Below are 288,358 nucleotides of genomic sequence, written 5' to 3'. Positions count from 1 at the left end.
TTCTTAATACTGCAAATCCCAAATAAGCAATAATTGTAAAACTTTAGTATTTGAGATGATATTTAAACTAAAGCTGTAATTTATGTTAACATAGTACAAAGGGGAGATTATAAAGTCTGGGTATAACTGTATCAGGCCCAACTTTATGAATCAGTATTTTTCATTCCAAACAGCTATGGAAATATTGTTTTTTTTTAATTGTAATTGTTTTTATTTTTAGATAATCATAGATTCATATGCAGTTGCTTATAGTACAGGGACCTCCCGTGTATCCACTGCTCAGTTTTCCTCAGTGGTAATTTCTGGAAACACTATAGTGCAATATTGCAACAGAATGTTAACAACTATACAGGAAAGATACAAAATATTTTCATCAGTACCAGGATTATACAAGTTGCCCTTCTATAGCACACCTACTTCTCTTCTGTCCCTACCACATCCTTAACCTGTGTCAATCACTAGTCTGGTCTCTATTTCTATAATTTTGTCATTTTTAAAGAATGTTATCTAAATAATACCGTACAGTATGTTACCATTTTTGATTGACCTTATTCACTAAGAAGAATTCCCTAGAGACTCATCCAAGTTGTTTCATGTATAAATAGCTGGTTCCTTTTATTGTTGAGTAGTATTCCTTGAAAATACTGGGGCTTTGCTCTGCTTCATATTTGTAGAATTTCTTTCATCTTTCAGTTAAATATCTGATGAGTGTTTATACTCGAGCCCAGGGTGCTTAGAATTCTCTGGGTGCTCCCTGTCACCTCTCACTTTTCACCTTTGTGGGTGCCCCTCCTGCTGGGGATACACTCTCATCCCTCTTCTCTGGCTTCTGCCAGCCCTGACTGACTGTAGCTCATCTGAGGTTCCATGTGTCTGTGACTTGCCCTGACTCCACTGCTCTGGGGTATATTCCTCTGCTCTGTACTCCCGCGGGGGCTGTGCTGGCTGCCTGGCTAATGTCTTGGTGTCTCACAATTTTGGGTTGCTTATTCTCTCCCCCAACAAGTTCATGAGCTCCTGTGGGGACGGGCTTTATCTTAGACATTCTCAAGGTACCTGGCACACAACTTGTGATTACAAATGCTTGTTGAATGAATATTCAAATCCAATCTGATTGACCCAAAATGTTTAAAAGTGTGACATTAAGGACACTTTTAGTTGAAAGAGTGAAGTGGCGATGCAGTGTGTGGTCCTGGTGTCAGGGCAGACCCCCAGGTGTGCACTGTGTAGCATCTCCATGACGTGAGGGATGGTTTTTCTTAATCTGTGTCCACTGCCTAGAAAGGGGCCACTCACACAGGGCACTGAATTCATGGGTTGATGTTGGTATTCCTTTTAAAACCTATTTCCTACTCTTTTTCAGGAATGAAATTTCCAAGATTCTGAGAAGTTCCTACCTTAGAGGAACGAATTTGGCATTTTTTTTTGCTGCCAGCAAAATCATGATTTTTATCACCTTCATCATTGCTGTGGTCCTTGACAACCCGATCACAGCCAGCCAAGTGTTTCTGGTGGTGATGCTGTTCGAGACTGTGAGGTTTACAGGCACCCTTTACTTCCCCATGGCCATCGAGAAGGTGTCAGAGGCCATTGTCAGCATCAACAGAATCAAGGTTTGATGAAAAGCAATTTTTTTTAGTTGTAGGTGAACTTTATGAACAACGCCTTATTTGGTGTCACTGTGTGCCAGTTTGGTGACATTTATCTCTCATTGCCAAAGCTGGCAGTCTTTCCAAAATGTCATACATACTCCCCTCTCTTCTTATATAGAGTGCATTACAAATATCATAAGATCCCTGCTGGTTTATGGGCGGCAGTAGCAGGGGCACAGACTTTTGATGTGCACTGATGACTGCAGGGTGACTGAAATATCTAAAAGCAGGAGCAGCAAACAGAGCTTTGACTATATGGACCTTTGTCAGCAAAGTGATGCCTCTGCTTTTTAATAAGCTGTTTAGATTGGTCATAGCTTTTCTTCCAATGAGCAAGTGTCTTTTAATTTCATATCTGCAGTGATTTTGGAGCCCCAAAAGTAAAGCCTCTCACTGTTTGCATGTTTCCTCATCTATTTGCCATAAAGTGATGGGACTGGATGACATGATCTTAGTTTTCTAAATTGTTGGGGTCCTTTAATGGACCAGGACCTGCCGGTCCAGAGTCGACTATAAGAGAGTGAAAGAGAGAGCCGGAGGGAGGGAGACAGAGAGAGAGAGAAGAAAGAAAGACACAGGGACCCAAAGTCTGATGGAGCAAATGTGCTTTAATGATGTTTCTGTGAGCATATATAGGCTGTAGTACAAGAAAGTTCTTTTGACAATGATAAAGATCAGAAAACCAAATGTACAGTAACTTACCAAGGGAACAAGGGATAATAATGGTCACAAGGTCAAGAGACAATCCATATGTCAAGAAAAAGCGGTGGGGGGTGGAGGGGAGGCGAGACTAAGCAGTTTTATTGTAAAGAGAATGTTTACTAAAGGAGACCCAAGCCTGTCTCACACAATGACCTTAGTCCTGACAGCTGAGTGCAGTTTTACTCGCCTCTGGCAGAAGCTGATAAGGAACAGAGGATTTATGAGAAACAGCACATAGGAATCCTCCTGTTAAACACTCCCCGACAATGAATGTCGAGTTTTAAGCCAACTTTTTCACTTTCCGCTTTCACTTTCATCCAGAGGCTCTTTAGTTCCTCTTCACTTTCTACTGTTAGGGTGATGTCATCTGCCTATCTGAGGTTATTGATATTTCTCCTGGCAATCTTGATTCTAGCTTATTCTTCATCCAGCCCAGCATTTCACATAATGTGCTCTGCATATAATTTAAATAAGCAAGGTGACAATATATGGCCTTGACGTACTCCTTTCCAAATTTTGAACCAGTTCGTTGTTCCATGTCTGGTTTTAACTGTTGCTTCTTGACCTGCATATTGGTTTCTCAGGAGGCAGGTAAGGTGGTCTGGTCCCATCTCTTTAAGAATTTTTCAAAGCTTGTTGTAGTCCACACAGTCAAAGGCTTTAGAATAGTCAGTGAAGCAGAAGTCGATGTTTTTCTGGAATTCTCTTGCTCTTTCTATGATCCAACAGATATTGGCAATTTACCTCTGGTTCCTCTACCTTTTCTAAATCCAGTTTGTACATCTGGAATTTCTCAGTTCATATACTGCTGAAGCTTGAAGGATTTTGAACATTACTTTGCTAGCATGTGGAATGAGCACAATTGTGCAGTAGTTTGAACATTCTTTGACCTTGCCTTTCTTAGGGATTGGGCTTCCCTGGTGGCTTAGCTGGTAAAGAATCTGCCTGCAATGCAGGAGACTTGGGTTTGATCCCTTGGTTGGAAAGATCCCCTAGAGCAGGGAAAGGCTACCCACTCTAGTATTCTAGAGAATTCCATGGACTGTACAGTCCATGGAGTTGCAAAGAGTCAGACTTGACTGAGCAACTTTCACTTCTTTGGGATCAGAATGAAAACTGACCTTTTCCAGTCCTATGGCCACTGATGAGTTTTCCAAATTTGCTGGCATATTGAGTGCAGCCGTTTAACAGCATCATCTTTTAGGATTTGAAGTGACTCAGCTGGAATCCCATCACCTCCACTAGCTTTGTTCATAGTAATGCTTCCAAGGCTCACTTGACTTCACACTGTAGGATGTTCGGCCCTAGGTGAGTGATCACACCATTGCAGTTATCCAGATCATTAAGACCTATGGGACCTGCTTCTCTTTTGTCTCCTTCATTGGCAGACGGGTTCTTTACCACTAGAGCCACCTGGGAAGCCCAAAGAACTACCATGCTGCTGCTGCTAAGTCGCTTCAGTTGTGTCTGACTCTGTGTGACCCCATAGACGGCAGCCCACCAGGCTTCCCCCTCCCTGGGATTCTCCAGGCAAGAACACTGGAGTGGGTTGCCATTTCCTTCTCCAAGGCATGAAAGTGAAAAGTGAAAGTGAAGTCGCTCAGTTGTGTCTGACTTTGAGACCCCATGGACTGCAGCCCACCCGGCTCCTCCATCCATGGGATTTTCCAGGCAAGAGTACTGGAGTGGGGTGCCATTGCCTTCTCCAAAGAACTACCATATGATCCAACAATTCCAGTTCTAGGTATTTTCCCAAATAAAATGAAATAAGAGATACCTTTTCAAAAGATATCTGTACTCCCATGTTCATTGCAATGCTACTCATAATAGCCAAGATGTGGAAACTACCTGAATGTTCACTGATGGGTGAATGAGTAAAAAGTGAGTGTGTACATAAAGCGGAATATTATTCAGTGTTAGGAATAAAGGAAACTCTGCAATAGCAACAACATGGGTGAAACTTGAAGACATGATGAGTGACATAAGCTAGTCATGTAAGGACACATGCTGTATGATTCTGCTTGTAAGAGGTATCAAAAATAATCAAATTCATAGAATCAGAATCAAAGCTATAGGGGAAATACGGAGTTACTGATCAATAGGCATAAAGTTTCAGGTAAGAAATATGAATATATTTTGGATTATCTCTTGTATAGTGTTGTTTCTGTTGTTACCAATGATGTACCTTTAATTTACTGTAATGAAATGACAACAGAAATAGAATCCTGACAGCAATTGAATGGGCTAAGCATAAGCGTCCCCATTTTACAGGTAAGGAAACAGGTCCTATAACAGATGAAATAGTTCACCCATCTTTTCATCTCTCGTAAGTGACAGAACTAGGATTCTGCCCAAAGCCTGGTTTCTTGCATTGCTTTGTTAGTATATTCTGGCATGTGGAATCTCTCATTAAGTGTGGCTTTCATCCTCTGTGGCCCTACATCTCTTTCTTTGAGCTCCTGGATGTGACTTTGTCCTGATTAAGCCACATGTTTGTGGATTTCTCTCCTTCCATGAACTCCAGACTTATCTAAAAGGCAGCTACAGTGCCTTGTTCATCTTTGTACTCCTCACGAATAGCTGATGCTCAGAAAATGTGCAACTGAAGTGATCTTCCAGCTCCATGATGTCTAGGCTCCTGTAGATGCCTAAATATTAAGCATGGTTATAGTGGAGACAGTGGTAACTCTGATTCTCACATCAATTATGTAATGCACTTAAAGAGGATGCATGAAAGGGGAACTGCAGAGTTTTTCAGAGTATTGTGCTCAAAAGTATTTGAGTAGGATTTTTTATTTCTTTTCCACCAAAATGTACCTGAACAGTGTCTGAGACTTAAAATTCCTTTCCATCTAGATGTGTGTGATAACCTGCTGAGAACTTTGAATTTTCCTGGGGCTTTGTCAGGAGGCTTTGTGTCCTGATTAAACATCGTTGATATGAGGAAGAAACCTAGATTTTCTCTCATTTTCATACATTTTCTGGCGGGATGATGGTCTAGAAATTTAGAGATCTTTTAGGCAATAGTTGTTTTCAGTAAAGGCGGGGCCAACGGCAAAGAATAAGCATGGTGTGAAGCATGAGAAATTGTTCCAAGGTGAGTAGAAATAATTGTTGAACTATTTTTTCCTTTTATGTATTAGACTCTTATTCAGGCCATATAATTTCTGCAATGCTTAAAATTTTTTTATTTCTCTAGCTCATCAGAATCCCCTGAATGCCTTTAAAAATCACACCTTGGTGTTTCTGATTCACTAGGTTTTTGCTTGGGGCCCAAGGTATCTGTGTCTTTAGTCAATGTTCCATGCATCTGAAAATAAGCCAAACCTGGGAAACATTGCCCTAGTTGTAGAAAGAAACACACAGAGTCACCAGGTATTTTAGCAAATATAAAATACGACAGGATGTTGCTGAAATTAAAATAATTTGAGAGGAAAACCATGTCTTAATTTATGCTAGACTTTTGGTGGGGTGCGGGGGAGTAAATTTGAAATTTATCCACCTATTTCATCACTTCACAAAATCATTGACTACTACCTACTTGAAGTTTGGAGCAGGCTAGATGAGTATGTACAGTGGCAGGTAAGCACATGCAGAGAAGTCCTTCCTGCTTGGAATGTATATTTTATCAAGTGAGGGGTTAAAATAGAATCAAATAGTGAAACTCATGGTGGATGCACATTTGTGTGTCATTAGTCCTTGGGAGGAAAAATCTGAGGTGCCATGAAGTGCTTTGGCAGAGCCACTGGTGTAATTTTGGAGGTCGTGTTTCCTGGGAAGGCTGAGGAAATTACCTGGAGAATTCCGTGTGTATGGCTGGGGGAGGTGGGAGGCTGATGTGTCTCATTTTCCTGGGGAAGGTGATGTGATGAAGGCTTTTAGTGCATGAGAAGGGGATTCATGCATTTGAGGAACCAAAAATGTCTGAGCCTGCAGAGTATGGAGTGCTAGAGGCCTGATCAGGGGACTATGTATGTCCCTACAGGTAACATTAAGATTTTTATCATCTCAGAGTTCCCTTTGGCTGCAGGTTCTAAATGTGCTGGAGTTTGGAGCCAGACTTTCTCCTTGAGGAAAAACTAGTCCACTTATTGAGAAACTTACAACTTTCCTCATGGTCTGAAACTATTCATATTACACACACACACACACACATATATATATACACACACACATATATGTTTTGTGTGTATTATATACACACACAAACCTATATATATAAAATACTCTATGTATCCTGTATTCACTATATTGCTATATATATGATGTACTGTATATTTTATTCTGTATATTATTCAGTGTGTTCTGATGTGAACCAACACTTTAAGTGCAGTTGGAAAATGCTATGTTGGCTATATGAAGTTTGTTATAAATTCCAGGAAAGCAGTTATGTTTGTTTGTACTTTCATCCAGCAAACTAAACTGTCTGTTTTTCCTTTCTCTGTAGGACTTCCTGTTACTCGAAGAGATACCGACGCATGACCATCAGCTGCTGCCATCAGATGGTGAAACAATTGTGGACGTGCAAGATTTAACTGCTTTTTGGGATCAGGTAACAAGTCCTCCACCTCAGGATCATGACTGCTAATAAGACAACTGTGACATAGATTTATAAGAAAATTTTAAGGTTTTACACATGGTGTAAAATGTGACTTACTTGTATACTGAAAGTATGTTATAAAACTTCTCAAAATCAGGAATAAGGTTTGCAACTACTGGAGATTAAGTATAAAATCAGCCTAAGACATCTGACAGGTTGTTCTCTCTCTCATTTTCAACAGAGGTTGAAAGTATTAGCACATCTTGAACTTAAATTACATACATTGGTAATGTTAGAATTTACAGGATTGGACATACAAAATACTGCAGTATGATGTGGGTTAAGTAACAGATACACAACAAGTTGTTAGAGACAACAGCCTTTGGGGAATCAATGTACATTTTCTGTATACTGATCTTCACAGACCATCTTACTATACACGGAGTGAGGCTGTGATCTGGATCTTGGCTGTAGGGTAGGGTGGGGGCTCCCCCATCCTAATCTTCTGGAAGCTTCTAAGTACTTTGGTGGCAGCCAGGGACAGGAGGAGACAGCAGGTGGTCATCGTGAGCCCCAGTGATTCTGTTTAAAGCTTTCACTATATGGAAGCTGACATGGAGAACTGGTGATGTTCCAACACTTGGCTGATTTATAATGTTCAGGCAAACAGGGAAAGCAGAAGAATTTGCTCTCAAGTATTGCACCCCCAGTGCAGCCCCTTTATCGACAATTGAAATGCTCTCCTGCAACCTGGTTCCATGATCCTGTGTGCACACCCTCCCATGTCAGTGTGGATTAGTCAGGAAAACTGAACCCACACCACAGGAGGGTAGGTTAGGTCATGGGTGAGGGAGCCCTTGGGAGGGAGATGGGCACAGACATTGGGATTTTGGAGAGAAGCTGAGTCTGAATGAAGCCCCTGCTGGGTTGGGAGGCAGGAGACTCTGTAACCTGCTCCCCCAGACAGACAGGTGGGCAGATGGGGGAAAGTCTCAGGGACCCAGGTCTCATTCATGAAATGGTGGGATTTGGTCTGTATTTAAGCTCTAAAATAAATGGTCCTGTGTGAGCCTCCAGATCTCATGGAACAGGGGTTTCCAACTGTGTCTGCACAGAGTCAGGGCTCAGCTGATGATCCTTGTTGAGTCAGTGTCCCCTGATCCTGGGTAACCAGGAGGGGAGGGGACCCAGTGCCTCTGAGCTGTCGAGTGCTGGCATGGCGGAGTAGTGTCTGCCTGAAGCCTGAACAGGGAGGGAACTCAATGTCCTGTCCTGACAAACTATGAGGGGAGGGCACAGGGATGATGATTGTATGTGGCTCATTGTTTTGTAGTCACACCTGAGTCAAAAGTAGTAAAATAGGAACCCTAAGTGTCAACACGAAGAAAGGAGTGGAGAAGTTTAAACAAATGCTTCTCGTATATTAAAACCTAGCTTCTTACTGATTTTTCATTCCTAAAATCTGAAACTTTGTTTTGGTGATGAAAATTAATTATTATTTTTAGTATATGATTGCCTTATTATCAGTTCAGCTGTTTACAAATAAATCTTTCATTTTTAAGATTATCTAGACTTTTTTATACAGACTGTATGCTTTTAGTCTTTTGGGCGTTTTACTTAATTACATGTAACCACTGTGTATGTGTTTTTAAACATAACAGTTACTGACAAATTTCTTAACACTTAGGATATGTAAAGAAGTACACATATTCTCAAGTCTCCCAGGAATGTGACCTGTGATTGGCATGATGAGTACATTGTCCTTCTTCCTCATATTGGATAGTGTGCTGTCAAATGCATTTCCATGTTTTTGTTTTCCTTACAGTAGAGGGACTTTACCATCTCTGTTTAGCCAGGACAGGTAGTGCATGTAACATGTATAAAGTTGAGGCTTTATTCCTCTGACTCACAATGTCATAAATTTCCTTATTCCCCATTGTGTGTGTGTGTGTGTGTTATTGATGTTAAATTAGAGCTCTCGTGAAATTAGACTGTTATTTACAAGAGTTAATTTACCAAGTGATTTTATTATGTAAAGTGTCCCCTTCTTGCTGAGTGTTACTGAGATTTTTTTCTTTATCAAATAAAAATGGGGAGATTAATAGAGATTTCAAATTACAATGTTTATTAGTATAGGACCTGGCGTGCTACATTCTTCTGCTTCCACCTTATATTTAAAACCAAAGATCACTGTGTGTGTGTTCAGTCGCTGTGTCAGACTCTTTGTAAACCCATGGACTGTAGCCTGCCAGGCTCCTTTGTCCATGGAATTTCCAGGCAAGAATACTAGAGGGGCTATGAAAAAGGGTAAGTGGTAAAAACCTCCCACACTGAATACTCTAGTAAGTACATTATTTTAATAAGCTTATGTACATCATTCAGTTTGCATTTCAAGCAGGTTCCTTGTCATAGCGTCTCCTTAAATTCTGTGGGTGTCTACACCTGAGTCCATATGGAAATCTGGTGAAAGAAGCCTTCCTAAGGCAACTAAAGCTGTTTCAACTCCCCAAAAGATAGGAGTGGATGAAAAGACCTGTAAAACACGATGTCTTAAAATGAGAAAATGTGGGCTATGTTAGCATTTCAATAACTCTTATGGTATTTTCCCCAGTATTTGAAGTAATTTGTGTTACTTTATTGAAATGGGTAGATTTTTGTAACTTTCATTTGCAGGAATCAGGAACCCCAGCCCTACAAGGCCTTTCCTTTACTGTCAGACCTGGTGAACTGTTAGCTGTGGTTGGACCTGTGGGTGCAGGAAAGGTATGCTCTGATGCCTTTTGGCAGCTTGATAACAGCCCCTGTTATATTCTCAGAGTGGAGCCCAGAGCTGAGTGTGACTCAGTTTGAATTCAATGTGTCTAGAACAGTGTTTCTCTAGGTGTGTTCTATAGAGCATTCATTTTGCGAGAAGGTTTCGTGGAAAATAAATATGAACAAGTGCACACTGCGTTCTCCTTCTTGGTGCTTCACATTGCCCAGTTGGGAACCACGTGTCAAGCAGTGAACATCTCAGTGAAGGAAATTATTGATGTGACAGCTTTTCAGAATGGATGGAGACAATGGGGATTTCTTTTTGTCACAGTGGCCCCTCCAGGAAGTCTGGGGGTGGTGCAGCTTCTTCCATGAAGCTCTGAGCATTTCCTCACATGACTTGACTTGGTCCTATCAGTGCACGTGTAGTGAATGTGTGGCCATGTGCTGAAGCTAAAGGTACAGACATGAGCCAGGGCTTGACACCTCTGCTCCAGAGCAACCAGGTTCTGGGGTGAGACAGATACACAGGCAGGTTATTTCAGCCCAGGGCAATGAGCACTCTGATGTGTGGACACAGACACAACACATCTATGTGTTGTAAAACGTTTGAAATTTGCACGTTGACTTAGTCTCATGTGTTTTGTACAATAACATACAGAAACCTAAATGTGGGATACGTACACGAAAGGGTGATGATTTCCTTTATCATGGACTTTGCTCTGCAGACACAACTCACTTCATAGTTCTTTTAGTCCATCGTCTTTGGATATATTATTTACACATAACTTTAAAAAAATAAAATATTTATTTATTTGACTGCATGAGATCTTAGTTGCAGCATGTGAGGTCTCGTTCCCTGACCAGGGATTGAACCCCAGCCCCTGCACAGGGAGTGCAGAGTCCCAGCCTCTGGACCACCAGGGAATTCCCTACACATAGCTTTTTAAGAACAAGTATTTGTCAAATAAAGGATATCCCGGATGTAGGAACAACTGCATTAAACATCAGATATATGAACTACACATCCTGTGTGACTGCTCTACTAGAGAAAGATGTTGAATATTCTTAATTAGCCTTTGCTGAGTAGAGCACTTCATTTGGGGGAAATTCAGGCAGCATAGATTGTTATGCTATTCATATTCCTTATCAACCTTTAGTTTACCTTGACCAATGGTATTATTTTTATTTTTATCACAATCACCAGAGCAGTACTTTATCCCGTTTTGAAGGAAAGGTTTCTATCCTGTATCAAGCACCAGGGTGGGGTCAGCTGTGCTGCGGGAGTGTTCCATCCTGAGTGCTGCCTGTTCATTTGTGTGTTGCTGTCTGTTTCAGTCATCACTGTTAAGCGCTTTGCTGGGGGAGATGCCCTTGATCCAGGGGAATGTCAACATCCACGGGAGGATCGCGTATGTTTCTCAGCAGCCGTGGGTGTTTCCAGGAACTGTGAGGAGTAACATTTTATTTGGAAAGAAATATGAAGAAGACAGATATAAAGAAGTAATAAAGGCGTGTGCTTTGGAAAAGGTGAATAATGACTTTTGAGCTACATCTACTCAAATTTCAAACAGTGATAATGTTGGTTTAAACTCTAAAGTTAGTTGAAATTTCTTTTTAATTTGAAAGGTCTTTGTTTCTTAATATATTTGCTGGTGTTCTGGGTAAATATGAAGGCATATATGTTGCTGTTTTAATCCTGATGTGATAACAACACTCACAGAATAACTTTGGTGGGGGGCTGTGTGGTTGTTTCATTTTGTGAAATTTCATTCATTGTTTTTGGTATGGAGGGCTGTGCCACACGCCTTGCACAATCTTAGTTCCCTGACTACAGAGTGAACTCGGTCACTTGGCAGTGAGAGCACAGAGTCCCAAACAATGGACCACCAGGGAATTCCCTCGTTCACTTTTAATTTCTTTTTTTAATGGACAATTGCAAAACTTTGTGAAAATAGAGAGCATGGTGTAATGAACCCTCATGTATCCACCCCCACCTTCAGCCAGGAGCAGCTGGTGGCCAGTCTCGCTGCATCTCCACCTCTGCCAGCCCCACCCCCACCCCAGATTATTCTGGAGAAGATCCTAGACCTAGATTAGTTCATCTGCAATGTATTATTAGTTTTCTCTGAAAGATAGGAAAGACTTTGGGAAAAAAATCACATTATTTCACCTGAAAAATAACCCAGATTCCTGAGTGTCATCGACCTGCTAGTCTCTGTTGACATGTCCTTAGTCATCTCACTGAGGAATCTCCTTCAGCTTTGCTGGAGGCAGCCTGCACATGAGGTCTCCCCACCGACCCTTGGCTCGTGCCTCCTCAGGCCTTTTCAGTCCCTAGGTTTCCCTCTCCTCTTAGTTTTGACTTGCATTTCTATTTAAAGAAAATAGAATGCTTTAACATTTCTTCTTAATACTGCATCTTTTCTTTGGGGGAGAAATTGTTTTCAGACATGGCATTGAGTTTCACAGAAAATGACAAAATGAAGCATTTAACCCTAGCTTGGGATTTAGATGAAATTAGTGAGTGAATGATGAAAACTGAACTTACTGGAGAGGGGAATGTAATTTGGCTAAAAGGAAGAGCAATGTAAATACTGATTAAAGAGTATGTTACTCTCCTGGGTAATAGAAATCTGTGAACAGTAGTGTTAAAGGGCTCCCCCGAGTCGGTTGAGTCCACTCTGGACATCCGAGTATTCTTCTATACTGTGAGAAAAAGCCCAGGACAGACTTTCAGAGGTGAGGAGTTAAGACTCCAAAACCTTCTTTCTGAGGAAATAGAAAATAGTAATTTTGCTTGAACCACAGCTTGAACATCATAGACTGTATCACGTGAGTAGCATTTTACAATAATGTAGTTAAAGCAGAATTGCTCCTTTAATGGGCTTCTGTTTCTTTCTCTTGGGTTCTTGTTAATGCGGGATTGTGTTTGCAGAAATAATGTCAAGTTAGCAGGAATGAGTAGATTTGTATTAAATGGTGTAGAGACTGGATAAGAAAAGAGGGAAGCACGTGTACAACAGTGAGAAGAGTAGCTCCCATTTATTCAGAGTCCACGTGCGAGTCATTTTTCTGTCTTTCACCCCTGTGTGTGCACACGTGTAAGAGGCTATATGAGTTATTCTTTATCAGTGTCTTCAGCATTAACATCCTCATAGTTGGTAAAACTAAGGCTTGGGGGATCAAGCAGCTCATCTCAGCTCAAGTTCAGATCCCTTTCTGCATGACTCTAGACTCCATACTTGTCCTCCATGCTGTGCTGCCTCTAAGTTGAGGAAGTGTATAAGGAAGAATTTTTTGAAGAGCAGGTGATAGGTGGGGTGTGAAATAAACAAATCTCAGGCATTTCCTCTTTACTTTAATCACGTCCAGCCCCTGATGCCCAGATCAGACTCCAGAGACCCAGGCCAGGGTGGGATGTTTCTTTCATGACCTTGCCTTACTGGTGAAGCTCAGCCCTTCTTTCTCCCCACATTTGAGCATCTCTGCAGAAGAGCTGGGACAGCGGCTGATATTCAGCTTTTTCCCTGGGGGTCAATGCTTTGCCGTAGCCACATGGGCTGATTGGACCAGTAATGTGGGCAGTGTTGTGGGGCCTCCCCAACCCTCGGGTGTCCATGCAGCAGAGTCTGGTGGGAAGGGGCCCTGCAGGACCAGGCTGCACAGCGATTCTTCTGTAAATGATGTGACCATTATAAACATGGACTGATCTCCTATTCTGCATGGTCGGGACACGGACACCTTCCAAATGTGTCTGGAGTGTGACCCCGTCTCTCCATTCTCACTGCTCCCACTCTGATCATGACCACGGTCATCTCTCACCTAGATTTTTCCAGCAGCCTCCTTACTTATATTCATTCTTCCCCTTCCCCACTTACTGCCTGTTTTCTGCAAAGCACAGGAGTGATTCCTTAAAAACCCAAGACGTCCTCCCCTTCCTCCTTTATTGGAGTGATCCCAGGGCTCCTCCTGCTCCGGCTCTGCCCTCACTCCCCTCATTCTTACTCAGCTCTGCTCTCTTGCCTCCTTGTCCTGAACCCCTTGGGCATCTCCCCGTGGCCCCTGCACCCGCCCCTCCCTCTGTGAGGAGCAGCCTCTCCAGGTCTGCCTGAGCCCCCTCCCCAGATCTGCTCACACCCCCTCTGAGCAGAGCCCTCCCCCCCCAGTGTGGACTCACTTCCCTCCTTCACTCTCCATTCGACTTCCTTTGCCTTCTCATCCTTAGTTCTTGCACTCAACATGGAAAGAAACTATAGGGGCTTTGTTTCCTCGTGGCTGAATTCACTGTGCCCAGAACAATGCCTAGCATGTAGTCAGTCCTCAGTAAATATGTTAAAATGGTCAAATGCATAAATGCTATGGAAAACTACAGAATGAAAAGATAAAAAACCCTGAGAGGTTTGTTTTTTTAATGTTCAAGGTTATCGTTATTCACTATGAAATAAGCCCATTAACATTGATCAAACACTTGCGGGGAGAACAGCTGCTGAAAGGTTTAGGATGGCAGGAGAACACACTTTAAGTCTTTTTCTTTTTTCCCTTTTCTATCTCCTTATAGAATTTGCAGAATTTGAAGGAAGGAGATCAAACTGTGATAGGAGATGGAGGAACCCCACTGAGTGAAGGACAGAAAGCCCGGGTCAGCCTCGCCAGGTAAGTGGGGTTTCAGTTGCCATCCGCCCCTCCTCCTCAGCAGCTCCTAGTGGGCGTGAGCATGCAGACCCCGCTCACAGTGTGAGCCTTTGTGAAGCAGGGTCTTGGCCCTTTCCCTGGGCTCCTGGAAAGAACCTGGAGTTGTTGGACACCATCATGATTCAGAGATGAGACCCAGGGAGTGTGAAGCGTCCTCTCCTGACATCTCTCTACATTTTCTAGAGCCGTATATCAAGATGCAGACATCTACCTCCTGGACGATCCGCTCAGCGCAGTGGACGTAGAAGTCAGCAGGCACTTGTTTGAACAGTGAGTTTGCTCCTGTTTTCTATCATTTCTTCTTTCCAAGAGCCCTATAGGGATCAGGGAAGGGAGCTCAGGAAAGCCTTTGTGCTCCAGGAGACTCAGCTCTCACTGCCCTGGTGTTCCTCCCTTCCCTCCACAGAAGATCCATCATAAAGAAATCTTACATCATGATGAGGTCAGGACAGGAACATACAGCAGGTGCTTCTAGTGTGTGGAGCACAGTAGAGTCCGCGCTTTAGGGAGTCAGGGATAGACGGCAGATTCCACCCTGTGACTTGCAGCTGATGGATCCAGATGCTGTGGACGGATCCACACCCCAGGAATTAGAAAGATGATATCCGATTTCCACTCTGAAATCTGATACTTGGCTGCCAGTTCTTTTCCTCCATCATTCCCTTGTCATTTAAGGCACATTAGAAGGTACAAAGTTTTCAGTACTGACATAGAGCTTCCATGGAAAGGCCCTGTTGCTGTTGCTGCTGCTGCTAAGTCGCTTCAGTCGTAGCTTATGCTTATTATTCTGTAGGTCTGAAAATACTTAGCAAAATCTAGAATTCAGGAATAACTTGTCAGAGCCATACTCGATATCAGAGTATGGCTTCAATCATTTAATGGCGCTTCATGGATGCTTGTGGAATTAATACTTAGACCCACAATACAGGGTTAACTTAAGTGAATCTAGTTATCTAGAATCTTTCTTAAATCCTGACTCTCAATTTGTGATTCTGGAATTTGGTGTCAGTGGCTCTTGCTTGGCCATAGAACCCCTGAGGTAGAACAGTTACGATGCTTTTCTGTGTATAATATGTCTTAACATATACTGACTGAGGCCTTTGATGGAGTCTAAATTGGCCTCCTTGCAAGCCTCATGAACTTGCTTTTGCTGAAACAGCCTCCACATCTCCCTCCAGAGTTAGTTCCCTTGCTGTTCACCCTATTAAAGCCAGTGAGCCTTCCAGCTGCACTTATTAACACCCTGCTGTGTGCACTGAGTTAGATGCCCTTACAGATGTCCCTGCACAAAACCTCTTGGTTTACAAGGAGGACGGTGAGCTAGAAGAGGGGAAGGACCACACTTGGCAGAATAAGGGAGACTAGGATGCCCAGCTCTCATTTCTGCCTCTGAGGAACCTGTCTCTAGGTGGAGCTTGTTAAGACAGATGCCTGGGGAAAGGTCAGCAGAGTCAAGCTTTAGAGAGTTTCAACACAGGATAGTAAGTGCTGAATAGAAGCAGAAGTGACAGCTGGAGGCTTTTATTAAAAGTTAATGAATTGTACTTCTACTTGACATTAAGAGTTTCCTTCAGTCGTGAGGCTACATCCAAGGCTGTTAAAGTTTTACTGCTTTATGCTTGAACACTAAGTGGGTTCTGTCACCTAAAGAAGGTGAGAGGCCTTAGGTGAACTGATGCTGTCTCACCATGCTATGGATCCCAATGTGTTTCAGCCCCACATTACCAGACCCTCGCCTCCTGGTCATCAGCTCTTCAGGTCTATCTTGATCAGACTGCCACACTGCTGTCTATACAGCACACCCTCCTGTCTACACAGCACGCCCTCCTGTCTACACAGAATGCCCTCCTGGTCCAGCCCTTCACAGGCCACCACCTCCCCACCCCACATTCAGGAAGCAGCTCCAGGTCCTCAGAGAACAGGCTTATTTGCCGTCTGCCCCCATCAGTCTTTCCAGCTCGTCCTCTTACTCACTTGGTTTCCAGCTATCCTGCCTCTGTGGGGCTCCTTTCTCACCCTGTCTATCTGTACCTACTGGTCCCTCTGTCCCAGAGCCAGGGAGCAGTGCGCCAGGACACAGGAGGAAGCTGAAAGGTGGGTCCTGGCTGTGCCTCCTGCTCCTCCAAGGAGTGCCTGTGCCCTCTGTCTTCCCACACTCCTCAATAATAATGCTAAATAAATAATGCTTAATAAAAAGTATTATTTAGAAAAAATTCAAAGCCATTAATTGGTCTCTTTGGAATTATTTATATTACATTATATGTGATGGAATATTAGGAAGAAAACATTTTACAGCTTTTGGGTTGCTCTATCTTGGACATAGCAGCCCATCAGATTTGATTTACAACCACTTTCAGGGACAATTGGCAAGTAATTATAAATTAAGGAGAAACAGTTACATTAAAAGCTTTAGTACTAAGACTGAAGAGGGCTTACTCATCAAGAAACTTAGGTACAAACATTAAACTAAGACATCTCAAAAGGTAAAAATGAATCCTTTTGGACTTAATGAAGCGATGGTGTTTGTGTCTACATCCTGAGGTCTTGCTTCTGATCACAGACCCAGTGTCCAGAGTGTCCCCTTAGGACTTTTCTTTCCTGAGTCCAAAGCACATGACAGCCCGTGGTTAGGGAGGAGTGGGGAAGGGGGCTGACCTTTACTGGGCAGATTGGTGGTTTGATTTCTCAGAACATGGCGGTGAATTGTCATTGATGTTGTTTGAGATGGAGAAACTAAGGTTTAGTAGCTTGTCTGATGTCATCAGTCTCATGAGAGGGACTGAGCTGCAGCCTGCTGCCTCCAGACTCTCCATCTGACTCACTCACAGGCTGAGCTCTGGCCCTTGTTCCTGAGATTTGCTCTGCGAGGGGCTTGGGCTCCCAGGTTCTCTCTGGAGCCCTGCCCAGTCACCAGGGTCCTGGACCCAGGCAATAACTTCCTGGAGGGGTTGTGGACCCAGTGGGATGAAACTGGGGTTGAGTCCCTTGGGGTCTGCATTTAAAATGAGGAGCAGATTGAGGGGTTACTGTGAAAGGACACAGTAAATAAAGTGAGGGATAGTGAGGGGATTGTTGGGTAACACCTCGGCAGAACTTGGCGGCAGCTGTTGCTCTTAACAGGCAGGAGGTAATTACCAGTTTCAGGGGAATTGACATCCAGTTGGCTTGTTGGTTACCAAGAAAACCAGCAGAGGGTCATGCCCCTCCTGGCCCTTTGACAAGCATAGTGGAGGGTTCTGATCTAAAGCTAGAACAGCCATTCGCTGGGCTCTGGGACAAGCATATCGGAAGGTCAGTCACATGAGGAGGTGTAGTTGAACCAGGCACTGGTCAGGCAGAGGATGTAGAGAGGAGAAGAGCCATCTTGGGTGGTCTGACCACACAGGGGTCTTGGCTAAGAGAATTGGTTTGTCTTTTGATTTGTTGGTTGATTTCCACTCCGATTTGGGCCATTTGGATTCTGTTCTTTCATTTCCGTGTTTGGTAGGTGTTCAGTCCTAATGAAAGAAGAATTGCTTCCTGAATGGGACTGGGAATGTTGAAGAGACTGATGGAGGCCACGCCAGCGTTCATTTTCTGTCTAATATTATTTGGGGGGAAGGGTCTAAAATATGCACTCTGGCAAAGGTTATCAAGAAACTATTCATTTTTGTCATTAATCTGTACATCATAAATTATAAATAATCACACAAAAAACTGCCTAAAAATGTACACTTTTTTTTTCAAGGAGTTAAATAATTTTATTTTGTTTTTTTTTTAATATAAATTTATTTATTTTAATTGGAGGCTAATTACTTTACAATATTGTATTGGTTTTGCCATACATTAACATGAATCTGCCACAGGTGTACATATGTTCCCCATCCTGAACCCCCCTCCCACCTCCCTCTCCATACCATCCCTCTGGGTCATCCCAGTGCACCAGCCCCGAGCATCCTGTACCATTTTTATATGACATAGATTCCTGTTCTCCTATTCTCACATAGAAATAACAGTGTTTTAGTTCAGTTGAGTTTTGGAATCTCAGTGTTGCTCAATTGCTTTTCCTTATGAAATATAAAAATTCTAAGCTGAGTTTTAGGCAAAAGAATTTAGCTCTTGGTACCTCCTTCACTGGACTGCTTTTTAGAATTTTTTTTTAAATAAATTTATTTATTTTAATTGGAGGTTAATTACTTTACAATATTGTATTGGTTTTGCCATACATCAACATGTATCCACCACAGGTATACACGTGTTCTCCATCCTGAACCCCCCTCCCTCCTCCCACCCCGTACCATCCCTCTGTGTCGTCCCAGTGCACCAGCCCCAAGCATCCAGTATCATTCATTGAACCTAGGTTGGTGATTCGTTTCATAGAATTTTTTTTTTAGTGGAGCTGGAGTCAAGTTTGCTGCTGATAAATTTGAAGACCTTGCCAAATTCATTGATTTATGTTTGTATTAAATTTTGTCATTTATTTGGTATTTAAACTACAGATCTTTGACTAATGTGTTGTCTTTGTCTCACTATGTTTTAAAAGTATAAGTTTTAACTTTGGAGTATCCTCATTAATGTGCTTTTGCATGCTATACCTTTTATATTTGTAGGTGTATTTGCCAAGCATTGAAAGATAAGATCACAATTTTAGTGACTCATCAGTTGCAGTACCTAAAAGCTGCAAGTGAGATTGTGACATTGGAAAACGTAAGTATTTTCTAGAAATCTGTGGAGCTTGCTAGCACTGTGTTGAAGGTCAGATCCTCTCAATAGGTCACTCTCCTCAGATTCATGATAAATGCCCTCTTCTCCCTCAGTTTTTGCCCCCTTTTTCCCAGAGCTGGTGGTACTTGTGCCTCTGAGGATGAATTAAAAGACCATAGAAATGTCACTATTATGCTCTAAGCCACATAAACCCTAAAGTGTATAAAAGTGCTACCATAGAATTACTGAGTCATCACTGTTCTAATGACATTTGTTAAGGATAATAATGCTATTTTATGTACAAGATTTTGTTTTCCTCTTCCAGGATTTAAGTCAAAGTATACTAATTTGGAAATTACAGATACTAAGACCCGTTTGTAACGCAGTTTGCTAAACAGCATCTTCCATTAACTCCAGAAGTGAGGCTGGGTAGCTAAGCACCCGGGTCAGAGACGTCCTCGCTACTGTTGTCTCCAGTTTCTGGTCTCCCTGCCCAGGTCTCTAGGTGCCTGATACGTGTGCGGGCCTGTGAGGCAGGAGGACAAGGCCCTGCCTTCACAGGGCTCCTGTTGTTATGGGGAGGATGTGACAGAAAAGGTGACATCTTGGCCTCTCTGACGAGCTGCTGCCTCATGGGGTCTGAGTGACATGCAGGTGGAAGCCACACAGTCACCTGGGGAAGTGAGTCTGAGGCAGGGGGTCCTCAGGACGGAGCTGACCTGGCAGGCTGGAGGAACAGTAGGAAGCCCAGCGTGTCTGAGGAGAGTGAGCAGGGGGACGGGAGGGAGCTGGTCTCTGAGCAGTGGGCAGGGGACTGGAAGTGGGATGGAACCCTTGGATGGTCCAGAGCAGAGGAGGGATGTGGTCTGATGTGGGAATTAAGAGAGTCCTCCGATGCACTGGAAAGGGGACGGCAAAAGCAGTTACAAGTCTTTTAGTAAAGCTGAGGAGACAGCAGCATGGGCTTAAGCTAGGATGTCAGTTTCTAGAGCTGCTGTAACAAAGCACCGCAAACTGGGTGACTTAAAAGAAGTTTGTCATTTCCCCTATCTGGAGGCTATGGGTCCCAAATCCAGGCGCTGGCAGGGCCGTGCTCTCTCTGAAGACTCCAGCAGAGAGTCCTCCCCTCCAGCCTCTGGTGCTCATCTGCTTCCCTTGGTTTTCCTTGGCTTCCAGCTGCAGCACTGTGGTTTCTGCCTCTGATGTTCCATGGCCATTTTCCCCGTGTCTGTCTGGGTCTCTTCTCATAAGGACATCAATATTACTGGATGTAGGGTCACCCTCTTCCAGTATGACCTCATCTTAACTTGATTACATCTGTAAAGAGCCTATATCTAAATAATATCATATCCACAGATGCCATGCTTAGGGCTTGAACATACTTTTTGGGGGCCACCATTCAATCTGCAACTCCTAGCATGGTTGGTGGTGGACTGGAGATAAATGAGAATATTTCAGGCTTACTGGTTGGTTGATGCTTCAGTCTTGGCTTGTTTGCCTCTGGGCCTCAGCAACAGTGTCCTAAACCCTTGTCTACTCCACAGGCCCGTGGCCAGATCCCTCACTTATCAAGTGAACTTCTGCTCTGGGAAAGATTATTAAAATGCAGAACCTCTACCTCCCTAGAAGTAGTTCCATGTGTAGATTCTCCACTCCCCTAGGAATGTGGGGCTCAGATTTCTCAAACACGTTGTTTCTTAGTTGCTCAGTCATGCCTGACTCTTTGCAACCCCATGGACTATAGTCCACCCAGCTTCTCTGTCCATGGGATTTTCCAGGCAAGAATACTGGAGTGGCCTGCCATTTTTTATGTTAATGGTCTCCATCTTTAACACATGAGCACACATTTCTTTCATATCCCCCAGCACCTAACACAGGGTTTGGCAGAGAACACAATGCTCAGTACTGTGTCAAGCTGAACTGAACTAGATTTGTCCACCAGAATTTCAGACCTAATGATCACTTTCTTACAAAACTCATAACTTAAGTTCCGTTTACTTCTCTTGATTAGCATTTATATTAGATTGATATTACCAAATGCAAATACATGCCTTTCAATTTTTTTTTTTTTTAATCTTAGGGTGAAATGGTGCAAAAGGGGCCCTACACTGAGTTCCTCCTGAAATCCGGAATAGATTCTGGCTCCCTTTCAAAGAAGAAGACTGAGGAGTCTGAACCATCTTCCAAGTCTCCAGACCAGCCTCAAGAGTCCTCCACACTGTCAGTGGAAGATGTGGCCCCAGAGGACCATGATGTGAGTTTCTTATCATGCAACATGCACAGATGTGTCTGCTCTTGGTAGCTTCGTGGGCCTTCAGTCTGCTCTGGTTATACATACACAGGTCCTCCTCGACATCCAAACCCAGGAGCCTGGATGATTCTGATAAGTGTTCAGATTAGTCCCTCACATTCCACACTCAGGAATCACTCTCTGAAATTCAGGAACCACATAGATTTTGATCACGTGCTGCCCCCTGCCACCCAGATTCACCTTACTCCAACTTGCTATGCAAGCTCAATTTACTGCATTTGGCTAGTATTTTGAGGATCAGTTATGTTCTATGTTTCCATCATTGAGTGACAAAAGATTAAGAGCTAAACATTAGTTCCATATCATTTTGTGTGTTATTTTGAACAAGCTTCTGCATTTATACTTGAATTGGGTATGGTGTGCTTGTGTTGAGAGTCTGATTGACTTTAAGCAAAACTATGCAACTGTGAATAGCCTCATGCAGATGACGTGTGTGGTTTTTTTTTTTTTTTTTCTAATGGATTCCTAGGAGTGGGATGGCTGGGTTCAAGCATAAATGCATATATGGTTTGTCTAGATATTTCCACACCGTCTTTAGAAGACAGACTATCTTTCACTCCTGCCAGCATATGAGTTTTGTGTGTGTCCCCACCTTTTCGCAATGAAAGTTACTGTTGAACTTTTGATATTTGGGGATTAATTACTTAATGTTTTATCTCTCACTGCCATTTTTTCCCCTCACAGACTGAGGATATACTGGTTAAACTACCCCTGGAGGACTATTCAAAGGGACAAGTTGGTTGTAAGACCTACAAGAATTACTTCACAGCTGGTGCTCACTGGTTTATCATCATTTTCCTTATTCTAATGAACATTGCAGCTCAGGTAAATAAGGACATTTATTTTCGTGTGTGTCCTCAGTTTGGTATTTACATATTATTTGTACTTTATTTATCATTATTCTTAGTATGTATATGAAGATATTTATCTTAAAGAACTGGCCTGTGAGGCTGTGGGATCTAGATTGGTGAATGTGAAATCAGGAAGGCAGGCCTGCAGGCTGGAACCTCAGGCAGGAGCTGACCCTGCTGTCTTGAGGCAGAATTTCTTTCTCCTCCAGGAAACCTCAGGTTTTTCTCTTCAGGCCTTTGAGTGACTGGATGAGGCCACCACAGTGTTGAGGGTGATCCCCTCTACTTCCATTCTCATGATGGATGTGAGCCACATTCACAAAATACCTTCATGGCAATGTCTAGACCAGTGTCTGAATCACTGGAGACTGGCCTGGCCAAGCTGACATAGGAAACTGACCATCACAGTACCTGTTAAGTTTCTTTCATTTGAAAAACTCCAACATTTACACTATTATTACTGTATTTGCAGTTTGTCTGGATTTGCATTGAAAAGCATTTTTTTTTGTGGGGAGCTAAATAAGTGAGCTTTACTGGTGTTGTGTGTACATGACAGAGAGCTTCTAGAAAAAGAACAATGTCTTTTGGAGATATTAAAATGAAGCATGCCCTCCCCTGACTTGTGGTCATCTGTGGGACTTGGTGCAGACCAAGCCGGAAGGACCGTCTCTGTGTTCTGGAGCCTTTCTGTCCCCCATCCTAGTGAGTGGGGTGTGAGGGCTCAGTAATGTCAGTGTTTGAGTGAGTGACTGTTGTTTCCTGATCCAGGTTGCCTACGTCCTGCAGGATTGGTGGCTTTTAGACTGGTGAGTGATTCCTGGTCTGACCCAAAGTGCTGAAAGTCTACAGGAACCCCCCCTTCCCCCAGAGCCAGGGCGGGCGGTGGAGCTTGTTCAGCCTCCTCTTCTGACCCTCATGTAGTTTACCTGAAGAAAAAGTTCTTGCTGGTGGAATATGACCCTCCCATGGTCTGTCCCCATGTCTGATCACCAGCAGCTTCCTTGCAGACAGTTTGAGAACTGAAACTCATGATTCAAGTTGAATTTTTATAAGACAGAGGGACACTAGGCCCCATGAGCTGGGAATGGTTTTCCAGCGTAAACCATATCTCCTAAATTGAGGTTAACTTTTTTGTGTCTTTACCTAATTCTATCTATTGTGTTTTTTTTTTCTCTTCCCTATTCCATAGGGCGAATGAACATGACATCAATGTTAGTAGACAAGGAAATGAAACGAAGATGATCGATCTGAACTGGTACTTAGTAGTTTATTCAGGTAAAGTTGAATCTTCTACACTGTTATACAGGAGTGTGAACTGCTTTCAGCTAGCAACTAGGGCTTCCAGGAGTAATTCAGTAATGTCTTAACAGATTAAGTCTGAGTTGCATTTACTCTGTGAATTAATTGGAATGATTATTTTTAAAATTGACTAGAAGAAAGAGATTGAATGAAGACTTTTAACATTTATTTTATTGATGTATAGTTGATTTAGTATAGTTGTGTTGATTTCTGCTGTATAGTAAAGTGATTCAGTTTCATATATATAGATTTCTATATATGTATATATGCTATATATGAATATATGAATATATATGTGCATATATATTCTTTTTCATATTGTATGTCATTGCTATATATGACTCAGTTCAGTTTAGTCACTCAGTCTTGTCCGACTCTTTGCGACCCCATGAATTGCAGTATGCCAGGCCTCCCTGTCCATCACCATCTCCCGGGGTTCACTCAAACTCACGTCCATTGAGTCAGTGATGCCATCCAGCCATCTCATCCTCTGTCGTCCCCTTCTCCTCCTGCCCCCAATCCCTCTCAGCATCAGAGTCTTTTCCAATGAGTCAAATCTTCGCATCAGGTGGCCAAAGTACTGGAGTTTCAGCTTTAGCATCATTCCTTCCAAAGAATACCCAGGGCTGATATCCTTTATAATGGACTAGTTGGATCTCCTTGCAGTTCACGGGACTCTCAAGAGTCTTCTCCAACACCACAGTTCAAAAGCATCAATTCTTCGGTGCTCAGCTTTCTTCACAATCCAACTCTCACATCCATACATGACCACTGGATAAACCATAATCTTGACTAGATGGACCTTTGTTGGCAAAGTAATGTCTCTGCTTTTTAATATGCTATCTAGGTTGGTCTCAACTTTTCTTCCAAGGAGTAAGTGTCTTAATTTCATGGCTGCAGTCACCATCTGCAGTGATTTTTGAGCCCCCAAAAATAAAGTCTGACACTGTTTCCACTGTTTCCCCATCTATTTCCCTTGAAGTGATGGGATTAGATGCCATGATCTTCGTTTTCTGAATGTTGAGCTTTAAGCCAACTTTTTCACTCTCCACTTTCACCTTCATCAAGAGGCTTTTTAGTTCCTCTTCACTTTTTGCCATAAGGGTGGTGTCATCTGCATATCTGAGGTTATTGATATTTCTCCCAGCAATCTTGATTCCAGCTTGTGCTTCTTCCAGCCCAGTGTTTCTCATGATGTACTCTGCATATAAATTAAATAAGCAGGGTGACAATATACAGCCTTGACATACTCCTTTTCCTATTTGGAACCAGTCTGTTGTTTCATGTCCAGTTCTAACTGTTGCTTCCTGACCTGCATATAGGTTTCTCAACAGGCAAGTCAGGTGGTCTGGTATTCTCATCTCTTTCAGAATTTTCCACAGTTTATCGTGATCCACACAGTCAAAGGCTACATATATTCTTTTTCATATTATATGTCATTATGGTTTGTTACAGACAATGAAATACCATTCCCTGTGCTCTGCAGTAGGATCTTGTTATCCACTCTCTGTATAATAGTTTCCATCTGCTCACCCCAGACTCCCAGTCCACCCTCCCCGACCCTCCTTCCCCTTGGAAACCACAGGTATGCTCTCTCTGTGGGTCTGTTTCTGTTTTGTAGATAAGTTTATTTGTATCATATTTTAGATTCCACATGTAAGTGATATGATGTTTGTCTTTCTCTTCCTGATTTACTTCACTTAGCATGATAATCTCTAGGCCCATTCATGTTGCTGAAAATTTCATGCTGCATTATTTCATTCCTTTTATGGCTGATCGGTGTTCCATTATATGTGCGTGTGTGTGTGTGTATACTTTCAGTATCCTATTATATATGTTTATGTATATACTACATCTTTTCCATTTATCTGTTGATGGACATTTAGATTGTTTCTATGTCTTGACTACTGTAAATAGTAATGCAGTGAACACAGTGTGCATGTATCATTTCAAATTAGTTTTCTTTGGATATATGCCTAGAAGTGGGATTGCAAGATCATATGGCAACTTTACACATGGTCATCACCAGATGGTCAATACCAAAATCAGATTGATTATATTCTTTGCAGCCAAAGATGGAGAAGCTCTATATGGTCAGCAAAAATAAGACCAGGAGCTGACTATGGCTCAGATCATCAACTGATCTGAGCCAACTTCAGACTTAAAATGAAGAAAGTAGGGGAAAACCACTAGACCATTCAGGTATGACCTAAATCAAATCCCTTATGATTGTACAGTGGAAGTGAGAAATAAATTCATGGGATTAGATCTGATAGAGTATCTGAAGAACTATGGATGGAGGTTTGTAACATTATACAGGAGGCAGAGGTCAAGACAATCCAAGAAAAAGAAATGAAAAAGGCAAACTGGTTGTCTGAGGAGGCCTTACAAATAGCTCTGAAAAAAAGAGAAGTGAAAGGCAAAGGAGAAAAGGAAAGATATACCCATTAGAATGTGGAGTTTCAAAGAATAGCAAGGAGAGATAAGAAAGCCTTCCTCAGTGATCAGTGCAACGAAATAGAGGAAAACAATAGAATGGGAGATTAGAGGTCTCGTCAGGAAAATTAGATACCACGGGAACATTTGTGCAAATATGGACACAAGGAAGGACAGAAATGATATGGACCTAACAAAAACAGAAGATATTAAGAAGAGGTGGCAAGAATGCACAGAACTGTGCAAAAAAGATCTTCACAACCAAGATAATCATGATGGTGTGACCACTCACCTAGAGCCAGACATCCTGGAATGCAAAGATAAGTGGCCCTTAGGAAGCATCACTATGAACAAAGCTAGTGGAGGTGATGGAATTCCAGTTGAGCTATTTTAAATCCTGAAAGATGATGCTGTGAAAGTGCTTCACTCAATATGCCAGCAAATTTGGAAAACTCAGCAGTGGCCACAGGACTGGAAAAGGTCAGTTTTCATTCCAATCCCAAAGAAAGGCAATGCCAAAGAATGCTCAAACTACTGCACAATTGCACTCATCTCACATGCTAGTAAAGTAATGCTCAAAATTCTCCAAGCTAGGCTTCAATAGCACATTAACCATGAACGTCCAGATGTCCAAGTTGGATTTAGAAAAGGCAAAGGAACCAGAGATCAGATTGCCAACATCAATTGGATCATTGAAAAAACAAGAGAGTTCCAGAAAACATATACTTCTGCTTTAATGACTATGCCAAAGCTGTTGACTGTGTGGATCACAATAAACTGTAGAAAATTTAAAGAGATGAGAATATCAGACCACTTGACCTGCCTCCTAAGAAACCTGTATACAGATCAGGAAGTAACAGTTAGAACTGGACATGGAACAACAGACTGATTCCAATTCAGGAAAGGAGAATATCAAGGCTGTATGTTGTCACCCTGCTTATTTAAGTTATATGCAGAGTACATCATGAGAAATGCTGTGCTGGATGAAGCACAAGCTGGAATCAAAATTGCTGGGAGAAATATCAATAACCTCAGATATGTAGATGAAAACACCCTTATGGCAGAAAGCAAAGAAGAACTAAAGAGCCTCTTGATGAAAGTGAAAGTGGAGAGTGAAAAAGTTGGCTTAAAGCTCAACATTCAGAAAATGAAGATCATGGCATCTTGTCCCATTACCTCATGGGAAATAGTTGGGGAAACAGTGTCAGACTTTATTTTGGGGGGCTCCAAAATCACTGAAGATGTTGCCACTAGCCATGAAATTAAAAGACACTTACTCCTTGGAAGAAAAGTTAAGACCAACCTAGATAGCATATTGAAAAGCAGAGACATTACTTTGCCAACAAAGGTCCATCTAGTCAAGACTATGGTTTATCCAGTGGTCATGTATGGATGTGAGAGTTGGACTCTGAAGAAAGCTGAGCACCAAAGAATTGATGCTTTTGAACTGTGGTGTTGGAGAAGACTCTTGAGAGTCCCTTGGACTGCAAGGAGATCCAACCAGTCCATCCTAAAGGAGATCAGTCCTGGATGTTCATTGGAAGGACTGAAGTTGAAGCTGAAACTCCAATAATTTGGCCACCTGATGCAAAGAACTGACTTGTTTGAAAAAACCCTGATGCTGGGAAAGATTAAAGGCAGAGGAGACAGGGATGACAGAGGATGAGATGGTTGAATGGTATCACTGACTCAATGGACATGAGTTTGAGTAAACTCTGGATGTTGATGATGGACAGGGAGGCCTCACGTTCTGCAGTTCATGGTGTCTGAAAGAGTTGGATATGACTGAGCAACTGAACTGAACTGATGGCAACTTTATTTTTAGTTTTTCGAGGACCCTCCACTGTTTGCCACAGTGATGGCCTCAGTTTACATTCCTACCAACAGTGTATATATGTTCCCTTTTCACCACACCCTCTTTAACATCTGTTATTTGTATTTTTCAGTGATCATCATTATGAATGATGGTACCTTATTGTAGTTTTGCTTTTCATTTCATCACTAGCAATGTTAAGTATCTTTGTATAGACCTGTTGGCATATATCTGTGTATGTCTTCTTTGGAAAAATGTCTATTTAAGTCATCTGTCCATTTTTTTGAGCAGGTTTGCTTGTCATTGAATTATATAAGCCATTTTTAGATTTTGAAAATTAATCCTTTGTCAATCACATATTTTTCAAAGATTTTCTCTCAGTCTGTAGGTTGTCTTTCCATTTTGTTTATGGTGTCCTTTGCTGTGTGGAAGCTTATAAGTTTGATTAGGTCCCATTTGTTTATTTTTTGCTTTTATTTCTATCACCTTGTGAGACTGACCTAAGAAATCATTGGTACAATTATGTGAGAGGAAGTTTTACCTGTGTTCTCTTCTAGGAGTCTTATGGTGTCATGTCATATTTAAGTCTTCAAGTCATTTGGAGTTTATTTTTGTGTATGCTGTGAGAGTTGTTCTAACATCAATGATTTACATACAGCTGTCCCAACTTTCCCAAAACTACTTACTGAAGATACTGTCTTTTATAATATACATTATATATAATATACAAGTCTTGCCTATTCTGTTGACGATTAATTTTAACAGGTGCTGAAGGTGTATGCATTTATTTCTTGGCTCTCTGTTCCATTTATTCATAGTCTATTTTTGTGCCAAAACCACACCATTTTGATTACTATAGCTTTGTACTACCATCTGAAGTCTGGGAGGGCTATGACTCCTGCTTTGTTCTTTATTCTCAGGACTGCTTTGGCAGTTCTAGATTTCTTGTGGTTCCATATAAATTTTAGCTATATTTGTTATAGTTTCATGAAAAATTTCATGGGTAATTTGATAGAGATCTGTAGATTGCTTTGGGTAGTATGGCCATTTTAACAGTATTAACAGTATTAATTCTTTCAATCCAAGAGCATGGAATATCTTTCCATTTCTTTGGATCATGTTCAGTTTCCTCTTTTAATGTTTTATAAATCTTTCACCTCCTTGGTCAAGTTTATTCGTGGGTATTTTAAGTTTTTTTGATGTGATTTTGATTTGTTTTTACATTCTTTTATAATGTTTCATTATGAGTATAAAAAATAATGGTTCAGTGTATCAATCTTGTATCCTTCTGCCTTGCTGAATTAATTTACCAGTTATATTAGTTTTTGTGTGGAGTCTTTACAGTTTTGTATATATATTATCATCTGCATATAGTTACAGGTTTACCTCTTCCCTCCAAATGTGGATAAGTTTGATTTCTTTTTCTTGTCTTATGGCTGTAGCTAGGACTTCCAGTACTATGTTGCATAGAAGTAGTGAGAGTGGGCATCCTCGTCTTTCTCCAAATTTTAACAGGGAGACTCAGCTTTTCACCACTGAGTATTATATTGGCCATGTGCTTTGTCATAAATGGGCTTCCCTGGTGGCTCAGATGGTAAAGAATCTGCCTGCAATGCATGATCCCTGGGTTGGGAAGATTCCCTGGAGAAGGGAATAGCTACTCATTCCAGTATTCTTGCCTGGAAAAATCCATGGACAGAGGAGCCTAGTGGTCTGTATACAGTCCATGAAGTTGCAGAGTTGAACATGAATGAAAGACTTATACTTTCACTTTGTCATAAATAGTTTTCATCTGTTGAGATTTATTTCCTCTGTACTTAATTTCATGGTTTTTTTTTTTTTTTTTGGTCATGAATGGATGTTCAATTTAATCAAATGCTTTTTCTGTATTTATTAAGATGATCATGTGGCTTTTGTGTTTTCTTTCACTGATATGATGGATCATATCAATTGATTTGTGTATGTTAAACAATACTTGTAACCCTGGGATAAATCCAACTTGATCATAGTGCATGATGTTTTTATGTGTTGTTGGATTCAGTTTGCTAATATTTTGTTGAGAATTTTTGCATCTATATTCATCAAGGATATTGTCCTATGATTTTCATTTTTGGTAGTATCTTTAACTGGTTTTGGTATCAGGATGATGGTGGCTTTATGGAATGTCTTTGGGAATATTCCCTTTGCTTCAATCTTTTGGAAGAATTTGAGGATTGGTATAAGCTACTCCTTTTTTGTTGGGTAAAGTTCACCTGTGAAGCCATCTGGTCCTGGACTTTTGTGTGTAGGGATTTTGTTTTTTTCAATTGCAGATTCTATTTCATGTCTAGTGATCAGTCTGTTTGAATTTTCTATGTCTTCTTGGTTCAGTTTTGATGTGCTGTAGAATGGAGAAAGAAATGGCAACCTACTCCAAGATTCTTGCCTGGAGTATCCCTCAGACAGGGGAGCCTGGTGGGTTGCTGTCTGTGGGGTCACACAGAGTCGGACATGACTGAAGAGACTTAGCAGCAGTAGCAGCAGCAACATGTGTCTAGAAACTTGTCCGCTTCTCATAGATTGTCCAGTTTGTTGGTAAATACAGTTCATGGTTTATTTGTATATCTGTAGAATCAGTTGTTACTTATCCTCTTTCATTTATTATTTTGTTTATTTGGGTTCTCTCCTTTTAATCTTGGTAAGCCTAACCAGAGGCTTGTCAATTTTGTTTACCCTTTCAGAGAACCAGCTCTTGGTTTTATTGATTTTTTTTCTATTTTTAAAATATTTATTTCCTTTCTGATATTTATTATGTCCATCCTTTTGCTGATTTTAGATTTTGTTCTTCTTTTTCTAATTTTTTTCAGTGGTAGGTTAGGTTGTTTATTTGAGGTTTTTCTTGTTTCTTGAAGAAGACCTATGTCACTATGAACTTCCCTCTAAGAACTGCTTTTGCTGCACCTTATAGATTTTGTATGGCTGTTTTCATTGTCATTTGTATTTTTAAATTTCCTCCTTGATTTAATCGTTGATACTTTTTTTTTTTCCTTAGTAGCATGTTTTTTTATGTGTTTGCACTTAATTGCTCAGCTGTGTCAACTCTTTGTGACCCCATGGACTATAGCCCACCAAGCTACTCAGCCCATGAGATTTTCCAGACAAGAATACTGGAGTGGGTTGCTATTTCCTACTCCAGGAAATCTTCCTGACCCAAGGATTGAACCTGCATCTCTTGCATCAGTAGGCAGATTCTTTATCACTGCATCACCTGGAAAATCCAGCATGTTGTTTCAGTTCAGTTCAGTCGTGTCCGACTCTTTGCGACCCCATGAATTGCAGCACACCAGGCCTCCCTGTCCATCACCAACTCCCGGAGTTTACTCAAGACTCACGTCCATAGAGTCAGTGATGCCATCCAGCCATCTCATCCTCGGTCGTCCCCTTCTCCTCCTGCCCCCAATCTCTCGCAGCATCAGAGTCTTTTCCAACTCTTCACATGAGGTGGCCAAAGTACTGGAGTTTCAGCTTTAGCATCATTCCTTCCAAAGAAATCCCAGGGCTAATCTCAGAATGGACTGGTTGGATCTCCTTGCAGTCCAAAGGACTCTCAAGAGTCTTCTCCAACACCACAGTTCAAAAGTGTTAGGTAAAGATGACCAGGATCCCGAAAAGAGTGTCTAACAGGCTTTTTAATGGGGAAGCATTCCCGGGCTGGGTTCCCAGACCCGAAGGAGGCAGGTCCAGGAAGTCGGCGGGTGGGGATCGCGTTAGAAGTTTGTTCATATATGCACGTCCAAGGGATGGCCAATTAATGGATGGGGGTTTGGATAGGTTGCCGGCGGAGGTGTGGCGAGCTGATAGGTCCTTCTACGTGGCTGGGGTGGGGCGGCTTTAGCCAGCGAAGTGTGCTGTTATTGGTCCCTGGGATCTGGGAGGCTCCCTCTGTTATGGGGTAGGGACTTCCCCCACCAGCAGGGGAGAGGAGGGGCGGCTCATCATGGCACCCCGCGAAGTGTGCTGTCAATGGTCCCCGGGATCAGGGAGGATTCTTCCCTTAGGGACCTTCTTGCTGTTGGGAGGGAGAGGAGGGGCAGCCCATCATGGCCCCCGGGGTCCGACCTTACAAAAAGCATCAAAAGCATGTTGTTTAGTTTCCATGTAATCTTTCTTTCCTAATTTTCCTGTGGTTGATTTCTAGTTTCATGCAGTTGTGGTCAGAAAAGATGCTTGAAATAATTTCTGTCCTCATAAATTTGTTGAGTCTTGTTTTGTGCTATAGTATGGGTCCATCCTAGAGAATGGTCCAGCTGCACTTGAAAAGAATGAGTATTTTGGGGTTTATTTGGATATAATGTCCTGGAAATATCTAAGTAAGTCTGATTTTTCTGTTGTTTCATTTAAGATCTCTGTTGCTTGATTTTCTGTCTAGAAGATTTGTCAATTGATGTGAGTGGGGTGTTTAAAGTCTCCTACTATTATCCCATCCCCATCAATTTCTCCCTTTATGTCCATTAGCATGTGTTCCATGTATTTGGATGCTCCTATATTAGGTGCATATATGTTGACAAGTGCACTATCTTCCTATATTGATCTTTTCATCATTATCTAGTGTCTTTCTATATTTTTCTGTATAGTCTTTGTTTTAAAGTCTATTTTGTCTGATATGAGTATTGCTGCCTCCACTTTCTTGTTATTTCATGAAATATCTATTTATATCCCCTCACTTTCAATCTATGTGTGTCCTTTGCCCTGAAGCAGGTCTCTTATAAGCAGCATATTGTATGCTCTTATTATTATTCAGTATGCCACTTTGTGTCTTTTGTGTGTTTAGTTCTTTGACAATTAAGGTAATTTTTGATATGTATATATTTATCACCATCTTCAACTTTGTTTTCCTGTTGATTTTTATTTCTTCTTTGTTCCTTTTCTTTTGTTTTTTTTCTTTTCTAGTTTTGATGATTTTCGTTTGTGTTATGCTTCCGCTCTCTTCTTTTTGGCTTTGTGAATATATTGTATGTATTTGATTTATGGTTACCCTCTTTTTCAATTATGTCAACTTCTTCCTATATCTGCTTGCTTTAAACTGGTAGTCATATAAGCCTAGGGCTTCCCTGGTGACTCAGTGGTAAAGAATCCACCTGCCAATACAGGAGACAAGGCTTCTAGGGTTGGGAAAGATCCCCTGGAGAAGGAAATGGCAACTTATTCCAGTATTCTTGCCTGGAAAGTCCCATGGATAGAGGAGCCTGGTGGGCTGTAATCCATATGTTCACAAGAGTCGAACATGACTTAACAACATATAGGCTTAAACACATTCTGAAAAAAATCTGCATTTTCATACTCTCCTGTCCCATTTTATGATTTTGATGTGTCTCTTATACATCTGAATGTTTATCCTTTTGCTGTTCATTGTGGTTATCATCGATTTCACAGAAAAAAAATGTTTAATCTGTGTATTGGCTTATTTAAGTGATTTACTGTCCAACTATGATATTCTCTTTCCCATGGATTCTTGCTTCTTTTCTATTTAGAGAAGACCTTATAATATATGGTGTGGTGGGGAGCGGGGGGGGGGGTGTCTTCCCTGATAACTAAGTTGGTAAAGAATCTGCCTGCAATGCGGGAGACCCCAGTTTGATTCCTGAGTTGGGAAGATTCACTGGAGAAGGGATATGGTACTCACTCCTGTATTCTTGGACTTTGTGACTCAGCTGGTAAAGAATCTGCCTGCGATGTGGAAGACCTGGGTTCAATCCATAGGTTGGGAAGATCCCCTGGAGAAGGGAAAGGCTACCCACTCCAGTATTCTGGCCTGGAGAATTCCATGGACTGTAGTCCACAGAATCACAAAGAGTTGGACAAGACTGAGCGACTTTCATTTTCATTTTTAGTCTATCCTTTAGGACAGTTTGGTATTGTTTTGGTGTTTGCTGGTCTGAGAACTTTTATCTCTCCTTCTAAGTGCTTGTCTTGCTGGATAGAGTATGCTAGGTTGCAGATTTTTTTCCCTTTTAGGACTTTGAATATATCTTGCCATTCTCTCTTGCCTGCAACTTTTCTGTAGAAATAACAACTAATAGCCTTGGCCCAGGGTGGGCTGGGGGTGGGGGTGGGATTCCTTTGCAATTAACTTTTGTTTTTCTCTTGCTGCCTTTGAATCTTCTCTTTAACTTTTCCCATTTTAATTATATATGTCTTTGTTTATGTCTGTTCAAGCTCATCTCACTTGGGACCCTCTGCTTCTGTACTAAAATATCTGTTTCCTTCTTTATATTTGGAAAGTTTTCTGCCATAGTTTCTTCAAATACATTTTAATCCTTTTTCCCTCTTTCTTCTCCTTCAGGAATTTCTATTATGCCTAGATTGGCATGCTTTATATTATCAAATAGGTCTCTTATATTGCCTTTTTTTTTTTTTTTTACATTTGTGTTTCTGTCTGCTGTTCTGATTGGGTGATTTCGGGTGATCAATCTTTCACAGCACATATTCATTTTCTGAATTATTCAGTCTACTATTTATTGCCGTAAAGCCAACTTTTGTTTGGCACCAAAACATACCTCACTTTTAAATTGTGAGACATGCTGTAATTAGTAAGATTTGATATTCAGAGAAAAAAAGATGACTGCATTTTATCATTTTCTTTCTTCTCAGTTTTATTAGAACTTGTAATTGAGTTAAGAAAGCCTGAAATTATAGCTTACATCTGAGGTTTTCCCCATGTGGTTTCCATTTAATGAGAAACAGTGATATTTATATTCTTTATAAATGTATTTGTGATTGTATTAAACTCTTATAGAATGTGTTATATGTATAAATTTATTCTATATTATATATGAATTTATACATAACTTGTAGAATAAAATATATGCACTTATAAAGTGTTTGCTCTGCTTTAGGATCATTGAAGTAAAAGCAGAGATCTTGTGCTGAGTGATGTTTCTTTATTTCAGGTTTAAATGTATTTACCATCCTTTTCGGCATCACAAGATCTCTGTTGTTATTCTACATCCTTGTTCAGTCTTCACAAATTTTGCACAACAAAATGGTAGAGTCCATTTTGAGATCTCTGGTATTGTTCTTCGATAGAAACTCAATAGGTAAGTCAGACACCAAGTTTTCTCAGTAAAAATGGTTAACAAACCCATTTGGTGCCTTATTATAACTTATATTTGAAAATGGAGGAAATACTTGGAAGAAAATCACTGTCCTGTGTTGATCCATTTTCTATAAAAAGCTGATATTTTTCGTCCTACCAGAGAAAATCTGAATGTAGAAGCAAATAAGCTTTTATTCCAATTTGTGTTTGTGGAAAAATAAATGTTCACTTTGCAGAATAATTTAGGAACCCATTTGTGGCCTGGCATACAAAACACCATACATTTGATGGAAATGTGTTTCAGTGTTGTTGACTACTTGAGTTAGTGGTAGTGAGGTGAATGAACCTATAGCCTGTTATACAGAATGAAGTAAGAAAGATGGATAAAAACAAATATTGTATATTAATGCATATACATGGAATCTAGAAAAATGGTACTGATAAACCTATTTGCAGGAAAGGAGTGGAGACTCAGATGTAGAAAATGGATTTCTGGGCACAGCAGGGGAAGGAGAGTAGCACGGACCTACATACACTATCATGTGTAAAATAGACAGCTGGGGGGAAGTTGATATGAAACACAAGGAGCCCAGCCTGGCACTTTGTGATAACCTAGAGGGGTACAATGGGGAGAGGGAGGGAGGCTCCAGAGGAAGGGGGTATATGTATAATTATGGCTAACTCATATTGTTGTACAGCAGAAACCAATACAATATTGTAAAGCAATTTTCCTCTAATTAAAAAAGAAATTAAAAAAATAAAATGTTGGCTGTGTTACGTGGTGTCAAGCTTCCCTGGTGGCTCAGATGATAAAGAATCCACCTGCACTGTGGGAGACCTGGGTTCGATCCCTGAGTTGGGAAGATCCCCTGGAGGAGGGCACGGCAACACACTTCAGTATTCTTGCCTGGAAAATCCCCGTGGACAGAGGAACCTAGTGGGCTGCAGTCCATGGGGTCGCAAAAAGTCAGACAGCACTGAGTGACTAAGCACAGCCCACAAGCTAAGTTATTCTTTAGGAAGGACCTTCTTATGGAATCTCTCTCTATGAGACAAGCTGTGTGTTTCTTTCATTTCCCATCCATTTCAGGAATCACAGAGCTTCTGGCATAAGTTGACACTTTGAGGTTTATCTAAAATGGTAATGATAAATTAATTAGAAGATTGATGAAATGTAAATATACTCTTCCATGAAATTAACCCTATAGTTCTACAGTGCACTTTGGTTACATGTAGAAACCCATTCCAGTATCCTTGCCTGGAAAATCTCATGGACAGAAGACTCTGGTGGGCTGCAGTTCATGAGGTCGCAAAGAGTTGGGCACGACTGGGCGACTAACACTTCCTTACTTGGTGACATGTAAGAAGAGGCTTTGTGGTACATAGCAGGTGGATCCTCAGTAGTAAGTTTCTCAATATGAGTGTCCCTGGAGGTTTCCCAGTGGTTGATGTTTCCGCTCTGTGTCTTTCACCTATCCTATTTTGGAAGATAGCCTCCATACTAGGTTTCTTTGAGGAGTTAGTTCATCAGTGTACATGCCCACTTTGTCTAGTTGGTTAGATTTTTTGTGAGGCCCAGGGTGGCTTTGTATATGCAAGTAATAATTGACAGGACCTGTTACAGGAAGTGGGCTGGAGGTCGGACAGAAGTAGCCTTGGCCTAGTCATCAACTAGCCACAGGACTGTAGGCCAAAGCAGGTGGACACTATTGGGCAGGCAAATCTCAAGGTAGGATGTCGTCTACCTTGGTTTAAAAGTATGGACTCTGGAGCCAACTGCCTGGGTTCAGTACTGGTGCTAGTTATTAATAGTAATAACTATTTATAGTTATGTTAAGACGTATGTGTTTGTTACTTAAATTCTCTATTTTTTGGTTTTCTTATCTGTAAAATGAGGATTCTATTCACACCTAACTGATCTTAATGTTGTGGGCATTGTTGTGCTCAGTCACTTGGTCATGTGCAACTCTTGTGACCCCATGGACTATAGCCCACCAGGCTCCTCTGTCCATGGAATTTTCTAGGCAAGAATACTGGAGTGGGTGGCCATTTCTGACTCCAGGGCATCTTCCTGACCCAGGGATCAAACCCGCATCTTTTGCATCTCCTGCACTGGCAGTCAGATTCTTTATCACTGTGCCAAGTTAGTTAATACATTCACAGTGCTTAGCACATTGTCAGTGCCCAATGAGCCTTAATGACAATGATGACATGGTGTCTGGGAACTTCATCTCCTGTGAAATGGAGATGCTGCTCTTCCTGTTTCACAAGACTGTTGTGAGGATTAAATAACAATGTTGAGGGCAGCGTCTTGTGTAGATTTATTCAGTGCATGTTCTTTGGTCCAGGCACTATGAGGAGCACAGGATGGTAAAATGCAGTGGCCCACACAGATCTCATCATATTAGGAAGTTAGAACAAGGAAGTGACTGGAGGAGCCCTTGCTATTATGGCTGTGAAGTTGCTCCACTTTGCCTGTTAATGTGAAAACTACACTTGTAAAGTTGGGAGCATTAAAAAGAACTGAATTTCTATTGTCTCAGCCTCTGAGGTCTTATGACCACAGTTAGCCAGGTTCTTCATGTTCAAGACCTATAGGTTTCTCTAGACATGAATTAATTTATTATTCAAGAATTTGGGACCAAGTTTGAATCTTCAAGTTCACTGATCTTAGAGCAGCCAGCACGGTAATGTTTATCTTGCTTCCCCCTCCTATATCTATTAGCAGGACTTCATTCCTTCAAGAAAGTTCAAGCCCAAATAACCACCACAAAGATAAGCCTAGTTTGCCCAAAAAGTTTGGGTCAATCAATTACCTACTCATTTAGTGGTAGATTAAATTGAACTCTTTCCTATCTTGTATGCAAAAGTAGACTTTGTAATACATAATTTAGGGTGGACTTTGTTTCTGGTATGTGATGTCATGAAGAGAAAACCACATATATTAGTTCACTGGAAGCTGTTTCATGGAACCATAAAGTTCTGTTGTCTGTCAGTCAAGCTTCCAAGTTCTGCTTCCTGTCGGTCAAAGAAATAAAATTGCCAAAGTTCTGCTGTCTGTCAATAAAGGAGACAAAACTGCCAAACATCTAATATATTTCCCTGGGATTTAATGTGCATTGAAGATGAATCTTAGGAGGATCAAATATTTGATACCTAATTATTTTACTTTATAAACTACAGGCCCTTAAGAGGTAAAAGGGAGGAATGCTGATTTTTAAATTTAGTCTTGACATAGCCCTGTGAATGCAAGGAAAATAAATACATATCTCAAAATGATGAGTCATCAGTGTTACTAGAAAACTGTTTTTTCCTTGATTTAAGATTAACACTTGTGACACAAATAGCCAGATTAACAAAAGGTATAAAAGGCAGCACCTGTGTAACCTAGACAATTAATGGTTTATCTTACAAGATCAGCTAGTTTTATTAACAAATTGTCCAATGTTTTAGACCAGGTGAGTAGAATTCACTCATACAATGGGAAATTCTAAAAACTGAGGGAGGTTTAATTCCTTTTGGTGCCAAATTTTCTAACCACTCCCATCTCCCTTCACAAAGCAACTATAGGAGTTTCATGCTTAATTGGCCTAGTTTTCAGGTACGTCTTCTCTTGGTTCTTGCTGTATCCGATGACTGCTTTCTAGATGAGATTAAGGTTTGAAGTCTTAGGTACTAAAATGAGTACCTTATAGATTTTGGATAAACATTGAGTATTTTTAAAACATACCTCATCTTTTCTCTTCCCTTAATTGTTATGTCATTTTTTTTAAATTTGATGTCAAATAAGAGAGGAAACTTTGATTGTCATCAGTATACATTTAAAATATATTAATGGACATGGAGTTGGGATGAAAATGAAGATGTTCCAATGTCTCAGTTCTGCTAGGACAGAGCTTTGTAATAGCTGTGCCAGTCACTTCACTGGCACAGTCAAGATCCTTTTGAAAGAAGCACAGTTATCTTAAGTAGCACTGATTCAGAGTAGTATGTATGTGTGTGAGAGAGAGAGAAAGGCTCCTTTTGAATTAGACTGTCACACTGGAATGAGATCCATATTATTAGATTCTATTAAAGAGTTGTGAAATTTAAAGTTTGAAAATTAACCAGCAAATTAAAATGATTCTAGACTTTACCCAGACTAAATTGAAAGGTTTTTCTTTATTTTTCAATAGCGGTTTTGAACCACTATGTCATGTGGGATCCATGTGACCCTTGGTAAAGAAAACGGACTTTGGAGTCACCTCTTCTGAATGTGGGAAGTCAGGGTCAGCAGTTGAGAGGCGCTACCCCGTGTCCGGTTTTGCCAAGAGAACACACTGGTCATAGCAAACACCCTCTTCCAATAACACCAGAGAAAAGTCAACACATGGATATCATCAGATGGTCAACACCAAAATCAGATTGATTATATTCTTTGCAGCCAAAGCTGGAGAAACTCTATACAGTCAGCAAAAATAAGACTGGGAGATGACTGTGGCTCAGATCATGAACTCCTTATTGCCAAATTCAGACTTAAATTAAAGAAAGTAGGAAAAACCACTAGACCATTCAGGTATGACCTAAATCAACTCCCTTATAATTATACAGTGGAAGTGAGAAATAGATTTAAGGGCCTAGATCTGATAGAGTGCCTGATGAACTGTGGACAGAGGTTCGTGACATTGTACAGGAGACAGGGATCAAGACCATCCCCGTGGAAAAGAAATGCAAAAAAGCAAAATGGTTGTCTGGGGAGGCCTTACAAACAGCTGTGAAAGGAAGAGAAGTGAAAAGCAAAGGAGAAAAGGAAAAATATTCCCATTTGAATGCAGTGTTCCGAAGAAGAACAAGGAGAGATAAGAAAGCCTTCCTTAGCGATCAGTGCAAAGAAATAGAGGAAAACAACAGAATGGGAAAGACTAGAGATGTCTTCAAGAAAATTAGAGGTACCAAGGGAACATTTCATGCAAATATGGGCTTGATAAAGGACAGAAATGGTATGGACCTAACAGAAGCGGAAGATATTAAGAAGAGATGGCAAAAACACACAGAAGAACTGTACAAAAAAGATCTTTATGACCCAGATAATCACGATGGTGTGATCACTCACCTAGAGCCAGACATCCTAGAATGTGAAGTCAAGGGGCCCTCAGAAAGCATCACTACGAACAAAGATAGTGGAAGTGATGGAATTCCAGTGAAGGTATTTCAAATCCTGAAAAATGATGCTATGAAAATGCTGCACTCAATATGCCAGCAAATTTGGAAAACTCAGCAGTGGCCACAGGATTGGAAAAGGGCAGTTTTCATTCCAATCCCATAGAAAGGCAATGCCAAAGAATGCTCAACTACCACACAATTGCACTCATCTCACATGCTAGTAAAGTAATGCTCAAATTCTCCTAGCCAGGCTTCAGCAATACATGAACCGTGAACTTCCAGATGTTCAAGTTGGTTTTAGAAAAGGCAGAGGAACCAGAGATCAAATGGTCAACATCTGCTGGATCACTGAAAAAGCAAGAGAGTTCCAGAAAAACATCTATTTCTGCTTTATTGACTATGCCAAAGCCTTTGACTATGTGGATCAATATAAACTGGAAAATTCTGAAAGAGATGGGAATACCAGACCACATGACCTGTCTCTTGAGAAACCTGTATGTAGGTCAGGAAGCAACAGTTAGAACTGGACATGGAACAAGACTGGTTCCAAATAGGAAAAGGAGTATGTCAAGTATTGTCACCCTGCTTATTTAACTTCTATGCAGAGTACATCATGAGAAACGCTGGGCTGGAAGAAACACAAGCTGGAATCAAGATTGCTGGGAGAAATATCAATAACCTCAGATATGCAGATGACACCACCCTTATGGCAGAAAGTGAAGAAGAACTAAAGCCTCTTGATGAAAGTGAAAGAGGAGAGTGAAAAAGCTGGCTTAAAGTTCAACATTCAGAAAACGAAGATCATGGCATCTGGTCCCATCACTTCAAAGGAAATAGATGAAGAAACAATGGAAACAGTGTCAGACTTTATTTTGGGGGGCTCCAAAATCACTGCAGTTGGTGATTGCAGCCATGAAATTAAAAGATGCTTACTCCTTGGAAGGAAGCTTATGACCAACCTAGATAGCATATTGAAAATCAGAGACATTACTTTGCCAAACAAAGGTCCTTCTAGTCAAGGCTATGGTTTTCCAGTGGTCACGTATGGATGTGAGAGTTGGACTGTGAAGAAAGCTGAGCACCAAAGAATTGATGCTTTTGAACTGTGGTGTTGAAGAAGACTCTTGAGAGTCCCTTGGACTGCAAGGAGATCCAACCAGTCCATCCTAAAGGAGATCAGTCCTGGGTGTTCATTGGAAGGACTGATGTGGAAGCTGAAACTCCAATACTTTGTCCACCTCATGCAAAGAGTTGACTCGTTGGAAAATACCGTGATGCTGGGAAGGATTGAGGGCAGGAGGAGAAGGGGATGACAGAGGATGAGATGGCTGCATGGGATCACCGACTTGACATGAATTTGGGTAAATTCGTGGAGTTGGTGATGGACAGGGAGGCCTTGTGTGCTGCGATTCATGGGGTCTCAAAGAGTCAGACACGACTGAGCGACTGGACTGAACTGATCTTATGAATGTGAATCCCATCCCAGGCACCAAGAGACAGACCTTTGTCAAGTTTAACCTCTGTTGACCTCAACTCTTTCTGTAGAGTAGCGATAATAGTACAATAATAATCTCAATGTTTTTGTGTGCAAGAATGAGGAGAATTAATACATGTAAAGCATTTAAAGAAATGCATAGCAAATAGCTGGTATTAACTGATTTTTTGATTAAGTGACCTGATAAAATGTTATGGGTTTTTTGGTCTTTTTCTTCTATAAAATCCAAATTAATATTATAAATTTGATAAAACAATTGGGAATGGAAAATGATGTGTGTGATTTCCCAGATGCAAGGAAAAGTGGACAAATGACTAAGACAAATAAGCCACAAAAAATCCACAGCATGTTTTTTCTCTGTTTGCTTGTTTTGTCTTTGTTTCTGTTTTCATCAGGGCTTTGCTTCACTCATGAGTTCGTTTTAATTTGGTTTCATAGGGAGAGCTTGGTTTTGCCTATAAGCACCAAACATCTGGTTTACTTTTTGCTTGAAAATGATAAGGCAAAAGTTTCTTACAGGTCTATTGTGTTGTAGACAGCTGGAAATTTTATAAAGTTATAAGTTCTATTTAAAATGAACGTTGGAATTATTCCAGAGAAGTGGATGTACTTTTTAAGTGTAGCAGGAACTTACTGTATTTTTAAAAATGGTTATAACTGGTTAAACTGTAGAATGCCTATGTATTCAGCTTTTTCAAAAATTATGAAAAATGACAAATTTCACAAGTGACAATTAAAGTTGACCAAAGGCAGTTTTAGATTGCCAAGTCTTCAAATTTTATTACAGGATGTTTTTAGAGACATTCTGTGTTTTGTTCTGTCTGGTTAAATCCAGGTAGTCTTTCTGCATTTCTAACACATGGGCAATCTGATACTTAAAAATTTCCTTTTGTGCAAAACATGGTTAAACCAACCTGGTATAAAAAAGAGATTCCTGGTCAGTTTTTATAAGCTGTAGATTATATTTTTAAAGCTGTTAAAGGCATAACAAATGCACAGAATAAATACAACTCTCCTATAAATACTGCCCAGTTAGCATTAGTAAACTAACCATGTAAATGTCATAACTTACCATTTGGAATATATAATGGCATTGAGATAGGTGAATAAATGTGTAGCTTTGGGTAGAGAGACCTGAGTGAAGACAGAGAGCACTTACTTGATGAACACCTGGCTGTCAGGTAGCTGTGTGTGTTAGGCAGGGAGCATCTGCTCATCCTGAGTCTTGCATTCAGCCTCGATCATGTCTGAAAGGCCTGAAGCTCTGAAATGCAATGATTCTGTCATCCTGTAGAACTCGCTTATAAATATTTAATGAAAAAGAAAACCAAAAATAGCTTGTAAAGCTTCAGAGGATTTTTGTGATAGTAGTTTCCATATACTGTCTAATGTTTCAGAGATCTGCTGCATGACAGAGGTTTCAACTTTTGGAAGTTATAATTCTCCCAAAGATAGGATCTACAGACTGTATTTTTCCCTGAAGGGCATTCGAGGTGCACTGGGCCAGGAAAAATACCCTTCTTGGAGACAAAGTGCGTACTTTTTAGGGGTATATTCCTGTGACAGGAGGAGCCAAGTGACAGGTGGTGTCCTGTTCCCCCAGTATGAGCAGTTCTCACCTGGCCCACATCTCTCTTGGCCACTCCAGTTCTTGTGGTTCATGGTTTAAGAATCCCCCCAAGTCATAAAACACTGCATGTGGGCATTTTCCAGTGGACATGCTCTATAGCTTTTATCAGAGATCCTGCTCAATGACAGTCTTCCAAACCTGCAGTCTTTAGAATATATTGTTTTCATGGATTCTGAGAAGGGAAATAAAATCAATGATGATAAGTTATCTTTTAGTCATTAAGAAATATTTCTGTTTTCCTACCTATATCCCTCTGATCTTCTTGGATGCTTAAACGTGAGTCTGTGTTTGTCCCACCTGCTGTACCTCTGAAAATAACAATTTATTACCCCTGTAGTTAGCTCACAACTTGGAAATGGCAGGAATCCACAATTTTTCAAAATGTAAGGTACTATAAACTTTTTTAAGGAAAAAATATATCAGAGAGTTTGTAACCATATTTATTTAATAAGTATCAGCAAAATTCCATGGATGGAGGAACCTGGTGGGCTGCAGTCCATGGGGTCACTAAGAGTTGGACAAGACTGAGTGATGTCACTTTCACTTTTCACTTTCCTGCATTGGAGAAGGAAATGGCAACCCACTCCAGTGTTCTTGCCTGGAGAATCCCAGGGACGCGGGAGCCTGGTGGGCTGCTGTCTATGGGGTCGCACGGAGTCGGACACGACTGAAGCGACGCAGCAGCAGCAGCAAAATTAGTGTAACAATTGGGATTAATTTAAGTATTTTGTAGCTGTTTACCAATTTGACACTTGGTAGGTGTCTCAGGTTGGATTGATATTAAGGAGGAAAGTTTCTCAAATCCATTAACCTTTCTTGATACTGCCACGAGATTCCCCCAACCAATTCTTTTAAAAAATAATGCCTCAATTTCAGTTCCCCACTGATGGTCATTTGGTATTTTTATTTCTCTAGGTATCACCCTATTTTCTCTTTCTTTACCACTGACATTGGCATATTTCATATGACTCTGTAATATATTAAATATATATATATATATATATATGTACTTTAAAAATATTGTTTTCACTTGTTCACAAATTCTTTCTCTTAAAGGGCGTGACTGGGGAAATGAGTAATTTCTCATATCCTGTTCTTTCAGGAAGAATTTTAAATCGTTTCTGCAAAGACATTGGCCGTATGGATGACTTACTGCCCCTGACATTTCAAGATTTAATCCAGGTAACAAAGCAGTTCTGTCAGAGTTCTCACAGGAATAGTAAAGTGCCTGTTTTTCAAGGCTTTTTCACACTGGTAAAGGGTGGGCTTTCAGCCTGGCAATGTGCTTGTTACCTTCAGTAAAGGTCATGGTTGTGAGAGAAAGGGGCGGCTGTGGTTGGGAGGCTGAGTTAACATGAGTAACTCCTGGGGCAGAAGTGGCTCCACAGTCACGTCAAGGTTTGTCTGAAGCAGCGACATGCTGGGCAAGTGGTTCTCCCTCTGCCTTCCAGATGTCTGGTGTGGATTCCCTTTACTGTGAGCACATTTCATAACAGAAACAAGCACCTCTCATAGAGAGATAGCTTAGATGAGCGAAATTATGCACTGTATTACTACAAAGGACACATATTTACTGCAACGTTTTTGTTTTGTTTTGGATACAGCCAGGTGTGGTTACTTAGAAAGCTATGTAATAATAAGGTGAAATAATACCTTTACTAGGACAGTAGAGAGGAGTTGTTGAAGATACAAAGCCTTTAAAGGCAAGTGCATCTAAGCCAATAATTTGAGCATGAGATCAAAGTCATCTCAGAAATTGTTTTTATAGGTAGCTTTTCACATGTTGAGTGCTATGACTTAAGGTATTTAAGCAAGCAAACAACCCTACAGAAATATCTTCTATCCAGATGTTATGGAATCAGGTCCCACTGCTCACTGCTTATAGGATCAATACTCATACATGTTAGTAGGAAGAATAATTGCCTTTAGCCTAATGCCAGCAATTGGGAGATGGGGAGACGGTAGACTCAGCATCCCCAAAAAACTACCTCTGAAGAGTCTGCTCAACCATGAGTTTTTAAAGGGAAAAAGGGAAGTAATTACAGTTGATCAGGGAGATGGAGGTCAGAGTCATCACCGTCCCCCACTGTGTGCATCTGTGTCGACTTCTCACGCTCTTTCTTCAGGTGCCATCTTGTTCACAAGATTAGTGAAGGGGAAGCTAGGGAAGAGATCAAGTCATCCTTTAATTAATCATTCTTCATTTCCACTGTGATCTATGGGGAGAATCAACAGATTAAGCAAGGTATTATGTGTTCAGGGCTTCCCTGGTGGCTCAGATGGTAAAGAACCCACCTGCAATAAAGCAGATCTGGGTTTGATCCCTGAGTTGGGAAGATCCCCTGGAGGAGGGAATGGCAAACCCCTCTGGTAGTCTTGCCTTGAGAATCCCCATGGACAAAGGAGCCTGGTGGGCTACAGTTCATAGGGTCACAAAGAGTCAGACACAACTGAGTGCCTAAGCACAGCACAGTGTGTGACTGAAAGATCTGCAGGTTGTGCTAAACCCAGAGATGCATAGAATATAGGGGTATCTGGTTTAAGATTAAGAAAAAGAGTGTCTCCTACAGAGAACTCTTTCCTGTCAAAGGATGATTATACTGCCTTTGTTTTGCCTGTGAACTTGAGGTTCTAAAGAATGATTTGGGGTCACTTCAGCTCTCATCTCATTTAGTGCTGTTGCTCATGTGGGATGTTTCTCCTGTTGCTTAATTCTTTTTACTTTTTAATGACTAAGCTTGTGGGAACTTTTTGGTTTCCAAGTATTATGGAAATGAAATTCATTTATCAAAAGTTGCACATGGAAAAAATGCAGCAATGATTATCTGACTGCAGACCACATAGCCTGTGGGCAAGGTTTCTCCTGCTCACTAATGTGAACTAAGCTGAGCCTTGGAGGCAGACTGCTTTTACTGCACAGATATCTGATTGTTTTCTCCTCTGAAAGCTTGTTTTCTAAATGTGTCATGTGGGTTTAGGTATATAATTTATCCCCAGAAGCAATTTCTCACTAAATCAGTATCCTATTTTGACAGTGATTATTTATTACACTAAAGTTTTGTGAAGAGTTCTCTTTGTTTGCTGCTGCAAACTAAGCCAAGGTTGAGTTTCCATAGCTGGCTGGCCCACTGTGTGCTTAGCACATGGTTAATTAGCCCTCATAAATCCAAATCTGTCACATATTTTCAAATGTTTAAGAGGGACAGGGAGAAATGCTACCTGATTTCAAGTATAAAACGTTCTCAGTCATGTGAGGAGAGAAAATTTTAGTCTCGCTGATTTCCAATCCCAGCTCTGTCAGTTTTAATTCAATTATCTGGGAGCTTAGGACCTCAAGGCATACTGCAGATAATGAAATAAGAGTCTGGGATGAGCAGGGCACCTGTGCATTCTTCACTGAGCAAGGTGGTAGTTAAATCTGTGAAGGTAAGTAAGATTGCCCAGAGAGAGGAAAGCATCTTAGGAGAAAGATCAGAAGCTTAAGCAAGCCTTCATATTGACAGAGAAACCAGCCTGTGAGATTCATTCCTGAAGTGTCTTAGAATCCTCTAAGAAAAGTATTCACATATTCTTCCCTGTGTTTCCATAGCATTCTGGGCCTTGTACAAACCATCATGGATTTGTATCCAGCTAAGGTCTGTAACCTTCAGAGGCCTTGGTCCAAGCCATGTGAATCTACATATCTGCACTATTCACTCCACTTTCATGACAGATGCTAAGTGTTGCTTGCATTCTTGCCTAAAGCTTTCCACCATCATATTATACTTGGCTTTCCAGTCTACCTGATGCTTTTTGGGACCAAGATCATTTCCCAATATAAAATTACCTTGTGGGGTGAGGTGATGATTAAGTGAAATACTTGTGGAACTCTTCAGTTCAGTTCAGTCACTCAGTCGTGTCTGATTCTTTGCGACCCCATGAATCGCAGCACGCCAGGCCTCCCTGTCCATCACCAACTCCTGGAGTTCACTCAGACTCACGTCCATCGAGTCAGTGATGCCATCCAGCCATCTCATCCTTGGTCATCCCCTTCTCCTCCTGCCCCCAATCTCTCCCAGCATCAGAGTCTTTTCCAATGAGTTAACTCTTTGCATGAGGTGGCCAAAGTACTGGAGTTTCAGCTTTAGCATCATTTCTTCCAAAGAAATCCCAGGGCTGATATCCTTTAGAATGGACTGGTTGGATCTCCTTGCAGTCCAAGGCACTCTCAAGAGTCTTCTCCAACACCACAGTTCAAAAGCATCAATTCTTTGGCGCTCAGCCTTCACAGTCCAACTCTCCCAACCGTACATGACTACTGGAAAAACCATAGCCTTGACTAGATGGACCTTAGTCAGCAAAGTAATGTCTCTGCTTTTCAATATGCTATCTAGGTTGGGTCATAACTTTTCTTCCAAGGAGTAAGCGTCTTAATTTCATGGCTGCAGTCACCATCTGCGGTGATTTTGGAGCCCAAAAAAATAAAGTCTGACACTGTTTCCACTGTTTCCCCATCTATTTCCCATGAAGTGATGGGACCGGATGCCATGATCTTCGTTTTCTGAATGTTGAGCTTTAAGCCAACTTTTTCACTCTCCACTTTAACTTTCATCAAGAGGCTTTTTAGCTCCTCTTCACTTTCTGCCATTAGGGTGGTGTCATCTGCATATCTGAGGTTATTGATATTTCTCCCGGCAATCTAGATTCCAGCTTGTGTTTCTTCCAGCCCAGCCTTTCTCATGATGTAGTCTGCACAGAAGTTAAATAAGCAGGGTGGCAATATACAGCCTTGATGTACTCCTTTTCCTATTTGGAACCAGTCTCTTGTTCCATGTCCAGTTCTAACTGTTGCTTCCTGGCCTGCATACAGATTTCTCAAGAGGCAGGTTAGGTGGTCTGGTATTCCCATCTTTTTCAGAATTTTCCACAGTTGATTGTGATCCACATAGTCAAAGGCTTTCGCATAGTCAATAAAGCAGAAATAGGTGTTTTTCTAGAACTCTCTTGCTTTTTCCATGATCCAGCGGATGTTGGCAATTTGATCTCTGGTTCCTCTGCCTTTTCTAAAACCAGCTTGAACATCAGGAAGTTCACAGTTCACGTATTGCTGAAGCCTGGCTTGGAGAATTTTGAGCATTACTTTACTAGCGTGTGAGATGAGTGCAATTGTGTGGTAGTTTGAGCATTCTTTGGCATTGCCTTTCTTAGCACATGCAAACACCTGGTAAATAATATCTGCTGTTGTAATAATCACTCACCTTTGAAATGGACATTTTAGATACTTAGCATAATGTTACTTAGCTGTATGTTGGGACCAAGCCTAAATATGTCATAATGGCTCAAGACATGACCTCCCAGGCTCCATGACTTAGGCTTTTTAGTCTCCAGTCTCCATCAAGTTGTTTTTCCTCTTCTTGTGCCTCAGTGTCTTGATCTGTAAAATAACACTGTTACTTGATAGAGCTATGGTAAGGATTATCAAATTCATACATGTGAAGTTTTGAATGTGCAGCCCTGTACACAGTCAGCACTCAGTAAATATTAACTAGGGATGGAAAACCAAGAAAGATGAATTCTCACCTCCAAAGGTTGACATTTCCATTTTCCCCCCTTTTACAGGGCTTAGAATTTGTAATTAACCACTTCCTTATCCCTGCGTGTACAGCTGAGGTTTCTGGATTCCTCATCTGTGATATCTTCTTGCTCATCTGTTTAGTATCAGTAACACCTACTGACTCCTGATAGTTTGGGATGCAACAACTACCCTCTGAGTCTCAAATATTCTCTTCCGTTAAAGATAGTACTGCCTAGGAGAGTTCTCTGGTGTCTAGTGGTGAGGACTGCTAGGATTGATTTCTTTCACTGCTGTGGCCTAGATTCAATCCCTGGTCAGGGAGCTGAGATCCCACCAGATTCATGGCGTGGCCAAAATAAAAAGTAATGCCTGCCTCATAGGGTTACTGAGTGTATCAAAAGAACTAATGCCTAGAAAATTCTTATCATAGTGTTGGACAGCAATAAATATTGTAATGAGCACCTATAATTTTTTTTCCTTTGGATAGGAAAGCTTTCCTGTCATTCTAACACATCTTTTGAGAAAAGGAGTTTAATCCTAACAGGAAAATCTATTAAAGTTTATCTTTGAAAAGAATCCTTCATAAGGAGGCCTCCATGTCTTTCTTCACTATTTCAGACATTTCTACTTGTGATTGGCGTGGTGATCGTGATGGTGGCTATGATTCCTTGGACTGCGATACCCCTGGCTCTCCTTGGCATCATTTTCTTCCTGCTTCAGCTCTATTTCCTAAATACATCAGGAAATGTCAAAGGCCTGGAATGTGCAAGTGAGTACCGGGGCTCTCAGGCTGGGGTGGCAGTGCAGGCTGGCTTCCATTTATGCCATAATTACCCAGACCTCTGACATCCTCCAGACTCTATCTTCTGGAATTTCTCCCTAGATCAACATTAGGTAATTGCATATTATAGCCCTTGTGAGTCAGTGTGGCCCTTAAAGCAAATGGAGCTGGTGGCGGGTCACCTGCAGCTTTTGCATTTCAGCAAAAGGAGGGCGAATGTGAGCACCATGAGGACAGGAACTGCTTCTGTCTAGCTCATGGCACACTCCCTGACATAGCAGCCACTCATTTAACATTTTTCTAACATAAAATGTTATATCATGTTGCAATTAATGTAGAAGGAAAATAGGGAATTTTTCTTCTCCAAGAGTTACTAGAAGTGACAAGGAAAGAAAAAGATTAGGAAAAGGAAAAGAAGCATCAGGAAATATATTCACAATGTCAGAGGTGATACATTTGGAAAATACATTCTCTCACATACTCCAAAGATGGTACATAAGTTGCAGTTGTTAAGTGTTTTAAAAAGATAAGCCCTGTTATTTTCAGATTTGCTCTTTATCATCACCAGTACTTGGGGTGATGCCACATTGTGGCCCCCTTCCCCAAGGCTTTTCACATAAATGAATGCTGAAAATAACCACTTTTGGAGAACAAAAGAAGGGGATCTATTCAGTACCCATTTAGTCTATTACTACATTCAAATTCCTAGTTGTAGAATAATGGGGAACACGATTTACAGTTAATCATACCTGGGTTTGATCCCTGGGTTAGGAAGATCCCCACAAGACGGGAAAGGCTACCCACTCCAGTATTCTGGCCTAGAGAATTCTATGGATTGCATAGTTCATGGGATCACAAAGAGACACAACTGAGTGACTTTCACTCACTCATTCTATTCTATAGGTAATCACAGAGGACGAAATTACCTAGTGCTTATCTCATTGTTAATGCACAGATATAGTTAATCATTATTAACATAAAATCATAAGGAGAGAAGACTTAAAAAGAAAGGAATGTGGATGAGTGTAAAAAAAGTAAGGAAAGATGTATCAGAAACCTTGACTATGGATAGTGACTGCAAATTAATGCAAACTTAATTTTCTAGAAACCAAGCCAAGAAGAGAAGCATACTGTTTCCCATGGTTGTCTGTATCTACTAAGTAGAAAAATCTAAGTTCCAATTTTAAAAACTAGCTCCAATTTTAATTTAGTCAAAGATAGGTTCAAAGAGAATTTTTCATTTCCAGGTTGTTAAAGTGAAGATTGGTGTGAGCAGGAGCTTGAGGGTCACGTGGAGGATCCACTCCAGAAAGGGCATCATCCCTCCTCCCCCAGGCAGCCCTCCAGGAAGCACCAGATGTGCCCTTTGGCAGGACACGCAACCAAAGAAACTGGGAGGTAGTGGGTTTCCTCACATCCAGCCTCCCTGACTGTCTATGTTGTTTGTCTCTGCTTCCACAGAACAAAGCCCAGTGTTTTCCCACTTAGCATCTTCTCTCCAGGGACTCCGGACCATCCGGGCATACAAAGCTGAACAAAAGTTTGAGAAACTGTTTGAGAAGTGCCAGGACTTGCACTCAGGTCTGTAAGTTTCTGGAAATGCTTTCAAAGGATGGGATGTGCTCCTTTCAGGGTCCTGACCCCCTCTCAGGTGGTCTTGCTGGCCAGCACCTCTCTCTGTGTCAGCCTCAGGTTCCTTCCCTACACACCCACCTCCCCCACCCCTCCTCTCAGCATCCCCTCTGTGCTCCCCTCTTCCCCTGTCACACCCTACTTCTCTCCTAACTGGGTTGTATTGTCAAACTGTCACCATGTCCTATGGCTTTGTCCCTTTAGGGCAGGAGTCAACAAACATTTTTTTTCAGTGAGCCAAATAGTAAACATGGTAGGCTTTGTGTGCCATACTGTCTCTGTTGCAACTGCTCAACTTTGCTATTGTAGCACCAAAGTAGGCAAAAATGATACATCAGCAAATGGCCATGATGGTGCTTCAATAAAACTTTATTTATTAAAGCAAGTGGTGAGCTGTTCTTGCCACTCCCCACCCTCCCCTGCCCCCCACCCCTGCTGTAGTTTGCTGACTCTCTTTTCAGAACATCCAGGGCAGCAGATGTAATTGAGGAAAATAATTTCCTGGGGGCAGTCTTAAGATGGTGGAGGAATAGGATGGGGAGACCACTTTCTCCTCGACAAATTCATCAAAAGAACATTTAAACGCTGAGTAAATTCCACAAAACAACTTCTGAATGCCGGCAGAGGACATCAGGCACCCAGAAAATAACTTCCTGATTTCCCACCCAGTTGATATGCATTATACTTTGCATCAGTGAATTTTTTTCCCCCCTGGGTAGAAATTTCAGAATGTGCTCTAAGCCTGTAAAACTCAGACTCATCTTTCCAATCTTTATTGTATTTTGAAGATAAAATGGCACTTTGAAAGCCACATGCAGATTCTGTTAACTCACGGCCATTTAGATAACAGCTCCTCAGAGTAAACATGTCTAGTAAGTGCAGACAGTGCTGGAAGCAGTGTATGAGCTGCACATTCTATCAGGGAGCTGGGAACAGTTGACTTTGTGAGAGGATGAGCCTCATTCTGACACCCAGAGCAGCAAGAAAAGCACCAATGAGACCATTTCTCCATCTTCTTTATTAGGATCACATTTCTGTTTCTAACCTGTGGGTTGACATTTTCAGTGGATGTTTCTCATAAAGCACCTGGATTGATTCCTGTGTACGTGTCCTATATATTGTCTGATGTCAAGACCTAGCTTTCTGGAATCTTAAGTTATGTGGGTGTGTCACTTGGCTGATCTACTACGTTGTGTAAAAATCTTCTGTAGCTTTACTGTCTCATTCAAAGCAGCTAACATGTTTTTTTTTTTTTTCCACTTACTTATTATTCTTATTATGGTTCATAAATCCAGAGAGCTGGTTCATGCTTTTGACCATGTCCCAATGTTTTGCCATGTGTCTGGATGTTGTCTGTGCCATCTTGGTCATCGTTGTTGCCTTTGGGGCCCTGATTCTGCAGGAATGTAAGTACAGATGTGAATAACTATTTGTGGTATGATTATAATTTCTAGGTGTATTAATAGTTATTGAATTGAACTCTTGCCACTTTATCTAATATCATAAACCATTGGTTCTAATGAATTGTAGTAAAGCATTTGCAATGTGTGATTCCACAGTTTGGCCCATATAGAGGAGTCATTTGAGTCTTGATGAGGCCTTTATTCTTTATCTTTGGATGAGTTAAGTTCTACATAGCTGTAGCAAGCAGACTTATGTAGTTGGGAGGAGAGAGTCAAGTTTACAATTAAGCATTTTGTCCACCCTCAGGCTTTAGGTTTTAGTTTTAAGGCTTCTCTGATCCCTTGGTTGCAGGTGCCTGGTGCACTGGGGTGATAAAGATTCTTTATATGAAAGAACAATGTCTTCACCACTGTTCGGATACCAGATGTACAGATGTTGACATGTGGCACAAATTCACCATCTGTAATTATTCCATATTAACAACACTGATTCCACATGCTGCAACTTAGACCTGGAAGAGCCAAAATAAATAAAAACTTGGGGCTTGCCAGGTGGCTCAGTGGTAAAGAATCTGCCTGTCAGTGCAAGAGACATAAGTTTGATCTTTGGGTTGGTAAGATCCCCTGGAGAAGGAAATGGGAACCTACCTGGTATTCTTGCCTGGGAAATTTCATGAACAGAGGAGCCTGGCAGGCTACAGTCCATGGGGTCACAAAGAGTTGGAAATGACTTAGCAACTAAACAACAACACTTAATCACAGTCTTTAATAATAGAACAATGAGAGTAGTATTTTATATTTTCAAGCAGTGACTCTTTGAATCCATTGCTTTCTTTTCTGTAGTTTCTGCCTATAGCTGCATTGGATGTAGAACGTGAAATTAGATGATGGTTCTTGAAACCATAATGACCAAAGTTTGAATGATGACATTATTTCTCACTTGCATAACGCTGTCAAGTGTACCTCAATCCTGTTGGGATTAATAAACTCATTTAATAGTCTTTCTGGATTCATAGTGGGGTTTCTGGTTTGTTTCCATTGTATCATGGTCTCAATCAATAGATAGTAAAAGTATAAGTAATACTATCACTATATGCAGGTGATTTAAATATTATAAAGGGCTTTTTCTGTTATAGTGACAGAAGGGTATAGTGACAGAGGCTTGGAGTTAAGAACAAGACTGACTTCTCTCTTCTGCAAGCTGTGTTGGGAAAGTTGGCCAGCTGCATGTAAATCAATGAAGTTAGAACACACCCTCACACCATACACAAAAGTAAACTCAAAATGCCTTAAAGACTTAAAAATAAGATATGACACTATAAAACTCCTAGAAGAGAACATAGGTGAAACATTCCATGACATAAGTCATACCAATGTTTTCTTAAGTCAGTCTCCCAAGGCAATAGAAATAAAAATAAATGGATATTTTCTAAGAAACTGATTTTGGTTTAATTCTTCTTATTTAGTGTTTGTAAGTTTTCTATTGAGATTTCTACTTTTGTAATTGTTGTTTGCTTACTTCTCCTTGAGTTTAATTTGCTCTTCTATTTCTATTGTCTGTAGTTGAACAGTTAGATCATTGATTTATTTTTTCTAATGTAAGCATTTTTAAATGTTCTAATTTTACTCTGTAGACTGGTATTACAGCTAAAAATGTTTCTATTTTTTTCATTTTTGATCATTTTGAGTATTTTTCAATGTATTTATCATAAATTCCTTGTAAATATACATTTTAAAAACTGACCTATAAACCCAGAAAGTCTCTGTATCAATTGCAATGTATTAAATAATTAATTAAAAACTTTCCCAACCTGGTAAAAAGTTAAAAAAAAAAAAAGGAACCTCATCAAACTTACAAGCTTCTGCATCAAAAAGGAAGCCATAAACAAAACAAAACTACAACCTACAGACTGGGAGGAAATATATGCAAATGATGTAACTGACAAGGGCTTAACTTTCAAAATAGGCAAACACCTTATACAACTAAATAACAACAACAAAAGCCCAGTTGAAAAATGTGCAAAAGACCTAAATAGACATTTTTCTAAAGAACATACTGATGGCCAACAGGCACAAGCAAATGTGCTCAACATTGCTAATTATTAGAAAAATGCAAATTAAAACTATAATGAGACCCCATGCCATACCAGTCAGAATGGCCATCGTTAAGAAGTCTTACAGATAACAAATGATGGAAAGGGTGTGGGGAAAAGGAAGCCTTCCTACACTGTTTATGGGAATGTAAATTGGTGCAGCCACTATGGAAAACAGTATGGAGGTTCCTCACAAAACTATTTAATAGAGTTGCCATATGATCCAGCAGTCCCACTCCTGGTATATATCTGGACAAAACTATTATTCAAAAAGATGCATGCACCCTTCTGCATCATAGAAGCACTATTCACAATAACCGAGACATGGGAGCCATGCAAATGTCCATCAACAGATGAATGGATAAAGAAGATGTGATACATATATACAATGGATGTAAAAAGAATGAAGTAATGCAATTTGCAGTAACATGGGTGGACCTAGAGATTGTCATACAAAGTGAAGTAAAATAGAAATACCACATGATAGCACTTATATGTGGTTGTTGTTGTTTAGTCACTCAGTCACGTTCAACTCTTTTGTGACCCATGGACTGTGGCCCATCAGGCTCATCTGTCCATGAGATTTCCCAGGCAAGAATATTGGAGTGGGTTGCTATTTCCTTCTCCAGGGGATCTTCCCAATCCAGGGATAGAACTCAAGTCTCTTGCATTGGCAGGAGGATTCTTTACCACTGAGGCTCCAGGGAAGCTCATCACTTATATGAGGAATCTAAAATAAGACTCAAAAGAACCTACCTGTGTAACAGAAACAACCTCACAGACATAGAGGACAGACTTACGGTTGCTATGGGGGAGGGATGGATTGGGAGCTTGGGATTAGCAGATGTCAACTATTACATATAATATGGATATACAACAAGGTCTAATTGTATAGCACAAGGGACTATATTCAATATCCTGTGATAAACTGCAATGGAAAAAATATGAAAAATATGTATATAACTGAATCACTTTGCTGTTCAGCAAAGATAAATCAACTATACTTTGACAAGATAAAATTTTAAAAAGAATGGGATTGACTTTATTCCCCTTCTTCTTCATTTAGCTTGGACTCCTGGGCAGATTGGCCTGGTCCTGTCTCTCACCCTCACATTCATGAGGATGTTCCAGTGGTGTGTCAGGCAAAGCACCGAAGTGGAGAACATGGTGATGTTTATCATTATGTTCTTAGCCTCTTCTAGTCTCCTTGCCATTAAATGGCATAAAAGCAATTCTTGCGTAAAGTAGTAAAGCTGTTATTTTTACATTGTAGTAACAAGGGTTTTGAGATCCTTCCTCCATCTGTTCAAATTAATGCTAAATAAAATACATATCTTTTTTTCAGTCTTATGTGTATGTCAGCAGGCTTTATATTTTTCACAAGATGTCTTCAAAGATAATAAATGTCACTGTAGGAAGGAAGTTCTAAAATCCTGAAGAGGATTTAAGTTAATTTCTTAGGAGTTTGTTTATTTTTGTTCCTTAATGGGTAATTCCTCTTTTTTGGTAAAAGTAAAATTTAACATTTTAAGGTTGGTTGTTTAATTAACATATCTCCTAGCCATCTCCCATTTTATCATTTATACTTGTTGACCACCTGAATTAGTGGGTGACCCTTCTTGTAGGATAAGCTACATCTCGAAATGTGCTATCAAATTTGTCGAATTATGGTTTAGTAGGTCTTAATCAATATGTAAATTTGTCCTCTTTTGAATATTTACATCTTCTAAAGGGAGAAAAGCAATCAAAATGAAATCTTTCCACTTCTCTCTTCTTATAGAGTAGAAAGTGATTAATAATTAAAATGAGGCTTGATGACTGTCCATTTCTGCTCATCAATGACACAGGGCCCTTCTGTAGGTGCACATTACTGATTAGTGTTCATAATTATTCTTTTCTTTGACAAAACTCTTATTTGCCTATTTAGATGTGAAAGGTGGATCAATAAAATCTTACCATCTTTCTAAAGTTTTTAGTTTTAATACCATGTTAAAGGAAGTAGCTATAAGTGAAAATGTTACAAGAAAATGGCATATCATCAAAGTCCTCCTTAGACTCCTACTTCTGTGCTTTGGGGATGATAAGACCTGGGATATTCTTAACCATAAAAAAGCAGATATCAAGATGAAAAAGCAAAATATCTCATTTACAGTCTCCGAACTTGCATAAACCAGACCCTCTGTTCCTAACCCTGTGATGTCATGGATCTTTCAGATGACGTCAGCAGAAAGGGTGATTGAATATACAGAACTTGAGAAAGAAGGACCATGGGAACTTGACTTTCATCCACCAGTATACTGGCCCGACAACGGAATAATTGCCTTTAACAATGTGAATTTCAAGTACAGCCCAGACGGGCCTCTGGTATTGAAGGACCTGACCGTGAGCACTGAACCAAAAGAAAAGGTTTGTTTATGCCATTTACCTCTTTAAAATCTAGATTTAGCACCACACCTGCAGTTTACTTCCTTGTCCTTGTGTCAGGAAACTCTTTGTTCCTCTTGGATGCAGATTAGATCAATGACATCGTGGGTGAAACTTTCTTAGAAACTAACTGTGTAGTGAGGATCCCAGCACTTCTTTGTGTTGTGAGCTCCCTCATCGTGGTTGGTGGGCCATGGATCCTGGAGCTGGAACTTAACCTGACCCAGGATACTATATGTTTCACCCAATTATTCACATGGAGTCTCTGAAGTCAACCCTTTCACCCTGTCCATAACTCTCCAGTATCTCCTTCCTGTCCATCTTTTCTTCTTTATGCTTCTGGAATCTTCTCTTCCTCCCATGACACCTTTCAGTTGCAGCCTCCTCCTCTGTCCCTTGGCCCTTCCCATAGACTTGTCTTCCACTCACCCACACTGAGCTGTCATCCCCCTGCAGTCACCCACGGACTGCTTCTTTCTTTAGCATTTGATCCTTACTGGCCTGGGTAAGATGATGCTGGAACCATAGTTCACCCTTAGGTACACTCCAAATAGGGACTGTTTGGCCAGCTTGGGGCCATCAGAGAAGAGTCCAGAATCATGAGTCCTTCAAGGGTGAGGAACCAGAGCTCCCAGCTGGATGCAGGGTCCAGAGACCTGCTTAAAGTGGATGAAAACAAAATGAAAGGAGCAGAGGAAGATCCACCTGGGAGATGGCAGAAGGGTTTGTGGTCTTGCCAGTGTCCATGTCCACTGGTGATGCTCCTTTCACACTCAGCTTGGGACCCTCAGCTGGGACTAGGGTTGACTCTTTAAGAAGAGAGCAAACCATAACAGACAAGGCAGTAGGAGTCTCTTTCCCCACCTTCCTCTCCAGCCTCGAGTCCATACACACACCCCCTACACTTGGATCTTGCATTGTTGTTGTTCAGTCCCTAAGTTGTGTCTGACTCTCTGCGACAACAGGGACTGCAGCAGGCCAGGCTTCCCTGTCCTCCACTATCTCTCTGAGTTGCTCAAGCTCATGTCCATTGAGTCCTTTATGCCATCCAACCATCTCATCCTCTGTCTTGTGTACATTCTCCCAGAACACCTTGTCCTCCCAGCTTCCAGTGTGAATGTTGCCCTAGACCCTGGGGACACTTCTCCTCCATCTCTAGATGGTGGATGTATCATTTTCACAGTCAACTCTAATGCCCCTCTATGCTTCCACAGGATCTTATATATTCTTTAAGATAGTGTGTATGGTACACTTGTGTTCATAGCTGCCAAAGTGGGAAGCAACCCAAGTGCCCATGTTGAAAGTGAATGGAGAAACAAAATGTATTACATCCTTAAAATGCAATATTATTCAGTTTTAAAAGAGGAAGAAAATTCTGACCCATGGAGGAACCCTGAGGACATCATGATATGTGAAATAAACCAGACACAAAAAGAATAAATACTGTATGATTCCACTTATATGAGGTTCCTAGAGTAAAAAAAAAAAAAATTATAAAAACTGGAAGTAGAAAGATGGTTGCCAAAGAATGGGAAGATGTTTTTTAATGGGTACAGCTTTACAAGGCAAAAATAATCTGGAGGTTGGTTGTACAACAATGTGAATGTACTTAACATTAAACTGCCCACTTGAAAATGGTTGAATTGGTAAATGTTATCACAGTTAAAAGCACCTGTGGCATGCTTTGTAATTTTGGATCTGTGTCACACAGAACCCTGAGGCTTCTTAAGATCAGAGAGCATCTCCTGAAAGCGGCATTCTGCAGGGCACCAAGAGGGTGCCCTGGCTGGGAGAGTGTGAGTAACACAGGTGTGAGCAACCAGTAACCAAAACACACACAAGACAACTCCATAAACTGATTACCTTGTGTTTTACATACTTTAAGAACTGTTCTTTAAAACTCTTTCCACCATAGACGCATCTAGTAGAGTATAGCTATAACTTAATGAGTGACACCCTTGTGGCATGGGCTTCTGCGGTGGTTTGGTGGTCAAGAATCCACCTGCCAAGCGGGAGACATGGGTTCAGTCCCTGAGTTGGGAAGATCCCCTGGAGAAGGAAATGGCAACTCATTCCAGTATTCTTGCCTTGGAGAATCACATGAACAGAGGAGCCTGGCAGGCTACAGTGCATGGAGTTGCAAAAGAATCGGCCATGACTTAGTGACTAAACAACACTTGTGATAGAAAAAAAATATTCACCTTGATGCCTAAATGATACCTAGGGAGCAGTTTCAGCAAATCATATGGCAAAAGCTCTCCCCTTATTATTTCCAGTTTCACTGAAGGCCAGGGAGAAGGTGAGGACTCCTGTGTTGGGAAAACATTCACTGGAGCTCATGCCCAGTGATGTGTCTGTCAGATTTCCCGTTACAAATGTAATTCTGTTCACTCACACTCATCTTAAATTTCCCCAGATGCCAAAAATATTAGTTATTACTGTATGACTCTATAGTACACCTTAGAGACAAACATACTTTTTATTCTTCCATTTTAAACCCCCAAAGTCTTAGAGTTAACCTGAGATTCTGAAATGCTTGAGGGAAAATTAGATTTGGAGACTGAACTAATAACTGTGATAGCTTGACTTTTCATGGTGTCTTGGTCTACTCAGAGCATCACCAGTAGCTTCATTTCTGAGTTTGGAGATTATACCGAGACAGTGGAGAAGGCAATGGCACCCCACTCCAGTACTCTTGCTTGGAGAATCCCATGGACAGAGGAGCCTGGTGGGCTGCAGTCCATGGGGTTGCAAAGAGTTGGACAGGACTGAGCGACTTCACTTTCACTTTTCACTCCCATGCATTGGAGAAGGAAATGGCAACCCACTCCAGTATTCTTGCCTGGAGAATCCCAGGGACAGAGGCGCATGGTAGGCTGCTGTCTCTGGGGTTGCACAGAGTCGGACACGACTGAAGCGACTTAGCAGCAGCAGCAGTGTGTTCGTGAAACCATTGCACTCCACCTGTGTACACTCCATGTTCCCCCTCCTGCTCACCTGTCCCACCCCCATCACTCCAGGTCACCCCTTTGGTGTTAGATTTGATTGGGAGAGGCTTCTGGAAGGGACATGGGAGTGAGCCCACTCAGCAGAAGTGGGGCTCTGTTCTTTTTCCATTGTTTCCTCTGCTGTCCTGATTCCTGGATGATAGAGTCAATACGAAAGTGTAGAAGGTACTATGCTGGTTTCTAATTCGTGGAAGAAATAGCAAGTAAAAATAGAGCCCCCAGACAAGGTAAATATCACCCTAGGCTTCCTGGGTAGATTCTGAACATCGGCGGCAATTCTCACGTTGATGATTTTATAATTGATTTGATCATTTTAGAGAGTCCTGGGCCATTTTAGAGCATTTTCCATCACTGGAGGTAGATTGATTTTGGGTTGTTGTTTTTTTCTTCCTCAGAACTATTGCTTGGATAACCCATTTTTACAGAAGCTTACTAGACCTTGCTATAATGTGCAAAAATATGCTTCCTAACTTTTCTCCCTTTTTACATGATATTTTCTCAGAAACCCGTCTCCAAACTCCCAGACTGTCCACCTTACCCTGCCTGCTTCCTAATTCCCTGTGATTCAGACTGTGGTGCCAAGGCCAGCAGCACTTGCATCTCCTGGAGCCTCTTAGAAATGCAGAGTCTCAGGTTCACCCAGACCTCTTGACTCAGTATCACATTTGAACAAGACCTTCCAGTAAAGTCCGTTCTCTCCCATAGGCAGTTTTTGATGACTGATAACCTGTGATTTCCAAGATATTTCCTTTGACAGTTTGAAATTGAGCTCATGAATCACCCCAACCTCTCTGGTAACTAAGTATGAGGCTCTAGAAGGTTCTGTCACTTACCCTACAGATTTATTCAGTTTTATATTCTGCAAAGCATGCCTTTGCATCATAATTTAATACCCTGTGATTCCACTGCATTTCTTTGCATCTTTATGTGAAGTCTGTCTTCATCACAGGCAGTTTTCATCCTGCCCCTGTCTTCCCTACACCAGCCTCTTGCAGGGACTGGAGGGATTTCCCACAAGCTCAGCCCTGCCTGAACCTGGAGTAAGAGACAGTGTGAGATCCTTTCACCACCTGATGGGATCAGATCAAAAATGGCAGGGCATGAGGTCTGTCTGGCCTATTTCCTGGGGAACCATGTACCCCACTTAGCTGCAGGTTTCTCTTCCAGCCCAGCTGTGGGTGCCAGTTCTTCCTGCTGACAGCCAGCCCACCTGACTTTAAGCACCCTCTTTGCTTAGTGACGTCAGCCCTCTTGTCCCACCCACCATGTTATACTCACCAATATTAATGCCATGCTTTAATAGTCTAGCCATAGGACCTATATGGGAAGCCAGTTGTTTGAACTGCAGCTACACCTCTCTCCACTTTCTCTGTTCTACTTAGACAGAGGGACATACTAAGGGGTCTGGCCATCCAGGTGATAAGGAGGCCATCAGCAGATGGAAAAGAGCCTGACAGGCATGGATTTGAGTCCCATGCTGTGACTTATGGGTTCTATTATTTCAGGCAGACTAATTCCTCTTATAAGCCTCAATCTTTTCTGTTGCAAAATGCAAGTGATAGGACCTAACCTTTAGGGTTGTTGAACAACTTAAACAAGATAAAACACATAAGACCTGGCATGGAGACCAGCACACAAGTCAATGGTTGAGCAAAGATAGTTGTCATTTTCATAGGATATAAAATGACCTTAACCACTTACACTGTGTAAAATTTTGTTTATCAAATTGAAACTGAAGAGTTGGCCATTTGTAACTCTATTTATAGCTGTAAGATTAATCTCCCATGCCTGTCTCTTTGTTTATTTATGTACATAAGCAATATGACAATCAATTTTCCATAAATTTCTCTAGTCTGAGTTAAAAATCTCTCCCTCCCATGGAAGCCTCTTTTGCACAGGACACCACAGATACTATAAATAACACAAAGGCAAATCCAATGCAGATCCTGCTGTCAACACATCTAGTCTACTTGATGAAACAAGAAAAGTACTAGGTTAGCTTTGTAAGATAGAAGTGATCACAATTTTTATAGAAGTTTGGAAAAAGATGATATAGCATTTGTTAGGGTTGGGAGAAGTCCACAGGAGAGGATATGGAGAGAATTCCTGGGAAATTAGGCACGTGAGACAGACTTCGTGATGTGTGGTTAGGATTTCATCAGATGGAAATGCATGTGGAAGTCATTCTGGGTTGTGGGACCCGCATGAGCAAAGGTGTGATGCCCTGATCCAATGAACGAAGAACTAGGCATCTGGCAGTTCACTCCTCTGTGCAGTGAACCACGAGGTGTGTAATAGTTACATGTCCAACCCTCACAACTACCTAGTGACCCCAAGGAAGCCGACTTGTAGAGATGAAGGATGGAGAGGTCTGTGGGAGCAGTTTCGTAGAAGAGACATCCTAGGGTGGAGTGATGGGCATGGAGCTGGCTTTTGGGAGTTTAACCTGAGAAGTGAGTACGTGGACTAGAGTAGGCAGATGCGGGAGGCAGGGAGCCTGTAGCTGTCATGTCTCCAGTAAGACATCCTGGGACAGGGGCTCCACTTCTTGGAATCAGACTGATGTTGATTAAAACAAAGCTGTAACACCCGGGTTTGTGAATGTGCAGAGAAACAAGTGGGAGTAAAAAATGGCATGTGGAATTCCCTGGAATTCCCTTCCAGTGGTTAAGACCTGGCCCTTCCACTGCTGGGGGCCCAGAGTTTGACCTCCATATTGGGAACTAAGATCCCCCAAGGCACATGGCATAGCTAAAAAAAAAATTAAAAAATCTTATTTCTAGAAAATAGGTTGCCACTCCTTAACAGCTTCCTCTGAAGGTTCATACCTGTTTCTTGTCAATTACATATCTAAGAATTTCTCTGAAGGAAATTATGGAGGTTGTTTGCAAAGATTTAGCTTCAAGAATATTAAACAGTTACTTATAAGAGCAAAATATTGGAGACTATCTAACTACCTGGAAATCAGGGGTTTGTTAAATGATCATACACACTGTAATATTATGTAGCCATTAAAATACTTTTATGAAATACTAAATGAAAAGAGATTACAACAGTATGTTTGTGTTAATCCCATTCTGTTTAAATGTATGAATTTATATCTTTAAGAACACATCCACATACAAGTATAGAAAGTAAAAACATCAACATCTTAAGAATGGTTTTTATCAGAGTATAGTTAGAATTTATTTACTTTTCAAATTCATTTGCACTGATTATGATTAAGAAAAAGTTTGCTTTAATTTGTATTTTAATAGGTGATACAGACTGGCATTCAGGTGCTGAATGTAGGCATTAAAATGAGGGATTGAGTCATGAGAAGTAGAATCAAGGCTTGGCACCAAGCTTGGCACCCAGAAATACAGACATACCTGGTTTTATTGTGCTTTAAACATAGTGTTATTTTAAACAAATTGAACGTTTCTGCCAATTCTGTATCCTGCCAGTCCATCTGCACCATTTTTCATACAATCTTTGTTCCCTCCCTGTCTCTGTGTCACATGTTGGTGATTCTTGCAATATTTCAAACATTTTCATTATCATATTTTTCATGGTGATCAGTGGTCCGTATTCTTTAATTTTACAACCCAGTGAAGGTTCAGATGATGGTTAGCATTTAAGTATTTGAAAATTAAGGTATATATATTATTTTTCAGACATAATTCTATTATCCAATTAGTAGACTACAGTATAGAATAAACATAACTTCGGTATGTAAAGAGGAACAAAAAAAATTAATATGAATTACTGTATTTTGCAGTGTTCACATTATTGTGGTTGTCTGGAACTAAATGCACAGTATGGTCAAGGTCTGTGTGTACACAGAATATGAATCATATATATACACACTGCCAAGTCACTTCAGTCGTGTCTGACTCTGTGTGACCCCATAGACGGCAGCCCACCAGGCTCCCCCATCCCTGGGATTCTCCAGGCAAGAACACTGGAGTGGGTTGCCATTTCCTTCTCCAATGCATGAAAGTGAAAAGTGAAAGTGAAGTCACTCAGTCATGTCCGACTCCTAGCAACCCCATGGACTGCAGCCTACCAGGCTCCTCCACCCATGGGATTTTCCAGGCAAGAGTACTGGAGTGGGGTACCATTGCCTTCTCCAATAAGCAGAAAATGGCCTATCTGTATTATATAAGTTGGGGTATAGCATGAAGGACAAAATGGCTACAAAATAATAAAAATATCTAAACTCACTATTCTTACATTTAATCTCTATAGAGAAAAATTCTTTTTTGAAATGCTATGATTGAGTTTGCAGACAGTCATTTGAAACTTTGGAGGCATTTAAATGAGAAAATGTGAAAAGTTCTCAGTGTTCTGATTACAGTGTTCAGAAAGATTTAGTTCTTCTCTGTACAAAGCCATGGGTTTTAAAATTTTACTGAATGAATTTAAAAGTGATTGAAAGCATGTCTAACACCCCTCATCAATTTCAAATTCCTACTCATCAATTTCAAACTCCTAAAGAGAAATGAAATCATCTCTTGGAAACTTCCACAAAGGAGCTGGGCAAGCTCATTAGTTAAAAAAAAAAAAAAAAAAGGCCAGTTTCTATATAGTACATGTTTATATGTACACATCTGAAAGCCAGTTTTTACAGTATAATTTTATTCCTAACCAGCGTTTTACCTGCATTATATTGATTCCTTAATCTTATTCTTAATGCACTTAATTTCTCCCTACTTGGGTTTCAATAACTAGACTGAAGCTTGCATGTATTTTTCCAATAAACAGTTGTATTAAGTTGTTTATAAAATGCCTTTTGAACTGTTCCAATGAAAGTTCCCATATGAAGAGCAAATGTTGTTGATCACAGACCAATGTATTTTAAGACACTGAGACCTGCATTTTATAATTTTAAGATATTTCCTTTCAAGATAGAATATAATTAATATATTTGCCATCAGGAAATGATTTAGTTTCTCTGTCAAGGAGTAATTCTTCTCAAATAACAGATCCCTGAGAAAATAAGTCCTTGTTTGTGTATAACACTTCTGAATTGACTTGTTGACATCTCTAATATTATCCATGTAGTTCTCAAGGTCAAAAAACTTAGAGAGTAGGAATAAAGTTAATTTAAAAGTGAACTTCTTATGGACCGCTTAGGAGACTGCTGGCTTTTGCACTGACAGTAGATTGATTCTGTTTTTTTTTTTTTTTTTTTTTAACTCTTTTGAGGACCAGGGAGTCTCAACCAGGGACATTTGTGAATATCTGCAGTTTTTAGTTGTCACAATTTGGAGGTTGTGTCTGGTGTCAAGTGGATAGAGTCCACGGCTACTGCTAAACTACCTACAATATTCAGGACATGCCCCCTGACCCCCCAAGAATGAATCACCTGGCCCATAATGTCAACAGGGCCATGCTTAACAAACTTATAGACTACTCTATATAGAACTTTTAAAATTCATCATCAATATCCAGGATTTCTCCTAGGTTGGCTTCATATTGTTAATTCTTGATCCCTCTTGGATCTCTCTACAGGTTTGCATTGTGGGAAAAACAGGAGCTGGAAAAAGTTCCCTCATTGCTGCACTTTTCAGATTCTCTGACTTCCAAGGTACAATTTCGATTGATAAAAATTTGACAACCAGTATGGGACTTCATGATTTAAGGAAGAAAATGTCAGTTGTACCTCAGGTATGCACGTCAGAACATTCTCATGTATTCTTTTTATAAATCACCTAAGTTCAATTGCTTTTATGTTGATTTTTTTTTTCAAATTGCATTAAGGGGTTGATCCCTTTCCCCCAATAAATCATAGAAGCAGGTATTTTCAACAGATATTTTCATCAGATACCAGGGTTTGTTTTTTTGTTCTTTCATCTGTTTTGTGAGCCTGTGATTTAGTAACTTACCCAGGCAGACTTCTGCACTCACACTTCCTCAGATGCCATAGTTTTACCCACTGATAACCACAGAATACTAATAACAAAATGATAAATGTTTAACACTTGAGAGGTTTCTGTAGAGAAACATGAATTTTAAGTGACAGATGGAATTTTGCTATAGAAAATAAAGCTATCTTTTTTCAGAGGTGATTGTCTTTGAGTGGAGCTTTGAGAATTACAAGGTGTTGATGCTGTGGGGAAACTCAGATCTTAACCCTTAATAAATGATTTACCAGGGATGCAGTACAGCATAGTGAGAAAGAACACAGGGCACAGAATTCCATCTCTGTGCTCCTCAGTTTTCTCTCCCTTGCAAGACAGCTAACAGTACCAAATCCTCGAGCTGCTTTGAGGACTATATAAATAGGTCAGCACATGTAGGATGCTTCATGTAGACCCAGTATGTGGTTGCTGTGATGGTGGAGCGTTGAATAGACCTTCTCTTCCTGACCTCTGATTCTATTTTCTTTTGTTCTGTTTCTTAAACGAGTACAAATTTCACTGAGTATTTTGGAGACTGGATTATATGCACATGTAAATATGTCATATTTATATTCCACATAGAAGTGATATCATGTGGCATTTCTCTATCTGACTTATTTTACTTAGTATGACAATCTCTAGGTCCATCAACGTTGCTGCAAATGGCATTTCCTTCTTTTTTATGGCTGAGTAGTATTCCATTGTATACATGCACCACCTCTTCTATATCCATTCACCTGTCAACGGACTTTAGGTTGTTTCCATATCTTTTTGAGTAATAGTTTGTCCCTGGAGAAGGGCATGGCAACCCACTCCAATTTTCTTGCCTGGAGAGTTCCATGGATGGAGGAGCCTGGTGAGCTACAGTCCATGGGATTGCAAAGAGTAAGACACGACTGAGTGACTAATACACACACCAGATATATAGTCAGAAGTGGGATTGAAACTTCCATACTGTTTTTCATAATGGCTGCATCTACTTCTTAATACATTCCCACCAACAGTATAGGAAGGTTCCCTTTTCTCCACACCATCTTCCACATTTGTTATTTGTAGACTGTTCAGTGATGGTCATTCTGACCCTCGTGAGGTGGTGCCTCTTTGTAGTTTTGTTTTGCATTTCTCTAATAGTTAGCAAGATTGAGCATCTTTTCATGTGTCTGTTGGTCATCTGTATATCTTCTATGGAAAAATGTCTATTTGGGTCTTCTGCCCCGGTTATGATTGGGTTGTTTGGTTTTTTGTTGTTGAGTTTTATGAACTGTCTGTATATTTTGGAAATTAAGCCTAGTTGGTCTCATCATTTGCAAATGTTTTCTCCCATTCTACAGGTTGCCGTTTTATGGTTTTCTTTGGTGTGCAAAAGCTTGTCACATTAATTAGTCCTATTTGTCTATTACTGCTTTTATTTCTATTGCCTTGGGAGACTGGCCTAAGAAAACACTGGTACGATTTATGTCAGAGAACATTTTGCTTGTGTTCTCTTCTAAGAGTTTTATGGTGTCATATCTTGTTTCAGTCTTTAGGTCATTTTGAATTTATTTTTGCATAATGTCTAAGGGTTTTTGTTCTAACTTCACTGGTTTACGTGTGGCTGTCCAACTTTCCCAACACCAGTTGCTGAAGAGACTGTCTTTTCCCCATTGTATAGTCTTGCCTCCTTTGTTGAAGATTAATTGACTGTTGGTGGTAGGTGTGTGGGTTTATTTCTGGATCTCTCTTCTGTTCCATTTATACATCATCTGTTTTCATGCCAATATCATGCCATTTTGATAACTGTAGCTGTATCATCTGAAGTCTGGAAGGTTATGCCACCTGCTTTGTTCTTTTTCCTCAGGATTTCTTTGGCAATTGTGGGTCTTTATGGTTGCATATATATTTTAGGAGTATTTGTTCTAGTTCTGTGGAAAATATCATGGGTAATTTGATTAACAATTGTCTTAAATCTGTGGATTGCTTTGGGTAATAGTCCTTTTAGCAATATTCTTAAAATTAAAGAGCATTTAATATTGGATATATTTCCATTTCTTTGAATCATTTATTTGAGTCATTTCCATTTCTTTGAATAATTCCATATTCTTTGAATATTGGATATATTTCCATTTCTTTGAATCATCTTCAGTTTCCTTTTATAATATTTTCTAGTTGTCAGCATGTAAGTCTGTCACCTCCTTTGTCAGGTTTCTTCCTAAGTATTTTAATTTTTTTTGATGTTATTTTAAAAGGGATTTTTAAAAAAATTTATATTCCCTTTCTTTAAAAATTTAAAATTTACATTCCCTTATTTAACTGTTACTGTGAAGAAATGTAACAAGTATCTGTATGTTACTCTTGTGTCCTTCTTTGTAGAATTCATTTATAAGTTTTAGTAATTTTTGTAATGGTCTTCAGGGTTTTCTATATATAGTATCATGTCATCTGTATACTGTGACAGTTTTACTTCTTCTCTTTCAATTTAGATACCTTTACCTTCTTTTTTCCTGTATGATTGCTGCCTAAATAATCATTCTTTTCATTCAACTTTTTACTGAAATTTTACTGATTTTGAAATATATGTTTGGCATATCATAGCAAAGAGAAATATTCTTGCTTTACTAAACTATGTTATTCCATCTCATACTGCTGAATAAACACACATAATTGCCCAATATGTCTTTTCAGACTGACAGATTAGCTCAGGTAATGGCTCTATAGAGTGTACCTTGAAAAACCAGGTGGATAATTTAAAGCTTAGACCTCTTAGTAGATGTAAATTTGCTCTGAGAGGAACATGAAGGGTAAAACTGTTCAGGTCATTATGAGCCATGACTAGGAAAGAAATGTTCTTGTCATTGCTGAACGCAGAGCCCCATCTCACTTCTCCCAACTGGATTCAAAGCTGGTTCCTTAACCTGGCCTCATCTGGGCCCTTCATCTCCTCAAAAACCAGTCCTTGAAGAATCTCTCATCTTGGACCCCAAAGCAGAATCCTGCCCTTGGGGGAGGGGGACAGAATATTGGGGACCAGCCTTCTACCCCTTGCCTGGCCACATCTACATGATTTTGTAAACCTAATGGGAACAGCTAAAAGGAAGGGAAATCACCTGCATGTTAGGCTCTTAGAGGTAATAGTTATAAGAAGCAGTTTTTTTTTATAAACATCTAATGTAGAATGACGATTATTCCCTTGATGAGGAGCTCTTACCATTGCTTACATGTTGGTTCAGTCTTTGACTCTAAATTAGAGAGTTTTAAGGGAGACCTTAAATGTGTGCCTCATATTTTTCAGTGCTGTTCAATAATCATTTTGAAATGTCGTGTGACCAGTGACTTTCAGTGCTTTGGAAGTATATCGGCCACTTAATCAACTTTGGGCAAATGAAGCTCCCTCTATAATGTCTTTTTAATTTTCGATTTTGCTCAGGGATACATCTTTTTTGGTGGGATATAATTCTGCATCTATTTCTCTCTCACCAGACTTGAAACTAAAACAATAGGGAGAGAGAGGGAGGCTCACTGAGTGTCATTCTTCTTCATGACTAGGGAAAAGAAAGGTCTGTCTTCATCTTTCTTCTCAGGCTTTTGTGAAGTGAGGAGGAAAGTCCAGCCCCAAGGCCAGGCGGGATTTTGAGGCTGGTGATTCCAAACAGTTCTGGGCACTTGTGGAAGCGTCAGGTCTCCTCTTGTTCCCACACATGTGCCTCCCCTTGTTCTGCCCCCTTCACTGAAAGGAGCCTGTTGGGCTCTTCTCTGCTGCCCATATTCTTGTGACCTGGCTTACTGAGCCTTCCAGAGGAAAATGCAAATGGCCTACATGGGCTTATATACAAGATTTTCTCATGAATCCCAGAAAGGCATATATTTCCACAGTAATTACCTAGTGGTTCCTCCCAAAGCAGATGAATAGGAAGAGGTATTCATTAATTTAACATTTATAACATTATCTTAATAATGTTATTATGACACAGGTCACAGTGGTTTCAGGTCCTCCTTGCCTTGCAGTTAGCAACGAGGTTCTGTGAGGCAGGTCATCCTTATGCACAGGTGAAAGAACGTGGGGACCAGCTGGTGCAGAATCAGAGGAGATCTCTCTATGGACAGAGGAACCACGGACCCCAGGAGCTGACGTTCTCTTTGTTATGTGTGCAGATGTTCCATTCACACCTGTGGAGAGAGTCCTTATCCCAGAAAGCTGTTTTACTGATGGAGAAAATATCCTAGCTCATTCTTCAGTGCCAATGTGTGGAAATGTAATGGGTTTGCTTTGAGGCACAAACCACAACTAATTGTGCTATTGGTATTTCCCAGCATCACACCAGAATTGACAATGAATTTATCTAGTTTTCTTGATGTAAAGTTCCTCCAATAGGTATATCCTCATTTTGGGGGGAAGCAGATAATTGGTAGGAAGCAGTCTATGGGTCACAAAGAGTCAGACATGACTGAGCAACTGAATAGCAAGACATTACCAGGAAGGCATTTTTGAAAAATCAAATCTTCCTTTCTCTTCTTCTTAAGGTGACACTTTTGAACATTTTCTTTTGTTAGTGTCCAATGGTCCAGAGATATTTTGGAGCATACTTTCTACAGTGGGAGGTTAATTTAGAGATGCTATTTTATAAACAAGCATTTGCAGCCTTATTATTAATGATTATAGTGAATTGTGAGGGGATATTTTTTGGCACTTTAATTCTGTCCTGTAAGCATACAAACAACATGAAAGATGTTACAGTAATAACATTTCCTGTTTTGGGATATTTAGGAACCAGTTTTATTCATTGGAACAATGAAGGAGAATCTGGATCCCTTTAATGACCATAAGGAGGAGGATCTATGGAATGCCTTAGAAGAGGTAATTTTTGTAAGAAAATTAACTTGTTAGCATCAGTATATGATTATGTACATTTATAGTAGTGCAGAGTTGGGAAGATCCTCTGGAGAAGGGAAAGGCTACCCACTCCAGTATTCTGGCCTGGAGAATTCCATGGACTGTATAGTCCATAGGATTACAGAGAGTCGTACTCGACTGAGAAACTTTCACTTTCAGGTAATTAAAGAGAGTTTACTGGTTTAACTGACTTTGTTTACCTGCTAGGAGAATACAGATGAGATGGGTACATGAGTAAATTAAAATATGTATATAATAGTGATGGAAAGCAACAAGATAATGCCATATGATTTTATTTTAGCTTTCCCCCTAATACCCAAAGCAACTAGATATATTTTCTTGTCTTAAAATAGAACACTAAACTAGAATTTATAATTATGGGTTCAAATTCTACTAAGTGACCAAGTGAATTATTTACCTTAATTACCTTGCAATGTTCACTTTACTCCTCTGGTCTTAAGGAATATCAACTAAGTGGAGGCAACTAAGTAGTTTTTCATTATTAACTGAAAGATAAATGAGATCATACTAATAAAATGCTATGAAGTTTCAGAAGGAAGTATCTATAAAGGTAAGTTATATAATTGGAATGTGATAGTTACTTATTGACAATCAGGTTCTTTTAATGCTGCAACATGAAAGTAGGTAAGAGACCCTGGAGATTTGCTAAGTTTTTAATGGGTATGTTCATTTCTAGAGAATTTTCTGTTATTTGTATTATATGTCCTTTTGGCCCACTTCTGTGAATTTCTTCACCCTTGCATGCAAAGGATTTTGACTCGTTAATTTGCTATTGGTTTGTATACTTTGATACAAATTATTTTGTGTATTGGCCCTAGTTTTGCAAATTGATGGCAGGAACTGTATTTAGACTTCTAAAATACAGTCAGACTTTCCAGTTTTTCATAGGACCTAGCTTAATCTTTTGCTTTTAAAAGGTAACCCTTGATAAATAGGTATTAAATATTTGATTGACTTCTTCATTTTAGAGAAGTGTGGCTTATTTCTTTAAAAAACACATTGTTTTTTACACAAATCCAAATGACCAGTTCATGTTGTTTTGAATTGATGCGTTTGTCATTTAGTGCCATTCTTCCAAGGATAGCTCTGGAATCTGTAACATACAGATGAGCTTTGACTGTGAGCAAGCAGATTCGGAGACCTGATGATTTCCTGCCAGTAATTCTGATTTCTGAAAGAGTTCAGCGCCCAGTCTTTACACACCCACCCTGCTTTCCAACAACATGGGGATTTTATTTTCCTAAATCAGGTTGACTGCTTCTCCTTCTACTTGAGAAGTTGTGGACTCCTGATTTCATTTAAATTTGTGAGTCTTTCTACAGTGAAATTCTAGAAGAGAAGAAGTGAGGAGTATACTTAACGATCAAAGATAAAGATAGGATGATCCACTGATCTTGAAACCACAGGGTATATTTAATGGTGATAGCATGGTATCTTTAAAAAAAAAAAAAAAAAGAACTGGAAGTACTGGCAAATTATTTTTCTATTTGTTCCCCAGCTCAAGATCTGTCTTCACATGTTCTCAAGTACTAAAATTACTCCAGAATTTTAGAACACATTTTCCCATGAACAGAGAGGAAACGTTAATTGGGAGACAAATCCTGTCAAAAACTACCTTAGTACTTGGCCCAAACTTAATTTATCTGTACCAGGCAAAATTTAGTAGCCTCACAATTCTGAAAATGTTGAGGTGGTGGAAGTGGTAGATGACACTAAGATCTACCTTTATTTAAACTACATTTGGGGCTTTCTGTGAAAAGAAATGAACATGAGTTCATTTCACAAAGTGAAGCGATTAGTTTCCATGTATTGCTTCTGGAATTGACCCTGTTACTTGGTTGATATGTCCTAGAGTGAGAACTCATTCCATCACTTTGTTTCTCTAGGAATTGTTTATTACTTTTAAAAAGAAAAACTACCATATCTTTCATTGAAAAACATACAAATGTCATAAAGAAATAATTTCTAGAGGAACAGAATGATGAGATGATTCCTTCCTCTTAGAGTTGTCACTAAAGCAGTGAGGTCAATTTTCAAGTGAACTAAAAACCCAACTCATTGGTTTTTAAATGATTCTAAATGAAACCTGCAAACCCAAACTCATAGAGTTGACCTGCAAATGAGTGGGAGGGCACCAATGTGTTTTCTTCCTTAAGAACTTCCATTAAAAGAAAAAAAATTCTTAACCTATGTCCTCCTTCACTCTTGGCAGATATGGACATTCCAAAAGAAGACAGTCTTAAGAATGGAGCCCAATTCATCTTGGTTATTTCTCAGAATATGCCAAAAATACATTTTTCATATGCTGAATAATAGCCAGCTGATGGCCAAGTGAAGAAAGCTTATCAGAAATTAGTGCCAATTGGGGCACTTAAAAAGCAAGGACAGCTCTACAGACATAACATGAGTAGTGACTTTATCACATAAGTGAGCACTTTATCACTCAAAGGCTAAAAGAGTACAGTAGATAATGCTCTGGAAATGAATCATTGATATGTTGCTTCCATTAAAAGAGCAAAACAGCTTAGATACTAGGATATATGCAATTAAGAATATGGTCTGTTATGTCCAAACTGGGAGCATGCAGTTAAATGTTCAACATTGATAGTGTCTCTGTTAGGATGCAAGTATGTCTCATTACACAGGAAACCAAGACATAGAAATCTGGGCATCAGCAGTGTGTGCATTAGGAATCACATGGTTCAGCCCTTGCTGTGAGACAGCTCACATGTCCATTTCCTGGGCCTTGTATTAAAGTGAATGGGCTCTCCCTTGACTTCATTTACTGCCAGTCCTGCTCTAGTAAAACCTCTTCCCCATCTGTTGATTGGATTTCCCTGTCTCCTTCCAGCCCACACCAGCCTTTCTTTTTGAGAAATAGGAAGGTTCCACAACATGCAGAGAACACTGAAATCTTTCTGTACTGACTAGACTCTAGCATCTTTCTCAGTGAACGCTAATTGGTAATAGCTCTCTCCATTACCTGGCTGTACATGCCCATAAGAAGTCGTGAAGACCTCAAAGCCCTTATGTCTAAGTGAAAGTGGAAGTTGCTCAGTCATGTCTGACTCTTTGTGACCCCATGGACTATACAGTCCACAGAATTCTCCAGGTCAGAATACTGGAGTGGGTAGCCTTTCCCTTCTCCAGGAGATCTTCCCAACCAGGGACCATACCCAGGTCTCCCACATTGCAGGTGGGTTCTTTGCCAGCTGAGCCACAAGAGAAGCCTAGGAGGCTTGTCTCTTCAGTAGCAGTTTGTTTAGGAAAACGTTCTTTCTGTATCCACAGGTACAACTTAAAGAAACCATCCAAGGTCTTCCTGGTAAAATGGAAACTGAATTAGCAGAATCAGGATCAAACTTGAGTGTTGGACAGAGACAACTCTTGTGCCTTGCCAGGGCTCTTCTCAGAAAAAATAAGATACTGATTATGGATGAAGCCACATCAAACGTGGATCCAAGGTAATAAGCTGAGATCTATAAAACCTGGTATCCAAGATATAAGTGTGGTAAATGGAAATCATTTAGCGATGCTAAGAAAAATTTCTAAGAACTCTCATTGCCTTAAAGGTATCTCTTGTTAATATTAATGCAAGAAAACAAAAGAAGAAACCAAGACAAGTTATATGGGTGTTGTTATTTTGAGGCATCCTGAGAGAGCTAGATTTCTAAATCCAGCTCCTGATACTTTCAAGTGATTTTGAAGGAAGACTATTTCCCATTGTTTTATGAAAAATAGTCAGTCTCTAAGAGCTTTTATACTTATGTTTTTAGGAACAAGATTATGCCTTAAAGTGTCCATTTAAAAAACATTATAAAAATATCATATGATATTTTAAAGTCTTAAGTCAACTTTTCCAGTCAGTACTGAACGAAATTCACTTCTTTAATTCTAGAACTGATGAGTTAATACGAAAAATAATCCATGGGACATTTGTTCAGTGCACTGTGGTAACCATCACAAACAGATTGAGCAGCGTTGTTGACAGCGACAGGATAATGGTAAGACCCCTCACCTGCAGAGTCTCAGGTGTTTCCATTTATGCTCAGTCCTTCAACTTACCCTTCCTTGTAAAATTTGACAGGAACCTCTGGTAATTTAATTTTCTCGGTTTCTCCTCTCATTCCTGACAGTAACTCAAGTACTTAACTATACTTTCAGAATGTGCTATTAAATAATATATCCAGTAATTTCTTATTTTTATATTAACACATTATTGACCAGGGGATTTTTGCAAAAACTAACACCCTGGCTGGTGATTTGTTACATAAGGGAATATTGAAACATCTCTGGTCAGTAACATTCAGGTAACAAAAGATGTATCAATGCATCTCTGGTCAATAATGAGTTAAAAGTTTATTAAATTTTCATTTTTTTAAAAGATGTCCAATCCTGAAAATATGCCACATCCAAGTTATGGCTTCATATTTCAGAGAGGTAGAACACCATCATTTTGGCTAAGTCACAAATACTTCAGCATTTTTGTATTCCCTTAATCAAAAAATTAGCGTTTCATTTAGACTGCAGGAAAGTTGTTGGCTAAGGTTGCAGGATTTCACAGCTATTGCTGTCAAAGGTGAGTCCATGAGAAGAAAGGGCGTAATAAGAAAAACAAAGTATTTCAACAGGAACAATTTAATACAGGAAATTTTCTACATAGTAATCAAAGGGCTAGAAAAAGAAAACACTAGGGTAATAATTTTAGGAAGCAGCTATAATGTCCTAGGAGAGATCTCCAGACCTAAGAACTCAGAGGAGAAGCTCTAAAGAGTCAGTGCTCAGACCTCCAAGGAGAGGTCCCTGCCCAGGTGCTGGTCATATTTGTGAGGGAGCAGGATGGGGCTGGTTCTCCATGTGCTAACAGAAGTTGGGAGCTGGAGTCACATCTCACTGCTGAGGTGATGCTGCAGGAGGTACAGAAACCAGGTAGACCACTGGCTCCGACACGCTTTCAGTCTCCCTCGAGTGCCGGCTACTGGCAGAACCTAACAAAGGGCCAGCATGCCAAGGGTACTCTGAAACGTGATTTGCAGAAACCCAGCCACTGCATCACAGATAACAGCAGAAAAAGAAAAGTGCATGGGGGCTGAGATGCTGCAGATAAACAACCAGGAGGCCTCTTACACAGTAGATCTGGGCTGCACACACAGCAGGCTCCAAGTTTTGGTTTCTGGATGTCCGTCTAGTATCTTCCAGGTTTGATTGGTTCTTTCTTCCTTCGTAATTTAATAATCTAGTAATTTCCTTCCTTAGCTTTATTTCCTTCCTTCCTCCTTCTATTCCTCTTCTGTCTCATTTTCATCTTCTCTTTCTTTGTTCTTTCCCTGCTGGCTTATAAATGTTAGGATGTGGGTTTATAAAATAAGAAAATCATCCCTCAAAGGAAAATTGAGTTGTATGAATTGTCTGTAGATATTAACCCCTTGCCTTTTTGTTAACCCCTTGACGATAGCATCATTTGCAAATATTTTTTCCCAGTCTGTAGGTTGCCTTTTCATTTTGTTGACAATTTTTGTTGCTGTGCGAAAGTTTCTAAGTTTGATTAGGTCCAATTTGTTTATTTTTTGCTTTTATTTCTTTTGCCTTGAGAGACTGATCTAAGAAAACATTGCTACAATTTATGTCTGAGAATGTCTTGCATATTTCTCCTCTAGGAGTTTTATGGTGTCATGTCTTATATTAGGTCTTTAAACCATTTTGAGTTTATTTTTGTATAGGATGTGTGGGATTATTCTAATTTTATTGATTCTCATGCAGCTGTCCAGCTTTTCCAGCACCACTTGCTGAAGAGACTGTCTTCTCCGTTATATATAATATATATAGTTATATTATATATAACTATATATATTATATAAATATATATTTATTTTAATAGAAGGATAATTGCTGTACAATACTGGTTTCATTTCTGCCATACATCAACATGAATTGGCCATAGGTGTAGATATATCCCCTCTCTCTTGAATCTCCCTGCCACCCCTGCCCTTGTCTACCCTTTCTTAGATTAATTGACCACAGGTGATAGAGACCTGTGTTTTAAAACTGCATTTTTTCTTCTTCAACATCAAGAAGAGTCGTTATGTTTTATTGTGCTATGTTTAAGTAAAACTACACAATTTGGGTCATCTAAAGTGATGCAGCATATTATAGAACATTTGAATTACTATGTGGATGTGACAGATTCAGTTATTCTTGAACTCTTTTGAGAAAGCCATCCTTAGCAATGATTCACAGGAGTAAACAAAAAATTAACTGGAAAATGGCCTTTATGAGACAGTGTTTCCCATTAGATGCCCTGGGATGGAATTAACGGTGATACCTAGATATGGAAAAAACAACCTGCTTCCTGTTTAGAGTTTCAGTGTATTCTCTTAAGATACAGTCACTCTAAATATGACCTAAATGAAGAACTAAGTACCACCTAACATCAGAAGTATTTTTATAGCTATGTCATTTAAGCCAGTGGTTTCAGACTCTCTTTTCTACTTAAAATCATTATGCAAAGTCACTAATAAGTAGAAAGGCAGAGTTAAGAGCCCCTCCTATCCCTTTTAATTTTCAGCTAGGGGAATATCAGTGTGCACAAAAGGGCCAAACGACAGGCCCCTGAAGAAAGAAAAAAGAACCAAAGAAAGACAATTTGTGAAATCAGATTCAAATCCTCTGCAGTTCACATTGGGCTATCCACCCGGGTAATGTGTGAGCTGTGAGCATTAGAATTTGAAGCTCAATTTCTTACTTGCTTCTTTAGCCTTATTCAAAGAGAAAATTGGATTTCTAGAGATTTCTTCTGTACAGTGCAACTCTGCTAATGCTGCTATGTAGCAGCTCCTTTTGCCAGTCTTTCACTCTGAGAGTAATAAACTACAAAGTTAGGCTGAAGAAGCATCTTAACCTTTCAGACAAGGTATTCTGCCCCTCTCCAGTTCAGTTAAGTTGCTCAGTCGTGTCCAACTCTTTGCGGCACCATGAATTGCAGCATGCCAGGCCTCCCTGTCCATCACCAACTCCCAGAGTTGTGGTGGCTTGATGGTTGCAATATCCTCTGTTTAGTGATACTACAAGCACTTGTTTAGTTCACAACCCTTTGAAATTCTGGAGACATTTACTTTTTTCCCAAATCTTGCTCAGATTCTATCAAAACAACTTGACAATTAATTTACTGTCAGGTCACTGCCATCTGGTTTGTCTGACATTAACCTGCTTTTTAGATAAATTGAGATTGATTTTCTTGAACCAGGAAATTTCCCAACTCTGTGTATCTTTATAAATAGCCTTCAAAGCTCAGAATTTAAGCTAAAAGACTAATGATAACCACCCCAAATCCCCTTGGCAGAATTTAAAATATTTCACACTGCTGAAAACTCATTTTTCTTTCTTTCCTATAATGTTATAATAAAAAGTCAGGTTAGGCCTTTGTCTGCCTAGTAGAACAAGGCAATCAAACCATTAAAACACCAGCCAGGTCTACCACCCAAATAAATTTTCTCTATTCGTCTCCTGTCCCTTTACAAAATATTGTCTGAGTTATAATACTTTATTGCAAAACACTGTATACTATGGGTTTTTTTTATTTATTTTTTTCTGCTGATTAACAGGTCTTGGATTCAGGGAAACTGGAAGAATATGATAAGCCACATGTTTTGCTGCACAATAAAAACAGTCTGTTTTACAAGATGGTACAACATCTGGGTGAGACTGAGGCTAATGCTCTCATTGAAAAAGCAAAACAGGTGAGCCTGCTGCAGAGAGTTGTAATTAAAGTTCATCTCCAGGGTTCACTCTTAACACTAGGGGTCTGGTAACAAGCACTTTGTGCCCTTTTCAATTGGAAGCTTCCAGAAACTAAGCTTCATGACTGGGTCTTAATAACATGTGGCAAGTGGAAGGCAGATCTGCTGAGAATATGCAGCAGTGGTGAGGGGGGGTCACGATGTGTGCTCACTCATGTGCATAAGCGAGAGATGGCACATTGGTCTTCCCACTCGCTTGGACTCTGGATTCTGATTCTCATGGAGCACAGAATACTCTCATCTTGCAGAACCTTTATATTTCATTCTGATTGGTGCTCAGCACATTCGTCCCTTGATACAAGTGCTATCAAGGGACATCCAGTAAATTTTAGAGTTTAAGGAAAATTTTTTGGAATATTTTGGGTCTAAGAAGATCTACCAGGGAAAAGTGTAGGTCTCTTCTGTTTTCTAATCTGTAAAGAAAATACCTACCTGATACTGTCCCTTTCTCCCTAATTCTCTGTTGTTTAGACTTAGGTCCAGTTACCCCCCCATGCTTCCTCTACCTACTAGAAGATGAAATAGTCATCAGGACAAATCAAGAACTCACAATACCTAACTCCATAGTCAGAATGGTGCTTGAAGGTTTAACAAAGCACTTTCTCAGAGATGATGTGTGTGAAGTACTAAGCAGTGTACAGAGTGTGAAAAGGGTTCTCAGTGAATAACATTTAGATCACGTGGCATCTTCCTAACAATGGTCAGGTCCTACAAATGTGGTAACTGAGGTTTGGTTAAGGGACTTAGCCAATGTCATGTAGCTTCCTGTAATTCTTTCTGGAACAAGGTGGGAGTGGGGTTGATGGAGGGAGGGAAGGTCTGGTGTTCCTGCCCCTTGAGATGCATGGCTCAGGGTGGAATGAAGCTTCCCATTGAAACTTTATCTCTGAACAATAAATCATGGGTCATATTTCCTTTTTTATACTTTTCCACATTTCCCAGATTTTCACTTGTATGTAGAATAAAATTACTTGTGTAATATTTAAAATATCGCTTAAAGAAAATGTATCCCAGTATGTAAGTACTTCTTTGTGAAAAGTTTATCTAAAATATAGCCTAAGTTCCATCCGTCCCTGTTTCATCTCATTCTTCCTCCTCAGAAATGAAAAGCTGTACCTTCCACTGTTCAAAGGGTAGGAAATTGCACAGGGTCACAGAACGGGGTGAATAGTTGACAGAGTCATTCAAATTTAGGTTCAGGGATGACAGTCTGTATTCAGAACTTTTCAAAGTACTTATATTGTATGCAGATATAGAGTAGCTGCACTTGGAGCCCTATATTTATTTTTATGCCTGAAAATCAGAGTGCTTTCAACCACTCTAGTGTGTCTCCCAGTCAAACCTTACTTCTGAACATTTGATAGTCATTTGTGATTCCCTGTATAACCTAATCACAGAACAGCCAGGAATCTCTCAAACCCTTTTGGTCTTTTGAGCTTAGGTATTTCACATCAAAGAAAAATGTCCCCACCTATGTCTCAAAGTCTTCATTTAAAAACTGTTACTACTGTATATTATCAAGACATTGAGTAATGGAAATTGATCCCAGAATTTTAGATAGGTCCATATAAGATAATAGGATTCAACACCTTCATTTTACAGGTGAGGAAACTAAGATCCCTTAGAAGGAAGATGGCCCTATGTACTAATATATAACTGGTGTTAAGCTAAGTTTGCAACAGATACAAAATTAAAAATCTTTTCTTTCAATGAATGTTTTACATCAAGTGTAACACACATGCAGAAGTAAACATAGGTCATAGAACTAGAAATCTAATCTTCCTGGTCTAGTAATCCTGCACCTCCTCTAACAATATTAATGGTAAGTTACATTTGTCTAGTTCTTTATAATTTATTGTACATTGTTCTCACATGTATGATTTCACTTAATCTCATGATGGTTCATTTTTATCCATGTCATAGATGAGCAGATTGGGTCCAGGGCTCACCCAAGATTGCCTGGTCCTGGGATCACAGAGGGGCAATTACTGGGGGAGGCTGAGGGCTGCCCTAGATACTGCGTTCTGTGTCGAGTCTGAGAACACTGCTCCTCTGTCACATGGTAGCCAAGGCTGGACCATCACCCAGGTTCACAGCGTGGCAGAACATCAGGGTTGGATTTCAGGCCTGCCACTGGCTCAGGTCACCCCTATGGAAAGGCATAACGAAATACTTATCCTGATTCCCATCCCAGTTGATTACCTTGACATTATTTCTGCATGTGGTCAATCCTCTTAAGAGAACAAGCTGTCAGACCGTCAACTTTTAAAATTTTGTTTACTTATTTTTGGCTGCGCTGTGTCTTTGTTGCTGCGTGCACGCATTTTCTAGTTGTGGCAAGTGTGGACTATGGGCTTCTTCAGGGTGCTCGGGGCTCTCGTTGCGGTGGCTTCTTTTGGTGCAGAGCGCAGCTTCCAGGGTGCTCGGGGTTCTCGTTATGGTGGCTTCTCTTGGTGCAGAGCTCAGGTTCCAGGGTGCTTGGGCTTCAGTAGTTGTGGCACACAGCTTCAGTAGTTGTGGTGCATGAGCCCAGTTGTTTCACGGCATGCAGGATCTTCCTGGACCAGTGATCGAACCTGTGTCCTTTGCTTTGGCAGGTGAATTCTTACCACTAGACCACTGGGGAAGCCTAGAAATACACTGCCTTAGAGAGGAGGACTTTAAAACTTCTAAAGATGTTGTTTTTGTCTTTTTTCTCCTCAGGTGCACTTCAAAAGAAAATAGCCAGATAGCACTCACAGTGACCAGGTGACTATAAAGGCTTTCAGTGGACAGTCCTCAGACTTAATTTTGGAGTCAGCATTGCAATTCTACCATAAGTTCACGTCTATTCTGAAGGCATTTATCCAATAGTTTTTGCACTGCATGAGCTGTATTATATTTTCCTTATACCAGCAACAAATATTTACAGATACAAAATCTTAATTTGATTCCAAGCTCTTGCAAAAAGATTTTTATTTGTATATAATACTATTTTTTTTTTCTCATCCAAATCAGAGATTCAGGCCACCAGTAAAAGCTGTCTACCACGTTTTGTGCCTTGAGAGACTCCAGAGCCAAAGCTCATTCTCTAAGGTACAAATTGAAGTCATCACAGATGATTTTTGCTTCTCCCCAAATTATATACTGCTGTCCAATTATATTAGACAGGATTCCATTTACTTGAAGACTATGTGAAGTTGCCTTTTTGTCTCACCACTTCTTTTAACAGAACTGGGCTCCATTATCCTACCCAAAGATCTCTGGTTAAAACAGTACAGAGAAAATGGGAAAAACAAAAAATATAGACTAGTTTAAGTGACATTATATGAGAGCAGGGCATCCTTCCTCCGGAAAAAAAAAAAAAATACAGAAGGACAACATTATATATTTTAAAAGAGAAGGGAGAGAAAATATGCTAGGTGATTTGGTAAATAAGAAAATATGTATAATAACTTATCTTCTAGATTGAGGGATTTTTTTACATTTTTTTCATAAAATATATATAACAATTTGCCACATAACTGTTTTTAAAGATACAGTTGCAGTGGCAGTAATCATATACAGTATGCTGTGTAACCATCAATGTCTGGTTAATTTCTGGTAATTATTTTAGGATTATTCAGTTATTTCTACAGAGTCAATTTTGGTTAAGTTTCATTTCTCTAGGAGTGAATCTGTTTCTGTGAATTTTAAGTTTGATTAGCATAAGGTTATTCACAATATGTTATAGCTTTAATTTCTGCAGCATCTATATTTGTGGTTTAATGCTTTTTAATTTTCTTTGAGTCTTTTTATGAATAGTCTTACATGACTTTTTCCTATTTTCAAAGAATCAATTTTTTTGGCTTGATTGAATCTCTCTGGTTTGTTTTCTAGTTCATATTATTTCTTTCCCTCTACATTTGAGATTTTTTCCTCTAATTTCTTAAATTGGAAACATTAATTTTTAACTTACTTCTTTTTATAATTACATAGAGCCTTCCCCCCCCCCCCCGCCCCCACCTAAGTCCCACTTTAGCTGCAAACTACAAGTTTTGGTACTTGGCACTGATCAATAACCATAGTATTATGTAGTTTCTGATTTCTAATTTGATTAATTATATATTTTATCCATGAGTTATTAATAAGTATAAAGTTCTCTAAATTTAAATGCTAATGGAGTTTTTTCTGTTAGATTGAACTATGTGTATGTAACTGCTAACATTCAGCCTTTTTTTAACCTATAAAATGGTACTTTCATATGGTTCAACATGATAGTTTTATTATTAATATATAACTTTCATTTTGGTCAGACAACTTTAGATTGAGGTTTTTAAACCAAACGTAACCACATTCACAAATCCTTGTTTCCACCCTTTTATTTGGCAATTTTAAAATGTTATATATATAAACAGTAATGTTCAAATAAAAATCCTCCCCAAGTACTGGAATGTTTTTTGATACCTCATGCAGGTTGGTTCTCTGGGATGCAGATGTGGATGCTGCTAAGTGTTGGGGTGTGTATTAGGGGTGCCCCTGGCATTCCACACTTGTGGAATGAAATGGGAAGAAATGGGGTAAGGATACAAAGGGAAAAAGTCAAGCTGGAATACTGGCCAGGCAACCTTACCTGACCCTGTGGGGGCTCCAGAGTGAAGATGGCCCTTCAAGGTTATCCTGACATGTCCACTGGCCAGGGCTTTATACCTCTGCCTGCACAGGACATTGCATAGAGGCTGCCTTCAGAAAACTGGTGACTGAAGACTGCCCACTGGCAGCACTTTCAGCAGCTGAACAACAAGTCCTTGAAGGGAAGTGAGGACAGCGCGTCTCCATGTCCCCTCACAGCATGCGCCACAGCTCCAGAGGCAGGTGATAAGGGTGTGCTGTGGGCGAAACTCTTGGTAACTTACAGTTAAGTCAAAATGAGGAAGTAATTCTCCTTAATGCTCTCTGGTCTAAAAAAGACAAGGTCCATGTAGGGGAGATATCCACTGGGTCACCTCAGCTGTAGCCACCTTAAGGTCAATCCTCATCCTAGATAACTCGTATTTCTGTTATACTCTAGCCACCTCTCATTCATTAAACTGAACCACTTGTTTAGTGTCCTGTTTTCACCATCTTGAGATAATTTTTAAACAAGGGGCCCTCCTTTTTCCTTTTTGCACTGCGTCCCTTAATTTACATAGCCTGCCCCGACTGACTGGAGTCTGTAGGTTTTAAAACCATGGGCTTCTAGAGACTTGGAATTGCACCCTATTCACTTTTTAATTACATCTTCCATTTCCTTCTCTGGGGGACCTTCCTGACCCAGGGATCAAGCCCAGGTCTTCTACACTGCAGGGAGATTCTTTACCGTCTGAGCCACCAGGGAAGGAAAGGGGCTTGTCAAATACACATTCTACTCCAGGCTGTGTGTCCAAGGCAGAAGCAAAACATGTTCAAGAATAATTTCCCCATTCATTAAATAAAAAAATCATCCTTTTTATACACATGAAGTTTGTCACAACTGGGTATCAGGATATACAGTGAGAGAGTCACACAGAGAGTAGGAGGGAGACCTGGTCATAGACTCGGGTCAGAAGGAGCTCCATGCAGTTGCAACACAGCTGTCACTTAAGGAATATGGGAAAAGGTGGAGATGTTACTGGAAGACTGCAAAGGTGCAGGATGCTAATTAGATAAAGGAAGCTGTTCATAAGCTTCTTGCTTAGGAAAAAAAAGGAGGGGCACTTTGGTTCAGAACTGAGGAGTATAATTATTCAATAAACCATGACGGGAAAGGGGACAGTTTGAGGGGAAAATAATGGAGCCTATCTTATACTGAATACTAAATGAAATTCTAGCTGCCTTTGTTGTTAGAAAAGGAAGGGTAAAAGAACTAAAATAAAAAAAAAATTATAGAATTTTAGATGATGCCAGGATTGTAATAAAGACATTACATAAGCAACAGGAGAAAAAGAGGCTCAATATAATTAATGATATATAATGTAAAACTTCAACTAAATTACAATACAAATGAAAATCTGGCAAAGTATTATAAATACTGTTGCAAGTTATTTAAAAAGTATAAATGCTTCATAGGAAAAAATCCATTAACAACTGAAAAACAACAAATAGATAGAAAGTTCAGTTCAGTTGCTCAGTTGGGTCCGACTCTTTGTGAGCCCATGGACTGCAGCACGCCAGGCCTCCCTGTCCATCACCAACTCCTGGAGTTAACTCAAACTCATGTCCATTGAGTCGGTATTGCCATCCAACCCTCTCATCCTCTGTCATCCCCTTTTCCTTCTGCCTTCAGTCTTTGCCAGCATCAGGGTCTTTTCAAATGGGTCAGTTCTTCACATCAGGTGGCCAAAGTATTGAAGTTTCAGCTTCAGCACCAGTCTTTCCAATGAATATTCAGGACTGATTTCCTTTAAGATGGACTGGTTGGATCTCCTTGCAGTCCAAGGGACTCTGAAGAGTCTTCAACACCACAGTTCTAAAGCATCATTTCTTTGGCACTCAGCTTTCTTTATAGTCCAATTCTCACACCCATACATGACTACTAGAAAAACCATAGCTTTGACTAGATGGACAATTGTTGAATGCAGAGTTCCCAAGAATATCAAGGATAGATAAGAAAGCCTTCCTTAGTGATCAATGCAAAGAAGTAGAGGAAAACAACAGAATGGGAAAACTAGAGATCTCTTCAAGAAAATTAGAGATACCAAGGGAACATTTCATGCAAAGATGGGCACAATAAAGGACAGAAATGGTAGGGACCTAACAGAAGCAGAAGATATTAAGAAGAGGTGGCAAGAATACAAAGAAGAACTATACAAAAAAGATCTTCGCAATTGAGATAATCACAATGTTGTGATCACTCACCTAGAACCAGACATCCTTGAATGTGAAGTCAAGTGGGCCTTAGGAAGCATCACTAAGAGCAAAGCTAGTGGAGATGATGGAATTCCAGTTCAGCTATTTCAAATCCTAAAAGATGATGCTGTGAAAGTGCTGCACTCAATATGCCAGCAAATTTGGAAAACTCAGCAGTGGCCACCAGACTGGAAAAGGTCAGTTTTCTTTCATATCCCAAAGAAAGGCAATGCCAAAAATAGATGGAACAAAAAGTTCCATCTCTCTGAGTCAAATAAATTCAAACTGCTTGATACTATTTTTAACTTTAGACTGAGAAAAAAATGTAATTCAGGAACTCAAAGTTGACAGTGAAATAAACACACAAACAGTTATTAAGGGGGAAAATTCCAAACCCTATGGAAAACAATGTGGCCTTTCACCAGTTATCCTAGTTCTGGGAATATAGATAAAGAACAGTGTACCAGAAGCATGGCTGTGGATACACACCATATCATAATCAGAAATAAATTGTGTTAAACAAAAATGAAAGGGTGCAGAAATTACAGTACCATGTTTCAAAGACTATTTAATGCCCAATGTAAACCACAGAAAACTAAGAAAGATGCAGGATTCAAAACTGTCTGGTTTTATAGAAAAGAATGTGGTTGTACGCCGGTGTGCATAAAGATTTCTAGGGGAAAGACTAAGAAACTACCAAAATATCAGCAAGTATATTTGGCTAATAGAAAGAAATCCTTATTCTTTTCTTCTGCTACAGTTTTAAATTTCTTACAGAAATAGAAAAATATTTATTCTTTTCTAAAATTTATAATCACCACTAGCCATAATGTATGATTCCTCTTAGACCTTAAGTCCAAACTGAACTGTGAAAACACTGAAACCCCAATGATGTTGAAATGGAGTAGGACCCTACGTGCCTTCCCCCCAGGTCCTCCAATGGCCTTTTGCCTATAGTAAAACTTTAGCCAAAGGATCAGTTCAGTTCAGTCGCTCAGTCGTGTCCAACTCTGCGACCCCATGAATTGCAGCACGCCAGCCCTCCCTGTCCAATACCAACTCCCGGAGTTCACTCAGATTCACGTTCATCGAGCCAGTGATGCCATCCAGCCATCTCATCCTCTGTCGTCCCCTTCTCCTCCTGCCCCCAATCCCTCCCAGCATCAGAGTCTTTTCCAGTGAGTCAACTCTTCGCATGAGGTGGCCATAAGTTTAATCAAAGTGAGAAAACACATAAGCAAAGGAAAACAGTCAAACAGGATAAAACAACAGTAGTTTAGTTAATAAGCAAATTCAAGGACCCTTAGTTCTTCCTTCAGTTCCTCCTATTTGAAACCATATTCTGTGAGCTGTCTTGCAGATACTAAAACCCTGGCCAGGTAGAAGAAGTTAACTATACTATGACCAGACTGTAGCTATGATATGCTGCTAAGTCACTTCAGTCGTGTCCGGCTCTTTGTGACCCCACAGACGGCAACCCACCATGCTCCCCCATCCCTGGGATTCTCCAGGCAAGAACACTGGAGTGGGTTGCCATTTCCTTCTCCAATGCATGAAAGTGAAAAGTGAAAGTGAAGTTGCTCAGTAAATGTCCGACTCTTCGTGACCCCATGGACTACAGCCTACCAGGCTCCTCCATCCATGGGACTTTCCAGGCAAGAATACTGGAGTGAGTTGCCATTGCCTTCTCCGAGCTATGATATAAGCTGCTACAATTTTGAGAACTGCCTCAAGGAAATGGGAAGAAATCAACCCTGGACCCAAAGATTAGCTGTATCTAAAACAATCAAGATGATAATAATCAGACTGCCAGTGACCAATTTCAAGATGACTATCCGAGCTGACTGTGCTGTTTCTCCATGGAGCCCCTGCCATTGGTCTAAAAAAGTTCTTGCCCACTGATTGTTGGGGCGCAGGGGTAGGGAGTGAGACTTTGGGCTGGCATCTGCCCTCCCCCATACCCCTGTGACAGCATCCAAAATAAAGCAAACTTTCCTTTCCACCAATTTTGCTTCATTATTGGCTTTTGAGAGGTGAGCAGCCAGACCCCACTTTCCATTTCAAGATCATTTGTGTAAAAGTCAGTAAGCCAGTTACTGGCATCATTTACAAGTTTCAAAGGCAGATGAAATTTGGGAAGAAAGCAAATACCCAAAGAATAGGTGAAAAAACAGTTTTTCTCTATGAGTCTCTGGGCGCCACTTCCTAGCTGGACTCATTGTCACTTTCCCGGCTCAGCAAGTGAGGTACATAAAGAAATCACTCAGCTACCTCAGACTTCACATACAGATGGCAACAACTAACTTCATAGAGTCTGGACCCCTTTTGAAAGTTAACACTGAAGGAACAATGCCAATGGGAGAAGCGGCTTAAAGCAGAAGCCGGCCTCCACCTTCCATCAGAATCTCCTGGAGCTTGCTTAACCCCATCCCCAGGGTTTCTAACTTTACAGAACTGGTCTAGGAGGAGCACGGGGGGATCTGCATTTCTAACAAGCTCCCAGGTGATGAGGATGCTGCAGGTCTGAGAGCCAGACTCTGAGAAAGTGAAAGTGAAGTCGCTCAGTCGTGTCCGACTCTTTGCGACCCCACAGACTGTAGCCCATCAGGCTCCTCTGTCCATGGGATTCTCCAGGCAAGAATACTGGAGTGGGTTGCCATTTCCTTCTCCAGGGGGTCTTCTGGACCCAGGGATTGAACCCAGGTCTCCCGCATTGCAGGCAGAGGGTTTAACCTCTGAGCCACCAGGGCAGACTCTGAGAGCCACTACCCTAAAGCTTGATTACCTAGATGTTTCACATGCATCATTTCCAACAGCAAGAGCTTGAAGAACTTCCCTTGAAAGACTCCTGCCAACAAGACCAAAGGTGTGTTTAGAATCACCTTCTCCCTGCACTTAAGAACAAGTGTCTCAATAAAAGGAGCTCGGTACAGTATTTGCATACAGGATAGCACAGGCTGGGGAGACAGATGGCCTGGTTTGTGTTCCCACTCCAGCACTTACTAGCTGTGTGATGTGGGCAATTTACTCAGCCTCTCTGCTTCAGTGCCTTCAGGTGTGAGATGAGAGGTACTAGCTCCTTCCCTTCCTGCAGGAAAACTGGAAATGGGTATCTACCAAAATCAATGAGAAATCCTCTCCTTCCCATTTGTATATACATGCATTATTGAAAATCCACAAATAAAACAGAAATGATTTTCTTGCCCTCCCTTAAGGAGATGTCTGGCTACTTTATTATTATTTACATTAATCTCACCCATATTCCTTGCCTCTTTTTCCTTAAGGGCCAACAAACGTAGCTATACACATTGGAATCACCACGATCAAAAAGCAAAGGAGAGGTCCCTGGGACATCCTGCAAGCTGTCCTGTGATAAAAGGAAAGAGAATTTTGGAAAGATGAATGAGTTAGGGTCCAGTAACAAAAGATCTAATCATCGCCCAATGTGATTAAAGTCCACCTAGTTAGTAGTTCCAGCTACTGGATGAATGACTTTAGTTAAAAGTTTCACCTTTTCCAAGCCATTTTCCACCTGTAAGCTTCCTCCGAGTTTAGGGACCTGTCGGTTTCAGGACCATAGGACTCCTGGGCAGGACCACCTGCATTAACAGTCTGTGTGTGTGAAGTCATTTCAATCATGTCTGACCCTTTGTGACCCCATGGATTGTAGCCCGCCAGGCTCCTCGGTCCATGGGATACTCCAGCCAAGAATACTGGAGGGGGTTGCCACGTCCTACTCTAGGGGATCTGCCTGATCCAGGGATGGAACCCACATCTCTTCTGTCTCCTGCACTGGCAGGAGGGTTCTTTGCCACTAGTGCCACCAGGGAAGCCCCACCTGTATCAAGACCATGCACCACTTCTCTAAGGGCTGGGAATAGAGAGAAGACCCCACCGGCTTCAGGGACCCCATCCCCCGAAGATGGAAGTGAAATATTCACAATAGAGAAAGGGGCTGGTCAAATAGTAATACAATACAGGACTGTTAAAAGTTAACACTGAAGTAACAATGCCAGTGGAAGGGGTTGCTTAAAGCAGAAAGTCTCAACCTTCCACCAGAATCACCTGGACACAATCCCGGCTGTGTATCCCAGGCAAAAGCGTGTTCAACAACAGTGTTTTCATCCATTAAATACAAAATAGTGTGTGTGTGATCACGTGAAATGTGCCACAGCTAGGTTCCAGGACATACAGTGAGAGCCACAAAGGGAGGGCGGGAGACATGGTCATGGACAGGGGCAAGGGGACGCGGTGGAGTTGGACCGCAGCTGTCACCTAAGGAATTTGGGGGAAAGTGGGGACATTATTGGAAGATGGCAATGGCGCAGCGCACTACCTGGATACAGGAAGCTGTTCACAAGCTGCTTGTTTAGGGGAGAAAAAAGGTGCAGCTTTAGTTGAGAACTGAGAATTCCTGACCGATTTGGGGGAACCCGGCTAAGGGTGGGTTGGGGAGGGGGTCTAGACCATTCGAGACGCCACAGACCTCAAGAAGCCGATCTCACCCCGACATCTGTCCCACCAAAGGCGCCGGCGGCGGGGGTGTCACAGCCCGGGCGGGGGACGGGGGGGCACGCTCACCAGACAAACGCGCGCGAGCAGAGGGTTCGTGTCCTGCAGCGGGTTGGGCTTCTCCTCCGGGGAGGGGACAGCGGCTGCCTCTTGCCGGCCGGGGTGGGCGCGGAACCGGGACACGCTGCTCCTGGAGGCGCCGGCGGGAATGCTGGAGACCCAGCCACCTCACCGGTCCGCTCGGCGAGAGCCCGGGAACCACCTGCTTCTGGGAGAGGAGCGTCGGCTGCCCGCCCGGTGGTCAGCTAAACCGCCTCTCGGGCGTCGTCTCGGGGGCATCTGCTAAACGCCCGCGCTGCCACGGCTGCTGGAAGCCAAGCCGGGGCGTGGCTGCGGGAGGAAGGGACGGCCGGGAGGAATCTGCCCGGAACCACGGGGAGATGCGAGATCAGGAGCCAGAGCAGTTGATGGAGGCGGGTAAGCTAAATGCTCAGCAAGCGGGGCCAGCACCTGGCTGCAAACTCTACGGAAGAGCTTGCTCTGAGCCCAGGCACCCACCCAGATGCAGAGAGGGAGCCGCAGACTCTGTCCGTCTCTGCTGCTCTGAACCGCCCCCTAGTTTTTGGAAAGACCCAGAGAAAGCTGGGCAAAGGCATTAACAGCCGGCCCCCTGGGCACTCTGTCTTCATCAGGACCAAACAAGGGGGAGAGGAAGGTCCCCAGCTGTAACCAAGCAGACCCTGTGGGACTTTCCTGGAATGGACCCCCTCCCCACCAACCCCTGCACTTTCATTGCCAAAGGTACGGCTTCAACCCCTGGGTGAGAACTGAGATCCCACAAGACTCAGTATGGTCCCCCCCAAAAGAAATTCATTAACTTGAGATGGCTATGTATGCGTACTAAGTCGCTTTAGCTGTGTCCGACTCTTTTCAACCCCAGAGACTGTAGCCCACCAGGCTACTTTGTCCATGGGATTCTCCAGGCAAGTATACTGGAGTGGGTTGCTGTGCCCTCCTCCAGGCAGGATCCCAACCCAGGGATCGAACCCGAGTCTTATATGTATCCCGCACTGGCTAGCATGTTCTTTATTACTAGCACCAGATGTCTGGTTTTCTTTAACTAACAGGGCTTCCCTGGTAGCTCATCTGGTAAAGAATCTGCCTGCAATGCAGGAGACCCCAGTTTGATTCCTGGGTCAGGAAGTTCCCCTGGAAAGGGAAAAGTTACCCACTTCAGTATTCTTGGGCTTCCCTGGTGGCTCAGACGGTAAGAAACTGCCTGCAGTGTGGGAGACCTGGGTTCAATCTCTGGGTTGGGAAGACCCCCTGGAGGAAGGCATGGCAACCCACTCCAGCATTCTTGTCTGGAGAATCCCACGGACAGAGGAGCCTGGTGGGCTACAGTCCATGGGGTCACAAAGAGTCGGACATGACTGAGAGACTAAGCACAATTTTTGATGCTCTGACTACCTGGTTTTTATTGCAAAATCCCCTATATATCCTGGTTCCTCCCTTATATCTTGGGAGCAGTCCCTTAGAGCTATCTCTGAACTATGGGGTTTAAGTCCTCAGCAAGTTGGCTGAATAAAATATAATTCTCAGTTAGGATTCTGGACTCTCTTCCTTACCTTACCTTTAAAAAATTTCCCCTGAAATCCATCTGGGAATTCAGGTCTTTTAAGCATAGGGCCCTTGTACTCCCTGCTTGACTCTCACAATAAAGCTTTCTCTGCTCAGAACTTGAACATTTCGGTTTATACAGCATCACTGTGCCTTGGGTACAGGAACTTGGGTTTGACGACACAACCTGTGGCCAACACAAAACAGAATTTATCCTAGATGATAAAGACCTGCAAAGAGCTATGCTGGGGGCCAGCGTGAGGAACTCCGCCCATGGCAAAGGTCATGAGGAAGGAGGCTTGGCATACGCAAAGGCGTGATCAAGCCTCAGGAAACCCCCTGTTCCCGAGCATCTACCCCAAAACCAGAGTCTGGTTTATGCTCTCCCCCATAACCGATTTCTCTCGGAGAAGGAATAAACGTGCAGCTCTAAGGCAAAAACAAATTCCTGGGTGTGACAAGAGTGTTTCAGCTTACGGACTCCTGTGAAGGTTATCTAGCCCGCCTGTATAGGTTTGTCCGGCCACATGTGATTGTTTACAGCCTCCCAACCTGAGAGGCATGAGATGATTTAGACTTACTAAAGGCAAATTCTTTTGGGGAGTTAGAAATTATTAGTATAGTGGGTTGGTTAGGAATTATATTGGTGAAGGGTTTTTTCATTTGTTGTGTCAATAATTGCTGCTAATTCCCTCCCCTGTGTGGGACAAGGATATTTCAGGTCAAACCTCTCTGCTGACAGACTAGTTTGTGTGACAGGATTATCCATACTCCTGCCACTACGCACATGATTGTTTACTACCTCTCAACCATAAACAGCACAGAGTTTTGGAGTATTTTGAGAGTCTTAATTAGCATAGGGCTTTTTCTTCGTATTGAGTCAATGATTGCCGCCAGGCCTCCATATCCTTAGGCACCTGGGAATATATTAATCTATGTATTTGGAATATAGAAAAGGAAATATAGTAGTTTTTAAGGTTAGCAATACTAGACCTTTTGAGTTAATGAATTTTCTCTTTTGTAATAGATCACTGTACTTTGTTATAAATCACTGTGTCCTTGCTATGTAAAAATGTAACTTCATCACTATCTTAAGACTAAATAGATCTTAAGGGGAACATTGGTGAAAGGATTTTCATTTGTTGGGCTGATGTTTGCTGCTAAATCTCCATGTTACCTGCCCTTATAACGAATATAACTATCATATAGGAGAAATAAGTATTAACCTTTAAGCATATAGGAGAAATAAGTATTAACCTTTAAGATTAATCAGGTTAACCTTGGGTTAAATAAATTCCCTTTCTTGATTGCAACTCACTAAACCCTCACCCTATAGGAATGTAACTTTATTTGGAGGGTGATGCCTGGTTTAAGAAAAAACACCCTTGGAAAAAATAAGTTTTTGGTTATCAGAAAGAAAGGATCATAAAGTCCCTAAGACCTTTTTATGTGAAGCACCTGATTTTGATAAAGGTCAGGATTGCTGACCCCCGTGTGACTCTGTATTCATCCCCATATGTAACAAAATGTATATAAGCAAATCCAAAAATAAAGAAATTGGATCAGTTTCCAGAAAGACTGATTCCCCCATGTTGCTTCTTTCTTGCTCCCATTTTTCTGGCTGAATTCCCATCTGGAGCATTGATGCTATTCCACGTGAACCAAGTTATTCAGCCTCTTTTTTTCTGCTAATCTTCTAATCTCTCTCTATCTGTAATTAAGCAAGTTATTTCCAAAGACGCCGACACCATCTCCACCTTCAAATTCCCTGGATCCACCGGGGCTGGACCCCGGCAGAGCTACAAAGAACTAAGAAAGGCAACAGAAGTTTAAAGGAGCTCAAATGCTTTTAAAGGATGACTGAATGCTATCAATGGGGACAGGCCTTGGCATGTTGCACTGTTTAGGGCACTGTGCCTGTTAGCTGTTTGCTGCCCTCTTAGATTGGGAAAAGGGAACATGGGGAGAGAGAGAGAGACTGCCTTATGATTTCCTTCATCATGTGCGCTCAGAGCCTGGACGAATAACAGTGGCATAGGTTACAGATCAGCAGCCTACATAACTAGTCCTCACCTGATCTACAGTTCTCTTTGACTTTTCCTACACTTTCCAGCCCTGAAAATGCTCACCTATTAGTTCTACTTCAAAGATGAAGAAACTGCTTGCTGAAGCTGGAAGTCTAGTGACTTCATTTGTCAGACCCTGGACTGTTCTCTCCAGTCCCCACAACTATCTCAGGACCATGATTATTGTTTAGTTTTTAAGTCATGTCCAACTCTCTTTCGACCCCTAAGGACTGTAGTCCACCAGGCTCCTCTGTCCATAGGATTTCCCAGGCAAGAATACTGGAGTGGGTCACCATTTCCTTCTCTAGGGGATCTTCCTGACCCAAGAGTCAAACCTACATCTCTTGCTTTCACAGGCAGATTCTTTACCACTGAGCCACCAGGGAAGCCCAGGACTATAATTAGCTGTCTCCAAACTGCCAAATACACCCAGTCCCTTGAGGTTCTGCTGTATTTTTTAAAAAACTAAGATCTTTTGAAACTTCTTGGTATTATTTTCTGAACATTAATAAGGTATTTTAAAAACGTATTGAAAAATCAATGTTAAATAGTACAGAGAAGACTGGATATGAAGCCAATCTAAATGCTTCAATTATTACCCAAGTTTCCCAGGTCTAGAACAGGAAATCCCCAGTCTTCTTACATCCTACAGTGTTATGTTGAGCCTTAGAATTTGTGAATGCACTTTGTAAAAAGCCTAAAACCTAAGGCAATATACAAATAAAAGGTTTGGATTTTTTTTCATTCATTGGATAGATATTTAGTGAATGCCATCTAGGTGCATGACTGATAACCAGGGCACAGAGCTTACAAACCTGGAGGAGATGTCCTAAGACCATTATCTGCACTTATTTACTGATCTTAAAAGGTTCAACACTGTAACTAAAAAGACATAACAGAGCTGAGGATGTGGAGAAACTGGAACCCTCATACATTACTTCAGGTCCCTGCCCTGGCCCTTCCAGATTCAGCTAAACCCTTTGAGCTTTACATTCAAGAAAGAAGAGGCATCGCCTTGGGAAATTAGGTCAGACTGGGGCTCCTTACTCCAGTGGTTGCTGATTTCTCTAAACAGATCAAATTGCTAAAATATGGCCTCCATGCCCGTGGGCAACAGCAGCTACTACAGCCCTGCTAAAGGAGACTGAAAAAGCTACTGTTTGGTCAGACAATCTCTATGTGGTCCTCACACCAGGTTCAGTTTTAGTAACTTCTGAGGACTGCCATCTATGGGGTTGCACAGTCAGACACAACTGAAGTGACAACAGCAGCAGCAGCAAGGGAATAGATTGGCTATCCCCCAAAGGTCAATTCAAGTTCAGGTTATGCATTTAGATAAACCTAGTGGTCACCATAAAACCCATCATACACTAAGTCCCACTACCTACAGAAACAGGGTCCTTGGAGTCTGACTGTATAGAAACTGCAGACATGATCTATTCCAGTTGCCTGACCTAGGAAGTGAGTCTCTCCCAAATGCAGAAGAGGAATGGCTCACAGTTTTATAAGAGAGGAAAAAGGCTGGTAGGATGTGCAGTGACCTCCTAGACCCAGACAGACATGCATGAAGCCTCTCAAAAGGCTGAGCTGACAGCCCTCACCTGAGAATTAGAACTCAGGACAGGGAAGATCTTAAATGTTTACACAGATTCCAGGTGTGCATATGAATCCCACACACACGTGGAGCTATTTGGAAACAAAAGGGTATGTTTACTGTAGAAAAGAATCAGGTAAAATATGGATTAAACATATTAGGACTCTTAGAAGAAGCTCAGCTTCTGGAAAAAGTGGCCGTGATTCAATGTAGGGGTCATTAAAGAGTACAGAGATAATAAAGGGAAACAGCAAAGTGGAAACAATTGCCAAAAGAGTGGCCCTAGAACCAGTAACTTGGCAATTACCACTCATAACGAGGCTGCTGCTGCTGCTGGTGCTAAGCCACTTCAGTCGTGTCCGACTCTGTGCGACCCCATAGATGGCAGCCCACCAGGCTCCCCCGTCCCTAGGATTCTCCAGGGAAGAACACTGGAGTGGGTTGCCATTTCCTTCTCCAATGCATGAAAGTGAAAAGTGAGAGTGAAGTCGCTCAGTCGTGTCCGACTCCTAGCGACCCCATGGACTGCAGCCTTCCAGCCTCATCCATCCATGGGATTTCCAGGCAAGAGTACTGGAGTGGGGTGCCATTGCCTTCTCTGCATAACGAGGCTAGATCCATCCAATTATTCCCCAGGATATATGAGCAAAGAATCAGACAAAGCCAAGAATTGTGGCTTCAGTATATAACTGAGCAGGACCCTTCTGGGATAGACCTCCCTACTCCCCAGTCCATGTTCTCTGTGTGCTTCTTATTTGTAGGAAAACTTTAGTCTCCCAGGCCTCCCCTAAGTCATCAAAAGCTGACTTAAAAATTAATAATTGAAAGATCAACATGTAGCAACAACAACAACATTAAACAGTAGATCAGTCACACAACAGTCACAGACTCTTCAGTTCCTCCCTGAAGGACATAAAGAAAAGTGTATGATACACATCCCTGAGTTCTTTTGCAGATACTAAAGCCCCATCAGATGGAAGAAATTAATTGCATGATGGCCATGAGCAAGTGGTATCCAGACCAGCTGGGACTTGAGAATTGACGTTAGCCCCTGCAACACCCCCTGTTACTTCACCATCAACCAGAGAATTATGCACTAGCTAATCACATATCCTGAAACTCCCTCATCTTGCCTTTAAAAACCCTTTCCTAAAATCCATTTGTGTTTTCCAGGTTTTTAAGCATTCCTCCTTATTTGGCACCTGCAATAAAGGCTGCATTTTTCTTCACCACAACCTGATGTCAGTAGATTGGCTTTACCGTGAGAGGGCAAGCTGAACCAAGTTTGGCTCAGCAACAGATGGAGATCTAGGAGGCCACATGGGGCTAGTTACTGAACATGAGCAATAGTTCTTTCCCCAAACTTCAGCTTCTCAAACCATCAGGGGAGACTCATGGGAACTCATCACAGGAAGGAAGCTCTGTATAATCGGTTAGGTGAGTTCATGGTGACTCCAGGCATGAAAAGTATAGCTAGTCTGAAAGTTGAGACATGCCCCATTCTGCACAGTGAATACCCAGACCCCAGATAAAGCCCATTCAGACCAGAGGGACATATCCTGGAGAAGACTGGCAGACTGACCTCACTGTCATGCCAAAAGCACAGGGCAACTTCAGGGGTCTCTAGGCACTAGTGGACATTGTTCAGGCTGGGAACTGAAATGGCAAAGTGGCTTAAGTAAGAGAGAAAATTCCCAGGTTTGGGTTCCCAGGATCCTTATGATGAGGAAAATCATAAATAACAGAAAGAAAAAAAAAAGACAACTGACATGCCCCATTTATGGCAGGCCTTTCCCAAAGTGCAACGTGTACCTACATTGCACATTAACCAGACCTCCTCAAAGCAGGAGGATGAAATCAATATGTGAGACAAAACTGGCCCCTTTCTTCAGAAGCCAGCACTGTAATAATTCTATGATTAATGCTTCTTTTTCATCTCATAGAAGGGTACAAGGGGTCACATGGACCAAAGGCTTGTCTGTACATGAGTAATTTTTAAAAAAGACAAACCCACAACACTTTGTTGGTTGAACTATGGATATGATGCTAACCTGTGAACGTGGTAGATAATTTGTCTCAAAAATGTATGAAAATGCATCTTTAATTCCTAATCAATGAAGACATTCTCACAGCTTTGAGAACCTGTTTCCTGGGTTAGCACCTTCATTTGGCTTGAATAAAATTCTCTATTCTTTCTTAGTTTGATTACTATTTGCTTTTATATCAGCACAAAGTGATAATGGCCCAGCATTCCTGCCTCAAGTGACAAAAGGGATGACAAGTGCCTTGGGCATAAAATGGACCTCACACTCATCCTGGAGACCTTGCTTATCCAGGAAAGTAGAGAGATCCAACCAGACCGTAAAAGGAATTTAGTCAAGCTATGCCAGAAGACTCAAAAAAAAATTGGTTAACTTATTCCCAATTGCCTTGCTCTGCATGTAATTAGCTCCCAGGGATAAAGTCAAGTGTGTTTGAGCTCATGTGTGGTACACCCACTCCCCAAGCCCGAAAGAGGAGACATTTTAGACCCTTTGAAATGAAACAACTTAAGTGTGCCCTCCAGGTAGAAGAAACTATGGTAACCAGGCGAGGCTGCACCTGCTTGGCAGACCCATGTTTCACTTGTGACCTGAGAGTGAGAGTCAGTCAATAAAAGACAGAGGGGAATTTCCAGGCAGTGGAAAGATGGACCCAAAGATCCATAACAAAGGAGAGGTTGGTGAATTCAAGGAACTGAAAGGGATTAAGACACATTGGAGCTCAGGCTGGAGAGAAGAGAGAAAGTTTGGAGATGCAGACCTAGGGATCGAACCCAGGGCTTCTGCATTGCAGGCAGATTCTTTACTGTCTGAGCCACCAGGGAAGCTGTAAAAACCATACCTGGACAAAGAAACAGTAAAAGTAATCAGGTGATTCTGCAGGAGTATGTATTTTCTGTATGTGGAGAGTGGGGTAGATGGGGAGGGTGAGGCTAGGGTCCCCACCCTTCCTGTTGCCTGTGTGGCCTACCAGACCCACTTTCCATGGCCTTTCCCCTTTGCTCACCTGGATGCCTGAATTCTGCTGCTCCTTGGTGGTCATTTTCAGTATGGTACAGTTGTCCCTGGAGGTTTCATAAAAGCACAGCCTTAGTTCATCACAACCCTAAGAGCAGGATTCCCAAGGTGTGGCTTGCTGGGAGGGAAATCGTGGGAACTGTATGTGATGAGCAGCTCAGCAGTAACTTCAGGAGTCTCTCCTGAACAGGGAAGCTCAGGGAGCTATAGGTTACCGGCCAAGCACAGGTCTGGCACATGCCTGTTACTGGAGCCTTCCTGTGCCTGTGGTTTGAGGAAATTGGTCTTAACAGCCAGTGACAAGTGCCTATGATATCAAACATCAGGAAGTGCAGAACTGTAAGTTGACAAGCTTCACAGTAAATGGCAACAGTCCTGCTGTATATTTTGCCCTGTAAAGAAAGATGTGCTTTCTTTACATAATTACAATGTTTACCTGCAACACAAGCCTAGAAGGTGTTAGGATCCTCATCTCACAGACAAGGAAGCAAGCCTACAGAGCTTAAGGAAATTGCTCAAAGTCATACAACTCCTAACTGACAGATGCAGCCTCTGAACCCAAGCAGGTGGGACCACAGTCTGTCCCAGCTCCTCCCGTGTCCTGGCAGGACCCTGTCCAAAGATCTGCCTAGTGGCTTCAGCCCGACTCCCCGGGTGGGTCTGGGTGGTCCCTCCAGGCGTGCACAGCCCCTTTGCTCCTATTGCCCCTGATTTGGATCCCTCCTTCTGCAGGGCAACACCCCCCCCCCCAACTCCAGAGAGCCCCACAGTCAGCAGGAGGACACATTTGCTCCATTCTGGCAACTTCTCCCTGCAGCCAGCTCCCGGGGGTGGGTCAAGCCAGGTTGTGAGGACTCATGAGAGAAGCAGCAAGGGAATGAGCTCGTGGTCAGCACCTTCCTGTGATCTGGGACTTCCCTCTCTCCCTCTGACACTTCCCGCCCCTTGCGGCAGCTCCTATCTACGTTCCTCCCCACCTCCCGCCAAGTACAAGTACTCCTGTAGCTCTGCTGTGGATCACAGTCACCAGGGGAGGGAGTCAGAATGCAGAGCCCTAGGCTCCATTCCCAAAGATCTGATCCAGGAGGTCACACAGTGTGGCCTGGGAATTTGAATTTTTATCAAACATCCCAGTGGATTGGGGGATTGGGATGTAGCGGGTCCTGTGAGCACTCTGAGACACATTTAATAGACCTGCCACTCACATCTGTGGGCCCTGGGTCAAGAATACAAATGAAGGCCATAGTGTATTTTTAAATATTTAAAAATCATAAATCAATCAAAGAAAACTGTCAAGTACACCTTCCTAGCTATTAATACCTGGCAGACTGGGGTTTTGGACACTGAGCTCCAAGCCAGAAGGTAGCACAGCAGAGGGAGGGGCCGACTCAGCCCCTGGCCCTCCTCCTGCTCTTCCCACCTCTGGCTCTGACCCGCTCTGTGCCCTGAGGAATCTGTTGCTCAAGCAAGAGCACTCCCTTCAAGTCTAAGCTCAGGCTGCCCTCTTCCCACCCATAAACATCTGTATCTTGACCAGCTGTCAGGCTAGGACATGGACCCCCAAAAGGAGGCCTGCACTGGTGCTGGGAGCAGGGATTCTAGGGTCCAGGTGCTCAGAGCATGGCCTGGAGGGGGCGGGGCTCCAGGTGGTCACACCCCCTGGTGCTCTCTGGATGCCTGCACCTGGGGGAGGGCACAACTGCAGGATGACCAAGCAGGGCCTTTAAACCAGTGCTTCTCAAACTGTAATGTGAGCAGGACTCACCTGGGATCTGGAGATTCTGAGTCAATGGGTCTAGGGTAGAGACAAGATTCCATGTCCCAACTGCATCCCAGGCCAGCCGATGCTGCTGGTCCACAGGCCACACTTAGAACAGCAGAGCTCTGGGGCCGGGTGAGCAGAATTTTTCTGTAAAGGACCAGGAAGTACATTTCCAGACTTTGTAGGTCTTATGGTTTCTGCTCAGGAAAACATCTACTTCTGCTTCATTGACTACACTAAAGCCTTTGACTCTACAGATCACAACAAACCAAAAAACTTAAAAACCACCTTACCTGTCTCCTGAGAAACCTGTATGCAGGTCAAGAAGCAACAGTTAGAACCAGACATGGAACAACTGCCTGGGTCAAAATTGGGAAAGGAGTATGACCTGTATATTGTCACCTTGCTTATTTAACTTATATGGAAAGGAATGTATGTATATGTATAACTGAATCACTGATGTACAACATAAATTAAGATATTGTAAATCAATGATACTTAAGTAAATATTTAAAGAAACAAGAAAAAAAAGCCAAGGGTGTCAGTAGGTTCACTATTAATAATATTTACTCTGGTTACTTGCTTAACCAGGTGTTTGCCAGACTTTTCCACTTTGAAAATACAATTCTTCTCTAAAGAGTTAATCTGAGAAGATACTTTGAGTCCATGAAAATGCTGTGTCTCCCTCAACCCATGAACATTCACCATATATTCAGACAATGGTGAATTTTGTCTGAATTATTTATGACAAGGATGGCTGCTATACGGTACTTTTCTGTCAATCTGTCTACAGTTGTGAGTTGACCTTCTACTGCAAAAAAGGGCTTTCTCTTCCTACTATTTATTTTATGTCTTATAGGAATTAGTATAAACTCATGGATTTAAAAAAAATTTTTAGTGCTGTAAAAATGTAGGGTTTAAAAGCCCTGTTTTCTGCTTATCATTATTTACTTATGACATTTCTAATGTGATAAAAACGCCACCTGAGAGACTCATTTTTTGTCCAGATAATCTGAAAATTTTAATTAAAAAAATGTTTTTCCTGCAATATCCTCCAGAATTAAATATGATAAGCTTTTGAATCAAACACTGGTTTGGAATACCTAAAGCTTCCACCTATTGGGATGGATACTTGTGAGCATGTTTGCTGAGTGAAAGAATGAATTTAGTCAGGATCATCCAATGTAAACTTCTTGTAGAACATTCTTAGTGTATCTAAGTCTTAACCTTGGTTCTTATTTAAAAAAATCACACAATCCCAGTTTGACTCCTAAGGCAAGTCAGATGGGCCTGGAGTACAGATGGAAGTCTCACAGGACTAGGGCATGTGATTCCTTCTAATAATGTTATTTTTTAGGTCTAAATTAAAATAAATATATATTTCTCACAGTTTTCAACACACATTGCTGTTTTAGTTTTTGGAAAAAAGAAACACTTTCCTTAGAACATTAGGTTTAAAAAACAAAAGCTCAGTTAATCCACATTCTTTCTGTTTTTAAAGGAAAATAAAAAGCTTACACTTAAAACCTTGTGTTTAAAAATATTCTGAAGGTTTTAAAGGGGCCTGTTGTGCTTCCAAGGACCTTCTTCAACAGTAAGACCATGCTGTTGATTCAATAATAGAATTGGTAAAATATATGCACAGTATTGTTTTTAGACTTGATTTAAAAAAAAAAAAAACCTTTAAACTTGAACAGGAATTTAATTATTTCTAATTTTTTAATGCTATTAAAAGCATTGATAATGTATAGTAGGGCCTTTTGAAAGCCTGTGTGCTCTAATTTTAAGATAAATATGATGGTAACCACTAATAAAGAGGATAGGGCTGGAGAAGATAGTACCGACTGACAGATAATCACATATCCAGCATTGTTCAAAAGCAGTGTTTTTCACCTGTCTGGGATTAAATATGAGTTTTATTTAACTTTACATTTTCAGCCCATTGCAACCTAATCAATGATCCACTGTGCACGGCTAGTGTGCAGCTCAGCCACAGGCCCCTCCCCCACACCACAAGTGCAACCCTCACACTGGTCCCTGGGGAGTTCAGGATCCCACCCATCCTAAGGGCAGATGTCACAGCAATACAGGGTTGTGTGTTTCTAGCTTTCTTGAATTTCCTGTACTTATTTCTAACCGGGTTACAAACAGGTCAGGGACTGGCACTAGTGCACAGACCACCCTGTGTCACTATCATAATTAATCTTTGCAGCAGCCCTTTGAGAATCATACTATCCCCACCTCAACTTTCAGACAAAGACACTGAAGCACAGTGGGCTTCCCAACGTTAAGAGCCCATACTTACCAGCTAGCAGAACTTGAATCCAAACCCAGTCAGTACCCAGAGGAGCCAGGATTTGTCCCTGACTCCAGAGCTTGTGCTCCTCCCCATGTGCTTGTGTCATTTTAGCTACATGTGGAGGAGGAGCAGTCTGGTTTAGGCCATCAGATGAGGACCTCCTCAAGTACAGCTTCAAGAGCCTACAAACCTCCTTCATCCACACCCATCCTGTTCTCTCCTGGTGATAAGAATCACCAAGGTCAATGATTCCACCCTGTGTCTTTGTTTTATTTATTTACTTTATTTTACTTTACAATACTGTATTGGTTTTGCCATACATCAACATGAATCCGCCACGGGTGTACATGAGTTCCCATTCCTGAACCCCCCTCCCACCTCTCTCCCCATACTATCCCTCTGGGTCATCCCAGTGCATCAGCCCCAAGCATCCTATATCCTGCATCGAACCTAGACTGGTGATTCGTTTCTTACATGATATTATATATGTTTCAATGCCATTCTCCCAAATCATCCAACCCTCTCCCTCTCACAGAGTCCAAAAGACTGTTCTATACATCTGTGTCTCTTTTGCTGTCTCACATACAAGGTTATCATTACCATCTTTCTAAATTCTATATATATGTACTCAGTTGTGTCTGACTATTTGTGACCCCATGGACTGTAGCGTACCAGGCTCCTCCCTCCATGGGATTCTCCAGGCAAGAGTACTGGAGTGAGTTGCCATTTCCTTCTCCAGGGGATCTTCCCGACCCAGGGATCGAACCCAGGTCTCCTGCATTCCAGGCAGACACTTTAACCTCTGAGCCACCAGGGAAACCCCAATATATGTGTTAGTATACTGTATTGGTGTTTCTCTTTCTGGCTTACTTCACTCTGTATAATTGGCTCCAGTTATATCCACCTCATTAGAACTGATTCAAATGTATTCTTTTTAATGGCTGAGTAATACTCCATTGTGTATATGTACCACTGCTTTCTCATCCATTCATCTGCTGATGGACATCTAGGTTGCTTCCATGTCCTGCCTATTATAGACAGTGCTGCAATGAACATTGGGGTACACGTGTCTCTTTCAATTCTAGTTTCCTCGGTGTATATGCCCAGCAGTGGGATTGCTGGGTCATACGGCAGTTCTATTTCCAGTTTTTTAAGGAATCTCCACACCATCCTCCATAGGGGCTGTACCTTTTCTTCACACCCTCTCCAGCATTTATTGCTTGTAGACTTTTGGATCGCAGCCATTCTGACTGGTGTGAAATGGTACCTCATTGTGGTCTTGATTTGCATTTCTCTGATAATGAGTGATGTTGAGCATCTTTTCATGTGTTTGTTAGACATTTGTATGTCTTCTTTGGAGAAATGTCTATTTAGTTCTTTGGCCCATTTTTTGATTGGGTCGTTTATTTTTCTGGAGTTGAGCTGCATGAGTTGCTTGTATATTTTTGAGATTAGTTGTTTGTCAGTTGTTTCATTTGCTATTATTTTCTCCCATTCAGAAGGCTGTCTTTTCACCTTGCTTATAGTTTCCTTTGTTGTGAAGAAGCTTTAAATTTTAATTAGATCCCATTTGTTTATTTTTGCTTTTATATCCAGTATTCTGGGAGGTGGATCATAGAGGATCCTGCTATGATTTATGTCGGAGAGTATTTTGCCTATGTTCTCCTCTAGGAGTTTTATAGTTTCTGGTCTTACATTTAGATCTTTAATCCATTTTGAGTTTATTTTTGTGTATGTGTTAGAAAGTGTTCTAGTTTCATTCTTCTACAAGTAGTTGACCAGTTTTCCCAGCACCACTTGTTAAAGAGACTGTCTTTAATCCATTGTACATTCTTGCCTCCTTTGTCAAAGATAAGGTGTCCGTAGGTGTGTGGATTTATCTTTGGGCTTTCTATTTTGTTCCATTGGTCTATATTTCTGTCTTTGTGCCAGTACCATACTGTCTTGAAGACTGTGGCTTTGTAGTAGAGCCTGAAGTCAGGCAAGTTGATTCCTCCAGTTCCATTCTTCTTTCTCAAGATTGCTTTGGCTATTCGAAGTTTTTTGTATTTCCATACAAATTGTGAAATTATTTGTTCTAGCTCTGTGAAAAATACCGCTGGTAGCTTGATAGGGATTGCATTGAATCTGTAGATTGCTTTGGGTAGTATCCTCATTTTCACTATATTGATTCTTCCAATCCATGAGCATGGTATATTTCTCCATCTATTAGTGTCCTCTTTGATTTCTTTCACCAGTGTTTTATAGTTTTTTATATGTAGGTCTTTAGGCTTCCCTGGTGGCTCAGAGGTTCAAGCATCTGCCTCCATTGTGGGAGACCTGGGTTTGATCCCTGGGTCAGGAAGATCCCCTGAAGAAGGAAATGGCAATCCACTCCAGTATTCTTGCCTGGAGAATCCCATGGATGGAGAAGTCCATGGGGTCACAAAGAGTCGGACACGACTGAGCGACTTCACCTTACCTCACCTCATGTTCCTAAGTATTTTATTCTTTTCGTTGCAATGGTAAATGGGATTGTTTCCTTAATTTCTTTTTCTACTTTCTCATTATTAGTGCATAGGAATGCAAGGGATTTCTGTGTGTTGATTTTACATCCTGCAACTTGACTATATTCATTGATTAGCTCTAGTAATTTTCTGGTGGAGTCTTTAGGGTTTTCTATGTAGAGGATCATGTCATCTGCAAACAGTGAGAGTTTTATTTCTTCTTTTCCAATTTGGATTCCTTTTATTTCTTTTTTTTTTGCTCTCATTGCTATGGATAAAACTTCCAGAACTATGTTGAATAGTAGTGGTAAAAGTGGGCACCCTTGTCTTGTTTCTGAGTTTAGGGGAAATGCTTTCAGTTTTTCACCATTGAGGATAATGTTTGCTGTGGGTTTGTCATATATAGCTTTTATTATGTTGAGGTATGTTCCTTCTATTCCTGCTTTCTGGAGGGTTTTTTACCATAAATGGATGTTGAATTTTGTGAAAGGCTTTCTATGCATCTATTGAGGTAATCATATGGCTTTTATTTTTCAATTTGTTAATGTGGTGAATTACATTGATTGATTTGCCGATATTGAAGAATCCTGGCATCCTTGGGATAAAGCCCACTTGGTCATGGTGTATGATCTTTTTAATGTGTTGTTCTATTCTGATTGCTAGAATTTTGTTAAGGATTTTTGCATCTATGTTCATCAGTGATATTGACCTGTAGTTTTCTTTTTTTGTGGCATCTTTGTCAGGTTTTGGTATTAGGGTGATAGTGGCCTCATAGAATGAGTTTAGAAGTTTACCTTCCTCTGCAATTTTCTGGAAGAATTTGAGTAGGATTGGTGTTAGCTCTTCTCTAAATTTTTGGTAGAATTCAGCTGTGAAGCCGTCTGGACCTGGGCTTTTGTTTGCTGGAAGATTTCTGATTACAGTTTCAATTTCCGTGCTTGTGATGGGTCTGTTAGGATTTTCTATTTCTTCCTGGTTCAGTTTTGGAAAATTGTACTTTTCTAAGAATTTGTCCATTTCTTCCACGTTGTCCATTTTATTGGCATATAATTGCTGATAGTAGTCTCTTATGATCCTTTGTATTTCTGTGTTGTCTGTTGTGATCTCTCCATTTTCGTTTCTAATTTTATTGATTTGATTTTTCTCTCTGTGTTTCTTGATGAGTCTGGCTAATGGTTTGTCAATTTTATTTATCCTTTCAAAGAACCAGCTTTTGGCTTTGTTGATTTTTGCTATGGTCTCTCTCTCTCTCTCTCTCTCTTTTTGGCATTTATCTCTGCCCTAATTTTTAAGATTTCTTTCCTTCTACTAACCCCGGGGTTCACCATTTCTTCCTTTTCTAGTTGCTTTAGGGGTAGAGTTAGGTTATTTATTTGACTGTTTTCTTGTATCTTGAGGTATGCCTGTATTGCTATGAACTTTCCCCTTATTACTGCTTTCATATTGTCCCACAGGTTTTGGGTCGTTGTTTCCACTTTCATTCTTTTCTATGCATATTTTTATTTCTTTTTTGATTTTTTCTGTGATTTGTTGGTTATTCAGAAGTGTGTTGTTCAGCCTCCATATATTGGAATTTTTAATAGTTTTTCTCCTGTAATTGAGATCTAATCTTACTGCATTATGGTCAGAAAAGATGCTTGGAATGATTTCAATTTTTTTGAATTTATCAAGGCTAGATTTATGGCCCAGAATGTGATCTATCCTGGAGAAGGTTCCGTGATCACTTGAGAAAATGGTGAAATTCATTGTTTTGGGGTGAAATGTCCTATAGATATCAATTAGGTCTAACTGGTCTATTGTATCATTTAAAGTTTGTGTTTCTTTGTTAATTTTCTGTTTAGTTGATCTGTCCATAGGTGTGAGTGTGGTATTAAAGTCTCCCACTATTATTGTGTTATTATTAATTTCCCCTTTCATACTTGTTAGCATTTGTCTTACATATTTTGGTGTTCCTATATTGGGTGCATATATATTTATAATTGTTCTATCTTCTTCTTAGATTATTCCTTTGATCATTATGTAGTGGTCTTCTTTGTCTCTTTTCACAGCCTTTGTTTTAAAGTCTATTTTATCTGATATGAGAATTGCTACTCCTGCTTTCTTTTGGTCTCTCTTTTTCCAGCCCTTCACTTTCAGTCTGTATGTGTCCCTTGTTTTGAGGTGGGTCTCTTATAGACAACATATATAGGGATCTTGTTTTGTATCCATTCAGCCAGTCTTTGTCTTTTGGTGGGGGCATTCAACCCATTTATGTTTAAGGTAATTATTGATAAGTATGGTCCCATTATCATTTACTTTATTGTTTTGGTTTTGAGTTTATACACTTTTTTGTGTTTCCTGTCTAGAGAATATCCTTTAGCATTTGTTGGAGAGCTGGTTTGGTGGTGCTGAATTCTCTCAGCTTTTGCTTGTCTGTAAAGTTTTGATTTCTCCTTCACATTTGAATGAGATCCTTACTGGGTATAGTAATCTGGGCTGTAGGTTATTTTCTTTCATCACTTTAAGTATGTCTTGCCATTCCCTCCTGGCCTGGAGAGTTTCTATTGAAAGATCAGCTATTATCCTTATGAGAATCCCCTTCTGTGTTATTTGTTGTTTTTCCCTTGCTGCTTTTAATATTTGTTCTTTGTGTTTGATCTTTGTTAATTTGATTACTATGTGTCTTGGGGTGTTTTGCCTTGGGTTTATCCTGTTTGGGACTCTCTGGGTTTCTTGGACTTGGGTGCTTATTTCCTTGCCCATTTTAGGGAAGTTTTCAACTATTATCTCCTCAAGTATTTTCTCATGGTCTTTCTTTTTGTCTTTTTCTTCTGGAACTCCTATAATTCGCATGTTGGAGCGTTTCATATTGTCCTGGAGGTCTCTGAGATTGTCCTCACTTCTTTTATTTCTTTTTTCCTCTCTGATTCATTTATTTCTACCATTCTATCTTCTATTTCACTAATCCTATCTTCTGCCTCCGTTATTCTACTATTTGTTGCCTCCAGAGTGTTTCTGATCTCATTTATTGCATTATTCATTATATATTGACTCTTTTTTATTTCTTTTAGGTCCTTGTTAAACCTTTCTTTCATCTTCTCAATCCTTGTCTCCAGGCTATTTATCTGTGATTCCATTTTGATTTCAAGATTTTGGATCATTTTCACTATCATTATTTGGAATTCTTTATCAGGAAGATTCCCTATCTCTTCGTCTTTTGTTTGGTTTGGTGGGCATTTCTCCTGTTCCTTTACCTGCTGGGTATTCCTCTGTCTCTTCATCCTGTTTATATTGCTGCCTTTGGGGTGACATTTCTGTATTCTGGCAGTTTGTGGAGTTCTCTTTATTGTGGAGTTTCCTCACTGTGTGTGGGGTTGTATCAGTGGCTTGTCAAGGTTTCTTAGTTAGGGAAGCTTGTGTCATTGTTCTGGTGGGTGGAGCTGGATTTCTTCTCTCTGGAGTGCAATGACATGTCCAGTAGTGAGTTATGAGATGTCAATGGTTTTGGAGTAGTTTTGAGCTGCCTGTATATTGTAGCTCAGGGCTGTGTTCATGTGTTACTGGAGAATTTGTGTGGTATGTCTTGCTCTGGAACTTGTTGGCCCTTTGGTGATGCTTGGTTTCAGTGTAGGTATGGAGGCATTTGATGAGCTCCTATCAATTAATGTTCCCTGGAGTCAGGAGTTGTCTGATGTTCTCAGGATTTGGACTTAAGCCTCCTGCTTCTGGTTTTCAGTTTTATTTTTACAGTTGTCTCAAGACTTCTCCTGCTATACCACACCATTGATAAAACATCTAGGTTAAAGATGAAAAGTTTCTCCACATTAAGGGACACCCAGAGAGGTTCGCAGAGTTACATGGAGAAGAGATGAGGGAGGGGGGAGTTGGAGGTGACCTTAATGAGATGAGGTGAAATCAAAAGAGGAGAGAGCAAGCTAGCCAGTAATCACTTCCTTATGTGCTCCACAGTCTGGACCACTCAGAGATGTTCACGGAGTTATACAGAGAGGAGGAGAGGAAGGAAGGAGACAGAGGTGGTCAGGAGGATAAAAGAGGGGAATGAAAAGGAGAGAGACAGATCCAGCCAGTAGTCAGTTCCCTAAGAATTCTCCACCGTCTGGAACACACAGAAAATCACAGAGTTGGGTAGAGAAGAGAAGGGGGAGGGAGGAGACAGGGGCAATCTAGTGGAGAAAAAGGAGAGTCCAAAGGAGGAGAGAGCAGTCAGGTCAGTAATCTCGCTCTCAAGCAAAAATGCGTATTGAAGATTGGGTTTTTGAAGGTACAAAATTGATAACAAATAACAAAAAGCAAAGATTAAAAATCTAGAGTAGAGGATGGATTTTCAAAAATACAATTTTAAAGAATAGAAGAAGAAAAAGTCTCAAGAATTATTTAAAATATATATATATATATATATATATATATATATATGAAGTTTGCTTTAAAAATAGGGTCTTTTTTGGGGGGGAAGTAATAGTAGGTTATAAAAGTGAAAATTAAAGAAGAAATAGAGGACTTAAAAATTAAAAAAAAATGTTAAAAAAAAAGAAAAAACAAACTCAAAAAAAGAATGATTGCTAAAATGGTAAAGATATATCTAGGACTTTCTCTGGTGGTGTTGTGGGCAGTGTGAGGTCAGTTCATTTTCAGATAGTTCCTTGGTCCAGCTTATATTTCTCAAGATCTATAGGCCCCTTCCTATGTAGTGGGTACTAACGACAGGGTTTTAATCTATTGCACCTGTCACTTCCAAGGTGGTTCCCTCTGTTTTAGCTTCTTCTATTTGCTGGTCTCTTCAGGTCTTATTTCCGCCCTGACACAAGCGGGGTGGTGGTGGACACTTTTTTTTTAGGCTCACTTGTTCAGTTGTGCTGTGGGGAGGAGGGATGCTGTAAACAAATAACACTGGTTTGTGCTCGCAGTGTCCCAGCCATACTGGGCCTGCCCCCGTTCACGGCACACACAGCTCAGGCTCTAGGTTGCTCCACTGGGAACCGTTTGAGGCCTGCCCTGGGCCGCATGCACCTCCTAGGTCTAAGCCGCTCAGGCTCAGGCACTCATGTAGTCCTCAGAGGCGCAGACTGGTTGGGCCTGTGTTTTGTGCCCTTCCCAGGACCGAGTAGCTCAGGCGTTTGGCGAGTGCGGTTCCTGAGACTTATTACCTCTCCCGTCCCTGCTGCTCAGTTTTCTGGGTGTACAGCTGGCGCAACTTCTCAGGCAGATGATGACTGTCCACCACCCCAAGAAGTCTTAGCAAAGAAGCATGTTTGCAGTTTGGTAGTTAATGTCTCTCTGGGGCCGTTATTGCCCCCTTCCGGCCCTTTCGGCTATGGGCTGCCTGTCACCGGAGGGGGATGGTCTGCAGCCAGCTAATTCTGTTCCGTCCTTTGTTCTGTGCATGGTCCTGGAGGTGTCTTATGTTAGAGCTTTTCACGTGGTAGCTATTCCACAACCTGGTTTGCTAGCCCAAGTTAGCTTGCTCTGGTTACACTCTGGGCATTCGCAGCATTCGAGCCGAGCCGATTCTTGTAAAGCAATTCATCCCACGCCTCCCTGCCCAGTCCCCGCTTGATAGTGGTGGATGCAGGCATCTGCGCAGCTTCTCCACTGAGGGAGTTACCTTTGGGCTCGTAACCTGTGAGGTTTAATTATTTATTTATTTTTCCTCCCTGTTATGTTGCCCTCTATGTTTCCAAGGCTCGCCACAGACTCGGCAGTGTTTCCTGGTGTTTGGAAACTCCCTTCCCGGGACTAAGCTCCCTCCCTACCTCCTTTGTCTCTTTTTTTGGTCTTTTATATTTTTTCCTACCTGTTTCCAAAGACAATGAGTTGCTTTTCTGGGTGCCTGATGTCCTCCGCCGGCATTCAGAAGTTGTTTTGTGGAGTTTACTCAGCGTTGAAATGTTATTTTGATGAATCTGTGGGGGAGAAAGTGGTCTCCCCGTCCTATTCCTCTGCCCCATCTTAGGACCACCCCCACCCTGTGTCTTTGGATGCTCTTAGGTCATCCATCATCCCAACCAAACTAATGGGTTAAGAGCAAGAACTGTATTCATTTTCCAGACAAAGAAGCTGAGATTCAGAGGTTGAGATGCTTACCTGAGCATATAACTAAGACTACGTGGTTGTAGGGTGTCCAGAGCCTATTTTGTCAAGGATGGTGCCATCCTAATATCCTGGCACCTTGGCTGGTTACTGCTTGCCCACACCCACACTGCTAGTGAGTACTGGAGAAAGGACAGACCAGTGTGACTGGCTCAAAAACCAGGACTTTCTGTTATCCCAGGCTATCTCTTAATATCTCTAAGTTATACAGTTGAGAAGGAAGGTTTGCTCTCACTCATCATTTGTCATTCTACAAACATTTACTGAGCAGCCTCTGCACAGATACTCTGCTGGAAGACATAATTAAAAAGTGAACAAGGCACAGTTTCAAGTCTTTTTCTCATTTAGTTTAGTGAGAAAAAGACCACGTGTGAACACTGACAGCCAGGGCAGGCTACATGCACAACAGAAAGAACAGGCCCCTTGTTTAATAATAAAGTCTCTCAAGATGGTGACACAGGACACTAACCTAGTATGGCTCAGTTTAACACGAGAGGGGCTCAGAGTAACACACAAAGCCGAGTTACCTAGGATGATGACTGTTCTTAATGTGAATTCGTAGAAGAGGCGACAACTGGGCTGCCCTGGACAGTGAGATTATCTCCCCTACATGGACCTTCTCCTCTATTTTTTAGACCAGAGGGTATTCAGGAGAATCACTGAGTCATCATTTTGACTTAAACATCAGTCATCAAGAGTTTCCCCCACAGTACACTCTCATCACCTACCTCTGGAGCTGTGATACATGCCAAGGGGAGACATGGAGACATACTGTCCTGACCTTCCTTCAAGGACTCATTGTCCAGCAGCTGTAAGTGCTGCCAGTGGGCAACCTTAAACCACCAGGCCTTCTGGGGGCAGTCTACATTCAATGACCCATCCAGGTGGAGATATAAAGGCCTGGTCATTGGATGCATCAGGACAACCCTGAAAGGCCATAGTCATTCCAAACTCTCATGGGGTCAGCTCAGGTCGTCTGGCCAGTGATCCAGCTTGATCCTTCCCTCTGCCTTACCCTGTTTCTTCCCTCCTGATTCCACAGTGTTGACCCCAAGGGCAACCCTGATACACATCCCAGCACTAAACTCCATCTGAGTTTGCATCCCAGAGAACCAGCCTGCAACATGTATCAGAAAACATTCCAGCATTTGGGGAGAATTTTTATTGAAAATTACTGGTTACATATATTTTTATAACATTTTAACTGCCCCCCCCAATAAAACAAAATGGAAGAAACCAGGACCTTTTATGTGAATGTGGTTACCTATGGTTTAAAATTCACAATCTAATGTTGTCTGCCAAATGAAATTAAGTTATACATTAATAACAAAAGAAAACTGTATGTTGAACCTAATGAAACTGCCACTTTATCACTTATAAAAAAAAGACTGAATGTTAGTAGTTCCACATGGCTGATCTAATTTAAAAAAATCCATTTGAATTTGAAATTTAGAGAACATTATACTTATGAATAACTCATGGGTAAAAGATACAGTTAATGAATTAGATTAGGAATTAGAAAATACATAATACTATGGTTATCAACGGTGTTGAGTACCAAAACTTGCAGGTAGCAGCTAAAGTGGATCTTAGGGGAAATGTCAGCTTTATATATTTATATTAGAAAAATAATGATGTTAATAATCTCTTTTCAATTTAAGAATTTAGAGGAAAAACCTCAAAGTTAAGGAAAAGTTGCAGGAAAGAAGGATATGATAAACTAGGGAAAAAAGCAGAAAGTTGTTTATTTGAAAACAGGAAAAAGTTATGCAAGATTATTTATTAAAAAAGAAGGCTAAAAGAAACTTAGAAAACCAAAAGAACACAGTTAGAGGTGCTACAGATATTAAACATATAAGATATTGTGAACAAATCTATGCCAGTCAAGAAAAACTCACAGGAAATAACTTATCAAAATGACTCTGCAGAAATAATACACTGAATAGGAAAAAACATAATTACCAAAATTTACCCAGATAATGTGACTATACAATACTGTGAATGTGATTAATGCCACTGGATTATGTGACTAAAAATGGTTATATGGTAAATTTTATGTTATATATACTTTACCACCATTTGTAATGTAAAAAAACAAACAGAGAAAAAACCTTAAGTCCTCTATCTAGAAGACAGTCTAGCACACGTCTGTCCTTCATTAACAAATACCTTAGAAGGGCTCCTATTTTGAGAGAGCATATTTTCTCTTCCTTCTCTTTTAGAACATATAATATTGTCCTTCTGTATTTAACCATATATCTATTTTTTGTTACTTTTTTTTTTTAGTCGCTCAGTCATGTCTGACTGTTTGACATCCCATAAATCGCAGCATGCCAGGCCTCCCTGTCCATCACCAACTCCCGGAGTTCACTCAGACTCGCATCCGTCGAGTCAGTGATGCCATCCAGCCATCTCATCCTCTGTCGTCCCCTTCTCCTCCTGCCCCCAATCCCTCCCAGCATCAGAGTCTTTTCCAGTGAGTCAACTCTTCACATGAGGTGGCCAAAGTACTGGAGTTTCAGCTTGAGCATCATTCCTTCCAAAGAAATCCCAGGGTTGATCTCCTTCAGAATGGACTGGTTGGATATCCTTGCAGTCCAAGGGACTCTCAAGAGTCTTCTCCAACACCACAGTTCAAAAGCATCAATTCTTCAGTGCTCTGCCTTCTTCACAGTCCAACTCTCACATCCATACATAACTACTGGAAAAACCATGGCCTTGACTAGACGGACCTTAGTCGGCAAAGTAATGTCTCTGCTTTTGAATATGCTGTCTAGGTTGGTCATAACTTTTCTTCCAAGAAGTAAGCGTCTTTTAATTTCATGGCTGCAGTCACCAGCTGCAGTGATTTTGGAGCCCAGAAAAATAAAGTCTGATACTGTTTCCACTGTTTCCCCATCTATTTCCCATGAAGTGATGGGATTAGATGCCATGATCTTCATTTTCTGAATGTTGAGCTTTAAGCCAACTTTTTCACTCTCCTCTTTCACTTTCATCAAGAGGCTTTTTAGTTCCTCTTCACTTTCTGCCATAAGGGTGGTGTCATCTGCATATCTGAGTTTATTGATATTTCTCCCAGTATTCTTGATTCCAGCTTGTGTTTCTTCCAGTCCAGCGTTTCTCATGACGTACTCTGCATACAAGTTAAATAAGCAGGGTGACAATATACAGCCTTGACATACTCCTTTTCCTATTTAGAACGAGTCTGTTGTTCCATGTCCAGTTCTAACTGTTGCTTCCTGACCTGCATAAAGATTTCTCAAGAGGCAGGTCAGGTGGTCTGGTATTCCCCTCTCTCTCAGAATTTTCCACAGTTTATTGTGATCCACACCACAGTCAAAGTCTTTGGCATAGTCAATAATTGTTACTTAAACTATAGTATATTGTTATGTTTTCCTATCAGTTTTCTCTGTAGTATTTTAATCAGAGGTCTTTTGGTTGAAAAATGGATCCTAGTCACGTTAAAGGAAGTGGTGAGACAAAACAGCACCTTCACACAGTCTTCAAGTAAACAGAATCCCTGATATAACTGGAAAGTAATAGGGAATTCTGGAAACAGTGGGGGAAAAAAAAAAGAAAGAAAGAAAGAAAGAAAAACACCTGTGACAAATTTGTCTCAAAACTTAGAAAATGAGTTTGGCTCTGGAGTCTCTGAAGACACAAAACCTGGGCAATGGCTATTATTGGTGGCTTGCACCTCTGATTTGGATAAGAAAGAAAGCAATATAACATTTAAGTAAACGTAATAAATCCTTTTGAAGAGCTTGAAATCACGGAGTGAAGTTGGAGAACTCACATTTTTTAATGTGTAAATATTTTTTGCTGGTGTAAAACAAGTAGAATATAGTTTATGCAGTGCAAAACCTATTGGAAAAAAGCCTTTGGAATAGACACGAACTCATGGTAGAATCACAGTGTTGACTCAAAAATTGTTGAGGTTGAGGGCTGTCCACTGGAAACATTGATAACCACAAGGTCACTATAATATCTGGCTATCTCCTTTTGAAGTACACCTGAGGGAGAAAAAGACAAAAACAATATGTTTAAAAGTTTTAAAGTCCTCCTCCTAGGGCAACACATTTTTAGGTTTTCTTCTTCACGTGAAGCAACCATATCGCTATTGGAGACAGTTTTAAAAAACCAGGGCTGTATTTATTCTATGGAGGAAGTAGCCCCATTAAAACCCCCAGTGGGTCTGGACGTAATGCCAAATAACCTGTAGATCTCCTAGATTTCTGATCATTCTGATTCACAGATATGCTTTATCACTACAATAAATTGATAAGCAAAATCATTTTATTCCCTGAACTAAATTAAAAACAGGGTAACAAAGAGGATAGGAAATCTAGCATCTGAACAGGGTTTGTCATTTTCACACATAAAAAGAGCACAACAGATTTGGATGTTAGTATCAGGTTGTCATCTTTATATTTTATAAACTCTGATTGACAGGCACTGAAACACTGGCATATATGTATGAAATATCCTGGTGTTTAATTTGTGTGGCAGAGCAGTTATAGGGCCTATAGAGATGTGATCTGTGGATAGTGGGCCCCAAGAATGAAACAAGAATCCAACGCTTTAACAATGACTCAACCAAGAGACTTCTCTAAAACATAAGATGATACCCAATAATAGGACAGATCTGTGCCAGACCTTTGAGCTCTTGAATTCTATCAAATTCTCGCTGAACTGGAAGAGATACAGCTATATCAGTATTTTTAAGTACATCAGGTATATCAGTATATTTTCAGTGTATAATCAAAACACAGAGGAAGTAAAGTGCTGTCAAGTTCAACAGTCATCAGTTTTTAGTAGCTGTATTATATCTTGGTTCTTTACATATGCACATAACAAAATAAGGTTTCACAATCCCTGACATTATTTTATTTCTGAACAGGTTTGGGCAAAAAACGACTTCAAGTGTAACTCTTTTCCTCAAAGAATGTGAAAAGTTTCAATTGAGTCTTTAAAACAGAAAATGTATCCTCTATCAGAGGCTGACTCGTATCACAAACTGGGTTGCTTAGACATATGATTCCAGATCTCTTTTATAAAACCTGACCACAAGTGCATTGTGGGCCCTGTAAACAAAGTTATCATGAGAGAGAATGAACTTCATGCGTGAAACAGAAAAGCACTAGGACATCTACCTTCATAGTAACTGCACTTTGTTATTCTCTTGTTGCTAAAATAACCTGCTCTGCACATAAAATGCTATATATTTAAATGTCACTTAAGGGGAAAAATAGAGTTTTGCCAAGAAAATGCACTGGTCATAGCAAACAACCTCTTCCAACAACACAAGAGAAGACTCTACACATGGACATCACCAGATGGTCAACACCAAAATCAGATTGATTATATGCTTTGCAGCCAAAGATGGGGAAGCTCTATACAGTCAACAAAAACAAGACCAGGAGCTAACTGTGGCTCAGATCATGAACTCTTTATTACTAAATTCAGACTCAAATTGAAGAAAGTAGGGAAAACCGCTAAACCATTCAGGTATGACCTAAATCAAATCCCTTATGATTATACAGTGGAAGTGAGAAATAGATTTAAGGGCCTAGATCTGATAGATAGAGTGCCTGATGAACTATGGAATGAGGTTCGTGACATTGTACAGGAGACAGAGATCAAGACCATCCCCATGGAAAAGAAATGCAAAAAAAGCAAAATGGCTGTCTGGGGAGGTCTTACAAATAGCTGTGAAAAGAAGAGAGGCGAAAAGCAAAGCATAAAAGGAAAGATATAAGCATCTGAATGCAGAGTTCCAAAAAATAGCAAGAAGAGATAAGAAAGCATTCTTCAGCGATCAGTGCAAAGAAATAGAGGAAAACAACAGAATGGGAAAGACTAGAGATCTCTTCAAGAAAATTAGAGATACCAAGGGAACATTTCATGCAAAGATGGGCTCGATAAAGGACAGAGATGGTATGGATCTAAGAGAAGCAGAAGATGTTAAGAAGAGGTGGCAAGAATGTACAGAAGAACTGTAAAAAAAAGATCTTCACGACCCAGATAATCACAATGGTGTGATCACTCATCTAGAGCCAGACATCCTGGAATGTGAAGTCAAGTGGGCCTTGGAAAGCATCACTATGAAAAAAGCTAGTGGAGGTGATGGAATTCCAGTTTTGCTATTTCAAATCCTGAAAGATGATGCTGTGAAAGTGCTGCACTCACTATGCCAGCAAATTTGGAAAACTCAGCAGTGGCCACAGGACTGGAAAAGGTCAGTTTTCATTTGAATCCCTAAGAAAGGCAATGCCAAAGAATGCTCAAACTACTGCACAGTTGCACTCATCTCACATGCTAGTAAAGTAATGCTCAAAATTCTCCAAGCCAGGCTTCAGCAATATGTGAACCGTGAACTTCCAGATGTCCAAGCTGGTTTTAGAAAAGGCAGAGGAACCAGAGATCAAATTGCCAACACCCGCTGGATCATGGAAAAAGCAAGAGAGTTCGAGAAGAACATCTATTTCTGCTTTATTGACTAGGCCAAAGTTTTGACTGTGTGGATCACAATAAACTGTGGAAAATTCTGAAGGAGATGGGAATACCAGACCACTTGCCCTGCCTCTTGAGAAAACTTTATGCAGGTCAGGAAGCAACAGTTAGAACTGGACATGGAACAACAGACTGGTTCCAAATAGGAAAAGAGTACGTCAAGGCTGTATATTGTCACCCTGCTTATTTAACTTCTATGCAGAGTACATCATGAGAAACGCTGGACTGGAAGAAACACAAGCTGGAATCAAGATAGCCGGGAGAAATATCAATAACCTCAGATAAGCAGATGACACCACCCTTATGGCAGAAAGTGAAGAGGAACTAAAAAGCCTCTTGATGAAAGTGAAAGAGGAGAGTGAAAAAGTTGGCTTAAAGCTCAACATTCAGAAAATGAAGATCATGGCATCTGGTCACATCACTTCATGGGAAATAGATGGGAAACAGTGGAAACAGTGTCAGACTTTATTTCTTTGGGTTCCAAAATCACTGCAGCTGGTGACTGCAGCCATGAAATTAAAAGATGCTTACTCCTTGGAAGAAAAGTTATGACCAACCTAGACAGCATATTCAAAAGCAGAGACATTACTTTGCCGACTAAGGTCCATCTAGTCAAGGCTATGGTTTTTCCAGTAGTCATGTATGAATGTGAGAGTTGGACTGTGAAGAAGGCAGAGCACTGAAGAATTGATGCTTTTGAACTGTGGTGTTGGAGAAGAGTCTTGAGAGTCCCTTGGACTGCAAGGATATCCAACCAGTCCATTCTGAAGGAGATCAGCCCTGGGATTTCTTTGGAAGGAATGATGCTAAAGCTGAAACTCCAGTACTTTGGCCACCTCATGCAAAGAGTTGACTCATTAGAAAAGACTCTGATGCTGGGAGGGATTGGGGGCAGGAGGAGAAGGGGACGACAGAGGATGAGATGGCTGGATGGCATCACTGACTCGACGGATGCGAGTCTGAGTGAACTCCGGGAGTTGGTGATGGACAGGGAGGCCTGGCGTGCTGCGATTTATGGGATCGCAAAGAGTCGGACATGATTGAACGACTGAACTGAACTAAGGAGAAAAATAAACCCTCCAAGAATGCTTTGGCCCACCAGCTGAAATCTGAGGCTATTTCCACTGTAATGGAAGCACTTTAAAAAAAGCCTTTGGTGGGAGTAGAGTGGAGTTTAATTGCATAATATCACCCTCCTCCATTTTATTAAGATAGAAATATTTTGTGATTATACATTTACTCTTTTGGTGAAACTAAAAAGAGTTAAAGGAACAAAAGAAAATTCATTACATTTTCTACTGCTTAATATTCTTTCCAAAATCATCTGGTTCTTTTCTCCATAACCCTTCTCAACATAATTTTTTATAAAGAAAATATTATTTTTAGCAACTTTTAACTGAAAAGGACTTTGCTTCATGGTCTGAAATACCTGAGCTGAATACTGAAAAGGATCTTCAGCAGATGGGGGCCCCTGATTTAAAGTCTCTAAAGCAACCTAGAAGAACTATGGGTATATTTGTTTTATTATTGGGAGGCAAGGTTTTACCTACAGCCTTTTACAAAATGATCCCATTTTTATACCGTAAAATGCTCTATATTCTCAAGGCACTTAAGCATCTGCTCTCTCATCTGATCCCTGTGATAAGTGTGAAGAAGCCAGCAGGGCTGTAATCCTACTCTACACACAGGTGAGGACCTGAGGCTCAGAGACCCTGAGAGACACAAGACCACGTGAATGCTAAGTGCCTCCTCCATCTATCCAACTGGACCAGGCTCCTAAAGCTCAGATATGAGAATTTTATAACTTCTGGGCTGTATTAGATGATTTTACTAATAGACAAAATAACATCCCTGTTATACACTGGGAACAAAGAAACTTCAAAAAACCTCAACCTGATCTGTGTCATCACAGAACAGAACGGATGACAAGCATCTATTCTTGGAGCTGAACCATGTCCAATCTGAAAGGCTGTTGCTGAACCATGAAAGATACCACGATTCTTGGCATCCAGAGGAGAAGAATTCAATTTGGGGCCAGTGATGAGGCTTGATCACTCAGAGCTTTTGTGTAATAGAGTTTTATTTAAGTATAAAAGAGATAGAGAAAGCTTCTGACATAGACATCAGAAGGGGGCAGAAAGGGTGCCCCCGGCTAGTCTTTAGGCGGATGTTACATAGCTACTAGTAGTAGTAGTTAGTCGCTCAGTCGAGTCTGACTTGTGGCGACCACATGGACTGTGGCCCGCCAGGCTTCTCTGTCCATGGGATTCTCCAGACAAGAATACTGGAGTGGAATATCATTCCCTTCTCCAGAGGATCTTTCTGACCCAGGGATCTAACCCAGGTCTCCTGCATTGCAGGCAGATTCTTTACCATGTGAGCTACAGGGAAGATCCATATAGCTACTAGACACATGCTAATTAGAGAAAGGAAATATCTCAAAACTCAGAGACTGGCACCAAGCCCCTCACACACAACATGCATTTATTTTGAGATAACATTGGCACAAGGTGAATTGTCCCTGGCCATAAAATAATTGACATGAGTCTTGAATAAAGTCAGGTTTCTAAGCAGATACAGTCTCACTGACATATCTTAAGAGGACATTTGCATGAGAAAAACATACTGGTTTGTCAAGTTAATTCTGAGTCTTAGGGGGAACCCACCTGAAGACAGAGTCTAGGGTAAATGCATAAATCATTTACATAGTTTAAGACAAACATTTCCATAAGAAAAATGCTTCGGTTAGCTCAAGGTTTGAGAAAAGTTAGGTTCAAGTGGAACCAGGTATCCTTATGGCAACACAGAATTTTAAAAGAAACCTCTTTTTAAATTTGTATCAGTTCAGTTCAGTCCCTCAGTCCTGTCCTACTCTTTGTGTCCCCATGGACTGCAGTACGCCAGTCTTCTCTGTCACCAACTCCTGGGGCCTACTCAAACTCATGCCCATTGAGTCGCTGATACCATCCAACTATCTCATCCTCTGCCATCCCCTTCTCTTCTTGGCTTCAATAATTCCCAGCATCAGGGCCCTTTCAAATGGGTCACTTCTTCACATCAGGAGGCCAAAATATTGGAGTTTCATCTTCAGCATCAGTCCTTCCAATGAATATTCAGGACTGATTTCCTTTAGGATCGACTGGTTGGATCTCCTTGCTGTCCAAGGGACTCTCAAGAATATTCTCCAACACCACAGTTCAAAAGCAAAAATTATTCGGTGCTCAGCTTTCTTTATTGTCCATCACTCACGTCCATACATGACTACTGGAAAAACCATAGCTTTTACTAGATGGACCTTCGTTAACAAAGCAATGTCTCTGTTTTTTTCTTTTTTTAATATAAATGTATTTATTTTAATATGCTGTCTAGGTTAGTCATAACTTTTCTTCCAAGAAGCGTCTTTTACATGGCTGCAGTTACCATCCGCAGTAATTTGGGAGCCTCTAAAAATAAAGCATGCCATTATTCCCATTGTTTCCCCATCTATTTGCCCTGAAGTGATGGGACCGGATGCATGGTCTTAGTTTCCTGAATGTTGAGCTTTAAGCCAACTTTTTAGCTCTCCTCTTTCACTTTCATCAAGAAGCTCTTTAGTTCTTCACTTTCTGCCATAAGGGTGGTGTTATCTGCATATCTGAGGTTATTGATATTTCTCCCAGTATTCTTGATTCCAGCTTGTGCTTCATCCAGCCCAGGGTTCCTCATGATGTACTCTGCATATAAGTTAAATAAGCAGAGTGACAATATACAGCCTTGATGTACTCTTTTCCCGATTTGGAACCAGCCTGTTGTTCCATGTCCAGTTTTTACTGTTGCTTCCTGACCTGCATATAGATTTCTCAGGAGGCAGGTCAGGTGGTCTGGTATTCCCATCACTTGAAGGATTTCCCACAGTTTGTTGTGATCTACAGAGTCAAAGGTTTTGGCATAGTCAATAAAGCAGTAGATGTTTTCCTGGAACTCTCTTGCTTTTTTTGATGATCCAGTGGATGTTGGCAATTTGATCTCTGATTCCCCTGCCTTTTCTAAATCCAGCTGCTTAAACATCTGAGAGTTCACGGTTCACATACCGTTGAAGCCTGGCTTGGAAAATTTGAGTATTAGTTTGCTAGACTGTGAGATGAGTACAATTGTGTGGTAGTTAGAGCATTCTTTGGCATTGCCTTTCTTTGGGATTGGAATGAAAACTCACCTTTACTAGTCCTGTGGACACTGCTGAGTTTTCCAAATTTGCTGGCATATTGAGTGCAGCACTTTCACAGCATCATCTTTCAGGATTTGAAAGAGCTCAACTGTAATTCCATCACCTCCATTAGCTTTGTTCGTAGTGATGCTTCCTAAGGCCCACTTGACTTTATCTTCCAGGATATCTGGCTCTAGGTGAGTGATCACACCATCATGATTATCTGGGTCATGAATACCTTTTTTGTATAGTTCTGTGTATTCTTGCCACCTCTCCTTACTATATTCTGCTTCTGTTAGGTCCATACCATTTCTGTCCTTTATTGTACCCATCTTTGCATGAAATGTTCCCTTGGTATTTCTAATTTTCTTGAAGAGATTTCTAGTCTTTCCCATTTTTTTTTTCCCTCTATTTCTTTGCATTGATCACTGAGGAAGGCTTTCATATCTCTCCTTGCTATTCTTTGGAACTCTGCATTGAAATGGGTACATCTTTCCTTTTCTCATTCACATTTAGCTTCTTTCCTCAGCTATTTTTAAGGCCTTCTCAACAACCATTTTACCTTTTTGCATTTCTTTTTCTGCAGATATAAATTTGTACAGAAAAGGGGAAAAAATATAACACTAATAGTTTGTTTCCTCCTGCACCTTAAGAGAGAGATAAAAAATGTCTGACACTTGCAGCCTACTCCTTCCATTTGGAGACCCCTGGTCTTCCTGACTGTTACCCTCTTACCTCCAGTTTTACATATTGAAGTCCTAAATTCCCCAGTACCACAGAATGTGACTGTGTTTGGAGACAGCATCTTTAAAGAGGCAAGAAAGTTAAAATGAAATCATACAGGTGGGTCCTAATCTAACAAACTGGAGTTCTCATAAGAAGAGACCAGGACACAGGCTGGCAGAGAGGTTAGAGCATGTGAGACACAGAGGGAAGATGGTGTCTCCAAGACAAGGAGCGAGACCTCAGAGGGAAACAACCCTATTGACACCCTGACCTCAGACTTCCAACCTCCAGGGCTGTGAGGATATAAGTTTCTGCTGTTTAAGTCCCCTACTCTTTGGTCTTTGTATGGCAGCCCTCGCAAACTACTGCCCCCTTTAGCTTTATATGTCTAAAAGGTACTTTCTCTACTATTTCATGGATCATTCAAAAAGGGTCAATCAGACAGTGATCAGCTCACCTGAGCTACGAGTTCAAGAAAATGTGATGTGGAAGCACCTTCTCCCAGATGTTGGGTTTTCTTCTCAGATGAGTGAATTTTGTTCTATCAGTGAAACCCTTGTGACTTAGGCTACTGGTCCCCATGTTACAGCTCTGAACAATGAACTGATAGTCTGATGGTTTATCCTCCTATGAGGATGCAGAGTATGCAGAAATAATGTCAAGATGTGATGAGAATTAAGAAATGTATTTGTTTCTGTAGAGGTGACCTGAGCCAGTGGCAGGACTGAAATCCAAGAGTGAGGTTCTGCCTCTCTGTGAACTTCGGTGACTGGCCTTACCTTGGCTACCAAGTGACAGGAGCAGTGTTCTCAGGCTTGACACAGAACACAATACCTAGGACAGCACCCAGCCTCCCTCAGCAATTACCCCTCTGTGCTTCCTGGACCAGCTCTGTGACCTTGAGTGAGCCCTGGACAAACTCTCCTCATCCATGACATGGGATAAAAATGGACCATGAGGAGATTAAGTGAAATCATACATGTGTGAACTGTATGAAATAAATTATAAAGGACTACACAAATGTAATTTACCATTAGTACTGTTAGAGTAGGTGCAGGATTACTAGACCTGGAATCACAAGATTTCTAATTCTATGACTTATGTCTGCTTCAGTATGTATGTTATGCTTGATTAAAAATATTTACTGAAAGAACAAATTTATAATTCTGTGTCTGCTGCAGACTAGCTTAACACCAGTCATATACATAGGGCCACCTAACGCTGGGCTGGAAGAAGCACAAGCTGGAATCAAGATTGCCAGGAGAAATATCAATAACCTCAGATATGCAGAGACACCACCCTTATGGCAGAAAGTGAAGAGGAACTAAAAAGCCTCTTGAGGAAAGTGAAAGTGGAGAGTGAAAAAGTTGGCTTAAAGCTCAATATTCAGAAAACGAAAATCATAGCATCTGGTCCCACCACTTCATGGGAAATAGACAGGGTAACAGTGGAAACAGTGTCAGACTTTATTTTTTGGGGCTCCAAAATCACTGCAGATGGTGACTGCAGCCATGAAATTAAAAGACACTTACTCCTTGGAAGAGAAGCTATGAGCAACCCAGATCGCATATTCAAAAGCAGAGACATTACTTTGCCAATAAAGATCCGTCTAGTCAAGGCTATGGTTTTTCCAGTAGTCATGTATGGATATGAGAGTTGGACTGTGAAGAAAGCTGAGCGCTGAAGAATTGATAGCTTTGAACTGTGATGTTGGAGAAGACTCTTGAGAGTCCCTTGGACTGCAAGGATATCCAATCAGTCCATTCTAAAGAAGATCAGCCCTGGGATTTCTTTGGAAGGAATGATGCTAAGGCTGAAACTCCAGTACTTTGGCCACCTCATGCGAAGAGTTGACTCATTGGAAAAGACTCTGATGCTGGGAGGGATTGGGGGCAGGAGGAGAAGGGAACGACCGAGGATGAGATGGCTGGATGGCATCACTGACTCGATGGACACGAGTCTGAGTGAACTCCGGGATTTGGTGATGGACAGGGAGGCCTGGCGTGCTGCAATTCATGGGGTCGCAAAGAGTCAGATGCGACTGAGTGAAAGAACTGACTGACCTTCCTTCTAAAGCACCTTAGTTTTCTCACCTGTACAAAGAGAGGGTTGAATCCTATTATCTTATTATCTGGACCAATCTAAAATTCTGTGTTCTATTTCTCATTCGCAACCCACTCCCATACTCTTGCCTGGAAAATCCCATGGATGGAGGAGCCTGGTAGGCTGCAGCCCATGGGGTTACAAAGAGTCGGACACAACTAAGCGACTTCACTTTCATTTTTCACTTTCATGCATTGGAGAAGGAAATGGCAACCCACTCTAGTGTTCTTGCCTGGAGAATCCCAGGGATGGCGGAGCCTGGTAGACTGCCGTCTATGGGCTCGTACACAGTCAGACAGGACTGAAGCGACTTAGCAGTAGCAGTATTTCTCATTACTCAATGTCATAATAATATAGTTTTAAAATGAAGACTTTGACAAACAGGTGGGAACACCTCTTTTTGATGTGAAATGCCTCAGGTCAAAAGAGCAAAAGGGTTTGGGAGATTCCTGGCTCCGGAGGTCTCAGGAGGGATAATCTGACTGGGAGACACTCTAGTGGATAAAAGCACTCTCTGAATTTCAGGCATAAAAAATATACAGAGTTCCTTGTTCAGCTTCTCAACATTCGCACACAATGTAAGTACTTATGAAAAGTTCAGAACACAGAATTCCTTTTCCCTAAACCTAAGCATGAACTCTAGCTCTGCCAGCTCTTCAGCCAACTCTGGGACCCAGGAAGTCTTCTACCCAATGAGCAGCGGAAGGCCCTGCTCTGCATTTCCTCATTTCTAGAGAGGACTGAGAGGAGACAGTGAGGAACTCAGGCCACATTTTAGATAAATCTTTCATATAGAAGTATTTAAGACACTGGGACATATTTTCTTTAAGACATTTTAAATATTACACAAATAATCTTATTCTATTTACAAAAGAAAATCTGGGAGAGGCAGAAAAGAATGAAGAATGGAAACTACACCAATAATTTAACATCCAGGGATAAATTTTCAATAGGGAAGCCAAATTCCACCCTGAGCCATGCATGTTAAGGGGCAAAAACAGTAGGCCTTCCTTCCCTCCCTCTATCTTCCCATCAACCTCAGTCCCAATCCCACCTGGTTCCAGAAAGACTTACAGATGGCTACATGACAGTGGCTAAGCCTCTTAAACCAGAACTTGGTCACCACTACACCTCTGTTAGGAAGATACCATGGGACCTTAGTGTTACCCATCGAGCCCCTTCCTCACACCACATATAGTACTTAGTGCCTCACACACCTCATCTCTGTGAAAGTGCTCTGTAAACTTCAGGCACCTTTCAGACTACAGTGTGAAGGTGTTGTGAGTTCTTGATTTGTCCTGATAACAATTTCATCTTCTAGAATATACAGGAAGCATGGGGGACAAGTGGACCTAATTCTAAACAACAAAGAATTAGGGAGAAAGTGATAATTTCAGGTAAGAGTTTTCTTTATAGATTACAAAACAGAATAGACCTACACCTTTCTCTGGAAGATCTTCCTAGAATCAAAATATTCCAAGATTTTTCCCCTTAAACTCTCAAATTTGCTGGATATTTCTCATCAGAACTTGTATCACTAATATACTGAGCACCAATCAGAATGAATGTAAAGGGTCTGCAAAATGAGTGTTCAGTGCTCCATGAGAATCTCAACTCAGAGTCTGAATATGTGGAAGGTCGATCCAAAATCTGTCTCAGGCACAGGTGTGTGCACACAGAAGGGTGCACACATCCCGACCCCACCCCCAACACTGCTGCAGATTCTCAGCAGACCTGCCTTCCACCTGCCACATGTTGTTAAGACCCAGTCAAGAAGCTTTCTCTCTGGTGGCTTCTAATTGAAATGAGCATAGAGTGCTTGTTCCCAGACCCTTGGTGGAGATTCTGTGAACAGTTAATCCTGGAGGTGAATTTTAATTACAACTTCCCGCAGCAGGCTCACCTATTTTTCCCTTTCAGTGAGATCAGCAGCCTCCGCCTCACCCAGTTGTTGCACCAGCTTGTAAAACAGGCTGTTTCTATCTCGCAGCAACTTATATGGCCGATTATATTCTTTCCGTGTCCCTGAATCCAAAACCTGTTAACAGCAGAAAGAAACCCATTAGCACACAATATCCCCTGGTAATATAACTCAGACAATATTTCAAGAGGGGGCACGACAGGGAGAATTTAGGTGATAGGACTAGAGGTATTTAAGTGGTTTGATTCCCCTGTTTTACTGGGAGACAAGGGCCCAGCCCAGCCTTTCATCATTATATGGCTATAGGAAAGGAAGAAAATGAAAATTTTAGAATATGGTAATTGGAACTGAACAGTCTGTAGTATTTTACATTCTGCCCAGGGCATTTGGGGTTGTTATCATTAGTTAGTGCTTTTAGCGCTCGGACTCTGACCTTTGAGGGCTATTTATAGATACACAGAGTTGGGAAATGTCTTGATTCAACAAAATCAGACTGCATTTATCTAAAAAGTAGGTTGACATCATACAAACCACATGGCAGTGTCCTGACAACAAATTAATTGTCAAGTTGATTTGACAATCTGAGCGATATTTGGGGGAAAAAAGGTAAATGCTTCTGGAATTTCTTTAGGGTCCTGGATTATGTCAGCCCCTCCTGGAAGGACTAACACTGAAGCTGAAGCTCCATTACTTTGGCCACCTAATGGAAAGAGCTGATTCACTGCAAAAGACCCTGATGCTGGGAAAGATTGAAGGCAGGAGGAGAAGGGGACAGCAGAGGATGAGATGGTTGGATGGCATCACCAATTGAATGGACATTAGTTTGAGCAAACTCTGGTAAGTAGTAAAGAACAGGGAAGTCTGGAGTGCTGCAGTCCATGAAGAGTAGGAAACTGAGAGACTGAGCAACTGAACAACAAGAGGGGCAGAACCCCTTGTCCAAGAGGTTAAGATGCTTCCTGAAGTTGGCTGTGGCTGCAGTTTATTATTATGAGAGTGGAAGGCTGGCAAAAAGAGCTGCTATATAAGCAGCTTTTGCAGAACTGCTGTGCACAGAAGGAATTTCTAGAAATCCAGTTTTCTTTTTGGATAAGACTATAAAAGCAAATAAGAAATTGAGCTTGAAATTGAAGTGATCACAGCCTGCACAGCACATGGGGCGGCCCAACCTGAACTGCCTAGGATCCGAATATGTTTTCACAAATTACCTTTATTTGCTTCTTTCTCTTTCTTTCTTAAGCTGCCTGCCTTTCACCCCTTTTATTGCTCATTAACAAACCTGCTAATTGGAAATTGAAAGGGAGAAGAAGGGGCTCTTAGCTCTGCCTTTCTACTTTTGAGTGATCTTGGTTAATGGTTATTGAGGGGGAAAACGTACCTGAAACAACTGACCCAAATAATACAACTACAAAAATAGTTCTGATGTTAAGTGGGATTTAATTCTTCATCTAGGTCATATTTAGAATAAATGTATCTAAAGAGAATATGTGGTATGGGTTTACCTGGTGGCTTAGTGGTAAAAGAATCTGCCTGCCAATGCAGGAGTCACAGGTCTGATCCCTAGTCTGGGAAGACCCCACATGCTGTGGAGCAAATTAGTTCATGCCCCACAACTACTGAGCCCACATGTCACAACTACTGAAGCCTAAGCGCCTAGAGCCTGTGCTCCACACAACAGAAGCCTCTGCAAGGAGAAGTCTGCACATTTGCCGCAACTAGAGAAAAGCCCACAAAGCAACGAAGACCCAGCACAGCCAAAAATAAATTAATAATGTTATTTTTTTTTAAAGAAGAGAATATGCTGGAACTCTAAACAAGACACAAGTTATTTTTTCTACATGTAGGTATCGCAGTTAACTTCATCCTTTGTATTTAATTGGAACCATTTTTTAAGTCTCACAAAGGTCATATTCCTAATAATCTTTTGCTTATACTGTGAATCATTGTTAAGAGCACCTTTCTCAAAAGAGTCCAAGAATAATTGAATGTCTCATCCATATAATGAATTTTCTATGTCAATTGGGCATGTCAATTTAGATGCCCTGAATGTGCAATTTTACTTAAGCTTAGCATAGAGAGAACATAACTGTTCCTCCTGATGTTGAAGAAGAAAAACTGCAGTTCTAAAACACAGGTCTCCAAATATCTGTGTTCAATTAATCTATGAAAGATTAGGTAAGAATTTATATTGAAGAAAAGACAGTCTCTTTGCTAGATAGTTCTGGGAAAGCTGCATACCTGGAAATGAAAGAAATCAGAATACTCCCTCGTCAGTTCAGTTCAGTCGTTCAGTCGTGCCCGACTCTTTGAGACCCCATGAATTGCTGCACGTCAGGCCTCCCTGTCCATCACCATCTCCCGGAGTTCACTCAGACTCATGTCCATCGAGTCTGTGATGCCATCCAGCCATCACATCCTCTGTCGTCCCCTTCTCCTCCTGCCCCCAATCCCTCCCAGCATCAGAGACTTTTCCAATGAGTCAACTCTGCATGAAGTGGCCAAAGTAATAGAGTTTCAGCTTTAGCATCATTCCTTCCAAAGAAATCCCAGGGCTGATCTTCAGAATGGACTGGCTGGATCTCCTTGCAGTCCAAGGGACTCTCACGAGTCTTCTCCAACACCACAGTTCAAAAGCATCAATTCTTCAGCGCTCAGCCTTCTTCACAGTCCAACTCTCACATCCATACATGACCACAGGAAAAACCATAGCCTTGACTAGACGGACCTTGGTTGGCAAAGTAATGTCTCTGCTTTTGAATATGCTGTCTAGGTTGGTCATAACTTTTCTTCCAAGGAGTAAGCATCTTTGAATTTCATGGCTGCAGTCACCATCTGCAGTGATTTTGGAGCCCCCCAGAATAAAGTCTGACACTGTTTTCCACTGTTTCCCCATCTATTTCCCATGAAGTGATGGGACTGGATGCCATGATCTTCATTTTCTGAATGTTGAGCTTTAAGCCAACTTTTTCACTCTCCACTTTAACTTTCATCAAGAGGCTTTTTAGTTCCTCTTCACTTTATGCCATAAGGGTAGTGTCATCTGCATATCTGAGGTTATTGATAATTCTCCCGGCAATCTTGATTCCAGCTTGTGTTTCTTCCAGTCCAGCGTTTCTCATGAATGTACTCTGCATAGAAGTTAAATAAGCAGGGTGACAATATACAGCCTTGACATACTCCTTTTCTTGTTTGGAACGAGTCTGTTGTTCCATGTCCAGTTCTAACTGTTGCTTCCTGACCTGCATACAGATTTCTCAAGAGGCAAGTCAGGTGGTCTGGTATTCCCATCTCCTTCAGAATTTTCCACAGTTTATTGTGATCCACACAGTCAAAGGCTTTGGCATAGTCAATAAAGCAGAAATAGATGTTTTTCTGGAACTCTCTTGCTTTTTCCATGATCCAGAGGATGTTGGCAGTTTGATGTCAGTTCCTCTGCCTTTTATACCAGACATAAAAATAAACTCAAACTAGTTTAAAGACCTAAGATAAGACTGGTTACTAAAAACAAAAGGAAAACACAGGCAGAGAACACTTTGAGATAAACTACAGCAATATTTTCTTAGAACAGTCTCCCAAAGAAAAGAAATAAAAGCAAAAGTAAACTGGTGCTAATTAAACTTAAAAGGCAAGACAATAGAGGCTACAAGAGCTAAGATGGGACATAGACTGAAAAATAGCTGGAAACAGAATTTTACCACGTTAGCTTTTACATCACTGGCTTGATCAAAGATTCCAGATATTTCAGAATAAATAAACATAAAGCAAATCTAAATGCTCTTTATGTACAGAAAAATAGGTATAGCTTTGGATTTTTTTCATCCCCTATAAGAAAAATCTCGTAGAATTTCCCACTATGTCCCCACACTTTCTGTAACACAAGTTAAACTATAAACTAAATCACACATTAAATTTGGTGTGATAATAATCCCTGAACCCCAAGATCTCTCCAGGAAATCCAATCTTGAATTACTTGTCAAGCTCTAGTAGGTTAAGTCAAACTACATTATTTTTGACAAGTAAGTGAGTTACATAAGCTCAATGAAGATGTGTTTATCAAACCTGTTTATGTGTAGATATTCCTGGTAGCTGTCTAGACATAAAAATTAAATGGACCCACTGCAAGATAACTTGATCCATTCATTGGCAAGATGCCATCAGTGAAAAAGAGGAATGCAAGGAGAGGTGAGCGAGTGCACAGAGAGGAGCAGGGCAGGAGAGGACGAAGTTAGAGCCTGATAAGAAATGATGACAACAATAGAGAGAGAGAGCCACACCTATCGACAAGTAGAGTTGCACGGGGAAGGTCTGTGTCATATTTCTGTTTCTGGCTGCCAGGTAATGACACAGGGACCACTGTCCAAACTTGCATCATGGGTCCCTCATTGGTAACATGGGTGCCCGTGATTTTCTCAGTGATAGGGCAACGTGGCAAGAATTAGCTCAAAATCCTTTCCTAGATCTTGAAATAATAAATTAGTCTCTCACTAGGGGGGTGATGAAGGCTGGGTCACAGTCACCTCCATAGTCACTTTCCCAAATCTGCTGCCTTTGCTCATAAGCACTTCCCTCTTAAAGTAATCTCTTCTCCCAACCTGGGCTTTCTACCTCCATATTCGTTATTTTCCTTTGAAAACTTAAGTGAAATATTTTGGAGTTTTTGAAGGAGTTTCCACTTCTGAAATATTCTAATTGCAGCCATGTAGGCTTCTGAAAGAAATGTTCCATGAAGGTGAAAAACAGAACTTAAGTAAAACTCTAGTTAGGTATGAGCTGTTTTGTGCTTTCCAGGTGGGTATATTACAACAGTTTCTGGTTTTGATTTCTCTGAGAAAAATTCTACTGACAAGAGGTTTGTGTTGAGGAAGAAACATAAAGAACATAACATCATAAGACTGACTATAAACAAAAGAGGTGGAATCTGAGTTTCCTGTCCCTGGTTTTGGTTCTTCATCATTCATTTCCAAAGAATTCTCTAGCTGCAGACAGTGAAAATGTTGACCACAAACAACAATACTGTTAATGCAAGTGCAGACTGTCACATGCCTCTTTGTTCATGGTTCTAGGGAGAATTCAGGTGATATGAAGGCTGCAGTGTGCAGGAATTGGAGGCAATAGCTGTGCTATGGGCTACAGAGAAAGCAGGTCACAAGCACCCAGCTAATCGTAAAATCTGTAGGAAGAACCCTCTAATGTAGAGACAGCAGTGAGTCTTAGGAGGAAAAGGATTTCTAATTTGTCTGTCTTGCTCCACTATTTTGGAGCAAATGAGGACGATTAACTTAGTTGCTGTTATGACTTTTATGCTTAATCATAACTTAGATGCTATTATGACATCTTTAAGATACTTAAAATTAAGAGAATTTCCTTGGAAAATAAAATTCTGAAATGGTTTAATGAACCAAAACTGGGTAAATTCCTTCAGAGAGCCAACACATACACAAAGCTATTAACTGGGTCACAGTTGTTTCCCAACAAGCCTTTTCTCTTGTTCACTTACACTAAGCAAAACTATATCCATCTAATCATTTCAAGATTTTTGAATAAAAGTGAAAATTTAAAAAATATATAATCTCTAAAGTGAGAAGTGTTAGTTGCTCAGTAATGTCCGACTCTTTGTGACCTCATGGACTGTAACTGCTAGGTTCCTCTGTCCATGGAATTCTACAGGCAAGAATACTGGAGTGGGTAGCCCTTCCCTTCTGCAGGGGATCTTCCTGATCCAGGGATCAAACCTGAGTCTCCTGCATTGCAGGCAGATTCTTAACAGTCCGAGCCACCAGGGAAGCCCATATTATGTCAAAGTTTCAGATTAATTATACTCAATCTCTAAGATGAAATTTTCAGTTCAGTTCAGTCACTCAGTCATGTCCGACTCTTTGTGACCCCATGAATCGCAGCACGCCAGGCCTCCCTGTCCATCACCAACTCCCAGAGTTCACTCAGACTCACATCCATCGAATCAGTGATGCCATCCAGCCATCTCATCCTCTGTCGTCCCCTTCTCCTCCTACCCACAATTCCTCCTAGCATCAGGGTCTTTTCCAATGAGTCAACTCTTCGCATGAGGTGGCCAAAGTACTGGAGTCTCAGCTTTAGCATCATTCCTTCCAAAGAAATCCCAGGGCTGATCTCCTTCAGAATGGACTGGATGGATCTCCTTGCAGTCCAAGGGACTCTCAAGAGTCTTCTCTAACACCACAGTTCAAAAGCATCAATTATTTGGCGCTCAGCCTTCTTCACAATCCAACTCTCACATCCATAACATGACCACAGGAAAAAACCATAGCCTTGACTAGATGGACCTTAGTCAGCAAAGTAATGTCTCTGCTTTTAGATATGCTCTCTAGGTTGGTCATAACTTTCCTTCCAAGGAGTAAGCGTCTTTTAATTTTATGGCTGCAGTCACCATCTGCAGTGATTTTGGAGCCCCCCAAAATAAAATCTGACACTGTTTCCCCATCTATTTCCCATGAAGTGATAGGACTGGATGCTATGACCTTCGTTTTCTGAATGTTGAGCTTTAAGCCAACTTTTTTACTCTCCTCTTTAGGCAGCTATTAAAAACATGCTATAGAAAATTAATTAATGACATGGGGGATTTTAAGAATATATTGTTGCTATAAAAATTCTGCTGATGAAATACTCTGTTTTGCATGACTAATTATCAAACTATTAATGGTTTTAATTTTATCCAAATAATATTATAGCACTACACAACTGTTACTTTCTGGTGGTGCATATTTTGTAATCTTCCTTTATGAGATTTAAAAAGCTTTTTCCTAATTTTACCTTGCACATTTATTGCCTCTTGGTAACAACAACAACAACAAAAAAATGTGTGAGTTAGGCTCTTCATTTTAAAAAACAGAATAAAAGAAAATATCCATCTATTTTTGTGCCAAAGTATTCATCAGTGGAACAGTATGTAATTATTACACCTTAACACTTTCAGTGACAGGCCTTTATGGTGACAGCACTGTTGGTTATGCCCTTCGTCAGCATCTGTCACTTCCCCAGCCCCTCCCCAAGGCTGGCAGCCCTCCCTGTGAAGCATCAGGCTTTGCAGCAGATTGACTTTTCTTTATATCCTTAAAGCTTTCAGAACAATCACTTGCTTTCCAGAAAGTAACTGGTATAGGCATCCCTCAGAGCTACTGCGGGTTCAGTTTCAGAACACCAGAATACACTGAATATTGCAGTAAAGTGAGTCATGTGAATTTTCTGGTTTTCTGGGGCGTATAGAAGTTATGTTTACACTATACTATACCCAAGCATGTGTGCAATAGCATTATGTCTGAAAAAAAAAAAAAAAACGCACAGACCTTAACTTAAAAATAAGGCATTGCTAAAAAATATTAACCATCATCAGAGACTTCACTAAGTCATAATAATAATATCAAAGATCATTGATGTTACAGATCACCAGAGCAACTGCAATGATAGTGAAAATGTTTGGTATATTGTGAGAATTACCAAAAGGTGACACAGAGACATGGAATAAGCAGATGCTGTTGGAAAAATGGTGCCTATAGACTTGCTCGATGCAGGTTTATGACAAGCTCTCAATTTGTACAAAATGCAATATCTGGGAAGCACAATAAAACAAGGTATGTCTATAGTTCTAAAGCAAGAAATAAAAATAAGATTGCCTCAAAAATTGAAGGTTTGAGAGAGAACATTATTTGTGATGTTTTTGCTATATTGAAAGCCAACTGGTAATTAGAAGCTCTAGAATAACATATAAGTTTTACACCTGGGGTGAATGGAGCACAGAGGACAATTCCCAACCCTGAAGCTGGGGGATGCCTGTCTCTTGGTGCCCTGAGGTCTAATCCTGTTATTCTTACCAGAAGAGTCAGCAACCACAACCAGCTCAGACCGAGATGTAAACACAGGGCCAAGTTTACATCTCCTCGTGGGACCTCCCCATGACATCACTGATGACCTCAACCAGGGGACCTTAAACTGAAGGTCTCCCAACACAGGAGTGGAAAGAGCCGCTCCACAGTGAAGGGTAAGATCCTTTCCTGGAAACAAGGTCATCCATCACAAAGGTGACAGGCTCCAAACAGAACCCTTGCCTTTCCCTTCTCTCTCCATTTTCCCCCTTCATCCAGATGCTCAGTCTCTGCACCCAGAAACCAGCGTCAACCTCTCTCTCTGCCCTCAGAGCCCATGTTCAATCCATCACACAGTCCACTTGGCTCCACTTCCTTATCTACCCCAGCTCCCACCATCTCACCATTTCCACTGCAGGCACCTTAGACTAAGCCAATAGTCTAGAGAGGGCGCATTGTAAGAGAGTGAACATTGAATCTGGAGAACTGAAAGACCATTAGTGTGGTTTTAGCTGTAAAGGAAGGAGGAAGAACAGAGTGAGACAAAACTAGAAAGTTGGGGAGGGACGAGCAGTGAGCTGCTTCATGAAACTACTTTAAATATTTGTTCATAGACATTGACCAAGAGAGAAAAAATGTGAGGTTATAGAAATTTATAATGTCCTTATCAGGAGATATTGGTAAGTAAAAGACACTTGCAAGAAAAGTTATGCCAAACCTAGACAGTGCATTACAAAGTAGACATTGCTTTGCTGACAAAGGCCCATATAGTCAAAGCTATGGTTTTTCCAGAAGTCATGTATGGATGTGGGAGTTGGACCATAAAGAAGGCTGAGTGCTGGTCTAAGAAATGATGTTTTTGAACTGTGGTGCTGGAGAAGACTCTTAAGAGTTCCCTGGACTGTAGGAGATCAAACCAGTCAATCTCAAAGGAAATCAACCCTGAATATTCACTGGAAGGACTGATGTTGCAGCTGAGGCCCCAATACTTTGGCCATCTGATGCAAAGTGCCAACTCACTGGAAAAGACCCTGATGATGGGAAAGACTGGGAGAAGGAGGAGAAGGGGATGACATAAGGTGAGATGGTTGGATGGGATCACTGACTCATTGAACATGAGTTTGAGTGAGCTCTGGTAGATAGCGAAAGACAGTGAAGCCTGGCATGCTGCAGTCCATGGGGTTGCAAAGAGTTGGACATGACTGAGTGACTGAACAACAAACCAGTAAGTAAAGAATTTAAAAACTGAATGTATTTTGATAATATCAAGAAAGCTGACTGGTTGAGAAGGTATAGATGTTCACATCTGCAAATCAGGTGCTGAGTGATAACACTTTAGGACTGACCAGGCGACATGTCCTCCTAATTCTGACCTTCTTCAGTTTCCCTAACCAACCACACATTTCAAGCTGACAGTACTTCTAAGAATTAGATGATAAAAAGAATCTGCTACCATGAATGTCATTAATGCTGTAATACCAAAATCCAAAAATAAATCTTCAGGGTACATTTAGGAACAAAGAATTTAATTGAACAGACCCTTAACTGAGCTGGAGATCAAGCCATCTTTCTGCTACTATGTCTAAAGCCTACCAAAGAACTTGAAATAGGTAAATTTCACAGCATAATTTATTTGTTATGGAAAAATGGTGCGTTGGGGGACAGTCTTTGAAATACAATGTTGAGAGGTAAGACCAACAAAGTGACAGGTAAAAACTAGAAATAAAAGGTTACTTTTCCAATTAGCATTCAAGAACACAAAATGAAGGACTAAGGATGCCTGACACAAAACATTTCTAGACATTAAGAATCACTGTTGGGCAATCTTGAATGCCACCCCATCTCTCATGAAAGTCTGCAAGTAGAACCTGCTTCCTACCGTGATGTCTAGTCCAAATAGCCATACACACTGCTTGGAGCCTAGAGCATCCTTTTGGTTAGGAATGCCCCTCTCCTGTCATCTCCCTTCCCAGAGGAAGGCACGTCCAGCTTGGGGAGTGAGACTACAGGCACTGCCTCAATGCTGACAGCCTGGTATCTACTCAGTGCCCCACTGATGATCCCATCTGACAATGCATGTGAAGTAAGGACAGGAGGTGATATTCCAGAAGCTGCCCAAGAAGTCAAAAGAGATGGTACTATTATCCTTAGACATAAGGAACTGTGGGTATTACTGACCATTCATTAGTGATTATTACCTGTTTTGTATGGACTATCAACATACCTTAAAGTATCTTGCATTCCCTGAGACTATTTGCTGTCAAAGTTTTTCCTTTGAGGAATGTTTTCTTTATGTTATAAAGCCACATCCCATTTCTCATGTATTGAAACTGAGCAAGCAACTGAGGGAAAGGACAAGGAAAAAGATGAAAAAGAGAGAGAAAAGGAATAGATGGAGGAAGGAAATAAAGCTAAGGAAGGAAATATTAAATTCCTAAGGAAGAAAGAGCCAAGCAAACCTGGAAAGGATGATATTAGACAGATATCCAGAGACCAAAGCCTGGAGCCTGCCATGTGTACAGAACAGAGCTATTGTTAAGAGACTCGCTGGTTGTTTAGTTAGTCTCTCCTCCCTGATTTGCCTTTCTTTCCAAACTCTCATCTGTGATGCAGAAGCTGGGTCTCTGCAAGTCACTGCAGCAGTTCAGAGACTCTTTTGCCAGGTGGCCTTTGTTAGGTCCTGCCAGTAGGGGGCACTAGAGGGAGACTGAAGGTGGGGAACACAGCTAATGTTCTACCTGAATCTGCTACTAGCGTCACCTCAGCCCTGGGACCTGACTCCAGCTCCCGGCTATTAGCACCTGGAGAACCAGCCCCATCCTGCCCCCTCACAAACATGACCAGCAACCGGGCAGTGACCTCTCCTCACAGGTACGAGCATCAATTCCTTAGGGCCTCTCTTCCTAGTTCTCAGGTCTGAAGACCTGTCTGAGCTTATGGTAGCTGCTTTCTAAAATCATTACCCCAGGGTTTCACTTTTCTAGCCCTCTAATCCCTATGTAATACATTTCTCATATTAAATCCTTTCAGTTAAAAAATACTGTTTTTCTCACTAGGCCTTTTCTTCTCATGGACTCCTGAGAAATTCTACAACTTTAGCCATCAACCTCCTGGCAGTCTAAATTCGAGCTATTACTTTGATAAGGGAATCCAAAAATGCTGAAACAACTATGACACAGAGAAAATGGCTGTGTTCTACCCCACTAAAATATGGAGCTATAACTTGGGTTTGGAATATTTTAACAGTTGGCCATCATAAAGAAATGACAACTCAAACTTTTAATATGAAAATACAAGATTATTGGATATATTATTTAATAGTACATTCTAAAAGTATAGTTAAGTACTTGGGTAATTTTCAGGAATGAGAGAAGAAACTAAGAGAAACATTAATGGAGGTTCCTATCAAATTTTACAAGGAAGGATACATTGAAAATTGAACATAAATGGTGAAAATGGTGAGGGTCTTACCATTATCCAATCAGAGTCAATAACGGTGCTCAACCTGTGTGCAATGATCACCACAGTGCACTGGGCAAATCTCTCACGAATTTGTTTTTGTATTAACTCATCAGTTCTAGAAACAAAGAAGTTGATTTAGTTCAGTAAAGACAGGAAGAGCAGACTTAAGACTTAAAAATATCCTATGATATTTTTACAATGTTTTTAAAAGTCAATACTTTAACATATAGTCTTGTTCCTAAAAAAACTAAGTAAAAACTCTACTTAGAAATTTACTATTTTTCATAAAATGATGGAAAATTAGTCTTCCCTCCAAATTGCTTGAAACTATCAGGAGCTGGATTTAGGAATTCAGCTCTCTTATGATGCCTCATAACAACATTGACACCATATAACATGTCTTGGTTTTATCCTTTGTTTTCTGGAATTAATATTATCAACCGATATCCATGAGGCCAAGCAAGCACTTAGAAACATTTCGAAGATTCACTAAATGCTTTCCATTTACCACATTTACAAGTCAGTTCAACATTTCCTGGGCTCAGCTCCATACCTTGGATCCACATATGATGTGGCTTTGTCAAGAATCAATATCTGATTCTTCCTGAGAAGAGCCCTGGCAAGGCACACCAGTTGTTTCTGACCAACACTCAAGTTCAATCCAGATTCTGCTAATTGAGTATTCATTTTAGCAGGAAGACTTTCGATGGATTCTTTAAGTTGTACCTGTGGATACAGAAAGAATGACATTTTTCTAAGCAAACTGCTACTGAAGTAGACAGGCTTCTTAGATACTAGAGCTTTGACATCCTCAGGGCTTCTTACATATCTTACATGTACAGCTGGATGATGGGGAGAGCTCCTTCCAGTGAATGTTCACTTAGAAAGATGGTGGAGTCAAGTCAGGACAGAAAGATCTCAGTGTCGCCATTCCCATCACAGGACATCCACCAGAAACCCCACCTAGGGGTTAGTTAAGGAAGTCTCTCAAAAAGTGAAGCTATTTCTCCCACTGTGATTTAAACAGAAATGATAAAAGGATCTTTATGGTTGAGTCAAGTTTCCCAAAGTACATTTTGCATAGGAGTTGGTACACTAGAGAAAAACTTTCAAAAATTTTACAGAAGATCTGGTTCTCTGAAGATATAGTCTTATTGGCCCTTTACTATTTTCTAAAGTTTAATATATGCAAGTTTCAAACAATGGCAAACTGCCCCTTATACATTAGTAATCCTGGAGCCCATTCTGATGATGGTTCTTTCCCAAGTTTAATCCTATAAACAGTGGACCAATCAAATTCATTTTCTTCAGTGTTATAAATGCATTGTAGTGAATGAAAACACATGAAAAATAAAACAAAACATCTTATTTCCCCCAGCATATGGATATAGGTTGCTGTTGTTCAGTCGCTGAGTCATGTCCAACACTTTGCAACTGCTTGGACAGCAGCACACCAGGGTTCCTTGCCCTTCACTATTTCTTGGAGTTTGCTGAAACCCATGTCCATTATGTCAGTGATGCCATCCAACCATCTTGTCCTCTTTTGTACCCTTCTCAACCTGTCTTCCATCTTTTCCAGCATCGGGGGCTTTTCCACTGAGTTGTCTCTTCACATCACGTGGCCAAAGTACTGGAGCTTCAACTTCATCATCAGTCTTTCCAAGGAAAATTCAGGGTTGATTTCCTTTAGGACTGACTTTCTTTATCTGCTTGTGGTCCAAGGGACTCACAACTATCTTCTCCAGAACCACAGTTCAAAAGCATCAGTTCTTCAGCACTCAGGCTTATTTATGGTCCAACTTTCACACTGGTACATAACTACTGGGAAAACCATAGGTTTGACTACATGGGCTTTGTCGGCAAAGTGATGTCTCTGCTTTTTAATATTCTGTCTAGGTTTGTTATAACTCCTTTTCCAAGGAGCAAGCATCTTTTAATTTCATGGCTGCAGTCACCATCTGCAGTGATTTTGGAAATAAAGTCTGTTATTGTTTCCACTATGTCCCCATATATTGCAATGAAATGATGAGATAGGATGCCTTGATCTTAGTTTCTTGAATGTTGAACGTTAAGCCAGCTTTTTCACACTTCTCTTTCACTTTTGTCAAGAAGATCTTTAGTTCCCCTTCACTTTCTACCATGAGGGTGGTATCAGGTGCATATCTGACATCATTGATATTTCTCTCAGCAATCTTGATTCCAGCTTCATCCAGCCCGTCATTTCTCATGATGTACTTTGCATATAAGTCAAATAAGCAAGGTGACAATATATAGCCTTGATGTACTCCTTTCCTGATTTGGAAGCAGTCCAAATTGTTGCTTTGGAAGCAGCTGTTCCCTGTATGGTTCTAACTGTTGCTTCTTGACCTGAATACAGGTTTTGCAGGAGGTAAGTAAGGTGGTATGGTATTCCTATCTCTTTAAGAATTTTCCACAGTTTGTTGTGATCCACACAGTCAAAGGCTATAGGGTAGTCAATGAAAAAGACATTTTTCTGGAATTCTGTTGCTTTTTCAATGATCCAATGGATGTTAGCAATTTGATCTCCAGTTTCTCTGGTTTTCTAAATCCAGGTTTCACATTTGGAAGTTCTTGGTTCATACACAGTTGAAGCTTAGCATGAAGAATTTTGAGCATTACCTTGTTAGCATGGGAAATGAGTGCAATTGTGTGGTAATTTGAACATTTCTTGGCACTGCCCTTCCATGGGTATGGAATGAAGACTGACCTTACCAGTCCTGTGGCCACTGCTGAGTCTTCCAAATTTGCTGGCATATTGAGTGCAGCACTTGAACAGCATCATCTTTTAGGATTTAAAATCAGTTCAGTTCAGTTCAGTCGCTCTGTCGTGTCCAACTCTTTGCAACTCCATGGACTGCAGTATAGCAGGCCTCCCTGTCCATCACCAACTCCCAGAGTTTACTCAAACTCATATTCATTGAGTCAGTGAGGCCATCCAACCATCTCATCCTTTATTGACCCCTTCTCCTCCTGCCTTCTATCTTTCCCAGCATCAGGATTTTTTCAAATGAGTCAGTTCTTTGCATCAGGTGGCCAAAGTACTAGAGTTTCAGCTTCAAGATCAGTCCTTCCAATGAATATTCAGGACTGATTTCCTTTAGGATGGATTGGTTGGATCTCCTTGCAGTCCAAGGGACTCTCAAGAGTCTTCTCCAAAACCACAGTTCAAAAGCATCAGTACTTCAGTGCTCAGCTTTCTTTATAGTACAACTCTCACATTCATATGTGACTATTGGAAAAACCATAGCATTGACTAGATGGACTGTTGTTGGCAAAGTAATGTCTCTGCTTTTTAATATGCTAAGTTGGTCATAACTTTCCTTCCAAGGAGTAAGCATCTTTTAATTTCATAGCTGCAGTCACCATCTGCAGTGATTTTGAAGCCCTCAAAAATAAAGTCTGACACTGTTTCCACTGTTTCCCCATCTATTTGCCATGAAGTAATGGGACCAGATGTCATGATCTTCGTTTTCTGAATGTTGAGCTTTAAGCCAAGTTTTTTGCTCTCCTCTTTCAGTTTCATCAAGAGGCTCTTTAGTTCTTCTTCACTTTCTGCCACAATGGTACTGTCACCTGCATATCTGAATTTATTGACATTTCTCCTGGAAATCTTGATTCCAGCTTGTGCTTCCTCCAGCCCAGTATTTCTCATAATGTACTCTGCATATAAGTTAAATAAGCAGGGTGACAATATGCAGCCTTGACGTACTCCTTTTCCTATTTGGAACCAGTCTGTTGTTCCATGTCCAGTTCTAACTGTTGCTTCCTGACCTGCATACAGATTTCTCAAGAGGCAGGTCAGGTGGACTGGTATTTCCATCTCTTTCAGAATTTTCCACAGTTTATTGTGATCCACACAGTAAAAGGCATTGGCAGAGTCATAAAGTAGAAATAGAGGTTTTTCTGGAGCTCTCTTGCTTTTCTCATGATCCAGCAGATGTTGGCCATTTCATCTCTGGTTCCTCTGCCTTTTCTAAAACCAGCTTGAACATCTGGAAGTTTACGGTTCACATATTGTTGAAGCCTTGCTTGGAGAATTATGAGCATTACATTACTGTTGTATGAGATGAGTACAATTGTGCAGAGTTTGAGTATTCTTTGGCATGACCTTTCTTTGAGACTGAAATGAAAACTGACATTTTCCAGTCCTATGGACACTGCTGAGTTTTCCAAATTTGCTGGCATATCCAGTGCAGCACTTTCACAGAATCATCTTTTACGATTTGAAATAGCTCAACTGGAATTTCATCATCTCCATTAGCTTTGTTCATAGTGATGCTTCCTAAGGCCCACTTGACTTCATATTCCAGGATGTCTGGCTCTAGGTGAGTAATCACACCATCCTGATTATCTGGGTTATGAAGATCTCTTTTATACAGTTCTTCTGTGTATTCTTGCCACCTCTTCTTAATATCTTTTGCTTCTGTTAGGTCTATACCATTTCTGTCCTTTATTGAGCCCATCTTTGCATGAAATGTTCCCTTGGTATCTGTAATATTCTTGAAGAGATCTCTAGTCTTTCCCATTCTACTGTTTTCCTCTATTTCTTTGCATTGATCACTGAGGAAGGCTTCCTTTTTTTATTTTATTTTTATTTGGAGGATAATTACTTTACAATATTGTATTGGTTTTGCCATACATCAATATGAATCTGCCACAGGTATACATGTGGTCCCCATCCTGAACCCCCCCTCCTCCCACCTTCCTTCCTGTACCATCCCTCTGGGTCATCTCAGTGCAATTGTATAAAGGATATATTCTTATAAATGTAACTGGCTCCAAAACATCATATCACATTTTAAACAAAGGAAAGCACTGAAAAAGTCATAATTTAAGGAAAACAAAACAAATAACTACTATTCAAAATTATGCATCTCAGTATCGAATACTTCAGATTGATTTTGAGCTTGGGAAAATGATAGAATACAGCAAAACTGAAGAATAATACACTGGCCTCTAAGGCAGCCTGCCTCCATCATTGCTGTGTGCACTCTGTGTAGTGGCTGCTGATGGCCCTTACAGGAGGGGAACACAGAGGTCAGGTGGTTTCCACATTTGGTGGAAATTTCTTACTTTTCAAATAGAAAATCTGGTGTGGGTCAGAAGGAGACACTGAAATGCAAACAACAGATGGGGAAGAGCTTTTACTAGAGCAGGGCCAGCAGTAAAGGAAGATCACCTAATACAAGGCCAGGGGAAATGGACATGTGACCTGTTGCCACCGTAAGGACCAAACCCCATGGTTCCTGATGCACCAGCAGCTGATGCCTAGGTTTCTGTATCTTTGTTTCCTGTGTGATGAGACACACTTGTGTCCTAACAGAGACACTATCAATGTCAGACATTTAACTGTATGATTTCTTCCCAGTTTGACAGGACATTTTTGTTGTTTAGTTGCTAAGTCATAGACCTTATAGACTACTGTAGCCCACCAGGTTCCTCTGTCCATGGGATTTCCCAGGCAGGAATATTGGGGTGGGTTACCATTTCCTCCTCCAGGGAATCTTCCTAACTCAGGGATCAACCCCACTTCTCCTCCATACAGGCAGACTCTTTATCACTGAGCAACTGAGGAAGCCCCCATACTTTACTCTTAATTCCAAATCCCAGTATCTAAGGTGTTTTGTTTTTGCTTTTAAACAGAAGCAACACATCAATGATTCATTTCCAGAGTTTTATCTACTATGACCTTTTAACCTCTGAGTGATAAAGTGCTTCATCTTCAGGCACTACTCATGTTATATTTTTGGAGCTGCCTTTGCTTTTTAGCACCCCAATAGCACCAATCTCTGATGAACTTTTATCAGTTTACAGTAAGTTGGCAAATTTCAGTACATGAAAAATATATTTTCAGCATATTTAGAAAAATAACCAAAATGAGACAGGCAGCATCCATAGGATTGTCTTCCTTCTGAATGTCCATTACTGCCAATGAAAAAGGAGAAAACAGAACTAGAGGACCTTAAAAAAAATTTAAGCCATCATTTCCATTTAATTGAAGTTCATAAAGAGGAAAACATAGTGGTTCCCTCCTACTCATTCTCAGGTTAACTCTGTGAGTTTGGGTTCACATATCCAGTTAGGCATCATTTACAAATTAATAACTAGGGTTTCTGGTTCGCTTAAAACCTGACTTCATTGATTTAGTGATACCTCTTGATGAGGGTGAAGGAGGAGAGTGAAAACACAGGCTTAAAACTTAACATTAAGAAAACTAAGATCATGGCATCCAGTCCCATCATTTCACGGCAAATAGAAGGGGAAAAGGTAGAAGCAGTGGCAGATTTCCTCTTCTCGGGCTCTAAAATCGGTGCAGATTGTGACTGTAGCCTTGAAATTAGAAAATGGTTGCTTCTTGGCTGGAAAGCTATGGCAAAACTAGACAGTGTGTTAAAAAGCAAAGATATCACTTTGTTGACAAAGGTCCATATAATCAAACCTATGGTCTTTCCAGTAGTCATGTACAGATGCAAGAGCTGGGCAATAACGGAGTGCTGAAGAGTCAATGCTTTTGAACTGTGGTACTGGAGAACACTATTGAGAGTCCCTTGGAAAACAAGGAGATCAAACTAGTCAATCTTAAAGGAAATCAACCCTGAATATTCTCTGGAAAGACTGATGCTGAAGCTCCAATATTTTGGCCACCTGATGCAAACAGTTGACTCATTGGAAAAGACCCTGATGCTGGGAAACATTGAAGGCAGAAGGAGAAGAGGGATCAGAGGATGAGATGGCTGGATGGCATCATCGATTCAATGGACATGAACTTGGACAAACTCCAGGAGATGGTGAGGGACAGGGAAGTCTGGCATGCTGTAGTCCATGGGGTCACAAAAAGTCAGAGGTGACTTAGCAACTGAACAACAATAACTTAGAGTGATAAATCACCCCTTTATCCAGATCCTCTAGGAATTATTTCTTTATCACATTTGTATGTTTTTCAATGAATGATTTGGTAAGTTTTCTTTTAAAATAGTCATAAGGAATCAATTCCTAGAGAAACATAATGATGGGATGATTTCTCTAAGTGATATCACCAAAGTTAACAGAGTTAATTCCAGAAGCAATACATGGAAACCACACACTTGACTTTGTGAAATAAACTCACATTTCTTCTTTTTATAGAAAGTTCCAAATGTAGTTTAAATAGAAGTAGATCTTAGTATTTTTATAATTTAGATTGCCTATAAAAATAGCAAGGTATATAAAAATGCTTCAGTATTTTTATAATTTAGATTGCCTCTCTGTCCAAGGAACAATATGTTCTAAAATTCTAGAGTAAGGCTACTTGAGAATCTGTGAGAAAAGATCTCAATCTGGGAAACAAATATAAAAATAATTTACCAGTACTTCCAGATATTGTTTTTAAGATGTGTCCAAATTTCACCATTAAATTTGTCCTATGAATTCAAGAGTAGTGGATCATCCTATCATTCTTTGTGTTTAATGGTTAAATGCTCTACACACCTCTTCTCTTGTAGAATTTTACTGTAAAAGACTCACAAACTTAAATGAAATCAGAGGTGCACTGCTTTTCAGGCAGAAAAAGGTGAAGCAATCGACTCAACTTAAGAAAACAAAATCCACATGCTGCTGAAAAGCAGGGTGGGTGTATAAAGACTCAGTCGTGACATCCTTCAGAAACCAGAATTACTGGCTGGAAATGGTCATATCTCCAAATCTGCCTGCTCATAGTCAAGGCTCATCTGTATATTACAGATTTCAGAGCTTCCCTAGAAGGGTGACACTAAATGATAAACACACCAATTCAAACCAATGTGAACAATCAATCTCTCAAATTTGTGTAACAACAACAACAACAACAAAAGATTTAAAAAATATGCCACACTTCTCTGAAATGAAAAGGTCAATCAAACATTTAGTAGTTATTTATGTAGAGCGTTTTCCCTGTGTTCTCCTCTAAGAGTCTTATAGTAGCTGGTCTTACATTTAGGTTTTCAATCCGCTTTGAGTTTAGTTTTGTATATGGGATCAGGGAGTGTTCTAATTGTATTCTTTTATACACAGCTGTCCAGTTTTCCCAGCACCACTTATTGAAGAGACTGCATTTTCTCCATTGTATATTCTTGCCTCCTATGTCATAGATTAGTTGGCTATGGGTTTGTGAGTTCATCTCTGGGCTCTCTAGCCTGCTCCATTGGTCTGTATTTCTGTTTTTGTGCCAGTGCCATACCAACTTGATTACTCTAGCTCTGCACTACAAACTTTTTTGCCAACTCAATAATATATTCTGAAGTCAGGGAACCTAGTTTCTCCAGCTTCGGTTTTCTTTCTTAAGACTGCTTTGGTTACTTGGGGTCTTTTGTGTTTCTATAAAGACTGCAAGATTTTTGGCTCTAATTCTATGCAAAATGCCATTGGTAATTTGTCAGAGATTGTACTGAATCTGTAGATTCTTTGGGTAGTATAGTCATTTTAACAATATTGTTTCTCCCAATCCAAGAACGTGGTATATCCCTCCATCTGGTTTGCATCATCTTTGATCTCTTTTGTCGGTATCTTGTAGTTTTATGAGTACAGGTCTTTTGTCTCCTTAGGTAGGTTTATTCCTGGGTATTTCACTCTTTTTGTTGCAATGGTAAATGGGATTGTTTTTTCAACTTCTCTTTCTGATCTTTCATCATTAATTTACAGGAATGCTCATTCTTACTTTTTAAAAGCAAAAGACTATGTATGGCAGAATCACTACAATATTGTAAAGTAATTAGCCTTCAATTAAAATAAATTAAAAAAGAAGTCTAGGGTTTCTGCCATCAGTAGAACTGATTTGTAAAAGGAATGCAAATAAACAAAATAGTTAAAAATAAAAAAAATAAAATACAAACTGACAGCAACTTAATAGTCAATTTTTTTTTTTTTTTAATGCAAGGGTGAGGAAACTCAAAGAAGCAGAGAAAGGGACATGACATAAATAACAGAAAATTCTTTTGAAATGAACCTACCCATATAAAAGCTGAGCAGATGCTCCAGGGTTCTGTTATCTGCATTAATGCTACAGCATTAAAATGACATAATTGCCAATAAATAACCATCATTAATTCTGACTATATAATTTACCTTTATAAACACTTTTCTATGAAACTTCTACATTTTACTAGTATGATCTTGTTTATATCTTTTAGTTAATAAGGAAAAATTACTATTGTCTCCACTCAGGAGATGTTTCCTAAGACCAGAGGAATAAAATGAATATTGGAGTGTAATGGAGTAATTAATTCACTAGGTCACTAGTAGAATTTGATCCCACAGTTTTAACATCTAATTGAGTACTCTGCTAAGGACAAGATAATGTGTCTATTTGTTCAGGGTTCTAGGAAAATAGCTAAAATGCAAACATGTCACATTATATTGTTGCTTTTCATCATCATCAATACACACATTTTTAAGCGCACATATGTCATCAGTGTTTTCTTAGGAGGTTACCGAAGTCAGTGAAGCTGATACGTTCCCCTTAATTATCTGCAAAGCTCTCAATGTAAACACACATATACTGATGCTAACAAGTTAATTACAGTTACTATTAATAAATTACCTCTTCTAAGGCATTCCACAGTTCGTTATCCGTATGCTCATGGTAGGGATCCAGATTTTCCCTCATTGTTCCAGTGAATAAAACAGGCTCCTAAATATGCCAAAACAGTGAGTGTTATTACCTTAACCTCTTTTTATTTTATTCCAATGTGTACAGACTGTCAACATTAAAATACAAAACCATCTAAATTCATTAATTATTAATAATAAAGTTGCAACTGTATGTTTACAAAACAGTATCTCTAAAATAATTTTCCATTGTACAAAGTGTGCTACAAAATATCTTCTGAACTACTGAAAACTAACAGAAGAAAGTGTTGAAGAAGTTTTTTTCATCTTAAGGAAAAAACTGAAGACAAAGGAAGATTTGATTTTTTTTTTTTAATACCACCCTGGTAATAAATATCTGTTTAAACACTCACACAAAGTGAGGAAATAATTACATGAGAAACTTAACATCAAGATCTACATAAATTAACTGTCAAGCCTGGTGTGACTGGGAAATAGCAACAGCATGATTAGTAGAGGTTTGTGCCTCAAAGCAAACCATTAAATATTTACACATTAGCACTGAAGATTAAACTAGGTTATTTTCTCCATTGGTCAGACTGTCTTGTAGGATCTGGAATCTCTCCACATGTGTGAAATGAACATCCCCACATGTGCAAGGGGAACGTCAGCTCCTAGGGTCTGCAGCACCCCTGTCCATGGAGAGATCTCCTCTGATTTTGGCAGCAGCTGGCCCCCACATTCTCTCAGGAGGGGAGAATTCTCATTCTCATCTTATGTCAGGATGGCCTGCTTCAAATTCGTTATTAACTGCAAGGCCAGGAGGACCTGAAACCCACTGTGACCTGTGTCATGATACTTTAATTTAAATAGTTCTTCCTATTCATCTGCTTCAGGAGGAGCCACAAGTAAATTACTCTGGAAATATATGTCTGCTTTTAGCCTCAAGAGAGAATTCTGTACATAAGCTCATATAGGCCATTTACATTTTCCTCTGGAAGGCTCAGTAAGCCAGGCCAGAAGAATATGGGCAGAAGAGAAGAGCCCAACAGGCTCCTTTCAGTGGAGGGGGCAGGACAAGAGGAGGCACACGTGTGGGAACAAGAGGAGACCTGACTCCTCCACAAGTGCCCAGAACTGCTCAGAATCCCCACGTTTAAATCCCGCCTGGCCTTGGGACTGGACTTTCCTCCTCATTTCACAAAAGCCTAAGAGGAAAGACAAAGAAGATAAACATTTCTTTTCCCTAATCATGAGGAAGAATGATACTCAGGGAGCTTTCCAAACCTTCCATCAATATGGTCTCAGGTTTAAGTCTGGTGAGAGAGAAATGAATACAGAAAACTCAGGGTGTGCCACCAAAAAAAAAGACATACTCCTGAGCACAAACCACAATTAAAAAGACATTATAAGGGGAGATTTATTCGCACAGAGTTGATTAAGTGGTCAACATGCTTCAAAGCACTGAAAATCACTAGTCATACAATATTTCAGAATGAGTACCGAACTGAACTAAAAAACCTCGAGACCAAATTTAAGGTTCCCCTTAAAACTTGAATTTAGGATCAAGGACTAAACAACCACCTAAACAATGGTAAGCATTCCTTGTCAGGGGAATAACCATCATTCTACTTCAGATTTTTATAAAAACTTGTTACTGTTTGTAATTATCAACCTTAAGATTCCCACATGCTGGTGATTTCTCATCCTTCAGCTGTCTGCATGAGGTTCACACAAGCCATGCAGCCAGGCGAGGGGAGGATGGTCCCCAATATTCCTCCTCCTTCCTTTCTCCATCTTCCTTCCATTTTCCAGGTCCTTTCAAGTAAGCAGGCTACTCCCTGAATATAATCTCAATCAGCGTTCTTTCTGGAGGACATATTTAACTACTTCAGATCCTGAGCAGAAAGAACACACATACTTCAGCTACCTGTTGTGTCTGAGGAAATTATTTAAGAAGAACTTTCATTTTAGATTATTCCTAAAATTTTGAACAGAAGTTGAGGAGTACCTTCCTAATAACACAGTGTTCATCTTTGAATGTTCCCCCCATGACTGATGGTCTATGTCCCCACTCCCCTGTCTCTGCTCCTACCCAGGTCCTTGTTGCCATCACATCTCCCCCAGTTCTGACCTGTTCATGGGGGGTCAGCAGTGATGGGAATGAGCCTGGGAGGAAGAGAGACCACCATGGATGCTCCCTGCTGCTTCCAGGATCACAGGGAACATGGTGTGGGCCTGGCTCAGCAAAGAGGGGCAACTCAAAGAAACAGCACTGGGCTCCCCCTCTGGAATCTGCTCTCAGCTTCCTAAGTTTCCTGCATTGGGGTGTTGAGACACAAGCATCATTGCTTCCTACTCATTTGAGGGGAAGACGAATGTAAGTTTGTGCACTTAGACAAGTAAATTCAAGCAACCAAACTAGTAGACTTTCTCCACCTCTGCAGCTAACAAGACGCTGTAAAGACAAAGGGCTCTTGGTTGGGGAGGGATAACATTTTGAGGACCTTCTCCTGACACATATCAGCCCATGACACACAAGTGCATAAACCCATTTCTAAACTGAATTTGTCCAAATGAGGGACGGGGCAATAGGAGTAGTATCTTCTGGCTTTGCTCTATACTTACTTACTCTTGCTATGGTTTGAGGAGTCCTTTCAAGTGGGATGGTAGGAAAAATGGGGAAAATATCTGATGAGTACAACACAGTTGAAGAATGGATGCTTTGGAACTGTAGTGTTGCAGAAGATTCTTGAGAGTTCTTTGGACTGGAAGGAGATCTAACCAGTCAATCCTAAAGGAAATCAATCCTGAATATTCACTGGAAGGATTGATACTGAAGCTGAAGCTTCAATACTTTGGTTACCTGATGTGAAGTGCTGACTCATTGGAAAAGACCCTGATGCTGGGAAAGATTGAAGGCAGGAGGAGAAGGGAATGGTTGGATGGCATCACCGACTCGATGGACATGAGTTTAAGCAAGCTCCGGGAGTTGGTGATGGACAGGGAATCCTGGCGTGCTGCAGTCCATGGGGTCACGAAGAGTCAGACACGACTGAGAAGTGGACACGTGGAGACTGGAGAGAGTAGGTCTCTGTCATGTGACTAGTACTTTGGATTTTACTCTGCTGCGATGGGAGTCTTTGGAGATAAAACTGAAACTCTTTGCCATACAACTGAAACACTGAATCAACTATACTTCAATTAAAAAAAAAATAGACACACATAAAATTTTAATCCTGGCTCTGCCCCTTACTTGAAAAGTAGGATAACCTCCCAGTGACTCAGTTTTTAAATCTGTCAGATAACGATATCAACAAATTGTGAGGATTAAGCAGGAAATGGTGGGATAGAAACTAAAATGTGTTAACGATTCCATAAACGTTAGGAATTGTTATTAATACTCGTGTAACTTGTCAGGGACTGTAACAAGCACTAGAGGAACAGAAATGAGAGATACAGGCCCTGTCCTCAGAGAGAGAAAGAAAATAGTCAAGAGTGTGGGGAGGGCTGAGAAAAAGGCTGGAGATCTTGGTAGGGCATTGGAAAGTAAGAGTGTCTATAATGTGATGGTCAGGAAAGAAGCTGATGGGAGGAAAGGCAGAAATCAAAATACAAAAAGGTTTTAGTCTGATTTCTTGCTCTTGGTGGAAAATGTTAGATACATTTCTCTGTGGTGCTTTTCCCCAAAATTCCTATTGTATTTTGTTTGTTTGTTTGTTTTTATTTTCTGTTTCTTTGCTTTACTATTCATATTTATATAACAATTTAGTTTTTATTATTAAAAGATAAATATAAAGAAAATCACCAAAGATGATAAATATAAAGAAAATCACCAAAGACCATGAACACATAAACAGAAAGTAAAGAGAAAAGTCATTTCAGAAGGTGTTACTCTTTTTACTTAAGTAGAAATAATACCCAAAAAGCCAGTGCCCTGATTCTTAAGAATAATAACAGTTCCTGATGACTGAACATTCCTAAGAATGAGACAAGGGCACTAAGTTACATCTTCACCACAAATCTGTGGGTCAGTGATTTCCAGACGGGGTTTAAGGACGAGGATGTTGAAGCTTGGCAGCCAAGTGACATCATCAAGGCCTCACAGTTGGCGAGGCAGAGCAGGAATAAACTGTAGGTCACACTGACGCTGGGTCTACACTCTTAACCATTCTAGCCCTCTCTGCCTCCTGAATGGCTTCCTGGGAACCTTTACACATTGCAAGTTCTCTCCAGATTTTCTCTCTTTAATCAACCAACACTGCATGTTGGAGACAAAGGCATATAAAGTAGAATTTACACAGATACAAAGCTTAGCACTATTTTGCAAACATGCTTTCTGGAGTGTGTACCTAGAACATGCTCAAAGGAAGGATGGAAATCAACAGAATAGAACCAAAACATGCTGATGTCAAGGCATGTTTAGTCTTTGCTCAGATGTGCTTCCAAATATTATTAGCAGAGCCAAGAATCATCTAATGCTATTTATTTACAGAGTTATTTTATGTACACAAGCATACAACTTTTTCCTTTTAAGAAGCATTAAAAATAATGCAGAGATGTTTCTAAAGCTTTGCATTCAAGGATGTGAAAGGACTTTACAGACATACCCTTTATTTCTACTAATTAATCTCACATGGCCATTTCAGAGATGAGTACCATCAAAACATAAAACTAAGTTCATTTATTTTCTACTGCAACCGTAAGTCATATATCTAATAGCCAGAGGAAATCTTTAAATATGGGGACTGAATGTGCTAAAAAGTTCTTCCCACTTTTCCTAAAAGGGATACCTTGAAAAATTTTTTTTTTCAATTGTGATAAAATATACATAAAATTTGCTAGATTAACCACTTTAAGTGCACAGTCCAGTGATGCTAAATACATTCCCATTGTTGTACAGCCATCACCACCACCCAGCTGCAGATTTCCTTTCATCTTGAAGAACTGGAACTCTGTGCCCTTTAAACAAGTCCCCTCTCCTGGCCACTCCTGGCACTCACCATTCTACAACCTGTATCCATGAATTTGCTATTCTAGGTAACTCCTATTAGTAGAATCATACAGTATTTGTCCTTTGTAAATGACTTATTTCACTTAGCTTAATTTTTTCAAGGTCATCTGTGCTGTAGCATGTGTCAGCATTTTATTCTTTATTAAGGCTGAATAATATTCTACTGTATGTATGCACACCGCATTTTGCTTATTGATTCATCTGTCAATGGACCCTTGGGTGCCTCCACCTTTTTGCTGTTGAGAATAATGCTGCTATAACATGCATGTTCCAGTATCTCTTCAAGACCTTTCTTCCAATTCTTTTGGGTTTATACTCTTAAGTAGAATTGCTAGGTCATACGATAATTCCATCATCAACTCTTCAGAGCAACCATCAAGTTGAGTTCCATAGTAGCTGCACTATTTCACATTCCTATCAGCAATGAACAAGGATTCTAATTTCTCTACATCCTTGATAATACTTATCATTTTCTTTTTTCTCTCTCTCTTTTCTTTGATAGCAGACATCTTAAAGGGTGTGAGGTGGCATTTCACCAGAGTTTGAAAAGAATATCTAGGTTTTAAAATTACTTAGATTAATTCCAGGTATTTTTGAGGTCACAGGTAGGTAGCAACAGCCATACCTAAGTCCACATTCGCCTTCCTTTGGGTGCCATGCTGTACATGCTTTCTGATAACAGGCATTTCAGGACGCATTACACCCACATTCCAGGAAGCACATTTGCCTGGCTCGTTCTGTCTCACATCCTCTCTGTTTCTCATCTCAAGGGGGTATTTTTCTGAGCTTGCCTTGATGGGCAGATGATTACTAAGTATATAAATAAAAATTCAATTTTTTTTTTAATCATCAAGTCTGTCAAAGCAGAGAACAGGATGATAAATGAGGACACAGGACCTAGGCTGCCCTTGGCTATATACCTGGAGGATAGTAATTTCTCAGTAAATGTCACAGAATTATGTTGAGTGAATGGACCACAAGGAAAGACAGGAGTGTCTACCTGTGAATATAATCCAGTCTCCAAACTCTCCTTGAAAGTTTTACTACTTTACGAAGAAGAAGAAAAGAGAACAGAATCAGAGCGCAGGAAGAGATGGCCAACTCAACACTCCACCGTCACAGCAGGCACATATGGGTCTATACAAAGCACTTCACACTCACTGACCTATTTTGTCCTCACAACTGATTGAGGGGATGATACCATTATCTGCCTTGTAAGACAGATAAAACCAAGGTACACAGAGACAGAATTCTGAGTCCCCTGCTCTTCCTTATTATTCTGTACTGCCTCCCTGGTGAAAATTATTCATTAATGACTAAATTGTCAAAGTCTCCCCAAAGCATCTATATATCCTATGATTCTCAAAGCCCCACAGTTTCACAGAAAGTTATCCAAGGAGATAAACACTTTAAAAAGATGTCTTCGTTTTCCACAGCAAAATTACATCTGTGAGACACTTATTAATAAAATTCATGTTTCCCTATAGGAACTTCTCCAGCACTAAGCAAATCATGTATCCTTCTGGTCTCTGTTCTCTATGTGATTATCAGTGGAAACGCTGTGGAAACTGAGGAAGTCTGAGTCCAGAAATCTATCTCAGTAAGTTATTAAATCACATGCACAAAACTAATAAATGAACAACAACAACAACAACAACAACAAACAAAACCTGGTATCCGATGAAAGTGTCTGTGAAAATACCTGCTGCTAAATATATGCTCTATTGGGAAAAAAAGCATTAATTCGTTCACTTACCTTGAAAAGCCTAATCAAATTAAAAGCACTTAAACTTTAGACACCTTATGAAAAGAACATGTGAGAGTGTTCTGCCGTGCATACCTGAAGTGCAATTGACATTTTCTTCCTTAAATCGTGAAGTCCAATACTGGTTGTCAAGATTCCATCAATATAAATGTCACCTTTAGGTTCTGACAATCTAAAAAGGGCAGCAATGAGGGAACTTTTCCCAGCTCCTGTTCTTCCCACGATGCCATACTGTAAAGAAACCCAGGGGGATGAAGAATTAACAGGATGCACAAAACCCAGGAGAACTCTGAGTGTTGAAGATGAATCTTAAAAGTTCTGTTATATATAAGGAGTCATCTATATGTTTCTCAAGCAAGGCCCTACTGACATTTTGAACCAATAATTAATTATTGAGGGTTGGGGGCCTACCCTGTACATTTTAGGATGATAATAGTAGCCATGAACCCACTAGATACCAGATGCAACCCCCAACATTGTGGCAACCAAAAATGACAGAAATTCACAAATGTCCCTGACTGAGACCACCATCATCCCAAGAACACACAATATAAACTATAGTGACTTTCATGCCTTCTATTCAGATTTCCCTGATTAAATGCTTAATATGCAGAAAATTGTTTTCCATAATTATCACATAGTATCCATTATGTAGTATGTTAAAGGGGGAGACACATATGTGTATGTGGTGTATATATGTATGTGACTGTATGTTTGTAACTAATATTCATAAATAAAGGAAGAAGATGACAAATAAATAACCTGACTGCAGTGGAAAACCAGCAGTCTCCTAGGTGGTCCATAAGAAGTCAGCTTTTAAGTTAGTTTTATTCCTACTCCCTGGGTAATTTGACCTTGAGAATTACATGGGTAATTTTACAGAGATATCAACAAGTCAAGTCAGAAATATTATACACAAAGAAGCTCTCACTTTATCAGGAATATGTTATTATTTATTTAAGAGGAATTATTCTTTGGTAGAAAAATGAAATCATTTCCTGATATTAAATATTTTAATTATATATTATTTTGAAAGGAAACATCTTCAAATATAAAATGCAGGTCTCAGTCTTGAAAGACAGAGGCCAGTAGACAAAATGTACATAATGAGACCAACAACAACACAACCAATATTTGCTATTCACACGGGACCTTTCATCTGAGTAGTTCAAAAGGCATTTTCAGTTCAGTTAGTTCAGTTCAGTCTCTCAGTCATGTCCGACTCTTTGTGACCCCATGAATCGCAGCACGCCAGGCCTCCCTGTCCATCACCAACTCTCGGAGTTCACTCAGACTCACGTCCATTGAGTCAGTGATGCCATCCAGCCATCTCATCCTCGGTCGTTCCCTTCTCCTCCTGCCCCCAGTCCCTTCCAGCATCAGAGTCTTTTCCAATGAGTCAACTCTTCGAATGAGGTGTCCGAAGTACTGGAGATTCAGCTTTAGCATCATTCCTTCCAAAGAAATCCCAGGGCTGATCTCCTTCAGAATGGACTGGTTGGATCTCCTTGCAGTCCAAGGGACTCTCAAGAGTCTTCTCCAACACCACAGTTCAAAAGCATCAATACTTTGGCGCTCAGCCTTCTTCACAGTCCAAATCTCACATCCATACATGACTACAGGAAAAACCATAGCCTTGACTAGATGGACCTTAGTCAGCAAAGTAATGTCTCTGCTTTTGAATATACTATCTAGGTGGGTTATAACTTTTCTTCCAAGGAGTAAGCGTCTTTTAATTTCACGGCTGCAGTCACAATCTGCAGTGATTTTGGAGCCCCCCCCAAAAAATAATAAAGTCTGAAATTATTACCAGTGTTTCTCCATCTATTTCCCATGAAGTGATGGGACCAGATGCCATGATCTTCGTTTTCTGAATGTTGAGCTTTAAGCCAACTTTTTCACTCTCCTCTTTTACTGTCATCAAGAGGCTTTTTAGTTCCTCTTCACTTTCTGCCATAAGGGTGGTGTCATCTGCATATCTGAGGTGACTGATATTTCTCCCAGCAATCTTGATTCCAGCTTGTGTTTCTTCCAGTCCAGTGTTTCTCATGATGTACTCTGCATATAAGTTAAATAAGCTGTGTGCAATATACAGCCTTGACGTACTCCTTTTCCTATTTGAAACCAGCCTGTTGTTCCATGTCCAGTTCTAACTATTGCTTCCTGACTTGCATACCGATTTCTCAAGAGGCAAGTCAGGTGGTCTGGTATTCCCATCTCTCTCAGGATTTTCCACAGTTTATTGTGATCCACACAGTCGAAGGGTTTGGCATAGTCAATAAAGCAGAAATAGATGTTTTTCTGGAACTCTCTTGCTTTTTCCATGATCCAGCAGATGTTGGCAATCACAGGTTATCACTCATCAAAAACTGCCCATGGGAGAGAAAGGTGGAGGTCATGTTCAGATACAAATCTGAGTGAGGAGGTCTGGGTGAGCTTGAGACTCTGCATTTCTAAGAAGCTCCGGGAGACGCAGGTGCTGCTGGCTCTGGCACCACAGTCTGAGTCACAGGGAGTTAAGAAGCCAGCAGTGGAAGGGGATTATCTGGGAGTGAAGGGAGCAGTTTTTAAGAAAATATTATATAAAAAAGGGAAAAAATGAGGGAAAATAATATTTTTGCACATTATAGCATGGTCTACTAAGCATCTGTAAAAATGTAGCATCCAAATAATAGCTGTCAGAAAATAGAAAGTAAAATCAATCTACCTTGAGAGCTGAAAAACATTTTATTGACCAGGACTCTCTAAAATGATCAAATCAACCACAAAATCATCTAAAGGAAAAATGCAGCCCATGTTCAGACTCTAATCCCGAAGTCTAGGGTACCCTTTACCTCATGTTGATTTTTTTCTGTTTGGCTGTGCTGGGTCCTGATTGCCTTGCAAGAGCTGTCTCTAGTTGTGATGAGTGGGGGCTACTCCCTGTTGCAGTGCACGGGCCTTTCACTGAGGGGGCTTCGGTTGTTGCTGAGCAAAGACTTCAGGAGTTGTGGCACATGGGCTCAACAGTTGTGGTGCAGGGCTCAGTTGCTCTGCAGCATGTGGAATCTTCCCAGACCAGGGACTGAACCAGTGTCCCCTGCATTGGCAGGCAAATTCTTATCACTGCACCACCACGGAAGTCCCAGTTCCTTATTTTCACTTGCAATTTCTTCTGTGAATCAAAATCCTGACTAGTACCCACTATACTTTCCTATTGGCTCTAACTTCCAGGAATTGGAACAGAAGAGGAAATGAGGGGAAGAGAATAAAGCCCCACTTCTGCTGGGCTGGCTCACTCCCATGTCCCCTGCCTGCACCTCCTACCCCTGCCAACAGCCTCTCTCAATCAAATCCAACAGCAAGGGGGTGTCCTGGAGTGATGGGGGCTGGGACAGGTGAGCAGGAGAGGGAACCTGACATATACACAAGTGGAGAGGAATCACTTCATGAACACGCTGCCCAGGTATCATCTCCAAACACAGAAATGAAGATAACAGTGATACTGAGAGTGGACCAAGGCACAGATCAAAAGACAAGTCACTTCAGTTATTAATTCAGTCTCCAAATTCACTTCTCCCTCAAACGTTTTAGAATCTCAATAATCCTATGATTTGCGGGTTTTAAGAGGGAAGAATAAGAATCTGTTATGTTCCTAAGTTGTCCTACAGAGTTTCTTAGATAATTCCCATTTTATGGCTTTGGGGGAAATTTAAGCAAGTGCAGGTGAACAGAATTACATTTACAACAGGAAATCTGGCAGACACACTGTCTGAGCGTGAGTAAACTCACACACAGTGCTCTCGGGGGCAAGACTGTATCAAGAGCTGCGGCTAATGTTTTCCTGACACAGCAGTTCACATTTTTCCTGACCTACACTGAAACAGGAGATAATTAGGAGGGAGCTTTTGCCCTGTGACTAACTGAAACTGCTCCCTGGGTAGCATTTGGGCATTAAGTTGAATATTCTTTCATGTTACAAGGGTTTCATTCATTAAATCACAGCTACAGCCATTAGATGGGTCTGTGGTGTAAGAGTTTTAAAGAGCAGTTATTTCAGTTATATAAGGTGTTGTCGTGTGTGTGTGTGTGGGGGGGGGAGGGGTGTTGATTTCTGCTTGCTCACACCTGAGCAGTCCCTCAGCACCCTCCCTGTGTGCTGCAGAATGCCACATTCTGGGAACAAAGATGAAAACAAGCTGCTCCCTGATTTTAAAAACCCTAAGGTACTGTGAGATACAGATCTCAATTACAAACCACAGGTGTTATCTTTTAATTATGATGAAATTCACATAAAATTTAACCATTTTTAAGTGTATAGTTTGGTGTTCAGTACATACACATTTCTGTGCCACCAAGCTTGAGAATTTTTTTTTTTTCCTCGTAAAACTGAAATTATTATCCATTAAACAAACAACTCCCCATTTCCCCTCCACGGGTCCCTGGAAATCACCTTCCTACTTCCTGTCTTCTTGGACTTGACTACTCTAGGAATCTCACATAAATGGAATCAGAGTATTTATTCCTTTTGTGTCTGGCTTATTTCATTTAGCAAGATGTCATCAAGATTTATCCACAGGTCAGAATTTTCTTCCTTTTATGGCTGAATAATACTTCATTGTAAGGATTTAGTTCCTTTCAACTTTTGGCTGCCATGAACATAGGTGTACCATAAATGCTATCTTAAAAGAATATATAAGACACTAAGGCTATATTAGTGTGTATATATTTGTTATATATATGTATATAACATATATATTAGTATATATTAAGTATATGTTAGTACATTAAGTATATCATATATTAAGTATGTATATTAAAATATATAATATATATTAGCATATTAGTTTATATAAGGGTATATTAAACCAAGGGTCTCAAAGATACACTAGACTTGACTCCGAAAATGAGATTTTCACCATCCAGATGGCAGAGGGCCTGAGTCTCTGAGGCTGGGGGGCAGCGTGCACACTGCGAGCAGGGAGGACGTGGTGCTTTGGGAGAAACTACACACAATCCCAGTGCAGGGGGGTGTGTATGTCAGAGACATACTTACAGCAGAGGGAGGTGGGGAAGAGCTTCCAGCCACCTTGCCAGTTATTGTTTAGTCTCTTCTTCAAGACTCTGTCCTGGTCCCAGCTGAGGGCCTCAAGCTGAGTGTGGAAGGAACATCACCAGCAGACATGGATGCTGGCAGGTCCAGGTCACAATCCTCTCTGCCATCTTTCACGTGGATCTTCTCTGCTCCTTTCAATTTGCTTTTGACTTTGAGCCAGTCTCTAGACTCTGCCTCCATCTGAGGTCCTGGTTCCTCACTGCTGACTGGGTCATTAGGCTCTTCTCTGGTTCACATAAGCTCACCCCACGGTCCCTGCTGGAGTGGGCTTGAGGCTATGCTATGATTCCAGCAGCAGCTCACCCAGCCCAGTAAGGATCAGATCTGGGCTAAGAAAGAAGCAGTCTGTGGGCAAGGGCAGGGGGCTGGCAGCTCAGTGTGGGTGAGTGGAGGGCAAGGCTACAGGAAGGACTAAGGGACAGGGAAGGAGGCTGCAACCAGAGGGCACCATGGGAGGAGGAAGAGATCTCAGAAATACAAACAAGAAAAGATGGAAAAGAATGAGATATTGGAGAGTTAGGGCCAGGAAGACAAGGCTGACGTCCCAGACTTTGTATGAATAATCAGGTGTCACATATAGTGTCCTGGGTCAGGTTAAGATAGGGACCCGGATCCCAGGGCCTGTCAACCACCATGAGGGAGCTCACAACACAGGTGAAAAATTGCTGGTGTCCCCATTCCATGATCAGTTTCCAAGAAAGATTCACCAACAATGTCACTGATTTGCATCCATTAGGAACAAACAGTCCCCCTGACATAGTGATGAGGAAGCCAAGAACAGATGTGGTGCTAAATCTTTAGCTGGATTTAAAGAGGCAAATGGCTTAAACTAACCTTTCCTCCTGGGTAAATGAATGCTTCCAGGTTCCTCAATACCAGAGGACTGTCCGAGTTATATCTCAAGTTCACACTGAAAAAGGAAATCCTTCCGTTTTGGGGCCAGATTGGTGGTGGACGATACTCAAGTTCCCAGGGTGCTTCTTTCTCAAGGTCTGTATATTCAATCCCCCTTTCTACTGAAATCATCTGAAAGACATATGACATTACATGAGTTAGTATCAGAGGACCTAGTTTATGGGTGTTCAGAGACTGTAAATGAAACCTCCTGCTTTTCTACGGTTCAGAGTATCTCAGGTCTCAACATCCACAAAGGACAGAAGTAGGAGTCTGATGAGGCCTTGGATGATCTGCAAACTTGCTCATCATCTTCAACACTTTTACACATGACTACTTCCTTCAATTTTATATAAAAGCTAAAAAATTAGAGAAATGAATGGTAAGGTTTTATTGATCCACCTTTCACATCTGAATTAAAAAAGCAAAAGATTTTTTGAAAGAAAAGAACACTTATGGACATCGATCAGTATGTGTGGCTACAGAAGGGTCATTTGTTACAGATGAGCAGAACTGGACAGTCATCAAACATCATTTCAATAGTCACTTTCAACACTGTTAGCAGAAATAAATGAGAAAACTTCATTTTTATTGATTTTCTCCCTTTAGGAGAAGGTACAAATATTCAAAAGTATATAATTTACTTATTGACTAAGGCCTCTTAAACAACCGTAAGTCCACACCTTTAAGAGCACATTCTGAGAGGAAGCCTACCTACCAGGAAGAAGGGCCAACAGCAAATGCAGGTGTTCAACACACACAAGAATAAGTGATAAAATGGGGGGGTGGTGGTGGAGAGAAATATTAATTAAATAAACCTTAAAATACTGGATTCTTTTCTTTTACCAAAAATAAGGAATTATCCATTAAGAAGCAAAGATAAATAAACTGCTAAGAAATCAGCTTACATTGTCTCCAGAATTTCAGAACCTCTCTCCTACAGAGACATTTATTGTATTTGAAGACAGTTTGTGATGAGTGTAAAATCTTCTGACATGGCATACATATGTGAGAAAAGATGTATATATTTTTATTAAATTTAAGCAGATCAAAAGTGAAAGTCAGTCAGTCACGTCCAACTCTTTGCAACCCCATGGACTATAGCCTGCCAGGCTTCTCTATCCATGGAAATTCTCTAGGCAAGAATACTAGAGTGGGTAGCCATTCCCTTCTCCAGGGGATCTTTCCAATCCAGGGATAGAACCTTTGTCTCTTGTGGCTCTGCATTGCAGGTGGATTCTTTACCTTCTGAGATACCAGGGAAGCCCTTAAGCAGATGGAGGAGAACATACAAAAAATTTGTAAGATTAAGTTAAAAAAAAAAAGAAAAAAAGAGTTTTATTATCTTTCTTAAGAATTGCTTTTATGCCGTATAACAGCAAGGAGACCTGAAAAGGCTAAGAACAGAAAGATAAACATCACCATGTTCTCAACTTCAGCACTTTGCCTGACGCACCACTGGAACATCCCCGTGAGTGTGAGCGTGAGAGACAGGACCAGGCCAACCTGCCCGAGATCCAAAGCTAAATGAGGAAGAAGAGGAATAAAGTCAGTCTCCTTCTCAACCCCTCACACATCTCCTGTCACTTTATGAAGAAGACTCCTTTATTTTTATGATTTTCATTGAAGTATAGTTGATTTACAAAGCTGTGTTAGTTTCAGGTGTAAAGTGAATTAGCCCGACATGTACATATAATCTGCTCTTTTAAAATTATTTTCCCATATATGTTATTACAGAGTATTAAATAGAATTCCCTGTGCAATTCAGTAGGTCCTTTTTAGCTATCTGTTTTATTATATAGCAGTGAGAAGACTCCTTTATAATATTTAAATCATTGGTATGTAATGATATTATCACTCATAATATTACTTCTATTGTATAAGACAATAATATAGTAAAACACACACACACACACACACACACACACACACACACACACACACACACAATGAGGGACTTCGCTGGTGGTCTGATAGCTGAGACTCTGAACTCCCAATGCAGGGGGCCCATGTTCGATCCCTGGTCAGGCAGAGAGACTCCACGTGCCACAACTAAGAGTTCACATGCTGCAACAAAAGTCCTGCCTGTTATAACTAAGACTGAAGATCCTGCGTGCCCCAACTAAGACCCAGTACAGCCACATAAATAAAATTAAAAAAAAATTAGTATGAATTTAGAAAGAGCTAGAAAAGTTGTTGTTGTTCAGTCACTAAGTCATGTCTGACTCTGTGACACCATGGACTGTAGCATGCCAGGCTTCCCTGTCCTTTGTTATCTCCTAGAGTTTGCTCAAATTCATGTCCATTGAGTTCGTGATGCTATCTAGCCATCTCATCCTCTACCACCTCCTTTTCCTCCTGCCTTAAATCTTCCCAATAGCAAGGTCTTTTCTAATGAGTCAACTCTTTGCATCAGGTGGTAAAAATATTGGAGCTTCAGCATCCGTCCTTCTGGTGAATATTCAGGGTTGATTTCCTTTAGGATTTCCTAATTTGATCTCCTTGCTGTCCAAGGGACTCTTAACAGTCTTCTCCAACATCACAACTTGAAAGCATAAATTCTTCAGCCCTCAGCCTTTTCAATGGCCTAACTTTTACATCCGTTGACAACTCTTACATGACTACTGGAAAAAAACATAGCATTCACTATATGGACCTTTGTTGGCAAAGTGATGTCTCTGCTTTTTAATATTCTGCATAGATTTCTCATAGCATTCCTTCCAAGAAGCAAACGTCTTTTCATTCATGGCTGCAGTCATAGTTTGTAGTGATTTTTGGAACCCAAGTAAACAAAATCTGTCACTGCGTTCAACTTTTCCCCATCTATTTGCCATGAAGTGATGGGACCGGATGCCATGATCTTAGATCTTTGAATGCTGAGTTTTAAGCCAGGTTTATCACTCTGCTATTTCACTTTCATCAAGAGGCTCTTCAGTTTCTCTTCACTTTCTTCCATTAGAGTGGTATCATCTGCATATCTGAAGTTACTGATATTTCTCCCAGCAATCTTGATTCCAGCCTGAGCTTCATCCAGCCTGGCATTTTGCATGAGGTATTCTGCACATAAGTTAAATAAATATAGTGACAACATATAGCCTTGTCACACTGCTTTCCCAGTTTTGAACCAGTCCATTGTTCCATGTACAGTTCTATTTTTTCTTGACCTGCTTACAGGTTTCTCAGGAGACAGGTAAGATGGTCTGATATTCCTATCTTTTTCAAAATTTTCCAGTTTATTGTGATCCACAGAGTCAAAGCCTTTCACATAGTCTTTTCTGGAATTCCCTTGCTTTCTCTATGATCCAATACATGTTGGCAATTTGATCTCTGATTCCTCTGCCTTTTCTAAACCCAGCTTTTACAGTTGGAAGTTCCCAGTTCACATATTGTTGAAATCTTGTTTGAAGGATTTTGAGTATATCCTTGCTGTTGCTGCTGCTGCTGCTAAGTCCCTTCAGTCGTTTCCGATTCTGTGCAACCCCATATATGGCAGCCCACCAGGCTCCCCCATCCCTGGGATTCTCCAGGCAAGAACACTGGAGTGGGTTGCCATTTCCTTCTCCAATGGCATGAAAGTGAAAAGTGAAAGGGAAGTCGCTCAGTCATGTCTGACTCTTAGCGACCCCATGGACTGCAGCCCACCAGGCTCCTCCGTCCATGGGATTTTCCAGGCAACAGTACTAGAGTGGGGTGCCATTGCCTTCTCCTGAGTATATCCTTACTAGCATGTAAAATTAGTGCAATTGTATGATAGTTTGAACATTCTTTGCCATTTCATTTCTTTGGGACTGGAATGAAAACTGACCTTTTTCAGTCCATGGCCACTAGTAACTTTTCCAAATTTGCTGGCATGTTACATGAACAGCATCATCTTTTAGGATTTGAAATAGCTAGGCTGGAATTCCATTACCTCCACTAACTTTGTTCGTAGGGATGCTTCCTAAGGTCCACTTGGCTTCACCCACCAGGATGTCTGGCTCAAGATGAGTGACTACACCATCGTGGTTATCTAGGTCATTAAGATCTTTTTGGTACAGTTTTTCTGTGTATTCTTGCCACCTCTCCCTAATCTCTTCTGCTTCTCTTAGGTCCTTGGAGAAGGAAATGGCAACCCACTCCAGTATTCTTGCCTGGAAAATCCCATGGGTGGAGGAGCCTGGTAGGCTACAGTCCATGGGGTCACAAAGAGTCAGACACGACTGAGCGACTTCACTTTAGGTCATTACCATTTTTGTCCTTTATCCATATTAATCCCACCTGGATTGAGATATACCTGACAGTATAATATAGTTGAGGATTATTCAGATTTTTGTCCTTATGCTTCAATTATCATTATGTAATTTCATTCTCTACAACCAAAGTAGCTGCAGTTGAAATCACAAAAACAAGGCAGTGGGTTCTAAGAGCCAGTGCTTTTAAATCTAAAATATTACTCTCATTTTTCTACTATTAAAGACTGTGATTCTGGGCTATTTCTATCGAATAGTGAGGGATGGTGAATTCATGCCACACTTTCCAACAACTGCTCATCTGGGACCCACACAGCAGTAAGTATACTGCTTTTGCTAGAGAGTCTTTCTCAGATCCCTAAAAGGAAGGGATCTAAGTAGGCCTAAAGCTAAAACCTAAAACCTAATCTGTATAAAAAGTTTAACAGAAAACCTGGTTCTCTCTATCCAGCTATAGGACACTACCTGGGATTTTCAGAAGGTCATCTTGCTACAGTGATGTAGACCTCAACACATTCAAAGAAAGATAAAAAGATAAAAGATCTCAACGGAGACCTACTGTAAACAAACAAACAGGCAAACTACTCAAAACAATCTACAGATTCAGTGCAGTTCAGTTCAGTTCAGTTGCTCAGTCGTGTCTGACTCTTTGGGACCGGATGAATTGCAGCACGCCAGGCCTCCCTGTCCATCATCAACTCCCGGAGTTCACCAGACTCACGTTCTTCGATTCCGTGATGCCATCCAGCCATCTCATCCTCTGTCGTCCCCTTCTCCTCCTGCCCCCAATCCCTCCCAGCATCAGAGTCTTTTCCAATGAGTCAACTCTTCGCATGAGGTGGCAAAAGTACTGGAGTTTCAGCTTGAGCACCATTCCTTCCAAAGAAATCCCAGGGCTGATCTCCTTCAGAATGGACTGGTTGGATCTCCTTGCAGTCCAAGGGACTCTCAAGAGTCTTCTCCAACACCACAGTTCAAGAGCATCAATTCTTCAGTGCTCAGCCTTCTTCACAGTCCAACTCTCACATCCATACATGACCACAGGAAAAACCATAGCCTTGACTAGATGGACCTTAGTCGGCAAAGTAATGTCTCTGCTTTTGAATATACTATCTAGGTTGGTCATAACTTTCCTTCCAAGGAGCAAGCGTCTTTTAATTTCATGGCTGCAGTCACCATCTGCAGTGATTTTGGAGCCCCCCCCAAAAAAAGTCTGACACTGTTTCCATTGTTTCCTCATCTATTTCCCATGAAGTGATGGGACCGGATGCCATGATCTTCGTTTTCTGAATGTTGAGCTTTAAGCCAACTTTTTCACTCTCCTCTTTCACTTGCATCAAGAGGCTTTTTAGTTCCTCTTTACTTTCTGCCATAAGGGTGGTGTCATCTGCATATCTGAGGTGATTGATATTTCTCCTGGCAGTCTTGATTCCAGCTTGTGCTTCTTCCAGTCCAGGGTTTCTCATGATGTACTCTGCATATAAGTTAAATAAGCAGGGTGACAATATACAGCCTTGATGTACTCCTTTTCTTATTTGGAACCAGTCTGTTGTTCCATGTCCAGTTCTAACTGTTGCTTCCTGACCTGCATACCGATTTCTCAAGAGGCAGGTCAGGTGGTCTGGCATTCCCATCTCCTTCAGAATTTTCCACAGTTTCTTGTGATCCCCACAGTCAAAGGCTTTGGCATAGTCAATGAAGCAGAAATAGATGTTTTTCTGGAACTCTCTTGCTTTTTCCATGATCCAGCAGATGTTGGCAATGTGATCTCTGGTTCCTCTGCCTTTTCTAATACCAGCTTGAACATCAGGGAGTTCAGGGTTCACATATATCCCTATCAAATTGCCAATGGCATTTTTCACAGAATTAGAACAAAAGCATCTACATTTTGTACGGAAATACAAAATACCATGAATAGCCAACGTAATCTTGAGAAAAAGAAGAAAAATGAAGCTAGAAGAAATCATGCTTCCTGTCTTCAGACTATGCTACTGAGAGAGTGACAAGCAGGAAGGCCAGAGGTCTCCAGATGGAGGAAATAGCCTGCAAGTGCCAGACATTTTTATCTCTCTTAAGCGGCAGGAGGAAACAAACTAGGGACATTTTTTCCCTTCTGTATATAAATTTAAAAGGAGGTTGATGCATGATACAGGATGCTTGGGGCTGGTGCACTGAGACGACCCAGAGGGATGGTATGGGGAGGAAGGAGGGAGGGGGGTTCAGGATGGAGAACATGTCTATACCTGTGGCAGATTCATGTTGATGTATGGCAAAACCAATACAATATTGTAAAGTAACTAACCTCTAATAAAATAAATAAATTTATATTTTAAAAAATACTGTGTTGCCATAATGACATCTGGTTTCACCTGAAGTTAACTATTCTCAAACCTAGAGATAACCAATGCATTTCTCTCATGGAAATGTTTATCTTAAGCTATGCTAATGTACTATGCATTTACCCCAAACTCTGTCTTCAAGTCTGTTGCCTCTTGGCTCAAAACCTACTTGACAAACCAACATGTTATATTCATATATTGTTCCCCTAATCTATGGAAATGAAACTATTTGTATGGTGATCTGCCCTTCTTCAAAATTCAAGTTAATCCTTTTATGGCCCAGGATGAACCATTTGGTGCCAAGATTATCACAAAATACATCTTATGGGTGAGGGGCCTGGTGCCATTCTGAGTTTTAAGACATTCTTTTCTTCTATTAACAGACTGCTAGTGACTATATAACATCCAGCTAAAGACTAGCAGGGGGGTACTCTTTCTGCCCCCTTCTGATGTCTATGTCAGAAGCTTTCTCTATCTCCTTTATACTTTAATAAAATTTTATTACACAAAAGCTCTGAGCGATCAAGCCTCGTTTCTGGCCCCGGATTAAATTCTTCTCCTCTGGGGGCCAAGAATCCTGGCGTCTTTGTGTGATTCAACAACAACCTTTCACTACAAAACTACAGTAATTGAAACAGTAGACTACTAGCACCAAACCCAGAAATATAGATCAATGGAACAGGACAGAAAGCCCAGTGGTAAACCCATGTATCTGTGTCACATATGACAGAGGAAGCAAGAATACACAATGGAGAAAAGACAGTTTCTTTAATAATTGGTGCTGGGAAAACTGGACAGCTACACGTAAAAGAATAAAATCAGAACACTCCATAAACAAAAATAAACTCAAAATAGATTACAGACATAAATGTAAGACCAGACACTAGAAAATTCCTAGATGAAAACAGAGGGAGAACTCTGACATAAATTGCAGCAAACTTTTTTACCCACCTCCTAGAGCAATGAAAATAAATGAAACACAAATACATGGGACCCAATTAAGCTTAAAAACTTTTGCACAGAAAAAAAAAAAAAATACCAAGACAACCTGCAGAATGGGGGAAGTATTTGCAAATGAAGTGGCTGACAAGGGATTACTCTCCAAAATATACAAGCAGTTCATGCAGTTCAATGTCTAAAATAAATAAACAACCCAATCACAAAATGGGAAGAAGATTAAAGCAGACACTCTCCAAAGAAAACATACAGATGGCCATAAAGCACGTGAAAAGATGGTCAACATATCTAATTATTAGAGAAATGCATATCGAAACTACAGCGAGAAAAATTAAAAAAAAAAAAAAAGCAAAAATCTACAGTGAGGTTTCACCTCACACCAGTCAGAATGACCATCATCAAAAGTCTACAAACAATAAGTACTGAAGAGGATGTGGAGAAAAGGGAACCCTCCTACACTGTTGGTGGGAATGTAAACTGGTACAGCCACTATGGAGAACAATATGGAGGTTCCTTTAAAAACTAAAAATAGAGCTACCATATGATCCAGCAATCTAACTCCAGGGCATACATCCAGAGAAAACTATAATTCCTAAGGATGCATGTACCCTAATATTTACTGCAGCACTATTAACAAAAGCTGGGACATAGAAGCAACCTAAATGCCTGTCAACAGAGCAATGGACAAGGAAGATGTGGTGCCACACATACAATGGAATGTTACCCAGCCACTAAAAAGGGCAAAATAATGCCATTTGCAGCAACATGGCTGGACCTAGAGATTTTCAAACTGAGTGAAGTAAGAGAAAAATCGAATATGATATTGCTTACATATGAAATATAACAAAAGGCTACAAATGAACTTATCTACAAAACAGAAGTAGAGTAACAGATATAGAAAATAAACTAATGGTTACCAGGGGTAAGTGAGGGAAGGGATAAATTAGAAGACTAGGATTGACACATACATACTACTATATATAACATATTAAAAAGATAACTAATAAGAAACTACTGTAAAGTACAGAGAACTCTGTACTTATCTATATGGGAAAAGAATCTACAAAAGAGTGGGTATATGCATACGTATAGCAGATTGACTTTGCTGTACATCGGAAACTAAGACAACAGTGTAAATGAATGAAACCCAAATAAAACCTAACAGAAGAATGAAAGAATGGCCTGGGTGAGCCAAAGCAGGGGCCCAAGGCACCACAGGTCTGCTGGAGCAGGCACGTCATACCTGGTCTTTGCTTCTAAAGATTCTGAAAGTGAAAAATAGAAATTCTTTTCTAAAGGACAATTAATTTGAAGTATTAATCAAAATGCAAAGTACTTAAAAATATATACATGCACCCAATGTTCATGGAGTATGAAAAAAGAATCTTTTAAAAAGTGGATAAATGTATAATAGATTCACTTGGCTATATGCCTGAAGTTAACACAACATCATAAATCAACCATACACCAATCAAAAAAAATTTTTTAATGGTCTCAACAAGGACCTATTGTAAATAAATAAGTAAATGGAAAAAAAGATAAAAGTTCTCATCAAGACACAAATGACTTCACATGGACATTGTGGAGTCACATGCTGCAGACACTTTAATACAACTCATTAGAACCAACGAGTATATATTAGAAAAGATGACAAGAGTTTAATAACTACAAACAAAGCTATAAACTGTAAACATACCACAAATATTCACATCTGTACTTACTTTCTGCCAGAATCAGGGCTCCAAAGGCAACAAGAATGACAAAGATGGCACAGACGACATCCAGATACACAGCAAGCCATCGGGACGTCATCAAAAGCAGGAACCACGCCTCTGCATTTGTGAACCGTAATAAGTGTAATACATAAACAGGAAAACCATGTTCATCAGGGAGAGCATTTTCTCAGTTGAGCTACAGAAGATTTTACACAAGGTAGGACAGCAAAGTTACACACCTGTAACTTCAAAGGAACCTGAAGATTCCAGAAAACTAGGTTCAACACAACACAACATATGGGACATGCAGGAATCAGTCCAGGAAGCATGCTTTGAAAACTTCAACCCACGGGTTATCAAGAGAAATACCATCACAGGAAAGAAGATGGAAAATCATCTCACTGGTGTGTTTCCTGCAGTGCTGGGCCTGAACATAAAGATCCTCCTCTCAAAGGGTTGGCTGTTCCCAGCTCTGACAGCAGAGAGCACAGCTCACACTGTTTCCAGCACCTTCTGCCCTCTCTACAGGGCCTGAGGTGGTTATTTTTAGGAGCCAGTTTCCACCTGACCATCAGCTAACAGGATCTGTATGTGGCTTTCAAAATGCCATGTTATCTTCGAAATACATTAATGACTGGAAAGTTTGGCCAGGTACATAGAGAAAATTCTGAATTTTCTACCTAGGCAGGAAAAAAAAAACCAAAAAAACAACCCTTCACTGATACAAAGCACAATCAAGTAGGTAGCAAATCAGGAAATTATTTTCCTCAATACATCTGCTACTCTCCATGTCTGCCATGAAAAGAGTCAGAAAACCCACCCTGAGGGGCAAGAACAGATACCACCTGGTTCTGAAAATAAGATTTTATTGGAACACAGTCATTGGCTGATGTCTGATCTTTGCCTGTCTTTGTGCCACAATGGCAAATGTGAGTAGCTGTAACATAGACAGCACACAAAGCCTACAATATTTTCTATCTGAACCTTTGGAAAAAAAGGAAAGTTTATTGACTCCTGCCTTAAAGAGACAGAAGTCCACAGGGCACAGAGATGGAAGGACAATGCTGCCCAGTCAGGGGAGAAAAGCAGGGCTGTGAAGGGGGAAGAGGGGAACACAGAGGGGATGCTGAGAGGAAGGGGTGGGGGAGGCAGGTGTGCAGAGGGCGACGTGGGCTGACACACAGAGAGGTGCTGGCCAGCCAGGCCACCTGAGAGGGAGTCAGCCTCAGAAGGCAGCACATCCCATTCTTAGAAATCATCTCCAGAAACGTACAGACCTGAGTGCAAATCCTGGTGTGCATCAAACAGCTCCTGAAACTTCTGTTCAGCTTTGTATGCCCTGATGGTCCAGAGTCCCCGCAGAGAAGATGCTAAGTGGGAAAATACCGGGCTCCGAGCTGGGGAAGCAGAGACAGACACACAACAGAGAAAGTCAGGGAGGCGGGATGCGAGGAAACCACTGCCTCCCGGGCTCTGTGGTCACACGTCCTGCCAAAGGGAATCTCCATGTGACCCTCAAACTCCTGCTCACACCAAGCTTTACTTTAATGACCTGGGAATGAGAGATTCTCTTTGAAATTATCTTTGATAAATTCAAAATCCCAGCTAGATTTAGATAAATTCTTTACTGGTTCTTTCATCAAGGTTTTCTCAAACATGCCTCCCTCCAAATTCTTCTGGTGTCTTTCTAGGTGGAAATTGCTCACAATTTTTTAAAAATATATTGAAGTATAGTTGATTTACAATAATGTGCTAGTTTCAGGCATGTATAGTCATTCAGTTATTTTTTCTGATTATATTTCATTACAGGATATTAAAAGATACTGAATAAAATTCTCTGTGCTATACACTAAATCCTTGTTGTTATCTATTTGACATGTTAATAGTAGTGTGACTATTAATCCCATACTTCTAATTTGTTCCTCCCTCCCTCTCAGTCCCCTTTGGTAACCACAAGTTTGTTTTCTATGCCTCTGAGTCTATTTCTAGTTTGTATAGATTCATTTGTATTATATTTGGATTCCATGTTTAAGTGATATCATATGCATCTTTATCTGACTTTCTTTACTAAGAATAATACTCTCTAGATCCATCCAGGTTGCTGCAAATGGCTATATTTCATTCTTTTCCATGGGTGAGTAATTATTATTCACTAATTTTTTAACCAGTAGCATTTTAAAATTTATTTCCTCATTAGAGTCTTCACCACACTGAATTTTGGTGAGCTACCTGTGGGCCGTCTCCTCCTTAGATGAGTAACCTAAGGGCTGGGATAGAGTCAGTGCATCCCCACGCTGGACCACAGCCAGACAAAGGACAGCGCGAGACAAGTAAGGGGAGCGGACAGTCTGCCACCTCCCCGTCCTGGGCCTCTCCCTGCACCTGCACCAGGAGCCTCTGTGCGGGTCACGGAGCACTCGGCACTGCGCCACCCTTGTGCCCACAGGACCCAGCAGACGAGGAGCCTTTGAATGGCCTTGACTTCTGCTCCGGGAACCTGATGGGTGTTTTCATATCTGCCTGCTGGATACTTGTCCTAGTATTCAGAGGTCATTGTGGCATGTGACACTCACATCACCCTTTTAGAATCTGACAGCGGCCTCAGTGTCCATCTTTTGAGTGACTTCATGTGGTTGGGGGCCTGATGTCACATGACTGCCCACTCGTTTCCTGGCATCTTCTCCAAGAGCACACTGACTGTGAGCTCCAGGGTTAGGCTCTTGTCCCTCAGGGAACAGCTGGGCTGCAGGCTTCCAGGCAGGGAGGACCCTTATGGTTCTCATTCCCCATTGTGAACGAAGAAGTAACTTTCTGTTGTCAGGGGCACATGTGAGCCTGTGACCTCTGTCTGGGATGACTGTAACTTGTGCTGTATCAGCAGGAAATACTGACATCACTTTGTTACCTGTGTGTTTCCTACAGAAGACCTGTTAGTACAACGATGTTGTTTACGGGAGGTTAGTAACACATCTTACAGGGGACTAGAGAGATTTTATAAAATGATGGGGAAAGAATCAAGGGGGAAAACCCTACACTGTTCTCAGGTCCTCAATTCTTAGTCCAGGCTCTGAATGCCTGTCTGGTGACACTTCAGTCAGTACTGACGTGCACCTGGGCACTCCATGTTTGGAGGGGCTGAGGTACAAACAGGTAAAGACACAAAACCTCCTCTTGTGTTTAGGGTCCCCAGTTCATTAAGAAAGGAAGGAGCAGGCTTCCTCCTGTGAGACACTGGGGCTCAGAGAGGATGGGAAGCCCTGGGCTGGGGGAGGACAGCCTGGGCTAGGGGCCAGGTGACCATCCACTCAGCCCCGGGTGGGACTCTTTCCTGCCTGGGACATCTGATCAGGAACCTTAACTGTTAGGGACCTCAGCTGTAATGTTGCTTTAAGGAAAATCCCTTCTCTGAACAGTGACATGTTCTAACCTTTTCCCTTTTTACTTCATTTAGGCACAGAGTTGAAAGTGATTCAGTGGTGCTTTTGATCATCCAGTTGTGTACCTGTAATCTCTTTCCAGCATCCATACTGCTGTCTCTCTTCACTCTATTGAGTAACTTTTTAGCTGCCTATAACTTTGTGTTGTAAGAGCAACATAAACTCAGATTGAACTCAGGCTCCAAACAAGAAAGTCCAGGAGCTCTGTTCAGGTCTTTTCTGCAGCCCTACCAGATGTCCCACCACCCCCAGAACTCATTAGTCTGCACACCGGGTGCTTACAGGGATGATACAGGTGAATTCTGGGGCCCATCACCCTGTCAGGAGGATCAGAAAACCCAGCTCCAGAGAGAGGAGAAAGCTCACTAGAACCAGGCTCTCATTTCCACTCCGCAGAGAGTGACATCAATACTGTTCATCACAGACAGGGCTTCTGAGCAGGAAGCAGATGTGGCTGTTCCCCCAGGGAGAATCCTGGAGTGAACTCTTCAGCGTGGCCTCCCTCACCTGTTTCACTCACCAGGAGATCGAAGTGCAGCTGATTCTCTCCAGCAGGGATAGAGGGCAGTGTCGACTTTAGAAACCAGGTGTCATCTCAGCCTTGAATACCAGGGAACCAAACACCCCATCACCTACCTCACCTCATGCCCAAGAGTTACAGGATGGGGGGATCTGGACCATGAAAATCTATCCTGTTTCTTTCAAACCCCACTTAGGGCTAAGCAGAATGCCAGGAGGAGTGAACTGGAAGGTCTGCCCCCCCAAAATTAACTAGTACAGGGGGAGAGGGGATGTCAAGGCTCTGTTGCTGTGTTGCCCAAAGTAGCACCTTTTTGCCACAAGCACTGAGCTTGCTGTCCTGAAGCAGACTATGTCACAGCCATGGTGTCAGTCTGCAGTCACAGACGTATAAACCTACAGTTCACAGGACTGACAGCTGTTTCCCATAACCCTGAGGACACTTGGGGACACACCCCACAAGTGTGGGGTGATCTTCCTCGGCAGGGGGACCTCCAGGCTGATAGCCCTGTTGCAGGTTATTATTCAAGCTATGTGAAACCTGCTAGTTGTGAATAGGTTCTTAATTGCCTCTTATTCAAGGTTCTAGTGCCTTTGGTAGTGGCCAGCAGGTACTTTACAAGAATCAATTTAAGAAATCCTCATGAGATCTCCAGAGACTAAGGGATTCATAGCACTGACTGCCCAGTATTAACTATATTAACCCACCTAAGTGGTAGACCTGGGTGTGAGACCCACACTATCTTATTCCCAAGGCTGTGTTTTCAATCACGGCTGCAGTGTCTCAGAGGGAGAATAACAGGAGTTAAGGATGCTCGTGTGTGACGATAAGCAATTTTTCTCCAGACTTTAGTATTTATGTTCAGAAAACCCCAGATCTTACTCAGTTAACACCCAACAGCCTTAGCCATTACTGTGCATCTTATTAATCACTTTGTGCTCACTCATTTCAGTCGTGTCTGACTCTTTGCAATCCCATGGACTGCAGTCCTCCAGGCTCCTCTGTCCATGGAATTCTCCATGCAAGAATACTGAAATGGGTTGCCATGGAGGAGATCTTCATCCAGGAGATCTCCATGACCCAGGGATCAAACCCACATGTCTTACATCCCCTGCATTGGCAGGTGCATTCTTTACTGCTAGCGCCACCTGGGAAGCTCCATTAGTCACCTTCCATTGAACAAACTCCCTGGGAATCTGGCATGAGAACCCCTTAAAACAGCAGACTTGATGATTCATGGTGCTGATACACCTGACACATGTGCTAACCCTCCCCTAACAATGACCATGGAAGACATCACTAGCTGATCCCAGCACCTTTCAGACAGAATTTGTATATGAATCCATCATTAAGGCACTGTCAAATGCAAAAAGCTGGCTAGAGAAGTTAGAGAAAGGCAAGCAAATGCCACCCTGGTTTTATGTACTTGTCTACGACTGAGCATTGCTATGATCACTTTTGTAAAAATGTGACCCCAAAGCCCTGTTAAAATCAGCTGCCAATATGTCATCAGATAAAAATGTCAGCATAAGGCCCAGGGGCAGTGAGGCCACAGGACCTGAAAATAAATGTTAGGATTCAGTAGTCTTTCAGAGCACAAGGATGAAGCAGGCATATGCCATCTGGCCACAGCAGTCAGGTGTCCCTCTTTTTGCTGTTGGCTCCAGTAGTGACCTTTAAGATATGCTCTCGCTTGCTCAGTCATTCAGTCATGTCTGACTCCTCGCAACCCCATGGACTGTAGCCCACCACATTCCTCTATCCATCTGATTATCCAGGCAAGAATATTGGAGTGGGTTTCCATGTCCTCCTGCAAGAGATCTTCTCAACCCAGGGACTGAACCTGTGTGTCCTGCATCTCCTGCATTGGCAGGCAGATTCTTTACCACTGAGCCACCTGGGAAGCCCTAAGATATACTATCAGTTCCTATTTAGAGGAAGCAGCAGTGTTATCATTTATGGAACAGACCCACCTCTCCAGGTCAGTAGGTGCCCAATATACTACTGGAGAGGAGAAGAGAAATAGCTACAGAAAGAATGAAGAGGCTGAGCCAAAGCAGAGACTCAGTTGTGGATGTGTCTGGTGGTGAAAATAAAGTCTGATGCTGGAAAGAACAATATTGCATAGGAACCTGGAATGCTAGGTCCATGAATCAAGGTAAATTGGAATGGATCAAACAGGAGATGGCAGGAGTGAACATCAACATTTTAGGAAATCAGTGAACTAAAATGGATGGGCATGAGCAAATTTAATTCAGATGATCATTATATCTACTACTGTGGGCAAGAATTCCTTAGAAGAAACGCAGCAGACCTCATAGTCAACAAAGGAGTCCAAAATACAGTACTTGGATACGATCTCAAACATGACAGAATCATCTCCATTCATTTCCAAGGCAAACTATTCAACATCACAGTAATCTATGTCCATGTCCCAACCACTAATGCAGAAGAAATTGAGGTTGAATGGTTCTATGAAGACCTACGAAACCTTCTGGAACTAACAACAACAACAAAATGTCCTTTTCATTGCAGGGGACTAGAATGTAAGGGTAAGAAGTCAAGAGATAACTGGAGTAACAGGCAAGTTTGGCCTTGGAGTACAAAATGAAGCAGGGAAAAGGCTAACAGAGTTGTGCCAAGAAAACACGCTGGTCATAGCAAACACCCTCTTCTAACAGCAAAAAGATGACTCTACATATGGACATCACCAGATGAGTAATACCAAAATCAGATTGATTATATTCTTTTGACCTTAAAATGGGGAGGCTCTACACAAGATAAGGAGCTGTGGCTCAGATCATGAACTCCCTTTTGAAATATCAGACTTAAATTGAAGAAAGTAGGGAAAACCACTACAGCATTCAAGTATGATCTAAATCAAATCCCTTATGATTATACAGTGTAAGTGACAAATAGATTCAAGGGATTAGATCTGATAGACAGAGTGTCTGAAGAACTATGAACTGAGGTTCATAACATTGTACAGAAGGCGGTGATCCAAACCATCCCCCAAAAAAAGAAATTCAAAGAGGCAAAAACGTTGCCAGGGAGGCCTTACAAATAGCTGAGGAAAGAAGAGAAGTAAAAGGCAAAGAAGAAAAGGAAAAATATACCCATTTGCAGAGTTCCAAAAAATAGCAGAGATAAGAAAAGTTTCCTCAGTGATCAATACAAAGAAATAGAGGGAAACAATAGAATGGGAAACACTAGAGATCTCAGGAAAATTAGAGATACCAAGGGAACATTTCATGAAAAGATGGGCACAATAAAGTACAGAAATGGGATGGAACTAACAAAAGCAAACAATATTAAGAAGAAGTGGCAACAATACACAGAAGAACTATACCAAAAGATCTTAATAACTTAATCACAATGGTGTGATCCTTCACCTAAAGCCAGACATCTAAGAGTTCCTAAGTCAAATGGCCTTAGGAAGCATGACTACGAACAAAGCAAGTGGAAGTGATGGAATTCAATTGAGCTATTTCAAATCCTGAAAGATGATGGCTGTTAAAGTGCTGCACTCAATATGCCAACAAATAAGGAAAACTCAGCAGTGGCCACATAATTGGAAAAGGCCAGTTTTCATACCATTCCCAAAAAAGGGCAATGCCAAGAAGTGTTTGAACTACCACACAATTGCACTCATTTCATATGCTAACAAGGTAATGCTCAAAATCCTTCAAGCTAGGCTTCAACAGTACATGAACCGAGAATTTCCAGATGTACAAGCTGGAATTAGAAAAGGCAGAAGAACTGAAGATCAAAATGCCAACATTCATTGGAACATAGAAAAAGAAAGAGGATTCCAGAAAAACATATACTTCTGCTTCATTGACTACACTAAAGTTTTTCTCTGTGTGGATTACAACAAACTGTGGAAAATTCTTAAAAAGATGGGAATACCAGACCACTATACCCGCCTTCTGAGAAATCTGTATGCAGGTCAAGAAGCAACAGTTACAAGACATGGAAAAATGGACTGGTTCCAAATTGGGAAAGGAGTATGTCAAGGCTACATACTATCACTCTGCTATTTAACTTACACGCAGAGTTCAGTTCAGTTCAGTCACTCAGTCATGTCTGACTCTGTGCAACCCCTAGGACTGCAGCATGCCAGGCACCCCTGTCCATCACCAACTCCCTGAGTTTACTCAAACTCATGTCCACTGAATCAGTGATGCCATCCAATCATCTCATCCTCTGTCGTCCCCTTCTTCTCCTGCCTTCAATCTTCTCCAGCATCATAGTCTTTTCAAATGAGTCAGCTCTCCACATCAGGTGGCCACATCAAAGTATTGGAGTTCCAGTTTCAACATCAGTCCTTCCAACGAACACTCAGGACTGATCTCCTTTAGGACTGACTGGTTAAATCTCCTTGCAGTCCAAGGGACTCTCGAGAGTCTTCTCCAACACCACAGTTCAAAAGCATCACTTCTTTGGCACTCAGCTTTCTTTATAGTCCAATTCTCACATACATACATGACTACTAGAAAACAATAGCCTTGACTAGATGGAACTTTGTTGGCAAAGTGATATCTCTGCTTTTTAATATGCTGTCTAGGTTGGTCATAACTTTCCTTCCGATGAGTAAGTGTCTCTTAATTCCGTGGCTGCAGTCACCATCTGCAGTGATTTTGGACCCCCTAAAAATAAAGCCTGACCCTGTTTCCACTGTTTCTCCATCTATTTGCCTGAAGTGATAGGGCCGGATGCTATGATCTTAGTTTTCTGAATGTTGAGCTTTAAGCCAACTTTCTCACTCTCCTCTTTCACTTTCATCAAGAGGCTCTTTAGTTTTTCTTCACTTTCTGCCATAAGGGTGGTGTCATCTGCATATCTGATGTTATTGATACTTCTCTGGGCAATCTTGATTCTAGCCTGTTCTTCATCCAGTCCAGCATTTCTCATGATGTACTCTGCATATATGTTAAATAAGCAGGGCGACTATATACAGCTTTGATATACTCCCTTTCCTATTTGGAACCACTTTGTTGTTCCATGTCCAGACCTAACTGTTGCTTCCTGACCTGGGAGCTCGTATACACCTGTGGCGGATTCATGTCAATATATGGCAAAACCAATACAGTATTGTAAAGTAAAATAAAGTAAAAATAAAACTTAAAAAAAAAAAAAAAGAAACCATAAAAAAAAAAAAGAGGCAGGTCAGGTGGTCTGGTAGGCTCACCTCTTTCAGAATTTTCCACAGTTTGTGGTGATCCATATAGTCAAAGACTTTGACATAGTCAATAAAGCAGAAATAGATATTTTTATGGAATACTCTTGCTTTTTCAATGACCCATCAGTTGTTGGAAATTTGATCTCTGGTTCCTCTGCCTTTTCTAAAACCAGCTTGAACATCTGGAAGTTCATGGTTCACGTATTGTTGAAGCCTGGCTTGGAGAATTGGAAGCATTACTTTACTAGCATGTGAGATGAGTGCAATTGTGTGGTAGTTTCAGCATCCTTTGGCATTGCCTTCCTTAGGGACTGGAATGAAAACTGACCTTTTCCAGTCCTGTGGCCACTGCTGAGTTTTCCAAATTTGCTGACATACTGAGTGCAGCACTTTCACAGCATCATCTTTCAGGATTTGAAATAGATCAACTGGAATTCTATCACCTCCACTAGCTCTATTTGTAGTGAAGATTCCTAAGGCCCATTTGACTCCACATTCCAGGATGTCTAGCTCTAGGTTTGTGATCAAACCATCATGATTATCTGGGTCATGAAGATCTTTTTTGTACAGTTCTTCTGCATATGCTTGCCACCTCTTCTTAATATCTTCTGCTTCTGTTAGGTCCATACCATTACTGTCCTTTATTGAGCCCATCTTTGCATGAAATATTCCCTGGGTATCTCTAATTTTCTTGAAGAGATCTCTCAGTTTCAGTTTCAGTTCAGTTGCTCAGTCGTGTCCAACTCTTTGCAACCACATGAATCGCAGCACGCCAGGCCTCCCTGTCCATCACCATCTCCCAGAGTTCACTCAGACTCACGTTCATCGAGTCCGTGATGCCACCCAGCCATCTCATCCTCTGTCGTTGCCTTCTCCTCTTTCCCATTCTATTGTTTTCCTCTATTTCTTTGCACTGACCACTGAGGAAGGCTTTCTGATCTCGTCACTATTCTTCTGAATTCTGCATTCAAATGGGTATATATTTCACTTTTGCTTTTTTCTTCTCTTCTTCTCTTCTTTTCACAGCTATTTGACAGCCATTTTCCTTTTTTGCATTTCTTTTTCTTGGGGATGGCCTTGATCCCTGTCTCCTGTACAATGTCACGAACTTCCATCCATAGTTCATCAGGCACTCTGTCTATCAGATCTAGTCCCTTAAATCTATTTCTCACTTCCACTGTATAATCATAAGGGATTTGATTTAGGTCATACCTGAATGGTCGAGTGGTTTTCCCCTTCTTCAATTTAAATCTGAATTTGGTCATAAGGAGTTCATGATCTGAGCCACAGTCAGTTCCTGGTCTTGTTTTTGCTGACTGTATAGAGCCTCTTGGAGAAGGCAATGGCACCCCACTCCAGTACTCTTGCCTGGAAAATCCCATGGATGGAGGAGCCTGGTAAGCTGCAGTCCATGGGGTCCTGAAGAGTCAGACACGACTGAGAGACTTCACTTTCACTTTTCACTTTCATGCATTGGAGAAGGAAATGGCAACCCACTCCAGTGTTCTTGCCTGGAGAATCCCAGGGACAGGGGAGCCTGGTGGGTTGCTGTCTATGGGGTCACACAGAGTCAGACACAACTGAAGTGACTTAGCAGCAGCAGCAGCAGCAGCAGCATAGAGCCTCTCCATCTTTGTTTGGTATACAATCAATAATATAATCAATCAGATTTAGGTGTTGGCCACCTGGTGATGTGCACGTGTAGAGTCTTCTCTTGTGCTGTTGGAAGAGGGTCCTTGCTCTGATCAGTGTGTTCTCTTGGCAAAACTCTATTAACATTTGTCCTGCTTCATTCTGTACTCCGAGGCCAAATTTGTCCATTACTCCAGGGGTTTCTTGACTTCCTACTTTTGCATTCCAGTCTCCTATAATGAAAAGGACATCTTTTTTGGGTGTTAGTTCTACAAGGTCTTGTAGGTCTTCATAGAACCATTCAACTTAAGCTTCTTTAGCATTACTGATCAGGGCATAGACTTGGATTACCATGATATTAAATCATCTGCCTTGGAAACGAACAGAGATTACTCTGTCGTTTTTGAGATTGCACCCAAGTACTGAATTTTGGGCCCTTTTGTTGACCATGATGGCTACTCCATTTCTTCTAAGGGATTCTTTCCCACAGTAGTGGATATAATGGTCATCTGAGTTAAATTCACCCATTCCAGTCCATTTTAGTTTGCTGATTCCTAAAATGTTAACATTCACTCTTGCCATCTCCTGTTTGACCATTTCCAATTTGTCTTGATTCATGGACCTAACATTCCAGGTTCCTATGCAATATTGCTCTTTACAGCATTGGACCTTGATTCCATCACCAATCACATTCACAACTGTGTGTTGTTTTTGCTTTGGCTCTGTCTCTTCATTCTTTCTGGAGTTATTTCTCCACTGATCTCCAGTAGTATATTGGGCACCTACTGACCTGGGGAGTTAATCTTTCAGTGTCCTATCTTTTTGGCATTCTCAAGGCAAGAATACTGAAGTGCTTTGTCATTCCCTTCTCCAGTGGACTACATTTTGTCAGAAATTTCCACCATGACCCGTCTGTTTCTCATGATATGCAGAGTACATCATGCAAAATGCTGGGCTGGATGAAGCAGAATCTGGAATCAAGACTGCCAGGAGAAATATCAATAACCTCAGATATGCAGATGACATCCTTATGGCAGAAAGCAAAGAAGACCTAAAGGGCATCCTGATCCAGGTGAATGATGAGGGTGAAAAAGCTGGCTTAAAACTCAACATTCAGAAAATGAAAATCGTGGTATCCAGTCCTATCACTTCATGGCAAATAGTTGGGGAAACAGTTGACAGACATTATTTTCTTAGGCTCCAAAATCACTACGGACTGCAGCCATGAAATTAAAAGATGCTTGCTTCTTGGAGGAAAAGCTGTGACAAACATAGACAACATATTAAAAAGCAGAGACATCACTTTGCCAACAAAGGTATATATAGTCAAATTTATGGTTTGCTAGTAGTCATGTATGAATGTGAGAGTTGGGCCATGTTGAAGGCAGAGCACGGAAAAATTGACATGATAGATGTGGTCCTGGAGAAGACTCTTCGTAGTTCCTTGGATAGAAAGGAGATCAAACCAGTCAATCCTAAAGAAATCAACCTTTTATATTCATTGGAAGAACTGATATTGAAGTTCCAATATTTAAGCCAACTAATGCGAAGAGCCAACCCATAGGAAAAGATCCTGATGCTAGGAAAGTTGAAGGCAGGAGGAGAAGGAGACAAGAAATGATAAGATGGTTGGATTGCATCACCAACTCAATAGCCATGAGTTTGAGCAAACTCTGGGAGATGGTGAAGAACAGGGAAGCCTGGCATGCTACAGTCCATGGGGTCAAAGAGTTGGATACAAATGAGAGACTGAACACCACCACCACCACCACCTAGAGAGAGAATATAAATATTCTAATCAACTGGCCACCACATGTGGTTATCTGAGGTGTGCAGGATGGGGTACCTGGATTACATTTATTGTCTAACTTGTTGCAACCTGCTGGGTGCAAAAAGCCCAAATATTCCACAATGATAGTGCCAAAGTTTTCAGACTCTCCAGATCAAATATTGAGAAAATCCTGTACTGTTTCTTGACAAAAGCCTCAGGAGGAGCCCTTCTCTCCACTTCCATTTGAATGGGAAATGGCCCTTACCCCAGGCAAAAATTCTGTCCAATATTCTTTCTGGAACAACCCTTCTATCAATGTATCAGAGACCTGCTTTGCAACAAGACTGTTGAATGACTCCATTTCATGAGTGGCCTCAAACCATAAAACGTCTGAAGCCTTGTCTACACAGAAGACTGGATGGAGCTCATTACTTCTTCTTCTGCCTTCCCAGGTTCTACCATCCTACTCAGTCATATAGGAGAATGACACACATCTGGACTCTACTGCTCCCCATCCATCCAAACACCTCGTCAAACTCAACCTCACAGGAGGTTAGCTGCTTCTCTTGATGAGTGAAAATGTCTTCTACAGATTTTATGAAAGTGATGATCACTATCCTTTTTCAGATAAAGATAAGTACCTCAAGTGTTTATTACTAAAACCAAAACATACAAATGCCACAATAAAAAACTCCTTTGACTGGATGAACTGAGATTTTTTTTCCACTCCATAGATATAGAGAACTATGAGACTCAATATGCTTCTGTTCTTGGCTTGGTTTCTAGAAAGTTAAGTTGGTATTATTTTGCAATAATTATTCACGGCTGAGGTCTCTGATACAAATATATTCTCTCCTTACTTTTTGGCTATTGTTTTTATAACTTTTAAAAACTATATAAGAATCTATTTTCCGTATTCCTTTTGTTTTAATATTGATGAAATGCATGCATTCATAAGAGAGAAATTTGATTCTTTCATCATCTGTGATTACCTGTAGAACAGAATAATTAATCATAAATTATGTTCCCTTTATTCTGTTGTTTTGACTGCACCTTGCAGGATCTAGTTCCCCAACCAGGGATTAAAGTGGTAACTCCCACATTGGAAGCACAGAGTCTTAATCACAGGACCACCAGGGACGTCTCTGTTCCCCATTATTCTAAAACTAGGAAGTTGAATGGAGTAATCAACTAAATGCATACTGAACAGATCCCCCTCCTGTGTACTCCTAGGGGATTTTCATCATCATTTATGTGAATAGCTTTGAGAAAGAGGTATACAAACAGTGTGGTATCACCCAAATACTGATAATGACAAAGAACAAACCTGAAAATAACAGGGCTTATCTTTTCAATAGCGTTTCCCTAGTGGCTTAGACATTAAAGAATCCACCAGCAATTCAGGAGACCTGGGTTCAATCCCTAGGTCAGGAAGATCCCCTGGAGAAAGGAACGGCTATCCGCTCCACTATTCTTGCTTGGGGAATTCCATGGACAGAAGAGCCTGGTGGGCTACAGTCCATGTGGTTGCAAAGAGTCGGACATGACAGAACAACTAACACACATCTTTTCAATACATTTAACAACTGCAACTTACTAGAACATGTGAAATAACATATTTTTTAAATATATCATTTCTGACATATATTTCCTGAGGTCTCCTTTCCTTTTCCTAATCTTTTCCTTTCCTTATCATTTCTGGTAAATTTAGGAGAAGAAAAATTCTCTATTTTCCTTCTAAATTAGTTCCAACATGATGAAATACTTTCAAGAATAGTATTAATAGAGTGGATATTCTGTGTTAGGAAGTATGTCATAAACAAGACAGAAATGGTCCCTGTCCTCATGGTGCTCAAATCCATCCTCCCTGGACTAAAATGCAAAGTGCAGCTGACCCACAGCCAGTTCCATTTGCCTTAAGGGCCAAACCTACTCTCAGAGGCCGTAACTTTCAATCACCTAATGTTAACGGTGAGAAATTCCACAGAACAGTCTGCAGAGTTTTAGGGGTCTGGTTAATTGCAGTATGAATGGAAGACAGGCTGCACTGCCCTCCCAACCTGAGAGCCCCGGTACTCACTTGTACATTCCAGGCGTTTCACATCTCGTGACGTCTCTAAGAAATATCGCCGAAGAAAAAAGAAAATGATGCCAAGGGGAATCACAGGTATAGCAGTCCAAGGAACTGCAGCCACCATCACACCCACCACACCAATCACAAGTAGAAATGCCTGAAATAGTGAAAATAGAGGCCTTTGTGTCAAGGATACTTTTGAAAGATAAACTTTGTTGATTTGTTAAGATTAAACCCCTTTCCTTGAAAAAACTTGTTGAAACAGCAGGGAATGTTTCCCTTCCAAAGAAATACAATTATAGGTGGTCCTCATGATGTTTATTGCATGTACCAAACACTCTGATAAGAACTTCCTAAGTATCAGCTCTTGTGATACACTCAGTAGCCCTTTGAGATAGCCATTACTATTTTTAACAGATGAGAATATTTGAGGTTCAGAGAGTAGGAGTTGCATCTCAAACCGTCAGGAGTCAGCAGGTGTTACTAGAGAGATGAGTGAGCATGAATCACAGTAGAGGAATCCAGACACCTCAGCTATCCATATAGGGATAAAGCAGTGGTTAATTACAAATTCAGTGTAACATATCTAGTGTCAGTATTACCTAATTTTACAAATGGAGACAGTGAGGCACAGGGAGAGGAAAAGCAACTTAATGGAGACTGCAAAGCCTCTCAGAAAGCTGGGAAGCCCATGTCATGAGCCATTATGACATATTTAAGCTTACTTCCAACAAACAGCCACATTTGTATCATTACACTAAGTATTTAAAAGACCCATTTTAAAGGTTAATGATTATAACAACACCAGATTCCAGTTACAATGTGTGTACTGTATGTAAGGCCCTATGCTGAGTTCCATGAACATTCTCTTAATCATCATATTATTCCTTGAGATGATTTACTCTTCGGAAATGATCTTGGTCTAAAAAGACAGCAAGTAGAATAGAAAACGATATCATTGGTTGGTGCTTATTTAAACATCCATCTTTATCAGGAAAATTATGATACCCTGGAGGACAGTATCAGGTAATAAGAATGCAATCAACATTTAGTGTCTGCCTGCTATAAAAGTCGGGTGAGGTGGTAGGGACTTGCAGATTCACCGAGTCTGGGCCAAGGCCTCTGAAGTTTATGATCTCTGGTGGATACAAATCCATGGTGATGTGCACAGGACACAGGGTGTTGGGGAAACACAGGAAAGAATACTTGAATATTTTTAGACGATTCCAAGACTTATGACTTATTTTACAGGGTTGTTTAACAAACAGAAAGAATGGCATGAATGATTTGCAGGCAGTAATCACAGTTGATGGAAATTTTGACCAAAAGTGAGCTGGGATGAGAAGGTGGAGATGCTTGTCTGAGTTAATACTGGTTGTCCTTTAAAGATAAGAAATATGAGGTTGGAGGATAAGTGGTTGTCCTAAAGTTTCCCAGGAAGGTATTGCTTATCTTAGAGAAGGAGAGGAGCAGTTTGTGCTCAGGGAATCCCAGAGCCACAGCTGCAGGAGGGAGGAACAAACGACCAGAACTATGACTCTGTGGCCAGGAGCCCTTGTGGAGCAAACTGCATGATCTGGATGGACACCCATGTGCTTCTCCTGTTTCTCCCCATCTCTGCAGTGGTATCAAAAGAAAACTCAGAGTGAAGAGGATGGAATTCTGAAGGAATAAATTCTAATAATAAGTGGAGAAAAATAGGGCTGTCTGACCTCCCTCCAATTAGATCTACAGAAAACAATTTCTTATAGCCACTGGCTTGACTGTGCATCCCACCATGCTACAACCTTCATGTTCATGGGGAGCAGTCCTTCCAGCTCCTTCTATGTCTAGCCTTTGGTCACTCTGCTTGCCATTGTTGTTTGTCAAAAAAAAAAAAAAAAAAACCTACTAAAATATCAATTATAAAAAATCCAAATTACTGTTTTTTAGCCGACTTGCATCATTTGATGGATAACATTCATCCATTTCAATAATCTGGCTCTCCCCAGGTGGCTTCCCTGGTGGATCAGTCATTAAAGAATCCGACTGCTATGCAGGAGACCCAGGTTTGATCCCTGGGTCAGGAAGTTCCCCTGGAGAAGGAAATGGCAACTTATTCCAGTATTCTTGCCTGGAATATCCCATGGACAGAGGAACCTGGCATGCTAGAGTCCGTGGGGTCAAAGAGTCAGAAAAGACTAAGCGACTAAACCACTCCTGGTGAGGGCCTTTTATGACTAACCCAGCCCAGCAGGTAACCTGGGAAGAAGAGGTAAGATCAAACTGAAGGGATCCATGGAAGCTGTGCCAATGCTTTTTCATTAGGTACCCACTGAAGACCCATTACTATTGCTCTCAGAACTTCTGGAGTTAGTTTGGTCTTTCAGATTTCATGGCCCTAAATTCTAGGCAGTGCAAAAAGGATGTCTCTAAAGGTTTTATTATACATACATACACACACACACACACACAGCATATTGGTTTCCCTAGTGGCTCAGATGGTAAAGAACCTGACTATAAGGCAGGAGACCTAGGTTTGATCCCTGGGTTTGGAAGATACCCTGAAGAAGGGACTGGCAATCCACTCCAGTATTCTTGCCTGGAGAATTCCATGGACAGAGGAGCCTGGCAGGCTACAGTCCATGGGATCTGAAAGAGTTGGACACGACTGAGCACTTTTACTTTTATATGTATATACATTTGTGAATCTTTTATTGCCAGCCATCTCAAGCCCTTTATAGAATTTTATAGAAGATGAAAATAGTATCTAAAAAAAAAAAAAAGTCAACATTTGAGGAAGGAAACAAAAGATCCTAGTGTACAACAAATACACAATAAATCCCTTCCCTGAAGCCGACCTCATTTCTTTCTTCTACATTCCCAGGAATTCCTAAAAACCCAATTCAAGCTACACACAATTCCCCCCATCTGGTTGGATTCCAGGCCCATCTGATGGACCACATCACCATGGCCAGTGCTTTGGCACCTCTGTCACACTACGGCACAGAGACAAGGATGGAAATATAGAAAGACACATATTGACCCAGAAGCAAGTGACCCAAGTCCTGATTTCGCCCAAACAAGGAGAATCATTACTTTTATGCATTTTTATATATTTCCCATTTGGAGCACACCATTTGGGAAATTCTATCCAAAGTCTATGAATCCACATGGACAAATAAAAAACAAATTCTTAGATGAAATCTTCCACTTGAGAGAAAATGGTGATTTTTCACAATTCAGAAAAATTCTTCAGTTTGCAGAGAATGACAATCTATATCTGGAAGAGAAATTCCATTAGCCCAATATTGTGCTGAGATAGGCCTGCAATGTGGAAGACCTGGTTTTAATCCCTGGGTTGGGAAGATCCCCTGGGGGAGGACACGGCAACCCTCTCCAGTATTCTTGCCTGCAGAATCCCCATGGACAGAGGAGCCTGGAGGGCTCCATTCCATGAGGTTGTAAAGAGTCAGACACGGCTGAGTGACTAAGTAAGTACACAAACTTAACACTAACCAAGGGTCAGTGCTAAGTCTTCATGTAAGCCGGTACAGTAGCTTGCACGTCTCAAGAAGTTTAGAGATCAGCTCTGATTCTCAAATCCCTCCTTCATCACCTCTGTCTCTTTTGATATAATCCAACTCATTTAGGTCTGTTAAATCAGGACATTATAAAACATTGGTGAGTCTTAGCTATATGGTGAGATCTATACAAATCCTGGACTTCCCTGTTGACTCAGATGGTGAAGAATCTGCCTGCAATGCAGGAAGACCAGGGTTTGATCCCTCGGTTGGGAAGATCCCCTGGAAAAGAAAATGGCACCCCACTCCATTATTCTTGCCTGGAGAATTCCACAGACAGAGGAGGCTGGCAGTCCACAGTCCACAAGATTGCAAAGATTCGGACAAAACTGAGCAACTAACATGCACAGACACACATGTACAAACCCTAAGACTAAGCTTTTCTAATCCTGCCCTTTGCGTGGGATACATTTATCACACTCTTCATCGCTCATTTGGCTGTCTTGGATCTTTTCACAACAATGTAAGCTCTAGGACCTGGGTATCCATCAATTCGCTCGCAACTGAGAGTCATGGCTAACTCCACTGAAGAGTGAATGGTGGGGTTTGGTTCACAGTTTGTTAACCAGCACAACAGGAAGCTTTAGGGAAACATGGTGTATTTCTTCTTTCATGTTTAGTGTATCTCACTGAGCAATAGCTTCCTTTCTACTTTTGTCAGGGTTCAAGATTTTTTACAAAACTTAAGTCTGGAGTCCACTTATTTGCTAATCTAACAAGGTACACCTTAAAAAGAGGAGCACTATAAAAGTATACCCCAGGGAAATCTACTCAACACCCCATGGTAACCTATATGAGAAAAAATCTAAAAAATAATTAATATATGTATATATATATAACTGAACCAGTTTGCTGTACATTTATAATACTGTGAAATAAACACAGTATTATAAATCAACTATATTCCAATGAAATTTAAAAAAAATTTTAAAGCTAAAAGTCAAGTCTTTTGAGGTCTATCTTATTAATTAAAAAAAAAAAACACAGCATATCAAAGTATGTAGAAGAATGAAAATAAGAAAATATAGACTCCTGAGAGTCCCTGAGGCAAGTAGTGCAAACCAGTCAACCCCAAAGGAAATCAACACTGATTATTCATTGGAAAGACTGGATGCTGAAGCTGAAGCTCCAATAATTTGGCCATTTGATGTGAAGAACTGATTCATTGGAAAAGAGCCTGATGCTGAGAAAGATTGATGGCAGGAGGAGAAGGGAGCGACTGAGGATAAGATGGTTCGACAGCATCATCAACTGAATGGACGTGAGTTTGAGCAAACTCTGGGAGATTGTGAAGGACAGGCAAAACTGGCATGCTGCAGTCCATGAAGTCACAAAAAGTCAGACACAACTGAGCAACTAAATGACAAAAGACCCAAATGAAAAGAAAACTAACTTCTAAGCAGGAAAATCAACAAACTCAAAGTTAGTTCTTTGAAATCACCACAAAATGGAAAAGAAAAGAAAAGGGGGAAAATTGCTATTAATATGAATTAAAAGAGGATAATACAAGACATTGGGCTTCCCTCTGGCATAGACAGTAAAGAATCTGCTTGTAACATGGGAGACCCAGGTTTGATCTCTGGGTTGAGAAGATCCCCTGGAAAAGGAAATGGCAACCAACCTACTCCAGTATTCTTGCCTGAAGAATCCCATGGACAGAGGAGCCTGACAGGCTACAGTTCATGGGGTTGGAAAGAGTCAGACATGACTGTGCACCTAACACTTTGCCTTTCACTTAAATACAAAAGATACCATTACCATTACAAAGAGAATATAATAAACATTGTGCAGATAAACTTTTAAATTTTAATGCAAAGGACGAATGTCTTGAAAATGACATGAAAAACTAACATAATGACATAGAAAATCTGAATAATTGCATATATATTTAAGAATTTGAATCCTTTTTTATTTTCTCAGTTCTGTTCCCTCACTCAGTCATGTCCAACTCTTTGCAACCCCAAGGACTGCAGCACGACAGACTTCCCTGTCCATCATGAACTCCCGGAGCTTACTCAAACTCATGTCCATTGAGTCAGTGATGCCATCCTTTGTCGTCCCCTTCTCCTCCTGCTTTAATTTTTCCCAGCATCAGGGTTTTTTCCAATGAGTCTGTTCTTCACATCAAGTGGCCAAAGTATTGGAGTTTCAGCTTCAGCATCAGTCCTTCCAAAGAACACTCAGAACTGATCTCCTTTAGGATGGACTGTTTGGATTTTCTTGCAATCCAAGGGACTCTCAAGAGTCTTCTCCAACACCACACTTCAAAAGCATTAATTCTTTGGCACTCAGCTTTCTTTATAGTCTAACACTCACATCCATAACATGACTACTGGTAAAACCATAACCTTGACTAGATGGATCTTTGTGGCAAAGGGATGTCTCTGCTTTTTAATATGCTGTCTAGTTTGGTCATAGCTTTTCCTCCAAGGAGCAAGTGTCTTTTAATTTCATAGCTGCAGTCACCATCTGCAGTGACTTTGGAGCCCCCCAAAATAAAAGCTGCCACTGTTTGTATTGTTTCCCCATCTATATGCCATGAAGAGATGGGACCAGATGCTATGATCTTAGTTTTCTGAATGTTGAGTTTTAAGCCAACTTTTTCACTCTCCTCTTTCACTTTCATCAAGAGGCTCTTTATTTCTTCTTCACTTTCTGCCATAAGGGTTGTGCCATCTGCATATCTGAGGTTATTGATATTTCTCCCAGCAATCATGTTTCCAGCTTGTGCTTCATCCAGTCCAGCATTTCGCATGTTATAGTAGTCATATCAGTTAAATAAGCAGCATGACAATATACAACGTTGATGTACTCCTTTCCCTATTTGGAACCAGTCAGTTGTTCCATGTCCAGTTCTAACTGTTGCTTCCTGACCTGCATACAGATTTCTCAGGAAGCACGTAAGGTGGTCTGGTATTCCCATCTCTTTCAGAATTTTCCACAGTTTGTGGTGATCCACACAGTAAAAGGCTTTGCTGTTGTCAGTAAAGCAGATGTTTTTCTGGAACTCTCTTGCTTTTTCTGTGATCCAACAGATGTTGGCAATTTAATCTCTAGTTCCTCTGCCTTTTCTAAAACCAGCTTGAACATCTGGAAGTTCATGGTTCACATACTATTGAAGCCTGACTTGGAGAATTTTGAGCATTATTTTGCTAGCATGTGAGAAGAGTGCAATTGTGCGGTAGTTTGAACATTCCCTGACATTGCCTTTCTTTGGGATTGGAATGAAAACTGAACTTTTCCTATGGCCACTGCTGCATTTTCTAAATCTGCTGGCATATTGAGTGCAGCACTTTCACAGCATCATCTTCTAGGATTTGAAATAGCTCAACTGGAATTCAATCACTTCCACTAGCTTTGTTTGTAGTGATGCTTCCTAAGGACCACTTGACTTCATATTCCAGGATGTCTGGCTCTAAGTGAGTGATCACACCACTGTGTTTATCTGAGTCATGAAGATCTTTTTTGTATAGTTCTTCTGTGTATGCTTCCACCTCTTTTTAATATCTTCTGCTTCTGTTAGGTCCATACCATTTCTGTCCTTTCTTGTGCCCAACTTTGCATGAAATGTTCCCTTGGTATCACCAATTTTCTTTAAGAGCTCTCTAGTCTTTACCATTCTATTGCTTTCCTCTATTTCTTTGCATTGATCACTGAGCAAGGCTTTCTTACCTCTCCTTGCTATCCTTTGGAACTCTGCATTCAAATGGATATTATATTTCCTTTTCTCCTTTTCCTTTAGCTTCCCTTCTTTTCTCAGCTATTTGTAAGACCTCCTCAGACAACCATTTTGCCTTTTTTCATTTCTTTTTCTTGGGGATGTTCTTGATCAGTGCCTCCTGTACAATGTCATGAACTTCTGTCCTTAGTTCTTCAGGCACTCTATCAGATCTAATCTTTTGAATCTATTTGTCACTTTTGCTGTATAATCGTAAAGGATTTGATTTAGGTCATACCTGAATGGTCTAGTGGTTTTCCCTACTTTCTTCAATTTAAATCTGAATTTGGCAAAAAGGAGTTCATGATCTGAGCCACAGTCAGCTCCCCATCTTGGTTTTTCTGATTATATAGAACTTCTCCATCGTTGGCTGCAAAGCATATAATCAATCTGATTTCAGTGTTGACCATCTAGTGATGTCCATGTGTCAAGTCTTCTCTTGTGTTGTTGGGTTATTTTATTTCATTTTATTTTATTGTTTTGGCCATACCATGCAACTTGTGGGATCTTAAGTTTTCCTACCAGCAATTGAACCCAGGCCCACAGCAGTGAAAGCACCAAGTCCTGACCACTGGACCACTAGAGAATTTCCTGAATACATAATTTTTAAATTTTCCACACAAAAGAGTTAAGTCTAGAGGGCTTCACAAAAATATTTTGCAGAAAATTTTTACCAAACTTTTCCAGGGTACATGAGTCCAGCATCATCATGATATAAAAACCAGATAAAGACATTAAAAGAAGTGGGGGGCGGTCCTAAGATGGTGGAGGAATAGGATGGGGAGACCACTTTCTCCCTCAAAAATTCATCAAAAGAACATTTTGACGCTGAGTAAATTCCACAAAACAACTTCTGAATGCTGGCAGAGGACATCAGGCAACCAGAAAAGCAGATCATTGGCTTCAAAAACAGGTAGGAAAAAAATAATAAGACGAAAAAAGAGACAAAGGAGGTAGGGAGGGAGCTCCGTCCCGGGAAGGGAATCCCGTTCCGGGAAGAGAGTCTTAAAAAGAGAGGTTTCCAAACACCAGGAAACATTCTCACAGCCATCTGTGGTGAGCGTTGGAAGCACAGAGGGCAACACAACAAGAAGGAAAAATAAATAAATAATTAAAACCAACAGATTACGAGCCCAATAGTAACTTCCCCAGCGGAAAAGCAGCACAGATGCCTGCATCCACCACTAGCAAGTGGGGGCTGGGCAGGGAGGAACGGGAGGCGCAGCCGGTGGTGCTTTTCAAGAATCCAGCCATGGGAGGCGCAGGCTGCAGTGGTCTTTTTTTGAGAATCAGGCTGGAACACCCCGTGTGTGGACAGAGCAAACTAACTTGGGCTACCAAACCAGACTGTGGGATAGCTACCACGCAAAACGCTCGAACATAAGACACCACCAGGACCACGCACAGAACAAAGGACTGATCGGAAATAGCTGGCTGCAGACCATCCCCCTCTGGTGACAGGCAGCCAGAGCCTTAAGGGCTAGAAGGGGGCAATCACAGCCCAAGTGAGACATTACCTACCAAAATGCAAGCAGGTTTCTTTGTTAACTAAGACTTCTGGGGGTTCTGGATAGTCATCATCTGCCTGAGAAGGAACGCCAGTGGGCGGTACACCCAGAAAACTGAGCAGCAGGGAAAGGCCACAGTTGCAGCGATTGCGCTCGCCAAACTTCTGAGCCACTTGGACCTGAGAAGGGCACAAAACACAGGCCCAACCAAATCTGTGCCTCTGAGGGCTTCCTGAGCACTGAGCCTGAGCAGCTTAGACTGGGGAGATGTGTGAAGCCTAGGGCCGGCCTCAGACGGTTCCCTGGCAGAGCTACATAGAGCCTGAGTGGTGTGCGCTGCGAGCAGGGGCAAGCCCAGAGTGGATGAGACATTGCAAACACACGCTAGTAATATTTGTTTGCAGCATCCCTCCTTCCCCACAGCACGACTGAATAGTGAGCCTAGTGTACCCACCACCGCCCTCCCTGTGTCAAGATGGAAATCAGACACGGAAGAGACCAGCAAACAGAGGAAGTTAAACAGAGGGAACCGCCTTGGAAGTGACCCCACACAACCCACAACACCAGAGAAAGGGCCAGATATACCTTTACTACTTATACAATCAATTTTTTTTTTGGGGGTTTTTTTTTTTTTTTTTTTTTTTGAGTTGATGAGGATGCTTGATTGTTTTTTTCTTTTTTTAGTTGTCTTTTTTTTTTTAACTTTTTTAACTTTCTTAAATTTTTAAATTTTTAAGTAATCTATTTCTCTAATTATTATTTTTAATAATTCTTGTGGCTTTGTTTTTTTCTGTTGGTGGTGTTTTTTTGTTTGTTTTGTTTGTTTGCTTGTTTTTTCTTTCCTTTTTCCTCTTCTTCTTTTCTTTAATAGTGTATTTTTGAAAATCCAATCTCTACTCCAGATTTTTAATCTTTGCTTTTTGGTATTTGTTGTCAATTTTGTACGTGTAAAAACCCAATCTTCAGTACCCAATTTTACCTGAGAGCGAGATTACTGGCTTGACCACTCTCCCCTCCTTTGGACTCTCCTTTTTCTCCACCAGGTGGCCTCTGTCTCCTCCCTCCCCCTTCTCCTCTCTACTCAACCCTGCGAATCTCTGTGTGTTCCAGACGGTGGAGAACACTCAGGGAACAGGTTACTGGCCAGATCTCTCTCTCTCCCTTTCATTTCCCTCTTCTATCCTCCTGGCCACCTCTGTCTACTTCCTCCCTCTCCTCTTCCCTGTATAACTCCGTGAACACCTCTGAGTGGTCCAGACTGTGGAGCATACATAAGGAAGTGATTACTGGCTAGCTTGCTCTCTCCTCTTCTGATCCCACCTCATCTCATTCCAGTCACCTCTAACTACCCCATCCCTCTTCTCTTCTCCATGTAACTCAGTGAACCTCTATGCATGACCCTCAATGTGGAGAAACCTTTTATCTTTAACCTAGATGCTTTATCATCAGTGCTGTATAGATGGAGAAGTCCTGAGGCTAGGGTAAAAATAAAACTGAAAACCAGAAACAGGAGGCTTAAGTCCAAATCCTAAGAACATCAGAGAAATCCTGAATTCAGGGAACATTAATCAATAGGAGCTCATCAAACGTCTCCATACCTACACTCCATACCAGACACCACCCAAGGGCCAACAAGTTCCAGAGCAAGACATACCATGCAAATTCTCCAGCAACACAGGAACACACCCCTGAGCTTCAATATACAGGCAGCTCAAAACTACTCCAAAACCATTGACGTCTCACAACCCATTACTGGACAATTCATAGCACTCCAGAGAGAAGAAATCCAGCTCCACCCACCAGAACTCCAACACAAGCCTCCCTAACCAAGAAACCTTGACAAGCCACTGATACAACCCCACTCACAGTAAGGAAACTCCGTAATAAAGAGAACTCCACAAATTCCCAGAATATAGAAATGCCACCCCAAATGAAGCAATATAACCAAGATGAAGAGATGGAGGAATACCTAGCAGGTAAAGGAACAGGAGAAATGCCTACCAAACCAAACCAAAGAGGAGAGAGGGAATCTACCTGAGAAAGAATTCTGAATATTGATAGTGAAAATGATCTAAAATCTTGAAATCAAAATGGAATCACAGATAAATAGCCTGGAGACAAGGATTGAGAAGATGCAAGAAACGTTTAACAAGGACCTAGAAGAAATTAAAAAAGAGTCAATATATAATGAATAATGCAATAAATGACAACAGAAACACTCTGGAGGCAACAAATAGTAGAATAATGGAGGCAGAAGATAGGATTAGTGAAATAGAAGATAGAATGGTAGAAATAAATGAATCAGAGAGGAAAAAAGAAAAACGAATTAAAAGAAATGAGGACAACCTCAGAGACCTCCAGGACAATATGAAACACTCCAACATTCGAATTATAGGAGTCCCAGAAGAAGAAGACAAAAAGAAAGACCATGAGAAAATTCTTGAGGAAATAATAGTTGAAAACTTCCCTAAAATGGGGAAGGAAATAATCACCCAAGTCCAAGAAACCCAGAGAGTTCCAAACAGGATAAATCCAAGGTGAAACACCCCAAGACATATATTAAAAAATTAACAAAGACCAAACACAAAGAACAAACATTAAAAGCAGCAAGGGAAAAACAACAAATAACACACAAGAGGATTCCCAGAAGGATAACTGCAGATCTTTCAATAGAAACTCTCCAGGCCAGGAGGGAATGGCAAGACATACTTAAAGTGATGAAAGAAAATAACCTACAGCCCAGATTACTGTACCCAGCAAGGATCTCATTCAAATATGAAGGAGAAATAAAAAGCTTTACAGACAAGCAAAAGCTGAGAGATTTCAGCACCACCAAACCAGCTCTCCAACAAATACTAAAGGATATTCTCTAGACAGGAAACACAAAAAGGGAGTATAAACCCGAACCCAAAACAATAAAGTAAATGGCAAAGGGATCACACTTATCAATAATTACCTTAAATGTAAATGGGTTGAATGCCCCAACCAAAAGGCAAAGACTGGCTAAATGGATACAAAAAACAAGATCCTTATATATGCTGCTTACAAGAAACCCACCTCAAAGCAACGGACACATATAGACTGAAAGTGAAGGGCTGGAAAAAGATATTCCACGCAAATAGAGACCAAAAGACAGCAGGAGTAGCTATACTCATCTCCGATAAAATAGACTTTAAAACAAAGGCTGTGAAAAGAGACAAAGAAGGCCACTACATAATGATCAAAGGATCAACCAAGAAGAAAAGATATAACAATTATAAATATATATGCACCCAACATAGGAGCACCACAATATGTAAGACAAATGCTAACAAGTGTGAAAGGGAAAATTAACAATAACACAATAATAGTGGGAGACTTTAATACCCCACTCACACCTATGGACAGATCAACTAAACAGAAAATTAACAAAGAAATGCAAACTTTAAATGATACAATAGACCAGTTAGACCTAATTGATATCTATAGGACATTTCACCCCAAAACAATGAATTTCACCTTTTTCTCAAGTGCTCATGGAACCTTTTCCAGGATAGATCACATCCTGGGCCATAAATCTAACCTTGATAAATTCAAAACAATAGAAATCATTCTGAGCATCTTTTCTGACTATAATGCACTAAGATTAGATCTCAATTACAGGAGAAAAACTATTAAAAATCCCAACATATGGAGGCTAAACAACACGCTTCTGAATAACCAACAAATCACAGAAGAAATAAAGAAAGAAATCAAATTATGCATAGAAACGAATGAAAATGAAAACACAACCCAAAATCTGTGGGACACTATAAAAACAGTGCTTAGAGGAAAGTTCATAGCAACAATACAGGCATACCTCAAGAAACAAGAAAAAAAAATCAAATAAATAACCTAACTCTACACCTAAAGCAACTAGAAAAGGAAGAAATGGAGAACCCCAGAGGTAGTAGAAGGAAAGAAATCCTAAAAATTAGGGCAGAAATAAATGCAAAAGAAACAAAAGAGACCATAGCAAAAATCAACAAAGCCAAAAGCTGGTTCTTTGAAAGGATAAACAAAATTGAAAAACCATTAGCTAGACTCATCAAGAAACAAAGGAAGAAGAATAAAATCAATAAAATTAGAAATGAAAATGGAGAGATCACAACAGACAACACAGAAATACAAAGGATCATAAGAGACTACTATCAGCAATTATATGCCAATAAAATGGACAACGTGGAAGAAATGGACAAATTCTTAGAAAAGTACAACTTTCCAAAACTGAACCAGGAAGAAATAGAAAATCTTAACAGACCCATCATAAGCATGGAAATTGAAACTGTAATCAGAAATCTTCCAGCAAACAAAAGCCCAGGTCCAGATGGCTTCACAGCTGAATTCTACCAGAAATTTTGAGACGAGCTAACAACTATCCTGCTGAAACTCTTCCAGAAAATTGCGGAGGAAGGTAAACTTCCAAACTCATTCTATGAGGCCACCATCACCCTAATACCAAAACTTGACAAAGACGCCACAAAAAAAAAAAAAAAAAAAAAAAACACCAAAAAAAAACCTACAGGCCAATATCACTGATGAACATAGATGCAAAAATCCTTAACAAAATCCTAGCAATCAGAATCCAACAACACATTAAAAAGATCATACACCATGACCAAGTGGGCTTTATCCCAGGGATGCAAGGATTCTTCAATATCCACAAATGAATCAATGTAATTCACTACATTAACAAATTGAAAAATAAAATCCATATGATTATCTCAGTAGATGCAGAGAAGGTCTTTGAGAAAATCCAACATCCCTGTATGATAAAAACTCTTCAGAAAGCAGGAATAGAAGGAACATACCTCAACATAATAAAAGCTATATATGGCAAACCCACAGCAAACATTATCCTCAATGGTGAAAAATTGAAAGCATTTCCCCTAAAGTCAGGAACAAGACAAGGGTGCCCACTTTCACCGCTACTATTCAACATAGTTCTGGAAGTTTTGGCCACAGCAATCAGAGCAGAAAAAGAAATAAAAGGAATCCAAATTGGAAAAGAAGAATTAAAACTCTCACTGTTTGCAGATGACATGATCCTCTACACAGAAAATCCTAAAGACTCCACCAGAAAATTACTAGAGCTCATCAATGAATATAGTAAAGTTGCAGGATATAAAATCAACACACAGAAATCCCTTGCATTCCTATACACTAATAATGAGAAAGTAGAAAAAGAAATTAAGGAAACAATTCCATTCACCATTGCAACGAAAAGAATAAAATACTTAGGAATATATCTACCTAAAGAAACTAAAGACCTATATATCGAAAACTATAAAACACTGATGAAAGAAATCAAAGAGGACACTAATAGATGGAGAAATATACCATATTCCTGGATCAGAAGAATCAATATAGTGAAAATGAGCATACTAACCAAAGCAATCTACAGATTCAATGCAATCCCTACCAAGCTACCAGTGGTATTTTTCACAGAACTAGAACAAATAATTTCAAGATTTGTATGGAAATACAAAAAACCTCGAATAGCCAAAGCAATCTTGAGAAAGAATGAAATTGGAGGAATCAACTTGCCTGACTTCAGGCTCTACTACAAAGCCACAGTCATTAAGACAGTATGGTACTGGCACAGACAGAAATATAGATCAATGGAACAAAATAGAAAGCCCAGAGATAAATCCATACACCTATGGACACCTTATCTTTGACAAAGGAGGAAAGAATATACAATGGAGTAAAGACAATCTCTTTAACAAGTGCTTTTGGGAAAACTTGTCAACCACTTATAAAAGAATGAAACTAGATCACTTTCTAACACCACACACAAAAATAAACTCAAAATGGATTAAAGATCTAAATGTAAGACCAGAAACTATAAAACTCCTAGAGGAGAACATAGGCAAAACACTCTCTGACATAAATCACAGCAGGATCCTCTATGATCCACCTCCCAGAATACTGGAAATAAAAGCAAAAATAAACAAATGGGATCTAATTAAAATTAAAAGCTTCTGCACAACAAAGGAAACTATAAGTAAGGTGAAAAGACAGCCTTCTGAATGGGAGAAAATAATAGCAAATGAAGCAACTGACAAACAACTAATCTCAAAAATATACAAGCAACTTATGCAGCTCAATTCCAGAAAAATAAATGACCCAATCAAAAAATGGGCCAAAGAACTAAATAGACATTTCTCCAAAGAAGACACACAGATGGCTAACAAACACATGAAAAGATGCTCAACATCACTCATTATCAAAGAAATGCAAATCAAGACTACAATGAGGAACCATTTCACACCAGTCAGCATGACTACGATCCAAAAGTCTGCAAGCAATAAATGCTGGAGAGGGTGTGGAGAAAAGGGAACCCTCTTACACTGTTGGTGGGAATGCAAACTAGTACAGCCACTATAGAAAACAGTGTGGAGATTCCTTAAAAAATTGCAAATAGAGCTGCCTTATGACCCAGCAATCCCACTGCTGGGCATATACACCAAGGAAACCAGAATCGAAAGAGACACATGTACCCCAATGTTCATTGCAGCACTGTTTATAATAGCCAGGACATGGAAACAACCTAGATGTCCATCAGCAGATGAATGGATAAGAAAGCTGTGGTACATATACACAATGGAGTATTACTCAGCCATTAAAAAGAATCCATTTGAATCAGTTCTAATGAGGTGGATGAAACTGGAGCCAATTATACAGAGTGAAGTAAGCCAGAAAGAAAAACACCAATACAGTATACTGACACATATATACGGAATTTAGAAGGATGGTAATGATGACCCTGTATACGAGACAGCAAAGAGACACAGATGTAAAAACCGACTTTTGGACTCTGAGGGAGAGGGAGAGGGTGGGATGATTTAGGAGAATGGCATTGAAACATTTATACTACCATGTAAGAAACGAAGTGCCAATCCATGTTCAATACAGGATACAGGATGCTTGGGGCTGGTGCATGGGGATGATCCAGAGAGATGATATGGGGTGGGAGGTGGGAGGGAGATTCAGGATTGGGAGCTTGTATACACCCGTGGTGGATTCATGTCAATGTATGGCAATACCAATACAGTATTGTAAAGTAAAATAAAGTAAAAATAAAATTTTAAAGAAAAGGACATTAAAAGAAGGGAAAATTACAAAGTTAACTGTCTTGGGATATTAAACAACATACCAATGAACTGAATCTAGCAATATATAAAAGATAATACTCCACAATCTAACTTGACTGGGTAAGTCCAAAATGCTCAGGGTTGGCTGTTACAAAGGACAGACTGGAACCCTTGGGCAGGAGCTGATGCTGTTCTCCACACGCAGAATTTCTTTTTACTTCAGGGAAGGCTGAGTTCTTAAAGCCTTACAACTGACTGAACTGTGCCCACTTGACTATGTAGGATAATTGTTCCTACTTAAAATCAACTGATGATGGACTTCAATCACATCTACAAAATGCCTACAGAGGAACACACAGATCACTTTTTGATTGAATAACTGAGGGATGTAGTCTGGTCAAGCTGACACATTAAAGTGACCATTAAAAGTGGAAATATTTCCCAGGTATTTTCTTGAGGCTACATAATTCTGACACAAAAAGCCAACAAAATATTTTAAAAAGCTAATTATAGACCAATATCCTTCATGAACAACAGATACAAAAATTCTTGACAAACTACATACAGCAATACATAGAAACAATGCTACATTACAACCAAGTAAACTCTATTCCAGGAATGTTAAGTTCAACTTTTTCAATCTGATAACAGATTCCTACCTACAAATTGGAATTAATATTATTTGTAATGAAAAATATATTGAAAGGTTTTGCCCTAAGAGTACAAGATTAACTGATCTAACCAACTCTCTTCAACACTAACTGGAAACTCCAGCCACAACAAGTCAAGAAAAGGAAATAAAAGTCATAAATACTGGAAATGAAGATATAAAACTGTCATTATTACAGCTGACATGACTGTATATGGATAAAATCCTACAGAACTAAAAACAAACAAACAAACAACAAAAAAAAACTACTGCCATCAACTCCAGGCAATGCAAAGTTAATTCACACATAAATCAACTATATTTCTATAGACTAGCAACTAGCAAGTTTATAATGGTATCAGAAACAAGCCTTCCCTAGTGGTCCAAGTGGTTAAGAATCCATCTGCCAATGCAGGAAACACAGGTTCGATTCCTGGGAAGAATCCAGATGCGCAGAGCAGCTAAGCCCATGTGCCACAACTACTGAAGCCCATGCACCCTACAGCCCATGTTTTGCAACAGGAAAAGCCAGCAGAATGAGAAGCCCACCCACAGCAACTAGTCACCCACATTCCCCGCAACTAAAGAAAGTCCACACGTGGCAAAGAAGGCATTGCTGCTGTTGCTGCTAAGTAGCTTCAGTCGTGTCCGACTCTGTGCGACCCCAGAGACGGCAGCCCACCAGGCTCCCCCGTCCCTGGGATTCTCCAGGCATGAACACTGGAGTGGGTTGCCATTTCCTTCTCCAATGCATGAAAGTGAAAATTGAAAGTGAAGTCGCTCAGTCGTGTCCGACTCTCAGCGACCCCATGGACTGCAGCCCACCAGGCTCCTCCATCCATGGCATTTTCCAGGCAAGAGTACTGGAGTGGGGTGCCATTGCCCTCTCCAAAAGAAGGCACAGTGCATCCAAAAATAAATAAATAATTTAAAAAAACAATCCAATGATAATATGAATAATTTTACCAGAGAAGTGTAAGATGTCTATACTAAAAACTACAAAATATTTCTAAAATTATAAAAAGACCTAAATAAGCAGAGAGAGATACATATTCATAATTGCAGATCCAAGATTGTTAAGACTCAGACTTCTCAAATAACCTATAGCTAAAAGAATATATTGATAAAATTTTCAGCAGGCTCTTATTTAAAAGTAAATTGGAAGGTTTCTAAAATTTATACATAAAAAGTAAAGAATCCAGAATGACCAAAGCAACCTTGACAAAGAAGTACAAAGTTAGGCGATTTAAACTATGGGTTTCATCTCTTATTAAAATGTACAGTAATTAAGAATGCAGTATTGGTATAAGGATCTAAATATTGGCATAAACTATAACTTTTGAGGAACAAAATAAATTATACAGATGCAGATTTCCTTAATTCAATGCATAAAAGTTTTTAACAAATGTGTCCAGATAATTGGAAAAAATAAACTTCAACCACTAATTACTCTTTCACATACAAAAAATAGTGCAAGATGCACCAATATTTAAAAAGGTAGAACATAGAAAAGTATCTTCACACTCCTAAGGATGTGCAAAGATTTCTTAGGATACAAAAACATTAACTACAAAAGAAAAGAAAAAAATGGTAAACATTAGATGTCATCAAAATTAAACCTTGATCTCTACTAAGGATATAAATGGCAAGCCACTGACTAGAAAAAAATATCCACAAAGCACTAGTATTACATATATATTAAAAAATAAACATCCCTAAGGGGGATTTGAGGAAGGGGTAGGGGAAGGGATCAACACCCACAGAAATCTCAGAATGAGAAAGTCATTGTTCAGCGGGAGAGGCTGGGATACTCTCTACACACTTCCTCTGACATTTCCAAACAATGAAATGCAAGGGTCAGTGGTGCTGAGACAAGTAAAGGCTGCAAAAGCAAGTGACCCACAATAACCTATTACACTGAGTCTCAGGCTTTGTTCTCAATATCCAGATGCAGTGGTCTGTTCTTTTGCTCTTCCCTCTCTGGAAAGAAATGACTGAGGACACCTCCTTCACATCTTCTTTTTTCTTGGGCATTTTCACTTCATAAAACTGCAGTCAGTGAGTTCTATGTGTGCTGAGGAGGGAATGAAACAGACCCTGGTGGTCTTACCACTGGTTGCTCAAGAGGCCTCAGAATAAGCCCCTTGTGTCCACGGAAGGATGTGAAGAGTCAGTTGAGCTCTGCCAAGCTGCCGATTTTTTTTTTTTTTCCTAATTGAGGGGTGTGTGGGAAATAAGCATTTTACAACTTAGTTTTCCTCAATAAATTATAGTATTTTGCTAAGAACAGCTGTGTGCAAGTTCAGAACAGTCCCCAAATTTTTTTTGAAAACTAAAATACCTAAACTTAAAATGCACTTTAACTTCCACATCTCACCTTCAATTTCACTTGTTTAGCAACAGGAAGACTCCTTGGAAATGATGATTTCACTGACAAGAATTTTAGATAATTGAGAGCCTTATTCAGTGCTATTTGGGACTTTGGCAAATTGTATGAAAATTACATTGCTCTGAAATAGTTAATGCTCAGTGGTCTGTCTTGAAAACAACTGATTTTTATTCTGTGAGTCTACCAAAGAAAGCGTCCATTAAAATCTTTAAGGATTACAAACCTAGAATCTGTGTGATACGAACTCATGAGATGATATTTATGGGCCTGGAAACTGTCTCTGAAAATAACTTTAATGCAACATAATGCCATTTTACCAAAGGCAAAAGGAGACGAGGGCAGGAGAGAATGGGATGGCTGATGGTATCACTGATTCAATGGACATGAATTTGGGCAAACTCTGGGAGATAGTGAGGGACAGGAAGGTCTGGCATGCTGCAGTCTATGGGGTGGCAAAGGGTCAGACATGACTTAGCGACTGAACAACAAATGCCACTGTCATCAGACTATTTCTCTCACCTAAAACACACGTGGTATTTTTTAAATTAGGTATCCATTACTTAGTGTTCAACATGCATTTAGATGTTATGCGAATAATAATATTAAAATGTCTTCATTTTTATCTGCCCAAAAAACCTTAAGAAGCAGGTATTATTTTCTCCATTTTACAGGAAGGAGAGTGTGGCTTTGTGGGGCAGAGATGGTAAGAGGGAGAGATGGGATGGAGGCTTGGAAAGGGAGACTGCAGGGCTCTGCACTGCCACAGTTTAAAGCTGTTGACATCATGAATGATTATCAGGTGCAATCACACCGCATAAGTTGATTTTTTATGCTGCTTTCCTTCATCCTTTGAAATAGTGAACAGCTCCAGTTTTCCCAACAACTCTAATGTGACTGAATAGGCAGCCTATCTGGTAGCTGTCAGTTGTACAGGATGGTGCACAAACTCACGATCGCCCTCTGCTGGGAGGCGGTCTCTGAGTCACATCGTCTTAGTGGGCGGACTGTCCGGCACTGTGGACCACTACATAGAACCCAGGCTTTTCATTAGCCACATAGAAACAATACATAGTATCACTATTACAAAATATCAAATAAACTATCTGAGATGCCATTTATGAAATCTCTCATTTATGAAATGAGAAGGAATTAGATGAGGAAAAAAAGTAATACATACTTTAGAAGTAAATACATACTTGAAGTAATAAAAATAAAAATGATCAAGAATTTTCCAAGGTTTATCAAATACACCAAGGATGAGCAGAACCATCAAAATTGAGTTTGAACACAGTTGCTACTGCTGCTAAGTCGCTTCAGTCGTGTCCGACTCTGTGCGACCCCATAGATGGCAGCCCACCAGGCTCCCCCGTCCCTGGGATTCTCCAAGCAAGAACACTGTAAACAAAAGTGAACAACACCATGCCAAGCCTTTCCCTTCCCCCTTCTCAGCTGGTGACTGACAGAAAGACTGGGTCCCACACAGGAACTCTGCTTCCACCAGCACTTCATGCCACACCATCCACAGCAGCCTTTTCCCCTCATCTGGGATCAAAGGTCACCTCCTAGAAGCTCCAGCTACCCCTGGACTAGGTTCCCTGACTGCCTCCAGTCCCCACATATAGTTTGCCTTCCAAGACTTCCTCCACAGAGCTCCCACAATTAGGATTCCAAAGCCATCAAGGGGTGAGTCTCTGAATGTCTTCCTTCCCTGGAGACTGGAGGAGACCAATAAGGACAGGGCTTCATGCCTGACTCACCCCGGTACCTCAGGGCCTCAACTCTAATCCCTGTTTGTTGAAGAGAAGGAGCGAAGAGAGGGAAAAAAAAGCACCCACCATTGCTCATACTGCCCTCCCAGAAACTAAAATCTCAAGCAACCAGCAACATCTCCTCAGACCCTACATCCAGATGGGCCTCTCTTCTGATTCATTCAAACTCCTTCCAGGAGTAGCCTGTCTTTACATCAACCCCCTCCACGGCTCCTGGATTTGCAGCCCTTTGCTCTGTAACTCCTCCCATCTGAAACCTGCTCCTCAGGTCACCAGACACCTCCTGATTCCAAATCAACCAACAAGTTTCTGTGGACTCACCTTCTCATTTGCACTAAACAGACCTGTCTTCCTCAGGTCTCCACTGGATCGCCTCCTCTCATCTTTGCTGTTTAATATGTGTCTTCTGTACTCCCCTTCTTTCTCTGCTTCCCTAAGCTTCCAATCCTGGCTCCTAAAATGCTTCCCTCTCTCTTGGCAATATTATCCATCTTCGGAGATTTAACTGCTTCCTCAGTGAAGAATACATAAGCTCCATGCTCATCCCAGGTCTCTCTTTCAAACAGCAGACTCTTACTTCTAATGAACTACAGGATGCCTCCACCAAACTTCAAGATAATTGAACTATAAGTGGGAGAGGAGGGAAGAAATCACCTAGACTAGAATTTTCTCTCCTCTTTAATGAGAATATTTCCTACTGAAATCAGATAGCATCGATCCCTGTCCCTCCATATGCCATGCAAAACTATGTGACAAATTTTGATTATGAGGACTAACAAACCATATGCTAAGCACACAGTGGAAACCCAACCTTGGCCTAGCTTACTGTAGCCAAGAAACAGAACCTTTCACAAAATCCTTTCAAAGTAATTCATAATCACTGTCAAAACATGACACTGTTTTCAGGGAAAAATTGTTTCTGAGGATAAATTATGTAGCTAAACCCAGCAGGGCACATTTATAAAACAAGTTTGCAGAAGAGAAGAAAACAATCAGACATCTTTGCAGGAAAAGTCCTCTGCCTCCGAGTCTCAGCTTAGTTCTCACTGGTAACAGTGGAAGCCTTGCCCACTGGCTGCACTATCTGTAGGACCATGTTACACTGTTCATTGCTGCATTTCTATGTGCAGCTTTGGACAAATGCATTTCATTTCCAAAATTAACACTTGGAAAGAAAAAGTAAATTCCTCACAGGCTTAATCACTGATAAGTAGACAGAAAAACAGAAAAAAAGTAGAAAAAAAAAAAAAACACTCCATAAGAGCAACAATGCTAAATGTGATGATGAGAACTGAGATGACCTAACATCATTCCTTAGACTCTCAAGTTCACAGACAAACAGGCTGAGTAGGAGGTATTCCTGTAAGTCTTTCTCTCTCTTTATTTTTTGACACCTTAAGACAGAGCAATCAGCTTGTGAAAAGCAAAACTGCCTACAAAACCAAAAAACATTTTCTGAGATGACTTTGATCCTGTAATCAAATTACTGATTTAAAGCCTTTCTATCTTCAATAAGCGCTTTCTATTTTCCTTTTTGGACTTCCCAGGTGGCTCAGTGGTAAGAATCTACCTGCAATGAAGGAGATGCCAGAGACACAAGCTTGATCTCTGGGTCAGGAATATCCCCTGGACAGGGAAATGGCAACCCACTCCAGTATTCTTGACTGAGAAATCCCATGTATGGAGGAGTCTGGCAAGCTGCAGTCTATGCGGTCACAAAAGAGCCGTACACAACTTAGTGACTAAAGAACAACATTGTTCTTGTTAAAGTATTATTCTCACCTTATTTGTACCCAACCTTTGCTTTGTCTATAACCACACATGGCTTTATCCAAATTAAATGCTGCAGTAAACATTTGTCCTCTGTGGGAATACAATGCACAGTGCTTGTGCTCAGTTGTGTATGATTCCTCTATCTGTGGAAGTTTCTAGGCAAGAATACTGAAGTGGATCACCATTCCCTTCTCCAGGACATCTTCTAACCCAGGGATCAAATCCATATCTCTTGCATCTCCTGCATTGGCAGGTGAATTCTTTACCACTAAGCCAGCTGGGAAGCCCAATACAAAGCATAATTTAGTTAATCTAGGCTATCTTTCCATGAGAGGTGATTATTTCTATATTACAAAATGCACTCACAGTAAAGGGAATCCATGCCAGACACGTGGAAGGCAAAGGGAGAACCACTTACCCAGCATGCTGCTGCTTCAGACCAACCTTGATGTGACTGTGTAGCCACTCTTGCCCCAGGTGTTTCTCATGTTAACTCAGGCTTCCCATCACAACTTCACCTTTCTCTCACAAACATGACCTTTACTGAAGATAACAGGATGCATTGCCAGAAGACCATCCTTAGCCCCTGTGAGAAGGCCTTGAGAAACAGGCACTCTGATAGTCCCTGTTAAAATTCTGACAGGATTGTTATGTTACCTGCATGAAATCTTGAAATATCAGAGGCAGCAAGTCATCCATATGCCCAATGTCTTTGGAGAAACGATTTAAAATTCTTCCTGCAAGAACAGGATATTAGAAATAGCTCATTTCCTCAGATAGAAGATTTAAGATAAACAATTCATGAACAAATCAAAACATTAATTTTGAAGAATATATATTTAGGGACTTCCTTGGTGGTACAGTGTCTCCAGTGCAGGGGACAGGTGTTCAGTCCCTGGTCCGGGAAGATTCCACATGCTGCAGAGCAATTAAGCCTGTGTGCCACAACTACTGAAGCCCATGTGCCTAGAGCCTGAGCTCTGAAACAGAAAAAGTGACCACAGTGTGAAGCCCAGGCACTGCAATGGGGAGTAACCCTTGCTCGCTGTAACTACAGAAAGCCCACATGCAGCAACAAAGACCCAATGCAACTAAAACTAAATAAATAAATCTTAAAAAAATAAAGTCCATGTATTAAATACTTTGCGGAGAAGGAAATGACAACCCACTCCATTTTTCTTGCCTGGAGAATCCCCATGGACAGCAGAGCTGGTGGGCCACAGTCCATGGGGTCATGAAGAGTTGGACATGACTGAGTGACTAAGCACCATTAAATATTTAGTGTATTGGGCTTCCCTAGGGGCTCAGTGCTAAAGAATCTGCCTGCCAATGGAGGAGACATGAGACAGGGGTTCAATCCCAGGGTCAGGAAGATCCCTTGGAGGAAGAAATAGCAACCCACTCCAGTATTCTTTCCTGGGAAATCCCATGGACAGAGGAGCCTGGCAGGCTACAGTTCATGGGACTACAAAAGAGTCAGACATGACTAGCGGTAAAACAAGAACATATGAAATAAGCCAACATCAGTGGTAAAAAGAAAGCAAAACAGGATGATACCTAAAGAGAAACAAAAATACCACCAAATGGCAGTGGGTGGGGAATTGAAATTGAGCCCTGATTTTTAAAAGAATGGGGGAATCTTGTGGCAGTATCAAGAAGGGTTGGTGGATCTGAGAATTTCCCTCCCTTTAGATCCATCCCATCTAAGACTCACTCCAACAGCTAAATTGCCAAAAAAAAAAAAAAAAAAAAACAGTTGCAAAATACCTAAGTTAATCCTAATTGTCACACCAATTTGGCTTTAATTATCAAGATTAGTTTCTCCAAGTGATACTCTTTAAATCAACATAATTATAACCTCTTTGTAATTTTTTTTTTTCCATCCAGATGGCTCACAGAACCTCACATTTTGGGAAATTTTGGATTGTGGCCATTTCCAAGTTGTGAGTTTACTACTTGGGTAATAAGTCGTTATTTTCAAAGGAGTACCAGGTGTGACAAGCACAGACTTGTGAATAAGCATCTAAGAAGACCAAAGGGATGTAGGCAGGAAAACAGAAATATTACTAAATGACTAAGATTGATTTTATTTCCCTTCTCAGAATCCACAATAATAATATATCCTTAAGGCTGCAGGACAGAATATGGAAATTTTTGGTAAATATCTGCTGTAAACTAAAAATGTCACCTGTCACGTCAGTAAACAAAGTATGGTGCAGCCACTCCTGAAAGGGTGGTGCTCCCTGAGGAGACTCAGGATGAGAAAGAGCAGGACACTGGCCCCAGACAGGGGAAGTGCACATCAAAGGAACTATAACAGGGAGGAGCCAATATTGACTCCATGCTGGATCTGTTTCTTTGACCATTGCTATTCACTGCTTTTGCCAAGGAACCCTGCCCCTCTGCATGAATGTTAAAGTGGCTTTTTTCCAGCTCACAGGGAGACAATCTGACCCTCACCAACTGTGAATGGCTGCAGAAAAGAAAAAATGAACAAATACCCTCTTATTGTACAAGATAAATGGCCTTTGACATTATTTCCTTGCCTCCTCTCCTCTCTGTCCTATAAAAGAACCAGGCATCCAGACCCCAATAAGATGGTTATTTTGACACATTAGTCCACCATCTTCTCAGTCTGCCAGGTTTCCAAATAAAGTCATTATTCTTTGCCTTAACACATGTCTGTAAGTCTTACCAGCCTTGTGAAGCAAGCAGAGCGAGTTTGAACTTGGTAACAAGTAATACCACTCTGTGTAGTTTTCTCTTCATGCCATCATATATCACAAAAAAAGTCCACCATAAACAATCTATTACAAATTCTACTTTTGAAAATAAACAAAGGGAAGAGTTCAATATAATACATTGCTAAAAGAGTAAATAACTGATGCCCCTAAACCTTTGAGCCTATCTTTGCAGTACTTATTTGGGCTTCTATTTTCTTGAAGCAATGAAGTTCTGATGATAGATACAGGAGGGGAAGACAAGATACACAATGTGCATGCCTGCTGCTCTAGGATTAGTGACCTTAAAGATTTAAACTTGGTTCCAAATTCTTGAATAATAAATCGGCATCTGGAGATGCCTACAGGTCATCAAGAGCCTGGTTAACAATGGTCACAAACTCAGTCCCACTCGATGCTCCCAAAATTACAACGGTAGTTTTCATATTAACAGGTAAAGTAGAGCAACATCATAGACATAATAGCAAAGACACTTCCAATCACTTTCTCACTCCAGCTTCATAATAAGATGAAATCTGTAGGTGCCTCTGCAGTTTACCATCCTGTGCTCCTCGTAATGCCTGAACTAAAGAACATGTGTTTAAAAAGTTGGCTTAAAACTCAATTCAGAAAACTAAGATCATGGCATCTGGTCCCACCACTTCATGGCAAATAGATGGGGAAACAATGGAAACAGTGACAGCCTATTTTGGGGGGCTCCAAATTCACTTCAGATGGTGACTGCAGCCATGAAATTAAAAGATGCTTCCTCCTTGGAAGAAAAGCTATGACCAATCTAGACAGCATATTAAAAAGCAGAGACATCACTTTGCCAACAAAGTTCCATCTCGTCAAAGCTATGGTTTTTCCAGTAGTCATGTATGGATGTGAAAGTTGGACTATAAAGAAAGCTAAGCACTGAAGAATTGATGCTTTTGAACTGTGGTGTTGGAGAAGACTCCTGAGAGTCCCTTGGACTGCAAGGAGATCTAACAAGTCCATCCTAAAGAAAATCAGTTCTGAATATTCAGGAAGGACTGATGCTGAAGCCAAAACTCCAATACTTTGGCCACAAAGTAGTCTTGATCACACAGCTAGTTGGTGGCCTGGCCAAGGCTACTGCTTTCCTCCCTCCAGTCACATCCCTGCCTCAACAGGCCTTTTCAATCATCACCTGCAAAAACAAAGCCACCCTGGGCCTCAGCACAAGTCAAACAAATGAACAGAGTGGGCATGTACTCTGATTAACTAATTCTTCATAGGAATCCAGGTCAGGAGACTACCTTCCAAACAAAGCAAGACTGATCGAAGGCCTCAGGGTGGAGGAAGTAGCCACTGGGAAACCTTCAGGGATATTCTTACTTAATACTGTAGATCTACCTGCTACATACCATAAGACATCTTTAATGTAACCACAAGTCCATTGTAAAACTAGAGTTCATTTTATTAAAGAGGATGTTTACATTTCACTGATCTTGTATTTTAATTAATCTTACATTACCATTTAGGTAAAACTCAAAATATGAGCACATATCAGAGCTCTGTGGTCCCAAAAATGGATGGGCAATGAAAGAGAGAAACACACAGCCTGTCTTCTGTAGAGATGTTCCTGGAAGAAGGTCTTTCCTAGTTAGCTTAACACTATGTAACACAGCCAATGTTTCAAGAACTAGTAAAAAACATTTCAACATGTTTTAATCATCGGTTGGATGTTTCATATGCCACATATCAAATGGACTCCTAAATCACCCTGTAAAGTAAACATTCATGTATTTTTACAGATATGAGTAAATTGGAATAAAAGCTTATATGCTCCTATATTCACATTTTCTCTGGTAGGAAAAATTACCAATGATGCTTTTTGTAGAAAATGAATAAACATACACAGTGATTTTCTTCCAAGCATCTCTTCCATTTTCAAATATGAAAATGTAATCAGGCACTAAATGTGTTAACAAGACATATTCACTAAGAAACTTGAGTGTCTGACTTACCTATTGGATTTCTATGGAAGAACAATACTGGAGCTCTTAAAATGGTCTCCAACATTTTGTTGTGCAAAGTTCGTGAAGAATTAACAAGGATGTAGAATATCAACAGAGACCGTGTGATGCCAAAAAGGACAGTAGACACAGTTAACCCTGAAATAAAGAAATATCACTCAGCACAAGATCTGCGTCTTATCCTCAATCATGCTAAGACACAGCAGGCAGTTTAAAAAGATACTGCGTATTTCATTCTATAAATACAATTTTTATAGATATTTACATATATAGAATACGGAATTTAAAAACATTATATATATATATATATATATATATATATATAAAGTAGATTCTGTAAGAGTTTAGTGCTTTCAAAAATTACATTTATAAAAATCACTTGTTTTCCTCTCACTAAACAGAAACACCATGGGGGAAAAGTTGTGTAATCTGCAGCTTCATTCTGGGCTTGCCTAATTCAATTATAAGTTCTAATAAAACTTAAAAGAAAGATAATTATACAAGTAGCTGATCTTCCTTTCTCCACATTTCAAATCTCATTATTTACAACATGTCCCATAATCTAAAAGTAAGGTATGCTTTAGTAAAAGTGAACATGTTAGGTGCTCAGTTGTGTCATACTCTTTGCAAGCCCATGGACTGTAGACCCCAGGTTTCTCTATGCATGGAATTCTCCAGGCAATTCTCTATCCATGGAATTCTCCAGGCGAGAAAACTGGAGTGGGTTGACATTCCCTTCTCCAACGCTTTGCTATCAGCCCATGAATTAAAAGAAGAAATGATCTATCATTTCCTTGTAATTTAGAAGGAAATTTACTTCCATGTAAAATAACTTTTTAAGAACCTACTGTGTAGCACAGGGAACTCTATTTAATGCTCTGTGGCAACCTAAATGGGAAGGAAATCCAAAGAGAAGATACATGTTCAACTAGTTCACTTGGCTGTAAAACAGAAACTAACACAACATTGGAAAGCAACTATAATAAAAATTAATAAAAATTAAAATATTAAAAATAAAGTAACTACTTCTATTCCCAAGTAACTATAAAGAGTATGAAAAGACCATGCTAAGTTGCAAGTGGATAATCTATTAAATAATTGAACTGTAAGAAACTACAAAATATATTTTGACATGAGATAATCTAAACAAGATAATCTAATCTCTTACAATTTTATAGAACCCAAAAGCATTTGTAAATAACTATAATCATTTAAATTTATGTCTTATCATGAAATAAATGAATACTATGCATATAAAAATTAAAAGAGCCCTCCAAACATCTCTTCAACTCACAATGTGATATAGAGAGGGGATAACTTTAGCAATATATATTCCATCAAGTATGTTTTTCCATTCAGCTGCCACATCAGTGTTATTTAAATTCTGAAAGCTGCTTAAATTTCTGAATTCCATCAATAGGCCTTTGCCTTAGCCCACCATCCTATATGAACGTGTAACAGAATCCCTTCCTTTTTCTTTAAACTCTCATTGCCCACCAATTCAGAAAGTAAACAGCTGGAAGATTCAAGTTTCTTATCAAATGATCGATAAAATAAATACCAAATTTCAATGAGAGGATTTTTACATAACTTACTCATTGTAGAAAGCTTGTGCGAGCATTTCCTTTGAGGATATTTAAATTTTTACTTAATTGAAAAAATTATTGGGGTATAGTTGCTTTATGATGTTGTGTTAGTTTCTGCTGTTCAACAAAGCAAATCAGCTATATGAATACATATATCCCCTCCCTCTTGGACCTCCCTTCCCCCATCCCTCCCCTCTAGGTCATCGCAGAGCATGAGCTGAGCACCCTGTGCTATATAGCGGCTTCCCACTAGCTATCTGTTTTACACATGGTAGTGTACATATGTCAATCCAAATCTCCCAATTCATCTCCCTCACTATCCCACTCGCACTCTGAGTCCAAACATCTGTTCTCTATATCTGTGACTCTATTCATCCCCTGCAAAGAGGTTCATCTGTACCATTTTTCTAGATTCCATGTTGTTGTCGCTCAGTCGCCAAGTTGTATCCAACTCTTCACAACCCCATGGACTGTAGCATGCCAGGCTTCCCTGTCCCTCATCATCTCCCCGAATTTGCCCAAGTTGATGAATCAGTGGTGCCATCCAACCATCTCATCCTCTGTCACCCTCTTCTCCTTCTGCCTTCAGCCTTTCCCAGCATCAGGGTCTTTTCCAGTGAGTCAGCTGTTTGCATCAGGAGGCCAAAGTATTGGAGCTTCAGCTTCAGCTTCAGCATCAGTCCTCCCAATGAGTATTCAGGGGTGATTTCCTTAAAGACTGATTGGTTTGATCTCCCTACTGTCCAAGGGATGCTCAAGAGTCTTCTCCAGCACCATAGTTTGAAAGCATCAATTCTTTGGTGCTCAGGTTTCTTTATAGCCCAGCTCTTACATCCTTACATGACTACTGGAAAGACCATAGCCTTGAGTATATGGAACTTTGTCGGCAAACTGATGTCTGCTTTTTAGCACACTATCTAGGTTTGTCATAACTTTCTTGCCAAGAAGCAATCGTCTTCTAATTTCATGGCTGCAGTCACCATCTGCAGCGATTTTAGAGCTCAGGAAGAGGAAATCTATCACTGCTCCCAGATTTTGCCCTTCTGTTTGCCATGAAGTGATGGGACTTGGATGCCATGATCTTAGTTTCTTTAATATTCAATTTTATGTTGGCTTTTTCACCCCTCTTCATAACCCTCATCAAGAGGCTCTTTAGTTCCTTTTTGCTTTCTGCCATTCGAGTGGTATCATCCACATATCTGAGGTTGATACTCTCCAGCAATCTTGACTCCAGCTTGTAACCCATCCAGCCCAGCATTTCACATGATGTGCTCTGTGTATAAGTTAAATAAACCGGGTGACAATAAACAGCCTAGTCGTACACCTGTCTCAATCCTGAACCAATCAGTTGGCCCATACAGGGTTCTAATGGTTGCTTCTTGACCTGCATACAGGTTTCTCAGGAGGCAGGTTAAGATGGTCTGATATTCCCATCTCTTTAAGAGTTTTCCACAGTTTGTTATGATCCACACAGTCAAAGGCTTTACCTTAGCCAATGAAACAGAGGTACATGTTGTTCTAGAATTCCCTTGCTTTCTCTATGATCCAGAAAATGTTGACAGTTATCTCTGGTTCCTCTGCCTTTTCTAAATGCAGGTTGAACATCTGGAAGTTCTCAGTTCACATAATGATGAAAACTAACTTGAATGATTTTGAGCATAATGTTACTAGCATGAGTGCAATTGTCTGGTGGACTGAACATTCTTTAGTATTGCCCTTCTTGGAACCTGGGATAAGGATTGATCTTTTCCAGTCCTGTGGCCACTGCTGGGTTTTTGCTGATATATTGAGTGCATTATTTTAAATCTTTTAGAATTTTAAATAGCTCTACTGGAATTCCATCACCTCCGCTAGATTTATAGGCAGCAATGCTTCCTAAGACTCACTTGACATCACACTCCAGAATGTCTGGCTCTGAGTGACAGGCTACATCATCATGGTTATCCAGATCATTAAGACCTTTATTGTATAGTTCTGTGTATTCTTTCCATCTCTTCTTGATCTTTTCTGCTTTAATTAGGTCTTTACTATTTCTGTTTTATATTGTGCCCATCTTTGGATGAAAATGTTCCCTTGATATTTCCAATTTTCTTGAAGAGATCTCTAGCCTTACTGTTTCTGTTGTTTTCCTCTATTTCTTTGTACTGTCCATTGATGAAGGCCTTCTGGTCTCTCCTTGCTCATCTCTGGAACTCTGCATTTAGTTCTAGGAAGTCTTCTAGGTTTCAAGGAACTGGTCAACTTCAGCTTCTTTGGCATCAGTGGTTGGGACATAGACTTGCATTACTGAGATGCTGAATGGATTGCCTTGGAAATGAACCAAGATCATTCTGTTATTTTTAAGGTTGCACCCAAGAACTGCATTTTGGACTCTTGTTGATTATGAGGGCTATTCCATTTCTTCTAAGCAATTCTTGCCCACAGTAGTAGATATAATGGTCATCTGAATTAAATTCACCCATTCCTGTCCATTTTAGTTCACTGATTCCTAAGATGATGTTTACTTTTACCGTCTCCTGCTTGACCACATCCAATTTACCTTGATTCATGGACCTAACATCAAGGTTCCTATGCAATACTGTTCTTTCTTTAAATTATTTTTATTATTTTTTAAAATATTGGACCTAACATTCAAGGTTCCTACGCAATACTGTTATTTTTTAATTATTTTCTTTATTTTTTAAATGTAAATTTATTTATTTTAATTGGAGGTTAATTACTTTACAATATTGTCTTGGTTTTGCCATACATCAGCATGAATCCGCCACAGGTATAGATGTGTTCCCCATCCTGGACCCCCCTCCCTTCTCCCTCCCCGTACCATCCTTCTGGGTCGTCTCAGTGCACCAGCCCCAAGCATCCAGTATCCTGCATCCAACCTGGACTGGCGATTCATTTCATATATGATATTATACATGTTTCAATGCCATTCTCCCAAATCGTCCCACCCTCGCCCTCTCCCACAGAGTCCAAAAGACTGTTCTATAAACAGTCTCTTACACAGTCATCTGTGTCTCTTTTGCTGTCTCACGTACTTTGGTTGAAAAATATCGTATCAACTAAAATGCAATACTGTTCTTACAGCATCAGATTTTACTTTCACCACCAGACACATCCACAACTGAACGCGTTTCCACTTTGGCCCGGCCACTTCATCCTGTCTGGAGCTATTAGTAGTTGTCTTCTGCTCTTTACCAGTAGCATATTGGACACCTTCTGACCTGGGGGGCTAATCTTTTGGTGTCATATGCAGTTCCTGGGTTTTTCTCATGGCTAGTACACTGGGGGGGGGGGGGGGGGGTTTGCCACTCCCTCCTCCAATGGATCACATTTTATCAGAACTCTCGAATATGACCCGTCAGTCTGAGGTGGCCCTACATGGCACAGATCATAGCTCCATTGAGTTATACAAGCCCCTTCACCATGATAAGGCAGTGATCTATGAAGAGGCTAGATTTCATATATATATGCATTAACACAAGTTTTTTTTTTTTTTTCTCTTTCTGACTTACTTTATTTTGTATGACAGACTCTATGTCTATCCATTTCATTCCTTTCTATGGATGAGTAATATTCCAATGTATATGTGTGTTAGCTGCTTAGTCACGTCTGATTCTTTGCAACCCCATGGACTGTAGCCTGCCAGGCTCCTCTGTCTATGGAATTCTCCAAGCATAAATACTGGAGTGGGTTACCATGCTCTTATCCAGGGGTCTTCCCAACTCAGGGATCAAATCCAGGTTTCCCTCATTGCAGGCAGATTCTTTACCATTTGAGCTACCTGGGAAGCCCTTCTTCCCCAGCCCAGTGTATATATGTACCATAAATGAGATGAAAAGACAGCCCTGAGAATAGGAGAAAATAATTATAACTGACCAGGGATTAATCTTCAAAATATACAAACAGCTCATGCAGCTTAATTAAAAAAAAAAAAAATCAAAGAATGAGCAGAAGACCTATATAGACCTTTCTCCAAAGAAGACATACACATAGCCAAGAGGCACATGAAAAGATGCTCAATATCATTATTAGAGAAATGCAGATCAAAACTACCAGTCAGAATGGCCACCATAAAAAATATACAAACAATAAATGCTAGAGAAGGTGAGGAGAAAAGGGAACCTTCTTGCAGTAGGAATGTAAATTGATACAGTCACTATGGAGAACAGTTTGAAAGTTCCTTAAAAAATTGAAAATAGAATTACCATATGACTCAGCAATCCCACTACTGCGCATACACCTTGAGGAAACCATAATTCAAAAAGACACACGCGCCCCAGTGTTTACAGCAACACTATTTACAAAAGCTAGGACATGGAAGCCACCTAAATGTCCATCAACAGATGAATGGATAAAGAAGGCATTTAAAATTTTTGTTAAAGACATCCTTTAAATACTATATAATGCTATGCTATATATATTCTAAATACACTTGTCAATAGAGAGAGTCATGTTAATATTAGCCTGGCAAGCCAAATTTTAAATCAATCCCACAGTTGGGGAGGAGGCAGTACTGTAATCTCAGATTAAGAAAGAGAAAGAATCCTAATTCCAGACATTGATTTCCCCTGCTTAGCTTCTCAAGTTTATTAGTGAATCTCAGGAGGTGAGCAGTGTGGTAAAGCGGAGCTTTGAATACCTGGGAAGGAATAATGTCTTTATTTGTGGCTCATGCTGACAAAGGATTTCATCCAGGATCAATAAAAGCCAGGGTTTATTCAGACAGAATTGGAATAACTGAACCACAGGGTGGGGATACATTTCTAATCCCCTTGCCCATTCTTATAAGGATATAAGATTTAGCAAAAGCAACTATTAGAATAGACAATACCTACATACTTCTAGTGGCTGATTTTCTCAATATCCACTCCTGGTTTAACTACCAAAATCACTACCAAAATCCAGTATGGAGCAAATTAAGAGTCTTCATTCAACCTCTTTTCTTTTGGTAGATCTTTAAAATAATTATTCTGATTAATTCACAGAGTAAATGTGATTCAGACCCTTCATTTGTTAAGACATTACTGAATTACTCTGGAAGCCCTCACTGCTCACACAGACTCATTGTAATATACACCTTAAACTCTGGAACTATAAAGCAGATGACTCAACTTTACCTGAATAAACTCCTAAGTACCAGTTCAGAACTAACACTACAGCTTCATCTTCTTTTAGTAATGCCCCAGAATACAGGTCACTTTGTACATTCGCCCTATGGAACAGGAAATTTAAAATATTACACTATAGATACACATAGAATTTACACAAATATCACAAAAAATTACCTCAATTCAGGAAATGTATTTTATGCTGGAAAGTGTTTCCCAGCCCACGAGGCCCTGTGTATGTCTCCCTCTAAAAATTTGAATCACAATTTTCAGTTTTCAAAATTATCTGTGAAGACAGACTTAGAAAATAAACTCTTAGTTGCCGAGGGGAAGGAGTGTTAGAGAGTTTGTATGGTCATGCACATACTGCTATAAATAAAACAGGTAACCAACAAGGGCTTATTTTATAGCACATAGAACTCTGCACAACATTATATGGCAGCCTGGATGGAAGGGAAGTTTGGAGGAGAATGGAAACGCGTATATGTATGGCTGCATTTCTTCGCTGCTCAAATGAAGCTATCACAATATTGTTGATTTGCCATAGCCCAATACAATATTAAAAGTTCCAAAAAAAAAAAAAAATTGTGAAGAAGCTGCTGAAGGGAGGGACATGGGGAGAGACCACAGGGGGATCACACACCACCCGCAGGAACTTTCATTTTTCTTCAGGGAACCTACGTGAGGGTCAGAAGAGGAGGCTGATCTAGCCCCATCTCTCCCCCTGACTCTGTGGGAAAGTGAGGCTTTGTGTAGATTTCACAGCCCTTTGGGTCAGACCAGGAATCACTCACCAGAATGCAAGCCACCAATCCTGCAGGACGTAGGCAACCTGGAGCAGGAAACAACAGTCACTCACACACTGACACCACTAAGCCTCACACCCTGCTCACCAGTCTGGGGACAGAAAGGCTCCAGAACACGGAGATGGTCCTTCTGGCTCAGGTCTGCACTAAACCCCACACCCCAGATGACCACAGGTCAGGGGAGGGCATCTTACAAGTTAATATCTTTAAAAGAAATCCCCTTTTCCCTAGAAGACTTTGCTCCCCAAATATAATGTACTTCAATGTAAATTCAAGTGGATTGCAAGAGGCAGTAATAACAGTACAAATGTTGGGACTTTTCAAAGCAAAAGCTTGACAAGTACAGTGATGGTCAGTCCTGGGTGTCAGCTTGACTGGGCCAGTCTCCAGTGATTCAACCAAACACCCATCCAGATGTTGCCATGAAGGTATTTTGTGGATGATGTTTCATCCAGCATAAGAACTTCAGTAGAGGAGATCACACCCCACACTGCAGTGGCCTTGTCCAGTCAGACAAAGGCCTGAAGAGCAAAACCTGAGATTTCCTGGAGGAGGAAGAAATTCTGCCTCAAAACAGCAGGGTCAGCTCCTGACTGAGGATCCAGCCTTCAGGCCTGCCTTGCTGATTTTACATTCACCAAGCTAGATCCCACCATTGCATGAGCCAAGTTTTTGAGATAAATCTCTTAATACACATATTTAAAAATAATTCTAAAATACAGTATAAGTAGTATGTAAATATAAAACTGAGTGCGCAAACCAAAATAAACTCCCTTATGTACCTGAGCCGCGATGTTTACTAGAATAAGGAAGATGATGACAAGCCAGTCAGCACCAGCTGTGAAGTAATTCTTATAGGTCTTAAAACCAACTTTTCCTTCCAAGTAGTCCTCTAGAGGTAGTGTAAACTGTATATTCTCAGTCTGGAAGGGGAAAAATGGCAGTGAGAGATGAAATTTTAAATAATGAACCCCAAATTCCAAGAGTTCAACAATGTCCTCCACCACAAGCTTTGGGAAACAGAGACATGGCATACACTGTTAGGAGTGCAGTATGGTCCATCTCCTATGGAGAAGGGTGTGGGAATATCTGGCCAAATCACATATGCTTTTACCCCTGGACCCAGCCATCCCCCTCGTAGGAATCTATGAGAAATAATCAAAGGTTATTAACGGTTGGGTGGCTTTGCTTAAAATAGATCATGACTGACACAACAAAATCAATTAATGTATAAATGCAGAAGCTTGCTCTAAAATAACACACAAAATGATATGGAGATAATGTATCCCTCTAGATGACTCTGTCATTCAAGGATAGAAACATGAAACATACTTGAGGCTCAAAATACTAGCCAAATTCAGTAAACTGAGTTCACAGAGAGAGTTGGAGTAATATGAGTTTGGACAGCACGTTGCAAGCATATGATCTGAATCTATTTGGTTCCTAAGTTTCAGAGAGTGATTCCTGAGTTTAGAAAGTGAACAGATAATCCGAATACTTATCAGAGTCATTCCAGGCTCCTAGGCTTGGATATTGAGGGTTTGGCTATCAAGGGAATATGCTGTTAAGGGAGATCTAGTGCATTTCAACATTTCTGTCTGGGAGACTTAGAATGCATTATAGAGTCACAGAAGGTTAGGATGTCCTTGCTTCTATCCTGGCCACTGGGATTCAAGGTTGATAAGATATGGTTCTCAGTCTTGAAGGGTAAGAAAGGAGGATAGGCACTAACACTGAAGTGTGTACCTTCAGGTCCTTTGCACACATTACCTCTGGCCTATCACAAACCATCTGACACTGAGGCAAAATAATGCCATCAGTCACAGGCAGTGCTAGAGTATTCCAACACATAGGAAAAGTAGTTGATTTAATGTGGCAACAGCAGGACTCAGTCTAAGGGGGTCTTCACAGTAAGCCTCTGGATGCATAAGGGAAGCCAGGGGCCACCAGCATGAATAGGATGTAACTACGGTGAACTGATGAGTTCTCCATCAGTGTGAGTCACATAAACCCAGAAATTCATAGCAGTACAACCACTTCTGGTTTCCATAAGATTGTCCACGCTACACCCAAAGGGGAACCCCAAGCAGACTTGCTCCCCTCATGCTCTTCTAACTCTACCAATTCCATGGAACAACACTTTGGGAACTTAGGGTCTACTTTGGGACAAATGAAGATGTCATGAGCAGAGCAGACTGAAGGTCCCTGAGACCACCAAGAGCAGACAGACCCGGGCACACTGCAGGATGAGAAACTCACTTCTTGGTCCTCTGGAGCCGCATCTTTCAATGAGGGTCTGGGAGACTGGAGAGACTGAACCAAAGACTCAGAGATCGCAGTGGGAGCTCCTGGGACTGGAGATGGTTCAGACTGCTCATTCCCCTTCTCAAAAAGGGAAAAAATATCTACCCCAGATTTCAGGAACTCAGAGTAAGTTCCTCTTTCCACCATTTTGCCCTAAAATTCAAAAGTTGAGAGGAATTAATTTATATTTGATAATATTAAACCAACCTAAATACTAATCAAGAAAAGTTATCTGGTTTTAAATTATGATTTTTGAAAAAAAAAATGATCCTTGGTCTAGAATTCTCGTTGAGAAACCTACTTCAGTCAATTCAGTACAGAACTGAGCATTGCATTCTCTGCCAAATCCTGTCCCTATGGTAGGTACTGAGGCAAATGAAAGAAATGTGTGCTCATGTGTCAAAAATGGAGGCCATTGACATGACTACCCTGGGCACCTGGGGACGGAAAGAAGTACAGAGGTTGATGGGAGAATCAGCACAGTCTTCTTAGACAACATGGGGATTGAGAGAAGTCTCATGTGACAATTCCAGGAAAGAAATTTAAACTTAACCCAGAGGTGGGGCCCAGCACATCTGCACGTGGGTGAGAGTCTCTCATTAATCTTCACTGACCACTGTCACTGTCACACTGTCACGTGCCCGGCTGGGATAATAGGAACCAGCCCCGGACAGAAAACCCATGAGAGGCATCTCCATGGTCTCTACACCTGCCCCCACATACTCAGCAAGTTCCCAACTGAAAATTCAATATTCCACCTGATAAAGTAATTATATAAGGAGGCCATGGGGCTGAGGTGGCTCTAAAGCCTTGGCAGTCTGTGCCCACAAACCAAAACCTGAGCCAGAATCAATGCACTCAGATCCAAGAAAAAACTTAGGAACAACCAACCACAAGCAGCCAACCAGGCTCAAAAACAGGCATCTGCTTAAGCTACAGCCAATCAAATCATTTTCTTTGAACACATGTGACACATCCCTGCACAGTTTCCCTCCCTTCCAAAGTCACACAAAATAATGTGCAGATGTTTCCCTATCTTCTGACCCCATGAAACCAGACTCAGCTGATTCCCTTAGTAGCAAATAAAACATCAGGGAAAAAAAAAAATCTCAGGATGCAAAACTCATGAGAGCAGCTCTGGTTGAGGCAGCTCAGGTGGAGGGAGCTGGCCCAGGACCCTCACTGGGACCCCTCTCACCCTCTCCCCTGAGGGGGTCCACTGGGAGAAACTCAGGGAAGCATCTAGGTACCATCAGATATTACAGAACTAGAAAATTATGCAGGATATATTATGTCTTGTTCCACTTGGGAGGCAAAATTCACACACCTCTTTAATGAAATCACCACTCACCACATCAAATCTGTAATATGCACGATGAATGACTGGTGGTACAAAGACAGCAATTTCACTCAACAGTCAAGCACTGACAATTCCGGGGGAATGAAGGGATAGCCATCTGCTCTGAAGACAGGGACCCGACAGTGAGGATGGTCCCCAACTCAGGCAGGGGTGCTCACCCATGGCCAAATAGTTGTTTTCTTAGTACTAAAACTGGGGGTCATGTCCTCAAAAGGAGCAATAAGGGGACCCCAAAACATCTAGAGATGGGCAAAATAGGTTATACTCCTGCCCACTGATTCTGTGCTCATAACACTATGAACACTGGAGTTTACACACTAGAATCACCCCCTCTGCACATGAAATCAACTGCTCTCGAGCTTGAGAAACCTCAGCCTCCCCTCATTCCTAGAGGAGTGAAGAAGGGCTGACACATGGAACTGCTTCTAGAGAGGCAGGGGTTCTGTATCTTAATAATCTTTCTTGGAGCAGAGATTCTTTTCAGAAGTCATGAATCTGACCAAGGGCCTGTGGAGCAGTCAGGGGTTAACGACAGAGATGATGAGACCCAGAAGTAAAAATGCCAAGGAGTGAAGCATCGAACGACCACCAAGTCTGAACACTTCTCACTACTCTCCACCCCACCATCAACCATGCTAGGAGTTGTGGACTGGATGGTGCCCCTCCTCAAAAAGATGTGCTCAAACATGACACCTGTGAACATGACCTTATTTGGATTCAGGGTCTTTGCAGATGTAACCGAGTTAAGATGAGGTCACACTGGAGCAGGGTGACCCTAAAGCCAGTAAGGCCAATGTCACTATGAGAATAGAAGAGACCCAGAATGACACAGGGACAGCGGTCAGAGCCAGAGACCACAGCGTTGCAGCTGGAAGCCAAGGAACCCAAGGAAGGCCCATGAGCACCAGAGGCTGGAGGGAAGGACTCTCCCCTGGAGCCTCCAGGGAGAGCCGGCCCTGCCAGCACCTGGATTTGGGACTCGAATTCTCCAGAACAGGGAGACGATAAACTCCTGCTATCACCCGGCTTGCGGTGCTGTGATACGGCAGCTCTAGAAACTGAATCTCTAGCCTGAGCCCACACTTCTGTCTCCTCAGCTTTATAAGACTCCTAACTGCTCCTTCTGTCGCCCCTCCAGTGACCTTAGAGGACTCTCTTAACTCCCACATCAGACCACATCCCTCCTCTGCTCTGGACAGTCCAAGGCTCCCATCCCACTTCAGTCCCCTGCCCACTGCTCGGAGACCAGCTCCCTCCCGTCCCCTGCTCACTCTCCTCAGACACGCTGGGCTTCCTGCCGTTCCTCCAACCTGCCAGGTCAGCTCCTTCCTTAGGACCCCCTGCCTCAGACCCCCTCCCCCTGGTGACTGCGTGGCCGCCACCTTCATGTCACTCAGACCCCGTGAGGCAGCAGCTCCTCAGGGAGGCAGCCAGGATGTCAGCCACCTCTCTGTGTCACATCCTCCCCATAAGAACAGGAGCCCCGTGAGGGCAGGGCCTTGTCCTCCTGCTACACAGGCTCCCACACGTATCAGGCACATAGAGACCTGGGCAGGGAGACCAGCAACTGGGGACACCAGCAGAGAGGGCATCTCTGACCCGGGTGCTCGGATACCCAACCTCGCTTCTGGTGTTAATGGAAGATGCTCTTTCTGCAAACCGTGTATGACAATCACCTGGATACCAACAGATCTTAGAGTCTCTAATTTCTAAGTGATACACTTTGACTTAAGTCATGGAAGAGGAAAGTAAAAAGTTCTAAATAAATTTGCAACATTATCCTTAACAAATTTCATTAGAAAAGTGATGATTCAATAACCCTGTGGTTGCACTTTTATACACTTTAGGGTTTATGTGGCTTAGAGTGTAATAGTGACATTTCTACAGGGCTTTAGGTTCATCCTCCAAGGTATGAACACCAGCTCTGAGAAGAAGGGGGCAAAAAACTGAGGGAGAAGAGGGCATTTACCATGAACCCAAAGAGAGTGACCCGCGGGGAGGTCTCCCCTTCAACACACCTGAGTGCTCGCAATTCCACGGATTTCTAGAAATTACTTACATCGTTCAATACCAAAATCTGACTTGCATCTTTTAGGTGCTGCAGCTGATGAGTGACTAAGATTGTGATCTTCTCCTTCAAGACCTGATGAACACACCTACAAATGTAAAAGGTACAGATAGCAAAAGCACATTAATGGAGTGCCTCAAACTGAAAACCTATATTTTTAAAACAGTGCGACAAAGACCACACAGCAGTGAAAGATCTTTAGTTTAAATACCAAATCAATAATAAAAATTAAATAAACATAAATCAATTAATCCAACTAGGTTCTTAAGTTTATCAGCAGCAAATTTGCATCTAGTGCTATAAAAAATTCTTAAAACCAGTCTACTGGAGGAGGCAAAAACAGCTAAGTTTTTTCCTCTAAAACTCAGATTAACAATTATTTACATGTTTCATAAAGGAAAACAACTGAGTAATACTGAGGTCTCAAAACTTAACTAAACTAAAACACTATTTTATCGCTATTTGGGAATGGGAGGAGAGGGATCCATGTCATTTAAAAATGTGTGCATTCTTTGCTTTCTAGGTGGTTATTTATAATTAATGATATAAATATTCACGACAAAAAATTAATAGATTCTTGGTGATCTTTGCCAGAGTGCATTTGCTAGACACATATTCCCGAAGAATATTAGATAGAAAATGAATGCTAGTGGGGCCTCTATCAGTCACTACAACATTCCCAGTTCCATTCAGGAAGCAAGTCTTCTTTCATTTGGAGTGAACACTTTCCACATATGAAAGTAATAGAACAGAATCTGAATGGCCCAAATCACAGTGGAAATCACCCAGTGACTCAGAGCACCCACCAGTTCTCTTAGTCAAGACACCCCTCACTATTCAACCTTAAATTGTTTTCACAGTAAAAAACAAACAAAACAAAAAAACTACTCCTACATTTCAAATGTAGACCCCTAGGAACTCAGCCCCACTGTCATCCCACAAAATCCACAACTCATCCAGGGAAGCAAGTAGGTCTGGGCTCCCGGTGACCACAGGCAGGGCTCCAAGCAGGTACTCTGGGAGCCCAAGGCCCTTGCAGAGCAAATCTCAGGAACCTGGGCCAGAGCTCAGCCTGTGAGTGAGTCAGATGGAGCATCTGGAGGCAGCAGGCTGCAGCTCAGGCCCTCTCATGAGCCTGATGTGAGATGAGTGACTCAACCTCAGTTTCTTCATCTCAAAACAAGATCAAACAACTCATCCACATGTTCTGGAAATCAAACCACCAATCTACTCAGCAAGTGTCAGCTTTCTTTTCCACTCCTCCCTAACCATGAGCGGTCATGTGCTTTGGACTCGGGTCAGAAAACTCTTAAGGGGACGCTCTGGACATTGAATCTGTGATCAGAAACAAGACCCTGGAAAGTAAACACATATACCATACGTTCACTAAGTCCAAAAGGATTCATTTTTACATTTTGACATGTGTTAGTCAGCATTCATACCTAAGTTTCTTTCATACCTAAGTTTCTTGACTAACACCTTTTCAAACTTAGTACTAAAACAAATTTGTTTCTCCTTAATTCATAATTGCCTGCCAATAATCCCTAAAAGTGGATGCTAATCAAATCTGACAGGGTGTTGTGTCCAAAGTGAACCAACCCGAAAGTTTTAAGATGTTTTCTTCCTAACATCCCATCACAGATGAGGTAATATAAATAATTATAATGAAGAGATCAATTATGGCTTTGAATTTTTCATAAATGATGCTTTAATCCAAATCACTAGAAAAATGCACTATTTTCCAAGTTTTTAAAGATTTCCAAGTCATGCCATAGAAATGACTGAGTCAGCAACCAGTTGTATAATAGCTATTCCTGTATAAAGGCTGTGTTAATCTTATAATCCCACATATAATCCAATATAAGGGCTCTATTAAGAGGAGACACATCTTGTGGTGGAGGCGATACAAGTAAGACATAGGCCCCACCTCCATTCATTCAATCAGCAGAGGTTTACTGAGGAGCCAGGTACTGTCCTAACTGCTAAGGACCCACCCACAGGTCAAGATAGAAGCGAATACTCTGCACCGTGTAGAGGACACAGTGAACAAGCATAGAGAATCCACTATTGGGCTGTGACCTGTGCTCTGAAGGAAAAACAAGGGCAGCTTCTGTCTTAGATGTGGAGACATAGGAGCCCTGAGACTAACTGGGGAAACATCCTGGAAGAAGGCACAGCAGGTACAGGGTTCCTGGGACAGAGCACGCTGGGCTGAGGCGCCTTCCTGCATTCATAGTTTATGGGTGGCAGGTGGTGGTGGTGGTTTAGTGGCTAAGTCATGTCCGACTCTTGTGACCCCATGGACTGTAGCCTGCCAGGCTCCTCTGTCCATGAGATTTTCCAGGCAAGAATACTGGAGTGGGTTGCCATTTTCTTCTTCAGGGGATCTTCCCAACCCAGGAACTGAACCCGGGTCTCCTGCACTGCAGGCAGATTCTTTCCCAACTGAGCTACAGTGGGACTCATAAATGGTCAAGTGCCACCCACTGAGGGCTGGGGGAAGACAGAGGACACAGGCGCCCCCTTGTGGAGTAGGTGGGAATGGCAGGTCCCGTCTTCCACCTCCCTTCTGTGTCCTGGGGCACTGCTCCCTGGCTCTGGGACAGAGGGACCAGTGTGTACAGACAGACAGGGGTGAGAAAGGACCCCGCAGAGCCAGCACCGCTGGACACCGAGTGGGTGTGCAGATGAGCTGGAAAGGCTGAGGGGGGCAGACGGCAAGGAAGCCTGTTTGTTTGAGGACCTGGAGCTGCTTTGTGAATGTGGTGGTGACAGAGTGGTGGGGGTGGGCGGAGGTGGTGGGGAGGAGGTGTCTGTGAAGGGCTGGAGCAGGTGGGGGAGCTGTGTAGACAGGAGGATGAGCTGTGCAGACAGCAGCGTGGGAGTCTGATCAGGACAGACCCCAAGGCTTGATGACGCAGGAGGCAGGGGTCTGGTGACGTGGGACTGAACCAGGCTGGGACCCATGGCTGGACACAGGTGAGGCTGCATCAGTTCACGTAAGACCCTTGTCTTCTGTAGCTGATAGAACCGACTGTGTTCACAGCATAAGCTGTAAAAGTCATGAACCTCAATGACCTTGAATATAAATTCATGACTGAAGGAAACTGTTACGGGCAAGCAGAAGTGTGAGTCATTCATTTGTAACACAAAACCCTCCCCATGACCAAGCTTCCACAGGACCACCATCTCTCACAGCATATTGTTCCATCCGATTCTCTGACTTGAGAACTCTCTCCAGTTGCTGCTAAGTGGTTTCCTAAATTGCTTTCACGCTCTCTGCTTTAACTTTCCCTGGAGAATGTGGTTCTGATTACAAACAATAGTCTTAAGCTTGCTTCTATCAAGTGTATATCCAAAGCGGAACACTCAAAATACTTGAGAGGATTTTATAAATATCTCCAGTGTTTGAAGAAGAACTCAGGAGAACTTCTGCGATCAGCACCCTGTACTTGGCACCAAAATGCCTTGCTCTCCCTTCCCTATGACACGGATGCAATGACCAGCAGAATCTGTTCCTGCCCTGATGGGGAACTTGCACAGATGCTCACAAGATGGGGTGACACACATTAGTGAACTCAGGGTGGGGCTGGAAACAAGGAGGCTGAGACACTCATAGTGCCAGGAGGGTGGGGGTGGGGAATCTCTGTCACAGCACGAGCCGCTGTCACTGAACTCGTGATGAGACACTGGCACTTCTCTATAGGAAAACTCATCAAGTCATGAATGGGAGAGGCTGGGAAAGGGGGGGTCAGATCAGAGAGCTAGAGACAACGCCATGTGTCATCTGCCCTGTTCCCTCTTATTCTCAAGGATTCTGTGCCACTATTCAGGTTTGTATGTGTGTTACAACATACCTAACATGAAATTTACCGTTTTTGCCATTTTTAGCACACAGTTCAGTGGCATTAAGTACATTCACGTTGATGTGCAACGATCACCACCATCCATCTCCACAACTGTTTTATGACCCCAACACTAAGCATGTTTTAAACAAGGGCAGGTTCCACCACAGTCTAACAACGCCCGCTTAGTGGATGTGGAATCCTAGCTCCTAGCCAGCTCCTAGTGTCCAGAGCCCAGAGCTCCTCGCAGGCCTCCCTCTCACATTTGTTAACTCTGCTGACATCTCTACTTTGCTCTTCTGGACTTGCTGTAAATCAATCATGTCCCCTCAGATTCACATCCAGTCACCTGAGTCATCAGTACCTTAGAATTTGGTGTCATGGACTTTAAAGTTAATTATTACTCTTAATTATACTGGATCTAATCTGATCTGATTGGTGTGCTTAGATGAAGAGACTAAGACACAAGGACAGAGACACAAGCATGTAAATCAATGAAGTTAGAGCACACCCCCTCACCATGCATAAAAATAAACTCAAAATGGCATAAATACTTAATCACTTCCTGGTGGCTCAGAGGTTAAAGCATCTGCCTCCAATGTGGGAGAGCTGGGTTCGATCCCTGGGTCGGGAAGATCCCCTGGAGAAGGAAATGGCAATCCACTCCAGTATTCTTGCCTGGAAAATCCCATGGACGGAGAAGCCTAGTAGGTTACAGTCCACGGGGTCGCAAAGAGTCGGACACGACTGAGCGACTTCAACTTCACCTTCACCTTCACCTAATCATAAGACATGACACCATAAAACTCCCAGTAGAGATTATAGGCAAAACATTCTGTGACATAGATTATACCAATGTTTTCTTAGGTCAGTCTCCTAAGGCAACAGATACATAAGCAAAAATATACAAATGGGGGCTTTGCTGGTGGCTCAGTGGCAAAGTATCCACCTGACAGTGCAGGAGACACGGGTTCCCTCCCTGGTCCAGGAAGCTCCCACGTGCACAAAGCACCTCAGCCCAGGCAGCACAACAACTGAGCCTGTGCTCTGGGGCCCAGGAGCCACAACTACTAAGTCCATGCACCCTAGAGCCTGTGCTCTGCAATGAGAGCAGCCACCACAGTGAGAAGTCCATGCACCACAGCTAGAGAGTAGCCCCTGCCCACTGCAACTAGAGAAAACCCCGACCGTGTGAGGACACAGCGAGGGGATGTGGTCAGAAGCCGAGAAAGGTCTCAGGAAAAAGCAGACCACCCACACCATGAACCTGTAGCCTTAAGAACTGTGAGAAATTTAATTTCTATTCTTTGAGCACCCACATCTGTGACAATGTGCTATAGACTGAATGTTTTACTCCTGAAAACTCATCTATTGAGACCTAATCCCAACTGTGTTGGTATTAGGAGGTGGGGCCATTGGGAGGGACCAGGTCATGAGGGTGGAGACTCCAAGAAAGGGATTAGTGCCCTGATAAAAGGGACCCACAAGGCTCCCTCACCTCTGCCACCACATGAGGCCACAGGAATTGGACTCTCATCATGCTGAATCTTTCAGCACCCTGACTTGGACTTTCCCAGCCTCCAAAACCATGAGATAAAAACTTGTTATTTCTAAAGCCACCCAGCTCTGGTTCCTGTGAGAGCAGCCTGGACAGACACAGTACTAGAAACTAACACAGGAGCTGAGAGCAAGAATTTCCAAACAGCTTCTCCTTACTGCACACCCCGCCTCCTCCAGGCGAGGACATGTCTGCTGTTCTCCTCACAGCCCTGCTTCCTCCTCCCTCCACACCTGAGCTTCTACTCCTGCTTCAGCAAAGGACTGGGTCCTCTTCTCAGCCTCCATACACCTGCCCCCAGGGTTCTTCCTGCCCAGCCCCAGGCACAGGGAGCTTTCCAACTTCAGTGAAAGCCTCCAGCTGACACTTCCACTTTACATTCAGCACCTACTATCCTGTATTAAAACTCTCTAAACCCTGACTCTGCTGAGCTTTTCCCAGACATCTGTCTTAACAAGCTCCACGTAGAGTGAGGTTCCTCAGAGGCAGGAATGAGAGCTGAGAGTCCTAGTCTCCCTTATTCTGCCCAGTGTGGGTCCTTCCCCTCTCCTGGCTCACCGTCCTCCTTGTAAACTAAGATGTTTTGTGCAGTAAGGTACTGATCTCAGTGCACACAGCAGGGAGTTAATAACTGCAGCTGGAAGGCTCATTGCCTTTAACAAAGTGAACAACAGCAAGAGACCTGACCATGGGGGAGATGTGGAGGCTGTTTTAGGAAAAAAACAAGTTCGCAAGGCTTTCAAAAAGCCCAGACTAGACTCTATAAAAGGCCTCAGCCAGTGTGTGTTAGGACACATTATACACAGAAAATAATCAGAGTTGTTCTAATTTAGTCATTGTATAGCCAACCAGGAGCCACTGACAAGTTCTACATTTTAGAAACAGGAATGAGAGTCAAGACTCAAGCCAGATTATAGGTGACACTACATTGTAGCTCTAAGTATTAACTCTAGTAAGCATCCATGAAATAACATGAAATGATTGAAATCATACTCAGATGTGGAACAAATGATTCTCAAATCCTAGACTTTATTTCCAAACTGATAGAATAACAAGCATAAACCAACAGGATCTTTCCATGAAAGCCCTATGTCAGTACCGAAAACTTCGCTTCTAACGTGCCTTAAGGAAATGATGGAGGAAAAAAACTGGTAGCCAAGTACCAGGTTATAGAGTCTCACTCTCTGATTTAAAAACCCTACATCATCTTTCTTATTCCTGGGGTCTGGATCCACCTGGAGTGTCTGGTAATCAACTGCAAGTAGCAAGAGGGAAACTGCCATCTGTTTGTCACTCCCTAAAGCATGGACCCCAATGCCCCCCCCACACACACACACACTGGAAGCACCTGCTGTATTTTCCAGTCCTGACCTCATCAGGATGCAAGATTTCTCTACGATGGATCTTCTGTGGAGGGAAGGGAGGGGAGGGAGGGACACCAGGGCAGCGGGAGCTGAGTCTCCTGGAGCACAAAGGCTTTCCTGAGCTCTCTTCCCTCATCTCTACAGGGCTCTTGGAAAGAAGAAATGATAGAAAACAGGAGCAAACTCACTGTTCAAACAAGTGCCTGCTGACTCCTGCATCCACTGCGCTGAGCGGATCGTCCAGGAGGTAGATGTCTGCATCCTGATACATGGCTCTAGAAAACGTAAAGAGACGTCAGGAGGGGACACTTCACACTCTCTGGGTCTCATCCCTGAATCATGATGGCATCCAACAACTCCATGTTCATTCCAAGAGCCCAGGGAAAGGGCCAAGATCCTGCTTCACACAGACCCACCCGGTGAGCTGGGTCTGCGTGCTCACGTCCACTGGGAGCCACGGAGGAGGAGGGGCGGATGGCAACCGAAACCCCACTTACCTGGCGAGGCTGACCCGGGCTTTCTGTCCTTCACTCAGCGGGGTTCCTCTGTCTCCTATCTCAGTTAGATCTCCTTCCTCCAAAAGCTGTAAATCCTATACAGATAGAAAACGGGGGGAAAGAAAAAGACATAAATTGTGCTCTACTACCATCTTACACTTTTAGCATTAGTTCCTCATACAAGTATTTGACTAACATGCATGCATGCTCAGCTGCTAAGTTGTATTCAACTCTTTGTAACCCCATGGACTAACTAGGGCTTGTCAGGCTTTTCTGTCCATGGGATTCTCCAGGCAACAACACTGGAGGGGTTTGCTGTTTCCTCCTCCAGGAGATCCTCCTGACCCAGGGGTCGAATCAGTGTCTCCTGTGTCTCCAGCACTGGCAGGTGGATTCTTTCCCACCAAGCAACCTGGGAAGCTACAGCAGTGGGTATAAGTCAGAGTAACTAAACTGTGACCTTTAACATAAAAAACAAACAAAAAAAAAACACTGTCAGTGTCTTTTGTTTTCATTCTGTAGTTTTGCACAGCATCTATGCGTTTGACCATTTTAACAGATATTTACTGAGGACCTACTTATTGTATGACAGGCATTGCTCTGGGAACAATGAACTCATTTGTGAAGAAACAAAACTCCTAGAGTTTCTTTCCATGATGGAAGACAGACGATGTGGAAAATTAACCTGAGCGACGATGTGGAAAATTAACCTGAGCACAAGTACTGAGGACAGGAAGGAAAAGGAAGCCTGTTCAGGGGGATGGAGAGTGAAGGAGGGAAGTGAGTCCAGGAGGGGAGGGCTCTGCTCAGAGGGGATGTGAGCAGATCTGGAGGGGGCACTCAGGCAGACCTGGAGAGGCTGCTCCTCATGGAGGGGCGAGTGCAGGGGCCACGGGGAGATGCCCAAGGGGTTCAGGACAAGGAGGCAGGAGAGCAGAGTGAGAGTGAGGGGAGTGAGGGCGGAGACAGAGCAGGAGGAGCCTGGGGGCACTCCAGTAACAGGAGGAGGGGGAGGACGGACCTGTTTGAGGTTTTAAGGAATCACTCCTCTGCTTTACAGAAAACAGATAGTAAGTGGGGAAGGGTGAGGGTGGATACAAGTGAGGAGGCTCCCAGAATAATCGAGGTGAGAGATGACGGTGGTCAGGACCAGAGTGAGAGCAGCGGGAATGGGGAGATGGGGTCACACTCCAGGCACATGTTGAAGGCGGAGCCCGAAAGACCTGCTGACAGGATGGCTGTGGTTGTAAGAGAAGAGGAGACTGTGGTGTTCGGGGTGAGGAAGGGGAAGGACAGGGTCTCCATTTACTGAGTTGGAGAAGATGGTGGATGCAGGTTTAGGGAACTTCGCTCATGGACAACTGAGATGACCTCCCAGTGGGGTCATGTTGCATTTGTACTTGCAGGTGTGAAGGTCTGTGCTAGAGACACAGGTGTGAGAGCTGGTGGCCCAGGGTGAAAACACAGGACTTGTTTTTATCAAGGAATGAGTGTCTCTTAAAAATACATTTTACTGATCTCTGCCTCAGCTTCCCACTTTCAGAGAAGGGATAACACCTGACCCAAGTCTTCACGGTAATACTTAAAGTAAGTGACAGATAAGGTGTGTACAAGAAATGGGAGCAGAAAGAGCAAGCTGGGCAGGAAAATCAAAAGGAAAGAAATGGTGTGCTCAAAGGACACCCAGCAGCTCAGCTGGACTAAGCAGATGCTTGTCTGTGAAAGCAGGAAAAACTCAAAACTAAGAAGGAAATACAGTTGTAACTTGAGGATCTGGCAATCAATCAAAGGTTATATTTGAATATCATTTAAGAAGTTAATAGACAAATCAGCCTATTTTCCCCAGAGTACCATGGGGGAAAAAAAGAATAGATGACAGGAACATTCCCAAAATGACAAGATAGAAATCAGGCTTAAGTAGTTGTTCACTCATTTAGTTGTGTCTGACTCTTTGTGATCCCAAGGAATGGAGCACTTCAGGCTTCCTTGTCCTTTACCATCTCCTGGAGCTTGTTCAAACTCCCTCCCACTGAGTCACGGATGCCATCCAAGCATCTCGTCCTTTGTCATCCCCTTCTCCTCCTGCATTCAATCTTTTTCAGCATCAGGGTCTTTCCTAATGAGTTGGTTCTTCCGATCAGGTGGTCAAAGCACTGGAGCTTCAGCATCAGTCCTTTCAATGAATATTCAGGGTTGATTTCCTTTATGATTGACTGGCAAGGGACTCTCAAGTGTCTTCTCCAACACCACAGTTCAAAAGCATCTGTTCTTCTGCACTCAGCTTTCTTTATGGCCCAACTCTCACATCCTTACATGACTACTAGAAAAACCATAGCTTTGACTATATGGACCTTTGTTAGTAAAGTAATGGCTCTGCCTTTTAATACGCTGTCTAGGTTTGTCATAGTTTTTCTCCCAAGGAGCAAACATTTTTAATTTCATGACTGCGGTCACCATCTGCAGTGATGTTGGAGCCCAAGAAAATAAACTGTCACTGTTTCCATTATTTCCCCATCTATTTCCATGAAGTGGTGGAACCAGACGCCATGATCTTAGTTTTTTGAATGTTGATTTTTAAGCCAACTTTATTACTCTCCTCTTTCACCTTCATCAAGAGGCTCTTTAGTTTCCCTTCGCTTTCTGTTATAAGGGTGATATCATCTGCATATCTGAGGTTATTGATATTTCTCCTGGAAATCTTTATTCCAGCTTGTGCTTCATCCAGTCTGGCATTTTACATGGGGTACTCTGCATGTAAGTTAAATAAGCAGGGTGACAATATATAGCTTTGATGTACTCCTTTCCCAATTTGAAATCAGACTTTTGTTCCATGTCCAGTTCTAGCTGTTGCTTCTTGAACTCCATGCAGGTTTTGTAGGTGGCCGGTAAGGTGGTCTGGTATTCCCATCTCTTTTAGGAATTTCCCACCCTTTGTTGTGATCCACACAGTGAAAGGCTTTATCATATCAATGTAGCAGAAGTAGATGCTTTTCTGGAATTCTCTTGCTTTTTCTATGATCTACCAGATGTTGGGAATTTGATCTCTGGTTCCTCTGCCTTAGACTTAAATTACATGGTATTATATTAGAAGTCTTAGGTTGCCTATAATTGTCAATTGGCACATTCTGTCATAGACAGAGTTTGGAGTTTTTATCACTAAACTCCTCAGGCATCAACCTAGGATGCCCAGCAGTACTTTTCTGCAGATGAAGCCCTCAATTCTCTGTCTCTGCTGTAGCAAATTTGGGGAGAAAGCAAGTAGCACATGGTGTCACCATGATAAATAAGTCCTCTGATCTCCCTAAGTCTCATTTTCCTCCTCTATAGAATGTGCTGCAGAAACCAGAGGCACTGAACTCAAGGATGCTGTGAGAATGTAAAGTGTGTGAACACCTGCACAAATGAAAAAACGACATGAGTTGATAACTTGCTATTGGTGACTGATCCCTATTTTCTCACCAAGCCAAGAGTAGGACCCTGTTTACAGTGTGAATCATAACATAAAAGCATATGACCACCATGGAAGAAAGAGACTCCATCATAACCCTCCCTGACATCCACAAAACACAGACACACACAGGTTCTTCACTCACTCAAATCTCAATAGAGGTACATCTGATGAAAGGCAGCAAATGTTCTGTTGTGATAATTTATAATTACCTCACATTCTTTCTTTCTTGAGCTCAGAAATTAATACCATCTCTTGCTTTGTGTTTTCATTGAAAAAAAGAAAAAAGAGCTTTGTGATAAGTTCTCAGCCTCATGCACACACACAGAATTACTGGGCCTCTCTTTCACTGTTCACAGTCCTTGCAAACTGTTCTGCTTAGTTTTCCTGCTTTGATTTCATGTTGTTCAAATGGTTTTCTTCTTAAAAAAGCACCACATTGTAATACAGCAATCTTAACCACATTCTAGAAAAAGCACTCACAGCCTCTCTGTCCAGGACATGAGAAACTGTCTCTGAGTCTGGTGGTAACATTTCGAGTGTGTTGTTGACTCTGCACGTTATAAATGAACAAGCCACCAAGGGGAAAAACATTTTGGAGGATTTGAAGTAAAAGCAAGTAAAGTTGATCTCTCAGCTGCCATGTTCTGATCAGATCAAAGAGGAAAAGCCTGAGTTGGGCATATATTACAGTTCCTTCTGCTGACAGGAAAGTGTTCTTATTCATATTTGTTACCTCTAAGTTAAGTAAGTAAGTGCTAATCAGTTGAGTCCAATTCAGTGATCCCATGGACTATAGCCTACCAGGCTCCTCTGTCCATGGAATTCTCCAGGCAAGAATACTGAAGTGGGTTGCCATTTTCTTTTCCAGGGGATCTTTCCAACCCAGGGAGTGAACCCAGGTCTTCCTGCATTGCAGACAGATTCTTTAATATTTGAGCCAGCAGGGAAGCCCCCAAATTTCCCCAATTCTCACTGAACAGCAGACACACACACTAGAGGCAAACTAGGAAATGGTGATGCTGGTTGGATGCCATCTGTCCAGAAGCACATCAAGGGCCCTTCAGGGATGGTGGAGACTTACAGTAGAAGCACTAGGGAGCAGACTGCTGAAATGGTTAACAGGGGCCAGATGTGAGGCCCTGGCAGGGGAGGGCTGGACTCTAGAGTCCAGCAGCAGGAGCCCTCCTTCCTTCACAGCTTTTCTTCCTTGTGGAATCGCCCCTCCTCTCATGGCCTGTCAGCATCCTGCCCATCTTTCCAGGCTCATCCCAAGCACTCTCTCCCATGGAACCAGCCTGGACTTGTCTCTCTTCCTGCTGGGTTCTGTTTACATCTCTCATTTCTTGTGAAGGACCCGTCTTATTCTGCTCCATCATTTGTACATGTGCACACAGCTTCTCACAGCACCTGGGGGGTAAGATCTGTTACCAAGCTCTGTTCTGGAACGTGATGCTGATTATCTCTAATCCTCACAGCAAGATGCACAGTAAGTACTGGCCCCATTTCGCAGATGAGGAAACTGAGATTAAGTGAGGACTGCATCACTGGTCTGAGAGCGGTCAACTGTTAAACAGAAGAGCTGGAATCTGAACCAGCTCATGTCAGTTCAGAGCCTTCTGCTCTTTCACATCATGCTGCCCAGGTGGTGACTGAAGGTACGTTTGAAATGAAGACAACACTTGAGTAATTCAAAATTTTGAAGGCCTCTACACTTAGACATGTAAGTGTCAATAAACTTACTATCCTATGGCCAAGTAAGTGATCTATGTGGAAAAATACTAAACTAGAATTTATAAATTTGATACCTTTAAATATGTGTTCACTAAACATTTTCAAAAGCCTTAAAGATAACATGGAGACAAATGGTGCACACAATATTGCTTATATTATGGTAACAGAATATTATTATTGTTGATTTCTATAATGTACTGTGTGTAGAGTACCTACAGAAATACCAACTCAAACAATGGAAGTTAATACTCAAATATCTTCTTTCTTATGTGTCACATTTTATGGATGTAATTTTACCAGAAACTGAGCTTATAATTAAAAACTAATTTATTTTCAAAACCATTCGAATACTTACAGAGTGCTTGTTGTATCCTTAGCAAGCAGGTGTTTTAAAATCACAACCATATTTAATCCTCAAAACAACCTAATGAGACTGATGGTCTTATTATGTCCATTTTACAGATGAAGTAACAGGCTTGTAAGGATCAAACAGTCAAAACCACACACCTGATCAACAGAGAAACTGGCGCTCAATTCCTGAACCTTCTGACTCCTAGACCGTGGAGTTGATGTCATCAACCTGAATTGAAACTGCCAGTGTGATTACTTCATGTGTCCCTATTTTGTTACAGAAAAGTTTTCAGCTCAATGAACTTAATTACTTCAATAAGACCTAGTATAATACATCTAGTTGTTTTAAACATATGTTATATAAAAAATGTTGCTTTTAGAAAGATGATAATGACAATCTTACATGCAAGGCAGCAAAGGAGACTGATGTAAAGAACAGACTTTTGGATTCAGTGGAAGAAGGTGAAAGTGGGATAATTTGAGAGAATAGCTTGAAACATATACATTAACATATGTAAAACAGATGACCAGTGCAATTTTGATACATGAAATAGGGCACCCAAAGTCAGTACTCTGGGACAACCCAGAGGGATAAGGTGGGTAGAGAGGTGGGAGATAGGTTCAGGATGGGGGGACATATCTATATCCGTGGCAAATTCATGTTGATGTATGGCAAAAATCATCACAATATTGTCATCATCCTCCAATTAAAATAAATAAAGTGCTAATAAATAAATAGATGTTGCTTTTTTATGGCTTTTCCTCCAGGATTTGGGGGAGGTGAGAGTAAGGAGAATAATAAGGAGAAATCTTTATTATATTTATATTGATGGATAGATGGATGGAGAGAAAAAGGTTAGAATAGCAACAATGGGCACCACTTACTGAAACCCTGGTTTGTTTACATTTCACAGGCATTTTCTGTAATGTTTACAGTAATCCCACCCCTCCCCCATTTAATAAGAAAGGAAACTGAGACAAACACCTGGAGTCACTACACAGGACTGTTTCTCTCCAAAGGCCAAGGCTTTTCTACCGCACTGTCTATGCTGTCTCTGTGTCTACAGGACGCCACTATTTCCTGTGCCTGCCTTACGTCCATCCACTGAGACCTGGAATCCAAAAGGAGATAAGCAGATGGTCTCATAAATTACTAAGTAGTTCCCAGGTGTCGTAAAGACCTTCTAACCTTTTGTTAATCAGAGTCATAGATGACACTTCAGAGCAGGAACAAAACCCTCTGACCCAATGTCCTCATTTTACTGCAGAAACGTCAGAGGTCCAGGCAGGTAACAGGATGTGTCCAGAGTGACAGTGGGCAAGTGATGAACCCAGGGCCAGAACTCTCTTCTCTGCTGCTTCTCCATGCTGGGCCTCCCTTCCTGCCAAGGAGAGAATGGGCACAAGGGACCCCAACCCCATGTCCCAACTATGCAGCAGGACAGGAGAGCAGTCCATGTTTATAGACGTCAAATCATGTACAGAAGATCTGCTGTGCATCTCAGTCCTGCAGGGCACATTCCACCAAAGTCTGTGCTGCCCACATGCCCCATGTGGGTGAAGGCCCAGAACACTGCCCACATTAGTGGTCCAGTCACCCCACCAGGCTATGCAAAGCATTGGTCCCAAGGATCTGAACTTGAGCTACAAATGTAGAGATGAGGTGTCTCATCTGTCCCGGCCTCAGTTTTGCTAACTATAAAATGAAGATGGGAATATTGAAGATACTCATAAAGAATGAATAACTCATAAACCTTTTTACATGTGTCTGTGCACATGTGTGAAAGGCAGAAAAATGATTTGCACGTGGACTCGGAATTAACGGGGGCTACTCTTCTCACTGTTCTGCACTTGCTTTCCCTTCTTATATGGTATCTGCTGTTAAGTCCCTTCTGCTGCTGCTAAGTCCCTTCAGTCGTGTCCAAATCTGTGCAATCCCATGGACAGCAGCCCACCAGTCTCCCCCGTCCCTGGGATTCTCCAGGCAACAACACTGGAGTGGGTTGCCATTTCTTTCTCCAATGCAGGAAAGTGAAAAGTGAAAGTGAAGTCCCTCAGTCATGCCCGACTCATAGAAACCCCATGGACTGCAGCCCACCAGGATCCTCCGTCCATGGGATTTTCCAGGCAAGAGTGCTAGAGTTGGGTTGCCATTGCCTTCTCTGTATATGATATCTAGACCATTTAATAAAAATCTAGCTCATTTCTGCTAACTTGACATCATTTCTGCAAATGTACAATTACCCATGAACAAGAACCTGGAGTAAAGAAATGAGCCCATGAAACAAGCAATTGTGTGTGTCCACATCATTGTAAAATGCTGCTCACCTAATGCAGGGCTTCCCAGGTGGCGCTGGTGGTAAAGAACCCACCCGCCAATGCAGGAGACAGAGACTCGGGTTTGATTCATGGGTTGGGAGGATCCCCTGGAGAAGGAAATAGCAACCCACTCCCATATTCTTGCCTGGAGAATCCCATGGACAGAGGAGTCTGGCGGGCTACAGTCCATAGTGCCACAGAGCTGGACATGACTGAAGTGACTTAGCACGCACACATACCTGATGCAACCTATGATGTTCAATCCCTTGTTTCAGGCAAATCACTATTTCCTCAGAAAGCAGGTCTGGAGCCTTCAACACCTCACCTTTGAAAATCTGTCCCTGTCTTTTCCTCACAGTACAAAAGGGCAGTCAGATGTCCAGACTGTACTGAACAGACCCCGGGGGAGACCTTTAATGATATTATTCACTGATTTTTTACAACCCAAGAGAGTAACATAATATTTAACATGATTTACTCTTTCTCCTTTCTTTTTGTCAACTGTATTCTCTATCTCTTAAGTTTAGGTCTCATCATTTACTCACTAATCTTATTTAATTCCCAAAATACAGTTAGACCTTTCATCTTACCATTCTCTGTGAAACTCAGTGCCGTTTCTGAAAACAATCTCCCTCAGTGAAATGACACAGTATTAAAAAGAAATTTTAAGCCATTCTGGTTTCCTTAAACAATAAATTACAAGTCAAAAATGAAGTGGTGAGAGAACCTCACAGACTGAATGGGACCAAGGAGGCATCAGCCAAGCGCAGGGGGCAGACCTTGTGTGGGTTCCAACAGTGGTGAAGATTTCTCAGTGAGATGATCAGCAGCATGTAAACACAGATGAGCAGGTGGCTGATATTCAGGAATTTGAAGTATTTTTCAGATGAAATAAAGTAGTGATTTTTTTCCCCCAAAGCTTTCCTATCTTTTAGAGAAAAATAATGAAATGTTTACAGATGAACTGATCTGAGGTCTAGGATCTGCTCCACGATACTCAGGTGGGGGTGGGGCTGGCAGGGGTATAGATGCAGCAAGACTGGCCACCAGCTGATTCTGGCTGAAGCTGGGGGTGGGTACATGAGGGTTCATTACACCATGCTCTCTGTTTTTGTAAATATTTATAACTTTCCATTAAAAAATGTTGAAAGTGAATGAAAACTTCACAGAACGAAACAATCCCCCCTCCTCCAGATCATGTATTCTGTGTTACTAACCTATAAGAATTGAAACGATGGCATATGTAAATACATATGCTTATCCTGCTGATTTAGCCAGAAGACCAACTTAAATGTTAAGCAACGTTCAAAAATCTATTTCTTAAAAAGAACCTTTAACAAACCTTGTAGTGTAAACCACTATCATCATTTGAAATTCAAGTATATGTAACTCAGAAGTCATTACTCACCTCTTCCAAAGCACAAGCCCTTATTACTTCTTCATATCTGTCTTCTTCATATTTCTTCCCAAATAAAATGTTACTCTTTACAGTCCCTGGAAACACCCAGGGCTGCTGAGAAACATAGGCGATCCTCCCGTGCACGCTGACCTTCCCCTGGCTCGGGGGCAGCTCCCCCAGCAGAGCGCTTAATAGTGATGACTGCAACAGACAGCAACACACACACGTGAACAGGCAGCACTCTGGGTGGAACACGCCCCGCAGCACAGCCGACCCCACCCTGGCCCTTGATACATGATAGAACCCTTTCCTTCAACAGGATCAAGTACAGCCCTCACAGTTGAGACCAAAAAAAAAAAAAAACAAGATAAAAATAACACTAATGGTCAATGAAAACGACCGACAAGGAATATATTAATAGTATAAACAATCTACTCTGCCCGAGTATCTCCCCAGGTGAAATTCTACTCAGCAAAGAATAATTGAAAATGTTTAGCATCCTTCTCTCGGAGAAGGCAAAGACAACCCACTCCAGTACTCTTGACTGGCAAACTCCGTGGATGGAGGAGCCTGGTAGGCTGCAGTCCATGGGGTCGCTAAGAGTTGGACATGACTGAGCAACTTCACTTTCACTTTTCAGTTTCATGCATTGGAGAAAGAAATGGCAGCCCACTCCAGTGTTCTTGCCTGGAGAATCCCAGGGAAGGCGGAGACTGGTGGGCTGCCATCTATGGGATCGCACAGATTTGGACATGACTGAAGCAACTTAGCAGCAGCAGCAACATCCTTCTCTAGCAGAGCCCAGCAGGATGTGTATTTGATATATCTGATGTTTAGTGCAACTGTTCCTGCATCTGGTATCCTTTACTTGACAAACACTTGTTCTTAAAAAGCTATGTGTGAAGAATATAGCCAAAGATGATTAATTGAAAGAACTATCAAGTGAGTTGTGTCTGCAGAGCAAAAGTCCATGACAGAGGAAATCAGCACCCTTTCATGTACACATCCCACATTTTAAAAAATAAATGTATTTATTTTTAGTTCTTTTATCTTTTTCATTTTTTTTTTTACAATGTTGTGTCAGTTTCTGCAATACCACAATTCTAATTTTATCTATTTCTGCTTGCACTGGGTCATTATTGCAGTGCATGGGAGTTTTCTTGTTGAGGATCACAGGCTCTAGTGGGCAGGCTTCAGCAGTTGTGGCCCGTGGGCTCAGTTGGTACACCTCCAGGCTCCAGAGCAGAGGCCTACCAGTTGTGGTGCACGAGATTAGTTGCTCCACAACTGGGAGGTGGGAACTTCCCAGACCAGGGACTGAACCCGTGTCTCCTGCATTAGCAGGTAGATTCTTTTACCACTGAGCCACCAGGGAAGCCTACATCCCACATTAGGTTGCTGTATTTTGTTGTTTCAGACCAAGTGTATGTGCACCTTTCCTTTCAGTCTTCAACATAACACAGATGTGGTGTGTATGTGTCCACACCATCAGAGTGCTCACAATGCTGGGCTGAAATAATATGTCTGCATATCTGTTTTGCCCCACAAGCTGATTGCCTCTGAAAGGCAGAAAGTAAGGGTCTTGCTCACGTCTGTACCTTGTTCTCCAGCACATGGCTGCACATTCATTACACATGCACTGATGGGATCATGTCAAGTCACAGGAGGAAATGCTCAAAGCTTCCAGGAAAAGCCTTTATGATCTCCAGACATCCTGGAAGGGCCACAAAGATGAAAAGAAGTCCCCATTGTCTCTGTCTATCCTGAACAGTATCAGTTCAGCCACTCAGTCATGTCTGACTCTTTGCAACCCCATGAACCACAGCACATCAGGCCTGCCTGTCCATCACCAACTCCCAGAGTTTACCCAAACTGATGTCCATTGAGTTGGTGATACCATCCAACCATCTCATCCTCTGTCATCCCCTTCTCCTCCTGCCCTCAATCTTTCCCAGCATCAGGGTCTTTTCAAATGAGTCAGCTCTTTGCATCAGGTAGCCAAAGTATTGGCGTTTCAGCTTCAATATCAGTCCTTCCAATGAATATTCAGGACTGATTTTTCCTTTAGGATGGACTGGTTGGATCTCCTTGCACTCCAAGGCACTCTCAAGTCTTCAACACCACAGTTCAAAAGCCTTGATTCTTCAGTACTCAGCTTTCTTTATAGTCTAACTCTCATCCATATATGACTACTGAAAAACCATAGCCTTGACTAGATGGACCTTTGTTGGCAAAGTAATGTCTCTGCTTTTTAATCTGATATCTAGGTTGATCATAATTTTCCTTCCAGGAGTAAGCATCTTTTAATTTCATGGCTGCAGTCACCATCTGCAGTGATTTGGGAGATCAAAAATAAAGTCAGCCACTGTTTCCACTGTTTCCCCATCTGTTTCCCATGAAGTGATGGGACCAGATGCCATGATCTTCGTTTTCTGAATATTGAGCTTTAAGCCAACTTTTTCACTTTCCTCTTTCACTTTCATCAAGAGGCTCTTTAGTTCTTCTTCAATTTCTGCCATAAGGGTGGTGTCATCTGCATATCTGAGGTTATTGATATTTCTCCTGGCAGTCTTGATTCCAGTTTGTGCTTCTTCCAGCCCAGTGTTTTTCATGATGTACTCTGCATACAAGTTAAATAAGCAGGATGATGATATACAGCCTTGAAGTACTCCTTTTCTGATTTGGAACCAGTCTGTTGTTCCATGTCCAGTTCTAACTGTTGCTTCCTGAGCTGCATATAGGTTTCTCAGGAGGCATGTCAGGTGGTCTGGTATTCCCATCTCTTTAAAAATTTTCCACAGTTTATTGTGATCCACACAGTCAAAGGCTTGGCATAGTCAATAAAGCAGAAATAGATGTTTTTCTGGAACTCTCTTGCTTTTTCCATGATCCAGCTGATGTTGACAGTTTGATCTCTGGTTCCTCTGCCTTTTCTAAAACCAGCTTGAACATCTGGAAGTTCATGGTTCACGTATTGCTGAAGCCTGGCTTGGAGAATGTTGAGCATTACTTTACTAGCATGTGACATAGTTTGAGCATTCTTTGGCATTGTCTTTCTTTGGGATTGGAATGAACACTGACCTTTTCCAGTCCTGTGGCCACTGCTGAGTTTTCCAAATTTACTGGAATATTGAGTTCAGCACTTCCACAGCATCATCTTTTAGGATTTGAAAAAGCTCAACTGGAATTCCAAAACAGCCACTAGCTTTGTTCATAATAATGCTTCCTAAGGCCCACTTGACTTCACATTCTGTTATGTCTGGCTCTAGGTGAGTGGTCACACCATCGTGATTATCTGGATCGTGAAGATCTTTTTTGTACAGTTCTTCCATGTATTCTTGCCATCTCTTCTTAATATCTTCTGCTTCTGTTAGATCCCTTCCATTTCTGTCCTTCATTGTGCCCATCTTTGAATAAAATATTCCCTTGGTATCTCTAATTTTCTTGAAGAGATCTCTATTCTTTCCCATTCTATTGTTTTCCTCTATTTCTTTGCACTGATCGCTGAGGAAGGCTTTCTTATCTCTCCTTGCTACTCTTTGGAACTCTTCATTCAAATGGGTATATCTTTCCTTTTCTCCTTTGCTTTTTGCTTCTCTTCTTTTCACAACTATTTGTAAGGCCTCCTCAGACAGCTATTTTTCCTTTTTGCATTTCTTTTTCTTGGGGATGGTCTTGATCCTTGTCTCCTGTACAATGTCACAAACCTCCATCCATAGTTCATCAGATACTCTATCAGACCTAGTCTCTTAAATCTATTTCTCACTTCCACTGTATAATCATAAGAGATTTGATTTAGGTCATACCTGAATAGTCTATTGGTTTTCCCCACTTTCTTCAATTTAAGTCTGATTTAATTTAATTTAATCCTGAATAGCTGTCACATGAATAATTTCTTTCACTGAGACATCCAAATTCCCCACAGGCAGTTCCTAACAGGGAAATGGGAAGCACCAAGAACGAAAAGACAGCGTGAGTTTATCCTGATTTATTTGGCTATGAAACATTCTTGTATAATGAATGTCCCATGAACACACCTAGAGAGACACTGTTCTAGACACACTCAATTCAATCTGAGTCACACACAGATCTGGGTTCCATTCTGAGAATTTAACAGGAGCTGTGACATTGCATCAAGCTGACAAAAGACATCATTAACTTACCTTTCCTGCTCCCACAGGTCCGACCACAGCTAACAGTTCACCAGGTCTGACAGTAAAGGAAATGTCTTGTAGGGATGGGGTCTCTGATGCCTACAAATTAAAGTTTTTAATTTAATTTACCCATTTTAATAAAGTAACACAAATTTTTTTAGAAAGTGGAAAATATAACAAAAATCAACAAAATTGATATGCCAAATGTAACCCACATTTTTCTCTTTCCTATTTCATGATACTGTGTCATGGAGACCTCTTCATCAAATTTTATCTCTTTGGGGATTTGAGGGAGCTTTAGCTCACTTTTGGAAGTTTCCTTCTTTTTTCCAACTACCACACAATTGAGCTCATTTCATATGCTAGCAAAGTGTTGCTCAAAATTCTTCAAGCTAGGCTTCAGCAGTACATAAACTGAGAACTTTCAGATGTATAAGCTGGAATTAGAAAGACAGAGGAACCAGAGATCAAATTGCCAACATCTGTTGGATCACAGAAAACCAAGGTAACTCCAGAAAAACAACTACTTCTGCTTCATTGACTAAAGCCTTTGACTGTATGGATAACAATAAACTGTGGAAAATTCTGAAAGAGATGGGAATACCAGACCACCTTACTTGCCTCCTGAGAAACCTGTATGCAGGCCAAGAAGCAACAGTTAGAACTGGACATGCAACAACAGACTGGTTCAAAATTAGGAAAGGAGTACGTCAAAGCTGTATATGGTCGCCCTACTTGCTTAACTTTTATACAGATTACATGATGCAAAATGCCAATCTAGATGATCACAAAATGGAATCCAGAATTCTGGTAGAATATCAACAATCTCAAACATGCTGATGATGCCACTTAATGGCAGAGAATGAAGAGGAACTAAACAGCCTCTTGATGAAGGTAAAAGAAGAGAGTGAAAGAGTGGATGTTGGCTTAAAATTCAACATTCGAAAAACTAAGATCATGGCGTCTGGTCCCATCACTTCATGGCAAATAGAAAGTGGAAACAGTGACATATTTTATTTTCTTGTGCTCCAAAATCACTTTAGACAGTGACTGCAGCCATGAAATTCAAAGATGTTTGCTCCTTGGCACAAGAGCTATGACAAACTTAGACTGTGTATTAAAAAGCAGAGACATTACTTTGCTGATAAAGGCCCATCTGGTCAAAGCTATAGTTTTTCCAGTAGTCATATATGGATGTGAGAGTTTTCATCATAAAGAAGGCTGAGCACTGAAGAATTGATGCTTTTGAACTGTGGTGTTAGAGAAGACTGTTGAGAGTCCCTTGAACAGCAAGGAGATCAAACAAGTCAATCCTAAAGGAACTCAATCTTGCATATTCATTGGAAGGAGTGATGCTGAAGCTGAAACTCCAATACTTCAGCCACCTGATGCGAACAGCTGACTCATTAGAAAAGACCCTGATGTTGGGAAAGACTGAAGGCAGGAGAAGGGGACAACAGAAGATTAGATGGTTGGATGGCATCACTAATTCGATGGACATGAGTTTGAGCAAGCTCCTGGAGTTGGTGATGCACAAGGGAGTCTGGCGTGCTGCAGTTTATGGAGTCGCACAGATTTGGACATGATTGAGCGACTGAACAACAACAACAACAGAAATGCTGGAGTGGTATCCATCCCCGTGGACAGAGGGGCCTGGTGGGCTACAGTCCACGGGGCCACAAAGACTCAGAGACAAGTGGAGCAACTGACACTTCACACTTCAGCTCAAAATATTAGATCTGGGTTTTCAAGAAAAGCTATTTGTGCTCTATATCTTTTGCTTAAGGTGATCCTATTGTATAGCACAGGGAATTATATTCAATACTCTGTAATAAAACATGATGAAAAATAAAAATTAAAAGAGGAACATATATACTTTAAGTTCAATATGTGCTAATACACTGAAAGCTCTCTTGAAAATGAGAAAAAGAGTAACATGTCAAATGTCTCAGGCTGATTTTACACTTAATCTCCATTGCAAATCTCATCCCTGATTCTGAGAATTTTTATAATATATTCTAAGTAAATGAGCAAGTCACATTTTACAGTATATGTAAATTCTCAAAATTCTCCAATAAATCTATGTCACAGTTGTCTTTTAGCAGTCTTAATTTTGGAAAGCAAGGTTTCTTACCTTTTCCCAAGAAGCTGTAAAAGCTTGCACATCCACGATCGTTTTACTATCTGATGGCAGCAGAGGGTAGCACTGTGTTATCTCATCAAGTAACAGAAAGTTCTACAGAAAAAAAGCAAAACATAGACTGTTTATACTGCAAGAACAAAGCACAAACAAATCAACTGCTTCTCTGGAATTGGCAATAAAAAGTTTTATACTTATCATTTATACCTACCTATCATTTTACAACTGTATTTTATTAGGTCTTGGTTCACATGAGAAAATTAAATAGTATATAGTATGTAATATATTATTATATGTACAACTAAGTATATAATATAGTATAGAAGATATACATATATATAACATACCATATACACACATATAGAGAGTATGTATGTGTGTGTGTGTGTGTGTGTCTGTGTGTGTGTATAAAATAAATAAATAAGAGTCCCTGGCCATGAGGCTATCTTTGTTACTTTCTCAACAAGTGTACTGGTTCTTCTCTAAGAAGAAAATATGGCTTCAGACTCCAATACATTTAGAATCTGGACATTTTTATTGTTTTACTTTTGTGTTACCAACAATAAACAGGTGAGCTGGTAGGAAATTATTTCATAAATACTAACTGAATCCCACCATGTGCCAAGCACCACGCGACACTGCTAGAACACAGAGAGGAAGGCCCTTCCCAGGCCGTCAGGAAGCAGATGGCACAGGACAGGCTGGGAACACAAGACCAATGACAGAGACTCTGAGTGCAAACCCTGTACCCTCTGCTTTCCCCCTCGTATGTGTCAATACCACATCACTGCTTGTCATTAACTATCACTAAGTCATCTTTCTAAAAAGAAAACTGTGTTAAGTTTCTATGCCTTAAAAAATATTTCACAAGCATCTTTTCACAGTCACTGCCTCTTCTTAGTCAATGCCCTCTTTCCTCCACAGCAGGAATGGCTGCACCTCTCGCTTCTTGTTACCTTCTACACCACTTTGCAGCTAACTGATGCACAATAGTTGAAGAAAACAAAGTCTTATAAATTGCTACAAAGCTGACAAACACATAGAAGAAAACTCCCTCTTGCCTTGCAAATGCTAGATATAATTCAGTGAGAAAAGCTAGAGCAACAGAGAAATTGAACAAACAACTTAGACAACTCCCACTCCCCAAGGTCCTCAAACCTGTGAACAAGAGGCAGAGACTGCTGGCTGTCCTTGAAATCTGCTCTTTCTTCTGTGGTAACAAACCCTGGATTTTAGCTGCACGTGGCAGCCTGGAAGGAGGCCCTCCCTCTGTTTCTAGGCTCCCGAGCAGACAGGAGCAGCCACGTGACTAAATCCAGGGCAGTGGAGAGTGACAGCAACCAGGACCTTCCTCCATCCCAGCCTGGGCCTTGGGGGCTGCCAGCGGGGTCAAGGTCACATGCAGTGGAGTAACATAAGAAGAGAGAAAGAGTCTGGGTCCCGACACCATGGAGGTTCACACTAGCCATGGGACTTGTTATGGGGAGAGTTGTATCACCACATAAAAGATGCATCCTAACTCCAGTTAGCTCAAAATGTGACTTTATTTGGAAATTTGGTTGTTGGAAATGTAATCAATTAAAGGGAGATCACAGTGCAGTAGGGTGGGCCCTGAATCCAACATGACTGGGGTCCTCATGAGAAATGCAGAGATAGACACACAGAAAACAGCTACCTGATGATGGAGACAGAGGCTGGGGTGATGGCTTTCAAGCCAAGGAATGGCAAGGTTTGCCTGCAACCACTCAGAGCTAGCAGAGGCAAGAAAGGATGCTTCCTTATCGGATTCAGAGGGATCATGACTCTGCTGACAGCTTGATTTCAGACTTCTGGCTGCAGTCCATGGGGTCACTAAGAGTCGGACATGACTGAGCGACTTCACTTTCACTTTTCACTTTCATGCATTGGAGAAGGAAATGGCAAACCACTCCAGTGTGTTTGCCTGGAGAATCCCACGGATGGGGAAGCCTGGTGGGCTGCCGTCTATGGGGTCACAAGGAGTCGGACAGGACTGAAGCAACTTCACAGCAGCAGCAGCAGCCTCCAGGACTGTGAAACAAAACATTCTTGTGGTTTTAAGCCACATGTTTTGTGGTACTTTGTATCAGCAGCCCCAGGAAACCCACACAGAGCCTCACAAGGATTCTTGCATGAGAGAAAAACAAATGACCCCTGTAAGCAGCTTTAGCATGGGTACCTCTGGGACCTACAGGTAAACCAAATCCTAACCCATATGGGGAAAAACTGAAACAAGCATGTGAGGATGTTTGAGAAAGAAAACGGCACATAAATAGTAATCTACTGCTTAAACATCTTGACACCCCGTCTATCATGCCTCAGAGTCATAAATGTGATTGCAAACTTCTACTTAAAAAGAAGAACTGGTCAAAACTGAATGTAAAAACCCTTGTGCAGGAAAAGAAAGACAGGATGCTTGCATTTCCCTCAAATATCAGCTGGTGGAAGATGCTTTCATTCATTCCTTCTCTCATCCAAGTTCACTGAGAACCTAACGCTGAGCACAGTGACTCCCACCCGTCCAGAGCCTGAGTCCACCAGGAGGCAGGATGGACGGAGAGTGGTCTGAGGACACGTTTGCCAGTTTTCAACCACTGCAGCCTGAGTTCTCTCTCCCCACCACCATCGTCAGCCAGGTACCAGCTCTCGCCTTTTCTGACACAATTCATTTCTCTCCCAACCATCTTTTCCTCTTGAAACAACATAATTTCAGAATCTCACTCACTATTAGTTATTTCAATAATGCAACTTTACTTTTGCTGGTTACTTCCCCAGTCTTCCCCAACACCACTGACCCCACCCCAAGACTGCTCCCTCCTTATCGCCTTACAGCCCCACTGAGAGTGTCCACAAGCTTACCACCCCCGCCAAGTGACTCACCTGCACCTAAGTCCATGCTCCCCAGGAGGCCTCTGCCTGGACACCCTGAGTACTGATCCCACCCACCCTTCTGGTCCATCTCAAACACTAACCCTACTGAAACCAGCTCAGCACATCCCCAGCTGGCACTGCCTTTCCTACCTCTGAATCCCCTGAGGAATCCTAAGTCACACAGAGGGGAGACACTACATCATTCGTGTGCTTTTACAGTCCCAACTCCAGCTAAGACCTAGCCTTGCACAGTCAGCCCAACGAGGGCATCAGCTAAAGGAAGGAACAGACTGCATGGCTGTTCAAACCACCCAACCACTGACTGCACGGCTACAGCCTTACACAGTCTAAGCTGACATAGCAACAAGCAAAAGGTGATGGGACAGGCTGGGACCTGGGACCCTCTACGGGAGGGTCTGGACAAACGTCTCCTTGAGTAACAAAATACAAAGAAACCACAAGAGACTAAACACACCTGCACACATGCAAAGGCAATCACGAACAGTAAGACACAAAACACCACCAGCCAACTGGCATTTCTGAGCTTCTGGGAGGAAAGCAGGGAACTGTGCACGATCCTGGCACATGGCACCTACAAGATGGGGTGCAGACCACTTTAGTCACCCCTGTGGCTCAAACCACCAATCCTCCCCTACCCTCACCCCACTTAAGGAACTAGCTCACTCTTCTGAAAGTGTCAACGGGGCATCAGTTTCTTATTTTCATACTTTGTGCTGTAGCACAAGCCTCAGTGAAGCCTTGTTTAAATTTCTCGTCTGGCCTATTATCAACTTCTATTGATTAAGGGTCCTAGAGAGTAATGTATATGTTGTATATTTGGTCTAGACAGAATCAAATTCCAGTTTCAGCTTAAGAATGTAACCAAGACATCAATACTCAATCTGTATACATTAGAATAGAAACAGCCCACTTTCAAACAAAAAATAAAGAAAAGGAAAAGTATGCCCTATGTGAAGAATTAAATTTATTGAGCACCTGTCCACAAACAATACCTCTGAGGTGAACAGATGTCAGTCTTCCAAGGGTTAAATGAGACCCCATTCAACACATGATCAGCTTGTAAAAGCACCAGAAGTGCTGGCTGGATTTTCTCCAAGACTCAGTCTGATGAAAAAGCTGAAATTAAATGGCCAGTAGAGCCATGAATTTCAGACCCAGAACAGGTTATGCAGGAAAGTTGATACTACCAAAAAGACTGACTCGCTTGTAGCTGGTAATGGAAAACAACCTCAGAGACAGATAGTTACTAGATGTTAAAGTTACTGAAGACTTTCAGTGAGTGCTTTGAAGTTGAGATCTTTTGCAATCCTATTGGAGTCATCCAAGGCGAGGACCATGGGCCCCCCTTCCTCACTTAGAGAAAAATAGACAGTTCTTGGACTTATGAGGTCATAATAAATTCATTTTTATAGAGCTGAGTTAATCTTCATTTTAAACATAAATACTTGAGCACCTACTGCGTGCCAGGCCCTTGTGTGACTACTTAGGGACATTTAGTTTATTTACCCCTGACTACTCAGGGACATTTAGTTTAAAAAAGGAGACAATAAGTATGGTCGGAATTACAAGTTTGAAAGGAAGAGGGCAGCTAGAGACATGCTTAAACACAAAGTAAAATAATGACAGGAATAAAAATGTAGAGATCAGAAATCAACAGGAAAACATCTTTTGGAGGAAAGACTCCATTTTTAAACACAGAGAACTAAGTGAATCTGAAGCCACTCTTCCTGCCCAGGAACAGGGACTTCTCAGCAAGTTCCTCCCTCCCGCCCCAGAGAGGAATCCTAGTCACCCCAGGACTGTGCACCGTTGCTGCCTAATCATTCCAGCCAGCACAACAGATGCATCTGTTTGCTTCTCCTGCTTTTAAACATTTTAATAGTCCTGCAGCCATCACTGCACATCAAGAGCCTGTGCTGCTGCCATTTATACTACTGGCCCTAAACAAGTATGGATCTTACAGTACTTTTAATGCACTTTACCTAAGAAAAGAGGGGAATACATACATTTTGGAAAGATTGTCAGCTTGGCACTGAAAGAGTTAAATCTCACATAATAGGCACACAGTGACACCACATAAAAGAGGTATTTTAGGTAAAATCTGTCTATAACTTTAAAAAGTTATTTCTCACTAAACCTTGATTCTTTGGATGCTGACGACGGCCTCTGACACCTTCTCGATGGCCATGGGGAAATAGAGGGTGCTCGAAAACCGCAGAGCCTCGATCAGCGTCACCACCACAAACACTTGGCTGGCTGTGACAAGGTTGTCAAGGAGCTCATTGGTGATGAAGGTGACAAAAATCATGATTTTGCTCACAGTGAAAAATGATGCCAAATTCATGCCTCTAAGGTAGGAACTTTTCAGAATCTTGGAAATTTCCTTGCTGTAAAAAGAAAGTAGGACAAAGGTTTTATAAGAAGCATCAGCATACAAGACATGAATTCAGTGCCCTGTGTAAGTGGCCCCTTTCTAGGGAATGGACACAGATTAAGATAAACCATCCCTCACATCATGGAGACATTAGCATAGTGCACACTCAGGGGTCTGCCCGACACCAGGACCACACACTTCATCCCCACTTCACTCTTTCAAGTAAAAGGAGGCTTTCTGTCACAATTTCAAACATTTTGGGTAAATCCAAGGGGATTTGAACATTCATTCAAGAAACATTCATAATCACAAGTCTGTGCCAGGCTCCTCACAGAAAGACACAGCCTGTCCCCTCCAGGCACTCATGAACTTGTGGGCAAAGAGTATTAGCAACCACAAAACTGGGAGACAATAGACAGAGACAGTCATCACAGCCCCCAAGGGAGCCCAGAGCTGGGATATGTAACTCGGAGCAGTGGAATCAGGGCAAGTCACACACACGTGGACCCTGAAGATGAGCTGGAGTCAGTCAGGCTAGGAGGCCAGAGTAGAAGGAAGATGGGCTCAGCCAAGGTGCAAAGTGAGAGGTGACAAGGTGAAGTCAGAGAAATGCTCGCCAGATATTTAAATGAAAGATGGGAAAAACAGTCTAAAAACATGAAGCAGAACAAAAGGGACAGTATTTTCATAGCTCCATTTCAATTGAATAATAGTGATTCATGAGCTTTCATGGTGGTAAAGAATCCACCTCCAATGCAGGAGACACGGGTTCAATTCCTGGGTCTGTAAGATCCTCTGGAGGAGGAAATGGCAACCCACTCCAGAATTCCTGCCTGGGAAGTCCCATGGCCAGAGAAGCCTGGCGAGCTACAGTCCATGGGGTCACAAGGAGTCAGATCCGACTGAGAGACTAAGCATAGCAACAAGAACAATAGTGATTCACACAGTTTGGCTCCATACAAGTATACCAAGTCTTTATAATCTTCCAGGTTATCAGCCATCACCATAAATTACAATTTTAGTTTGAATGTCATTGTCTCAAATACTATGCTAAAAGTATTGCTTATTGGGATTTGAGGTATTAAGAACTACTTAGAATTTCATTTCTATATAAGTAAGAAGCATATATATTTTTTTCCTTTGAGAAGATGGCAAATGAAAGAGCAGGTTAAGTGATATCTCCACTATTCTTAACCCTCCTGCAACATGTAGTGGGTGCAGTGAATAGTGAGTATTTAAGTTCACCTTAATGTGAAGATGAACTGAAATCCTTCTTTGGTAAGACATCTAAAGCATCCAGTAGAATAGGAAATAAAGCATGAAAATATGCAGTGACATCTATATATATAAACTTACCTTCTCAGTCTGGTAATACGGTCTATACATGACTTTTCCCAAGCATTCATTTTTATTGTTCTGATGCCAGTTATGACTTCGCTCATGGTCCTGATCCTCTTGTCTGTGAGAGCAGCAGTCTTACTCCTGAGGGGACAGACGTGAGATGAGCCTTAGTGACCACAGCCCAGCTTCCCTTAGCAGCAGCAGCAGGAGTGGGCAGGGGGCGGGGCTACGAATAAAATCATCCTCTACAGCCCTTTTGCACTTAGAACACAGGCAGGTTCTACTCAGAGTACAAATGGAGAAAAAGGCTTCAACTAGGAAGTCAACCACTCAGTCCATTTCAAGAAGTAACTTGGAGAACGTGCAGCATCGGCTAAGAAAGATCTGAAATGTGTCAGATACAAACCACCTGCTCAAAGAGGTCACAGCAGAAAGACACCCAAGAAGACAGTCTGTGCTGTAATAAAATAGGAGAGAAGTTCTGGGGAGCAGAAAAGATGCGGCTGCTAATTCCACCAGGAAAGGAGAACAAGAAGAGCTTCAGAGACCTGGTAGCACTGGAACAGGGCCTCGAAGATAGGGAGTATCTCTCTCTCCAGCAAAGACAGGTAAGGAAATTCCAGATAAAGACACCAAGCACAGAACTACACACACAACACACACAAGAACTCAGTGAGCTTCAAATAGCACAACATCTCCATCGCCTGACAACAACCCACCTCCAACTCTCTGGGACCTGCTGCAGTCTAACTCAGCAGCAGAAGGCTCTTCACCGCCAGCCGCTTTTCTGTCACATGTGCTGCTGTGACTGTGGGGCTTCATAAAGACACAATGAAGATCAGCCTGGCCCCGGGGGTGCTTGTAGCTTAATGGAAACATGAATAAATACTTGAAAGGCTCCAACACAAGCAAAAATATATATATATGCAGTGAGAAATGGGGCTAATAGATTATTACTATTTACCAATATTTAAATAACTTGGACATGGGTAAATTCTGCTGAAGGACAATACTTTTTCAGACACGGTGCCAAGAGGACCCAGTGAATGCCTTTCCTGTTCCTATTTTAGGATCAGCCTTCAGTTAAGGCTGGAGCCTTCACTGGCTAAGCCTATAGGGTCTACAACTCACACAAAGAAGAGACTAGAGAAGGGACTGGTCTTGTTTTTGAACAAAAGCATCAAGCAGACTGTGGATGCTACCAATTACTTATTATCAATTTTTAAAAGAAGTGTTTTCTTTGAAACTAGAACACTTTCTAACACCATACACAAAAATAAACTCAAAATGGATTAAAGATCTAAACATAAGACCAGAAACTATAAAACTCCTAGAGGAGAACATAGGCAAAACACTCTCTGACATAAACCACAGCAGGATCCTCTATGACCCACCTCCCAAAATACTGGAAATAAAAGCAAAAATAAACAAATGGGATCTAATTAAATTTAAAAGCTTCTGCACAACAAAGGAAATCATAAGCAAGGTGAAAAGACAGCCTTCAGAATGGGAGAAAATAATAGCAAATGAAGCAACTGACAAACAACTCATCTCAAAAATATACAAGCAACTCATGCAGCTCAATTCTAGAAAAATAAACGACTCAATCAAAAAATGGGCTAAAGAACTTAATAGACATTTCTCCAAAGAAGACATACAGATGGCTAACAAACACATGAAAAGATGCTCAACATCACTCATTATCAGAGAAATGCAAATCAAAACCACAATGAGGTACCATTTCACACCAGTCAGAATGGCTGCGATCCAAAAGTCTACAAGCAATAAATGCTGGAGAGGGTGTGGAGAAAAGGGAACCCTCTTACACTGTTGGTGGGAATGCAAACTAGTATAGCCAGTATGGAGAACAGTGTGGAGATTCCTTAAAAAACTGGAAATAGAACTGCCTTATGACCCAACAATCCCACTGCTGGGCATACACACTGAGGAAACCAGAACAGAAAGAGACACATGTACCCCAATGTCCATCGCAGCACTGTTTATAATAGTCAGAACATGGAAGCAACCTAGATGTCTATCAGCAGATGAATGGATAAGAAAGCTGTGGTACACATACACAATGGAGTATTACTCAGCCATTAAAAAGAATACATTTGAATCATTTCTAATGAGGTGGATGAAACTGGAGCCTATTACACAGGGTGAAGTAAGCCAGAAAGAAAAACACCAGTATAGTATACTAATGCATATATATGGAATTTAGAAAGATGGTAACGATAACCCTGCATGCGAGACAGCAAGAGACACAGATGTATAGAACAGTCTTTTGGACTCTGAGGGAGAGGGAGAGGGTGGTATGATTTGGGAGAATAGCATTGAAACATATATAATATCATATATGAAATGAATCGCCAGTCCAGGTTCAATGCATGATACAAGATTCTTGGGGCTTGTGCACTGGGATGACCCAGAGAGATGGTACGAGGAGGGAGGAGGGAGGGGGGTTCAGGATGGGGAACACGTATATATCTGTGGTGGATTCATGTTGATGCATGACAAAACCAATACAATATTATAAAGTAATTAACCTCCAATTAAAATAAATAAATTTATATTTAAAAAATAAATAAATTCAGGCTAAAATAAAATAAAATAAGTGTTTCTCTTACCGGAGTGATGAAAACAACTTCATGAAGCAGCTTTGCAAAAGCAGAAGAATAATGAGAACTGCCATCCCGGCAAGACATGATATTCCTATTTCCATCCAGAGTAGGGCAGTCACTGCGACAGTCTGCAGTGGCCCCACCCACAGATAGTGCAAGAACATCGTCACCTTAAAAGAGAAAGACAAAGCCTTCTTCACTTCAGTTCAGTTCAGTCACTCAGTCCTGTCTGGCTTTTGTGTCCCCATGAACCACACACCACGCCAGGCCTCCCTGTAAATCACTAACTCCCGGAGTTAACCCAAAGTCATGTCCATTGAGTCGGTGATGCCATCCAACCATCTCATCCTCTGTCATCCCCTTCTCCTCCTGCCTTCAATCATTACCAGCATCAGGGTCTTTTCAAATGAGTAAGCTCTTCGCATCAGGTGGCCAAAGTATTGGAGTTTCAGTTCAACATAAGTCCTTCCAATGAACACCCAGGACTGATCTCCTTTAGGATGGACTGGTTGGACCTCCTTGCAGTCCAAGGGACTCTCAAGAGTCTTCTCCAACACCACAGTTCAAAACCATCAATTGTTCAGCACTCAGCTTTCTTTATAGTCCAACTCTCACATCCATACATGACCACAGGAAAAACCATAGCCTTGACTAGACAGACTTTGTTGACAAAGTAACAATGCTTTTTAATCTGCTATCTAGGTTGGTCATAACTTTCCTTCCAAGGAGTAAGTGTCTTTTAATTTTATGGCTGCAGTCACGATCTGCAGTGATTTTGGAGCCAAAAAAACAAAAAAACAAAAAATCAGCTACTGTTATTTGCCATGAAGTGATGAGACTGGATACCATGATCTTAGTTTTCTGAATGTTTAAGCCAACTTTTTCACTCTCCTTTTCCACTTTCATCAAGAGGCTCTTTAGTTCTCCACTTTCTGCCATAAGGGTGGTGTCATCTGCATATCTGAGGTGATTGAGATTTCTCCCAACAATCTTGATTCCAGCTTGTGCTTCTTCCAGCCCAGCATTTCTCATGATGTACTCTGCATAGAAGTTAAATAAGGAGGGTGACAATATACAGCCTTGACGTACTCCTTTTCCTATTTGAAACGAGTCTGTTGTTCCATGTCCAGTTCTAACTGTTGCTTCTTGACCTGTATACAGGTTTCTCAGGAGGCATGTCAGGTGGTCTGGTATTCCCATCTCTTTCCGAGTTTTCCAGTTTCTTGTGATCCACACAGTCAAAAGCTTTCGCATAGTCAATAAGGCAGAAATAGATGATTATCTGGAACTCTCTTGCTTTTTCCATGATCCAGCAGATGTTGGCAATTTGAGCTCTGTTTCCTCTGCCTTTTCTAAAACCAGCTTGAGCATCTGGAAGTTCACAGTTCATGTATTGCTGAAGCCTGGCTTGGAGAATTTTGAGTATTATTTTACTAGCATGTGAGATGAGTGCAATTGTGCAGTAACTTGAGCATTCTTTAGCATAGCCTCTCTTTGGGATGGTATAAAAACCATTAAGGACAGAGTATAGAAACAATATGCTCTGAAGGAACAGACAGAAACCTAAATAGAAATGATCTCACTGGGTTTTAAACCTGCTAAAGCAGAAATCCAAGTGTCCACCCCGGATGACAATGTTCCATGGCAGCACAGGGCTGACTTCAGGGATGTCCCGGGAGAATCAGACCAGCAGCAATGAAAGAAGATGTGGATTTTGACGACAACACAGTTGAACTCAGGGCTTCTTCAAATGCTCTCCATGCCAGAGTTTACCCCCATCTCCCCTGGGCTCCCCAGCATCCCAGGAAAACCTGTATTATGGTACCTACTGCTCTCTCCAGTAATTACTTGTATATTTACCTCCCTGATGGACTGTAGCTTCTATAGGGCAGAAACTAAGCTTTATTGAGAGGGGCCTTACTTCATGTTTGATGAGTGAATACATGAAAGATAAGATGAAAGATAAGTATCTACTACAACACACATCTGACCAACAGCTACGATGTTCTGGGTCATGTGATCTATGCTTAAGGTCAGTGGAAAAAAGAGTGTGGGGGGACAGCAGAGAGGAAGTTGTGTCTGGGGACCACCCACTTGAAGGCTCCTTATGCAGCAGGCACTGAACAGGGTGCAGGGGAAAAACAATCCCTGACCACCAGGCCTTCATCACCTAGAGGAGGAGGAAGACAGTTCAGCCACACCTACACCACGTGCCAAGAAGGGACGCTCCAGGAGGACCTCTTAGGACACTAACCAAGCTGGGCAAGAACACTGCTGCCATTTATTATTAGAAAAACAAAACTCTCATTTATGAAACAATACATATAATTACATTGAGGTTGCATGCAGAGAAGTGAAAGTTGGATAAATAGAACCTTTGTCTTACATCCTCAACAGAACCCTGGCTGACACCAAACCCTGGCACCTGGCATCCCCCTAAGCTGAACCCAGTGAGAAAAACAGGAAATGGAAGAGGATCCCTCAGGGGCAGCTCACCTGGTCAAACCTGTTCACATCGTTGGACAGCAGGTTGACTACCTGGCCTGTGGTGGTCTTCCCCATGGCGGAGCTACTCAGGCGAAGGGCCTGAAATGAGAGACGGAGACAGAGATCTGGATTCCTAAGGTGATATCAAGTCATCTTAGAACATAACACAGTGGAGCATGCGTTCTGGGGTCGTAAGTGGTGTCAGCAGGAGCAGGATGACCCCTGACAGCAGGGCTCTAGGGACCCTTGTTCAGCCTCTAACTCCCGAGTGTGGCGGCAGCCCCGACCCCAAGGACAGCACAGGGAGGAGCAGGAGGTAGAAGCAAAATCCACCCCCTGTTTCAGTGAACTTGGACCTGCCTGAAGGGCAAAGGGTGTGGGTTTAGACTTAGGAGCCAACTAAGAAATTTTCAGCCAAATTAGATGAGACTGGAGAGGTTGCCTTAGGAAAGAAATTTGGAGACTTGGATTCAATCATTCATCCTGTGGGTGACAATATTTAAAAACTTTGGGCTTAGTTTCCTCATTCTGAAATGAGCAAGTATGATGTTCAAAACACTGTTCCTGTGAGGAAACTGTGGTGTTGATGCCAGTCTGCTGATTTTACAAAATACACAACCTGTGTTGCTCAATCCCTTTATTTAGTAAGAAAAATGCCTTAGAGATCTGAGGAAGCTGAAAAGACACAAGGAGCTGCTTCAACAGACCACCAACTGGAGCCACTGATCCAAACACAATGTCATACTTTATAAGAAACTTTTTCTTTACTCCTCAAGTTAAAGAAGAATACAATGATCAAATGAAAATGCAAGATGATATAACCACGATGGAAGAGAATACAGAAATTCCTCAAAAATTAAATATGACATTAGCATACAATACAGCAATTACACTACTAAGGATACACTCAAGAAAACTAAAACCACAGACTTGAACAGAAGTTTGCACACTCATATTCACAGCAGCAATGTTCACAATAGCTAAAAGATGGAAACAACTACCCATTGACAGATGAGCAAACACACAGAATGTTGCATAGACCTATAATGGAAGATTATTGAGCCTTAAAAAGGAATTAAATTCTGACACCTGCCACAACATGGATGAACCTTGAAGACATCGTGCTACAGAACATAAGCCAACACAAAATGACAAACACTGTATGATTCCACTTACATGAGGTCCTAAAGTACTCAAATTCACAGAGATGAGAAGTAGAATGGTGCTGGGTGCGGGGAGAGGGGTTGGGGAGTTAGTGTTTAATGGATGCAGAAGTTCAGTTTGGGAAAAAGATAAAGTTCCAGAGATGAATAAAGGTGATGGTTACACAACAATGTGAGTGTACCTAATGTCACTAAATGCTGTACTTAAAAGGAGTGAAAATGGTCAACTTTACACTGGGTGTATTTTATCACCACCACCACCACAACAAAAACAATGATCAAAAGCCAAAGGTAATTTTACCAAAGCTGTGGAAATGTATTAATCAATAAATGGCAAGTTATTTTTATATATGATACCTCCTTCACAATCATTCAAAATTCAGCTGCAAAGAGCACGAAATGCTGAATGGGCCATTTTAGGAGTGGAATATGTGCAGCCTTAGAGACCTCCTGGAGACCTCCCCCACCCTGGAATTCATGGTCAGAACAAACTATGGCTGCGGGCTTAGCAGCCATTCCATTTTCAATCTGATTGCTCCCCAGGACCAGGGATCAGGAGTTGGGGCCTGAGCATGAACCACAGAAGTTTAGAGGGGCCTTTCAGAGCTGCTCGGCAGCACCAGCTGTGCCCTAAAGAAGCAGCCCACCTGTAACCTGAAAAGAAGTGTCTTGTTTCTGCAGCCCAGCAGGACCCTAGATGCAAGGCTGTGCATGAGGAAATTTGTCTTTTCCAGGTTTCTGGAATTTCAAGTTATGTCTATGTTATAATCCCTATAATTCCTGACTTCGTATAGGACCAACATTTAGGTAAAATCAAGGCAGCAAATGAACTTCTTGGGAGATATTTACATTCACATGTGCCAGATCAGATCACATTTCCTAAAGCCAAGATTCCAAAGTGTGGTGGGAAGAGGAAGAAACACAGTTAAAAAATGGCTCACCTCATCGCAGCACTGTTTATAATAGCCAGGACATGGAAACAACCTAGATGTCCATCAGCAGATGAATGGATAAGAAAGCTGTGGTACATATCCACAATGGAGTATTACTCAGCCGTTAAAAAGAATTCATTTGAATCAGTTCTGATGAGATGGATGAAACTGGAGCCGATTATACAGAGTGAAGTAAGCCAGAAAGAAAAACACCAATACAGTATACTAACACATGTATATGGAATTTAGAAAGATGGCAATGACGACCCTGTATGCAAGACAGGAAAAAAGACACAGCTGTGTATAATGGCCTTTTGGACTCAGAGGGAGAGGGAGAGGGTGGGATGATTTGGGAGAATGGCATTATATCATGTATACTATCATGTAAGAATTGAATCGCCAGTCTATGTCTGACGCAGGATATAGCATGCTTGGGGCTGGTGCATGGGGATGACCCACAGAGATGTTATGGGGAGGGAGGTGGGAGGGGGGTTCATGTTTGGGAACACATGTAAGAATTAAATATTTTAAAATTAAAAAAAAATAAAAATAAAAAAATAAAACAATGGGTAAACATATAAATAAATAAATAAATAAATAAATAAATATCTACATCAGGAAAAAAAAAAAAAAAATGGCTCACCTGTGCAGCAAAGAGTGAGCTTTGACTAAACCATCACCTCACACCTAACTTAAGGTTTCACAACATGGTTCAGGGAAAATTTTGCAACTATTATGAGAATTAAGTATGATCTGGAAAGAAAAACATTTAGCCAATTTGTGGGGGAATCTGAGTATCCATCTCCTAAATGGTTAAAGATGCAACAGAATAACAAAGATGATGATAAATGACAGTGAAGACCTCTGCCTGCAGTTTGTGGGCACAGCTGCAATTTCCACATCATCCAGAAGGGAAGCAGCTCAGATGCTGTTGTCAGACAAGACAGTGAGATGCCAGGTTCCCAGTTTCACACAATCCTGAAAAGTACAGGACTCTGCTCAAGGAAAAATGAGGAGAAGACATCTCACTTTCTGCTGAAAAAAGTATTCTGAAGAAGCAGAAGCTCTAGGTAAGCAGCAACCAGGTAAAACAAGCAATATTTTCAATTTATGAGGACTTTATTTATTAATAAAAACTGCATATGTTTAAGGTTACAACAGGATACTTTGCTATAAATACAAACTGGGAAATGATTACTGTAGTAAAAACCACTCAAAGTATCCGCTACCTAATATAGTTATCCTATTTAACATGTGTGGTGAGAACGTTTAAGATCTACTCCCTTGAAAATTTCAAGGCTACAATACAGTCAAATAAGGATTTTTTTTTTTAAACAGTCTAAGGCAAAGACATATCCAGTATCAAGTTTATACAGAGCCCTTTAGCTCTTGACACTGATTTATCTGTGGCAATACCTTTGTAAAGATACCTGAAAGCCTTACTCTTTTTACCCTAGTCTAGACAAGGGTAAATGATGGAATAATTCCATGGCATTCCTCAATTCAAAATCACTAAACATATTAAATCAGTTCTTATTAAAACTAAAATAAAAGGAAATATTGTATTAAAATAATTTAAATGAAGAGCAACAAATTCTCTTTAAATTAAGAAAACAATGTAAAATTTCAAGTTTCATCTCAAATATCCTATTTTCTTTCATACCATTAACAAAAATTATCTATAAAATATAAGGAGTGAGTCTATAGTTAGCATGAATTCTCTTTATATTTTTCTCTAGCAAACATAATTACATTGAATATAATTAGATGGGTCTTTCAAAATTAGAATCATTCCCTTTATCAAATACATTCTCTGCTCTTAGATATAGTTTTATAGATCCAATCTCTGAAATTCACTTTTAAATACAAATTTGATGTAACTGTAGGTATTAATGAACGACAACAAATAATTTCCATAAACAGCACTATGGGATTTGGGCATAAAGACATTGAAAATCAACTTGATACTTTTAATACTTATTCTTGAATATTAATTTAATATTTTACAGTACAAATTTAGTGGTTATTATGTGACAGCCTATGGCTAAAAGTTGTCAAGGACAGCCCACACTTGATCTTAAAAGAAAACTTTTCATTATTTATTGGTAAAGTTTGCTTCAACAACAACAAACTTGGCTTGATGCAAAAGCAAGCTTCTCTAGGAAGATGTAAAGGATCCCAGTTACAAAATTTGTAATTTACAGAGAACTTTCCCCAAATGTTCCTGATCCGTCAAGAGAGGAACACACCGTGGTACCGAGTGGCACTCACCTTGCGGTAGATCATACGGCACACGGCTACTCTCAGCCTCATCCCAACGCGCTGCATGTGGTAGAAGTACAAGTGGTGCAGAACGGCCCACACGAGCACGCAGGCGCTCAGCCCTGCCGCGTAGCCGTAGGCTTCGTGCAAAGCGGCAGAATCATTGGGATCATAGTTTTCAACATAACTAATCATTTTCCCCAAAAATATGGGTTGAACTACTCTGGTGCCTTCCTAGAAGAAAAGAAAAAAAGTCTTGAATAGAAATGTCAGTTTTTCTTTATACAAGATTTACTTTTATCATTAGCACATGACCCAGAGGGATGTTGTGGGGAGGGAGGTGGGAGGGGGGTTCATGTTTGGGATCGCATGTACACCCGTGGTGGATTCATGTCAATGTATGGCAAAACCAATACAGTATTGTAAAGTAAAATAAAGTAAAAATAAAAATTAAAATAAAATAAAATACATTTTGACAAAATGCTACATTCGTGACTAATTTAAAAGAAAAATATGCAGATCTATTATCTCCTATAAGACAAGCAGGCAACAGTTTATCCTTAAGACAAAATTTTCCATTCAAACACAGTAAAGCCTTAGAACATTGTGCTTAGCACACCGTGGATGCTCAACAAATATCACAAATAGGTTCAATACCAACTGAGCCTTAAGATGAATAAAGAAAAAGGTGGTAGAAGAAGAGGAAGAAATCTGCTTCCATAGGAAGAAGCCTGCTGGCAGCCTTCCCCTGTCCCCCATACTCTCAATGTCCCAGCCCAATAGAAAGTCAACGTGGTTCACATATGGGAGACATGATTTCATCACCTTCTTTGTGAATCTTTATGAACTGAGACACTGGCACAAATACATCCACCCTTTTCTACTCCATACATAGATCCAGGGAATGGAAACCAGCTTTGGCTGGAGCACCACAAAGAAACCAGGTTTGGCAGCTCTGCAGGCTCTCAGCTCCCAAGAGCACTGCCTCAATATGTCTCTACCCTCCAGAAGTTGGAATGTTCCTTGGAGTAAAAAATTAAACATGGTGGAGACCAAGCTAAAAAATCATGTCTTCCGTAGTTCTTGATCCACCATCCACTGAAGTTGGTGGTTTGGAAGAAATGTTACCAATCCTCTCTTCCTCAAGGCATAAAGAAATTGACTCAGGGTGCACTGAGGCTTCCACCCTGAATAAGACTTAGGGAAAGCAAGTCTCTTTCCCAAAGAAAAAGGCAAAGGAACAGCAACACCTACTCACCCTGCAAAACAGCCACTCCACCTCACAAGCTACTTCCTCTCTCTAGTTACCCCGTGAAGGTTCCCTTCTTCCTAGGTCCCCTTCTTCACCATCAAGGAAAATCAAATCATTCAACAAATCCAAGTTACCAAAACTAAACACCTTGGGCCGCAATATCATTTCCTCCACAGACTTCTCAAAAGACAAAATGTTAAAAGTTTGGAAGTCTTTCAGGAATAGGGCTCTTCCTTTCTCGGCAATCCCGCATTACTAACACGGACAGGGGAAGCTTGGCTCACCTGACAGGTGTGCTTTGATAGCTCTCCTCTGTCTGTCTGAAGCTGAGGAACCCACACACAAGAGGAGGGAAGGAGAATCCATAACACCAAACACCAAAATAAAACAAGCATTTTCTGCTCAGCCAACCAGTGCCTGATCAGGATATTTATCAAAAGATGTCCCCATCCCTCACATGGGTTCTCATTAAACCTTAATGTCTTGTTCTACACAAATGGACACACGCACACACACACATGTTAACAGGCTGCACCAACTGCCTCTCCCTCCATGAAGTCATGGAGATTTTCATCTACTACAGAGGATAAAGGGAACACTATTTAGTTGAAGAAGTGCAAGTAACATGATCAGACTGGAATAAAATGTAACTGATTCATTTCCACCGTGTCCTGTCATCCATCCCAAGAGGCACAGAGAGCTCTTGGAAGAGTCCCTCACACAGTGGATTGTCAAACACACTGTTTACAGTTTCCTGAGATGGAAATGTGGAAGCCATACAGAGAAGCAAGAACATCAAACTGTACACACGGGTAGTCCCAGCCCAGGTGTCCCCAAGGGCAGTCCAGTGCTGGAGCCACAAACCACCAGAAGCCCAGCAGGAATACCTGACATCCCAAATTTTCCTGCAACTTATGATTCTATTTGGGAAACACCGTTGCCTGTTACCCAGCTCTCCATTTGCACTTAACATCCCTGTAACTATAGGAGAAATAAGAGTAATAGCACTCGCCAAAGAGAATATGGACAAATTCAATAAATCCAGCAAAAAGGAGTGTAAATAAAGACCGGTCATTACTACCTAAGCATATCTGGAGTTTTTCGCTGAGAAACAATATTTAATAACCTAGTTGAAGGACTTCCTTCGTGGTTTTTTAGCTATGACTCCACATTCCCAGTGTAGGGAAACTTGGTTCAATCCCTGGTCAGGGAAGTAGATTCCACATGCAGAAACTAATACCCAGCACAGCCAAATAAATCAATTAAAAAAAAACAAAACAGTTGGAGAAATAGCCTCACTAAGGTATAATGCCACTTCATGGCTCCTATCTTCCACTCATCTGTGAATTCTTTTTATTCTTGATAATTATTATTTAACTGGGATATAAAATGTATTATTTTTCAAAAAGATAACAAAGGATTTCAAACATGAACTGTTACTGAGGCAGTTTGGGAGTAGAGTCAATTATTATTTTTTTTCTTTTAATCAGTATATTTATTAATGTAGTATATTTGGTGCTTTCAGAGCCAGACACTGTTGGGAACACAAAGATGAATTACCCATCTCAAAAATCTTGTCGTCTGTTGCTGTGCTGGGGCTTTTTGATGCTTTTCCAAAATCAAAGAGAAATGATTCTAGCATTACCTGTTTTAATTTGTACCTCATCATTTTTTTTTTGCATTACAAATTTTTATATTTTCACATTGTTGTTATTTCAGTTTTATTGAGATATAATTGTTGGGACTTCCTCTGATGACTCAATGGTTAGGAATCCATCTCAATGCAGGAGTCACAGGGAATGCAGGTTTAATCTCTGAGTTGAGAAGATCCTCTGAGGAGGAAATGGCAGCCCACTCCAGGATTCTTGCCAGGATAATGCCATGGACAGAGGAGCCTGGTGGGCTACAGTCCCTGGGGTCACAAAGGGTCAGACACGACTGAGTGATGGAGCAGACATGCACAGCTGTGCCTCCAGCAAGGAGCAGCCCCAGCGACTCAGAGAAGTGACGAAAAGCACAATGCACAGGAATTTCCATCCTGGCACAAGATGCAACTATGGAAAACAGAAAATTGATATTATGCTCCATATGAAAAATAGCAGCAAGTAAAAAACAATTTTCCAGTAATTTTTCTCAAAAAATTGAAAGCAAAATAATCAACAGCACAAAATTGTGAAAACAAAACCCCAAGTACATATAGAGAGTAAGAAGACACATATTAAATATGATTCTTCAAAGCTTCCAGAACACACAGGACAGACATTACTGAGGCCATCAAAGGTAGACTGAGTAAATCCATCCCATCCACACACAAGGAAAGGTTAGAGATGGAGAGTCGTTTAGCAGGACAGCTGACAGCTGCATTTGTAATCTGTGAGTGTTTCCATTTCTGACGTTTGGTAAAACTGCCTGAGGCAAACCAGGCAAAAGTTTGTCCAGCTACCAGAAGATTAACTCCTGCATATGCTCAATGCTCTAGTCCAAGTATTAAGTCCAAATGAAATAGGGTATGAATCCCAAGGATAGACCGAATTTCAGAAGACTCTGCTTGTCTTGGAGAGTCTCTCAGAGAGGCAAGGAGTGGCTGTGGCTCACCCTGGGGACACAGACACTGGGGGTAGCCATTCCTGGGAGCTGCCCTACCACGTGTACACTGGTGTGGGCAGACACCACCAAGGAATTCTCTCATCTGGACACTCCCGATTCTCACCTTCAACTAATAAGAAATAAAATAACTAAGAAAATATTCATTATTAATCATGAAGCTAACCAAATTAAAACTTTCTTGATAAGCAGGAACAAGGTCAAACACTGTCCCTTAAACCTTTCCTCTCTGACATCAATCTATAACCACATGTATATTCTTTCCACAATTGAGAATATAGTTCTTATTCTTTCACAAGAATTCTTCACAAGTCTGAAATCATAAAGGATCTTTAAAAGAGCTGAATTTAATACCACAACATCCATTATTCAGGATTATCTGAGAGTCTGAGTCTCTGAGGCAGACTTTTTATTTTGGCCACACCCTGTGGCATACAGAATCTTAGTTCCCAGTCCAGGGATCAAAAACCCTCATATCTGCATTGGGGGCATGGAGTCTTAACCACCGGACTGCCAGGGAAGCTCGTGGTAGCCATTTCTTGATAGAGTCCTTGGTATTCAGCTTCCTGAAAGCACCTGATATTGGGTCCCACCTTTTGCTGCTTAGGATAACTTCTTGCAAGGTTTGGTTAGAAACTAGAACTTCTGCAGTGGATAGAATTTCTCCTACAAGTTAAGGTACTTAAAACATTTCTCACCCAATTTCCCCACATCTCATTCATGGAAACAAAAACACAAAAATAGAAGCAAGCTAAGAAAGAAAAACACTTGAGTGGAACATATAGGCAGAAAAGAGTGAGCTCATAGGGAAAAACTGAACAGGCAGTTAATCTTTAGAACTGGGGGAGTTCTAAAGTAGAGTTGAGAAAAATCCAGAGATAAGGAGAAAAAGCAGTGAATCTGGGATATCATAGCCACCAGCATTCTAGATATCCTAGCCTTCACTCATCTTTTACACAGTGGTCTTCATCCAGACTGCAGCTTAGCATCACCTGGGTAGGGATAAGGGCACTCTGATGCCCAAGGTCCAGCCTCCAGAAACTGGTTTACGTTCAACTGATTAGGGTGGAGCCTGAAGATTCTTCTCCCTGGAAGATTCTGGATGCAGAAACTAACCCCATGTAAGCATCTGCTAACCTCCACTCTTGCACTGTTTTGGCATCTGAGCCTGGAATGGCTACAGACCTGCTATGAAGGAGTTACAATGATCACAAAGAGTTTTAACCAGAGTCCCATGACACATTTCATGCTTCTAGAAAAATCCTTATAAACCAAGTTTTGAGATTATAGTATTGAAATTGAAATTTTTCATTCTGCACAGTAGGAAAACTAAAATTTCAGATAAAACTATATGTAAAAAACATTAATAAAAAGATTAGTCAAAATTAGCCTGGAAAGTTATCTCTAAAAGGAGAAGGAGAATTAGAATAGAGTTAACAAGGATATCAGCCTTCTTTAAAAGTAGCCTTGTCTTGATTTTGGAATCATGAAAACATTATACAGAATTATAATTATGAAAAAGCTAATTTTTAAAAAAGCAACTCCTAAAATTTCAGAGTAAATTTAAATAAAAGTACCTAAATATCTACCCATCCTGTTGGCTCAAAGAGCCATACAGAAAAGAACTATCAAAAGTGGTTTTAAACAAAACAATTTGAAAACACATTCTCTGCATGATACACCCACCTGAAGACAGTATGAACTACCAAACGATAAATCTTATTATGCTTTCAGAAGTCACATTATAAGGTAAAACAAATGAATAATTATGTTAATATCACTGAGAATTGGGCTTAGACGTGGGACAAAGAGAATAGATGATGGGAGAAAAGAGATACAGATGTAAGCACAGTAAGATGAAGTAAAAAACTAGTGTCCTGTATCTGATTTGGATTGGAAACACCCATATGAACATATTTGTTTACCTTAAAAATGTATTCTAACTTGGTCTAATGAAAAAAAGCCAAGAAACAATAACCAAGAGCAAGAAGCCCCTCTAGCATCCAGACTATAGTCTTTAAATACCATTTCACACTAAGAGAAGACAGGGCTGCTTAGAGAAACGGATGATTCCAGGGCTGAGCAAATGCTGTACAAAATGAACTAGAGACATCCTGTCACACCAGAAACAAACAAACAAAAAAAACAAATGAAAAAAGACATTAAAAAAAAAAAAAAAAACTAGCCAAGACTTCTAGAGTATGTGCAAAAGACTTAGGACCCAACCTGAACATACTCCCACTGCACAAAGATGGCCAAAGGTTGCCACAAGCATAACAAATGAAATGGACTGAAGCAAATCAGAAATGCTTAAATCCATGAGCTCAAACTGACATTCACAAAACCAAACCAAACAAACAACCATGAAAACTCACTATCCCCTCTCCTCACTAGAGGAGAAACAATTCTCCATTTTGAAAACAGGTTTTAAAAACAGAAAAAAATTATTTCCCCCTACTCTCCCTATAAACACTATAGTTCAGCATTAACCAAAGAGCTTAGAACATCCCCACTTTGCAACCCTTAATAAGTTAATGGACCTTGAGCAAGGATCATGAATAGCTCCAACATCACACACACACACACACACACACAAGATGTTATGTACCTTATAAGGGAGATATACAACCCTACCTCCTACATAGATGAAAGGGGTGAAGAAAATCCAAATGAGCTATATCAAACTTCTAGACCTAAACACCAACCTAAGGTGCCAGAGGAACAAGTTAATTGACACAGGGGGAGAAGCGATCAGCCAAATCCAGGCTGTGGAAATCTCTACGGACAAACAACCTAGAGGCACAGGGTGGAGGGGAACAAAAAGGCAATCTGTATAACCTGTGTCGGCCAAGTGTACCTTATTTAATACTGCTTCCAACAGAGGGGAAAAGACAACTGTGAGCGCTGGCTAGATACTAATGATATTATTATTTTTTTAATTTTTATTGTTATTTTACAATACTGTATTGGTTTTGGCATACATTGACATGAATCCACCACGGGTGTACATGAGCTCCCAAACATGAATCCCCCTCCCACCTCCCACCCCACATCATCCCTCCGGATCATCTCCGTGCACCAGCCCCGAGTCTCCTGCATCGAACATAGACTGGTGATTTGTTTCTTACATGATAGTATACATGTTTCAATGCTATTCTCCCAAATCATCCCACCCTCTCCCTCTCCCTCAGAGTCCAAAAGTCCGCTCTACACAGCTGTCTCTTTTGCTGTCTTGCATAAAGGGTCATCATTACCATCGTTCTAAATTCCATATATATGTGTTAGTATACTGTATTGGTGTTTTTCTTTCTGGCTTACTTCACTCTGTATAGTCAGCTCCAGTTTCATCCATCTCATTAGAACTGATTCAAATGTATTCTTTTTAATAGCTGAGTAATACTCCATTGTGTAAAGGTACCACAGCTTTCTTATCCATTCATCTTCTGATGAACATCTAGGTTGTTTCCATGTCCTGGCTATTATAAACAGTGCTGTGATGAACATTGGGGTACATGTGTCTCTTTCTGTTCTGGTTTCCTTGGTGTGTATGCCCAGCAGTGGGATTGCTGGGTCATAAGGCAGTTCTATTTGCAATTTTTAAAGGAATCTCCACACTGTTCTCCATAGTGGCTGTACTAGTAAGCATTCCCACCAACAGTGTAAGAGGGTTCCCTTTTCTCCACACCCTCTCCAGCATTTATTGCTTGTAGGCTTTTGGATCGCAGCCATTCTGACTGGTGTGAAATGGTACCTCATTGTGGTTTTGATTTGCATTTCTCTGATAATGAGTGACGCTGAGCATCTTTTCATGTGTTTGTTAGCCATCCGTATGTCTTCTTTGGAGAAATGTCTGTTTAGTTGTTTGGGCCATTTTTTGATTGGGTCGTTTATTTTTCTGGAATTGAGCTGTATGAGTTGCTTGTATATTTTTGAGATGAGTTGTTTGTCAGTTGCTTCATTTGCTATTATTTTCTCCCATTCTGAAGGCTGTCTTTTCACCTTGCTTATAGTTTCCTTTGTTGTGCAGAAGCTTTTAAATTTAATTAGATCCCATTTGTTTATTTTTGCTTTTATTTCCAGTATTTTGGGAGGTGGATCATAGAGGATCCTGCTGTGATGTATGTCAGAGAGTGTTTTGCCTATGTTCTCCTCTAGGAGTTTTATAGTTTCTGGTCTTAAGTTTAGATCTTTAATCCATTTTGAGTTTATTTTTGTGTCTGGTGTTAGAAAGTGATCTAGTTTCATTTTTTTACAAGTGGTTGACTAGTTTTCCCAGCACTTGTTAAAGAGATTGTCTTTACTCCATTGTATAGTCTTGCCTCCTTTGTCAAAGATAAGATGTCCATATGTGTGTGGATTTATCTCTGGGCTTTCCATTTTGTTCCATTGATCTATATTTCTGTCTTTGTGCCAGTACCATACTGTCTTGATGACTGTGGCTTTGTAGTAGAGCCTGAAGTCAGGCAAGTTGATTCCTCCAGTTCCATTCTTCTTTCTCAAGATTGCTTTGGATATTCGAGGATTTTTGTATTTCCATACAAATCTTGAAATTATTTGTTCTAGTTCTGTGAAAAATACTGCTGGTAGCTTGATAGGGGTTGCATTGAATCTGTAGCTAATGATATTAAAGTTAATATTTATGCATAAAAACAATAAAGTGAAAGTGAAGTCGCTCAGTCGTGTCCAACTCTGCGACCCCATGGACTGTAGCCTACCATGTTCCTCTGACCATGGGATTATCCAGGCAAGAATACTGTAGTGGGTTGCCATTTTCTTCTCCAAGAAATCTTCCCAACCCAGGGATTGAACCTGGGTCTCACGCATTGTAGGCAGACGCTTTACTGTCTGAGACGCCAGGGAAGTCTAAAAAAATAATGTTTGTGCTAAATATGTTTAGCGGGGGGAGATTCCACATCTTTTAAAGATGCATACTGAAATATTTATGGATAAAAATGATTTGCTGTCTTGGAACTTCTTTAAAATAATCTTGGGAAGTGAGGGTGAGTTTCAGATGAATCAAGACTGCTCATTATGGCAATTATTGAAGCTGACTTAGGGTGACATAGGGGCTTATTTCCCTTTACCCTTCTGAGTTCTTAGCTGAAGATCCCTGTAATAAATGACAGAATAACAAGGGAAAATAGAACAGAAGTTTATTAACATGTATATTTCTGATACACATGCGAAATATCAAGAAGAACTGAGTAACTTCCCTGAGATAGCCCAGGCCGTCACCTTAAATGCCATCTCCCCCTAAAGACAAAAGAAAAGGTGATGGAGCTCCAAGGAGAGGTTAACAGGAAAAGTAGCTTAAACTACAGTAGGGTTGGGTTTGTCAAGCAGATTTCATCCTTCTTGAAGACTGTCCTTCAACAGGATTCTGCTGTGATTTAGAGCCACCCTTCTTTTTCTGGTACAGAGAGGGAGACACCTTTACAAATGGAGACTTCCTTTATCAGTGTAGATGTCCCTCAGAAGAGTAACTTCTACTCTGTCTTCAGAGTTTCTCCTGTGTCTGTTTCTGAAAAACACAATCAACTCACAACAATCTTTCTGCCAGAGAGCCCTACTCTGGAGTGACACATTGTGTTACCTTTCAATTCTATTCTATTTTTGTATTTTTGAAATGTTCTTAAAAATCCATAGGAAATTAAAAAGAAAAAAAAAAAAACACACCATAGAAATCAGGTGACAGAGCAGCCAGAGCTGTTGCTAGAAAAACAGTTCCTCTTGGCTCTGAGCCTCAGTGGAGGCTGGGGGAGGAGAGAACAGAACGCAGAGAACACGGGTCTAGAAGTGAGAACACCGCACCTCAGAGACCAGGTCAGCCACCTGCCAGTCACATCGTGTGCCCTCCTGGGCCTCCGAGTATTTATCTGTGAAAACACCAGCCGTGCCTCCCTCAGAGGAATCTTGGGACACGTAAATGAGCTACAACAGCACAGAGTGCTCTGAAACCACCAAAAAAACAAGGATTTTTCATCACTTTTATGATTAGATAAAAGAGACTTACTCTGTTCTTAATGGCAGAGGCTGGATTCACCAAGGCTTGGAAAACTCATTGTTCCTCACAGGCGACCACAGTGGAACAAGAACTCTTGAGCGACTGAACCAAATTTTCTAGACTATAATTAAAGTTTAACTTCTACCCAGATTTCACAAAATTTTAACCATTATGAATGCAATCTTTCAGAAAGAGTCTCCAACTTCCTTGACTACATAAAGAAAATGGATTGAGGGGGGTGGAGGAAACAAATAAAATAGTTGAGGGAACTTAAGAGATACAAACTCCAAATGATAAAGTTAGTAAAAGGGAATTGGAGGTACAAAAAAAATAGATAAAAATTTTAAAAATATATAAATCATGGAATTATACAACATAGGAAATATATTCAATAATATTGGAATAATTTTGCAAAGTGACAGTTGGTAACTAAACTTATGTAGTGTATAAAATATTAAATCACTAATTATGGCAGAAAGTAAAGAGGAACTAAAAAGCCTCTTGATGAAAGTGAAAGTGGAGAGTGAAAAAGCTGGCTTAAAGCTCAACATTCAGAAAATGAAGATCATGGCATCTAGTCCTATCACTTCATGGGAAATAGATGGGGAAATAGTGGAAACAGTGTGAGACTTTATTTTTGGGGGGCCCCAAAATCACTGCAGTTGGTGACTGCAGCCATGAAATTAAAAGATGCTTACTCCTTGGAAGGAAAGTTATGACCAACCTAGATAGCATATTCAAAAGCAGAGACATTACTTTGCCAACAAAGGTCCATCTAGTCAAGGCTATGGTTTTTCCAGTGGTCATGTATAGATGTGAGAGTTGGACTGTGAAGAAAGCTGAGCACTGAAGAATTGATGCTTTTGAACTGTGGTGTTGGAGAAGACTCTTGGGAGTCCCTTGGACTGCAAGGAGATCCAATCAGACCATTCTAAAGGAGATCAGTCCTGGGTGTTCTTTGGAAGGAATGATGTTAAAGCTGAAACTCCAATATTTTGGCTACCTAATGCAAAGAGTTGACTCATTGGAAAAGACCCTGATGCTGGGAGGGATTGGGGGCAGGAGGAGAAGGGGACGACCAAGGATGAGATGGCTGGATGGCATCACTGACTCGATGGACGTGAGTTTGAGTGAACTCCAGGAGTTGGTGATGGACAGGGAAGCCTGGCGTGCTGCAATTCATGGGGTCGCAGAGTCGGACACGACTGAGCGACTGAACTGAACTGAACTGATGTATACCAGAAACTAATATAACATTGTAAGCCAATCATACTTCAATTTAAAAAATTATTTTAATTTTACATTAAAAACTTACATATGCTTAGAAAAAGAAAAGAAGGTTGATATAAAACCCTAATTTATAACTCAAGGTCATCACTGTGGATATTACCAACACCTAATAGCTAATGACTAATGCTATGCTCTCAAGGACTAGCAGGGCGCATACAGCATGTCCACTTCTGCTTGGTTCAAGGTCCCCTCCTCCTCTCCCTTGCCGTGTGGTCCTCAGTGGTTGCTCTCAGCCCACAGTATCTTTGCGACCAGCAGCCACTCTTCAGCCTCCTGGGTTGAGCAAAGTGAGGGACACATGGAAGAAAGTATTGGGCAAAGACCACTCAGCTCTTGGGGAACCAGCCGTGAGTTGAGGCACTAAGCCCACTGTGGGATGCAGAGGATTCTGTTTACTTCCTGTCCATTAACTGAGCTCCAGAGTGAAGGTTTACACACACGTGGGCTTCCCACAGCCTCCAACTGGACCAGACACCATCAGCAAAAGTGGCTTCAAACAAAGGCCAAGTGACCGGACAAGCCTGGGCTACTTCTAAGAGTCCTGGGAAAAGGGCATAACTCCCGGCAACACCTCCCCTCTCAGGGGAAGGGACTGGGTGAACCCACTCTGGCTCTCCGAGGTCACCCCACTTACAAACCAGCAATGGAGACCTCACCTCTCAGAGAGAAGCACTGATGACCTGGGGAGGTGGTCTCTGTGACTCAGGCCCAGGCAGAGGCTTCAGGCTCCTCCTCTCCACCCTGAGGGCCCCGGGCAGGTGGGGACCTGCCCTCTCCACCCACAGTACCCATGGAGGTGCACACATGGGACAGGGGTGCTGGGAGCTCTCCGGCTGTTCTGTTCCAATTAGGGGTGACTGGCAAGTGCCCCACAGCCTGCTACTTGTTTCTCTGAGAGGAAGAAATACTCCTCAGTTCTCACAGGACAGCCCATGGAATTCTCCAGGCCAGAATACTGGAGTGGGTAGCCTTTCCCTTGTCCAGGGGATGTTCCCAACCCTGCGATCAAACCCAGGTCTCTCTCATTGCAGGCAGATTCCTTACCAGCTGAGCTATCAGGGAAGCCCTTCTCATAAGACAGAGGTTTTCATATCTTAAAATCCTAAAACCCTAAAAGCCTCACTCTGGACTGGCGCCACCCTGCTTTCTCCCACTGGTGCCGCCAGGAGTACCTGGAAGGAAGGCCCTACTCGTGCTGTGGGTGGAAAGACCACACTGCTTGGGATCATGGATGATCCACGGGGCATTCTGTGCATCTGAGGGATTAAAAGAGGGCCATAGATCAAAAAGGAAACATGTTTGTGTTTTAGAAAGTCCTGGGCCGAGTTTAGATTTCCACCATCTAAAATATAAAGAACAATAAGCAGTATAGACTGATCACAACACGGGAAGTTGCTTCAGAAAATCAATTATTTAACTAACTAGTACTGCTACTAGTACTAGTAGTACTACCACACAGATGAGCCCCTAAATTTACATCCTCTACTCCCCACTTCTCCGCCATGACCACCCAGCGACCAACCTCGTGAAAGGGCCCAGGGCTCTTCCAGTTCCACTTTATGCAGCCCCAGGCCTGGCCTTCTGGGATCCCCTGCAGGAAGTATTACTGGGGCTGGACAACTGTGAAATCAACACTCCCAGCACCACAGTGGGGAGGATTCCCTCTCAGGAAGAACCCCAGATCCTGTGGCCTCTCCCTCTATGTCTGCTTCTCCCATGAGCTGCCACAGCCAAGATCCAGGACTCATATTAGGATGGGATCCATCCAAGGCTTAGTGACCCTAGCCAAGGAGCCAACAGCCCAGGACAGCAAGAAAAACCAGCAGCTCAGTTCAAACCCAGCCACATGGGCTATGCTTTGAACCCCCCTGATTTTAAGACTCTGTAACATCTGGTACCAAAGAGAAACTAGAGAACCAGGGACAGCAGAGAAAGACCTGCTCCAGGATATGATCCAACATTAAACCCGGAGGCCACTCATCCAACCAGGCACGTGGCATGAGCCACAGGCAGACACCGAGGCCCCAGGGTTTCCTGATAAGCAAAATTCATGAGAGATCTGCTGTGTGAGGTCAGGAAATCCTGCACAAACAGGCCACACCAGCTTGACACCTGGTATTTCAAACAGAGACTTATTATGACTATGTGGAAATTCCATGACTGGACAGCTCACATGGGGACAAAGAAGGGCTGGGGCAGCCTGATCGGCTCCTGCTCCCTCTCCCACCATGTCCTTCACAAGACACTGCAGTACCGAGGTGGTCAGTGCCCTGTCAAAGGCAGCACCCTGCCCCACACACCTGTCCCACCCTCTGGCACAACGGCCAATCCTCTTCTGACATCAGTGAGAACTCTATCCTCCAGGACCATCCAGTCACCTGGGAGCTGACAGATTCTCTGTCTTTCCAGTTGTGTAGGGTGGACTTCACCTGCCCAGCTGCCCACTGCCTGCAGTGCCCTCAGTCCAGCACAGCCTTTAAACAAGAGCCACGCCGCCCACCTGTAACCACCTGGCCCACCCACCTCAGCCCCAACACAATGGACTGAGGACAGCTCACACCTTCTCCACCTTCTCCACCCCTTTCACAGCACCTGCATCTTCCATCCCTCCTGCCCTCACATGCTCACAGGCCGCCTGTGTCCCTAAGGCAGCTCTAAGGGACCATAGGAGCACGAGCCCCCCAGTGGGGTCTGCAGCAGACCTCCAGCAGGCTCAGCCAGGACAGGGGGCTGCTGGCACTGTCCTCTGGGGGATCTCGACCCAGGATCTTCAGGGTCATGGAGCTCACTGACCTCACAGCTTTCTGCCTCTGGTTTGCCCTGCATATTCCCTCCTACACCCTCTGCCAATGCCAGGCTATCAGGACTACCCCTTCAACCAGCAATCTGCTCCCACAACCAGGGAAAGAAAGCAGCATTGAGGATCCAGAGAATTCACGGTGAAGCTGGAGCTCCTCCCTATGGGGACTTTGCTCATCCCAGCCCACAGGGAAGGGGACAGCCTGGGCCAAGGTGTGCTCTTAGGAGTTCTGGGTGGCTACAGTCCAGATGCAGGGCCCTGGGTTCTGCTCCCCTGGAAGAGGAGCAGCGATGGTATCTTCTTAGAAAAGCATTTATCAGATGTGACCTGGTCAAGGCAACAATTTTTACCTTGTTAAATTATAACAAAGCGCCATAAAATGTACATTATTCTGGGCTCGGGTTCAAATTACCCTCCTCTAAATCACAGGGCACATATTGCCTGAGGTTGCTGGAATCTTCTTTTGGTCAAAGATCAAACAGCGTTTATACTGACCACCAGGAACTTTCTACCATAATATAAAATGTCTTTTATTTCAAAGCCATCCTTCCACAACACTCTTTAATCAGTTAAAAGAAGAATAGTACCCCTGAAGTCCAGTATTTGCCATTCTAAAGATAAATACAACCTCTGAGCTCTATTCATGTTTCCATGAGGGTTTATCCTCAGACCTTAGACTACTGGCCTCTCTCCCACTCATCCCGTCCACCTCAGTACTGAGATACATACACCAAAAATCAATGCACAGTATGAAAATCTTTTACCTCAAGAAATGTAAACATTCCCCAAACTACAAAGGATTTCCAGTAACACTTTATGATCGCTTTCATTAAGGAAGGCTCCCGTGCGATCTTCTGGGCTCTCTTCACTTCCTGATCCCAGTGCCTGCGATGAGAAAGAGAGCGCAGTGAAGAGCCACGTGTCCACCAAAGGGGAAAGGGGGCGGGGCGGAGTGCACCAAAGGGGAAAGGGGGCGGGGCGGAGTGCACCAAAGGGGAAAGGGGGCGGGGCGGAGTGCACCAAAGGGGAAAGGGGGCGGGGCGGAGTGGGAGAGGAGCCCGCACTACAGGCGCTCTGCGGCCGCGCAATAGATGCCGGCTTGCTCACAGGCTCCTGAAAGATGAGCGGTGCAGACCCTGAAGCACCAGAGAAACAGGCCTTGAGGGAAAAGTTCCAGATTCTGGAAACAAGTTCCTGTCAAGCTTTGCTGGACTCACAGGTCATGAGCAGCTCAGGAGGGCAGACTCCCTCCTCCAGGGACCCCACCTCCGAGACAGAGCTCGGCCTCCAGGGCCGTGGCTGCGGGCTCCCTCCACGTCCACAAATGCACAGGGAACACGCGCTCCCCCAGCCTCTAAAGTGGGCTAAGCCTAGGGTCAGCCTAAGGGGGTGAGTGTGTAGTGTCAGGTGAGGAGGCTTAGGAGAACCCAGAGGAAGGCAAAGCCTCCCCCAAACCTTTAGCCCCACGTGGAAATTCTCACTCTTCCTCCCTTCTCTCTGACGTCTGTGCTCACCCTTGCAGCTCTTCTCCAAGGCGCTGGGAGCGATCTTCTGGAAGCACTGAATACATGTCATCTGGTTCTAATTTCCGTTTGTGACCGATTTTAAACAAGGGGTTTAGCCACCTGTTAAACATTAAAAGGAGAGTGACATATATCCAAATCACACATCTCTAATTAGAAACCTACATTCATGGACATTGTTAAAAAAAAAGAAGTCTACAATTTAAACATATAAAGATATGGGGGAATTTAGACATGTGCTTACACACATCCATTCTAGGTATAGGAAAGTCATGCTGGCTTATACATGGCATAACTTAAAAGCAGGCTGTTTGTGGCCTACTGAACATACATTGTACATCTGCTTCAATTATTAAGGAAAAAATATATCTAGAAATGAAAATAAAGTAACGGTGTTTCAGGCAAGCAGAATAGAGCTGAATGGCCATTGTGGGTAAGGCTGCAGATATGTTCCTGTATTACTGAGGACTTAAATCTTCTGAACTGTATCAGATTCAAGGATACCTACGTGGCACTATTAGTAAAGAACCCGTCTGTTAACGCAGGAGATGTAAGAGATGCTGGTTTGATCCCTGGGTTAGGAAGATCCCCTGGAGAAGGAAACAGCAACCCACTCCAGTATTCATGCCTGGAAAATCCCATGGACAGGGGAGTCCATGGGGTTGCAAAGAGTCGGATACAACTAAAGTGTCTGAGCACCAGTCATATTCAAAGCAGCTTCAACCCTGTTGTCAAGATCTCCTTAGATCAGCTGTCAACAGAGAGGAATTTTTACAGGCAATTATCTTATGGACACAAAACCCTGAATCTAACAGGCTCTGGACCCTGAACTCCTTACAGTCCTGTCAGACTCCCCTCAGCCAGAATGCTCATGTGAGCCTCTTTCTGACCCTGATCTTTTGAAGACAACCTCAAGATAAGTAACACCTTCCCAGCTAAAATGCACAGTTGATTCTTCTTATGGTCCTCCTTGGTATCACTCCCTGGCAGATTCATTTATTTTAAAAAGTAACACTCAAACATCCAAAAGGGCTGGAATTTTGCTGACTGTTGGATCTGTCACCATCAGCCTCAGTCGGGGAATAAATACAGCCCACCAGACTTTCAGGGAACTCCACTAACAGCTGATAGCATCACCAAACTCTGGTTGAATTCCTCCATGCCCAGGCTTCTGCCCGGGGACATCAAGGTTGCCCACTGCCACCACACCCCTGCAAAGGCGTATGTGTTAGTCAAATCCCTGTTTTCTGGGAGTTCAACCAACTGTTCACTATGAGCCTTCCACCTACAGGCATGGCTAACTCCAGATAATTATCATGTTTAACGGCTGTGGGAACAGGATAATGCCAAACATGGAGGGGTCTGGCCATGTGCAAGTACCCTGGATGGAAGGGCACCACTGTGAGCCTAAACTTGACTCAAGGAAACCCAAAGACAGTGTGTGCACCCCTGAGGGATGTTTATTCCTCAAGGCCCCTGTGGCAAGGGCCACCCATGTTGGGCCATCAACTGTCTCCAAGAAAACTACCAGGGGACACTGGGCTATAGGTGGTTCACACCCAGATCAAGGTTACATTCAGATTTTAATTACACTCGCACAACCTGTGAATCAAAGGGGCCATTCATCTAGTCAGGAGGGGAGCTGGACTGGTAATAGCAGTTGTCTCCCTTGTAGGATCCCTGATGTGCCTAGAATGAGAAATAATTTATAATCCCATAACCATAAAAAAAAAAAAAGTCAGAGACTGGCCTGGGTAAGTAGAGAACCCAGTTCAAACCTTAGAATGACAAAATCTTACTGGACCCTCTGGCCCACATGACTCTTGACCACTACAAAGCTCTTGATTACCTGCCGGCTGATTAAGGGGGAATCTGTGCCCCAGCAACAATTTTCTGTTGCCTCTGTGCTAATACAAGCAGTCTGATAAAAGAGAGTGCATCCCAACTGCCAGAGAAAGCCACTTGCAGACTAAGACAAATATCATATGGTATCACTTATACATAGAATCTTTAAAAAACAGTACAAATGAACTTACCTACCAAACAGAAACAGAGTTACAGATGTAGAAAATGAACTTATGGTTACCAGGGGATAAGGGAAGAAGGGACAATTGGGAGACTGGAATTGACATATATAAACTACTATATTTGTGTCTGACTCTGTGGCCCCATGAACTGTTGCCCACTAAGCTCCTCTGTCCATGGGATTCTCCAGGCAAGAATATCGAAGTGGGTTGCCATCTCCTTCTCTAGGGATTCTTCCTATCCCAGGGATCTAACCCAGGTCTTCTGCATTGCAGCCGGATTCCTTCTCATCTGAGCCACCAAGGAAGCATATATAAAATAGATAACTAGTAAGAACCTGCTGTATAACAGAGGGAACTCTACTCAATACTCTGCAATAGCCTTCATTTTTTTTCTTTTTTAAAGAAAATAATATATTTTTTAAAAGTGGGTATTGTATAATTGATTTACTTTGCTGTACTCCTGAAACTAACACAACATTGTAAATCAACTATACTCCAATAAGTTTTGTTTTGTTTTGTTTTGTTTGTTTTTAGAGAGGCCACTTGGCTGAACACTCAGAACAAGAATGGCCTGACTGAAAAATCTGTGACAGTTTCAAAAGAAGGATCCCCAGATTCCCTGAGCTTCTAAGGCCATTCTTAGAGCCCTTCCAGTTACTCTCCTTCTCTTGCTCTTTGGTCCATGATTCCTCAATTGTCTCATTAGTTTTATCTCTTGGAGAACTGAGATAATGAAGCTGCAGATGGTCTTTACCCAGGGCTATGAGAAACTGGGACTCTAGCTTGGGGACAAGCAGATTCATTTTTGTTGAATCAGGACAAATTCTGCCCCTCTAGCCTAGCATATGACAATGCCCATGCTCAGCAGAAAGTGTTTCAGAAGACCAACATTTGCCCCTTCAGAGTCTATCAGGAAAGAGGAGCAGTAAAAAGGAAAGGCTGTTGCCCCAGAATTATATCCCTGCCTCTTTCTCAAATGGAAACCAGTTGTTCTTATCTGACTTTCAGACTCAATCATAAAAGGAAAGAGGAAAATAAGAACTGATTAGAACTAGCCAGGACCCAAATGGCAGAAGACCTAATCTCCAATAGACACAGAGCATCATTATGCATTCACTGTAATATATTAGCATGCTAAATGAACTCACTAGGACCATTACAGTTGACAATGGTTATGATGACAAAGTGAAGAGCTCATACAAGGACTAAAAAGGAGTGTTTTCTTAATTTCAGGTCCAAATCACACCCTGCTCTTGCATAAGCCATGAATATTCCTCCCTCTGTTAATCGGTTTTCCTTCCATTTGCTTCAACCCTGCATACACAATCCTTAGATACACAGTGTCTAAGCCAAATTGGACTGAGAGATTCACTTGCAAACTAAGTCTCCGTTTCTCATTCTTTGGTCGCTGAGCAAAGCTTGTGCTCTACCAGTCTCACCATCAGTTTACTTATTGGTTGTGGGAATCCGAGTGGAGAAAGAACCTCCCCATCATGATAAGGGGTCTCAGCCTGGGCTAGGACCCTGGAACAAGTCCAGGCAACCAATTCCATGACAAGCACAGCAGTTACATACACAAGAAACGTAGACTCCAGAACCAGACTGCCTGGCTTGAGAAGATCCCACTCCACTGCTTACTAGCTGTGTGATAGTAAGCAACTCACTCAACCTCTGTGCTTCAGTGTCTCCAGGTATGAAATAAGAGGCTCCTTCCTCTCCAGCAGGAAAACTGGAAATGGGTGCCATCCAAAATCAAAGTCTCCACCTTCGATTCCTATGCACATACATTTTCAAAATCAACAAACAGAATGTGCTTTGAGAGTTTCTTGCCCTACCTAAAATTAAAGAGACATTTATCTATTTTGCTATTATTTATGGTGAAAGTGAAAGTGAAGTCGCTCAGTCGTGTCTGACTCTCTGCGACCCCATGGACTGTAGCGTACCAGGCTCCTCTGTCCATGGGATTTTCCAGGCAATAGTACTGGAGTGGATTGCCATTTCCTTCTCCAGGGGATCTTCCTGACCCAGGGATCGAACCCAGGTCTCCTGCATTGTAGACAGATGTTTTACCATCTGAGCCACCAGGGAAGGCCATTATTTATGGTAACCACACACATATTCCTTCTTCGAGGACCTTCTTTCCTTGCTGCTGCTACTGCTGCTAAGTCACTTCAGTCATGTCTGACTCTGTGCAACCCCATAGACAGCAGCCCACTAAGCTCCTCTGTCCCTGGGATTCTCCAGGCAAGAACACTGGAGTGGGTTGCCATTTCCTTCTCCAATGCATGAAAGTGAAAAGCAAAAGTGAAGTCGCTCAGTCATGCCCAACTCTTAGCGACCAGGCTCCTCCGTCCATGGGATTTTCCAGGCAAGAGTACAGGAGTAGGGTGCCATAATTTTCTGGCTAATGGACTCTGGTAAGCCAAAATGATTTCTTACCAACTTGGGACAGTGTATCAAAAAACTGGAAAGCACACTGTAACGTGCTTTCCTTGTAAATGTGTGCTCACTCAGTTGTGTCTGACTCTTCACAACCCCATGGGGACTGCAGCCCACCAGGCTCCTCTGTCCATGGGATTTCCCAGGAAAGAATACTGGAGTGCGTTGCCATTTCCTTCTCCAGGGGATCTTCCTGACCCAGGGATTGATCCCATGCCTTCTGCATCTCCTGCATTGGCAGGTGGGTTCCTTATCCACTGAGCCACCTGGGAAACCCCCTTTCTTGTATATACTGCTCATCTACTATTAGAGACTATGAATTGGGAATCACATTTAAGAGTTACTTTTCTTGATTCTGTTCCATTTCTTTAAGGATAGATTGTCCACTTCAATTTGCCTTCATAAGTCTTTATATATATGAGAAGAAATATTTTATATTAGCAGCATCTTTAAAACCTTGAGAAACACAAAACAAGCTGAAGAAAAAATGAGCAGATGGAAATTGCAATATGTCTTTCCAAAGACTTTATTCCCCAATGTGTCTTTCAAAAGAGTTTCTGTGATATGCTTTACAATATTAAAGGCACTTGTGAGTTGCTAAACACAACACAAGGCATATATAACAGAGATATTTTTATGAGTTCTATGGGTTGCTTAAGGTGTCTATTTAGGTGAATACACATTAAAAATAATGATTTATGGATTAAGACACAGTTCTTACACACTTGTAATTTTGTTTATTCCTTCAAACACTGTATCTTTTGATTTTTTTCTACACGTTATAAATTGTTACAAATTATTTTGTGCTTTGCACAATAAAAGTAGCATTTCAAGAATTTATTTTATGTCAAGCACTATGCAAAGTGTTTAAGATTTAATCCTCACAAGAACTCTGTAAAAAAAATACCATCCTATTTTATAGATGGGAAAGTTTGGAGATATTGTCCCAATCACCAGGATCACTATTTCTTAGTGATGGACATAGGATTTCAATCTAGTTCTGATCTCTGAACCACAAACTTCTTCCCAGATTCACTCAACAGCAGATGGAAGTATCTAAGTATAAGACAGTGCATATAGCTAGAAAAGTAATATAAAAATATATACACGGACTAGCATACATAATTAGACTTAACAATGAAAGGTCATAAGTGACATCTTAAAAAAAAAAAAAAAAAGATAAACAGTTAAGTATATTGTCCCAGAATGTTACGTAATGTCAGCTAAGACTAAAAAGAGCTAATCTTTATACATAAGACTCATTAAAAGTACTCCAAATGTACTTTGACTCTATAAAGTAGTCCTGTTGTCCCCAAAATTGGAATTTGAATTTATCAAATGAGTAGATACAATTACCAGATTGCAGGACATAGAGATGTTAGAGAAATAAACAACCTTATGGGAACCAATTAACAAAATTCAAACTGAAGAAAGTACAAAAAAACTTAATTTCTTCAACAAATACAGTATGAGTGAAAAAAAAAAAAAAAAACAGTATTCAACCTAGACAAAGAGAGAATCAAGAGATACACCCAACTCAGAAACATCAAAGAGGAATTATGAGGTAAATGAGAAAGGAATGATGACTGGACATTCGATATAAAGTAATCATCTTTTTAAAAAGTTATGATAATGATATTATGGTTATAATTTTAAAAAAAGATGACTCTTTACCTTTTGGAGATTGATACAAATGAAATGATACATTGTCTTGAATCTGCTTCAAAATAATATGGAGTGGGGATTGTAGGCAGGACATCAAATAGCCAAGAGATGTAGCCACATACACTGGATACACCACCATCAAAACAAGCATAGGAGCTGCCATCCCCCTGGGGATCCCCTAGGCTGTCCCATAAAAGAAGGATCAGAATTTGTGGGAAAGATGAATGGGTTAGAGTTGAGAAACAAAAGATCTAGTAATCACCCAAGTGTGATTAAAGTCCAAAGGTTCAGGGCTGCCTTTCTGTAGTCCCAGCTATTAGATGAAGACTTCATTTAAGAGCTTCAGCTTTCTGCAGCATTTTTCATCTGTGTGTTTCCTCCCAGATCAGGGATCCTTCAGTGGTTTCAGGACCATAGGACTCCTGGGCAGGACCATCTACATCAAGACCATGTACTGCTTCTCTCAGCTAGAGATCTGGATAAGAACCCACAGGTTTCACAGACTCCATCCCCACGGTTTGGTCCTCAAAGGCGGAAGTGGAGATATTTAGAATAGGGAAAAGTGCTGTGGTCAAATAGACACTCTGCTCCTGGCTGTGTGTCCCAAGAAAAAAGCAAAAGGTGTTCCAGAATGGTGTTCACATTCATTTCATAAAAAACAATTGTGTTTTGTATGCACATGAAATTGGCCTCGACTACGTACCAGGACAGTCAACCACACAGGCAGGGAGGCAGGGAGAGAAAGAAAGACATGGTCACAGACAGGGGGAGAGAGGGAGCCCAGGGCAGCTGGAACTCAGATGTTCACCTAAGGAACATAGGGAAAGGTGGGGACATTATTGGAAGATGGCAAAGGTGCAGGTCACTGATTAGATAAAGAAAGTTGTTCATAAGCTGCTTCCTTGGGGTGAAAGTTGCAGCTTCTTTCAGAACTGACCATGAATTGCTGAGCTGTTCTGAGGCAGCTGGATAAGGTGGACACCAGGTCCCTGGGTCCTCCTCCCACCCCTACTGCCACCAGTCCCGAGTGCACCCTCCTTGTCCCTTGGTCCCAACAGAAGCCACCAGTGTCAGGCATGTGCTTGCATGAATTGTCACAGGTTAGATGGGGTGCTCACCAGACAAACAGGCGCGAGCAGAAGTTCGCCTTCTGCAGCGGGTTGGTCTTCACCCCCGGGGACACAGGCAGCATCTTGCAGGCCAAGGCAGACACAGACCGAGGTCACCCTGCTCAGGAGGCGGTGGGGCTCCTGCTGCTCCTGGAGGTGTCGGCGGGGATGCTGGAGACTGGCCGCCCCACAGGCCCACTGGGCTGGAGCCTGAGAACACCTGCTCCTGAGACTGGAACACCCTTTGTGCGCCAGGTCCCACCTCCCAAGACTGAGAAGCCTCCAGAGTCCACCTTTGAGGCACCCGCTCTGTGCAGCTGCTGTCACAGGCATAGGATGGAGGCAGCGTGCCACTTGTGGGGCTACAGGACCAAGGGACACCCAGGTAGAAAATTCCAGAAGCCCCACGCAGGTAGGAGGCAAAGCTACCAGCTCTTTGATAAAGGCAGGCAGGCAGGCTGACTGCGGGGCACAACCAGCCAGGCTCCCAGGAAAGCCCCTGGCTGCAAACTCTAGGGAAGTTCCTGCTCTGAGTCCAGGAACTCACTCAGAAGGTGGAGCGGGGAGGCTCAGGCCCCGCCCACCTCTGCTCCTCAGCGGCTGCCCATGCGCTGCAGAGGAAACCCTGAGAAAGCTGGCAGAAGGAGATAGCAGCCCACCCTCTGGGCACGCTGCCCTCATCAGGATCAAACAAGGGCGCTGTGGGAAGGTCTCCAACTGGAATGGAGCAGGACCCTGTGGGGCCTTCCTGGGATGGACCCTACCCCCACCGCATGCCCTCTGCCTGGCTCATGTTTGTAGAAAAGCTTCAGTCTCCCAGGCCTCCTCTGAGTCACAAAAGGCTGGCTCAAGGATGATTGGAAGAATGTGAACATGTAATAACAAAAAAAAGTCATCAATAGATTAGCCATACAGCAATCACAGAATCTTTACAACAGGCTCTGGTGTACATTCCTGAGTTGTTTTGTCCACCAGGTGGAAGAAGTTAACTGCGTGATGACCAGGATAAACTGGAACCTAAGGATTTATGATGATAACCCCTGTTACATCACCTTGCTCCTCCACATCAAGCAGAATAGTGTATGAGCTAGTCAATTACCCTGGACTCTCTCCCTCAGCTTGCCTTTAAAAATCCCCCCCACCCCCAACCCCGCTGAAATCCACTGGGGAATTCCAGCCTTCTGAGCATGAACAAACATCCTGTACTCCTTGCTTGACCCTTGCAATAACCCTTTCTTTGGTCAGAACTCTCAACTTTTCAGTTTGTTTCACCTCAATGTGCATTGGGCACAAGACCTTGGTTTGGCCAATACAAACCAGGCACCAAATATTTGATGAAGGCCAACAACAGGGTTTAGCACAGATTATGGTTATAGAACTGCAGGGCTCAGAGAAATGAAACAGAAGATTGGAAAACTTCAAATGATTTCAAAAGATGAATTCATGCAGTCATTGGAGATCTCCACAACATGTGAGATGGCTGGCATCTCACAGGTTACATTGTGGGGGGACTCCTGTGAGCTTTTTGCTGCCCTCCTACAAGGGGAATTTGGGACAGAGAGATTGCCTTATGATATCTTTCATCATGAGCTCAAGGCCTGCCTAGCAGAGTAACGGTGTCATATGTTGCAGGATACAGGTTATGTGCATTTGTAGGGAACTTACGTCATTTTTAACTCAAACAATGCCCTATTCAAGGAGGTGTTATCTCTATTTTACAGATGAGAAAAATGAGGCTCAAAGACAGCACTTCTCCAGGGTCTTCAAATCAATAAATGATGAATCTTGATTTGGATTCAAGTCCAAGACCAGCATGACTGTCATGGATCATCATGGATTCATGTCCAAGACCAGCATGACTGTCATGGATGGTCAGTGTGTGAAAAGTGCCAAGAATATGCCATCTGAATGAATCAATGACTGTAGGACTGAGAACAAAATCTTGGGACCTCACTCATAAGTGCTAAGTAATTTGTGTAGATGTCTTACCAGCTCAGCCGCTTTTCTTCCCTTTCATTCTAAATGAAGAAAGATCAGTTTGTGGGGCTTATAACAAGATCACCTCATTATTCTTTGATAATTTCCCATGCACCTTGGCTAAAATGGTGTTATTAACGATGCCTTTTAGCTTCAGTTATGCAAGATGAATATGTCCTGCAGAACTAGGACATGACAATGTGGCTACAATTGACGATTCTGTACTGTGTCCTGTTCATTTGCTGAGAGTAGAGCTTAGGGGTTTTCAACATAAAAGAGAAAAAAAAAATCTAAATGATTAAGATGTGAAGTGATAGATACATTAATTGGCTTAGTATGATGAGCATTTCAGTGTATATGTATGTCAAGTCATCAAGTTGTACATCTAAATATATACAATTTCTGATTGTCAATTAGACTTCAATAAAGCTGGAGGAGAAATCAATTTTAAAGAAATCCTTAATGTATTCAAACATTTTTTATAACTCAAACAGGTAACAATGGCAATGTGTTGATTATTTTC

The 288,358-nt window shown here is 41.3% G+C and overlaps 2 protein-coding genes across 2 annotated transcripts in view; one reads left to right on the top strand and one right to left on the bottom strand.

Annotated features, from left to right (window-relative positions):
• The window catches only part of LOC138089049 (ATP-binding cassette sub-family C member 4-like), a 127,787-nt gene extending 34,455 nt beyond the window's left edge, over positions 1–93,332 (top strand). The window contains 27 exon segments of the mRNA XM_068984372.1: positions 1,364–1,613; positions 6,802–6,906; positions 9,568–9,657; positions 10,987–11,178; positions 14,210–14,304; positions 14,527–14,613; positions 18,933–19,029; positions 21,107–21,280; positions 22,022–22,162; positions 22,957–22,994; positions 23,378–23,463; positions 34,666–34,812; positions 44,181–44,260; positions 49,251–49,401; positions 50,875–50,994; positions 52,341–52,451; positions 55,608–55,708; positions 56,756–56,947; positions 65,470–65,625; positions 70,600–70,689; positions 74,038–74,210; positions 74,645–74,750; positions 78,348–78,482; positions 81,246–81,380; positions 89,810–90,356; positions 91,617–91,756; positions 93,222–93,332. Coding sequence (XP_068840473.1) covers positions 1,364–1,613; positions 6,802–6,906; positions 9,568–9,657; positions 10,987–11,178; positions 14,210–14,304; positions 14,527–14,613; positions 18,933–19,029; positions 21,107–21,280; positions 22,022–22,162; positions 22,957–22,994; positions 23,378–23,463; positions 34,666–34,812; positions 44,181–44,260; positions 49,251–49,401; positions 50,875–50,994; positions 52,341–52,451; positions 55,608–55,708; positions 56,756–56,947; positions 65,470–65,625; positions 70,600–70,689; positions 74,038–74,210; positions 74,645–74,750; positions 78,348–78,482; positions 81,246–81,380; positions 89,810–90,356; positions 91,617–91,756; positions 93,222–93,332 — 3,850 coding nt within the window.
• A 32,948-nt stretch (positions 93,333–126,280) lies between these two features.
• On the bottom strand, positions 126,281–285,988 carry LOC138089048 (ATP-binding cassette sub-family C member 4-like). Its single transcript, XM_068984371.1, has 30 exons — positions 285,868–285,988; positions 278,610–278,720; positions 277,860–277,980; positions 263,155–263,379; positions 258,798–258,887; positions 256,308–256,471; positions 253,693–253,818; positions 252,100–252,349; positions 247,047–247,148; positions 244,922–245,011; positions 240,768–240,959; positions 231,508–231,602; positions 231,199–231,285; positions 224,235–224,331; positions 220,771–220,968; positions 219,294–219,434; positions 218,500–218,537; positions 217,715–217,809; positions 211,003–211,149; positions 206,946–207,025; positions 183,811–183,961; positions 170,466–170,585; positions 169,195–169,305; positions 161,371–161,471; positions 159,889–160,080; positions 154,035–154,190; positions 147,173–147,262; positions 138,152–138,324; positions 137,608–137,713; positions 126,281–126,415 (listed from the first exon to the last, which is right to left on the bottom strand). The coding sequence occupies exons 1-30, from the start codon at positions 285,939–285,941 to the stop codon at positions 126,281–126,283; spliced, it is 3,858 nt and encodes a 1,285-aa protein (XP_068840472.1). The 5' UTR covers positions 285,942–285,988.
• Between the last annotated feature and the right edge of the window lie 2,370 nt (positions 285,989–288,358).

This window comes from Capricornis sumatraensis, chromosome 12 (assembly GCF_032405125.1).
Source record: "Capricornis sumatraensis isolate serow.1 chromosome 12, serow.2, whole genome shotgun sequence".
Taxonomy (NCBI): domain Eukaryota; kingdom Metazoa; phylum Chordata; class Mammalia; order Artiodactyla; family Bovidae; genus Capricornis; species Capricornis sumatraensis.
Note: the sequence above shows the minus strand (reverse complement) of the source record. Positions and strands in the feature narration are given on the sequence as shown.

What these genes read in the sequence shown, in the direction of transcription:
- LOC138089048 (XM_068984371.1), bottom strand. Translation starts at nt 285,941, where the DNA reads ATGCTGCCTGTGTCCCCGGGGGTGAAGACCAACCCGCTGCAGAAGGCG. An exon ending in GAATGTTTACATTTCTTGAG is followed by an intron (nt 263,380 to 277,859) that starts GTAAAAGATTTT and finishes CTTTTCTTCTAG; the next exon opens with GAAGGCACCAGAGTAGTTCA. An exon ending in CTTCCATAGAAATCCAATAG is followed by an intron (nt 207,026 to 211,002) that starts GTAAGTCAGACA and finishes CTGTTCTTGCAG; the next exon opens with GAAGAATTTTAAATCGTTTC.